Source organism: Taurulus bubalis, assembly GCF_910589615.1.
Source record: "Taurulus bubalis genome assembly, chromosome: 10".
NCBI classification, from domain to species: Eukaryota; Metazoa; Chordata; class Actinopteri; order Perciformes; family Cottidae; genus Taurulus; species Taurulus bubalis.
Genome location: NC_136598.1, coordinates 10,170,249 through 10,414,606, shown reverse-complemented (window position 1 = coordinate 10,414,606; position 244,358 = coordinate 10,170,249). Strand labels below are relative to the sequence as shown.

At 42.5% G+C, this 244,358-nt stretch overlaps 5 protein-coding genes across 7 annotated transcripts; 1 reads left to right on the top strand and 4 right to left on the bottom strand.

Moving 5' to 3' along the window:
* Positions 1–4,263: 4,263 nt before the first annotated feature.
* On the top strand, positions 4,264–27,464 carry yap1 (Yes1 associated transcriptional regulator). Of its 2 annotated transcripts, XM_079224688.1 has the most exons (8): positions 4,264–4,783; positions 5,981–6,210; positions 14,799–14,917; positions 16,190–16,303; positions 21,633–21,778; positions 23,987–24,114; positions 25,273–25,385; positions 26,630–27,464. In XM_079224688.1, exons 1-8 carry the CDS (start codon positions 4,583–4,585, stop codon positions 26,863–26,865), a joined length of 1,287 nt encoding a protein of 428 aa, XP_079080814.1. In that variant the 5' UTR covers positions 4,264–4,582; the 3' UTR covers positions 26,866–27,464. The 2 variants fall into 2 exon arrangements, with proteins under 2 accessions (XP_079080814.1, XP_079080815.1); XM_079224689.1 differs by lacking the exon at positions 16,190–16,303.
* A 9,017-nt stretch (positions 27,465–36,481) lies between these two features.
* Positions 36,482–70,076, bottom strand: maml2 (mastermind like transcriptional coactivator 2; the record flags this gene model as incomplete). Its single annotated transcript, XM_079225003.1, has 5 exons — positions 36,482–37,915; positions 38,079–38,187; positions 38,299–38,463; positions 44,017–45,228; positions 69,666–70,076. The coding sequence occupies 5 exons, from the start codon at positions 70,074–70,076 to the stop codon at positions 37,077–37,079; spliced, it is 2,736 nt and encodes a 911-aa protein (XP_079081129.1). The 3' UTR covers positions 36,482–37,076.
* Positions 70,077–75,589: 5,513 nt separating this feature from the next.
* On the bottom strand, positions 75,590–106,157 carry gab2 (GRB2-associated binding protein 2; the record flags this gene model as incomplete). The annotated part of the gene is made up of 10 exons (XM_079224858.1): positions 75,590–75,733; positions 75,849–75,971; positions 76,098–76,200; positions 76,424–76,514; positions 76,680–76,959; positions 77,142–77,239; positions 78,010–78,599; positions 80,635–80,863; positions 91,676–91,976; positions 106,086–106,157. The coding sequence occupies 10 exons, from the start codon at positions 106,155–106,157 to the stop codon at positions 75,590–75,592; spliced, it is 2,031 nt and encodes a 676-aa protein (XP_079080984.1).
* An 868-nt stretch (positions 106,158–107,025) lies between these two features.
* On the bottom strand, positions 107,026–112,737 carry nars2 (asparaginyl-tRNA synthetase 2, mitochondrial; the record flags this gene model as incomplete). Its single annotated transcript, XM_079225150.1, has 14 exons — positions 107,026–107,295; positions 107,390–107,416; positions 109,462–109,559; positions 109,698–109,835; positions 109,961–110,027; positions 110,129–110,166; positions 110,295–110,393; positions 110,846–110,978; positions 111,095–111,189; positions 111,293–111,373; positions 111,449–111,589; positions 111,709–111,829; positions 111,951–112,060; positions 112,570–112,737. The coding sequence occupies 14 exons, from the start codon at positions 112,735–112,737 to the stop codon at positions 107,151–107,153; spliced, it is 1,461 nt and encodes a 486-aa protein (XP_079081276.1). The 3' UTR covers positions 107,026–107,150.
* Positions 112,738–128,304: 15,567 nt separating this feature from the next.
* tenm4 (teneurin transmembrane protein 4) lies at positions 128,305–242,994 on the bottom strand (the record flags this gene model as incomplete). Of its 2 annotated transcripts, XM_079225076.1 has the most annotated exons (30): positions 128,305–129,063; positions 132,553–132,695; positions 134,818–136,432; positions 137,376–137,672; positions 140,902–141,137; positions 149,045–149,217; positions 153,080–153,957; positions 158,588–158,742; positions 159,642–159,874; positions 163,397–163,417; positions 163,810–164,059; positions 166,861–167,004; positions 167,093–167,360; positions 168,759–169,020; positions 172,617–172,736; positions 177,654–177,870; positions 178,835–178,981; positions 181,544–181,570; positions 183,961–184,146; positions 188,912–189,112; positions 190,616–190,810; positions 191,527–191,628; positions 195,890–196,100; positions 197,204–197,418; positions 199,388–199,552; positions 206,657–206,892; positions 207,819–207,917; positions 209,912–210,161; positions 241,565–241,837; positions 242,772–242,994. In XM_079225076.1, the coding sequence occupies 30 exons, from the start codon at positions 242,992–242,994 to the stop codon at positions 128,305–128,307; spliced, it is 8,301 nt and encodes a 2,766-aa protein (XP_079081202.1). The 2 variants fall into 2 exon arrangements, with proteins under 2 accessions (XP_079081202.1, XP_079081201.1); XM_079225075.1 differs by lacking the exons at positions 163,397–163,417; positions 181,544–181,570 and adding an exon at positions 220,011–220,232.
* Between the last annotated feature and the right edge of the window lie 1,364 nt (positions 242,995–244,358).

The window sequence follows — 244,358 nt, the reverse complement described above, 5'->3', positions numbered from 1 at the left end:
TTTGGGGTAATCTGCTTGGACAAGAGTGCATTGTTGTAAAATAAATATTTTAGCTTTTGGCAAACAAATTCAAAGTGCCTTAGAAAATGATTAAATAGTTTTTTTCACTTATGGAAAGAAAGAAAAAGCCCTTCTTATAATTGTCGTAAAACATACACTGTAGATTTGCATGAGATTATTATTTATTTTCAGAGCTGCCTCATTCTGTATCCTTTTTTATATTGTAAAACTATAATTTGATGGAAGCTATTTTGGGACCAAAACTGGCAGTGAACCCAATAAAGCTTGTTGTCAGCGTACTGATCAACTGACTGGGTGCAGTGTGTTTCCTCGGTGGTGCATGGAGCCGTCGATAAATGGACTGGGGACAGGAAATGGTTCATAGAGAGAGACGTGTCGCAACGTTGAAGGTGTGTTTGTCTTTCATTGATGCCTGTAGAAAGGACGATTATATCTTGTGCAGTCGACTCAACCTACTGGCTCAACAAGGTGAACCATCGCCAGAGGCCTTCTTGCCTTCTCTTGCAATTGCATCTACCCCGAGCTTTACTTTTGCTTTAGTTCCTATTTCAGTTCATCATCCTTAAATTAGAGCAACACCTTAGTTGTCGTTTACTATTTTCTTGTGTAAAATAAAGGTTATTATTTCAATTTCTCCCCTGCCAGAACATAGGTGCATCAGGGTTACAAAAAAAAGAAGGAAAGAAAGAAAGCTGCAGGGATTATTGAAGTGAGTGCAGTTGCCCCTCCTTCTCCAGCATGTCTGGATTTGCCCCTCAGTCAACCTGCCAGGACTTGCTCCAAGAGGTGGAGGAAGCCCAAGCTCATCTGAAGACTCATTTTTTGGGGGTTTAACTGCAGGTTTCTGGTTCTATGCATACATTCTTGAGTGTTTCGACTGAGGTGTCTCGCTGCCATGTACAGTCACGCATCATCTCCTTGTTATCTTACACGAAAAAAACTGAGAAGAGACACAAAGAGAGAAGATATGCTCTGCTCTGGTGGGCGGTGGCGCCTGCAGCAGCAGCAGCAGCAGCAGCAGCAGTGGAGGCCCTTTCAGGAGTTGTGTGCTTAAAAGGTTCTCTAGTAAAAAAGGACAAAAAATGTCCGCTGTGGTTATTTGAGGAGGGACGTCGATGTCACTTCTAAGCCAATGTGCATAAGGAGAGACACTCTATCTGGAGAGGTCAAAGCTGAAACTTAATTTATTTAGGTGTCATTGAATCCAAAATGTGTCCGGTGGAAACAACCGGCCCAGACAAATTACCATATCAACTCATTGTATTTTGTATTTTATATAAGGAACATATTAATGTAAAATCCTGTTCAATAATTTCATCCTTTTCACTTGCACCAGTGAGGGAAAGAATCTTAATACGGTAAGAGTTCATCTGTGCACACTATCTCCACAGCACTGACCGGCCATTATACTCAGAATACTCTGCAGGTTTTCTCTGAAATCAAGCACGTTCAGAGTCATTATTCCATACAATGGTGAGCTTAATGGCATTTAAGCCTTAACCAGCACAACACTGAGAAAATCAACAAGAAAGGGCGAGAGTGCTGAAAAAGAGGGAAGACATTTCCACAGACGCGTGTTCAAGCTTGTGCTTCGGCCTGCTGTGAGGCGTATTCCCATGTTTTGTTCCAGTCTGTTTAACATGCGCTGGATGAGCGTCTGGTCTGGCTCAGTGTCTGAAAAAAGAAATAATTAGTTGGATGCTAAACTGACTTCCTATGGTTACAGCTGTTTTTCGACAACATTGCACAGGCAGACATATTGAAATAAATGTGGCCGAATCTAGTTAGTTTTTTTTGTCCGTTATAACACCATAAGCGCATTACAGCTGCACAGAGTTGAGGCAGAAAATGAACAAAAGAAAATTAAGTTTTGTGCAGAAAACTGCAAAAAAAAGGATTCAAATTGTTTAAATAAAAACACACAGCTAACATACAGTAACCTATTTCCATGGTGTTCTGACTTTATATTGTGCTATTGTTCTATTGTACTATTGTTCTATTGTATTTTTAGGATAAGCAGACAGAACGACGTGTGTGTGTGTGTGTGTGTGTGAGAGAGAGAGAGAGAGAGAGAGAGAGAGAGAGAGAGAGAGAGAGAGAGAGAGAGAGAGAGAGAGAGATTGGTATTGTTGGTATTGTGATCTACATGCCCATAGACTGTATGTGTCTATTAAAGACTGTAGGGGGCACTCAAGCTCACATCTGTCCGGCTGTCTCCAGCAACACCGTGCGTCACTATATCCGATAATAACGCCAGAACAACAGGTTTTAAACCGAGAGGGCTTTTAGGACCTCCGACACATTCGGCGAAATAGAGCCCAAACAGGGAATACATCCTTTCTGGTGATATCCCGCAGGACGAAGAGATGCTGACCATAAGTGACCAAAGTCTGCTAAGTGGGTGGTCCCCTCGGGGCCGGCCGGGACGCTGCAGTCCATCTCTTTAATGTGTCTGAGTGCGTTACAATGATGTGAAAATGACCACTTTCCCCCAACTAATGGGCATCTCTTGACTGGCAGCATGTGTGCACAGAATGTGTCATTCATGCATCAAAATGTGTGGAAGCTTTGTGGCAAAATCGTGAAGTATTGCACAGATTCTAAAAATAAAAATAAAGGAAAATGGAAAGAAATTGGAAAATGATCGGAGAAATATGGATTATATTAATATACTACTAGAATAATAACAGTGAAGAGTCCAATGTATGCCATAATACAAGTAAGTCATAATATTGAACATGGTGCATGCTCCTATTTTTTTTTTTTTAAACAATGAAATGTTTACTCATCTTCGATTCGGAGTTTCCAAACTTCTGTAATCGAATAAAAACGAATAACTCTCAAAAATAATTATATATGGACAGATTCAACTTGAGACGTGCATCTGTTAAGGAACATGAGCATGTGACTGGCAGAGCAAATCCCTTTTAATCTGCTTTACAGTGTCTGTGGGTATTTAATAGGGCTTCATAATCATTCATTCAGTGGATGTATGGGAAAAAAGAGTTGAAACAGAGCCTCTGTATCCAGAGAGAGTGGATCTTGACAAAATGATTTCTCAATGGAAGAGGGGCCTCATTAGCATTACAATTGTGGGAAACTGCATGGATCTACTTTTCATGAGCACTGTAAAAAAAAACGAGTACCATTATATATACTGATGAGAGAAAGTGTGGCTTTGAGTTATTCTTAAAATCATGGAGTTGTGATAATCATGCATAATCATGCACGGCCTAAATATATCACATTTGATCCATAAACACAAAAGATAACGGTAAAAAAACCTAAAAACATTTGAAGTAGTTCAAAATTAAGTAGGCTTCAATTTTAAGTAACATTTAAAGCAGATACATTTGAAAAAAAATTAATTAAGATAATAATTACAAAACATATTTGTTTTGGCAATAGTCTGTGTTTAGGAGAGATTTTGATATTGCTTCCACAAACCTTTTGCTCACCTGCGTGTGCATTTTTGGAGGTTACACATATGAACAAATTATGAAAAGTATGTATTTTTGTTTATACTTACTTCACTTTGGCAGAGTCATCATTTAATGTTTTCCCAAGTGGGCTCCAGTTGGCATCAGCAGGGGTCCCCGTTGTATTCAAAGGGTTGCCAACAAAATAGGGAACACTTTAATTTGGCAATTGTTACCTAGATTATCTCATTAATGTGTACGAATTAGGTTTGGTTGCCCCATCGATTATAGTCAACTTTACCAAAAGTCACCATGTCATTTGGGGACTGTCAGAATCCTGGTTTGAGGTGATGAGGGGATTTCTGCATTACAAAGTTGTGACATATTTCTCATAAAATGTGGGTCTTTTTTTTGCTTCGATTTATGGAAGTTCGTGTTTGTGATGTAAAAGTGTAAAACTTTGGCACAATATACTTCTGCGGGCCCCCGGGCTTCACTGACTGTACCTTTAAAGACTCTTGTCCCAATTTATCCTAAGCCCCGCCTCCGGAGCAGACATCCCATGAGTCATAAAGTTTGATGTCCTGCCCAAAGTTTAGACCCGACTGGAGCAAAAACTTTTTTTTTTTTCTGGAAAGTGCGCTGCAGAGATTTGGTCTTCGCACTATGAATCTCTCGTGTACGAATATTCAGTAACAGTTTCAACTTTTCCGAAACAGAAAAAGTGCGTTTGTGGTGGTGTGTTTTTTTTCTTCTTCGTCTTTTGTGGCTGCGTGTGTTTTTCTTTTTTCTTTTTTTTTGTGGAAAAGTTCGGGGCCGGACGACAACATAGATTCCAGTGTGGAGTAGATATGCGCTTTGTTACATTCTCAAGAATGCCAGCAAGAAACAACAGGAAAGCGCTGTCTTTCTCTGCAGATTTCGACAGCTAACACACTCCTGGAAGAATACAAAAAGTACTCGACTGTGAAACTTTAGAATGACTCGGGATAACTTTTTCTGACTGCCGTCGATATTTCCTGCTGTGTTGAAAAAAAAAAAAAAAAAAGTTTGGGATTGGCTCAAAACTATTTTTTGTGAGTTCCTGAACGCGACATTTTCGGACACACTCTCACTTACAGTTCGCAGACTGTTTTGAGACAATGGATCCGAGCCAGCATAACCCTCCTGCGGGACACCAAATCGTCCATGTACGGGGCGACTCCGAGACCGACCTGGAGGCTCTTTTTAACGCCGTGATGAACCCGAAAAACACTATCGTGCCCCCATGCGTACCCATGAGGATGAGGAAACTGCCAGACTCCTTCTTCAAACCCCCTGAACCAAAGTCCCATTCCAGACAAGTAAGCCCGCCCTGTCTCTCCTCGGCCCCCGTCCAGAAATCCCGACTGGAGCGAAGGCCCGTCCTGCGGGGACCCGGGGCCCACAGTACATGAGTGGGAGCCTCCAGTCACTTCACATTGGCATGTTTTTGTTGCCTAAATTGTAGGCTATTATAGCCCTTATTTCTACTTGCACTTATCCTACACTCCTTTAAAAAAATATTATGTAAAAGTACATTTGCTTAAACGTCTTCAACAAGTTGTTGTTAGATCTGTAATCACTGCAACGGAAAGGCTAGAGGGCCTGTGCGTAAAGCTGTGCGTCAAGCTGTGTGAAAGACTCCGCAGCATTTTTCAACAAAAGCCGTTTTTGTTTGTCCTTATTAGTGGAAAAAAACAAACAAACATATTATCTGACAAATATAGTTGTCAGATTAGCTGAACCCGCACGGGATTTGAGCGATCGTGCACGTAACTGTGCAGGTTGGCTTCGTGTATAGGAAGGATAACAGTGATGTTGACATATATTACTAATATACTATACTAATACTACTTTATGTGTTAGTAAACAAGATTATTTGCTGTCATGAAATCATACGATGGTTTAAATCCTCTCTCCTACTCCCCCCCCCCCCACACACACACACACACAGAACTGTTGCTTGTGGTCTCTGTGGACTTTTCTTTCTCGTCAGTGCGCATGCGTTGTTGTGCAGCGAGTCTGCGCTCTCCTCTGTCCCACACGGGCCTCGGCCTCATCCTTAAACAACTCTCAAACTTGCCTCCACATGCATAAGAAACGAACCAACTAACATACGCGGGAAGTGGTTTTGTCGTGTGAGACGTGGCTGAAATGTGAAATCAGAATAATTCATGCAAACTTAATGTGCACAAAAACAACTTATCCTTCATGTGTCCCGTAGTTCTTTCAACCCTTACTATTATCAGTGAACTGGCCTCAAATACATTCTATTCAACATTTACAATATTTGTATAAATACTTTTATATTGTGACATTTGTATAATGTCATCAATTAAACAAATATGGATTATAGGATAACTGTGAAGCCATCACCTTTTTAAACTATATATATTCAAACTAATTTCTACTTTTGGACAAACTTGCTTTGCTTCATAACAACATAAGATGAAACTACTCTTCCAAGGGGAAGGTTATGGGACTGCATTCACACTGCCTCTCCTCCAACCCCAACACAGGCCAGCACCGACGCTGGGACCGGCGGAGTCCTCACACCCCACCACGTCCGAGCACACTCGTCCCCGGCCTCCCTTCAGCTGGGAGCTGTTACCGGTGGCTCGCTGGCTGGCATGCCCCCGCCCTCCCCTCAACATCTCCGCCAGTCTTCGTATGAGATTCCCGATGACGTGCCCCTGCCCCCGGGGTGGGAGATGGCCAAGACCCCCTCTGGCCAGAGATACTTCCTCAAGTACGTATTCTGGCAACAAGTGTCAACACTGTTATACAGTCTTTGAGAAACATGGGAAGCTTTGACAAATGAATGGGTGGCTTTGAAAGTAGAAGTGTTTTATTGGTGTGTGTGTGTATAGCACATCGAGTCATCAGCCCTGTAGACATCTCTCTGTCCTACTGAAACAACTTTGTATTCTGGTAAAGGCTATGTACTGAAAATATTTGTTTTGTCACATGACTTTGTGACCTGACAATATTGGCAGAAACCTGCTTATAACCTGGTGTCTTTTTTTCACATTTGACATGCCATCTTAAAATTGCAACAAATTGAGAAGAGGCACTCCAGTACGTCCAGTCACCACACCATGTACACATTAAAAATAATACTTGAGCATCTCCTTAAGGTTCAACCGAGAGGTGTCTGAACTTTTCAATGTGCCACATACGCAGCATTACAAGCAAATTTAGTTTTAGTTTTTAGAGAAGGGGACCTTTTTATCTTGCGCTAATGTTCGATACAAGTCCAACTACCGGACAAGTGGTCTTGGCATCGGACTCCCATAGCACAGTGCTGTACAGTGCATATTGTGCTGACAATAATGTGCAAATCTGCTGCGGTGCACAATGGTGTCCAGTGTGCTCAAAAAGAGACAATTGCGATAGTTGAATTGTGGGTTATTACATTTGGTGGCCTCTGCAAACAAGGGAAACGTCTTTTGAGGGGCTGCTGCTGTATGTGCTGCTCCTTTTCTTGGGCTCAGGTTTCAGCATAAACAATGGATCATTGTAGCTTCCCCAGACAGCAAAGGACAGACATCTCTGCAAAACTCATCTGCTAAGCAGTATATCTCCTCCACATTGATGACCCAGAGTATACTTTCTTTAAATGTTCGGTAGTCAGTTTATCAGTCAGTTTGGGGCTGTGAGGGTTTTTCTTATGTATTTGTCTTCCTCATCTGTAGTTCTGCAAAAAGGTGGTTTGAGTCATTCACAAAAGTGACGTCCTTAACATAATCCGCTCACTATGAAACGTTCCAAAGTGTATTAAAAAGCTCAGCAGCTCTTTGTTTTTGGAGCTGATTCGCTGTTGAAAGTCGTCATTCTTTCTCCCCTCAGAGCAAAATGTTGTCTGTTCTCGGAAATATTACTCTCTGACACGGGGTCTGAACAAACATGATAGCCTTAGATGTACTTGGATCCAAAAGAGCGCTTTCAGTACCAGATGTTTTAAGGTTTCACATCTGGAGAACATCTGGACCGTTTTGTAGGAGGCTCTTCTGAAATTGTACGAGGAGGAGGAGTAGGCCGAAACAGCACTATTCTCTTGACTCCCAGGATCACTGCATATGTTTAGAGACTGAGTGATCAAATGTGGTAAAATGTGGGAAAATGTCAATTTCTTTGAAAATTGAAAGGATGTGTAATTAGTAACGTTTTGTATAACAAATTGCGTAATTGTCAAAGAGTTGAGTTTTTTTTCTACTGCTTTTATATTGAAAACAAAACAGGACTGCAGATAAATAATTACTGCCCCTGATTGATCATTGATAAAGGTGCAATTTAGGTTTTGTACCATGTGGCTGCAGAGGTTCTTCCTCTTTACTAGAAAAATAACAATTTATTCTAAATCCTGAATATTAAACACAGTCCTGTTTTTTGAAAATGAATTGGTTAAATATTCACAGAATATATTTTAAAATATTTTTTTGTCTCTTGCTCGTCTGTGTTTACAAGTTAACTCCAAAACCTTTTTTCTACGGCTTTGCAAACATGGTTGTGTCCCTGTTGAGAACTGTGTTTCGACTGGCCTGTTGTACGACTGGAGTTAGTACGGTGTTTGTGTTCAAGTAAGGAAAACTCCGGGAGACATCTTCCATACGCCGCACATCAAAGTGGAGATATTTGATCTGGAATACAGGCGGCCTCAGCAGAGCTGCTGGAAAAGACACTCCCCTATTTATAAACAGAGGTTGTCTGACCGAGATGCGTTGCAGGAGGAGTGAAGTTGAGCCAGAAAGAGTGAGAGAGACTGTGTGTGGGTGGGTGGGTGGGGGTGGGGAGTCTGTCACCAGCGAGCAGAGCCAAGCAGAGAGCGGGGGCTCACATTTCACTCAGGTGACCGCTGTTGTCCTTAGAGATAAATCCGCTCGGGGTGAAAGTTTTTTTTTATTTTCAATAAATAATTGTTTTCTAGTACACTACTGACTCATACTGGGGGGGCGGGGGGGGGGGGGGGGGAGGAAAGAGTGTGAGTCACATTGGACGCCGATGTCCCACTCCCTTTAAAAGCCAGGCTCCGCTTTGGCATGAATGGAGCCGTGGCGCTGTGATGGCGCCTCTTTTGTGTCAATGGAGTTAAATAACAGCCATGTGGAGATGACTAGAAGAGGGGCCAAGAGAAACTCCGGCCCTCCCTTTGTCCCAGCAGTGAAACAGTGATCTTTATTCAGACCACAGGCCTGTTGAGACTCATGTGAGCCTTCCCAAAATAGACAAATGGTTGACATGAAGTTTTAAAGATGGCGGTGGGAGAGAGCCTCGGCCTTCTTAGGACTTCTACCATGTTCCTCCCACTTGAAATGGTTGATAGTAAGAGATCGAGCTCGTGCAGAAGGAACGGGGCTGGCAGCTTCAAGTTTCTCCCTTCTTCTTATGAATAGTGATTACTGCTGAAAAAATTGGTAGATCATTGGCTTGGTCAGTCAAAACATATCGGTCATTCGTTGAGAAAAAGAAAAAAAATGCAGTTTGCAGTTTCTAAATGTTTTCTCGGTTTTCTATCATTTGTAAATTCGGATTTCACCTAACCCTCTCAGGAAATAATCATATTTAAAAACACAATAAAAAGTTTAAATTATTTTAAATGTTGAAGCCCGAATGGAAATAAGAGTCATACATGAGCAATCTCCTGCAAAAAAATCTCTATTTTGTTGTGACTATAAGAACCTTAAGCTGAGGAGAAGTCTGAGAACACTGGGAGAATGTCAACAAAGTCTGTTGACCTTTCCTCCTCTTTCTCCCAGCAGTTTGCTGTGGCCTTTGATTTATGACAGCAGGGGCAGGGAGGTTGGGTCACCTTGCTTGGTGCTGGGGTGGGGGGCAGGGCCGGTCTCCAGGGCCGGGTCATAAACTAATGAAGGTTTCTAATTTAGACACACCGGTAAACTAGGAGGGGTAATCACTGTTTCCGGGCGCTTATTAAATGCAGCTTTGAATGAGCTTTTAGTCCGTGGGAAGTCAGCCCTAAGCAGAGGGAAGCTTTGGGGGGGTAGCTATTGTGTGCCCTCAGGGGCAGGTAGAGCTCTGTGTTGATGGACACTTTTGTCTTTTCTCAATTGGATTTTAAACTGTTTTGATGAGCTTGGTTTCTCGTAACCAGAATGGCTGACTCGCCTCTTTCCAAACTTCAACAGGGATTTGTAAAAGGATGAAATTATTCACTGTGACCAGATGTGTTAATACCAACATTTTATAATGCATTATAGGCTGCTACTAATTATTTATCTGTTTTCTTTTTTTTAATACTGTAAATGTTGCCTCTATCAAGGTTAACAAGGAACACTAGGCAGTGGAGCAAGTGGAGCTTCTGTGTTCACTATATGGGGTTTCCTGGACATCTGTTGCACTACAAACAAGTCAAAGAGACCCCCTATTAGAGCAAGAAAGACCAAATGGTTTATTTAGACATTATGCTCTCATTGTATGCAGTCCATATCTGTGTGGTGCTGATTTGGACTATGATATTAACATAAATGGCTGGTTCTTGTTTTAAAATCTCCAACATTTCCCCATTGAGCGACGCAAAACTACCATTGCAGTCTTTTATTTCAGTCTCTGGCCTGTTGTTTCTATATATGTGCCCCAACATCTTACATCACAGCAGAGCTGACTGTCTAATCGCTTAGCTCACGCTGATCTCATACTCGCCATCTTATGTAAGCATTACGCGTAATACTTAAATATTTTCCCTATCGACTGTTATGTAATTTACTTAAAGCTTGACGTGATAAGCACGCAAATTGGATTTAAAATTAAGCTGTTGGGACCACTCGGCCAGTCACAAATGGTGCTGGGAAGACTGGGCTGTAAGCCTGCGTGGAGCCCTCATTTGGAGCAACTTTGTGTTTGACAAACTTTCGGTTTATTGACCACACACAGACAAGGCCCTTCCTGTTCAACTGGGGCCTGTCAGCTCGGTACACAAATGGGACTGTGAGAAAGTCCGGCTTGTGTTTACTAAAGTCTTGATGTAACACCTCTGTCCCAGACTTCAATGCCTCCACTGTCACCGAGTGCATCTCCACAGAGATGTAGTATCTGGCTCGGGGACCGTCTCAGGTGGGGTCAAGAGTTCCCAAAGCGGCTCGAACCATAGCACCTCGTGGGCAACGGGATTGCGCTTGGATAACAAAATAGAGAAACTTTTGTATTTATGTTGTCAGTTTGCAGAACTTGAACTATTGTTGAACTATGTTTACTATTAAATGTATGTGTGACAAGTAGTCTACCAATTTATTTAATTGTGCCTATTTAGTTCAGCTATTCTTTTGTCTGACTGAGTAATCTCGCATTGCGGTCCTTAAAAGGACACTTAAAATAAGTTAGTCTTTTGGATTGTTCTTTGAAAATAAGCAGCAGTCAAACTGAACCTTCCAAGCTCGGCCCTGGTGCTTTGTGAATTAGTTGCTTCGTTAGGAAGTATGATGAGACAAACCCTCCTTCAAAAGGAAACTTAAAGCCACAATAGGGTCACAGGGGTTGCCACAATAGGGTCACAGGGGTTGCCCCAATAATCTCTCTTGATGATGTCCTGCTGATAGAGAGGCAGCCAGGCATCCCCAGTCAACCAGAGTGGAGGTGGTCATCCTCATCTTAGAGTCCTGATTACATCTTGCCTCCCTCAGTGCACCCTTTAGTCATCGGCTTCAACCACCTTCCAAGCACATACTCCCTGGGTGGAGCCACTGTGGCCTGAGGATCCCATTTTTAACATTTGACAACTCAGCTGTGGGGTGTGTTTCATTGCTGCCGCACTCCCCATAGCTTCACTCCCTTGTTTCACACTAGGGAAACGCCGATTTTGACATCTGTCCTTGAAGAGAGATGGGTTCAGCGGAGTGAGCGCTCTATCTGGCCTCAGATTTAGCGTTGATCTGCTGTCTTGGCAGGTAGCGGAGCTTATTCGGAGACATTTAAACCACAGAGCAGACTTATTTTTGGATGGAACGTTCTCCCCAAAGTAAGATGTAAACACCACAGTTTTTCGTGGATGTAAACAGGCAATCTCCGCGTTCGGGGGTCTGTCATACTGCCGTAATCAGACGAGGTCTGTGAAACAAGTGCAACATTCAGACGTCTTCACTTGGAGCTCTTTAAGGATGTTGAACTTCTGTTCAAAAGCCTGCGACTGAATCAAAGATTTTGCTGGATTCAGCTTCACAGAGTAGCTCGGCAAACATTTCACTACTGAAATAAAAATTGTATCTTGAATGTCCTTGGTATATAAAAAACAAGTGGATGGGGACCAGCTTCCATGTGAACGGCAACAAACGGAAAAGTTGAATGCCAAATCATTTAGGCAACGTCAAGTTTAGCCTTTATGCGAAAGGTCCCACTCCCTCCTCCTCAGCAAGACGCATTATAAATAACGCTGACACAATAAACGCCACCTTGATAATTGGGCCATCAGTCAAGGAGATGTCAAGTGCCCGGGTGGATCAAGAGTCTTCCTCTGTGCTGAGCCACAGTCCACCATGATGATAGCTTGAGCAAAAAACAAGCAGCTCTACAGGCAACCGACTCGACAACAGGTCAGGTTTGAACCGCGTTGCTCTGCTGAGCCAACTTAGTCAGTCTCCCCATGAAGAATCTAATGACAGTCCATGTTTCGTCTTTGGTGATTCGCAAACAAAATACCCAGTATCAGACGGCGGCCGTGTCCACGACAATGCAGATACACATATTTGTTTTATTTCCACTGGAAACGTTGCTGTGGAGCTCGTGGAAATCAAACAAATAATTTAAAGGTGGCTGTAAAAGAAGTATAGTCTGATATATACGATATATAGTTTTCATGGCAGTAGTAACTTAGCCACTGCTGCAGTATGATGCACTTCTCCGCTCTCGGTCCACGTGACAAAGACCACACATGAATTTGAATTAAGTGTTTTGGCTTGTCGGGTTGGACAACGACCCAAAAAACAGTACAAACCTGTGGTTTGTTGTTTTCAACTGTAACTGCTCTAGTGTGGACGAAGCCTGACCCACAGCCTGTTCACTCTGTGTCCACTGCCCTGCCCCGGGGGATGGGGGGAGGGTGTGTAGGGTGTGGTGGCCGTCCTGCTGAGCTCGCCGTGGCGTCATGACATGTAAAGACAACACCGAGCAGTTGTGACTGGAGGTTGCGGATCATCAGCAATTCCTAACAGCAACTGGTGGCCTCCAGCCGTCCCAACAGTTGCCATGACATTGTTTTGTTTTATGTCTCAGCGACAGGAAGCGGCGTATAGCCCCAGCCATATAGGGTCCGGGGCAGGTCGGGTGAATGGATTATCTTTTAGTTTTAGGAATCTGGTGATGAATGACTGGGCTCTCTGTCACTTATTTACCAGTTCCCACGTACAGGCTCTTTGAATACAGTGCTGCGCTTGGAACCTGTGTGGTTTTTATCTCAGGCTTCTTGATAACAATCCCCTCTGTTTCCAGCTGAAGCGGTGTTTACATCTGTTTTGATTGATTTCAGCTCCAAGCATCGGCCTCCCAGGCTGAGAGGCTTGATAGAAAATCCAATATTTGTACTTTCATCGGTGGTCGGAGAAACCCAAGTTAACGGGGTGTGGATAAGGGTTCATAATCAGAGTTCTTGGAGGCTTTAAGGTTGTACATTTCCATCCGTGTTTTCCACTTGTAGCGTTTGTGTACCAGGATGTGCAGGCCTCTCATTTACGATAAGCCCTCCCTTCCCATATCCCAGTGCTCCTCTCCGAGTCTCCTCCCCTGTTCTCCCCTCCCCTCTATAATAAATGTCATAGTTTCCAGAGTGGGAAGGAGGCCATGAAGGAGGGGAGAGGGGGGGCAGGGCGGGCGCTCGGAGTGTAACAGGACCACAGCAACTCACGCAGCCAATGGCATTCAGAGGGATTGCTTCCGTAGATGATTCCCCCCCTTTCACTCCCCCCTTCTTTTCTGTAGTTGTCTCACCCCGCTCCCTGTGACCCTTCTTTTTCAAGGGGCCCCCTCCAATCTGAGCACTTCCAGCTATTTTGCTTGGTTTGTGGTGTTTGTGTGTGTGTGAGGGCTGGGGGAGGGTTTGGTAGGGGATTTGGCAGCTCCTTTGATCAGTAAAGCATAAACAAGAGGGGGCTTCAAAATGGGTTGCATTGTGTAGGGGGGGGGGGGGGGGGGGGGTGCTGAGTCAGGCCCTCTCTGTCCCTCACTGGCCTGGGATAGAGAGCAGACAGGCAGGCTGGGATTACCGCAGAGGCCAAAAGAACCTCACTTCACCCAGCTGTTCTAAAATCTGGGCTAATGGTGCTCTGGGATCAAATTAACAGCGAGTCGTAAAGAATCACACCGGGTTGAAGAGCGTGATCATTGGAGGGTGCAATATATATAGATGGCTAAGGGTGATATTTAATTGCATTATGAACAAACTCTTTTTTCGCACTAACATAATTCCAACAACATAAATAGGGTTGTTGTGGCGTTGCAAAAACAAGCTGCTGGAGTTTGAGGCAAGGTCTTTTTTTTCTTCTTTTTTTTAAATGGGATGTTTCGAAAAAACAAAACAAAAAGAACAAGTGAATAGTGGGGTTTTAGGTCGTAGCTCAGTCTGTGCCTTTGTCAAGCAGGTGAAAGCTTTGTAAATGTGGCGCCAGATTGTTAAAGCCCCTGACACTCCACAGTGTCCGAGCCACTTCCAGGAAAAAAGGACCCCCTGCGTTGAGCCCTGGGACTGACCCTCCCTCAATAGAGAGGGTCCTGCTCGGGAGAGGAGGGCTTCCTGTATTAGCTTTCCATCTTAATCAAGCAACAAGTACCAACAAAGCACTAATTATCAATGCCTTCACAGAACGCAACACAATGCCCCCCTTCCCTCCTCCCCCGCTCATGTCCCGGCAAAGACGAGCCGTAAAATAGATGGAGCAACATTGTTTGGCGTCACAATAGTTGTTTTGAAGCCAACCATAGCCCCTTCGACATTTTCAAGAAGTGTTCGGCTTCCCTACAGTCCCAAATGTTTGACTTGATTTATTTCTCGTTGTCTGTTGTGGTAGACTGCTTTTTCTTTTTTTTTTAAACGTGCACTCTGATTCAAGTGGGGAAAAAAATATCCCAGTCGTATGTTGAATTGTGGGTTCAGACTGGGTCCAAACAGCTGAGTTTGGTTTCCTGTCACAGTCATATTTTACAGAAAGCAGGCGTTGGATTCAGTGTTTTCATCAAAGAGCTTGTTGAAACTGAGTCATTAATTCCTGCTTGTGACCTGCTGTTTCACATTGATATTGCCCCTGGTCTGAATCTACTACTGATTACTGCTGGAAAACACATTGATGGTCATTTTTTTGTCTTTATTTATTTTTGGCTATCTTGTCCTCCCTACAGCCACATTGATCAGACCACGACCTGGCAGGATCCTCGCAAGGCCTTGCTCCAGATGAACCAGGCTCCCCCTCCCAGTTCTGTGCCAGTCCAGCAACAGAACATTATGAACCCGGCCAGTGGTATGTATATGTTGACTTCATTATGTCTAGTTTTACCCGAGAAGCAGCACACAACGTGCATTACAGATCAAGTTCCTCAATGTGTGATTTTCAGCATTAAAGTAAACCTGATGTTATCTCTGGCCATCTTCTTACTTTCGTACCACATACAGTAGAAGTCAGGAGCAGTCTGGTCTAGTTTTTACATGTCAGGAAGACTCTGTGTACCTCAGTTCTGCCCAATGCGGTTGGAATTTGCCATAGGTGAGGTACGACCGAGGTAGAACGTGACAGGTCCTGTCTGACATGTTTGGGAGCTCCGTGACTCACAGATTACAGAGTTTACTGATGAAGTATTTCTGTATTCTCAAAGCGTTGCTGGCAACCTACAAGAGAATCTCCAAAAAGATACAATAACCATGAATGTTGTTCAAGGTTATTGCAAAATAATGTGCTACTATTTGCCCTTGATGTCACTTTCCCATATACCTCTTTGTTTTTGAAGAAAAGATGGATGGATGGATGGGTGGATTGATTTGATTTTGAACATGTAACAAATGATCAGAACACGAAACAGAATCGCCAATAAAATGAACGGTGAACATGTACAGCAAATTCTAAATGCAGAAATATTACATGTTTGAAAAGGAATAGGCAGAGGTAAACATGTATCAGGTCCTGCCCCTTTTAACTTAGACGAACTTAATGAATATCATATATACATAAATAACCAGGTCAACAAAGAAATCACAACAACAATGGGCATCATAGTCCTGAGGGAGACATGACGGGCCGAGATCCCACTTCTCAGGAGGTCTTGGTCTGTTGTTTTTGGTCCACACCAGGGTTTGATTGACAGCTTTCCCACCAGCCCATATGGACTGTCCTAACTGAGCAAACGTACGAGTTCATTTTAAACAAACCCAATAGGTTAGGCGTGATAGCACCCTTAAATAAAATGTTCCTCGTAATATATAAACCTCCTCTCTGTCTGAGAATTATTTTTTGTATGTTGCCAAGAAGTAAATAGTTTTTTGATTTGTACAGAGTAGTTTGTAGTCTTAAATGCTACCACACCCATGCATATATATATATTTATTTATATGTATTTATTTATTACTGCTTCTTCAACTACAGTACCCTGTAATTATGCCCAATTATGTACAGTAGTTCAGGTGTTACCACTGTAACCGTTGCTATATATGTTGCACAATTATGACATCAGAGTACAATCTGAGGTGTGACTGAACCACCAGCATCTCTCCAACATTATTGTTGCCTGTCATCCCTCAGGTCCTCTTCCTGAGGCCTGGGAACAAGCTATTACATCAGAGGGAGAAATTTACTACATCAACCACAAGAACAAGACCACATCCTGGCTTGACCCACGACTTGACCCGCGCTTTGGTGAGTTTGCTATAGAGAGGATTTCCGTAGTTTAGTTCTTGATTTAATTACAATAATATGTATGATGTTCTTATTAAATTAAGACACTTTATTATCAGGCACCCAAAAATCATTGTAGCCGCTTAAAAGTTATAGTAATATGTTTATTCTATATTAAATTGAACAAGGGACTCATAACAGGGCCTTTATAGAGTAAAACGTTTCTTTGATATGTTTTTGAGACGGCAGTTTACTTTCCTCAGTAGAAAGTTCTGGCTAATCCATAAATGATGCATCACCACAGTGTAATAGTGAGTTCAGTTCTGTATGATTCATTGTTTATTTCACCGCACCACATTGTTCATAGCCATGGCATTGGTTGTTGAAACCAGATTTCACAACCACCACCACCCCACCCCCTCCTCAAAATCTGCACCTAACGTTTTGTCAGCCATTTTAGTGTTAGAGCAACAGCTGAGTTAGTCATTAATCCCCCGGGCCAAGCTTAAATTGGACAGTTAGCTTTCAGTGTGTGGTGGCCAGGGTTTGGTGAATTAGCGACAGGGCCTGGTACATGTGTTGAGATTTCTCTGCGGCCATGGGAATGAGCTAATCCTCCTGTGCAAGGACGGCTCCCAGAGATGAAGGTTCCTGCTTATGTCACTCTGACTCATTTACGCTTCAGGTGCCATCCCTTCACTACAGCAGCGTTCCCCAGGGAGGCTCACCCTGGTTCACAAAGGCAGCATGTGTGAATCAGCACGCAGCCTGTTATCCTGTTTAATTTTAGCTGTCCTCCTTTTTCTGTTTGTTCTTTTTTTTTTTTGGGCCTGGGCAGTTTTTTTTTTCCTGTCGTCAGCAATTGCGAGTCCCACTCTGAAGGCAGGCAGGGAAGTTCAAAACAGAGTTGTAAGGGGAGTGGGGCAGCTGGGGAGAGATGGCGGCTCCGATCGGCGGAGCTCTTTGAAGATTTATAAGTCTTGAACACACAAGGCTGCTGGGCCCCTAAAAGCGAGTGAGAGGGAGAAAGAGATCATGTTAACTCATTATGTGCCATCAAACATTATTTTGCTCCACATGAGATCAAATCTTTCTGTGCTTAATAATTTAAATGGTTCACATTTATACCTCCTATGTTGCTCACATGCTGTTGATCCTTTGGTTTTCATGGAAGATTGCTAAGTGTTAGGCACTTGGAACTGCTTTGCATTTCATAGTGTGGCTCTGTGGTTGAAGGAAAACGTAATGATATTCTTTGTAGTTGTTCTTCAATCACATTTTTCTTTTTCTTTTTTACATTCGTGCACAGCAATGCGCTCCTCAGTTTCAGAAACATGTATACTTCTGCTATGTAGGTCTCCAATCATAAGCCAGCTGCTTTGATAATGGAGGCTAATTTGAGCTTTGAGAAGAAAAGCAGCGGAGCGCCTTTAACTGAGGGCTGTTGCCGGCTGGCTTTCCCCTGCGTGAGGCCCAGTGCAGGCACAGCCCCATTCTGCTCCAGCTCCAGACAGACTTGAATCTCCGCCAGGCCTCTTTATTCTGTGGTCCAACTCTTAATCTGTTCCAGACCTTTTCAGTCAAAGAACTCCAATGTGAGAGGGGAGGTGGGGGCAGGGAGAGGCAGGGCGAAAGGGGAAGAAAGAAAAACAGAGGAACAGAGGGAATATGCCGACGGGATAAGCATGCATCCTCTTTAACACACAAGGAGGTGGTGAGCAGCGAACAAGCTATGAGTGCACCGTGGCCGAGTTCGAAAGGGGGCTGGCTCTATGTAGATATGTTGCTTTCTGAACGTACTACTCTGGAGGAACAGCGTGGCAAAACCATACCAGGAGGATACTGGAGAGCACAAATACACAGATTTCCCCCTGGGAGTGTAATGGTTTGCTTTGAAGGCCTAATCTAAAGCTGTTCGTTAAACACATTGCTGCATTAGCTGTCATGTGATGTTTTTTTTCTTCCTCTGCTGTCAAGAGTACTTCACCAGAGAAGTTTGCATAGGGTGATGAGGCAGCAGTGAGTCAGTTTAAAGGGTCAGTTCATATAGATGTTGTTTTTATCTGCAGATTTTTTTTATTTTTGATGTCTTAGATATTTGCACCAACTCCAATACCATGGAGGTCAGCTGAATCATGTTTTGTTGTGCCAAAAAGCTTTTAACAATAGATTTAGAAGAACTCAAAAGTAACGTTCTTCAAAAACAATGTCACATTTACTTTGGATAACCACTAACCTTGTTTTGAGCAGCTTTATTCGATTTATTCATTCCCGATCAACTATTTTGGGTGAACTGACCATTTAACAAGGATACCTTGCAGTTGTTTTCCCCAGAAGTAATATTTGCATTCTAGTTTTCATTTTACTAAAACTAAATGCAACACAACCTCCAATTTTAAGGTGTTTTGTAGTAAAATAATTTCCATATAGTTTGACCTACGATGTTGATATTTCTTGACAGACCCTGGGTTTTTCCCCCCCATCTCCTCGCCATGCAGAGCCAGGTCGACGCAGGCTGCTGGCTTTACTCAGACGTTACTCTTGTACAAGATGATAAAACAGTGTTTATATCACATCCAGACTGTTTCTCCACTTTGCTTATCTCGACACTAGAAACGCAACACCTTCAAGTCAAGGGGCCTTTTTTTTTTAAAGACTTGTTAAATTGACAGCAGACAAATATTTACCATGCCTTCAAAAGGTGCTGTGCCCTGTTCACATAGAACGTCCCACAGTTGGCACACCCTGAACCCGACCAGCCCCAGGTGATCTCGTGGCGTAATATGCCTGACGCTGTGATCCGGCTGATAAGGGCCTGTGTTGCAGGGCCGCATGAAGAAGACAAAAGGCAGACAGCATTAACTTGTCTCTTATCTGCCCGACCCACCAGCTATCACCGCCCATATGTGCTGCTGACTTCAACCGCCCCTTCTAAACCACATGCATACACTCGCACATGTCTCCCCAGCCGAGTCTGGGCTTCGTTTCTTTTCTGCTATCACTCTGGCCCTGAACTGAACCTGTCCTTCGCTGCTATCTCAGACACAGATGTAATTCCCTGCTGCGATATGCTCATTGTTTGGGCATAGTTCCTCCAGTAGCATTGGTTACTGTTAGCTGTTTGGTCTGTGAGGGAGTCCTTGACGTAGCGGTTCAGTAGAAACTCAGGTGTAAGACACCATTCGTCGACATACGGTTTTGTGTATCAAATCTCTCACTTTTGCTTACTCTTCCTCAAGGCTCCCACCTTTTTTAAAGAAAAATTGGAGTCAACTTGGCGTTATTGGCGTAGTTAACCTGGCTACATTGACATTAGTTTATGATAACATAGTTTTAGCATTGTGATTGCGTTAATCTTAGAGCATGTCAGTGTCAATACAATAAAGTCAGTCATGGTGGTAAAGTAAAACAAAAAGTTAGTTTCTGTTCCGAATAAGTGTAGCTGTCTGATCGGGGTTTAATGCCCTGTCATACTTCCTATTGGCAATACTACATATCAAGTGCAATATTGTTCTTGTTGTTCCAAGCGATGGTCAAACGGTGAAATAAAGACCCGGGTGGTTTGAATCCATACTTTTCCCTTTTTAATATGCGGCCTTGTGAATCTTTCTGCTCGTGCCTCAGCTTCAAAGCTCAGTCCTTTGCAGAACTACAGCTGCTGACGAGGTCCATGTGCAGCACCATCTACCTTGAGAACTGCTAATGGTGCCCCGCCGGTGGAGCTATCCAGCCTCAAAAGCCCTCGGTATCTGCAAAAGATAAGAAGCGGGGAGAAGTAACACACTCTCCCATGGCTTCAGTTGATATGCGTGTGTGGGAGAGAGGAGGAGGCGGCTCCATGACTCTGTGTGTGTGTGTGTGTGTGTGTGTGTGTGTGTGTGTGTGTGTGTGTGTTTGTGTGCAGGAGTGGGGTGGGGTTGTTGGGGGAGGCAGCGTGGGCGGAGAGGGGGATGACTGCAGGCAGGGCGGGGCCTCAGAGCTTCCCAGGGAGAGCCCTGAGCCACGGTTCATTCAGCTCCTGAGATAGTGTAAACAGACAGTGATTGAATGGTGATGAGAAAGGTGCCGGGGCGGGCAGGACAGCACAGAGAGGCAGCCCCGCATGAAAATTGTGCCCCCCTCTCTCCCCTCCTCCTCAAAGGCTTTGTTTTGGTTGGTGCTTCAAGCGCATAAGCAAACAGCTCTCCCCATTGGTGCCATTACTGTTACACCCCTTGTGGTCGAGCACATTTGCTTCTCTTTCCCCACTGTAGCGACAAAGTGTGTGACCTACTTTACATGCATAGATTGCTGCATTGCTGTGCTGCTTTCATACTCATGTTTATTGGACCCACCCTCTCTAGAATAAAGAATAACAAAGATTTCATGGGTGGGAGGGGGGAGACAGGACAGCTGTGTTTTTCCATACACACACATTTGTTCTGATAATGTAAACTCGCCGTTAGCTTGTCGGCGCATAATGCAATTATATTTCTCGGGTGAAAGAACGCTCAAACGAAAGTTGAAAGAGGTGCAGTGTTTACGGTACCTAATCTATTATATAATGCATTTGTCTGATTGGCACACAGACCCGTCAGGCCAGGGTTAAGAGACAGTCGGTCTTCCAGGATAATCTGTTAAGAAGGAAACGAAACGCACAATGAAAGGATAAGTCATAACTGATGCAATGTACGAAAGTAACAGAGCCTGTCTTAGTCAGTGAGTGGGAGGGGATCAGGTCTTACAGGAATAGTGATTGTTTCACACACTGGGTAGGAGACTTCCCTTGTCCTACATAACCTGCTGCACTGGCTTCACTCTTTTACAAGTTCACCCTGTCAACAAAAAACGCTCAAGTTGTCAGTCTTGTTGCGCAGCCAGGCATTAATAGGTGTACGATCCGGATAAGGGAGTATATTTTTAGTCCACCGGGGAACCTGCATCCGATATTGACAATTGTCCTTGTTAAAACTGCTCGTGTCATTTATAGCCTAACCACAGAAAGGGGAAGGAAGAAACCAAGATATATCATCCCATTTAATTGAGACCCTAAAGGTTTCCCCTGTTTGCCCTAAAGGCCATTTTGCCGTTAGGTTTGTACTTTTCAGAATGTAGACGATGCTCAATCTGGACGAGGATATGCTGGATTCACCAGTCTACCATTGACCTCTCTAGTTCCTTTGATATCAAGCAGCCACTGACCACTTTTAAAAAGTTTCGATGCACCATTTACATTCTCGTTATGCAACATTTAAAAATAAATCCCTATACACATTATACAGTAGTAACAAGAGTATGCAATGTTCTAAAATGAACACCACACTATACTACAGCAGCAACCAATATAAACTCATCCCTGTCTCCTTTGCAGCCCTGAACCAGCAGAGGATCTCCCAGAGTGCTCCAGTGAAGCTCCCTCCCGGAGTCATGGGAGGCAACAACCAGATGAGACTGCAGCAGATCGAGAAGGAGAGGCTGAGACTGAAGCAACAGGAGCTGCTTCGGCAGAGACCACAGGTCAGGAATCGGAGTTAAAGCTTTAAAAAAAAAAACGTTCAAAGGCCTTTCGGGAAGCGCCGTGGCCTCATGGATGAACAACCAACTTGTATCAAAAGGTCTCGAGGTCAATACTTTCAGTATGTGAACGTCCCTCGGTGTAGCAGCGGGACACCGGATCCCTAGCTGCTCACTAGTTGGATGAGATCATCGGGAAAATGTTTATCTTTTAAATGTGATGGAACTATTCTGATTATGGCCTTTAAAAAAAAAAATAATAAATGACTCATCAAGGTTAGATGCGGTAGAGCAGTAGATGCTTCTTTGATCGCTCTTTATTGTTCGAGCACCCTGCAATGAAGTCCTGTGAGTCATATGTGGTAATTTTATCACTTCCTAACTATGATGTGTCACTGCGCCGCCCACACAGGGTGGTGCAGCCGAGTCCAGTCGTTTACTCAAGGCCGTGTCATACAACCAGAAGGAGAGCTTTATTATTATGAATGAGGGTGCTGGTGACCTGTTTACCAAGCCAGTCCAACAGGTTGTTTAAAGTTCACTGTGTAGGAAGTGCCCTGTGTGTGTATGTGCACTCCCAATGGACTGTCCTTACTGAAAGAGCACATGCAATGTAAGCTGAAGTGACCTGGTTATTGTCCGCTTTCTGACATGTCGGGCAAAGGAGAAATCTAGTTAGCATAATGGGGTAAGGATTAAGAGAAATGTAATTGACACAATATGGTTTCTGCTGGAGAATCTCAATTTATTAGCCATGTCAAAGCCCTAAACTGTTTACATGCACAAACAAATGATTAAAACAGAATTTAGAAGTTACATGTAACAGAAATTTATCGTAGCCAGGTTATTTCAGTGCGTGCATGCATTTTCTATTTCCTGCTTTCCCTACCAGGAAAACATTATGACGCAGGGTGGGGGTTTCTGGCACAGCTACTCCCAAGGTGCATGGAGAAGGGGAAACAGTCTGGAGAGGTCCAAACTCCAGCAACACAAGTATATAGAACAACTTTAATCTTTGACCAGTTGTTGTATATACTTGTTACAAGTGTTGCTGAAGTTTCGACCTCGTCAGGAAAACATTATGACACTTGAGCAGCCCAGTTATCCAAACCTCAGACATCCTCACTTTCCTGTTCAATAAAGCCTAATGGACAATAACAGATGGGATTGCAGACCAGACGGTTTACATCTCCAGAGCTCCTTTTCAGGCTATTGACTAGATTCTGGTAAACCCCACATTTCGGTAACTTTTCAGGAGGTTTGGAAGTTGGGAGGCAAATACTGTGCTCGCAAATATAGGCGAGCATGATTATAGTAGGAAATTGTGCAAGTGTGTGCGCGGGCTATATGCTTGTGGAGGGAGTTCAACTTTGGGGCAATACTTGCCACACCCCAAATGGATTCCACATGGTAGGTAGTATGATGAAGACCGGATGGCGATGTATGCAGCTTGCTGGTTCTCAGTCATGCTAAAAAAAAGGAAGCTTATAAAATTGTTGACAGTACACAGCCCTCATAACCCCGCTTAATCTACACCAGATTGTTTACATGTGTGCAAATGTAGTAGTTTGAGAAGTAGACGCCTTCCAGCACTGCTCCGAGTCAAGCTGGGGGAAAAACATCTTGTTTTATCAAGGGCCAATTAAGGCTTTTTCTTCATCTCTCTGCCTCGGGGAATGTTGTGTCCATTTCTTCTCAACCATGACCAATAAAAGCTTCCAATAAGCCCTTAGGTGTCCTGCAGCGGTTTTCCGTCTATACTAACAACCTCCCAGTGGCTGCCTCTCTGTTGTCGTCTATGACCCCGTAAACGTTTAATGAGATCTCAATCGGTGACATTGGTCGAGTCACTTCACCTTCCCGTTCAAGGACTTCCAGAGGAAGGAGGCGAAAAAGAGCATGACTTCATATCCGCTGCCCTATCTGATCGGAGCATGATCTGAGAGCATGTGTAGAAAACAATTGTGTCCAACTGTTGTCGGGCCCCTCATGTAACGTGACACCCCGTATGGGGAGGAATGGAGCGCACCATGTTGGCTGTCTGTGTGTAATTCCTTAATTTACCATTTTATGCGGTGACGGCAGAGCAGCAAGGGTAAAAACAGTTGCAACACGTTTTTTTCTTTTACGAAGCTGTGTGTAATTAGCCTCTGGAGATGGGGTTTGGGGTTGATTGTGTTGCTCATGGGTTTTGTGCTTTATCGTCCGTAGGAGCTCACTATAAGGAATCAGCTGCCTACTAGTATGGATCAAGATGGCGGCACGAACCCTGTGTCCTCCCCTATGGCCCAGGACGCCCGGACCATGACCGCCAACAGCTCTGACCCATTCCTCAACAGGTCGGTTTAATACAGAACCCAGGGGCAGCCTCCTTTGCATCATTTCCCTTATAGTACAGTACAATCACAGCTGAGGTGCACAGTTGGCGAGGGCATCCATTCTGGTCCGGCTCGTCAGACTTGACGTATGTTTGAGCTCTGGTGAGAGCTCCTAGAGTTACACAAGCAGTACAAACAGAAGGCCAGTCTCTGGGCTTAACCCTCCTCACATTGTAATGTCTCACACAGACCTGCAGCTTTGGGATGCGTTCATTGCACAATGATGACCCCTGGTGTACAACTGCTGCCATAGAGGCAATCAGAACCTAAATTGTAGTGTAAAAACAAATATGATAAAACCACACTTTATTCAAAGTGGAGATCAACAACTTTTACAATTTGATAAGTAACAACGGAAAACCCGATGGACTGAGATTTGAAAACGACTGTACTTAGTTAGAAAAAATAACCAAATAAAAAATAACCCATGGCCCTTCCTATCTGTAAATGCTGATCCATGGCATTCTGGGAAATTATTCCTAGCTGTTCAAGCTCTAGTTCTTCTGTGAGCGAAGGAAGTGAGAAAAGAGCTGAATAGTAAGCAGGCCATGAGAACATGTGGTCCAGTCAGTAGACAGGCCAACCTAATCTCCCCTCCTCCCCCCGCTGCCTCCACTCCTTTACCCTCACAATGGTCTCATTCATCCTGCCTCTGCCATACTCTGCCTACATATTTTTCCTCTGCTAATTAGTATAGGCTTGTCAAATGTCCTCTCTCTCGGCCTCTTTGTCTCTGTTGTCCCGTTCATTGTTGCTCTTTTTCCTATATTCTGCCACAGAGCGAGATATTGACGCTGTGGATTATTCACCATAGTCGTTCAAATAAATATAACTGTGGAAAGTGTGGATGTATGCAGAAGGTCCCTGAGGGAATTAAGGCCACTCGGTTATTAAAAGCGCCGAGGCTGAAAAGTAACAGAGTGTGTTTGCTTTGTTGGATCAGTTAATTAGATTCACGTAGTTCGGTTTCAAAGCAGTTAAGTGAAGGTCATTAAGGTCATCCTCGAACTCTGCCGAGACAAAAAGCTTTTTATTCACTTCAGTTTGATGGAAATCATGGTGTTTATTAGCGATTGTGCAGATTTTACAACAGAGATTTCTTTATTTTCACATTTCCAGCGGGACCTACCACTCCAGGGATGAGAGCACAGACAGCGGCTTGAGTATGAGCAGCTACAGCGTCCCTCGCACTCCAGACGACTTCCTCAACAGCGTGGATGAGATGGACACAGGTGAGGCTGGAAACCCAATGGTCATCTTTTGTGACCCATCGCTGCGTGGCCGTTGATAAACTTTCTGTAGTTGGTGCTCAGTTGTTTCTCCCGGCTTAGTTTTGTATAACGCCACATTGTGTTCATGTTAGCCGATTAGGTAGACCAGAATGATCCCGTGTTGAAAAATGAAACGGCATCGCAGTCTTGGCTCGTTTGCATTTCACAATTCTTTCCACCACCATGAGACAGATGTCATAGCTGTCTTCCCCCTAATCTTCTGCTTGTAATGACTACTAGGAGTTTCTTAGCGGGGTTTTCTCACTTGGCTGCTCATATTTACAGTCTGTACAAAAAGATAGGAATGTGGTTCAATTACCTAAACTAAGCTGACAAGATCTTCCAAACATTCACTTGTTGGCTTAAGTTAAATCATCTACAGCGGCGATATCAGGCTACAAGTAGGAACCTGCAAATTAGTATTGGTTTTCTACTAGAACATGCTCATATAAATACATGTAGAGAATATGTGAGAAAAATGTGGCGCACCTTTGCAAAGGTAGCGGTCAAGAAGTGTCTGGAGAGACTCGCATGCAGACATATGATGGGAACCAGCAACCGGTCCCCCTGTCCCATTCCTCCTCTGTCTCCCCTCGACAGATCCAATTTGTAGGAGATCTTCATCCATATAATCTGGCTCAAAAGATATGGGCGGCTGTCAAATTCAGAGACCTCCATCAATATTGTGGAAAAAATGTATCTCCATACTGTATTCAGCCGTGACTGAATCGGTTCGCTTTTCTGTAAACGCAAAAAAAAGAAGAAAAACTCTGCTTGACCGGCATTGCAGAACATGAAATATAAATGGCCCTCTCTCTCTCACTCTCACTCTCTCTCTCTCTCTCTCCACACTGCACCAATTAATTCACCAGAAATCAGTCAGATTTACTCAAAAACATGGACCCTGGTTGGAAAATAACAACACACCTGTTTTGAGTTAAACACTCTAGCGCAACAAGAGCATGCCTCGTGTAGTCCCGCCTCCCACCTGCACATGTGGTTCCTCCAGTGTGTGATGAACTTGAATAAACACAGTGGTTTGAAGGAGTTATCCTTTCACAGCAATATGAAGTGGAAAGGGAACTTCTTTTTCAGGACAGTTCCGTGACGTTAGTCTGGAACCTTGTTTACCAGCTGTGCAATGGTGGAGGCTGTGAAAATCATGATGGTCTCCTTTTCTTAAAAATGTTTTTACTGTTCATTAGGGGACCCTCTTCCACCCTCCATGGGAACACAGCCCAGTCGTTTCCCCGACTACCTGGACGCCATCCCGGGAACAGACGTAGACCTGGGCACCCTGGAGAGTGAGAGCATGGCGGTGGAGGGCGAGGAGCTGATGCCCAGTCTCCAGGAGGCCCTGAGCTCCGACATCCTCAATGACATGGAAACGGTGCTGGCAGCTACCAAGATCGACAAGGAGAGCTTCCTCACGTGGTTATAGACGATCCCAGCGGGACCCGCCTCACCCCTCTGCCCACACTCTGAACTGCTGCCTGCTCTTATCTGTGAAGGAGTCGTAGATGCTTCGACAAGACATTTCAGCGAGCCTCTCTGGACTTCGGTTTCTGTCTCGGCATGTAAGGCCAACCTCTTTTTGAGGCAGTATTGTTCTTTTCTTTTCACCGGTGTGTTATCTCTTTATTTTGTCTGTGTCTTCAAGGCTGGCCCATGAACAGACAATAACGCAAGGGTCCCCAAATCTTTCACAGATCTGTCAGTGAATCTTTCCCTTGAGCAGGAGTCATTTCCTCCCCTGGTCTCCCCTCAAAGCTGAGCTGAGCGGCCGCATGAACTCTGATGCAAGGACCGCCATCATCGACTAATCGTCCGGAGTCTCTGGTGCCTCTTTTTCTCGCAATATAGCATGAAGCAGCACTACCTAACTGCGTTTGGGACTATTGCATCTAGCTTATATAGCTTTATATTTGGACGTGTACGTTTTTATCCTTTTTTTTAGTTTGTTTTCAATGAGCCTGAGAAACCAAAAATGATGTATTTGAAGCATAAAGAACAATACTGATTTGGAGTAAAGGTAATGTGAGGCCCAGTTTGGACATGTTGGCTTTTTTGGGGGGGGGAGTTGTAGCCTGGGGACCGACTACATTGCTGCTTGGCTGTGCCAGCAAGTCTAAGTTAAACCTTTTGATAGATCAAGTGCCTTCAGTAGTATTTTTTTGAGATGCGAGCAACATGAACAATTACTAAGTTTCTGTAATGCAGCAATAAGCATTAGGCTGCGTTCGCTTACATCAGCCACACTTTCCTCTATCTAATGTTCTATAATCAAAATTATATTTTTGTTTTATAAACACAAAGGGGATTTAGGGATTTCTGCTTGTTTTTATTTTTAAACCCTAGCTTCTAAGTATCTCAGTCTTATCCAAGCCTAAATCATGAGTCATTCTTTGTTTAATCTTTTTAGTATCCTTTTAGTTTTTAGGTTACTACATATGTATGATAGCTTTGATCAAATGGCATTTTGCTTCCTGTTTTTAATTTCTTTTATAGATGAATTAATGCTTTTTTTTAATGGAGTTGACTGTTTTCATAGCACACCACTTCAGATGAAGTCTACCAAGACACAGAATGATTCAGTTTGGTTTATTTTTTTTATTTTTTTTTTTACCATTTAGCTGATCCACTTCTTGTCTCTACGATTTATACATATTAGTGTTATTGTTTTTTTGATGATCACATGCAGCTTTTACTATCTTTCCTAAACAGTAACCAAAAAGGTAGATCTTTCGACAAAACAGAAACTACAGCTCTTTGATCAATTGAACCTTGTGACAATGTACAGTGCACCAAGGTTACAACAACAGTCTTCCTACGGGGCAGCGGGACCCCTCTGTGTGACGCTACGTGTTGAAATGAGGGGTTTAGAGACTATAGCTAGGACGAGTTTAAGCAGGTTTGAGAGCCATGTTGAGGGGTCGTGTAGAAGGCCAGGGTTTGACTGACGGTGGTGAGTTACGCGGATTTTAGTTTTTTGTGTGAAATAATTAAAAAAACAATCAGTTATCTCAGTCAGGAATTGTTGTGGCAGATTCCAAAGATGTTTTTGTAATGACGCTAACACTTAATTTTGCTTCCATTTTCGCAGAGTCCAGAACCAGTATGATTTGTAAATCAGCCTCTGAACACACTGTATAAGCTAATGAGAAAATGATGTAGGTTAAAAGTGTCAATGGACGCGTCTACGAATAGGTCTAGCTGAGAGATTCTTTTTTTCTTCCCTTTTTCTTCTTGAGATGTTGTCTTGAGTGACTAACCCTGAGATTTAAGGATGAGGTTTCAGAACGGAGCAGTAAGTGATTCTTCTATAAGCGCTCACATGTTTACATTATCGGAGTAGGAAACTGCTACAGCTGCAGTGGAGACAACACACTGACGATTCTCTCATAATCACATTATTTTGATGTTTACACCACGACGACATCTTTGCATGACTGCAGTAACCTTTGAATAATCAGCCTGCCGTGCATGCCCTTGGTCGAGTCCTTGGAGGGCGTCACACTGATTCTGTTGCCAACAAATAGTTGGTGGCAATAACTTGATGGAACAATATTGTTGTTTTTTGTTTTTGTTTTTTAGATCAGAGATCATGAACAATTTTTTTATTCTGTGTGAGAAACCTCTTTTTAGTTTGGATTTTATTGATCATTAAATCATGTGTTGATGATGAATTTCAGATGGATAAACAGTGTTGGTGAGAACAATGCAACTAAAACGAGTGGTACACTACAGTGCTTGTATTGCACAGCTACGGTTTTCATTTTGTCGCATTTTGTCACACAAACCTGATTTTATGCTTACTTAGTGTGTAATTGTCTGAGCATATTAGCTGTTGACTGTCATTGTAGCAGTAGAACTAATCACACAAGTTAAAGGATTTTGTATTTAGACTTCTCTAAATGCACATGAAATGAATTTATATTCAGTAATGATCTTTTTTTTTTTTTTATAGATATGTGCATGTGTTTTAGAACAATAAATTCTGTTACATTATATCTTGCTTCATATGATACTTTGAAATTGGCCTGAAATAAAGTATATACTTTTGTGGTAATATTTTTTCTTGTGCGTCATTATGTTTCATCGTTTTTCAAGAATCTATTTGAAACAAATTAACATTCGTGACATATTTTTAACAAAATCATTTCTAAAGTACTGAAAGATTTCACCATCAGTGCTTTTCATATTCTGCACTGGGTAGCTAAACATGATTCCACATCAGTGGAACTAATTTTCTCGAGCACTGTACGTAAAATGTTTAAGTACTTCTACTTGTTTATTTCAATTTACTAGAATATATAATTCTATTCAACAACATTTCAGAGGGAAATATTGTACTTTTATTCCTCTACATTTAGCAGACAGCTGGAGTTAATAGTCACTGTGCAGTTTAAGATTTCACAAACAAGTTTTTTTTTTAATGGCTGGCTAAACTGCCATTTTTTAAATTAAATTTCTTGGGACATATTGTACTATGGCTATTTGACTTATAGTCACTTATAGTATGACTTTTGAAAAATGTATTAATATGCTATACAGTTAATGATTTTTTTTAAACATACATGACTTTTAATGACTTTCAACATACTATGTTAGGGCTATCAAATTACTTTTCGGGATTACATTTTTTAAGTACTATAACCTATTTCAATATATACTATTACGTTTGTATTACTGTTTGACATACTTTGACTTTTACATGACTTTTCTTGTCATACCATACAATTAATTTTTCGGACATACTGTACAGATATTTCTTTACATTGTTATTTACCTTTAATTATTGTTTTAAACAAACTATGTTTTGAATCTGACTTATTTTACATATACCATAAAAAGAAAGGGATTTAATAACTATATCTTATGACCTATTTATGACTAACATATCCTATAACTTTTATGACTATATACTATACGATAACTTTATTAGTTGTTTTTTAAGAAGCTATTCTTTAACTATAAAACGGCATTTCACAACTTTTTCAACAGACTATTATGACCTTGTATTACTTTTTTCGGCACACTATCTCATGGCTATTTAAAAATACTACACTGATTTATTTTATGCCTTTTATGATTTTTCTTTTACATAGTATATTATAGCATTCCACAAATCGAAAGTTACTAAGGTAACTACGGTTCTATGAATCCTGGATGACCGCCAGAGGCAGTGTTTTCACACTGGATATCTTCCGTCTCGCGCTTGCGCAGTTCGAGTACGTATACTAAAAATGTCACGTGTGACCTCGAATGAGTCCCCAGCCGGGTATAACTTCCGGCCTTGTCCTGAGATCATGTCCTGCCGAATCTTCTCGCGAAACCAAGATATTCCGAGTGACCAAGAACTCTGGCGGTCATCCAGGATTCATAGAACCGTAGTTACCTTCGTAACTTTCGTTCTCTTTCATCCTTACTGACCGCCAGAGGCAGTGTTTTCACACTGGATGACTTATACCAACAAAGTCACGAGGAATGTACAGGAACCTACCTCGTCTGACTCAGGCAGAGGAAAGTGGACGAAGAACCACACCCAATGGTTGAGGGGTGGCAACGTTCACTCTGTAGTATCTGGTAAATGTGCTCGGTGATGCCCATGAGGCTGCCGCACATATATCCTCCATGGACACACCTCTCAGGGTTGCCCATGGCGTGGAGACACTCCTGGTAGAATGGCCCTTTACTCCGGGTGGCAGCGCCCGGCCGTTCGCCCTGTATGCACAGGCAATGGCTTCCACTATCCAGTGGAACAGGTGCTGTTTTGACAGGGCACAGCCCTTCCTAGGTCCCCCATAGCAGACAAAAAGCTGCTCCGACCGCCGTATACCTGCGGTGGCCTCAACATAGGCTCTGAGGACCCGCACTGGGCACAGTAGCCCTGACCTCTCCTCTCCCAATGGAGGGTTAAACTGTGCGAGCTCGATAGGTTGGTTGAGGTGCGAGCGTGTCAGCACCTTCGGAAGAAATGCTGCATTAGGCCATAGTGTAACACCCGAGCCATCTGAGTTCCACCTCAAACAGGATTCACTCACCGACAGGGCGTGTAACTCGCCTACCCGCTTTGCCAACGTGATGGCAAGGAGAAAGACGGTATTTGCTGACAGCCATCGCAGCTCTGCCTCTGTTGTGGGTTCAAAGGGAGGTGAGCATAGGGCGTCCAGTACCACGGACAGGTCCCATGGAGGGGCCCTCGGGGTGCTCGGAGGTCGCAGTCGCTGAGCCCCCCTCAAGAAGAGGGACACCAGCTTGTGGCTCCCCACAGTGCCGTTGTCGATCCTAGCATGCTGCTCTGAGATAGCAGCTACGTAAAGCCTCAAGGTAGAGGGAGACTGGCCCCTATCTAGGAGGGACTGCAGAAACTTGAGTACAGTAGGCACAGGGCACTGTACTGAGTCTTCGTTGTGAACCCCGCACCAGTCGGAAAACAGCCTCCATCTACACTCATACTGTAGACGGGTAGATGGCGCTCTGGCATTTAGAATCGTCGTCCTGACTGGTTCTGTGCAGCTGCTCAGCAGCTGGTCGGGCCCTGCAACGGCCAGGCCCATAGGTGAAGGCGCCTGGGGTCAGGATGCCAGATCCGACCTCCTAGCTGCGATAGGAGATCCTTCCTGTCGGGGAGGCGCCATGGCGTCCCGTGACAGAGTCTGTGCAGCAGAGGGAACCAAGTCCTGACGGGCCATAAGGGGGGCACCAGCACCAGCCTGTGGCCCTGCCAAAGAACCCTGAGGAGCGTTGGCAAGATCAGGGCAATTGGAGGGAAAGCATAAAGAAAGCCCTCCGGCCACGTATGAGCCAGGGCATCTTGACCCAGAGGACTGGTCCTCTCTACCAGGGAGAAACAACGGGGGCAGTGGGTCGATCTCTCTGAGGCAAAGAGATCCACCTCTGCTCTGCCGAAGAGGCCCCAGATGCTGTGCACGACCTCTGGGTGAAGCCGCCACTCCTCCGGTGGAGGCTTGTAACGGGAGAGGGAATCTCCCTGGTAAATACATTGCCCGAAGGCTGATCAGCGAGGGGCTGCCCAGGTCAGAAGGGCACAGGAAACCCGTAGCAATCCTGCAGACCTGGTGCCCCCTTGATGGTTTATGTGGAACACGGTCTAAGTATTGTCTGACCGAACAAGTACATGTTTTCCTCTCAAATGTGGAAGGAAATGTCTGAGCGCTAGGTGCACAGCCTGTAGCCACTGCCCCCGAGCAGTCCTGCTCTGCCACACTGCACCCCTCCCCGAAAGGCAGGCATCTGTCGTGACGACCTCCCGATGGGATGGGATCACGCCCATGGGAACGCCTCCTGACAGGTATGCTCTCTCCCTCCACGGGCATAGAGCTCGGAGGCACTGCTGTGACACTCTTAGTGTCCTGTGCCTGTGGCACTCAACGTCCAAGTGAAGGCTGTTCAGCCATATCTGCAAGGGGCGCAGTGACAGAAAGCCCAAGGGACCGACAGCTGAGGCAGCTGTCAATTTGCCTAAGAGGTGAAGAAAGAGGATGTAGGGCAACCGCCTGCCCCCTCGGAAGAGGGGGAGGCTGCGGAGGATGCTGTCCACAAGCTGGGGCGACGGACAGGCCCTCATAGTGGCCGCGTCCAGAGCTAGACCGATGAAGGTTATGTTCTGAGAAGGGCTCAGAGAGCTCTTCTCCATGTTTACCCTGAAGCCCCACAGGGCCACATGAGAGAGAAGGCGAGCTGTGTCCTGTGCAGCCTGAGCCCGGGATGGCACTAAGATCAGCCAATCGTCCAGGTACGGCAATATCCTCATGCCCTGCGCTTGCAGGGGGAGAAGGGCAGCCGCGACACATCTCGTGAACACTCGTGGGGGAGAGGGAAAGTCCGAATGGAAGCACCCTGAACTGAAAACAACGGCCTTGGAAGGCAAAACGAAGGAACTGTCTGTGATGAGGTACAATGGGGATGTGAAAATAGGCGTCCTTTAAGTCGACCGACGTTCTTCTTCTTTACGAGGAAGTAGGTTGAGTAGAACCCCCTGGCCTGTGACCGGGGTCCTACCACCTCGATTGCGCCCTTGGTCAGGAGCACAGCTAACTCCTGGCTCAGGGCTAGGGACTTTGCCGGGTCTGTGATGGTGGTCATCTTGACCCGGCTGAAAGCTGGGGGCCGGCGTCGGAATTGAAGCTTGTACCCCTGGGTTAAGGTGGAAACCACCCAGGGGTCTGGAGCGTGAGCTACCCAGTAGCTGACATGCTGCTGGGAGAAATAACCGACTGCCGGCCCCAGGACCTCAGTCCCTGCCCCCCCTACCCCTAAAGGCTCTGGGGGGGGTGACTGCTAGTACCCCGGCTCGGAAATTGCCTGGGGGGCATGCGGGTAGAACCGCGTTGGGCGCGGACCGGCCTCTCAGCAGGCCGCTGGTGGCTACTGGGGTAAGCTGGGGGCCGAAAATTGCCCCGGGGGGCCGCCGTGGACCCTCTAGGTCCGCGGGGTGCGGGTATGTCTCGGCGAAGGCTGAGAACTGCTGCCTGGTCTGAACGGCCTGCACAGTTTGCTGAAGCGCCTGCAGAGCAGCTGAGCCGAAAACAGTGTGGAGGGTCCGCCTACATGCCTCTGACAGGGGTGACTGCGCCAGCCAAACCTGACGGCGGGCCTGAACCAGGGTCGACATCATATGCCCGAGTTCCCTTGTCATGAGTGCAAACACCTGCAGTGAAGCGTCACTGAGGCTGGTGGCAGTAGTGTCGAAGGTAGCCTGCTGCAGAGAAACTGAGAGGGCAAGCATAAGATGAGAGAGGGAATTGCCAATACGGCCCATGCGTGCTGCCATGTTGTAAGATTGGCAAAGCAGGTCGTCCGTGATCCGACATTGGAGTCGAGGACACCTGGCGTCCAGCCTCAGAGTCTCCTCAGGGGAAACTATGAGAGACACAATAGTAGGCTCGACGGGTGGCATGTGCTCTAGGCCACATCTTGCCGTCTCCTGCATGGACGCCATGGAGTCGTCGACTGGCCCGTCCGAAGGAGTATGGGCTGAGGAATGGGAACCAGGCCCGGAAGAATGGGAGGCCTGCCCGTCACTGTATTCAGTGAAGAAATTGCCGGACGCTGTCAACGAGACAATGTCCTCATCTAGGACCGGTTCCTCTAAGACCGGCTCGGCCAAGGGTGGATCTGATGCCCTAGTCCCCCTCGCACTAGGGTGGAGGGTCAGGAGAAGAGCCGGCGTTTGACCCGCTTAGTCTGTTGGGCTGGACCCGGCTGTCCTGACGGGGGGAAGGTCACCCCCACCCATCAGGCGTTCCACCTCAGCCAACCTAGCAACCCTCACTGCGTAAGGCATAATGTCGCAGTTCATGCATGGGTTCGCCGAGAGACCCTCCCTTAGGTGCTCGTCTTCAGGCTGGAGGGGAGCCAAACAGGTCCCATAGTCGGCAAGGTTAAACATGACCGTGACTCAATGTTCTACCTGTAGCTCCAGTGCCTCTTCTAGAGCAACGAGCTAGTGGTAAGGAAAAGAAAAGAAGGAAGCACCGTCCTGTGGCAACAGGTCAGACACAGTCTGTCTAGGAGAGGGGAGCGCAGCGCTCTCTTCACTAGTCCAGCAGCTGTGTTCCTCGGTTTCCTCCAGTAAGCTTCAGCGAGAGCACTGAGCTAGTGGGGAACCGGTCGAGTGGCAATAGGTCAGGCACAGTCTGTCTAGGAGAGGGGAGCGCAGTGCTCTCTTCACTAGTCCAGCAACTGTGTTCCTCGGTTTCCTCCAGTAAGCTTCAGCGAGAGCACTGAGCTAGTGGGGAACCGGTCGAGTGGCAATAGGTCAGGCACAGTCTGTCTAGGAGAGGGGAGCGCAGTGCTCTCTTCACTAGTCCAGCAGCTGTGATCATTGGTGATCAGCCAGTAAGCTTCAGCACTTTCTTCAGAGCACTGTGCTACTGTGGAGACAGGCCGGCACAGTCTGTCTTCTGACAGCTACTAGTCAGCTGTCAGAATTAGCGTGGTCTCGGTTAGCCTGCTTCTTCTTAGCTTGGGGACACTTCGCCACTATACAGCCGCAATATCTACCGACATTGATGCACGCGCTCAGTATCGTCAACGACTCAACCCCGCAGCGCCACCAAGTCAGTCCGCACGGGACGCTCTGCTCGCTTAAGCCGGCCGCAACGGTGTAGCAACCTAGCCGCGCCGAGCGGCGCGCCCGTTAGCACTCCGCTAATTAGCCGGAGCGCTCCTCAGAGCGCCCTGCCAATCGTGGGATCTGCTGCTGTCGGCAAATAATGTTAGTCGATCTCACCCGATACTTCACGGTGTAGAGGTGATGACCGGGGATAGGTACGCTGCCCGGCTCGACGGTCTGGATGCCGAGCGCACCGTTCCCTCCTATGAGGGTACAGCTTGTCGCAGCCTTTGGAGGGCGAGAGACCTGCGACTCCGACCGGAGGTCACAAGGCTACCAGCGACGAGCTCTGTTTACACAAGTTCAGCTTTAGCTGATGCTAACACATTCGTTAGCCTGCGTAGCGAGAAGATGAAAAAGGGCATGATCTCAGGACGAGGCCGGAAGTTATACCCGGCTGGGGACTCATCCGAGGTCACACGTGACATTTTTGGTATACGTACTCGAACTGCGCAAGCGCGAGACGGAAGATATCCAGTGTGAAAACACTGCCTATGGCGGTCAGTAAGGATGAAATAGAACAATGTCTGTCATCCATGCATGCTTACCTTGCTGAGAGACTTCGCAAAAACATACTCCTTTTTTCTTGCGCTCTGTTTAATAATTAACACGTTTTGGGATAAAGTGAGTGAGTGAGGCAACACGTATCTAAAAAATCCAAGCAAGTGTGATGTGCCCTTAAAAAGTGTTTTCCTTTAACTCCAAAAAAGCTGCAGGAGCCTCCAAAACATTCATCTCTTACCCAACTTTCTCTAGTGTAAGATCTCTTTGGGTTATTCTCTATTGAAGAACAGCAGGCCTTTGCAAGATACACCGCATGGTGACGCAGAGCGCAACGCAACTGCCATTGCTGTTTGTAGACCGACTAATTAATTCATTTATTGAAATCAATTTTATTAATTACATATATGTTCATGATCATAATGTCACATTACTATCCCAATAATTATTAAATATCACATGAAAAAAAAGAATGGTTACATTACTTAAGTTGCATCAAAAACTACCACAGATGAAAAAGCATGAACAATAAGTAAGAAAACATTTGTTGTGGCAAGACTCTCCGTGTGTATGGTAGCAAAACGTCTGAGGGTAAATACCATATCATGCTATATAGTGGATGCAGATTTAGAAACGTAACTTGGATTATCAACATGAACTTGAAAAGCAACATAGCAATGTTTTCTTTTCACAGTGTGAATTTGGTATTGTATCCTATACAGCAGTACAGCATGAGTATGACAAACTGACCTCAAAAACAATGACTGCAAAGAAAAGTACTTTCTCGGCCAATATACCAGGAATAAAATATGCATAATACTAAGTACAGAACACAATTTCATTTCACAGTAAATACAATACAAAACAATAAACTATAGTTGGATAACAAATAATATGAGTTTATAAAATTCCATTTTAACATTATTTATAAATGTTTCTCCTTGCACCTTTCGTCCATAACCTCTATACTTTGAGCAGCGGGTTGATCTTTAGCGATCTGTGACGCAAATTCAAGAGTGACTGCCCAGAATCTCATCCAAATTTATATCTTTCATCCAATCATCATTCCCAGAACCAGACTTGAGCAGAGAGTCTATGAAGTCCGAGTCTGTGTTGATCCCTGGAACCGTGTTATCTCCCTCAGGGAGGAAGTCAAAGGTCAGTCTGTTGGCTCGGTTATTCTGGTAGCTGCTCGAGCTTGGACTTGGATCTGCAAAGTGGCCTGCTGGTACCCTCTGTTCAGGAGAGGCCTGGTTCAGGTTCCCCAATGCTGATGGAGAGCTCATCATCGGCTGGCTTGCTCTTGGGCCTGTGTCTCTTAACGAAGGGTTAAGAGGGAGCATCCCAATGTCTGGTGCTACCTGGTTGGGAGGGCCTATGATCCTCTGTTGGTACGGGAGGTTTGGCATGTCCAGCTGCGCGCCCTGAGACTGCAGTGGATTGGGTAGCCGCCTAACGCCGAGTCCAGTTGGCACTTGCTTGTTGGCCGAGCCCCAACCCATGTTGACATTTTTCATCAAGCCTCCGAGACCCTGTCCCGGTACCCCCGAGGAATGCAGGTCAGCTGTCGTTCTCGGGTGTTGTACACCTGCTACATTGTTCATCCCAAAAGAATTTGCATGCGTGTTTGGACCCAGGAACCGAGCTTTATTTTGATTTAATCCAATTCGATTCAGATTGTTATGCTGCTGGAATTGGCCGATGCAAGAACTCGGACGACAGTCATTAGCGATACCGAATCTGCGGTCCGACGGACTCATCTTGGAACCAGAGCCACTCGGGAGGTGACAAGACATGGACTGTATGTCGTTCTCAGGGCCATTGCTGGAAGACTGGGAGGAATTTTGACCTGCAGACATATCAAGAAAACAATGAATACAATGAATACAATGGTCTCTCGTCAGCATGTAAAGCAGTGGTTCTCAAACTGTGGGGCGCAAAAAAAAAAAAAAAAAAAAAAGTTTGAGAACCACTGCATCAAGCATGTTTGACTTTTCAGGACTGCACCGTACCTGTGAAGAGGTTTCCCTGCTGAACTCCCACCATACCTCTTGACTGCTTATAATCAGGCGGAGGTCTTGTGAGATGACGATTGAACTGATCAAGTGCATTGTCTTTGTCCTTAATAGGAAAAAAACAAGTTGTGAACAGAGATTACGTGATTAAATCAACTCACAAAGGTTGAGCTGCTTATTAATTGCTGAAAGCTGGATGATTTAAGAAGTAGCTTACTGAGTTGCTAATGGTGTGCTGTTGTTGATTGAGCTGTCTCTGCATGGCCTGAGTTTTGGCTGGGCCCTTTTGCTGGTTGTTGGGGACTGGGACTCGTGGCTGCGACTGGGTCGACATGACTCCCAAGTTCCCATTGGTGGGCAGCCTCGGACCAAGAGAAACACCCTGAGAAGAAGAGACACATGATGGTTAAAAACACATGATGGTTAAAAAAAAGTCTTTTTTTCCCCCATCTTCTCTGCTGAATACTTGGAGTTTGGAGACAAGTGCACCCTGCTATAGACTGGCGACTTGTCCAGGGTGTACCCGGCCTTTGCCCAATGACAGGTGGGATCCTAAACAGGATAAGCGGTTTGGATAATGGATGGACAAGTGCTATGAAAGCTGTTTTGGAAAAAACAAAAAAAACAAAACAATGCAATAATATGACTTGACCACTAGAGGGCAGAACTCTACAAGACATCATAGATCTGGGTCAAAGATGCTATTCAACCTCCAGAATGTGGTCAAGGCTACTCCCTCTGCAGATGAAAAAGAGAGACTTGGAGAGAGGCATTTTTTTTAGAAGGGGGAGAGCGCGAGCTCTCCTCAAGGCCTGCTTCTCCCTTGATAATTGTGTCTAAAGAGAGTGGAAAGAATCCCTGAGACAGCAGGAAATGTGTGCCAATGGGGAGTTAAGCGCCAGCACCATGACTACCTCCATTTAATAAGCTCTCCTTTACTGATCACTGTGTTGTGTTTGGCAAGGAAGCATTCTATCCACTAGAAACCCATTTGGCTCCCGACACTATCACATTGATTAAAATGTTGTAGTCGGCAGCACTCAAATGAAATTGAGACGGCTAAACTAGCTTTTTGTTTGAAGTCTTGTCCCGAACGTACGCTTTTGAAGATAAACTTTACCCATCACGGTGTTTGAGATGTTATACGTCCATGTACTACATATTTTTCTTAGCTTTTTCCGGCAGCTGTGCACACCATCCAACCGCTCCAAGTAAAACCTTTATTGTGGACACAAGGACGCTCTCACTCTGCTCAAGCTTCAACCAAACGCAAGCTTTTGTCACGAAGGAGGTTAATGTGCACCAAATGCGAGTCAACACACGCTGTGTATACAATGTCAGTCATTGTGTTGACTTAAAATGTTTCCCAGGGTGAAATGAATTAGAAATCCAACAGTATATTTAGCAGAAGCTATTACTGAGAGGATGAATCTCTACAGGGCGGCGACTTTGTGGTCCCAGAGAGAAAAACAGACAAAATAGAGGGAAGTGTGCGTATGTGTGAGAAGGATCATGAATGGGGATGAAGTTTGGAGAACTAACGAGACAGGGTTAGAGAATAAGGGAAGTTTAAACTCCTCAGGAGTCACAAGCCATTTCACATGAGCTAATATTCACCTCCTCGCAGAGTTCAACCCATACAGCAAACCAAGCATGGCGATGCGGTTACACAGGGTCGAAAACATCAAGAACAGTGGTTTCTCTGGTTACGCTAGAAAGCAGTTCCTTAGCAGTTGGCTTTGATTCACTGTCTCCAGTTATCGAGACTGTGAGAAATTGTGACCATCACATACATTTTCCCCTCAGAGGGGGCTTATTCCATCTTTGTTGTAAGAAAAACCCAATGAGGGGTGTTTGAGCATGTACAACTGAGTAATCCCCTCCGTCATCCCGATGTGTCATAAAGCTGTTTTCCATGTTTCCCCCCCCCCCCCTCTCATTCTTCATAAGCTTGTTGTTAATGAATACCACATGTGGCTCAGGCCTCAGCAAAAGGAGCAGAGTGATTTAGTCTCCCATCCTGCGGCAGTGCAGGCAGCTGACAGTGATCCAGGCCCAGCCTTGCCGGCTCTCACACTGCACTTCCTCCAGCCTGGACTCAGGACGCTGTCCCCGGGGAGCGCCTCGGCATCTGGCCTTGGCCGCGGCTCCCTTTCCCAGGAAACAAGTACTCCCTTCACAGCACTGCACAGTGACCTGGCAGGCCCAACCCCCGTGGCCCCACGCTGCTCCTTAATGAGGGATGTGGTGCCACAAGATCACCAACCAAAGCACAGGAGTCCTTATTTACTGCAAGCTAAACCTTTATCTTAAGAGGAATACTTCATTTGCAAAATGACCATTTGTGCATCAATTACTCACCCAAAGCCTCTCGCTCATCCAGCCGTATGCTCACTACTTTCCAAGCACGTGCATCTTTTGCCAAAAGCTTACCATTTAAAAAACACACCACATAAACAGTCTTGCGCTTGTGCAGGCAGTTCAGGTGTATTAAATAAGAAAGTTTGAATTGGTTGAATGCATTGGTTTGGGTAGTAAGCAGCAAGTAGTGAGCTGAGTAAATGAGACTCGGATTATACTGCACAAGTTATGTGAGAGTTTGTAAACGGATGTTTTTACATAGTTTCGCTGTTGTCAAAAGCGGTCACCGTGTACTTCAAGTCAAGACTTTTCTTCATTTTCTTTTTTTTCCTCCGCTCACCGAGGAGAAAAACTGTTTTCTTCAAGAATTTAAGGGAACGCGGGGTGAGTAATTTATATACAAATGTTCATTTTGTAGGTGAACTACTCCTTTACCTGCAGTTGTAATTCGGGGTTCTACATTCCAAGAGAAGAGAGCACTATTCTGCAGAAAGCAAAGTACAGGCTCCTGTGTAGTACGGTATTTAAATAGAATCTGTATTAGCTGAAGCTAATCACCAGGATGATGAAACCGCTGCCAAGTGTCTGTCTTTCTTCGCTCGCTCTAGCGGTGTCATGTTGTGCTGAAGGAGAACACGTCACTCTTGATGAATTGTTTGCTAAATGTTGTAAATGTTGATCTGAATGTAAATGTTTATGCAATAAACATACAAACAAACATACATTAGAGTACTAGAAAGAGATTGAAAGTCAAATATACAAAAAGGTTAAACTCGTTTTATAACTCAAAACTGCATTTTGTTGTCCTAATAAAGTTTAATTTGAATGAGAATCGGATAACTTAAATTAACTCGAATAAAATTAAATAAAGTAAACGTGTTTAAGTAAATATTCCCTGAAAAAGTACTTTCTTCACCTGTACTAAATACTGCTTGCATTGCATTTAGTTAGCAGAAAATTCCATACAGATTTTTGGGAAAATGGGGCGGAAACCAATAAGCGTTCTGCAATTTCAACAATAGAAATCAATTTGAATTCAGACATAAATAACACAGACCTGTAGTAACTGTCACTACACAAGGACTTTCTGTTATTTCACTATTTACACTGTCATGAATGCATCTTTAACTTAAATACACAGCACATCTACAACGCTGATGTGACGAGCTACAATGTGTCCTTGGCATGACATTGCCAGCCCACCACAGTTACTCAAGTTTCATAATGCATTAGTGTCCCCTACTGTAAGCTGCCAGAGAATGTATTCATCCTTTTTCTTGTGTGTGTGACCTCATAGCTAGGGAGTTGCAGAGTGGTGGGTTTGAATTTGGACATGTTTGACTCAGCAACCGATTATTAAACTGTAAGAATCCTCAAACAAGCACCAAAGCTCACATCCCTGGCTGTTTAAAAAAAGAAGTCCTCAGCTTCACTCAGTGGGAGGAAGCCCACTGCTGGTTGCTAGTGTTACGCAGGGGATCAAGGCCCTCTTTCAGGACCTTTATTTCCCTGGCATTACCAATTCAATTCACTGTGGGAAGAGACTCCCCTCTTTTCTCCTCTGCGAGTTGTCCCCTCCTCATTAGCCAGACGTTTAACCCCTTCCATGCCGACGGAAAAAGACAAACACCATTATCGGCCAGAACACTTGTTCTAAAATTATAAGGTGGCCTTTGTTTCTTATTCACAATTCTTCCGTAATCATGTTTGCATATATTATTTGTTCAAACAAAATGCACATTAATACAGAGTGTCCTTGGGAAAGCCGTATCCGCTATGAACTCGAGCACAGCCGCATGTTCTCAGCATTTTAAAGACAAAAGGTGACTGAGCTTTTACTTTCAGGGCTTCAGAAGAAGAAAAAAAAAAGTTTGCTTATTTAAATAATTGATCAAAATCCATTTAAAGCTTTTTCATTACTTGACTTCCAGCCTCGTCTCCTCATTTCTCACAACTGTAATTTTTGATTATGTTGTGTATTTTACCGCTTACAAGTTATATTTCAAATGTGCTAAATTGATGTTTAGAACCACAAACATAGTATTACTGATTATCACCAATGCTGACACTAAAACTAATAATAACGCTAATTCTGACACAAGTACTTTTACTACAACAACTAACCCATTGTATTAATGGACTGCATGTCTGCAGAAAATAGTTAACTTATTAAGATCATTCATAAACTTGAAATATTTTGTATACTTCTTCCCCCTAATTCATAGAAAGCTTCTGATAATGCAAATATGTTAAAGGAAGTTTGAGACGGCCGTGAACATGCACAGCACGCTCTGTTTAAAATGTAAATTGCTCCCTTGTACGAAATAGTATTAAAACTGGTTGTGTTTAAGCCATATACGATGATGTATTTGTCATGCTATATCTTGTTTACTTCCATGTCATGAGTAACTCCCTGCCTCTCTCCCTCCTCCCACCCTCTCCCAGTCACTCAAGCATTTCCCTTGATCTGTAGAGGTTATGAGGGCTCTCTTGTGTGGCTCACATTATCATTTCACACAAAGACAGCTACAGATACTGTTAGAGCAAAAATGAAAGAGGGGACGGTCTAAATCTCCCCAATCATAACAAATCAGTGATTCAACCTCCGGCACCGGGCTAAGCAGATTACTGTCATTTTCCACCACTTGTCCCTTGTAGCCAACAACCTCCAATTAGCAAATCCCACTGTGAATATCTGTGCCCTGACGGGGAGCCACCATGACAAGCAGAGAAATTAGAAGTCCTGCATGTTAATCTACCATGCTCTGGCAATCCGTGTCATCGTCAAAACACTTTCAGGGGAAATACATATTCAAGGGAGTTGCAACAGCAAATGCACAGTCGAGCAGCTAGAACAATGGAAATAAGTCACAAAACAAACAGCTTTGCATTGTTGCTGTTGCAGACAGCAGGTTGGCTGAGGAGAGCCAACTGAAAAAAACAACTTTGTAAATAGTGTTGGAAAACACGCAAGCCAGTCATTTAACATCTGCTGAATGAAATAGTCCAAGAAATGTGGATTTAGTTAACCACTATATCTAGATTACGGTTATTGCCATGAGCTAAAATAATGCCTAATCTCATCTTTAATAGATAACATACCTTTCCATGCAACAAAACTGCATTGTCAATTACATTTTCTTGGATTACGTTCTCTTTTTAAAAATGTATTACAATTACGTCTCTAATCCTAACCTCTGTAGGGAGGTGCATCAACAGAGTAGTTCTGTTTGGTTTCATTTTATCACGCGTTTAAAACTGTTGGGTAAACATACATTTCCCTTGCAAAATAATTAGGAATGCTGTTAAGTTGTATCGGAACATCATTTTGTAGCAGACAGGGTTGTACATGAAAGTAGATATAAGTCACTTGAAGAACTTGCTCGTACAATAGTGATTTCATTGTTTACAGTAGAGGCGGTTCCCATGCTCCTTTACAGTTGCTTTTTGATATGATCAAAATTGCTCAGTCATCACCCTAAGCCCAAGGCCGTTTTGTTCCCACAACATTAGGAGATTCAAGGTGTTCGCCTAAGAGCAATCTTGTGTGAAGTAATGTGACAAGAGTCCTTACCTGACGCTGTTGTGACAGTTTGAATGGCAGCCCTGCGGGAACCGGCTTGGGTTGCAGACAAAGAGCCCCTGGTGCGGAAATCTGTTGGTTCTGGAAGTGGAGAGCTGAATGTGGCTGACTCTGGCCAGTCGATTGAGACTGCTGCTGCTGGGCTGACGCCTTGTTCACCAAGCCTGCCATGACGGGCATCGGCTGGCTGGCAGAATGGGGTGCTTTGGGGCTGAAATGCAACGTGGGCTTGGTGCTGAGACCCTTCATGTCCAAGTGATGGGAGCCATTGTGGCCATTTGACTTGAAAAGGCAGTTGTTGATCCCTTTATTCTGAGCGCCAATCCTCTGCTGGCTAAGCGCGGCCGAGGTCGAGACCTTGTCCTGGGGAAAGGCACTGCTGGAGGAGTGGGTGCCCATGGCGGGAGCCCAGTTGGTCAATCCTGCAGGTGGTGTTTGGTGGTGGTGATGGAGCAGAGAGCTTGGCTGCTGCTGGTTCGCTGCCATCTGCTTCAGCTGCTCTGCGTGGGATATTTCTGGCCAGCAGGGCAGGGCCCTGGGGTGCCCGGCCTGAGTGTTAGCTTTCTGCGACGTGGTGGTAGAAGAGGTGCCGGTCAACGTGAAAGAAGGTCCCGCGGAGGCTGGTCGAAGCTGTGGCGAGCAACCGTGAACCTGGCCAAAATCTGGGGAGTGCTCCATCTTTATGGGCCTGTCCATAGGGGAGCACAGACTGGCAGCTGCTCCCGCCGAGCTCGGCCGACCCAGATCCAAACCGAATGTATCATCCTGCTTCAGCATCTTCTCGAACTCCAAGTCATTCAGCGTCGGCACAGTCTTTGTAAGCTCGTCAAAAAGATCCTGGAGGTCTGGGTCAATCTGCCCACCACCTTCGTCTTTGAAGTCAAAAATCATCTCCGCATTCGACTGGCCACAAGACTGGACTTCAATGGGCTCTTTTTTCATTTCTTTCAGGGTCATGTTGAATATGTCTGAGCCCACACCATGCGGCATCATGTAATTCTTCCTCTGCATGCCCATGGAGGAGGACCCTTGCAGGGAGTGAGACTGGGTCAAGTTGTGGTTGCAGGCACCGTGTCCTAGACCACCGGTATCCACACGCACCCGCTTAAAGTCGGGTCCAGAAAACCCACAGGAGAGCCCATTCTGCTTCTGTGCGTGTCCTGGTGCATGTCCCTCAATCTTCCTTCGCAAAGATCCTTGAAGCTGGAAAACACAAAATAATTGAATATTAAAAACACTTAACAATATACTTGGCACCTTCATCTCAGCACTCATTAATTAACAGGGTAAGTGTTTTTTTTTAATACCTCTATGGTAATGCAGTCTGAAGAGTAACTCACAAAAAAATAAATCATTTTCATAACAAGACTTTAATTATTTCACTCGATTCAAAAGCTGTCTTGTGAGCCAATTTAAATCCTGGTGATAGTTCTGAGGATCGGTGCATTAACATTTTTTTACATCCAGCTCAAAGTATCACCATGTCAATTACTTTAATTACACAATTTGCTCCAAGGCCTATAGATGCTGCACACTTGACCAGCTTCTGAAATTTACGAAGATTACAATTATTAATAGACCGTGTTTTCAATTCAGCAGAATAACTTTTGATTTTACGACAGTGATGACATCTCAAATGCTTTATTCTGACATAAACCAGACACATTCACTAAACACATACAAAATGTACAGTTATATTTAAACACTTGCAATGCATCAATGAGGAACAATGGTTTGATATAATGTAGTTGCAGCGCAGCGGATGGGGTGAGAAGATAGCAGGAAATCTGATACAGTCGACAGACTGCAGAGAGAAGAATGGGGTCTTTGTTTCCCTCATTTGCATACATTATATTTTCCTTCCATTGTGCTTCCTTAGAGTTTCTCCTTTGTGGCTGAGCTTCTGCTTAACATGCTGGTGCAGATATCTGACTTTCTTTTGTCCTCTCCCCATGTCTTTATTTAAAAGGTAATACGCACACACTGTATAGCCATGACTCACAATGCCAACCACTCAGTAACATCTCCATAAAACGGAAGCATAACCATAACAAAAAGCGCACCTTTTAGAGTAAATATTGCAAAACAGAATATTTATATTTCCAGTTGGAGATATCATTGTCATGTCAAACCACACAATGTATCTTTTTCCCACTCACTAACACTAATTCCCCGAGTAAGAAATAGTCCATCCGTTGGCAGTCTCAGGCTGTTGTGTACACATACAAGTGACTGATTATCTGACCATCTTTTCATGTGGTGCCTGCATGGAAACAAAATGGCTTGGGTTGTTCACCAACCTGAACACGGGAGAGGAGTGCGTTGCATATTTCACTGTGGGAACACATTTGAGTCATCTCCACCTGCTGGCACACATTACATTAAGATGATTCATAGCCTGAGGGTTGTGAGTGAATCTTGCAGTTTCACTACACTTCTACTGTGTGTCTGCATCGCCTCTGCTAATGCTTCAATTCTTCAGAGATGCATCGTCGGAGTTAAATCAAAGCGCAAATACGCCGGTGACTCGCCAAGCCTCCTTTGTTCAAGCTAATCAACGTTTAAAACATATTGGATGGATGATGATGATGATGATGATGACTATGTTGGTGCGTGCCGAGAGGGGGACATTGAAATGATCGATTATATTCAAGGGATCAGGCCAGTGGCTTAGGAAGTAGACACTGCTATGCTTTAGAAAATGTGAATTGCAAATAGGTTGATTAAAGTTACCATATATCTTTTTGTACTTTAGTGCAGATTTTCCACTTTATCGCTACCCATCAGCGTTATAATATATAGAGTGAAAAAGGAATGTACTGACGTTCTCCGTGTCTCTGGGGCGCAGCTGCAAAATCTGTTCTTCCGCATCCCGGTAACGCACTTGGAAGGAAGAAGAACTAAAGAGTGCTACTTCAGCTTTAGAAGCTTTGGGGCGCATCGTCACTCAGACACATCCTTGTTCACCTCACTTTTCCAACAGCAAAAATGGCATCCCAAAATATGATTGCAGAGGATGTTATGGACACAGATTTTTTTTTCAGTTTAGATTTGACATTGTTTTGGCTGACTGATATTCAGCCGTATTCAGCCGGAGGAGAGAGGCCGCTTTAGGCTGCAGTAGCTGCGGGGAGGATATGGCCAGCAGGGACCCTCCAGAACTGGAGCTGCCGTGAGCAAACACCAAATTCCCCTCAGACGCCCCCCCCAAAAAAAGAAAGAATCTTTCAGCTGTAATGAATGTCAGCATGGGCAGTTTTTGTTGGATGCTGTCGCTCGCAATGCATCCTGGTACAACTAGGCACAGCCAGCACGGCTCCACAGCAGGAGAGATCAGCTTCATCTGTCAATATAGCATGCACTGGGGAATAGATTTATTTAGTGGACTACATTTACGATCAGCACTGATTGGACAGCCACATAAAAAAGAGGTGCCACATTTTCCCTTTAAAACTTGCTTGAGACCCATGGCAACAACCGGTGGGATTCAGAAGAAACCCCCATCCTGTTCAGCTTAAGATAAAGAGAGAGCCAGGGTGCATGTTACCCCTTTGTTTCCTTTATTCTTGTAGACAACTTTATGTTGTGACAGTTTCAAAGCTCTTTTTGCTGGTACAGACCCCCTGCCATCTGAAAATGTATAAAATATGCACAATCTCATTAGTCAAACAATAATCAAAAGGTGCAGATTGTGAAAAGATTCACATTCATTTAGTAGTTTCTTGCATTAAAATGTTCTTGTTTGACATGTTATAACATAGCAGCAACTGCATTTTAACAAACTACAGGTGACAACTAGTTCAATGTTATACTTTCCCTAACTCAAGGTCTTGAGTTCTGAAATGCTGCAATGAATGAAAACAATAGAGTTAATGAATTAACTAATAATGTAAAATGCACAATATTTGCTCTTCGTGGTCAAAATAAAAGTAGTATGGTCCTGTGAGCGGAGTGTAATTCAGTCTTTGCTTATATTATTATAATATTAGGCTTTTGTGTATCACTTTTTTGTGGAAAATGCAATGCTTGCAAAAGAAAAGCAACTATTATTGTGAAGTTACATACACTCCTCCACAAAAGTAAACCTCAGTAGAAAAGTTCTGAGCAGAGAATAGAGAAAGAGAAATCTTGTCAGATGATGTAATGACTGGTCGTATGACGCAAAGTTAATACAGAGACCATTTTAACTTGGAGACGCTCCATAAGTTCATCCACAGTAGGCCTCATTCACAAGCTCCCTCCTGCCATCTTCACCGACATCCAGACTATTAAACATTGTGTCTCTCTACAGATGACAGGACATCTGTTTTTCTCCAAATGCAGATGAAAATAGGCGCTCTAGTGTGTGCAGCTCATGCACACGTTCTCTCGTTCCAGAGGGCTCTTTCTGGAGAAGACAGACAGCAGTACTCCTCATGGTTCAAGGCACCGTCTGAGAAAACACATCATGAATAATGGAAAGGACGGTGGATGCGTTGCAAAAAGCCTGGGTTGCCTCACTACCGCCTCTGTGCCATTTAAAAATGGACTCCAGTCAAGAGCAGTTTCTCAGATCAAATTCAAAACTGAAGCTTCTCAAGAAGTGCAGTCGAGTTTTTGTCAAGGTTGGATCACTGTCATGACTGCGTCCTTCGTTTGGGTAAAAACATTAAAATATATATAAAAAAAAAAAATGGGAAAAGTGTGGTTGAGCTTTTATTTTATTTTCTATATATATATATATATATATATATATATATATATATATATATATATATATATATATATATATATATATATATATATATATATATATATATATATATATATATATATATATATCCAACAAAAGAAAGGACCACCCTGTTCACTCGGCACTCCGAAGCAGTGGCCTCCTCGCTGGCCTGAAATCCTCATGACAGATCTCCATGTGATCTGAAAATAGATTTTTTGATTAACATTTAATGAGCTTAGAAGCTCTGAATCACTTTGAAAGTGACTCCTGCTGCATGAGAGGCTCAAACATATGTATTATATACTGAGCATCTTCGAGAGGAAAGAATAACTGCTTAAAATGGATATTTTCTGTGTTTGCAAAATGTAATTCAGCCAGCAGGATTTTATTATTGCAACACTTAAGGCCAACAACTGAATGTGCTCTCCAGAAGTCAGAACAACTCATGTAAACTTCTCACAGCTCCAGTAAACAGAAAGAAAACACAACATACAGTGTTTTAAAAGATTTTGACCCGGTGTAATCTTTTGTGGAACCAATCCAAACTACGTGCTTTAATTGAACTAGTTGCAATTTCCCAGAAAAGAATTTGAGCGAATCAAAAGTGGATTTCATTTTCGAGCATTACCTTTCCGATGCTGCTTATTGATCCCCTTTGACTTTAGCGGTGAGGAACCTGACCTTGGCCATGTCAGGAGAGGCTATCTATTCCTGGGAGCTGGAGGGCTGGAAGCCTGCGTGTCAAGCTGAGCAGTGTGGTGATGCTGAGCGCTGTGGATGGGGCTCCGGGTGAGCCATCACAGGGACGCAACACCAGGCCTCCTGGTACCATCTGTCAGTCCAGCGGCACAGCCCTCAGAGCCACGCATGCTTGAAGGGTATAGGTTTACGAGTGTTTCGAAGGTTTTGTGTTTGAGCACGAGAGCGTGGCTCAACAAAAGAAGGAGCTCGCCAGCCTTTAATCTATTCACCAGAGCCCCGAAACATGTTGCAATCCGCTCCTGCGAGAGTTAGAAACCTCTCTCTTGCCGTTTGACATGGAAAAAACAGTCCCAAAATAAAGGAATAAATACGACTATTGTGTTCCTAGGGAGACATAATATTTATGCGGTTCTGCAGGTTGCATACGGTTGCGAGAGGGGATTTCAGCTCATTTATTGCCAGATAAGAAACAAGAGCTCTCAGACCAGTGCCAATGTCATACACAATTCAGCTATCTGCTTGCAGAAGGCTGAGAAAGTGTGGAGGGCTCGGTTTAATTATAGGGTTTACTAGCTGCCTAAAGCTGTAAGCCATTATATTATATCCAGAGAAATTGAATAAAACATCCTGGATAGCTTGAAAAGTTGAATTATTTAAAATGAAGGTAAGGAAGCTGGCTATGATATAGTATGTACATTCACAAGGCAATTTATAGTTTCAGTCAAATGAGGTCAGGGCGGACTGCTTTGGCTTTTCTGGAACCGGTTCTCTTTTTCCCCCCATTATTATTAGTTACCAAGTCATGGCTTGTTTTTTATTCAGCATATTTCAGGTAACCGCAAGGTGTGCACAATGTATTTTGACACAATGATACAACAAAAAAGTTACATATTTACTATGATTAGATGATGCCAGCAGGAGAAAAATACTGACAATTAAGCATTTTAATGTGTTTAAGCTAAGCTAAACTTAAGTTTTGGGGGGGCTTTAAGCCTTGCAAAGATTTAATTTAATATTAAATATTTGCACTATAAGAAATAGGAAATGCTACAATTTAGTGGGTCAGCAACAAGCAATTATAACTGAACTTAGAGTATATCTAAACTAGAAGGACACTCAGAGATCACAGACCTCATAATCCTGCTGACAAAAAAATGTGTTATAACAATCCAGCAGGAAATACTCAAAGTTTACACTGTAGCCGACAAGAGCGGCACACTATGAAAGCTTGGCAGCTACTTTTAGCATTCAATTAAAACCATTTTCAGTATGTTTTGGTGGATACTTTAATGTCTGACAAACAGGTAACATTGGAAGGCTTGATCTTTTTTTATTATTATTTTTTTTTTATTTATTTATTTATTTATTTTTTTACACATAGTTCTAAAGGTCCCTCTCCCCCCCAAACAGAACACTTGGAAACATCATATTCCAATAACAAAAGAAACACTTGCAATCTGTTTCTATAGGGCATGTGCCATAAGGTTGCACAGGGGTGTGCGTAGAGGTTCATGGTGTGCTTCCCTAATCAGGCTGGCGCGTGTTGGGACGAAGCAGCACACTGCAGAGGTGGGCTACTTTTGGCTCATCAGCACTTTGCATCCCCACACTTCCTGACACAGTTGTATTAGATTGAGGCTGCCCTCCAGAGAGCAGGCAGGAGAGAAGGATGAGCAGCAGCGGCAGCAGGAGAAAAAAAAAGAGAGAGAGAGAGGCAGCTTTGTGGCAGCCTCTGGGAAATGGGAAGAGATGATAAGAGCTCCTTTGAAGAGAAATCATCCATTATGTTTACTGAAGGCCAATTTTTTTTAACAGTTAATGTAGCTCGGCTCCAACATTCCATGGAGAAACTTGCTATTTTAATAAGAGGCAGCTTGCACACAAAACAAATCCTGTTGGAGACACTTCCCATTCAAATGGCAGCTCTCCATTATCCAAATGCAGAGATCCAAAGCCAGCATTCCAATAACTTTTTTTGCTTTGGCATATCTATTGTTCAAAATCAAGCAGATGAGTTTAATGTGATATCCCCGGGACTAAAGGAGGCTCCTCCGAAAATATGTATGGACCGCAGAAGAAAATATGTGGGGCCCCTTAACCAAAAAAAAGTGACAAGCAATGCTGGTATCTCTGCAGTCACCGGTCACCGCACAGCCATTACAATGATGAGAACCCTGAAGTGAGGGTGAGTGGACAAGTTGTGTGAAGCTGAGTCATTAGTCAAGCTGGTTTTTAACACAAATATTCCATCCAATTATTCTTGACCTGCTCAGGTAGGTTGAATGGCCAATTAATTGCACATAATATGTATCGAGTATATTCTCATGTCAGGGAGAGTTCAAGAGCTGTGGTTCCTGGCAGTCAGGATTCCCAGGATGGCAGCGAAGCAGTGAAGTGATCCTGGGAACAAAATATGGGCTGTGTGTGCAGGAGGGGGGCGGGCAGGCAGGCAGACTCTGCCAAGGCATCACCGCAGCACCAGCGAGGCCATGCCACTGCAGACGTACCACAGGTCACCAACATCGCAGTGACAAGCCGTCACATCACATCACCCGTGGCCATGTGGCTCACAGAGCTCCTGACACTGCTGTCGCCTCTCATCTACATGTCATTCTTAACCACAGGGACATTTACTGAGGAAGGACCGAGGGCTCCCACACTCAGGAGCAACCCCATGCAGCATGCAGCACTGGAGCTTCCAGAGTAGAATTAATTATTTGATGAATTATTTAATGTGGGAAACTACAGGATGTGTTCAAATTCACTGGCCACTGAGCAAATTGGAATTAACTGCCACATCCTGATCTTTAGACACAGCAAAAACAAATTCCCTATTAAAAGACGCCTACCACCTTCGACATTGGAAGAGAGAGAGAAAGGCGATGCACGGGAAGATACCCGCCATTTACCGAGTGCAGAGCTCGTCACTGATGCATCTCATGCCTTCCAACAGCTAAGCTGCTATTGTAGGGTCTAATTTAGTGTTAACACATGCTTAAACACCCCATGAGCTGGAAACACCTTCCATCAGCTCTTAACTATTCCCATTCACATCTAAAGTGCTGAATGCTGCGCACCAAAAATGAAAGGACACGATGCATCTGCTATGACGACATGTTTCTTAAAAAAATGTGTGCACTTAGATGTCAGAGGCAAGAGGTAAACTATTTTCAGTCTGGGAAACTCGAGGGTGTGGGAAGCTGAACAATTCAGAACATTAAAAGGACGCCTAACAGCAAAGGCTTACGGATAACAAATTGACAATCCCTGCAGACACCAGAGGCCACTGCAATTATGAAGAAATTAGGGGAAAAAATTAATTTGAGGATTTTTAAACAAAATCCTCAAGTTAACAATCCCAGATGTTCGGATGAGTTATTCATTACATTAAAGAAAGTAAACCAGGATAAAACTAGCACTGCATCATGGGTCTTTATACAGCCTGGTTAATACGTAAGGTTCCAAAGTTATTGTTTTTTGTTTGTCTATATCACACAACACAATCATGTAAGAACTATAGGAGGTGACACTAATAGGCCACATGAGATAGTAGAACAAACTGATTTCAGCTCTGAAAACAAGTCCCCTGTTAAAGAGGTCTGAGGCTCTCCGGAAATGTTTGTACCCTTAAAAGGCCTTTGCCATACAACCACAAGTACCTTTTTCCCAGCAACCGTCAAACACAAGGCCTGCCTCCGGTCATGCCACAGGAAAAGGCCCATAAGCAGGGAACAAGTTCCCTTCCTGTTTTCAAAGACGATTCCTATGGCATGCAGAGATGTTTCCTGCTCGCTAGGCTCATTTCACCATCTCAAACATCTGGCTGCTCTTCGGCATGCAGCTGCAGCATGGTGAGAGCCAACAGTGCCACTGCTGAGTTGAGCAACACAGTCCTGAGCCATTCCGGTCATAACTGGCCACTGGAAAGAAAACCCATCAACTAGCTTCACTCGCTAATCCAAGGCAGCCAACTAGTGTGCATTGTTTTAGGATCTGCAGAACCTATCGATGAGATAATCCTTCTACTGACGGGCTGTTTTATCACTCCCTTATTTGAATTAAGAATTCCTTCAAGCAGCCTTTCGGGCACAGCGCCTGCAGTTCCAAATCAGGAAACAATATGCGTCAATGTCTGATGTGATTGCAAAGTGCTCTTTAGCAGCATTGCTGTGGCGATTTCCCAGTGAAACAAGGATCCATTTTATATCCCGTGGGAAACCTGGGCTGAGTGGTTAATGCTGTGCTAATGCTGCTTCACTCAGCCAGGTCTTGATAAGCCTCATGCTTTTAGAGGGAGGGAAACACATTTAGTGTTTTAAACCGCTTCAATGGAGAAAGCTTGGAAAAATACACTAGTTGAAAAGGGGATACTTGTTAAGTTTTGTCATCTCTCTCAGCTTTCACTTAAATTACACACACACACACACACACACACACACACACACACACACACACACACACACACACACACACAAATCTGCTCTGAAATAATCCTCTGCTAGTTCGGTTTGGATAGGGACTGCTGCAGCTAGAAAGTAAGAAGAAGAAAATAAATGAGTGGGAAGCTTTGTTTGACTCCCACTCCTATCAGTGCTGACATTCCAAATAAGGTCTGTGCAGACCAGTGCTGGCAGAGACGGACACAGAAAACACTGCAAAGCTCTCAGACTCCAACCAAGGAAAAAGTGTGTGCAGTGGGGGTGGGGAGGAGGGAGCATTGGGGATCATGGTGCAGAAAAAATGTGATCTCTAAAAATGTATCATCAGCCTGACATTTCCCAGAAGGACAAAAACAAAACATGACATGAAACTGATATATGTTAGATATTAGTAAGATATCATCATCCATGAAAAACAAACAATTCAGTTAAATTCAAAACTGTTGGCCTTGATTCTGGATAGCTGGAGCCTAAAAAACAACTGTTCTGCAAACTGTTGAGACTGGAGAAAAGTCTTTGGATCCAGTTTGACTACCACAAAAAAATTAAACATAATGAATAGCTGCACCAGATACCTTTGCACACTGCTGGCCAAATGTTGGGATGAGGTAATAAGCTTCATCAGGTTTGAATCATACAGTCTGCTACCTGCATATGTTGAATTCATTTTCACGATCATTATATTTTTAACAGGACGCCGTTTAACAAACAAGCTCTAATAAACCCCTTTTTTTAACGTTTCATTCCCAGCACCAAGCAGACAAACAAAGTTGACATTTTTTTTGTGGAGGTGGAGACCAAAACAGAGCTAAAAGAAGGGGGGATATTGGACTTCTGCTCTGGCCAGAGGAATGACTCCAAATGTATACTAATATTTCAACGGAATGTCTAAGAAGGTTTGTTAACACATTAGTCACTTGGTGATAATATGTCAGGACCTTTGTCAGTTCTGCCCACTATGGTCAAAAAACATTTTAGTATTTTGTTTGAAGGCAACACAAGTATTTTCTACTGCTGTCCAAATTTGAAATTTTAATGTTGATTCTCCTGTACATGAAAAATACAAAAAAAAGAAAAAAGACATTTCATTCAAAGGGTTGCCTTAAATTGCCATCCCATAGAGCCCTGCACTGTCTGGGTGAGCGGTGTCTCTCCGAGTGGCAGCGGGAGTTAAAAGGCTGCAACGTCTCCCAGCAAGTTTCTACCTGCAGCCGGCTCTCGTCTTTGTGTAAGTGGGCCTTGTGACTCAACGCTTTAGGTCTTTTTACATGTCGCAGCTGGTGAGAGAGAGACAAAGCTCTCAGGTAATCTGTCCAAGTGGAAAAAAACAACTTTCCCATGATGTGCTCATTCATAGCCGAGGGAAACACTAAGCAACCGTTGTGATTTCCACCTGATTAAGAGGATTTGTGCTGATAAAGACACTTGTGGTAAGAAATGATCCCCTAAGCCTCCCATCTCATCCAAAAATAGTCAATAGCAATTAAAAGCAGGTCCCCTGTACCTATAGTGGCATCTGGTCAAGTAAACACCCAGTCTGTTAGAAATAGTGTTCTTGATGGTGAACATGTCAGTGTTCATTTGTCACTTGTTTAACAGTTTCAAATACAGCCACTGATGGAATTCTTCAACATTAAATTAGAATTAATTGTTTTACTTCAACCGAGTTACACGAAGAGCAACTTGGTAAACCCGTAACACATATTGAAGTCACTTGTGTGTATGCTTGGTGCGACACAATTTAATTGACAGTGAACTCTCAAACCACAGCGAAGAAAACTGCTGAGACAAGAGGTTCACATCCATATGGCTATCGTCTCAGCGACTGCTAAAGAGGGAAGCACAGATTCCAGTCATGCTACCTCCGCCCGGCCTGCAGAACAACAATAACCTCACCGGACAGAGGCTGTCTCGAAAGATAAACTGGCAGACTGCTGTGATGGTACAAGTTGGAGAAATGGGATTGGGAAGTAGAAATACAAGTTAAACAATCTCTCACTTCCATTTCCCCAGCTCACGTAACGTTGTTACCGGAGGCTGAGCAGGTTATAGTGCATTATTTAAGTATAATATGCAGCTTTGTGTGGGTTACCTCAGTATGCCGATACTGTTTTAACAAAAAAGTAATATCTACCTTTAGTGTCAATGTGAGTGTTCATCATTACAGTATACATAATGCTGTCACATTAAATTACACCCTATTAGGTCAAGGTTGCACATATTGAACCATCTGTATTTCCATCCCAGCAAATTATGATATTTGGTCTAGGTGGAAGAGATTATGCCGCTTGCTTGTGTGGATTTCACAGTTCAACTGGCAAGGCGTCTCTTCACTGACTAGACAGCTGTTTGTTTTTTTCTCCCTCGCTTTGACTACTTCAGGCAAAACAGATGAGCTTGGTGATTCAAACTCAGCCTAGGCAGCATAATAGAGGGGAAAATTTCCTCTCACCAGGGTAATTAATTCACCAGGAATGACAATGAGGACATACGCTGATAAACATCAAGTGTCAGTATTTTAGTCAGTGCTTTGAAAAGTTGTTCTGGTATAATGTTCCAACTATTGAAAAGAGTAAATGCGAAATACATTTAAATACTGTATATTCTCTAGGGCAGTGTTCCATTTAAATCAACATTTAAAAAAAGCCACTTGTTCCAATATAAAAAAAAAAATCTTTGTTAGGTGGACAAATACTGTATCGCTGGTAATTTGACTGAAACGAGGACAAACGGTGTTATTGATGTAACGCACATGATACCACGCTTATTATCTCATGGCAGGGCCACAAGAGCAGTTTAAGACCTGCAGATATAGCACTGAGACACAGAAAAGTTGCAGATCCAACATTTACCTCTAGGTGGTGCATGAGCTAAAAATGAAACGACATTGTTTGCATGTAAGGGGCAACATCATGAGCTGGATATTGTGCTTTTCACTCAGCCCCGCTGCCAACCTGTCCCCAGTGGCTTACCCTGGCCCTGCAACACAACAATCCCCTGTGGTCCAAAAACACACACTTTTAACTAAGCAAGGCCAATTATTCTGAAGGTTTCATATTTGCACAACTTTGTCTAAACCGCTACTGTTAGTCCTATCCCTTTCCTTCCTACACACCCAAGCACTGCCCCTTGAGGAGAATATACAGCCTGATATATGCAAGTGAGCTTCAGAGCTACAAGCCAGACATGAGGCGCTAACGACTAAAGTTGGAAAAAACTAAGAAAAAAAAAAGTGACATACTTATTCGGATATTATGTCCAGATCTCCTATAAGCACTTGTATGTTCATGTGTTTTTTTTTATTTTTTACAACCAATATATAGCTCATCTAGTATCTTTCCTTGTTACAGGACAACGTGTACAGAAAATATTCCACAGTCCAGGGTGGAAACTCATTTTGCTCTTCAAGGACACCCCCCATTCCACTCCCTAAGCAATCTGTCAAGGGAATTGAATAAGGACGTGAAGTTAGGAAACTGAGTGGGCTTCGATTAATGTATCACATTTGACCATGCCTGTGTGCAGCCGAACCACAGAGCAGCATAGGTTGTGGCAGAAAGAGGCTGGCTTTGTTGCCGGATGTGGGGAAAAAAACATCCAATAGACTCTAAAAAAAGCACAGGAAGGAAACTGGGGGTGGGGTGGCAGTGAGTAGCAATGGGGGTGTGGTGGTGGAGAGTGGGAGTGAGGAAGGAATGCTCTCTTCACTCGCTTTCTCCCTCTTGTTATCAGGCATACGCACACACAATAACCCCACTTTCTCACTAAGAGCTATGAAAAGAATGCAGCATCTCAGTTTTTCTCTGCAAGCAGAAGGGCAGGAAAATGAGCCTCTACTTGCTTAATGATCGTCTGCCATCAATTCAAAAATAACAAGTCGACCCAAATAAATTTAATGGGGTCCTATTACAGGGACCGTTCCCTCTGGCTATGTACTCGCATCGAGTGATTCATTGTTTTTTAGGTATCTCAGCTGATACAGTAAGAAATTGATTGATGGAGAAGAGTTAAATAATTCATTGATTTACGACCATTGGAAGGCCCCACTTGACACCTGACACATACCTCCCCTCCTCGTGTCAGATATATTCCCGATATGGTGCCAGTTTGTTTTAAGGGTCCACTTAGCGAGCAAACGTTTAATCAAAGTCGATGTTAATGTGTAGACCACTCATGCCCTGGGTCGACCAGAAGACTACACATATGATCTAATCTTGCCCCAACATTGCTACATTCGGGTGTTATATTCTCAATGCTTATTCAAAACATTATGCCCTATTTGGATTTACTCAACAAGGCCGCTTAAAAGCAGCTCCTGTGTGCAGTAATTATAAAATCACCTCCTTAATTGCTTTGAGACTCATTCTCATCTTCTGGAGGCAACATTCACCACCTGACTTTAGCAGATGGATTCAATCTACAATTGTACTTTTTGAGAATGAAGAATTTTAACTTTAACTGATATTTTTGTTCTAAGTAAAAAGGGACAAAAACAACAATTAAAGAGTATTAGGAAGACTTAATAAAATACAATCAGAGCATAATGAGGCATTTTACAGAGATGAAGAAGGTGAATATGAAAGCCCTTATGAAGATAGTAGGAATCACCTCCCTGAACTTCCCTTTAATAATATGGTTATTTCCCTTGAAGATTAAATACACTTAATAACCATAGAAAAACGCTGTTACGTAATCCAGTACAACACCACAGTGCCTGATACTTAAACTTCAGGATCACAGTCTCCGAGCTGCCACGAATGTTCAGCAAATTACACAGCTTGAAGTCAAGATGATGGTTACAGCTATGTTTACACAACTTAAACAATTTGGCTGGCACGAAGGAAAAACTTAAACTAAAACTCAGAAGGCAAACATGTTCCCTCATTCATCATCCAGGCGAGACGCTGTGCTGCCTGCTACACAGATCTCCGTGTGAGAGTCCATGTTTCTGCTCATTACCCCTTCACGTAATCCTTTCATGGTAGAAACACAGATTTCTCTTACTTGTCACGCAAAGATGACATAGCGTTGACATTGTATAACATTATGTACGTTTCATCACATTTTCAAATCAGCTGTTGGCCTCATTTGAATTAAAGGGGCGAAGGCGGGGGTGGAGGGGCGCGCTCCTGTTGGTCAAACAAAATCCAGCACTATCTGCAGGTAAAAATTCGTTTAAAAAAAAAAAAACCACGTTCAACTACTGTACACCATTTGTTTAGGACAAATAGCATGTTACTGGCAGCCATATCATTAGGATTAAAGCAGAATCCTCAAATTAGTAAGCAGATAGCTCTCCAATATATGCCAGAATAAATACAGGCTGGAATTGGTCAAAAACATCCAGCCAACCATGCAGCCCCTCTGTCACTGAAGGTCTGCTTCCTGTTAAATCCACGCCGTGGATGACTCGACGGGGCAGATGAAGACCAGACATCGTCCCCGGGTTTCACCTCGCGGAATTCTGGATTCAACAGCAGCGTCTGTGTACCTCGAGGTAAGGTGGAGAGAGAGAGCAGGCGCCATGAGCATAACTCAGCACCGTGACACCTCACCACAGCAGAGCACTAACACAAACATTCCAGCTGCCACTTCCCAGCCTTATTGGCAGAGCTGAGGCAGGAAACAAGACCATCTATGCCCCCCCCCCTCCCCCCCAGACCCGGATCTGATGCTGGAGACAGGCGGGTCTAGCAGTCTGAAACATTTGAGCTAGGATTTGACAGCTGTAGGATTTTGAAGGCTGATACGTACATGTTTTCTGCAGCAGCTATTTTCTAAATTCATATCTGACAATGTAAATGTCACAAAATAACAAAGATTTAAACGTTCCTTGAGCTTTTTTCACTCAGAAGGGTGGGGCAGTCTGTGAAATTGCAACGATGAACAGGAAATTCCAGTTTATTCCAGTTAATATGTCCGATAACAAATTGGTTTTAATAGTATGGTAATCATTGGGATCACATAAGCCCGAGAGGCCAAAAAAATGAGCGGTCAAGTGATCAGACAAAAGTGAATGCACTCCTATTGTTGTTAGTAATCCCTTGTTGCATTGGAAAACTGTGGGTGCACGGTAGGTCACAGTTCAATTGTAATGGATGTTTACAACTGACAGTTTGGGGAACAAAGTTTCCCTTTGTTGTTTTCTCCTCTGAATAAAGCCTGTCAGTCTGATGTCTGAACACTCGTATTTCTTTCCCAGCCCGACTCCTTTTTTAGCAACCTTCCCAGATATCAGCAATTATCTAGGAGACTACAATATCCTCCAAAACCACAGCAGAAGCAAAGGCTAAAACTAAGAAAATAAAAAATTCATAAAAAGGAAAAATCCTTTCCACAAGGCAGGGCGAGGCAGGGGTGCCATCCCCAACGCTCCTGGAGAAAATCCCCCCACACTGCTCTGCAATGATTTAACGAGGCAGCTGTCAAAAAAGAAGTCTGAATCTCTATCAAGCCGGCAATTCTGAAATAATCCAATATTGAATAAAACTCCAACATAAGCTCTGTGGGTTTGATTCCAATTCAAATGTTCATGTTAGAAGACAGAACAGCCACATATCCGTATTGTCACTGCTGAGACAAAGAAAGGGTGTATGCATATTAAAGGCTTTCTTCAGAGGAAAAATAAGATGACGAAAAAAAAAGGAGATGTCAAGGACTAGAGCCAGAGGAACTGTAACAATGTTTACTGGAGCGGAATTCTTCCATTAGCTCCTGACATTCATTTCTCAAACAATGTCATCAGCATCGTTTCAGACGTACAAACAGTGTGTGTCAACAGCGGTTGTGACTTTCGCCTCTCATATATTTCACATCTATAATACCCCCCCCCCCCCCCAAGGACAACTGTAGCAAAGAACCGAAACATTACCACTATGCAAATGGAGTTGAACTATGACTTGGACCCCAGAAAACAGGAGCGGGGAGGGAGGGAAGAGAAGAAAAAGTGAATGCTTGCGCCTCTTTTCAGCACTCTGCAACTCTGGAGCCTGGGAACTCCACAGCTTGGCCGGGCTCTGAGAAATATCCTGAGCTGTAATGTAAACATGTCTGAACTCTGATCTAGCATGGCCCTCCCCCTCCCCACTTCCAGTTTAACCCAGAATTCTGTGCAAAGGGGTTTGCCCGTGACATCAGGAGCCCACTTTCTCATTTCCTGAGCAGGGTAATGACCCTGGGGAGAATGGGCTGTTTGAAGTCCCACAAAGAAAGCTGCTTTGCTCTGAAGCCAATTGTTCCTCAACGGAGGAATCGAGATGGCTGCTCGCACTCTGCTCGGAATGGTTTTTGTCCGATAAATAAATCTTGTTGCGAACCCGTAAAAAGCCAGGCTGGAGTGAAGAATTACAGCGAGGTGAAGGTGAAGACATTATGTTAACGTGGCAACACGTCCCTACACCCGGTCCTCTGTGATATTCAGATCTGTTTACAAGTCCAGGAAACTCCGACATATCAGGTAGCTGATCGCCAGATAAGTGTAAGAACAGTCATAGATACGGTCTTGTTTATATATCGGCATCGCACAACAGTCGGCACTAAAACTAAACCTCCACCGCCGTCAAGTCGGTGCACAAACTGAATGCCGAATATATGAATACCGCTTTTATTTCATTTTGCATGCAACTTGTCCCCTCAAGTAACCTTGCATGCACTGCACATAAAATACACCTGAACCTGCTTGTTCCCACAGGGTTCCAGTTTCAGAGCAGGGTAGCAAAGCACTTGTGGAAAGACACTCCAAGGCACTACCAGCCCCCTCTCCTTTTCCTCCCCCCCACACCCCCCTCTCACACACACACACACACTCACACAAAATCCTGCCCTCCCTTCAATTAAGTCAAGCAGGAAAAACCTGACAAACCTCAAAGAGCTCTCTCAGCAGAAGAAATCGCATCAGGCATGAGCGGCTACCTCCACAAGGCCCCTCTGAAGATATGGATGTACATAAACATGGGCCTTTCTTGCTAAGTGGTTGCCCCCGAGCTTCACATATATTTGATGTCGAAATTTCAGATGATGGAAAGCCATAAAAAAAAATTAAAAAACATGTTTCCTCAGTCAAATGGATTAAATAGCTACGATGAAGCACTAATATATTAGTCCTCCAAAAATTCCCTGTTGATTTCGGTGGCGCAGATGAGAGTTTGTGTCTCGAGGTCCACATATTGCTTGAAATTCAAACAAAGTGCCGGCAACATCGGGAAGCATGCTGAAAGCACAAATCAACAACAAAGGGATACAGTGGGGACTCTCTAATCCAGCCCTCTTGGGAATGGAGGTATTTCAACCCAGTGAAATGTTCACTGGGATGAAATACTGAATAGTGGGGTAATTCATATTCAAAACATGAAACGAGTATCCACGCAGTCACAAGAGTCTACTGCGCAGTCTAATTTGCAGTTGGAGGATCAGCAAGAAAATGTAAACAATTGTGCACCCTCTTTGGAACTCAATTTCATATTAGGCAAGTGTAGATAGCAGGTTAGAGTATTAGAGAAATACCATGTAGACACATGTAAGGCTCCAAGTAGCTTTTATTTTCTCATAGACCCATCTGTAGATTTTGTTTTCGATTAAAGGAGCCAGTGTGTAGCAGGTGGGGAGGTCTATTCACAGATATGTAATTTAATATTCATAATTATGTTTTCTTTTGTGTATAATCATGTGAAACTAAAAATGTTTTTGTTTGCTTAGAAAGTTTTTTCCACCCAACAGTCCAAAACATTCCATTTACAATAACATCCCACTGAGAATAGTAGCATATTCTCACATTTGTGGAGATGAAACCATATAAAAGTTTGGTACTTTTGCTAGATTAGGACTTAAACGGTAATTAAAATTGCTGCAGATAATTGTTCTATTGATCAACTATACGATTAATCAATTAACCGTTTCAGCACGAGAGACATTACATTATACTTGATCTTTTAATCATGTGAGAATAAACAATGCCAAACTCACATTCATGACCCGTTATGCTTTACTGCCCTGGGTGTATATTAGCCGAGTGGACAGAAAAACAACACAACCTGCACCACCGGGGAGGAGATGTTGCAAGGTTGATGCTGATGGTGTATTTTTTCCAACGTTAACGCTGTGTCTGAAGGTAAAGCTGTTACCTTGCAAGCTCTGCTAGAGGCCGCGGACCACAGCCAAGGACTTCAACCAGATGTCTGTGGAGGAAAGGCTTTTAACCCGAGACGGGCAGCCGTTCCACTACGGGCTAAATTTACCCTAAAGACCGGGCTGTTATATACATCATACAGCAGCAGAGCAGACCTGGCCCACCTGGACTCTCAGACAGGCCTGTGTTCCTCTGAGCATGTACACACTTATATTGTATCAGCCCTTGAAGACTGAGGATGAGACGGGTCTACTACATGATTTCGGCAGCCCTCTTCAAAGACAGATACAGCCTTCCCATAGGCTGCTGAATAAAACATAAGGCGTGTGTGGCAGGGTGGGTTCGGTGTGTGTGTGTGTGTGAGATGGGTGGTTGAGTGGGGGAGTTTTTTTTTTTTTTTTATAAAGACACCTACCACTAGACATACTGTAGAACAGATGATCCATGGATGCCTTTGATTTGACACCCATCCTCACTGCCCTGCTGGGTGTCGGGAAGCTTTTGTCTTCCCCCAATTCATATGTTTCTCTTTGTTTTCTTATTGTGTTTTTTTTCTTCTTTTTCTTCTTTTTTCGACGCAGGTTTTTTTGGTAGCATGGAACTTGCTCACAAAATCTAAATTAGTCCAGAAAAAGACTGAAAGTGTGCTCATTTCAGGAGGGGAAGGCGATGCAAATCTTGCCAGGTACAGAGATGTCCCAGATTCACAGAGCGGCGCTCCTACATGTTACTGCTGCTTCTGCACGACACCACATTTGCTGAGCCTCGTCTGTTTAAGACAAATTATAGCGAATATACCTTTTGTTCTTTCTACACAGATGACATTAAATGCATCATTCAGTTAGAATATGACTATTTTTATAAAGAATATCAACTTAAATTGATTTCTTTTATCAGAATAGTCACAAAGTAGTGCAGTTCGCACAAAAGGTAGTAAAGGAACCTTCATGCTTTTCAAGTTTAATGAATTACTAAAATTGTATAATCAATAGGTGCACATCACTAAACCTTTACTGTGCTTTACTGACTTGTAATTGTTCTCCATCATTGACTGATATAACTGAGCTCATGATACCTTTTACTGTACATAATGTCCCATAGGTCTTTTCTGGGAAAATCCACTGGTGCACAGGAAGTGATGCATATTTTCTGGCATTTGGGACAACGTTTGGAACTAGGTTACCATTGGCTGGACGGACAAGGAAGAGAGAGAGCCACTATGACTGCTTGGCTCAAAGGATGTCCTCAAAATGAGAAAAAAAACGAAAATATATTGGACAACCACTTAAAGTTTCATTTTCGGACACCATCATACTAGAACTAATGATTTGTTGAAGGTCCCGACTTATGCCACCATGACACTGGATAATATTAAAAGCTGCAGTTTATCAGATTGCAAATTCAGTGTCTATAATATATTTAGTAAACAGTCAATAACTCAAAAGGGATTGAAAAATAAAGCTCCTCTGAGAAATGACATTCATCAGTGAACTTTTTTTGCGCCGCTTAAAAAAATCTGGTGTCTGGATTGGCGACCAAATGAGAAGCTTTCTTGAAGCCGGAGGCGCTCTCCCTCAAGGACATAGCAATCACGACCACACAATTTATGTGTTAGTTGTTTAGAACACATGTATGCTGATGTTATCATAAAACTCTGTTTACTGGGGAATAGGGACATTCATTTCATGCGCAATTTAGCCAGAAGATGATACCGTAGCCATTAACCAAGTCAGAATCAACACACTGTCCAAACACCGGTCATCCAGAGGCAGTAATATCCTGGAAACGGACGAGGCACAGCGTTTGCTTTGTGTGCCATATTAACCTACTACTTCCCCCTTCCTCAAAGACAAGCTGTGCTCGCGCAGATCTAGTTGGTGCTAAAAGTTAACAAACTGCCATCGGATATGACTGTGGAATGTCCAGAACATTATGTTACATGGTCCTCACTTTTATTACACCAGTCAGTAAATCTGGCTGATGCGAATCAGTTAAAAAGCCACTGTCACGTTTCCATGAGTAACATGTAATGATGATCCTTGTTGTTTATGTGGTGTCGACCAGAAGACAACACAGAAATGTATGGAAGGGGGAAGTCATAATATTATTCAACTCGGAAAAATGTTACTGCCTGAAATTAATCTAGCAAGTGAGTATAAAAACAACTATTTAGTAAGCAAATAACTCCTAACTCCAATCACATGTCATTGTCGTGCACTTTGCTCTCGTGTCAGACGGAATCATTTTGTCAAAGGAAATCTATGGTGGATCGTGAATAGCGGATGATACATCTACACATTGTGTACAATTACTGAAAAGTCTATCATGTGAAACTGTCGGTAAACACCCTTTTTGACAAAACTATCACACACTATATTGTGACATGTATTGCTTTCGAATTGCATGCATTTTTTGTTAAAAAAACAAAAAACAAAACGAACAAATTTAGAAGACAGGACATTTTCAATACATATTCCCCACCTACAAAATGCACTGTGCATCAGTAGAATTGGATTTGTGTCTAAACTCTATCTTGGAATGAGCACTAATCCCAAATAGAAGGAGGAGATTAACAGATGGCTTTACTACAGTATATGAAGGCCTATCTTAATGTTTTTTAATCAGAGCTCTATGAGCTGCACGACTCATCGCACAGCTACAGTCTATACAAAAGGGACAAGCTTAATCATGTCAGGCTTACAGAGTAGCCGCGCTGTCAATAAAACAGCACCCACGGCGATTCCAGTCATCACTAAAAGGGGCGGGGGGTCTTAAAGTAATTCAGCATCCAGACCAACTGACAGCCAGCCACCCCGAAAATAAAAGAAAACAACTTTCCTTCCCATGACAACATGGAAGTGATCTGTGGGATGAACGTGGATCCCTGCTTCATCCACGGGGCTGGGTAAAGACGTGGGCTTCACTGTGGGTGGCCCCCATAGACCTGGGCTAATTGTTTCACATCTCAGCCGAGCCAGGCTGGGATCAGACCACCGGCAGCTCTGATTCAGTCGGTTCAACAGTCAAACAGGGTATGCCAGGAAGCACTTACAGTGCCCACCCCACCCCACCCCACTCTCACACACACTCTCCATCCATCATACATGACCATGAGAGGGTAACAAGGCATTTCTTCTTCTCCGTGCTATTTGAGCAGGCTCTCAATACACTGGTCTGATCCACTGAATCAAGAGGCGTGACTGTTCAGTTTCATTGTCCTGTTGGCTGAACAACATGTACTTGAATTGTAAGTACAAAAAGGGTCACACAAAAATTGTTCTGTACAGGATGTGACACAATAAAAAAACTAAATCACATAATGATTTACTATTAAAATAAAGTGTCACTGCACATTTGTCTTGCACGACCATTGTATTGTGGTTTGCTACCTTTTCGGTTTGTGATCCACTTGGATGGACAGCTAGACTATGGATCCAAGTCATGCAAGTCATTTTAATCATCTCTAAAAGTCCAGAAGATGGAAATATCAAAAGAACAAAAATGGAAAGAAGGGTTAAGTAAGAGCAAAGTCTGAAAAAGTAAACAGCATTTTTTTTTCCTGCTTTTCCTCCCCTCTTAATAATATCGCAACCCATCAGATTTATCTTACAACCTTTTTGTGGAGGTCCTGAACCCCGAGTTAGGAACATCTGATCTGTCAACAAAAGCACAACCGACTGCAGTTGCCAATGCTGACCTTTTTTAAAGGATCCTGCAATTGTGCCAAACACATAAAGCTTGAAGAGTATTTGGGCACTGTGCCTTCTCGGCGCCACTCACAGTAGATGGTGACAGGAAACATAAGGACAGGGGAGAGGATTACAAAGGCAAAGTTATTTGGCCAGATTTGAAGCGGGAACATTGCGGGTTAAGCGATTTCTGTTACCATAACGCCTTTAAAATAAAAAAAAGAGCTGCCGCCACGCGGTAGAGTTGCAAGTGGGCAAACACAACAGGCAAACACATCAGCATACAAAGCACTTTCCCTACGAGCGCATGCTGCTCGAGGCCTATAGTTCTCAGATCTGTCACTAGAACAAGACTGGGTAATAACACAATCCTCCCCGTGCACACAGGGCTGTTAATCACCAGGCATCCCTCGCCTACTGCTTTTTCAAGGCCTGTTGGACTTTAAGTAAACACGTGCAGGAAATGTATTCAGTGGCTCTAAACATTTATATGCAAGCCTTGTGGTTCAAACGGTTTCATGGCCAGCGCATCTTTCAAGAAGGTGCTTAGTGAGCCATTTGTTAAAGGCCTGATAATAGGGCATGACAATGCGTGGCATGCAACACGCAGCGGGGCCGTGTCATTGTTTGTCCAGCCTTTAGTTTGTGTACTCGTTGATGGGCAATGAAAGATGGCTGCCTGCATGCTGATCTGATGAAACTTAACGTCTGTACATTGTAATACGAGGCTAATGTTTAGCTAGCTCTATCCTGACTCATTGTATGTGGCAAATGTATTCACTAGTACAGGTAAGAAGGGAAAGATTGAAAAACTGTTTGTGGAAAGAAAAAGAAAACCTAATCTATGAATCCATAAATATCCAAAAGGCTTTCGACGAGTTCACGCGGGCATTATGGGAAATCATTTTCCTGAGTCGTCAGATAAGTAAGCTCTCGTCTTTCTTCTTCCCCATTTCTCCAATTTCATCTAAAAGAATATCCTTTGTTAATCTGGCCTCAATGAGCACCGTTGTTAAGTGCTGCTCACTCTGCGCTCCCAGCCAGTCATAATCCATTGTGTTGTTTGCCCCTCGCTCGGTGTACATTTCCAGCGCAAATTCCAATGTGAACAGTCAATAACATGCACAGATGTGGCCATTGTAGAAACCTTACTCTTTAATTCAGAAGAATGTAGTATGGTGAAGCACAACTGCACTCCAGGAACTATCGGAAACACAAGTCGTACTCCGTTTATAGTGAGAGATTATACATATATATATATTTTTTTAAACAAAATCGCTTGAAGTATTTAGTTACAAGTTATTTGGCTTGATTTGAATAAATTCAAGAAATAACTCTGCAGTATTTACGCTGGAAAGAAGCTGTGTAAATGTATTAAGGGGGATTTCTGCAATGGCTGCTGTTCTGCTTCACCCAATCATCACGAATTGTGAAAAACGTGTTAACCTCAGGGTTGACAAAAACATGTACGCCAGGATCTCATTTCCTCCTCACCATCTTGCTGCAGTCATCAGTTTTATGTAGAACACGCTACTCCAGAGTCAACATCAGTAAAAATGAAACGGCACATGATAATGATGTTCCCTGACCTCTTTTAGACAGTCAATATAATCCGTAATGATGTGTCTTGCCTCCCATCATAATGTTCCAGGGCTGCACTGCACCTGACAGCATGAAAACTAAATATCTGGAAAGCCAGGGCGCTAAACTGCACTTTATATTAGCACCGTAAATCATGGAAAAAGCTTTTCTTGCATGTGAACATTGTGACATGTGGAGGCTATACACCCTGTCCGATTCCTGTGATCACAATGAATGAGCTGACGGAACAATAATTGTTGCCCCTTCTATGGCTTTACTGGAAAAACATTTTTTTTTTTTGTTACATTGTTTATTTTTCCATCCAGCATCTCCAGCAAATCTAGAGCGGGAACATCTGCGAGCTCTCACCCTTTTGACATCATATTGAAACGCTGCTTGGGAAATAATTCATAGTCTGGATGCTGTACTCCCTCATGTCCAATGAAAGAAAACAACAAAATAAATCTCCCATCTCACTGGCTGTGCCCTTAACAGGAAGTCAGTCCTATCAGCACCAGCAGGCACACAGAACGCCCCGCTGTGTCCCCACCTTATGTCTGTTGTTCAGGGAGAATATCCCACAACTATACTGTCCTTTATTCTCAATAACCTTTTCTCTGAAGATTCTCAAAATAAGGTCAAACAACCACCCCTCCCCCTTTCTTTTTTTAAAGAAACACTTTGAGAAACCCTGTTCAATGGCAGGTGGTATCCTCTTGAGAATGTAGGTAATGCACGCGACACAAAGCAAACTGACTTATGTGTACGGCACAATGAGGGAACAGCGCATATAAATTGGGTTAAAAAAGCCGCAGAAAGCGTCTGCATCCCTCTGCTTGGATCAGCTGCACATAGAGATGCTGACATGGTTTACACTAAATGCAAAACATCCCCATGACCCCAAAACAATTTCCTCTGAATGGATTGCTTTTCAAACCACTTGTGCTCCTGTACATCCCATCCACGTCAAGCCCCCCTGCCTTTACATTAGCAAGAGCAGGAACCAAGAGTGTATTAGTCTTGTTTTAAGATGTTGTCGTGCCATTTGATCTGGATTTGATTGCCCTGTAAGGTTCGACAGGGCCTTAACTGATCTCAGGTCACAGCAGAGCTCTTTTTTGTTTTGTTTTATTCTAAAGAAACATCAACTACAGCTCTCAGCTGACTGGCAGATTGACCCAAATGCTTGTAATGCCCGAGTTTTGTTGTCCTGTATGTTTGGGAAGAGCGTTAACTGTTTTCTTATCACAAGTAACAGCAGCCATATTGTCAAAGAAAATCATGATCACCATGGTGTCATCCTCAAGCTTTATCATCATCATCATCATTGGTGGCAAATGATGAGCATTCATTGTCACCACCATCACCAACTGGGTCTCCCCAAAACTCACCGCTATGCGTGTGGATATCTTCTGGTCGCCCTCAGCGCCCTTTAGCTCTCCGTTGGCCCTGCTGTACTCTGGAGGTTGCTGGTTCGATCCCCGGCCGCCCTTCGCCCTTCGGTTCCCGGGCCCTTGGTGGACTATGTTGAGCAGGTGAAGCGTGCTCTCGTGCTCCCGGTCCGAGCTCTCGGCCTGGCCCCTCTGGTAGCGGGTCTCGCAGGTGGAGTGGTGCCGCCTGCACAGCTCTATGCGGGCGCGCAGACGCTCCACTATGGCGCTGTGCAGCTGCGGCACCGCGGAGCCTCTGGAGGTGGCCGCCACCGGCCCGTTGCCGACCCCAGTGGGCATGGATCCCAAGCCGACCCCCAACATGGGTGCGAATGCCCCTGCAGCAGACTGAGCAGGGGTCGCTTCTCCCATGCCCGCAGGTGCCCGGCAAGTTTGGAGAGACTGAGCTTGTAATGGACCACAGGACGAGCATGGAAGACGACCAGACGTGTGCACTGAGCTATGGTCCCATGTGGAAAAGAAAAACACCACACTGCACGCACAAAGTCACTTGAGAGAATTACGACGGAGCCGATGATGTTTGTTCAAAGAGAAATTGCACAATTATCTCGTCAAACTGATAGGAATGTTACAGTGATGGGAGATTACAAGACTGGCCTGTAAAGTAAGATAAGCTCAGTGTAAAGTCACACAATGGCTCCACAGAGGCAACAAAAAAAAAAAAAGTCCCAATGTTGCAGAATTGTATTAGTGATCGAGTCCTCGGGGCTTGTAATTAAAACCGAAATGATTTACAAACACGGAGAGCTCGTGGACTCACAGCTGGAAACGGATCCACTCCTTAACGACTCAACCTCTGCTCGCGGATAAACTGCATTCAATATGAATCCTTTGGGATGATTCACAAGCACAGCACGCACAACTTCACTTCCATCGGTGGGGAGATCCGCGCTACACTGCCATCCCACTTTATCTCAAATGTGCTTCACTTGTGAAATAGTCCGGGTGGAGAGAGAAGGAAAAAAAAAAGAGGAGTGAGACCGCAAAACTGTAGAATTCAAAGTGAGCGATCGGTCGTCAGAAGAGGAGAATCTACCGACGCACGACATTCACGAAACTTCCGAGACTCACGGCATTTCGGTTTGGATTCGAGTCCTTTCTCTGCCGTCTTTCTCGTTCCACCCGGATGAGGAGGCTCTGGTGGCAGATTACAAGTCAGAAAAGCGCGCCGCCGAAACGCGCGGAGCCGTCGCGTATACGCCGATTGAGATCCGTCTCAAGTAGTCCATTGACAAGCGTTTGTCCGTGTGGTGCACCGAGGCGATAGCGGAACTACAATACACAGACCCTCATTGTATGAGCATTCCTCCTCTGACATGATACACTCACGCGGACGTTGCGGGGTCCAAACGCACACTCTAGTGGAGCGAAGGAAGAACTGCCCAGCGAGGCACAAGGGGGGCGTAACGAGGGGGCGCGTGACACCGAGGGGGCGCGTGCATGTAGAAAGTAGCTGATGAAGCAGATGAGGCAGATTTAGTGTTATTTTTAAAATATTGTATTGTGAGGGAGTTTGAGATCCCATATGACTGTTTCTGATTGGTTTATACAGTAGGCGCTTTATATGTTTCTTGATATATCAAAATAATCAAGTAGAATCAAACACAAACTCAGTTAGTTACACCGGATGTCCTCTTCAAATTAAATTAATCAGAAAAAAATGGAATAAAGGGAACAGACAAATTACTACTTGTAGTAAAAAATATGAACGTGTCTATTTTTGACACTATAACGTTGATGTGCAGTATTTATGTATACCCTGATTACACCAGGTTAATCCTACTGATATTTTTAATCTGATTAATAAGGAATACTGGTCAAGATGGCAGGGTAAAAGTTTCACAAACACCACATACAACAATGTAATGTATCAGACTTCAAAACAGCAAAAAGTTAAAAACAAAATATAATGTTCTTTTTAAAAAATCGCAAGAGACGGCAGATTAAACAAATCAGAAAATAAAAACTGCAGTTATAATAAAATCAAGTTGTGGCTCAGTTGAACTTTCACTGGTTAATTTGACTTGTCACGTTACATCACGGAACACCATATTCATGCACAAATACGGCCCACATATGAATACATACGTTCACACAACATCCTATAAAGACGACTTTTAACCCAAACAATCGATCCAACTGTAATGAAGAAGCCAATGTACCAATTAACCCCTTCCTGGCTCCCGACCTGCTCGTGTACAAATAGGGTCATTCATGTCCCGGAAACTGGAGGCGGCTGCTCTGCCTGCAGTGAACTGCAAGCCATTACTTGTTTGTTTTCATCAATACAAAAAAGCTGGGGAAAGTTCAAGTTACTAAGCACCTTTCAAATTGAAATAGAGGTAAAGGGGATATAGTTGGTTTTGCGTCCATTGTACTGCTGGTTTAAGTGGAGGGTCATGTGGCTGCAGACTTACCCTGAACACTTCGATGAAGACTTTGTACTGGATGCCAGCACACTAAGGTTCACAGCAACAACCATCACACTGACACTCACAGAGACAGGATGCATGTTTTTGTGAAGCAGAAGGAAACTGAAGGCCCCAGAGGAAAACCACACAAACGTGGGGAGAACACACAAAGTCCACACAGAAAGAAGCACAGAGGACAGCGAACCTGTGAAACACTAAAACTGGCCCTCCAGTCCTGCAACTAAAAACCTAGTGTGGACTAAACATCAGGTTTTAATTTGATTTTAGCCGTTGAGGGTCACCCCCTTCTTTGTTTTAGTAGTCAAAAGATTATAATATACCGTTATTATGAATACATGGAGATGGCAATGGACGTTAACAGCCTGCAGCAAATACTTAAGAACACCTTAAATACACTATATTATAGCAGGATTCTTGCAGAACGCTAGTAAATATCTGGTTAAAATCTTAGTTAAAGGAAAGGAAAGTAAAAATATTATTTTTATTGCACTTTTAGCTGCTCCTCTGAGTCAATCTGTCACTGGGGTCTTGGTTGAAATAGACATATTTGGATGGATTTTATTTTGTTAATTGGTGAATGAGATTCCATACTGGAAAATTAAAGTCACATCATAAAGCACAATACCATTTGTTTAACAAACCCACCACATTCTAATTTCTTGCTATATTTACTAGTAATTATACATTAAATGTAAAACAAAAAATAAGTCAGTTTGGGTTACCTTTCCTGTGTGCTAATAATTGTCCTGACTGAAACCTCTTGTGTTTGTGTGTGTTTCAGCTTCCACCAACTCTTAATCTATCTTTAGCAATGCCAATGGATGCAGCTGCTGTACGACCCAACAGGGGGCAGCAGACTTCAACTCCTGTGCATTAGAACACCAATTAAGAATGTGTGGGAGAGAGATGAGTGATGGCATTGTGGCTGCCAGAATACAGTGTTTGGGTTTTTATTTAAAGAGGAACCGTCACACCAAACTTTCACTTCTTGATTTATTCTATGTCCACAGTTTAAGTCTACCATAATACAGGCATAACAAGTCTTGTATTCTTGTGTATCCCACATGAACTGTACCACATTACCATCGCACTGGCATCGTCTGTCATATTGCTTCACAAAATCAAGACAGTTTGCATACATCAATGTTAGTAGAGAGAAGGTTTCCTTGTTTGATAGTTGTTTTCTTTCCTTTTTACAACCATCAACTGCAAAATGCACAATAAATTAATAAATTAACACACAAGCAATCTGCAAATGCTTTACAGTAGTAGCAATAACAGTGGTTAAAAAATTATCTCCGCTAGTACAGTACGTCAACCCAGTGACAGTCTGACAGTAGATCTGAGCAGTCTTCTCAATCTCGCCCAGTCAGGCTGTCATTTAACATACTACAACTCACAATCTACTACGACACGTACACAGCTCTTCTGCTTACAACGGGTATCTCTAGATAATAAATTACACATCCATTTCACTTCAGAGACTGACAGGGAGACAGGCTTTTCTTCAGTCTTTTCTTTCCTCTCTCACTCTTTGTGAATCACAGTTCACCTGAGAAGGGCTTTGCCAGTGCAACTCAAGCTGCCAGCCTCCCCATTTCATGTATAGATACAAAAAAAATCAATTTGGGAATAAAAAAGAAAAGAAAAAATAATAAAATACACGCTGTAACAAACTTAGCTTAATTTAGCCTGAACCCGTCCTCATGAATATCACTTGCTTACATGTTTCAGTAAAAAATAATGATAAAAAGAATACAAAAAGCAGTAAAAATGGTAGAAAAACATTAAGAAGTAAATCCTAATGAAATAATCCATAATACCATCTAGCACTGCATGGCCACACGATTCATAGAAAGGTCAAATAGGCATTCAACCTTTAGTGGTTCCAGCCCACAATGAAATACTGGACTTAAGTTGAACTACAAACTGATCATTCAGTTGTCCTAAATACAATATGGCTCTCACTTGAATAATATTGTGAATAATTCAATTTCTCCAAGGCAAAATTTACAGTCAAAACTGAAATAAAAAATATAAGGCAAATTAAACAAATAAAAGAGTTTAGGAAATTAAGACAAACATTCTTTCCTAAACTGTTTTTAAGTGACTCGGATCACTGGCAAATCTTCATTGTGGCACGCTGCCTCTGCGAGAAAAGCACAATGTTACATTACTGCAGTGCACCTTTTGTCTCAGACAAGTGCATCAAACAGTCAACAAGATGTGCTGCAAATATGTCATTCTATTAATAATTTACATACAGGAAACAAATACTCTTTAGAGACAGATAGCTGTAGTGTGTGGCGCATCAAAGACCAAAGACATACATCAGGAAAACATAAATATGCTATTCTCCTCCTACTTAGCTTGTATTTATGGTTTTCTTCTATTTATCTCTTGGGAGAGAGAAAGAGAGAGAGAGATTGAGGGAGGGGATATCTGAACTCCTTGGAAAGTACAACTCCTGCTTTGTTTCTACCTCCTCCAATTCAATCATTTTGTTGGTCAGTGCACATTTACGATGAAATGTATTAGAAGACTACCTGAAGTGAATTGCCCACTGAAGTCAAACCTACAAAGAAATAAGATGCTTCTTCTTCTTCTGTTTTTTCAGTCTTGCTCTCTTCCTTCTGTACATTTAGACTTTGCACCTGCATTGAAATAATTGGCCTGCCATCCAGCCCGACAGCTTTTAAATATGGTTTGGGCTCATACTTAATTCAAATCGAGGTAACAGCCATGTGCAGTCATCATTAGGGCTTCTGACACGGGCCTTTACGTAGCTGTAAGGCTGTATTTTCTCCCCCCTCCTCTTCCTCCTCTTACCAGACATGCACTGCTAGACTGAAATGATTGCCCGCAGTGAAAATAATCTCTTCACTGCTTCTGCAAGGCTCAGCACAAATGATAGATTGAAGTGAAAAGAGAGAGTCTGCCTGCATGCCAAAATTAGAGTGCATTTTGGCATTCCTGAGACCAGTAAGCGTACTCTTACAGTATATTAATATGGTTATCGACCAGTTAGCCTCTGCTGCCCCTTTAAATGGCAGCAATTGGGTAAATTACCTGCTAGATGCAAAATGTTTGACTGGTGAGGCGGGGGACAGCTTTGAGGAAACATTGAATTCATAAAGGATGGATTGATAAGTAAGGATGATATTTTCACACACATTATCAATTGTCCACGGACTGTTCGAACAATCTGCATGAAGAGCTTTGGCAGGATGCTTCACCTGTATATGGCCTGATATCCTGCATGTTAGCAGTGCATTGCAGTAAAAATCATCACAGAGAACAGGCATAGGATAGGTTATGGCTTTTTGTCCAAATACTTCAGTCCTCATCAAGCCCAACCAGTATTCATAGTGATGATAGACACGTGATACTAGAGATGCCTGACGTAAGGTCATTGTTTTGCACAGGTCAGTGTCAGGACTTGACCCCCTTTGCAGGTTCAGTAGACTGCCGCACATCGGTCCACTCTTGCATGGTGCTTTGCAGTGCCTGGGTCTTCTCCTTGTCAACTTGCACGTAGTCCACCTTCTCATCTGAGGTCACGGAGGATGTAGAGGGCTGCGGGATGATAAATAAGCAGGAGTAAGATTCTGGCCGACGGGGCGAACTGCACTGCGGTAGAAATAAGAACAATTGCAAAGAACAAATTGAGGCCGCAAAATCATCTGCCTACTTTTCTGTGTGGGCTGGGTGACCCAGGCTGGAAGTCCAGCGCTAGGTAGTCCACGTTGCCACACTTCCTAGGGGCCGGGCTGCTGGTGCCGCTCACGGCTGGGGAGGTAGACGCTGGGTTCTGCTAATGGGGACGAGAAAAGGGGGGTTTCACTCACACAGAGTAAAGCCTAGCAGAAAAACAAGTGGATCATTCAAAACAAAGAGCACAATGTGCTTTCCTGATCTCCCCTCCGGTAGGGGGACTCACCATAGCCACATAATTCTCCTCACTGTCTGCAGAGTCGGTGCTGGTGATGCTTTGCGTCGAGATCGGTCGACAATGCTGCGAGGACATGGAGTTCATAGCAGGCCTGAAACAAAGCAGACAGGACTGTGAGTGCTTCTACCTTCTGACCTCAGGCAGAAACAAATATATATCATCCACTGTGTGTATGTGTGTGTGTGTGTGTGTGTGCGTGCGTGCGTGTGAGAGAGACAGTGTGAGTGTGTGTGTGTGTGAGAGAGAGACACAGTTTGATTGCATGTGTGTGTGGCCTTAGGGAACCTAGCTCGAATGACTGATATGAGACTCACATGGGCCGTGTCCAGGACATGGTGACTGGGCTCTTAAATGGCAGCTCATCAATGATCCCATTGTTCTTCAAATCAAGAGGTGTTGGCTTCGCTGTGGAAAACAAGAGCAGACACTGTCAACAAAAAAATCATTGTCTTTGTGAAAACAATCAACAGTGCAGGTGTTAGAGACATTTAAAGCCAAAAATCGCGATAAATAAAAACAAGACTACCCAAACTTTAACATCAGCGTTGAGCTTTGCTGTCAAAAACTCACATTTCCTGTTGGGTTTGAGGTTGCGGTTGATGGGTGGTGGTGTGACATCACTGAGGCGGCTGGGCCGGTGACACAGGGAGGCGCTGCTCCCCTTACGGGCAGGTAATGTTGCAGAGAATCCTGGGAAATCAAAGTGATGTGGCCCAGGGCTCATCGGGATGTAGATATTTTTAGGGCTGTCAGCCTGGGCAGCGCTGAGTGGCGAGGAGCCAGGATTCATGGGCACATAGTTGTCATCGGAGTTGCCGCTGTCTGAGCGAGTCAGAGGTGCTTTGGTTCTCTGTTGTCAAAAGAGACAGAGGGTGCATTACTCTCTTAAACTCTCTGGCTTCAATATTGCAGGAAAACTGTAGCACTCAATTTGAGTAAATATGGTAGAGATGCTTTTTCTATCTCTGCAGTTTATGATGCCACACTAACAGCATCTGTCTGAGGAGGGAGTGCAGTTGAAGGGAGACTCACCAGGTAGGAGCTGAACCCGTCATTGACAGACTCCACAGACTGGCCGGAGTTGTTGAAATGGATGGGACGGTGATGGCTGTTGGTTTCAAAGGAGGAGCCTGTGGAGAGAAGCAAGGAGAGAGATCAATATCAACAACCGACAAAAACTCTGAGGAGAAGAAGAAGAAGAAGAAGAAGAAGAAGAAAAAGAAGAAGAAGAAGAAGAAGAAAAACACGTCTCCTCAAGTGAAATAATACAGTGCAAAAATAGGCTGATATAGACAAAAACGCCTGACATCTCAAGGAGAAAACTCGCGTTTCTAATGAAACAAACAGAACACAAGTGACATTTAATTAAAAGCTTCACTGATTTATAATTAGTCTTTGCAGCACAGGTGTGTGAACAGCCAGTAGCCTCACTAACAAGGGTCACAGGTCACTGCTTGTCTCTGGCTATACAAGGCCTGAGCATGGGCTTGGCGAAGCAGAGAACACAGCATAATAAGAGGCCGCACATTGTGTCTGCGAGGGTTTTTTCTTTTTTCATTGCTTATCAGCCTGGAACGAGGCATTCTGGAGCAGGCTGTATGGCTTGAATTTCATTAGCGTCTCAACAGAACACTGTCTGCTAGACTGGCCCGTTTGTTCCTGCTCAGCTTCTGGCGTTGAATCAGTAAAATGAGAGATAGAGGAAGAGGGAAAGAGTGAGTGAGAGAGGGAGGAAGCGGAAGTGCAGAATCAGTGTGGCACCACAAGAGAACGGACTGATGAAGTCAGACGTGCATTTGAAAACAGGAAACCGGTCAAATGTGCAATTCCAAAAGATCTTGTGTCGTTCAGAAGGAGCGTATGAGGTAAGCAGTTAAAACTCTCATTGCATTCAGCGTACCTCTGTGCAGCCTGATGTTCTCGACAGCAGGGAGAGTATTCCTGCGTGGGATGACCGACACCGCAGGCGCCACATCTCCGTTCTGGCTCCCTGCAGACTGGGGACTCCCCCACTGCCCCTCTGAACCCTGGCTAGGTTTAGGGGGCCTGGGAGGAGCACAAGAAGACTCAGAGCTGGAGGGCGTCAAGGCATTGTGATTCTTATCAAATGTCCGAGGGATCTGGTAGAAGGAGCCAGGAGGCGTAGGAAGGTCGTAATTGTCAGTCGGGCGTTCGTTGCTGTGCGCGGTGGCAAGGGCGTTGCAGGGCGTCTTGAAGGTGTAAATCTCCTCGTTCTCCAGATCCGCCTCACCTAGACCGCCGTGAGCCGGTGCCTCGGCGCTGTAACCTCGCGGAAGCACGTAACAGGCCTCTTGCTCGTCATCGAGCCCCGGTAACTGGTGTTTCCCCGGCTTGGGCAGGCTGTAGAAGCCGTGCAACTGAGCACCCATGCCATTAAGAGTGTGGGAAAAGCCATGGGAGAGTTTCTGCACCGCAGTGTCGCTCCCAACAAACAGATTGCTTCGCGTGGCCTGGGAGAAACTGGCACTCCTGCAACATGGACAGAGACATATACACGTTTTACACAAAAGCACACATTAAGTCTTTATGGTCCCCATTTCCCACAGTGCCTAAATGCTCCCTCCAAAACAGACATCTGTCTCATACTCCAATGCCAACCGATCACCACAATGGCAAATGGTTTACAGCTATCTTTTTTTTGCAGTAACATTTAATGCACTTCCAGTGGACATATCCACATAGCCACTAGATGGCACTGCAGCATTTCAGGTCTCAGCACAGTTAAAACACAACAATACACCTTGTCATCACTGTCAGAGCACATTTGTGCAGCTCTAGCATACACATTTAATTTTAATATTCTTAACATTTCCCTGAAAGCTGATGTGTTTATATGTTGTCTGCATGTTGACTGGGAGAGGGCATCTGTGCTAAGAGGTAGAATGCTATGACTTTCCCACAGTTCCTCAGCTTCGGTGAGACACCCAAGGGACATGCCTCATTTATTCTGGCTCCTTTGTAGGGCTTGACCTTGAGTGCCAACTCGAGCAGACCTACAGCTTAGACATTTCTAGCCAGTTAGCTGAGCAATGGTCCGATTTAGTTGGCCAATGGAAAGATAAGATATCCTCAATGACTCGTTTCGTTATGTCTGTACTGATCTTCCTTGGGATGGTCTGCATGCGTTAGCTATACTGCAGGTTCCTAATTCAATCTCAATCATAAATTTAACCATTTTAAATGAATAATGCATCAAAAGTAACACAATTAATATTGACATAACATTCTGCTCTTTCTGACTATGTTCCTTTTTCAAGTCAGATGGCACGTTGTGTTTCATCAATTCTTCCTCTGTCTCCTCCGGATTTCAATCATCAATCAATGATGTTGTTCATTTCTCTGCCTTCCATCATTGTGGCTTCATGGGGGCTTTTTACATAGAATAATTCATATCGTTGGCCATCAGACCGGCGGAGTTTCACTCTGACGTGAATCATAGCCCGCCACCAGATGCCTGTCTTAATTAGCAGACCCACGGAGCAGAAGCTGGTGAAGAAGTGACAGAAATATCTGCATAAAGCTGATGAGATGGATTGTGAGCTTTGGTTTCACAGAGGTCCAACACAGCAGATTTATGTGCAAATCGTGTGGCTGAGAGGGCAGTTCTACCCCGCGCGGGTCCAAACCTATAGGAGTGATGAATTGCCGCCTCAACCTCATTGATCATCTACTGTGCCGGCTATCTGCTGAATGGCATCATTATTAAAGCTGCCTTTTGATTCTTGGAAGCGGGCACGGCGGCAGCAGGAGGTGAGGTGAATGTTAATGGAAAACTCAGGAGAGCATTTCACATAAACACTTGGTTCTTTTGTTCTCCCGCTCAGCATATAGCCGAGATAAGCATGCATGTCTCCACATACATATACACACACACACACACACACACACTTTTGATTTATGATTTATCGACTAATTGTTTAAATACGTGTCTGCTTTTTTGCATTATTGGGATGAAATACTTATATTATTCTGATATTTCATACAGCGGACCAAAAACCCACACTTTATCATTAAATAATTATCAATATTGCAATATAAAATCAAATTACTCTGTGTCAGAAAATAGTATCCATATTGCCTATCCCCATCTATCTCTGAAGTATTTTTCATGTTGAATCAAAATTTAGCAAATAACAAAAACAATTGAAACATTTATTCAATATGATCTATTACTCATTTTAGAATATTTTCATTTTAGAATATTCTCTTCAATTTAATATCATTGTTAATAATTGGCACTTCCTCAATCAGAGCTCTTGTGAAATACATTCTAACATTTCCGGAATGATTTGACACACACACACACACACACACACACACACACACACACACACACACACACACACGTGCATATACACAAAGCAGTTGGATAATTTTCCCTTGCAACGGTAGTTCCAACCCTTAGGGTCATCTAAACTGAGGAAACGTCGTAAACCTGTACGTTGACCTGCATTAAGGGATAACAGGAAACTGACACAGGACGCCTGAGGGTCGAGACCTTTACCGTGCACTCTCTGTCTTCCTGCTCATGCACTGGTGGAGGAGGAGGTAGTCCTGGGGTGCACTGTTGGACAGGGAGCCGTGGTGTGTGTGGCGAACAGGCACATCGAAGGTGAAGAGGACTGGCTGGCTGGAGTGGATGGGGGCAGAGGACTTGCGTTCACCGGTCAGCGGAGCCATCGAGCCGGTGACATCTGCCCCGACAGAACGGGGCATCTGGTGTAACCGACCATCTGCAGACAGAAGAAAGTTATTGATTGTTTAACCCATCACGTGTGCTTTTTTTCTTTCTGCTTGTCTTGAGAATCTAAGAGCTGATGTACCTGCTGTGCAATCGTATGCTACAGAAAGTAATAATCTACCCAATCCAAAATTCATCCTTAAATATCTTTCCTTTTGTCATCACAATTCTTAAAGTCAAAGGGCAGCGTGTAATTCGTTTGAGGGTTTAACGCCCTTACATGACCTTGCCTTGCATGGAGTCTGGTATTCAGTAGCTTTCAGCCTGCACTCTGATCAATACAGACGAGGGATCTGTCTCAAGGGAGGAGAGAAAACAGTATCCTTCGGCTTTTTGGGGCCGCAGGGTATGAGTGATTCAACAGCCCATGATCCAAGTTATTCTGTTCAAGGGTCAATGTGCTTTGTTTGATTTTATTGAGTTGCATTGTGGGACTGTGAAAACAATATGGCCGTGCAGTCTTATTGTTTATGTGCGACATCCCTGATATCTGCATCTAAAGGCTACAAAGAAAAGATGAATCTGAGAAGGGGATGCTGCAAATAGACTAGGCAGGAGGCCAAATAGAGGCGGCGCACACTGAGCTGTAGGAGTAGAGAGTGGGCGGCCCACTGATCCATCGACCCATGGTGCTGTGTGCAACACAAGCTGATGGGAGGGAGAACAAAAACTCGCTGTACAGAAAATGCAATGTTTTGTTTATTCATACAAGAACAATGTGATTTCACTATTTTAAATGTGCAAGCAACATTTAATTTAGGTATTGAATAATTAATCAATATTTAATCAAATATGTGTCTACGCAAAGAAAAATGATGTCTTAAAATTATATGTTTTGTCCAACAAACACACAGTCTGCAACACGAAGATGTATAAACAGAAAAATACATTTTTAGAAGCTGGAATCAGTGAATAAATGACTTAAAACACCCATTAATCAACTGCTTTAGCTCTTTAAATCATATCTGAAAAGTAACTTCCCACTCCTAACAGATACACATGCATTTAGTTTATTCCCCACCATTGTCTTTCTATATCAGACCCTTACAAAGCATATCACAGGTCCAACTGCCCTTTAAGAAGAGGCTGATGTCCTGTGTGAGTCATAATGTGAGCTGACCATACAGAGGGACACAGCCACTGCGAGAAACAGACAACACACACAAAACATGGTGTGAGCGTGTGTGCATGTGGGGTGGAGGGCGGGGGTATTCTAAAGCCCAGTTAGCTGAATGAGGTCACATCCATGCCTGAGGGAGAAGAGGCCTGTGCTGTGGGGTCTCCAGCCCAGTGGACATCAGTGAGATGCCCAGGCCCATCGCCACACAGGGAGGCCTCCCCTCCCCAATGCTCCTAAATTACACCATTGTTCTGAGAGATTCCACTCTCCATAGGCTGGTTAGGCATCATCTCCTTTCTCCACAAAAAGCTTTGTAAAAGCTTTCATCCAGTGCGGTGAGCACTAGGGCACCACTAACATGGGTAGATATATTGATTTGTTGTAGAAAGACCGTCCCCCACCCCCGCCAGAGTGGAGAGCTGCATGGAAAAACACACACAGGCCTAATGACTGAAATTCTGATGACACAACTTCAAAACTAAAATGTAATCTGGTTCATTTTCATGTTTTTGTGCATGGCCTAAATGTTTTTTGATTAACTGCCACACAAGACTGTCAGAATCAGAAGGAGAAGAAAGACGACTGGTCCAGTCGGCTGACGGAATAGCCTACATGGCTCATCACTGACACTAATGGGTCTGATGATGTATGTTACCACTGAGAAGCAATTCCATCAAGTCAGCCCACAACACAGAAATAGAGAAAAGAGTAGAAAATATAACTTTACCCCGAGGTGCTTCTTGTAATATTTCCTCCGCTGACTAATGTACTGTCAATATTAAGTAGTAAAATGTTTATTAAACAAAGGTAGAAGTCATTTGTTATACTGCATCTGACAAAGAAAAGTAATAAAACTGGGAGGGACTGGTACAAGTAAAAAATAAAAGCTAATTATAGTTTTTTGAGACGTCATTACCAGAGACTGTTTTCTCTACAACGACGCTGAAACCTCAACATCAAACAAGGCAGTTAAAAGAGACAAAGAGTTCTTCCCATGACATTCCTTCACTTTGAAACAAACATCAGACTATCAACAGCAATGCATTAAAGGAGCCTTTTGGTTGGTGAACGACATATGGCTATTCTGGGTCAAAGAGCTCCTAAGTTCATGAGTAATTTTCCAATTATGCTCTATAATACATCACCTATGTCTCATCTGCTCTGTGGCCATAATCTAATAGAAGCCGGCTGCTGGACTCAGGGGGCCAAAATTAGAACCCTGCCGGATCACTAAGGACAAGAGCGTCTTTGTAGGGTGCTCATTTCCTCCCAGCCCAGGCAAATTTAGACGAGGATAAATGATAATCTAATCTGAAATGAGACATAAAAATAGAGAATACCACTGACCTATTCAATTGAAAGGACGTCGGATGGAAACAAGAAGGAAGAGGAAGCATTTGAATCTCCCCAATACAGCAGTTATACAATTTTCATAAGGATCAAAATCACCCCTTAAATATTCCATCCAAGATAATCATCTAAAGTACGCCTTGTCCACCTGCCTTCAAATTGAGTATACAAAGACAAATGCAATTAACTTAATGGTTCCATATGAGATTGCACTTAAAAATATAGCCGCGGGGCTGAGACAGCTACAAGGAGTTTCACAAATTAACCTCTCAGATATGGCTCTGCAGGGTGGCCTGCTGGTGGTGGTGAGGGTGGGGGGTGGGTGCCATCTCATGATATAAAAGGTCAGGCAGTAAGTTTGATCCTCCCGAGGGTCCTGTCAAAGTGCCCTTGGAAAAAAGGCCTCGACATGTACCCGCTCAACCGTTTAAGACAACCTGGAAAAGAGCAACATTATTTGATACATTATTTGTTGTCCTGCATGAATCTGCCAGACCAGTGGCTCTTTAAAGCAACAGTGTCTCAGGAGGACGTATAGTGGGCCCATTTGCATGTGTGGTTAGGGGGTTGGAGGTTGGGAGCTTTACATGAGACTGACATAACTGGATGAGGGAGATGCTAGCTGCAGCAGAGATGGGTTCGGCAAGCGCTGAGGGATCGTGATGCTCAACAGGATGAGGAAAAATAGCATCCTAGCTCTGCTGGTTAGTCTGAAGTGAACAAAGTGACGTAGCTGTGTCATTCTCCCTTGAAAACGGCTCACTGTGTGTCAAGCCGAGCAGGCACACAGGAGCGTCCCCTGATCACATTACTCCCCTGTGCCTGGCCACTCAGCAGCATCACGTGAGCCCCGCCCATCGAATACACTGCGACATCAGTGTGCCTCAAAACAGCGGGCTGATCAATCACAGGCTCAGGGGCTTGTCGGGGCCGGTGCATTACAGAGTTTGGTCTGAACCAGCAGCTCATTTTCAACCCTCTGACCTCATTTCTGCAAGGCGACGGGTGGATAAATACTGTCGCCCTGCAACAGACACAGATGAAGAGTGAAGAATTTTTGGTTGAGGTTGCGTGTTGGTTTTCATTGTCTCATTAAAAAAAAAAAGAAGAAAAAAGCAAGACAGTTGGCTGCATTCAGCTGCACAGAGCCAAAAAACGAAGACAAAAAAAATTTGCTCTGACGATGCAGTGCATTACAGAATGGGAACATGCTTGGTGTGGAAACTCAGGAGTCATGATGAATGGAGAACGTGATACTTGACTACAATATACACTTTAGTGATTTAGTCAGGATGCTTTATATACAATCACTCCAATAATCCTAAGTGCATTTTTAAGGGTGAACGTATTAGATTCTGGGCTGAATCAATTCCCTTTGATTGTGTTTATATGCACCCTGGTCACCTGTTAACAGTGCTGACAAAGCCTCAGCTCAGTAAGAAGCCAGGTTCCCTTTGTGGGAAGAGAAAAAAAAAAAACTTCCATTGTGGTCATTTATGTGTAGCCTCATATAAGAAATACTTACAATCTGACAAATCCCAGTTATATTTTATACTCCATAACATAGCGGTTTGGCAGATTGGAGTAAAAATCTTGCAGCACCGAGACAGCACATTTAAAGCTGACCTTCAGAGTAAAAGAAGCAGCAGTGATATCTTTCTTGATGAAAAAAAATGAACCTTTACGAATACTGAAGACATGCAGCCTGGCTGTAAATCTGCCTGCATGAATGTCTTTGCATCTAAACAGTTACATGAAATGTCTGCACGCACCCATGAACACAGGATGCAGATCTGTAATTACACCTTTATCTGCACTAACACTACCAGCCTACCAATTACGGTGACTGTGTCATCGTGCGACAGAAGAGGCAGGTCTAGCTGTACAACAGAAAGCAGATTGGGCTCCAAATAGCTGATTACACGATGAAGAAAGGTATAAACATCTACTTACAGCAGCTGAATTGCATATAAACAGTCGGCCAAATAAAATATCCTATTCCAGAATAGTCCATTTGCAGTTTCCATGGGACTTTAGGTCGGGTAGCAGCCACCAATTAGAGAGATTGGCTTTGCCACAGGGCCGATACTAAACCTGTCATTTCAACAATTGAGCTGATTCCAAATGGCTACACATATATATATATATACATACAACCAGAATCTGAACACAAAAATCGACAAAGATGATTACCCAAATGGATTGTGGACAACAGATATTTTAGGATAACCAACAATTGAGGAAAACCAAACATGTAGAGAAACGGAGGTCGATTTATGAGCAGCTACGCTTTTGGCATAAAATGATCTAAACCAGAGAGTGAGCTGCATTTTTATTTCTTACAGCATACTCATAAAGACGACATTCAATTAAAAAGAATTGCTTGATTTTACAACAATACGCAACTGCTCGGATGCTTTTATTTTGTTGCATTTAATGAAGTTCCTGTCTCGTCAGGGGAGCCAACACCAGTCACAGTTTAACTGACATTTCTCTGGCACAGCACTGTTATGGAGAAAAGGTCCACTACTTCATTATTATCTTCCAAGTAGGTTCCTCGTCTAGATTTCACACGGAGTACAAATCTCTGCCTTTCTTGTGCTATAATGAACGGGGAAGTTCTGAGCAGACTAAATCAACAGTAACATGTATTATTTTGGAAACTAGATAAGATGTAAACGTCATACTGATTTGTACATCTGCAGTGTCCAAAACATCAATCATCAACACATGGGGATAAATGTAACCCCCCTTTGAATAAATCTAATCGCTTTTCAATAGCTACTTGACAAAAACTGCTGAGCCTGCTTTGGAAATGCTGATTTTGTAGTTATTCTTTTTCCATTTCTCACCATCTTAAGGGCAACAGTTTAACTGAAAAACAATCCTTTTTTTCTCTTTCTAAGGGACAGCCAGGGGGAACAGACAAAACGAAGAGGTGGAAAACAAAACAGTGTGAGAGCCGTCATGCAAAAGAGGGAACAATAAAGCAAAAAAAAAAAGAAAAGAAAAGAGGATTGCTGACAAGTAAAAACCTCATCCCTTAGTTGAGATTATCCTCGTCTCCGAGTTCAAACAGCTGGAAGAGAGCCGAACAAAGCCCATGATTGACGAGATGATGTTCCATTCATTAGATTGTGCTCAGGGGTGGGTCTCCCTGGGTGCAGACAAATGCCACACACCCATCAGTATCTGATAACAACAGCGCTAACACCCATCGGCAGATTGTGAGAATTAGAAAAACACCCAACTCTGTGCTTGTGTATACAACATAAGCACTTTAATGTCTATTTTCACTTAAAATATCTATCTTTTGGTTGTCAGGGCTTGTTCAAGATGAAATACATGCACCCTTCTATTGAGTTGTTGAGTTAAACCTATTTTTATATCGCATTATATATGATTCACACTTGACACATTGAGGAACATCTACATTCTGTGGGAATTTCTGTATTTTTATAGACTTCTGTGATGGGTGTGCACAGTGCATTCTCTGGTCTCCAGCAGATGCTTCTGATGCTGCCAGTGAGATTGTGGGATGCACGGCAGTGGCATCAGAAGCAAACCGACCTCAGACAGCTCTGTGGCAGCAGAAACCTGACCTTCCAGTGCCATGGAGTCTCGTTATTTCAACACAAAAAAATCAATGCACATGAAGGGCACTTTGGGGAGGGGAGAGAGACGGGCTCGCATGTGTAGAGAGTGAGAAGCCAGAGGAGAGGGAATGTTTATGTCTGTGTGTGCTGTACATGCACGCAAGTATGTATAAAATGTGTTAAATATTTGACCCTAGCCTGTTTCTCTGTTCCTTAAATCATGCCAAAGAGATCAGGATAAAATAAGACGTTTAGAATTAAACGGCCAGTTCAACCGTATGTCAACATATTTTCTGCTTGGATCTTGTATTCAGCATGCAGGTAGTTTTAATTTTAGATATCCATCTCTTAGCACAGTGCAGGGGGAGGATGGAATTGAATTGCATTTGTGCTGCTCAAAGCTTTTAAAAATGAGATTTCAAAAACTCAACATTCATTTTTCTTTCCGGAAACAATGTCCCGGTCACTTTAGGTATTCGACAGACCTCACAGGAACTACTTCTACTGAAAAGATTATCCCTATGCAAACTATATTCATGTAATCTGGAGTAACAGGGGAACTTCTGCAAAGACATGCTGCTGTTAAAATGGTCTGCATTATTTTCTTACTGTTTTGAGCAAAACCAACAGGCAATATCTTAAAATATAAATAGCACAAAAATATCTCCATGGCCACCACCAGGATTCCTTTAGCCTTTTCTTTTTTTTCCCCCATTGTAATTGGGGTGACTTACTCTTTAAATTACTCATATTGTTTTATTAAAACCTTTCAGAAATAAAGTAATTGCAAAATAAATGATCAAAGTAGAATTGTAGGACCTTGAATGATGAAAATGACCAACCCATCAGCACAAACATCTTATATAATGTGCCCCAAAATAAATATCAAATGGGCACTGTGTGTGTGTGTGTGTGTCTGTGAGAGACAGAGAGAGAGAGAGACAGAGAGAGAGAGAGAGAGAGAGAGAATATGTGGAGGAATTGTGTGTGAGAGAGATACAGACAAAAAAGAGAGATCTAACCAAAGACAGAAAGAGAGACAAAGTTGTGCAACAATGAGCTGCAGTCATGTGCTGCCCTTAGCCAACCTTCCTCACAGTCCCAAGAGGCAGCTCACTATTGGCAGCAGAGGCCAACTCTGACTGACAAAAGGTAAGTTCAGATCAAAGTGCCGATACAACAGATGCAGCCAGAGTCTCAACAAAATCCTCTGAGAAACCCAAACACTTCTACACTGCTTCAGAGTATTGTGTAGCTAAGCCTGTTAGATCTCTTCCACAATCATCTGAGACGTCCGATTGGCCCTAGCTGTATTGGAGCAAACAATATCACAGAATGTACACTATGTAACATTATGGCTGCAGAATACAATCAATATGCAGTACAGACCCAGGCTGATGTGTTCTGGTTAACACCTTCTGCCTCTGTATGAAAACAAACATGGCATCTGCGTAACTTTGCATTTGTGCTTCTTCCGTTCGTCTGTCGGCTTGTTTACTTTCCATAAGAGGAACTAACATCTCCGATTCATTTGTATTCTTCCAACATGGTTTGTTTACCTTTCAGAGAGGGAATTCCCAGCCCGTTAGGTGACACACTGGTTCTGATCTGCAGCTGCCTGCCAGGAGGAAAAGTCACCTAAAGGAAATTAGTAAAGGAAATACCTTTACTAATAAAAGATGTTTAAGTTATCCTCTGTTAGCTCCAATTACCATCCGCCCGTCTAAGTCACTTCATCAATCTCTCATCACAAAAGCCACAAGTACATGTTTCTGCATCCATTGATAAAAGCTCAGCATGTTAAGCAACAGTTAATGTGTTGGCGGTGTGAAACCGAGGCACTATATGCTCACATGCTGCAGGAGGAATACTGATGCAGGTGGGGTGTGCCCTCCTCTCACATACTCCATGTCTCTTTGAGGTGAAATGACTGGTGGCTTTGGCAAGAGCATACAAGAGTTCATACAAGGCTCCAGTTCCCGTCGGAAAATGGCTTTCTCACATCAAGGTAAATCAGCGAAAAATACAGCGTTCACTTAAAGTTTTAGGTGGGCCTTTCTTTTAGGCGTCTAAAATATGTTTTTGCTGCTGCCTCCGTCCTCAGTACATTGCTTTGTGTAGTATTGCAGTGCGGGGACTAATGTCTGCTTCTCCAAACTGGGCGCGTGCAGACTGTTCTCTACTTTACGTAATACAGTGACTGTGGACCAGATCCTCATACAACCCCACTTCAAAAGGCCCGAGCTATCCCTTTAAGACAGCGGTAGTGACGCAACAGGGAATCAGTAGTAAATCGAGCAGTTTTGCCCTTGAGGAGCAGATACATGAAAGAATAACATCGACGTTTCCACTTTTTCCAGGATGTTTAGTTCACAATTTAAGGAAATGGAAAGCTAATACTCGCGGTACTTAAGGATTTAATATATATTAAGTGGGATAAGAACAAGGGAAGCTTATGTCTCATAAGAGTTGCATAACATTTCCCACGCCTGTCCAGAGCATTGAAACATTTTAAGGTGTTAGTTTTGGTTTGTAATGCTTGTCACAATCAGTCAGGGTTTCTATAACAAACACAGCCCTCTGGCGTGAATAATGCTGAGAATTAGGATTTTGCTCGGAGCAAGAAGCTAGCACAAAGCTAGCACTAATTTCTAATTTTCCACCAACCAAAATAGAGTATGGAAAATACATTTGGAGCACAGAGATCTAATAGTTTTTTAATAAAAGTTCCTCAGAAACAGCAACCGCATATTTCGGTGAAAACAGAATTGCATGACCAAAAAAAGCCTGGACGTGATGTTTACACGACAGAGACTGCAACCACTGGCGCAGCTGTCATGACAGACACCGTCTCACTCCCCCAACCCAGTCTCCCAGCCACACCCTGCTGGCTGCAGTTGAGACAGTTTGAGATTCATAACAGGGCCTTGCTAATTACCGAACTTGGACCAGGGGGAGCCCCTCCTGATGCGAGCATTATTACACAGATGTTTTTTATTCCACACCTGGAAATATCGCATGTTACAGATGATCAACCATGTGCACGAGGATTAACGTCCACCAGCTGCCAGATGGCGGGAAAACAACATCATGAGTGCAATCTGGAAGGGTTGAGCGAAGAATATGAAAGGAGTGTGTGTGTGTGTGTGTGTGTGTTTGTGTGTGTGTGTGTGTGTGTGTTTTCCAAACTCTCCATAGTGACATTATTGACTTATCTTACAATATATATTCCCATCACCTCGATAATTTGTTGCTGTTTACATGCACGTTTGTTTACATGGATAATGTCACCATCACAGTGCCAGAATAAACAGCAGGGGTTTCCCTGCCATTATAAGCCCCTGCACATACATTGTAAACTTTTGCTCACATTTATATATTGTTTTGGTGGCATGGGTTTATTTATTTAAGATATTTTAATACAGTTCCGATATTCTAATTCCAATGTGAATTTTCGGAAATAATTAAAAAGGGAATTTCTCTTTGGAAGGGTGCACTTGCATTACTATGCTATTATATTATCATTACATCAGCGGCATAAACTGATCTCAAAATGACAATAATATCGGAAAAGTGAGTTCACACTTAAGACCTCACTCCTGCTGATTAAAAGGAGAACAGTTAAGAGATGTTTGCATCACCATCTTTAGTTTGGACTCATCAGCTCGTATATTGGTTTTTTAATGGCCAGAGATCAGAGCAGAGTGCATTTAAGGCCAATCTTTGGACGGATTGCAGTTTTACAAAAGAACATTGCTGCATAACAATGTTATCATTAGCATGTCTTGTCTGATAAGCGCTTTAATCCAACATGCTTTATGTGACACGAGCCAGATGTGGCAACAACATGACACTGAACCGGCTGCTATCTTTGAAAATGGCCCATACTAAGAGTTTCCATCATCCTGTACACAACAGATCGGACCCCTTCTTTAACAAAACAAACGAAGAGAAAAATCAATAACACTCTCAGACACTGTGTCCATTTATTTGGCAGGGATGTTCCTATTCTACCCTCTCAAATAGCAAAGATGGAAAGAACACAATTGCCAATGATATCATGTGACTGGACTTCTGCTGCTGATTTCTTTTGTGAACACTAAGATGCAATCTGTTCCAAATAACATGAGAACGCACAGAGGGAGCCTGATAAACGAGAGGTTATTGTATTTGGTTTTCTGCTGCTTATATTCTTGAGACAACCAAACACAGTATATTTAATCCGTAAAGATACAGTATATGCATATTATACGGTTCAGTTTGTTCCAATTCTTTGGTCAATAAAATGTCAAGAAATTGTTAAAAATTCCCTAAAACATAACGCAAGGTGTGTTTCCTCCCAAACCGTAGTTTTTCCAACTTATGACGTAAAACAAGGATAATTATTCATAATTAAAAGCCAGCAAGTGTTTGGTAAGTTTTGATAGATAAATTACTTGAAAAATGTATCAATAACCAAATGATATCGCTCATGTTCTGTTAATCAACAAATTCATTAATTGACTAACCATACTGGAAGCATGAATATGTGCTGTACCAACTAACTGTTTGAGATAGTAGCAGAAGACCAAAAGATGTCAGAGCAAACCTGAAAAATTGAACTGAACGTTAAAATGTTTTAATGAGTTTTTAAACAACAAAACCATTAAACTTGGTAGAGGTAAAAGCGGAGATGGTGGAGAGATAAACAACACAGTGGCAGAGGATTGAACAACAAAGACAGGTCAGGGTTTCCTACCGTGGTTGTCGTCCGACTGGTTGAACCCACACAGCTGGCAGATGGAGCGGACCCACTTGTTCATCTCCTCCTCCGTCTCGGCTACGAGATAAAAAGTGCGGTCTGAGGTCTTGATGTCAAACACAAAGCTGTCCTGGAACTCCTTCCGCTTGAAGGTCAGGCCGGCGTCCACCTGTTCGCAGCAGTGCAGGTCGATGACACGGATGGGTTTCTTGGAGTGGTCGTTCTTGTAGTACTCGAGGACATCGGGGTCACCGCTCATGCGGCCGCTGCGGAGTATGAACCAGCGTTTCTTCCACGCCTGGAAAAAAGATTAATAATAAAAAAAGGCATCAGAACATCCTCAGCACTCAGTGAGCCAGAAAGTCCAAATCATACATGTGTTGATGGGGAGAATTTCATTTATAGTGATACAAATCTGCATTTAAATGCTCAACAATTCTTCAGGTTTTACTCTCTCACTATATGCGATGCAGAATGTTGCCGTGGCAACACATGCTCAACAGCTGGACTCCAGGTATGATGCTAACTGTTGATCAAACAGACCTCAGAGAAACCTACGTCTGCTGCATTGAGCAGGTTACTGTGCTTTAGCACACATGCGGTTGTGTGTGGTTGTCTGTGTGCGTTGGAGGCTGTGCGAGGGGGGGCAGCAGGTGTTTACTCCCCCCAACGTATTTCCTGTGTTGATATCCGTCCGTGAGCTAGAAGAGAGAAGCACAACTCCTCCATGAAAACTTCATCACAAGACTGCGGGCTCCTCCCACGCGAAGTGCACGGTGAATGACACCGCTTCGCTCCAATCAAACTACATCTGCGTGTGAGCGTGTCACTGGCCCCGGAGGAGTCTTCTACGAGTGTAAATAAACACCCCTAGTCACAACCACATGAAAAGGCAGCAGAAGCACACGCTCCAGTTAAAAAAAACTACGATGCAATGTGTTGACTTTCACACCAACAACACCGCTGTTGTATTTGTCATCTGGAAGAGCATGAAGGAAGAACAGTGGCCTCCATATGTTTTTCCCAGTGACTGTCTTAAAGGGCCTCTGTGTTCTCTGTGCTCGGAGACAAAAGAGGAAGATAGACCAGGAAGGGAAAGAGGGAGTAAAGGGGGGAGGGGGGGCGGGGGGTGTTGGACATCTGCCAGTGATGCATTTCCGCCAGGCAATGTCTCTCACATGCAGGCTGCTGACACACAGGATCCTGCAGGCCCCCTCTCTCTCCATCAACACAGGCGCTGCTGCAAGGCTAACTGCCCCCCATCACACACACAAAACACACACAGGGCAGAGAAATGGATAGCATTGCATTTCTCTTGTGTCGTTTATAAGGTGCTGCTCCTTTCTATGGAAATATGGGTGCAACCTTGCTTCATATGCCATTACCTCTGAGAGGCAGTTCAGGGTATAAAATTAATGACGGCTGAATTAGCTGCTCCGGCATCAGCACTCCTGGTGCTGTGCATGCTGTCTGTCACACTGTTGTGGGCTCACTAGGACAAGCACTGTCTGGGACACATGGAACAGAACCATCTTTAATAATGTTACACCTGCCTGTGCTTTTGCATAAAGCTGTAATGTGCTTTCTGCTCAGTGGTCATCGCTTTGGTGTCTCTGCATAAGTCGAATTAATTAAAGAGGGTTCAGTGCCATGAGATGACACTTTTGTTCTTTATCACTGCGAATGCTAACGATAGGGATGCTTCTAAATTCCTGCCTCTAAAAAAAAAAAATGTATTTAAGTCATATGCAGGTTTTTGGCACCAATTGTCTTTACTTCTTTAATTATATATATATATATATATATATATATATATATATATTTTTTTTTTAAATGGGGCTGCAACTAATGACTGAAATTTCAAGGTGGTGTCTTCATATTTTTTGTTAGGTCCAACGAATAGTTAAAAAACAAAAAGGTATTCAATTTACAATTTTCAACACTTTACATTATAATCTCCAGAACATTATTGCGTTAAGTAATACAAACAACAGTAGTAAATGATAATAAATTGTGAGAAATGGGGATGCAATGACTCGCAGATTATATTTTGAGACGAGATCCATCCTTCCTCACACAAAACATTACTGAAGTGTAATTTTGACATGTTAGCAGTTCTCTTCGCGGCCACACATTTTCTTTCTCTCTCTCTTTTTCCACAGGATGTGCAGATTGTGATCTTATCTTCCATGTGTAGCTGAAGTACTGCTGAGGTATTGGGCTATAAGACTTTTTCATTTCATTTTCTGTCAGCCTGATACACTGATAAAAGCTGGAGGCAGTATGGCCTTAATGGTGTTGGTGGGAGTCGTGCTCTGTGTGCATCTTACCACAAGAAGTTTAATCAGCACTATCTGATGAGTTGTGCAATTGTATTAGCTAATTTCTCACGATGAGGTTGTTGGGAATGTTTACAATGCAGATTATACTGGTAATGGGTGGGAGGAAACAAGATTCCAAAGAAGTCAACAGTGAAACTCCTCAATTGACCTTCTAAATGATTTAATTGGAGTGTGAAGTTTCTTATTTTACGTAATAAAATACAGTCCAGCGTTCACGCTGTTCTAAAGGAACACTGCACACATTTTTTTTCTCCTCCAGGTCCACAACGCTCTTTGGTTCACTTCCATTACAGCACACATCCCATTTAAATATTATTGCCTTTTCTGGAAAGAGAGAGCATCACTTAATTGAGACCTGGAGCGCTGCCCAGTTCCAAGAGGTCAGGGCGACCCAGCTGGGTTATTCCTGGCATCTTTCAGCTGCGGCCAGCGTATTAACCCAGGACAGCCACAGCTCTGGACCACAAGGGAAGACGACTCATTTAGGAGGCCTTGTCATACTAAAAATAGAGGAAGTATTTTCCATAGGAAAAGTAGCTGCTGCCTAAATCAAGAACAAATTAATTTACAGCTTGGTCTGAATGAGAGGGGTGAACAATGTTTCCCTTTGTCAAACTATCTGCCAAGCTCCTCACAGAAATATTGCATGCAAAATGAGAGACAATGTTTCAAGCACATTCAGTTTCAAATCAGCCTTTTCACACACAACTGGCAGTGCAGCTTTTCCTCCCTCTCTATCTCTCTCTCTGTCTCTCTCTCTCACACAGACTATTTCAGATTCAAGCAAACTTCCCTGGTGAAGTAAATCATGGGGGAGGACACAACAAAATGAGCTAACCCACCCACCGCCTGTCCTACAGAGCATGTCTAAGCCCATCGATCACTGTCTAAGCGCTGGGAAGTGAGGGCTGAAGCTGTAAAACTAGGCTGAACTCTCCCAGCTCTCCAACCCCCCATAGCTTTGGTTTAAGCTCATCACTGTTCTGGGGAGAGAAGAAGAGACCCACTGCCCTTGTTAACAAGTGGACTGGACAGTGGACCACTGAGAGAGTTGTGAGCTACCCGATCACACCCTAAATGAACATGCTGTCATATATTATTGTATGAGCAATAAACCCCAAACAACACGTAACATGCTGAAGCTCACATTTGTTCATCATGTTCTGCTGCAGAAGAGATCAAAGGCAAACAAAGGTCAAATTAAAAAAAAGACACGTTCACGACGAGTCACAAAACAAACATTCTACTGTAAATTAGGAAAACTTAACCTAATACACTTAAGTTTGAAAAATCCAGCTATGTGTATTGTCAGGGCCTCAACTCTAGACTGTAAAAACTAAATTAAATAAATTCGCTGCCAGCGCTTGAAGCTCTCCAAGAAGAAGAGCAGCCATCCGTATCTGTGAACGCACAGCGTAAAGTCCCCACCATCTCATTCAATCATCCCACGAAGGCTTGATCTCACCTTGTTCCACCATGGTCTCATTTGTCCCACGCTGATGGCAGGCAGCTACAGATACAAAGAGAATACAGTGGAGCACAACGGTGAACAGCGTCTGCATCTATTTCAGAAGACTGGGGAAGGAAAAACCTTTAATAACAAAACAATCTTTTGAGCAAAGTTCGCTTCTAAAAATAGGATCAAAACTGGTTTGTCTTGCCAATTCCTTTTGTCTCTTTGCATGTTGATAAGTGGACATGTTTTGTTCTATTTTTGGCAGCCTGCTAAACAATGACACTGTGCGAAAACAAACAGTCGTACAAAGGGGACGCAATCGTCTGGTATGTGTTGATAGTTCTCCGGGGCTTTACACCACAATTTTAGGAGATAAATACACAGTGACGGCTGATAAGTCACGCAGCGATCGATTGCTGTATTTGCGCATATCTAAAAAAATAAATAAAAGCCCAGTCTTGCGTCTTTGAACACAACTAAGTGTGCTGTCCTGGTAACACTGACTAATGAAGTCGGAGATGCTCGTGGCCTGAAACAATTATCCAAGGTGTGCCTTTTACGGCAACAGAGCAAAACATTGTGTGTGGCTAGTAGCCGGCTGTGTCAACAGGGCAGGCCGATAAGCATCAGTCCGCATGTTTTTAAATGTGCATGAGCAAACATCCAAGCCAAACACGTATGTCGTCCGACTTGCGGGCTAGAATGGTCTTGTTTACCTTTTAAAGAGGAGAGGAGGAGACAGCAGCTAGTTGTTTTGGACTCCTCTGCTTTACCTGCTGCACACACACACACACACACACACACACACACACACACGCACACACACACAGACCGAAGGCCTCGGGCAAAGTGTCTAGATGTGCCCTGCTCTCACACGCATGCACACACATGCACACACATGCACACACACTTACAACACCGTGATGAGACAACATGAAAATGCACCGGTGCTGGGCCATTACTGCTTAATTATAGTAAAAGGTGAAGTAAGAGGGATCCCATCAGTGTTCTCAGAGGTCCCACTGGTGGGCTTCTGAGGGATGGGACAAGACAGTTAAGAGGGGGAGGAAAAGTGGTTTGGGGGAGGGTAGGGGAGGGGCCAGGGGGGGTTCTTTGGTATCTAATTGCAGCCAATAAGGACTCCCAGCAGCCCAAATTCGGTATGAACTTTCACATAATCTGGAAGCTCTATAAATAATCTTTGTATTTCATTTAGGGAAACCTGTTTTACGGCTGTTTGTGTTTATTGACAATATTGCACATTTGAATAGCCATACGTTTGGCTTCTTTTGTAAAATTAAAAAGGGTTGTCTGGGGAAAAAAAACATTAATATCCCGAAAGCAGTGTTGTAGTCAGGACCACTTCAACAGAGTCATGGCCAAGACCAGAGTGTGTGGAGACCGAGACGAGACCAAGACTTTAAAGGGGTTGGGCCAAGACCACACCAGTGTGTGGAGACCAAGACCAAGACTTTAAAGGGGTTGGGCCAAGACCACACCAGTGTGTGGAGACCGAGACCAAGACTTTAAAGGGGTTGGGCCAAGACCACACCAGTGTGTGTCTCACACTGCATGACACACTTCAGATAAAATGTGCAATATTCAAAACAGAGGCACTCCTGAAATTGATCCCATTGCTTCATTAACTGGAAGTGTATCATGAGACATGTCGTGATAAAATAATGAAGAGGCGTTGCAGAGGGGAGGGTTAGGGTTATTTTATGTGGCAACGTTCCATTGTTTTCTATGAACAATCACTTTAATGATGTTTCTCAACTGAATCAGACACACGGGGAATTTGGTTTTAGTTTGGGTCTTGAAATAAAATCCTGACTTTTCTTATTCTAAGACCTTGGACTGGGACAAATAACTTCCACTCCTAAAGCACCTTGTTTTAAAAGCTTATATACAAAACTTTGTTATGAATGATCCTGGTCTACATATAAGCAGCGTTTCAGTCATCATCCTGATGGTTACTGGCTCTAAGTAAGGACAGGAGACAGAGCCCTCCTACAAGAATCCCCTGTAATGCATTCATAGCACATCTATTATATGTGGGTGCTGTTTCCTTGCTTCTCAAAGTTAAAGAAGAACAAAAGAGGAATATTTAGCACATCGATGACTTCATATCTTGTCCCTTCTGCTGACTGAATAAGGCTAGAATTTCATAATTCCAGAAAAAAACCTCAAAACAAAAGAACAGCAGCGAGGACCACTTTGCAACGCATGAATTAAAAAGGTGGGACTGCTATAATGGCCATTATTGTGCGAGCGAATGGCTGAACACTTGTGATGCTGGTTAATGTGGTGAGAGGGGACAAAGCTGGACGGGCTGCAGCAGACAATGACGACAGAGCCCCGATTATGTGGTCCTAATCAATAGCGGGTCACACGTCAGCCCACATTCCAGGAACAGATGGGAGTTTCCGCATGTGAGGGAGTGCAACCCAGTTACATTTGAAGAATATAGCCTGGCCATTCACATAGCACAAAAAAAACCTTTCAGATTCTAAGTTTCTCGACAAAGAAATGAAAAAAAACCTGAAAAGCAGAACATGAAAGATGCTCTGTTATTCCACCCCTCACGTAAGAAGCACTAAAAACATTAGTTAGGTAAATACAGAAAATAGCACTATGTGACATCAGTTTATGTAACAGCTTAAATAAACCTGAGGGAGCACGAGGACGCTCCTTGGAAGTCCTACAGTTTACACAGGGCTCCCCATCTCGGCTCGGAGCAAAAGATGTTAAGCAGACAGCTGTCCCGGACAAAGTTTAAAACAGACGTTTCTGGAGCTCTTCCAATAAATTCACAAACAAAACAGGAGTCCAACAGCGTGCCTACAATGTTGGCCATTTTGCTTTTATCAGCAGCTCCGGCCCATTATCTGTCTCGAGTGGTGAAGACATCCAGATGCTGCCGGATCGGACGTGGCCCTGTCCCATCCGTGTGCCCGAAGTAAACACGAAAAAGATGTATCACAGAACCGCTGAGAGAATAAAACTACAGGCGTTTAAAGTCCAACAGATGCATTAGAGCGCCGTTAAATCAAACTGCTCAGGTTTCCCGATAGTCAAAACACTGACCTTGGAAGGCTGGCAGCTGCAAGACATAACACATGCAGATGAGACCCAAACAGGCTCATAAATTCGTATGTGTTAATAAAGAAGGTGAGAGGTTAGCGGGCCAAGGCGGACAGGGAAGGAACGTTTAATTCCTGCTGTTATCCTTAATCCTAAATGCTGCACAATTGCTAAATTGATATTTTCCTTTTGAGCAAGGCATCAGTTCAAACCTGTTCAGTGCCTTTACAGTAGGGCCTTATGTCGTTCAGCTTTCGTGACATTATGGGAAACGCACACTTTCCGCATACAATGTCATCATATGGCTGTGATGGAAAGCTCCATCCCACATTCGGCACCCAAAGTGCTTATTCACTCTCCTCACAGGAGCAATGATCTGCAAAATCTGCGGCACATCCCGTGAAAAACAACCTCTCAAAAGCTCTTGGTAGATATAATCAGCCTCAATTTGCAGTTGAACACTTCCATCATTAGGGAAAATGAGTAATCTCTCGATGTGTCTCCGTATCAGCAAAAGGCTGGGCTTATTTAGCGGGAGCCCGCCCTGACAGTTTGACTAACGGGGAGCATTATCTTTAATCAGAACTCTTTGTGTTACTTCCGCTGCCCCTGCCATCTGCTGCGGCTCATACGCGGCTGTGTGCGGAGGGTGCGCCGCGAGCATCTCCTGGTCTCTCTGGCTGCTCTGCAGCGAGGTGGCTGTAGATGCACGACGTCGGATGAAACCCAGTCTCTTCAGGAGCACAGAGTAGAAACATTTACACGCAAGAGGAACGTCCGACCTCAGCTTTTCACTTCATATTTGAGTCTTTAAAACACGGGGGTGTCGGTATTTTTTTTTTCAACACTTAAACAGATCACTTTGTAAATCATCATTAAAAAGGCAGAATTCATAGATATTTTAGTCGTGATAAATCCTCAGTTCAGCTAAGTACCTCCTCTCTTGTTAGCACACATAGCAAAAAAACACAATATTCACCCGGTGCCGTGGTGTGTCTTTGTCTCCACAAATACTCTCCAAGTGATATGAAATTTTTTTTATTGATTTAAGGTTATTTTAATGTTAAACATGACGAAAGAATGTCTGAATAACAATAAAATAGCCCAATAGACAGAATGAGCATATATTGAGCTGAGCTGACCATTTATCATGAGTGAAACAATCACATCGATGTGCTGTGATGATTATTGGTGAAATGCATTGAGAGAATAACATTGTGCGTAATGTGACCTGAAAACCTTCGACACACATGTCAGTGATCTAAATGGCTTATCACATCGTCCTATTTTTTGACTGTGTATTTGTGCAGTGGCTACATTACTTATTGTGTATTCTTATCTGAGCTTCAGTTGTAGGACATTTCAGTTCCTACAACTGAACTGCAATGACTCATCACTGTCTGGAGAAAGAATAATCCCTAAACTAAACTACATCGATATTAGAGGCACGCGGACCTTAAACCTTAAAGGAGATAACTGATCCAAATAATATTCATATGACAGAGATGCAATTCACTTTCATCAGCTTTTTCCACTTCATCACCGTTTCCTGACTCAAATTAATCATCACTGCTATACAGAAAAAACATCTGCGGGCTTGTAGTTTTTTTGTCGAATATTACTATTTGCACCACAACCTCACTTACTTTCACATTTCCAGCGCCTACCAACTATCGCCTGAAGGCAAGCGTTTCACATGAAACAGAAAGATAACACATCCCAACACTCATCATTTTAGCATATTTACAGCTGCTTGTGTTAAAATCATATTCCAGGAGGCCTCTGGTCCTACTGAACCCATGGCTGGTAAAAATCAACTCCCACTTCACGTAGGAACAACGTGTCCAAGGGTTATGAGCACCTTCACACAGTAGGGTCATTTTTAAAGTTCATAAAACACGTTTTATGGGTATGCACACTATAACATTTTTGGCCGATATCCTAAATTGCATGATCTTTAGACCAATGCCATTTCATTGCAATTCTACTGAGTGTGTTGTGTTTTCCGTGAGAGGAGGATATGTTAATAATCTGGTCAAACATCTTTTTTACATAATTTATTTCCTGTCAATTTCCCTGGATTATTCAGACTGTCGCTCTAATCTCAGAGAATGTGTCGGAATATGTATTTTATAGCTGCAACATACTGTTAAAATAGATTATTTACACAGGAAATCACTCCATAACAACTCTACTTCCTTGTTCTGAGTGGCATCACAACCCCGATGTGGAAAAGGATTAATATATATATATATATATATATATATATATATATATATATATATATATATATATATATATATATATATATATATATATATATATATATATACATACACACACACACATTACACAATATATGGCAAAGCAAGACAATATTCAAGTTTGATCAAAATCCTACTTCACAAACAACATTAACATGTTGCCAGGAAGAAAATAGCCGCCATCTAAGGTTCCGCCTGCCGGAACTTGTGTATAAATATCATCATATCATCATATCATCATTACATCTACAAATAAGATGTGCGGAGGGGAAAACACAGACCACTTCCTTTTCCAACATGATTCACATTGATAGCTATTGTGGCATTTGCATGGAAGATAAGTGTTGCAGTAATCCGCATTGTTGCATTCACAAATTAAAAGCATGCTATTTGAATAAACACCAGCGTACTGTAGATGCTTGGTGCATCTACAGTACGCTGAAGCAGCTCAAACAGAGTTTCTCAGAAAGGCTGTTTTGACTGCAAAGCAGGGCGCCGGTCAAGAAGAGCAAGTGTGCTGCAAGTCAACCGTCCCTGGGTAAATATATGCTCAAAAAAGAAATAGCTGTCAACTGCCTTTGTTTTTCATTGGCCACACACTGCAACACCAAAGCAAGCATCTTGCACTGAAATTAAAATTTTCAAAAATAAACTGCTTTTGCTTTTAGTAACATTGTTTTTTGTAAGGGTTAGGAATGGGGTCTATGTCCCTCTATGCTGCAGTGCTGAGTGGTTGGCCCATTTCAACTGACTGACATCACAACTGTAAAGCCTATTTGCTCCAGAAGGTCAATCTAATGACAGTCATATGACATGTAAGCTACCGGCACGCACACAAGCTGGTAGCATGATCCCTGTATGAGTTTGTGTTTGGATACAATGAACAGTGCAGACGTTAGATTTCTATTTCAGTAGAAACACCTGACAGTAGTACAATCTAATGGTACCCTTAGGTGTGTTAGGGTTTTAAGCACCATTAAATAAAACCATCACCGCCGTGATAGTGTACTTTCTGAGAGTGTAGCAAGTAAGTACAAACATTCTCACTGCTGGTGCAAATCATAAGACAAAAATCAATGGGATCTAATTCTTTTTCAGAACGGCAGTATTTTAAGCTCAGCTGATAGAGGTGATGGGGCCTCTGTCACAACACTTCCTGTAGGTACCATCCAAAGGAAGGCTGACATCTGCTAGTGGTGCATTAATTAGGTTTGGGGCAGAAAACACACAGGCTAAACCAGAGTTCATGGCAAAGGACAGGATATTATGACAAAGGTTCAAACAAGGCCTCCCGGGGATTTTCACAATGAATATGGAAACAAAAATGGATGCACTTGGTGGTTGGGGAAGAAGAAGTTGATAAAGTGTCATTTTGAGACAAATAGTTGTGAAGCATAAGAGGTTCTTTATACGGGATTCAGAGCATTAATAGAGCAGCAATGTAAAGATATAGTGGAGTAATGTCTCCCTCGGTGTGTGTTGTTATCCAAGCTTTACTTTGCTTTGTTGACATAGCCGTGTGTGCAATGCTTTTACTGCACTGGGCTGCTCTGCTCTGCTCTGGGCTGCTCTGGGCTCATACAGCGGTTTCCCCTCAGGTTAACACTGTAAAGCTCTGTCAGCACTTTTGCCGTCATTTGCTCCATTGGCGCTGTTAGCGCTGTTAGCACTGTTAGCACCGTTAGACGTTGACCGCCGTCACCATCTTGAGAGCCATATAAAAGGGAATAGAAATGCACCCAATCAAAAAATAAGGCACCTTTATTTCTTAAGGATGTCAATGAAGACTGTTAATGCACTGAAGCACTACCAAGCTGGTCTACATCAAATGTATCAACAACAGTTTTCTCAAAGAGATTAATAGTTACGCACAAGAAACACTTCAAAGTGTTTTAGGATTTGGAATGTTGGTTTCACAAAACAAGTGATTTTACATCAACTTTGCCTCTGGGACATTAATAACACATACTTTTCTCTATTTTCTGATGTTTTTTGTATGAAAGGATAATTGATTATTCAGTTTAAAAAGACGCTTTTTTCTAACATCAGTCAGGCACTAAATTAAGTTAAAATAATCAACAGATAAACCAATAAAGAAAATGATCAGAAGTTCCTTATCTCAATCACAAGAATCCCGTTAGGCTAATTTACCCCACAACCGTAAACTAATCTGACTTTAATACTGCAGTCACATAAAGCCACCCCAGTTTTGTAGCTTCTGGGGGAAAGATCCATTTGAGGGCCCACAGATAAAGTGGAACAAGGAAAATGTCTGTGTGAGCGCTTGGTGTCTGTCAAAGCAGGAACTGGGAGGCGTTCTCAGTTGACCTCTGAGGGCAAGGACTTCCCAAAGCCCCTCTGCAAAACAACAGCAGACCAGGCAGCTGACACTGGGACCCAGGCGGCTGCTGCTCTGCTGGGCCTGCCTTGAGAAATCCACCGGCTCTTCCCTCCAAGCTTTCTCTCCCTTTCGGATACCATCCACATGGGCAAGGCGGCGAAGCCCTTCAGAAACTGGCAGCGGGAGACAGCAGCTATCACCTCGCCGATATGATCTGTCTGGAATGTGGCAATGCTCTACTGTATGTGAACAGACACGTTTGTGATGTCAGATACAGCAACGGGCAGATAGGAAGGTTCAGCCAACAGCAGCTTGATCCCGACCTGGGAACAGGAATCAAACTGTTTACAGTATGACGCGTCGCGTGTATGATTCATATTGTGCCGGCGAATTCACATGATTCAGATGTGCATGAAAATTTCAGTCAACATTGGATATCCCGAAGGGGTAGGACTAAATATTTCCTTTGTTTATTACAAGTCTGGGATGAAGAACTATCTTCAACATGCATTTTCAGCAGTATATTGATTTGACAGGTGACAGCAGCTACACATAAAAGGTAGTTTGGGGGTTAATGTTGCAGACATGATGAAGCGTATTTGGGTGAGCGCTGGATCAGTTGTTTTCATGATCCTTCTGCTTATTCTGGACATTATTTAACAAAAACAATCAACATCCGGGGCCCTTCCCACCTGCCCTGAAAACACTGCCCACATTTGGAGCCCCTGACCAAGTGATTGATTCAACAGCGCTGAGACTCCACAGCGTTCCTTGTGGAGATGCAGCGTGAGTGAGAAGCAACTATGCACGCGTCACCGGCGCCGCCGTCACATGGTTTGAGGGGGGAACACAGAAAGTTTATGCTCGTCATGTGTTTGTGCAGCAGGGCGCTGTTGTATCAGTTTTAAACAATTAGCACACATCTAACCATGACTAGTCATGCTCGTTACTGAGCACAGACATGTCGTCTCCTGTCTCTTTCCCCCCAGTTGTATCCAGGCTTCAACTGCCACAAGTGCTTTGCTCCCTGACTTTGCATACAATTTGCATGCCAGAGCTGTGGTGGTAGTACCAGTTCTCTCTCTCTCTCTCTCTCTCTCTCTCTCTCTCTCTCTCTCTCTCTCTCTCTCTCTCTCTCTCTCTCTCTCTCTCTCTCTCTCTCTCTCTCTCTCTCTCTCTCTCTCTCTCTCTCTCTCTCTCTCTCTCTCTCTCTCTCTCTCTCTCTCTCTCTCTCTCTCTCTCTCTCTCTCTCTCTCTCTCTGAGGAAGGTCACAGGAGACTTACCAACAAAAAAAACTACAATGACAAATCATTTCAACAACCAACTAACTAACTACTGATTAACAAACCACAGGCCCCGTCTGGTAATGGGAGGACTGCGCTGTAGAAAGGAGTGGAATATTGACAAGTGTTGTTAAGGATTAAAACATTGTTTCCCTTGTTGCAAATAATCTCCTAAAGAGACGAAGAAGAAAAAAACAAGAGGCACAACAGTACAAACTGTAGGGATCAACATGGCAGAGTCACAGCCCTAAAACACCTAAGCTCATTCCGATATAATGACCTATCAAACATGCCACCGTGTTCTCTTGGGAAACACACCTTCAGGCAGGAATGTCTGCCAGTATGTGAAAGTAGTATCTGAAAATATCCCTCTCCATTAGGACGTCAACTATGTCAGATGACAGCAATACTGGTGAGTAAATGGCCCCGATTGTCCGTAGCCTGACTTTAAGCGGAAGGAATTTGAGATGGGCTGATTATCGCATTCACAAGTCTGCCTGCTCTGGACACTCCATCTCATGACACTGTTTTCTGGCTGAAACTGTGTGTGTGTGTGTGTGTGTGTGTGTGTGTGTGTATAGGTTATTGCTCGGGGTGAGAAACACGGTGAGAAGGGCTGAGAGAGGCTGTTCCCTGCTCTCTTGCCTGAGGAAGGCCATTATTATTATGCCTTGTGAGGTTTTTTCTTCTTCTTTCTCGTTGTTTATACAGTATGCTATGAACCAAGTAAGCTTTTTTTCCTCTGTGCCATTGCAGCTGCCGTTCCATATGGACCATGGTGGTCTCTGTGTAAACATTAGCCAGCTTTAAGTGGAAGACAATGAGGAAATGACAGAACAATGGGGGTGAGGGGCTACATTTGAGGACATTCAAGGATGGATTTCCAGATGAAAACAGAGAGATGACATCATGGCAAAGTCGGCTAGTAGGAATATGGAGAACACCATACATAAACAGTGGACAGCTGTATTTAGAGGAGATTGTCTCATGGTTCTATCTGCCTCCATAAATCCTATTATCTGATTTGTTGCCATTCCCCTTTGCCCCGGCACCCGGCAGGAGACTAGAGCAGCTTTTGGCCCATGGAGCCTCATCCCGGCTCTCAACGGGCTCTCTGCAGTTCTCACTATTGTTGTGACATGAGTTGGCTCGGCTGCGATGAAAACTGGCCACATCAATGCTTCATTAGACGTTACCTCATCACGATCGGATAAAGCCAAGTGGCAGTTTGTGTCTGGGAGCTATCTAGTCAAAATCACAGACAGCTGTCGGGTATTACACAGGCTTACCTCCATGTTGGCCCCCACAGTGGGTGGCTACGTCAAACCTGGCAACTGCTTATATATCATGTCAAACATCTACATTTCTAGTTTATAATAGTCGGGACTGTCTCCCCGCCCCCTTTCAGAATCCAGAAGAACACGTGGTGCCTCCTGTAGGTCATGAAAAGAGAGCAGGGGTCCAGATGGTGGTGTTTGGGGTGCACCTGCTGGGACTTTCTCAGTTTGACACAAACTTAGCGCAGATGCAGATGTGCACAACACAAAGCGACTTGCACTGAAGCTCGGTTACTCCTCATGCGTCAGGTCAAACTCTTCAGAAACAGAGAAACTACGCCAAAGTGGAATCCACTTACATATCTTCTCAGCTTCTTCTCCGGTGGTGACTTCCTCAGCCAGCCTTGGAAGATGATTTCCCCGCCGCTCATGTTTGTCAGTGTCTGTTGTTTCCTCTCGCGCTCCAACCGCCGTGTGTCACTAATACATGACGGATCCTGAAGGCTCAGCCCGTTCAAAGTGCTGTCGGCGTCGGTCTCCCACTGGCGCAGTCTGCTCCCCCCATTTGATAAGAAGGAAAAAAATGTAAGTGGTGCTGGTCGGAGATGTTGCCGGTTGCGCTTGTTGGCACCGTGCGCAACAACCAGCGCGCAAAACGGGAGGAGAAAAAAAAAAGAGGCGCAACTCGACTCTCGGGGAAATTACGCACGGCCAGCTGACGAGGAGCCGCGGGGAAACTCAACTGATGCAGGGTGAGGAAGTATCGTAGAGTGTCTGCAGTTTGTTTTCCCAACTCACACCACGCCCACCGAGCAAAGAGAGGGATGGGCTGCGCTGGGATGAACAGGATGGAAGAACTGCTCCGCAAGGTCCCAACACGAGTGTACATAATGGAGGAACCAATGTTTACTATTTATTTATCTACGTTCACACAAAACAGTATTTCTGTTTTATTCCAAATACGGAAACGCATCCTATTTTACAGTATTACATAACACGTTGTATGCCTCACCAACATAGCTTAGCATGAATCAAAACTTAAAGATAGTTTTTATTTTATTTCCGCACGTTGGTAAAGAAAAGGTCAACATAAAAGTAAATAGCTGCTGTGAGTAAATTATTCGTATTTTCTATTTGGGATAGAATGGAAAATAGCGCCATCTGGTGGAAATCTGAAATACTCGTATGTTGCTCTGAAATCCGACATTGTTTTTAAATATGGAAGTCGGTACAGGCAATACAATTATTAATACAATTAAACACTTCCTTGACAAGTGTTGCATGATAAACAGTGGGTGCATTTTTATTTAATTAATACAGGTGCAGATACATTTGAAAGTAAAACCATGTTGAATATAATATTTATTTGATGTTTGACAAACAGCAAATACAGACAAATATATCTACTTCGCTGGAATTGTGTTTCATAGAAGACAAGAATGGGAAAATCTGGGGAAAGCAATCACATCTTTTATGTTGTCAACACCTAGAATGCATTGCAGAAATCGCTCAAATCCCAATCCAAAGCCACCATGGGGGACGGAGCCAAAGCGCCTCAAATCCAGATACCTGCAAATAAATTACCATGTCATTAGAATTGTTTTGGTGTGGGAGGTGTCTCTTTTAAATGTTGGTAATGAAAAGGTGTTTTTTTTTTTCTTACCAGCTGTAGGTGTCTTCTAATCCAACCCTGGAAAAGTATGAAAATTCATGTGAGAGACATTGGTAAAGAAACTCCAAACCTAATATAAATCCTCTATAGCATTATTTGCCTATATTATCCATTAATGTGAGATTATCAAAACAGACTTTATTTGTAGACTTTCTCCTCTGTTTGAGGTTTATATACTCAGACCAGGGCCCTATTCCTCGTATCTGGCTTACTGAGTTAGCCGGATAATTTTCAGGATAAGATGACGCAGGTCAGGCTTTTCGGTTCTTCGAAGCAAGTTTAGAAAAATCACCATAGCAACACATCGAAAACCCTTAACCTGCTCCAGAACAGGTTTCGTGAAATTCACTGGATAAGTTGGCCACTCCCACCGGACAAAAAAGGCAGCTCCTTTCCGCATTGATGAAGGAGCGATATTAGTTTTATAGGGAGAGAGTTCTTTGAGATCGCCAAGATCCGTTCTCACCTCATCATGACTTCCTGTACGTGAGCTATAGATTCAGCCGACACCTCCTTGAGTCGTAGATTAAACACCACAGGCTCAGCAGAGCATCACTCGTCTCACATACTGTATGCAGACTGGATCACAGTGTGATGGATCACGGCCTTGAGCTTTTTTGCGACTGGTACATGTGTTTACAGTGTCTGCGATGCGGAGAACATCGGGAAAGCCGCTGCATGCCGTGCTGTTCGTAAGGTTTATTTAGCGCTTAAGAAACTTATGGATGGTGTTAAAGCACTCAGAATTATATGACGGTGTTATTAGTACACCATAAATATCATTATTGTAGAAAATTATTAAAAAGGTACTGATCCGCCCATACACATATCCAAACTCCTAGTTATATGGTCATCTACACATACATTTATATACACATATATGATACATAAGCGCATACAGTACATACAGTATAGCCTCATAAGTATATATTCATTTGTATACTGCCAGCAAGCACATTTAAATAAATATAATCTGATTGATTTGGGTGATGAGGCACTTAAAATTAGCCGATACCTTTTCCCAACACTTACACATTTAACTTGATATTTTGCGATACTTATGTGACTCTTGCCCGACCAGCGGAGGCACCATTATGCTGCATTCACAAACAGGAAGTGTTGCGAATATTCGCTACGCTTTGGATGTGAACGCAGCATTAGACTTTGCCACGATTATGGACTTAAATTCATCATATGTAGTCATGATCATCTCCTGCTCCTCCACGGAGAGAAGATACGCTCTTTCTCTGAGTTTATTTAAAATTGTAGCGTTTGAAGATCATCGAATCTGTGTTCGACTCCTCCCCCTTCTGAAGAGGAGCGTGCACGAGCATTTATCCAGATGAATGACGTCTGGTTCAAATGAACAAGACTGTTTGAGGGCGGGTCAACCTTTGAAGAACCGGGAAAAACTGATGTCAATCATCTCGCTAATTTAAACTGGATAATAGGACATTTGATCGACTTTGTTGAACCACGTACGAAAAATACCCCCCAGGGACAGATGTTCATATTGGGGTTATACGTAGAGCAATAGATTCATTGCATTTTTTGCATCAGTGTGACAAACAAATGTGACAAAGGTTTCTTCTTGTCCACAGCTAGTCAGTAAAACCTGCAATTTCATCTTATTTCATTTGTACAATATATGCATGTATTGTTAATTGTTCTGTTGTGTTCTTTTATACCAATGAATAATAGATATATAAATGTAATGGTATGCGCAGTGTGAAAGTCAATGTATCACTTAGTTTTCCGACAACTCAATATATGGTGAGTAGGGGGGCTTAAAAACCTGCAAACCCAACTGAAGAAGTTAGTCTGGATCCTTAACTTTCTGCACATTGTTGTTCTGTGAGGTGGCGAGAGAAAACAGATTTATATTAGAAAAAGCCACCGCAGCGCTTGTGAAAATGCACCAACTATATGGCCTAGTGGAATTTATGCCTGATCTCAATTAATTAAAATACAAACAAATTCAAAGCCACTAAGCAGATTCTGACTAGCATAGTCTAGATATATTAGCATGGGCCTTGAAGTGCCCCTGGAGTGTGTGCTCTTACTCTTCCAGCCGAGCCCTCAGCAGATCCAGCCTCTCCTCTCTCAGGGAGCCCCCACAGAGCTCTCCAACTCCCGGCACCAGAAGATCCACTGCAGCTGCCTGCACACAAACGACAGCCAGGAGTCAGTGCAGATATGCAAAATGCCGCGATTAACCCAACTGACATGACGCAGAAGGAACTGAGCCGTTAAATCATTGATTTCGCTCAGCATTTGGAACGATGGGATGACGTCCTACCGTATGCTTGGGGTGGTCCTGGTTGTCTCTTGCATAAAAAGGCTTAAGATCATAAGGATAATCAGTGACAAAGACTGGAACGTTGCCGCAATGTTTCACCAGGTACTTCTCGTGTTCTGTCTGAAGGTCACAGCCCCACTGTAGAAGAGAAGAGCTAAGGTCAACGTGGAGCTCTGTGGGATAACAGTGTTAGCAGCAAACATACAGTAGAGATAGATATCAAGTCTGCTCCGTTAGTGAATAAATACAACATCCACACTTACGTCTGTCGGGAAGGCAAATTTCTGGGAGCTGTGGTTTAGGATGTCAATAGCTTCACTGTAGGTAATCCTTAAAGTAGATTGAGATAGTGTCATTCAAGGCCTTCAACACTTTGCTTCATTATTCAGCTGACAATCATTTCATTTTCCATGTTTAGAAAAAAGACTTACACAGGGAAGCTCTTCTTCAGCATAGCTTCAACAGTGTTCTTAGAGATAGGAGAAAAAAAATAATAATGTAAATAAATAGATAATATTGAAGTCAAATGTATTCATGGTTGGCTGGTATGAGGAGCTGGTTTATGCACCCAAAGAGGAAGTGTCCTTGAGGACTCACCCTGTGTCCAGGAGTCACATGCTTGTGAAACAAATCCACATCCGCGGCACAGTGAGCCAAGACATGCTCTGTGGCAGACCTGAACATGTCCTCCATGACCTAAGGAGCGGAGCCCGGTTTAATAATTAAAGCTTTTTTTCTGGCCAACTGCGCATGAGGGTGTCTTTAAAAGTCACATACGGCAAGCGTAAACAGTACACAGGAATCGATGGGGTGTGACAATCGGTTCACTTGATCCGAGATCCTCATGTTTAAAGAATTAGCCGATCTGTTGTGTCTGCGTTTCATCAGAAATCAAAAAAGTGAGCCAAGTGAGAACTCTGGAAAGCAATTTTGTTTTCAAAATAAAAGATAAAAACAAGCTTCTGTTCATATAGTACAGCACATATCAATACATTTTAAATCCTGAAAGTGTATTTTCAGTCAATCTGTTCTATGCATAGAAATAAGTGGAGTGGAAAGCAGTTAACGGGCTATAACATCTCAACGAATGTGCTACTTTGATCAATATCTAAAAGCAACAAGGTATTTGTAGGCCAATGACAGTGTACCTTGGTGAGATCCTCTAAGGACTGTGTGAAGGAGACCTCGGCCTCCACCATGTAAAACTCAGACAGGTGGCGTCTGCTTTGGGAGTTCTCTGCACGAAACGTTGGCCCGAAGGTGTAGACTCTCGAAAAAGCCCTGGAAGAGAAGGAGTGGCGGCGCAGAGTTAGAAATCGTCCTCAGTGCGTGAGCGTGTGCCTTACTTTCTGAGGCAGAACATACCAGAAGATACATATTCATATAGCTCATCTCACCCTGACATCACTTCCAGATGAAGCTGGCCAGACACAGTCAGGAAAGCTGGGACAGAGAAAAACTTCTCCCCTTCTTCATTCTCCGGGCCCGATGGCTGCGTTAAAAGCAGAGGTTCTGAAGTTTCAAACAATGCCACTGATCCTTTGTGTTCATATCAGAGCTTCGACGGACAATAACACACTGGAGGACATGCTCACCTCCACCTGAAATAGCTCCCCTGCCCCTTCACAGTCATTGGAGGTGATGATCGGAGTGTGAATCTGCACAAAGCCATTTTCCTGAAGAAAAAAAGAAATTAATACAAAATGTCTTGCTCTGCATTCCATTCAAAACTCCTCCACTTAAGTGCTCACCTTAAAATATGAGTGAACTGCTGTCGTGGCCTCACTTCGTATTCTCAAAAGGGAGCTAAAGGCATTTGTTCTACACCTGAGATGAGGGAATTGCCGAATATACTCAAGGCTGTGTCTCTCTTTTATTTTGAAGGGGAAATCCTGAAACAAGAACACAAAGCAACAATATGAAATTACATTGCCTATACAATGGCCACTTTACAAAGTTCAAACATGAGGTGAAGATGTCTGAGGAGACTTTTTTTTTTTCTTTTTCTTACCACAGGGTTACAACCTCCAATTATGTGGATTTGGTCTGCTTCCAGTTCAACCGGCTGTTTTTGGTGTGGACTTTTCCTGAGAGTACCTGTGACTTCAACAGCACTACCTAGTGTGAGCAATCTTCATTTGAGAGAGAGAAACGAGAGGAAGACAGTCAGTACATTGTTTGTCTGAGCATTCTTCATACCCAAAAAGTATAATGTGAAGGATTATGTATAGGAAATACAACTGAAGTGCTTACGGATTGTTGAGCTCTGAGCTGGCGACCACCTGCAAAGACTGCAGAGAGCTCCCATCGTTCACATGGAGGAAGAGATTTGCCTTCTGAGGTCTAACAGAGCGAACCCATCCCTACAGCAGAGAAACACATCAAATACACTTCGATGTTCCCTCTGGTAATACAGAAATATCTTCTCTTTTTTTCCTTTCTTTCATTTGTGTGTAATGTTCATGAACCCCCCCTGGATATTGGAAATGTGAGAATTTCCCTCATTCTTTCACAATAAAATGTCAGCTAAATGTATACAGTGGCATCAAGATGCAGTAATGATAGGAACGCAACGTGAGAACCTAGGTATGCATTGTCATAGTTTAGGGTGCCATTACAACTTTATTTGTATTGTCACGTACATATAATTTAAACCTCTGCATTGATTGGGAGCTGTGCTGTAAAGCGACTACAAGACCACATGTAAATGGAATGATTACAGTCACATTTGAGAAGCCTATTCCCATTTAAACATTATTGTTTAATGTATTTATTCATTCATGAAAATACTAATATAGCATTAGCTAAGCGGCATGCTACTGGAGCATAGCTGTTAGCACAAATGGCCAAAGTATATGAAGTGATAAGTTACCTGCACTTTAACGTTTGTTCCCAAGTCAGCTCCTGAAACCGCTTCGGACACCCGCAGTTTCGCTGGTGTCTTCTTACAATAACGTCTTATACTAAACGATGCTCCACGAGATAAAGCTGCTACAGCGGGCGATGCAACAGAGAGCGTTTTAGCCGCAGCCTGAAACATCGTGACACGCGCTGCACGTCGAGCCGCGAAACAGCGCTAAAAGCGCAACATGTTGCGACAACTTCAAGATGCAATTAATGACACTTTCAATGGCATATGTTTCGTTTTGATCTATCTTGACTTTCACGTTGTGTCGGACAGTAACACTTCCTGTTTGGGTCCTTCACCATTCACCGACTTCAGTCACGTGGGTAACGATAATCCAATCAGGTGTCCTGTCATCGCTCTGGAAGATGTAGTTTTCTAGGAGCACAAATGCCATTTTAGGAGTTCAGGATTATAATTTCGTTTCATTTATTGCAAATATTTGACCAATGTTTATTATATTCCATTTTATGATGGACACTGTAACGACGCACCGCCGTTACCCAGACCACTGATAGTGACAGTGGCAATATGAGTGATAGCTTGAACTGAAATTGTGGTAAATGTAAGGTGGCAGAACAATTGTGTATATTTTTATTGCAACAATTTACCTCTACCTGTTTCCTTTTCCCATTTATAATTCCGGGAAATACCAACCGGAGGAAGCGGGTAGGGGGAAGTGAATATCTGTGTTGCTGTGTTTAGTTAAATAAAACTATGGATTTATAATTTACTTTATTTATAGGATGTATACATTTGATGAATTAATATGGATATTTTCGGCGTTGGTAAAATCATGTAAATATTTAGTGCACATATTTTCTTATAGATAGACTGACCTAGATGGTAGGTATGGTCTAATTAGAGTCACAGGGGTATATAAATAGCTCCATTTGTTTGTGAAGGGGAATGGGTGGAGACCAGTAGACACTGGCAGAACTTTGGTGTGACAATTGAATGGGAAATAAAAAATAAAATGAAGTTGCAACCTAACTGCTTTGACTCCTGATCGGCTCATTTGCCTCCATGGGCATCCTAACCAACACTATAGATGCATGATGTCATATGCACAGATAACAGACAGTTATTCTATGAAAAGCTTATTTTCCTGGGTCCTCCTAACACAGAATTAGAATAAACTTAAGGTAAAAAATAAATGAAGATATAACAGTATTGCACAAAAATATGATAATAGTATTGCTCAGTGTATAAAGTGCACTATGCATTGCTACAATGTCCAATGTTCCCCAGCCTGATGGCCTGCGGGTAGAAACGGGTTAGTCAGTCTCGTGGTTCTGGACTTCAGACTCCTGTAGCGTCTGCCTGATCGCAGGAGCGAGAAGAATCTGTGGAAAAGGAGAGACACTGAGAGACGCTGGGTTGCACCAACAAGGATTAACTCTTAAACTAGGTTTAAACCAGGTGTGTCTTTTAATCCAGTTGCACCAAACTTTAAACCTAGTTTAGCCTTAGTTTACAATTAATCCTGGGTCAATCTAACCCTTTGGCAATCTCTGTTTAATTTCCGTTTAAATCTAGATCAAAATCAAATCTGTTGCACCAGTTATTTTAAACCTGGATTAAACCTGGATTAGCAGTTATATTTAAACCACCCCTGGAGGAGGTTTATCTCTGTTTTATTGACAATATGGCTGCATATCTTCGCTGGATGGGGTTAGAAGAAAGAGTTCCTCGCAGGAAAATTAGAGATAGGTTAAACCCAATTTCATTTCATGACAACAGCAAGTTTTCCCAGCGGTATAGATTCACAAAGGAGTGGCATATACCTCAATGGGAAGGTTGGACCAGCAATCAAGCATGGAAGTGAGAGGAATGTTGCTGTGCCACCACTTCTCCAGCTCCTAGTAGCTGGAGTTAAACTCCTCCATTAACTCAGTCAGCAACATCTTTTCAAATGTTGCAAAGTTTGACCCTCTTTGACGTGCCATAATAGCTAGCTAGCGACGGAGTTTATTCGCTATAGCCGCTGTAGTGGTAGCTATAAATGGTAACTAAAGGTATCAGTAACGGAATGTTTCCACGGCAACATAAACAAATCCTGTTTTAACCCTTGTTTAAACTAGTTTAATTAATCCAGGGTTAAAATTAAGATGTGCAACACATCTCTGATTAATTATAAACCAGTTTAAACCTAGATTTACTAACCCTAGATTAACTCTAGACCAGGATTAATTTAATCCATGTTGGTGCAACCCAGCCACACAGTATTGGAAGTTTTTAATTTTTGACTGAATGCAACTAAAAGACATGGGGAAATCCACAAAAATATAAATAGACGATTAAACATTCCTGTTCTCTGCTCTGTAAGGAGCATTTCTATTTTAATGTCACAGTCACAGTCTATCAGCAGTAAAAAAATAAAAATAAATAAAGTTGTAGATCATTTGTTGTAGTGGGAGCAGCGTTTTCCTGATGCCTGTAAAAAAAAACTCTCTTCAGAACCATTGGCCACAATACTTCACACAAAAGACAATCAACCAAAGTTATATCTACATCCAGAGAACAATGTGAAATATATTTACAACACTTGGCATAACATGTATGGAGTGATTCAATAGTGTAATGAAGCAAGTAGAACAGCCGTCACAACCACGTGGACATCCTCTTTAATCTTACATGATGTATCTGCCGTCAGTGTGAGGTCCATTTGTGCCTAAACCTCGTTAATCCAATACCCACAACGACAACTGGGTCTATTCCCACTATTTTCTGCTGGAGTAAATCAGATCATGCCAGCAATGTAATAAGATGCCATAGACAATTACTCACCTGGACTCGCCTGTCAGCTCTGGAGCCCCTGGTCTGGGCCTGCCAGCAAACACAGAGCTGGGTGTCTCCACCTCCGGCTGCTTATGACACATCATCATTAAACCCAACATGATGCATTTGAAAAGTCAGCGGGGTCATTGATATTAATTATCTCCAGCATGGATGGAGCAATTATGCACATGGTCTAGTCCTAATGGGGAGCAGAACAAATCCATTTTCCGATTCATTGACGGAGAGTGCAAAATGTGATGGGGGATTTGTTGAGGTCATGATGTCTGCATATCGTATGCTTCTGGTGTCTTTAGAGCAAAGTCGAAACATGGTGACTGTCAGGCCGATTGAAACCAACAATCTTTAATTTGCTGCAAGGAAAAACAAAAATAAAACACAACAACAACAAAAAGAATAATACTATTATTATAAAAAAACGCTAGAAAATGTTTAAAAAAATGTAATTGTCTGAATTAATGGAGTAGTATACTTCTGAAATCTGCTTTCTCTCTCCTCCACGATAATGTGCAATATCTTGCTTTACCATAAGGTAGTGCTGTAGCTCTATGCCACTTCCACTCCTCTCTCCAAATCCCCACCTACTGCAGATTTATTCATTTACCCCTGAGTTGCCTCCAATATATTATTCATTTGCAGCTCCAAGGTCTACTGAAATGGAAACAAGCTGGCATTGTTATGTTATTTTTGCAGTTCTATCAAGAATAATGCAAAGGCCCTGCTGGCTTTCATCGGCATCAGATAGTCAAGAGCAACAGTGAATTCAGGTTGCATCCAGCAACTGTTTTCTGCGCATCAGTAGGAACAGCGTGGTTGAGATACCCCCCAGTGTTTATCCATAACTAGATTTGTAATCCCCCCCCCCTGTCTTTTTTGCAGGCCTAACACATTTCATGACAACCTGCATGGGAGTGATACCTGATGGCGTGTCGCATGTATTTATTTTCCCAAAGACACACATACTCCCACACAAACCACCAGGCAATGTATGCATGAAACAAGGTGAGACAGTATGCTCTGCTATCTGTATGAAACTAAAAAGAAAACACGCACCAATGCAGAGTGTTATCCTGTGAACACTCTCCATGATAAATCAAGAGGATAAGTCAAATGGTGCGTCCAGTGGGAGATATAGCTTTCTGTTCTTGGAGCCTTTACAGGTAGAGGAGGTGTTTGGCAGCAGCCTGACAGCCTTATTTGGGCTTAACAACTTGTTCAAATCAATACACGATTAGTCAGCAAAACAAAGGATTTTGCTGTAAAAGCTCGGATCTCAAGAGGATCACTGAACTCAAAGGGCAAGTGTGTCCTTTGCTCTCCTGTCCTCCCTATCGACAGCATCTCCTACCCCTTCCTTCCAACGAGCCTTCATCAGGTCCACCAAATATTCTGAATTCTCAAATGGAAGAGTGCATTGATTTTATGTAACATGGCTCGTTAAGTGCTGATTAGACCATTATAGCGATGTGATTTCAGGGAATGTGTCTGGGTGACAGGCGGCCGAGCACAAATCAAAAGGAACTAACAACCCTTTCTGAAAGAGATTTGGGCCGCTGTATCGCTTCACCTGCTATGACTCTCCGGTTACCAGCCGACGGTATTTGCGTCGACTCATATCTGATGGACCGGCCTGAGAAGTCAGCAGTTTAGAGAGAATATCCTTTAAAAGTGCACTCAAGACACTCACTGTTTGGAAATGACGATACTCAGCCATCACAGAGGCTATATTTGTAAAAAATCAAATGAGTGTGTTGGTTGTGAAATGCTAAACCGATTAGTTAATCAATCAATCAACAAAAAATGAATGGTCTGCTATTTTGTGGTTGATGCTGATTGTTTAAATCATTTATAAAGTACCAAGAAATTGCTGTTTTTTAAATGTGAACATTTGCTGCATATTTTCTGTTCTAAACCTCACTGAATATACATGAGTTTTGGAGCGTTGGTGAAACGAAACAAGCAATTTTCACATAGAGCTCAAGGAGACGTACACTATTTTATGTCATTTTAAAAGCTGAATTCATCAATGAATTGTACACCTAATTGACAGAAGGTCAATATTGAAAATACTCAGTATTTGCCACCCTAATTTGTGCAGTGGAACATGCATAGCACTCTGCAGCAAAGGCTGCAATCAGAATGGAAAATGTGGACTGCTTAACATCAGGTTTGACGTTGCATCTTCTAAACAGACGAGAATCAGTGAAACATACTAAAGACTTGAAGATGCCACTCTCCAGCAGTCTCCACTTCTTTTGCTTCCTTCCAAAGGGCTACAGCTGTAATTATCATGTATATCATATGTTTACGGTCCATTCTTTCATGAGCCACATCAAAGACAAAAATTATTATTAATTACATGTACATTTAATCACAAAGGTCAGAGGGCTGAAGTAACTGGTGTAATACACCTGGGGCAGTTCACTGTCTTTTTTCAAGGGCAGCTTGTGAAGTTAGATAATGTTCTACTGGGTTACAACGCTCCTGCTTGCACTGGAACACATGTGTCTGTCCTTCTCATGTCCCACTGTCCTCATTTGTATTAAATCACAAGAGGAAGCAGTCTCCACTTATTTTGCTTCCTTCCGTGGGCTACAGCTGTAATTATCATGTATATCATATGTTTACGGTCCATTCTTTCATGAGCCACATCAAAGACAAAAATGTCATCACCTTGTGATAGATAATAATTTTTCTGATCCTGATTTCAAATACCCTTTTTTGTGTAGTTTGGCTTACAGCTAAAGTCCTTCAAAGTGAGCAAGTCCTCTGTGAAGTATTTTGAGAAAAACTCAAATCTGCACTCAAGCCTCCATATAAATCACTCTCTGGCTGTAGGTATTTATATTTCTGATTACACTATTCTTCTGCACTGTGTCAATAGGTTTCTCTTTGCATGACTTACAGCAATGCTTTTATGAGATATTGTTGCACTGACTATCAAATCAGTACCCAACATGCATGTAGACTGTGCATATAATGGGAATCAACACTCCTGCAGGAGTGAGGGTGCATATCAGCCTAACATAGGTTTTGATTTTACTGATCACAGTTGTGGTTATTTTTCACACTTCAATTTTGCGATGGAAGGAAAGTCCCATCCTGCAATGAGGAGATGAGAGAGTCGTGCCATTAGAAGAATTAACAACAAAATCAAAGGCTTAAAAATGTCACAAAAGTTTAGCTCTTTAACATTTCCTTTTCTTATGCAAGTACTCAAAATCAAACTCTCCTGAGATGGATAATAATAGATGATGAAAAATAGAAAAGAAGCAATATCAACTGATCGTACCTAATCACACAGTGTTATTCTCACCCACACGCACACGGGCCACGGTCAAATGAAACAATTCATTCTCATCCACACTTCGGCCTTTACCGCAGCATCACTTGTCAGTGCCGGCTTCCATGAAGATACAGTGTGGGCTCTTCTTCATTTCCTCGGGTTCTTTAATTTAAATTCCAATGAGGATAGAGCTACCTTATCCTCATTTACAAAATCATTTGCACAAATGATCCTAAATGCTAACTCTCAATTGCGATGCAGAAATTCTACTTATATCTAGGTCACCCCAGATGAATCTGGAATTCATTGCCTTACTTTGTGCAGGGTACAATATGCTAATGCCTGTGTGGGGATACTTAGATAGTACATGCAGTATTTGTTGACAACCTGTTGTCATAATGACATATTTGTAATTATTGGTATTGAAAAACAAATTTAAAGCCTACATAATGGCATTTTTCTTTACCTCGTGCTTTGTCAGCATGGGTCTGATCGCACTGAGACGACTTTGAAAACGTTCAGCGCACATCAAAATGTCCTGATGTCATATATGTTCTGTCAGGTTGTGCAAAGGAAAACGCCTGCCGTGGGATTTTTATGATCTGTAGCTCCACCTGAAGCTTTTACAACTCTTTAAGGACCTTTTTAGTTGCCTGACATTCCTGAAAACTGCTGTGAACTTCCAAAGAAAGTTAACTTCATGTGCTCCATATACATAGTTATTACCTCCTCCAGAGGGAGTGTGTATTCGTATATATATGTCCATCCATCCGCGTGTCTGTTTGCTTGTCTGTTTCTGTATGTGGGTTTGTAAAACTACCGGCTAAATAATCAAACACTCGGAACATTATGCAGCCTTAGAGCCAAGAATGCCAGTAAAATGATCAACAGTTCCCGAAATGGCAAACTACAATTGAGCAGTGAGAGCTGTTCTTTTCTATTTGTGCACAAAGCCCTATCATTAAGACGTCCCTCCCCCACTGATCTATTTTATTTACCTCTCATATTAAGACACTTAACCCTAAATTGCTCCCGTAGTAGCGCCTACGGTGTATGAATGTTAGATAGTCCTGATGTGGCACCTTGCATGGTAGCTCCTCTCATCAGTGGGTGAATGATTCCTATGTAAAAGCGTCTTTGAGTATTCAGAAAAGCGCTATATAAAATCAAAGACAAAAATTATTATTAATTACATGTACATTTAATCACAAAGGTCAGAGGGCTGAAGTAACTGGTGTAATACACCTGGGGCAGTTCACTGTCTTTTTTCAAGGGCAGCTTGAGAAGTTAGATAATGTTCTACTGGGTTACAACGCTCCTGCTTGCACTGGAACACATGTGTCTGTCCTTCTCATGTCTCACTGTCCTCATTTGTATTAAATCACAAGAGGAAGCAGTCTCCACTTCTTTTGCTTCCTTCCAAAGGCAATAATCCCTTTCAGTGGATGCAAGCAACTGCTGTCTCAGCAGACGTCCGGCCATAAATCTATGACTAATTACTTTAGTTTATCCAGACACACAAACTACCCTCTAATTAGCCAAACAATGAATGGTAATGTCTTGGGTATCCATGTGGGCTTTTGAGTTACAATCGCTCACTGCATCAACTGAAGATGTGGGTATTCAACCAAAGTATTCTCTATTTTTCAGTGCATTTATGAAAACAAAGGCCTGCGCCCATATGCTGTTGTGTTAATTATAGAACAATTAAAACCAGCCTCAACTATCCCTCAAAATTAAGGGGCCGTCTTATTGAAATCTGCGCGTACAAAGGAGGTGCACATTTAGAAGAAAATAATGACAAAAGATCACACAGAAGTACACCCTGTGCAGAGAACAATTCTAAACAAAACATTATTAGAAAACTCTCTATTGTCACAGCGCAACACTGTCCTCCAGCTGCATTTGATTTATTTATTCAGGCAGTCAATTCCCATTCAAGCACCTTTGTTGTACAGCAACAGAGAGACTGAAATATAATCTATTATTTTTATTTGATAAAAATATGCACAGTAACCTGGGAGTTGGCACTATGGCTGACGCACTGTGTTACTCCGGAAGCATTATGTCACGATGAAAGGAGCCGGCATCTTGTGTACTCAGAAAACATTATTTTCTGGTCAATCGCAAAGAATCTTTCTTAAATGCCAACTTCAGGCATCAGGTTGTTATTGTTCATCAGTCAGAAAGGAAGTAAAAAACAAAACTCTGTGGAAAGTTGCCTATACTTCCTTCCATATAGGATGTTTCACGCAGATTCTCTATTATTTTTAACAGCATCCCTCTGACCCAAATAAAAGCTGATTTTGCCGCAGCAGGCCATCCCTTATCAAAACTGAGAGCTATTACTGATTTTCTTTTCCAAAAATCAGAGGTACTGTATTGCAGTGTCTTGGAAAGATGAATATAGTGTTTTTCATGTTTACAAGTGCAGTGCAGTAGTCACATCAAGATAAGTGGAGAGAGCTGAGGGGTGCGCATGAGAATTATAATCCTGATGCTGCTCCACTGCATCCACATGTACTGGTCTGAGGCTTATTGCCAATAAACAGTAAAATAAAAATGAAAGAAAACAAATCTCTTTTTAAATGTGTAAAAAAAAAAAGTTTAGAGCAGTTGGACTGGCAGGCTTATTTGTATGGGTAAATGAAACAGGAGGCCAGCCGTGTCGCAATCCAAATGCACAACGTGGAAATCCTTTCCCCGAGGCTGATCTACATAATAGTATTCGTAATGGGCCCAAAGGTTCTGTAACCAAAATAATTCTGTCAGACTGTCTTCAGGCTTTGTAGTTCAAACTGAAAACACACAGCGGCAGGATTCAAATGAGGACAAAGAAAACAAGGCCTGCTACAATTCCATCTACGTATCTCATCACTGCTGCTAATGTTTATCATATTCTTTCAATTATTGATTTTTTTTCAAGTGGTTGCACAACATATAAGGCATTCAGGTTGGAAAGGCAGTTGCTAAACAGCTGTCTGACACCGGATAGATATTGTGTCTAAGTAATGCCGATGGCAATAAGAATATGCCTGTGGCAATGAGCACTTTGGGGATTTTGTCCCACACCCGGATTGAGGGGGTGGGGTACCTTATCTCTTTTTGTCTTTGATGTAAAATGTCCTATGTGTAAAAAGTGCCTTTTACACATAGCTTCCCCATAAATTGCTTGTATCACCTGGCAAAATAATTCTGAACAGCCTTACATCAATTTAACCTTTTGACCCAAATAAAGCTGACGAATTTAAAGAAAACACAACCTTTTCCACTGCTCTATATTTTTTTAATATGGCCTGCTGTTAAATACTTTGCAGCAGCTCAAGCTTATTAAATATACATATGCCTTGATTCAACCCTGACAACCGAGAATCTCCACTGAGGACGCATCTAATCTTTACGGCTCCTCTTCGCCTTCGTCTGTGATTAACGTCTTCGCTCTTTCATCCCACTCTCACCTGATGGACGGAGGCGTTAGATGCTTTTAAAGCATATTGCTGCGTATCAAGGAGGGTTCAGGGTAACAATTTACAATTTGAAAAATCTTTCAAATCTTTCCGTATCATCCATCTATATTCGTCGCTGCTGTCGTGCTAAACATTGACAGCGGCCCCTGACTGATCATCACTGGCACTGATGTCATAGACAGAAATCAACAACACCTATTTTTTATTTTTTTCATGGACATAAAGTGCTACATGATAAGCTGTCCTAAGACATTAAGCATTAGCTAACCTTTCAGTCAACCCAAACACTTCCAGACACTTGGGTTTGAATGTGTGCTGATCTTTTGCTATGAACAGATTTGACCTTAGGTATAATTAGCCTAATAAAAGCATTATATATGCTGTCAATATGATTTGCATAATGTGCAAAGGCAGTTTCACTCCTGAATGCAAGCGGTGTGTCCGAGGGACTTAAAAATGCTGCAGTGACATTTCTCTGGGACCTTTGTTCACACCTGTCAAGGGAAATGTGATGGGAGAAGGCAGCTGCAGCTGCGGCTTCCGCCTCCAGTGAGTCCATCAAGACCGCTAAGACCCTGCTGGAGTGCGGCAGGCATCAGCCACACACACACACACACACACACACACACACACACACACACACACACACACACACACACACACACACACACACACACACACACACACACACACACACACGTGCACTCGCAGTATGTATCTCTGAAAAAGCCAAGAAAAGAATTTCACCTTTGTCTTGCAGGATTCATTTCTTACAGCTTCACTTTCAACATAATCCACAGAGATCAGAGGGAGAATAGAGAATGAGTTGCCACACTTCTCCGTCGCACAAGCTGAGGTAACAGGGAGAAAACGATGAACAACAAACAATTGAATGTTTTAATACATATCTCACATTTCATGTAAAAAATAATAAAAACACTTTTCAAAGACATGCATTTTTTTTCACAATATGTTTTTGTTGTCGTAGCACTTCTCAAAAGAGGTGAAAAACAATGCGGATTGTGAATCTGGTAGTTATGACGGTTTTACTTCTGGTAAGAAACAACACACTGTGAATTGGTGAGGCTCTACTTCCCTGATTATTGATTACGATGGCAATGTTTGCCTCAGTGAAAATAGAAAAATAAAACACAGAAAGCCTGAGTCCCTCTAATGCTAGCACAGAGGTCAAAAAGGTCATGTTGCTCTCCAATGGACAGGGAGAGTAAAAGTCCCTGTTTTGGAATATAATGCCTCTCATATTACAAGCATACAGCATTGTACTGCTTAAGGTGCTAGTACTGCACATTACCCGTTTTCCCTCTGCAGGTCAGTTAGTTGTATGAGAGGCAACGCTGGCCTTTGTGTGACCCGCAGAAATATGACACTTTCCAAACCATCACCTCGGTTTCATTTCCGAGGCTTGCACTTCACTGAGTGTTTCTGTTGCCGCTGTGTTTTGTCATCACGATGGGCATTCAAATGAGACCTGAACCTTGAGGAAAATTCAGCCTCACTTCTCTCTATGTGGCCAGTTGGTTTACCATTCATTGCCCCATTAGCTTTTATGATTGGTCCAACATTTGCATAACTGTTGGAGAGGGGAATGTGGACCTGACTGATTTAAGACAGAATCTGAGGCTGTCCTATCTTTTCAGGCATATGGTGTTATCAGGCTACGCAGCAGATGTGGCCCATCAAAGCAACCAGTTATTTTATGGCTGTTGGGGAAAACTCGAACAAGTGTAGCCAGCCTGGGATGCAACAATTTGTGGGAACTGGAAAATAGTGTGGCAAAGGGATGCTTTTTGTCGTTGAAAATAAACGCAGCTGACAGTCATGTAATGACAATACCTGAGATTTACAGACAGAGCAGAACAAGAGACAACAGGTGTTTCATTTGAGCCATTATTTTCAGGCTACATACAGGATTCTTTGAGGGGAGGGATGGCTGGGCCTCAGCAGGAATAAGCCTTTTGCTGATTTTAGCAGCAAATACCTGTGCCAGTTTATCCAACTCTTGGGCTCAGAGTGTTCAAATGATCAGTGAGGGGGAAACAGATGGAGTGTGGAAGCAATGTGAAGATATCCCTTCGCATAAGACTCAGCACAGGTAATGGGAAATAGTGTGTGCATAGCATAGAAAAAAGTTTGGCCTTCCAAGCTTGTCAGTTGTGAAATCCTGCCAAAACCATGATTGCCCTGTCTCCTCTCACGTACATATCTGGAAAGGGCTGGTCAGATTTGAATGTAGTGGTCGATGTTAAGTGAGCATGCACCAGAGAATCTGAGGCTGTCAACTCTGACAGTTCCTGCAGAGGCAGCTGTCTGAAATAAGAAGAAAAGACAAACGAGCGCACAAAGCAACACAGCAACACAGATCATTTGTTATCTGTGGCTATCGCGATGTGTTGCTTTAAGTGATTAAAGGTGCAATTAGAGATATTCTCGCTGCCTCCCAGCACAAACGACAGCTGTAGATTTGTGAGTTGTTTTTTTTTGATCGCTACCAGTGACACTTTTTTTCAAAGCTCATACTGTTTTTTTCCACCCTCATTTCAGTGATGGAGCACAGGGCTATGTGCACGGCCAGGACAGACGGTTCTCAAGGCGAAAAAAATAAATATTGCAGTGTTAGACTATTATATATAGTATTACATTTAATTTTGACCCAGTTAATTTAGTCATTTATGCGGTGGCTTTATGAGTTTTGTGAATGGCCGTCAAAGCTCCATTCTTCACAAAATAGATCAAAAGCAATACCAAATGCTTGTACTTAAGTAGACCTGACTCTAATCATTCGCTACATACAACAAAAAAATGTCCATGCACTGTGGCAACTTCCACACTGCAGCAAGGGCTGAGGTGAAGTTATTGGTATTATGAAAAGACTACATTCCTCCGGGCTAACGGACATTTTGCCTCTCTGCAGCTGAATTCATTCTGCGCAGGCTCTCTGCGAGCAGGACTTTCCGTTCCCTGTAAGAAATCCTCTTTACAGGAGGCATGCTGGGCTCCTGGCTCAGGCCGTCTCAAGGAAGACAAGAGCCACCTATTTGAAATTTACTTTGCAAAAAAAACAACATCCGCAGTCAAACTGACTAAAGCAAATATTAGGGTGTGATCGTTTTCCTACGACGCATGTCTGTCAAGCGTGGAGATCAGCGCTAGTGGAGAAGAACAAATAGGAATACTGCCTGCTTAGGTAAAACAGGCCACCACGCTCTCTTCTGAGCACGGAGCTCAGCTCTGCCTGCAGTGAGTGTAAATGTTCCAGGCTCCCCAGCCGCCACCACATACTGGCAGCTAACTCCCGAGCCTCCCGCCTGCTAACAGGATTAGCCCCCGAGTTCCACTTGTTTCAACAAAGTTATCAAGTTGAAAAACACACAGTCTCCTGGTGTCTTTTGTAACATCAAAGGATCGGTCCTCAACTTCGACAGGTTAATTAATAGTCAAGTTTTGCACAGCTTCCCTCGAGGCGGCCTCGCCTTTTGACAGGGAAATACATTTACTGTAGAGAAGCCGTTATTAATAGTCTTTATTTTATGTGCCGCTGATCTAGCCATATGTTCACTCCACAGAATTGAATTTAAGATTTGAGGTCTTAACAGGTGGCAGTGCATGTCTGACTAAATAATGGCACATGGCGCAATATTAAATTATCATATTGCATCAAATTAGCCTAAAAAAAAGTCTTATGAAATGTCTTGTGGGGTGAGGATTAATGTATGTATATTAAAGTGTCGGAAACATCTATGTTGTTAAAATGTGTGGAAATTAAGTGACTATAACACAATCTATCTGTTGATACTGCTCAAGTCTCTGTTTGAGATGAAGCAATAAAACATGGTTCTGTATTATATAGAATATAGATGATATATAACAAAACACCAAAAATAAACACAAAATATTCCCTTTATTTTTTTTTCTACCTTAAGACTACACAGAGTCACTGATGTAGCTCTAAGAGGTATCTACATTTGCATTTTATTTACAGCTTACTTGGATGTCTTCATATTTACATGGTCAAAGAGAAGCGCTAAAAACACAGTGTTGAGAACAAACCCAAACTCAAAATGAGTCCAAAACTTTAGAAAAAGATACAGTCTTATGACGCAACAGTTCTCAGTGCAATATTCCACAATGCAAATATCCTTCATTCATATAATGTTGAACATACATATATATTTATTTTTTGGAAACCAAACTTCACTGAATCAACCAGCAGCAGAAGAAAAATAACCGTGTACTGTTTGCTTTAACATTTATACAGATTGAGACACTCAATCATGCTCCCACCATCCCTACACACACAAACGGGTTCATCTTTTGATGGACAAATGATAAGGAAGTCAAGAGTTTGCGGTGGCATTGGCATAGTTCAAAAAGTAACAGAAGTCAAATCAATGTCATCTTTTCCAAAATAGTCCCGATTCCTCTCGAGTTCTCACATAATGACATTTTCGAATGAACAGAATTGTCCTTTGCGGCCTCCACTGAGGAGGACACGGACATACGGGAGCTAGAATGTGTCGGTTACTTCCAAGGTTGCCGCGTATAGACGACCTTTAGTCTGTAAACGGGAACTAGTACACCTGCAGGACTAATGCATTCCAGCAAGCCGCGGGGCCGAGTGGAGCCCTATTCCGGAGAATAAAAGCACTTTCGATGCTGACCTGCGGGCAGCCCTTAGGGCAAAGGCAATTTGTATCTTTCATCTCACCCACAACACAATGTGAAGCCTATCTATCTTATTATCTATCTCAGCAGGCAATATGTTAATGTCCTATGTATCACTGACGAGATTGCGCTCTTCAACCATCTTTGTAGTCTCACTTTAAAAAAAAAAAAACTTTATTTGATTGGACGTTGTGGTGAGGAATACTGACTTAAGCTCACTGATAAACAAACACTGCCTTTTTAAATGCAACTGAGATCAGTCAAATGTAGCCAGTTTAATGAAAAACACAATAATTGATTTAACTAAACCACCTTTCATAGTTTATTCCATGTGTTGAAACACCCTTAGGTATTGTTCAAGTACAACAATTAACAATAAAAGGGACAATTGTTCACATTTTTTTTTAATTCACATTTGTTATACTGTTAATTCATATAGCTATTTATAAAAAACAAAACTAAAATGTAATTCAAAACCATTCCTGTAAAATACCTTTTGTTGTTTAATACAGACATTAATTCCACAGTATTTTCTGACAGGGTTGGCTCTTTGCTATTTTTATAATCTAGTTATTTGACCACGGTCAAATAAAAAGGAGCAGAGAACAGTCTATTGTTTTCTTTTTTTGCTTGAAAACAAACGTTCCAGTTAAAAAATAAAATACACACAAAATAAAAAAGTGACCTCATATCCCTTTGTTGGCTTGACCATAAAACGTAAGCTTGATTAAGCAGTTTTGCTAATTTTGTAGTTCATAAAGAAGGCCATCAACATGCACAGTCAGGGTGCACCGAAGGCTTCCAAGCTAAGACCACAGATGAGTATCAATCCTCTTCTTAATAAAAAAAAGAAAAAGAAATCACAAATGAAAGTGCTTTGACAAGTTCAGCTGGGTTTTTGATGAAGGGCTCTACCGCCAACAGAAATCTCTCTCATTATTTATGGATGACTGGGGCTATGAGGGTTTTCAAGTAAAAAAAAGAAGTGATTAAAAGAGAAGGAATCTCCTTGGCTGAGGCGCGGACAAGGCAGAATGGAGCGAGCTTGTGAATAACAATCTGCAAGTCTGGCAGCAGAGTGAGCCAGTGAACATAATGCATTACCAATACTCCTCTTGGATTTCTTTGAACAGAATCACCAACAGGGACGAGGAAATGGAGTCACAAAAATAAGTCACAGACATCGCAAATTTTTCATCCTCTAGCAGCCGCACTTGGAGGGCAAAGACTGTTAAAGAATCTTCAAAAGGAGAAGGGCACTCTTCTATTAATACAGTGCAACTGATTGCAACCATGTTTTTTTGTTTTGTTTCTTTTACGTTTTTTTTAAGCTTTTTTACAGTATTTTAAAAATCAAGTTGAGCACAGTCAAAGAAAAAAAAAAAAGTGGTCATGTACACAACTGTCTTTGGCAAGAAGTCCCATGTCCTACGTCTGAGTTCGCCACTCCAGAGCCTCGTGTTCATGTCACCTTCGGCCCATTTCGCTCTGTCTCATAAAATGAATGTTGTTGACACTGTCTGCCAGCTCTGGGTACTGGTCTACCGAGACCACGTAGTATCCGTCGTAGCCCTGCACCTTCCCCGAGCCCAGGAGCTGTTGCTTCTCTCCCTCGGTCCAGGTTCGCGAGCCCTCCTCTCCATCCCTCAGTCTTTGGCGCTCCCGAGCCCAGGCCTGGGCGACAGATCTCTGCCGGGCCAGCTCCAACACGCGGGCTTTCTCCTCATCCACGCTGCTGCCGTAACGCGTATTCAAGCACAGTGCGCCATACTGTAGCTGGATGTCCGTGATGCGCCTAGTCCTGCCATTGAGAACAGTGTTAACCTGAGACACCGTCACGTTGACGCCGGTCTCTAGAGTGCGCCGGCCCACCGTCATGCCAATGAGGGACAGGTCTCCCTCCACCGAGCCCAGTTTGACAAAGTAGTGGGTGTCCATTCCGACGATGGTGAAGTGGAGGTCTTTGAGGTAGAACGCGTCGTTCAGCACTGCGGCCATGCGGCGACCATCCTCATTGGCTAAGCTGATGATGTCGGTGCTGATGCGGCCGTCTCGGATAGCAAATTTCACCCCTTTGCCGAAGATGGAGCCACCGGAGGCAAAGATCTTCTTGTCCTCTGTCTGAGGACATCCAGCACTTTTAGCTCTGTAGATCTGGCCAAAGCGCTCCAGCTTGACAAATGCCTTCAGCTGTCTCTGAACCTCACACTGAACGCCCAGCAGAGACTGAAAAACAAAGACGATGCTGTTTAGTCACGCAGCCCCCGCAGCATCTACATGGACAGTAACATGTTTCTTCTGTTTGTTCTGACTGAGAAAGATTCACACCATTTCACTCAACTGCTAGTTTGAAGATGTTCCTCTAGATATTTACCAGAACATATGATTACCTCACAACTTAACATGTAACCTTTATCATAGACTGCATGGGGACTAAACCCTATGACTGAATGAAGATGATTCAACACCTTGTCTAAAATGTATTTGTATTAACATGATCTGAGTCTAATATACACTGTAAAACCTGGAAGGAAAAAAACAACTCATTAAACAAAATCATAAGTCTATAATCATCCAATGCTGAAACCAGATATTCTTTAGAAAATGGAGTCTTCAAAATTAATTCAACAATACATTGAAAGGTGTAAAAATGATAGATTGTAGAGAAAATATCCCATTGATGCCACATTATTATTTGATTTAACATCTTGAGAACATTATGTACATAAAAAATGATGTAATTGCTTTCCATCCATTATCAATGGCAAACAACAACTCCACAATACTTTGAAGCTGTGAATGTATCACACACAGTAAAGGTAGGGGCAGAGGTGTTTGTCAGCAAATGCAAATCTCTCTGATCATTTGTGACAGGCATGATATTTTGAAAAAGGGTGAAATTACTGTCTTCTGACAGCCATGCTGGGCCAAATATGAAACAGAAATTGGTTGGTAACTAGTGTGTATATATATCATTCCTTTAGGGATCAAAGCCTTGTATGGATACTGCATTCCCTAGAGCCAAAATTAATACTTTGTCCTAATACTACTTGACAAGACATAGTCCTTAGGAGAAAAAAGAGACGTTAAAATGAGGCAAGAGATATGAAATGGAAGCTGGCCAACAAGCGAGACAGTCGCCTGAACACATCTGAGCAACAACAAAAAGGCTCTCGAACACTTTCTGCCATCGCCCAAGATGAGAGGCTGTGAGCGTCTTCAGGAGTCAACCAGTCACATCCAAAGTCCTGCTGACAGTTTCTAATTCTGTCACGGGTTTCGAGCTGGGTGGGGGCGGGGGAGTGTGGGAGCAGGCCGCAGTGACCAGCATATCTGCTCGCTCTTCAACGTGACTACGAGTCAGATCCTGCATGAGGAGGAAACATATAGGGGGGAAAGGGGGGAAAGGGGGGAAAGGGGGCAGCTGTGCTGTCGGGCCCCTCGGGAGAGACTGCCTGGGGGGGATACTTCACACCATGCCACTCCGTGTTTGTTTACTGCGCCAACACTGTGACCCGGTCAGCTGTCCCAGTGGTGTTCAGGAAAGGGAGGAGGGGAGGGGGGCGATGGGGCAATGTCCTCCACTTTACTGAAACAGCCTCCTGGGACACTCCCAGAGAGGCATCATTCACGTAGCATGGGGTGCAATCAGCCTCCAGCGAAACCCAGAATGAGAGATCAAGCCTAGTGCAGCACAAACCTCATCTGTCTGGCCCCTCACGGCCCTTTTTCAATCGCTGCACGGATTCGGCAGCATTGGCGAAATGGGGGCTTAAATGAAAAGAGATAGAAAGGCAGGAATGCCGAGTGTACGGGATACACCTGCATGTGTAGTTTTAAAGCTATATCCCTGCTTCAAAGAATCCTACATTTAATTAGGCTCTTCTGGCCATCCGTAGAGAGGATCAGCTTGACATTTAGCAGCTCAGATCACAATTTTGGAAGCAGGATTTCTAGATAAGAAATCTTGTCATGGCTCGCACACATGGCAAAGACTCATTATCTCAATCTTTCCTCCCACATCATTTACAGTATTTACGGCAGAGCTGTGCTGAAAGAACAAACAGCAGTAAAACCTTTAAATCCAGGCTAAATTAGCGATTTAAATCCTCAGCAGCTACGTGATGTACAGTCTATTAGGGGGTGTTCTTCAATATATGCTCGAAAGGCTGTGTTTCGAGACAATTATTACTCAAATGGACATTCTTCTATTCGGTGCTTCTGAGTGATGCAAACATACGACTCATTTCAATGTCGTCCTTCGATCAAGAGTGTTTCCAAGAAAGTGATAGTAAAAATTGCAAGCAATCTGTTTCCCATCTTTAATTATGGTGAAGCACCTTACTTAAAAAAACTGAATTGGAGCAGTTTCCATAGCAATTAAACATATTAAGTAATTTAGAAAAAAAACCTAAAATTGCTTGTTGATTCATTTGTGAGGTCTGCCCACTTAAGTCAGAATTGCAACTCCATGTCTTAAAAAAAAAAGACTGTTGCTTATTCTTTTTCATCTGCAATACGATTCCATCCATCCGTATCTACTCTCAGATATTTGAAATGGAAACAGCTGGGGTGTCTTTGGAGTCAATTAGAGCTTTCCTCTGCTGCAGCGCCTTTGTAGATTGATACCTTGAGTGAGTTCAGAGATTCTCAGTGGAGTGTCAGGCACAAGCAGCGAGCATGAGTCAGTCCCAGGGAGCTTTGACAGCAACCCTCCATAATGCTGGTTGTAGACATAACAGGGGTTCCTGCTAATATGGTTCCACACTTATATGATCTGTATAATAACTGAGCGCTGGAATGCTCGGGGCAACACTGAAATTCATTTGAATGCATATAAAGCACATTAGAGCACGTATTAAGATGCTACTATGGCCAAACATACTAAAAAATAATGCGTGTTATACTGACAGTAACATTGGATATATTTCTGTCCAAGGTCACAGGCAGAAAACAAGAAGATATGAAATAGAAAATGTTATGTCTGTATTTTCGTATTCTATTTTAAATGCTTTACATGTTTTTGTATATAAAAGCAAAGTCCAATAGTATAATATTACAGCATAGTGTCACATCACTGCTGTCTGTTTATTATGCTCGGTTGATGTATCATTATGGTTGGCTGGTCAGATCAGAGGTCATGGATTTAGATAACCTTGTACTGGATCTTCCCAGTAGCTTTTAGGCTCACAAATGTTTTATAACAAATACTCACCGGCTGTGGTGAGGTAGCAGCCAGAGTGTCACTCAACATGAATCTGGCCCCCTCACGGGGGGCATTCACTCGTCTAAGCTGTAACCAAACCCAAGACAACATTGGCCTCTTCAATAATTCAGGTTAGTTGGAGGCAACTTGAAAGGGGCTGATAAACGCGGGAATTTGAGCATGTCTACTACTTCTCAGACCTTGGCTAACGGTGTAAGACTGAGATGAAATCAATGGCCAGTGGTGGGGGGAATGGAGAGTGAATTTCCCTAATGGCAGGACAATTACAAGAGCTGTTTAGCCTGACCCCATTCCCCAAGATGAGGACTTGGGGCAGGGACCTGGCTCGCTGGGCCGTGTTCTGGCCTGATAGCTGGCAGCTCCTCTGGGAGTGTGGCTACACAGAGCATGTCTACTTGCTAATGATGTTGGGAAGGAATAGAGCAGAGTTGAAAATGGGGATCTTTGGCAAGGTTAAAGGTGAGATAGGTCGAGAGTGACTGGCTCACCTTCGTGCTATCCCACTCCTGTGTCTTGATCTGGGTGCGAACTAACTCGTAGGACGGCTCCATGGCCTCGTTGCTCGGTTTGCGGTAGCCAGGGATGACGTTGTACAGTTGGAAGCCAAAGGTCACCAACCAGCTGTTCACATCTGCAACGGAAGGAACAAACATGTCTATTATGTCATCAATAGACATAATCACTCCTGGCTCCAGAGAAACCACAAACAAATGTAAAAAATAAAAACACAAGGAATTAATTTGTTCGAATTTCAACAGTTGTCATCCTGCGGTCAAGTGTCTGTCTCCTTGAAATACTCATCACGCGGTCTGAGCACTTGATTTGTTTGTGAAAGTGGACAAGCCTTATTAAACACTCAAAGTGGTGGCGGTGATTCATGTCCACTCCTGCAGGTGCCATGCTAATGACACACAACTGGGGCCCAGAAAAAGCCCAGTGACATCTGAGAGTGTCTGCTGCGCTGATAATTATATACTGTAATTCCATGTAATTTCATCGAGCCCAGACTTCAGCACAAGATATCTTGAAGACTCAGCTAAGGAAAGTGACGTGTCTGAGATTCAAATCCATGCAATCAGGATAACGTCTAATAGCAGCCAACGGTGCTGTGGTCAGAGGTGCTGCTGCCATCCGTCATTCATTCTGAATATCACAGACATGACTCGGAGGAAAGCCTGTTAAACCTGAGCCGTTTGTTTTCCTGACCCCTTTCAATGCGTTTGTTATGGACAGCGGACTCATTGCTGTGACACCTGGGAGAGTGGGGTGGGGGCAAGTTGGCACTGCCATATTGTGGCACCTGACAAAGCCTTTTTTAAATAAGAATTAGTTTGAGGACAATGAAAGGACCCTGATAATTTAGTGAAAGGAATGGAAATGTCAGCGCCATCAATCACAATTGAGGCCCACTCACGACAGTATATCTAACAGTCTGCTTAGCATCTAAATGCCAGTCAGTCCCCTAATGATGGACTGTGAAGCTGAACACTTCTCTGTTTGGCAGGCGGCTAAGCGGCTTTGTTTAACAGAAAGAAGTCGAAGCCTCGACTCCACCTGGACAAAGATTTTAGTACTTTTCCTCTCAGTATTGTCTATAGGTAAACTAATAATGGATAAAAGGTATAAAACAAATTATTTGAGAGCCAACACACGCAATATGGAGTAAATATAATGCTGAATTAATTTAGATAATTAAATCTCCCATTTGCAACTGAGATCTGGCTGATGGCGATTGGTTTAACCAGGGAGTATTCAACGAGTATCCTTGACAATTATGTTTTCCTTCCAAGCCAAAGAGGTTGATACAACCGGCCCTGGCTGAGGTTTCTATGCATCCATTGTGCTCTGCTTCTCCACTGGGGTGCTTTCACTGCCATTTACCTCCTCCCTACCACAAAGCAACACAAGCGATGCAATATTTCTGGGAAGGGACTTTAGTGTTTGACTACAGAGGGGGCTTTGCCGTGCAGCATGGTTCCCTTTGAGCACTTTCAAAACGATAGCCACCGGGCACACGCACGAGCACACATGTATGCCTGCACACACACACACACACACACACACACACACGCACACACACACACACACACACACACACACACACACACACACACACACACACAGAAAAACGAAACCTCAGTGTCTCTGTGAGGAAGCTTTTAAAAACCTCTATAGCACACTGCTTTTTAATTTAAATTTGGCAGGGTTTGTTTTTCAATTTGTGGTTCGTTGTTTAGAATGAAAAACACAGAAATTTAACAAAAATACCCCCCTCCAAAAAGAGAAATTAAATTAGTTAGCAAACAACCGCAGTTTCCCACAGAAATGAGGACATGGGGCCCTCACCTCCCCTAACAAACACATGTCTTTTTAGCACTATAAAAAAGTGATATGCATCACTGATTGCTCTAGTAGGATTCACTTAACATCTGTCAACTGTGATTTATACACTGTTACTAACCTGTACACAATTCAAATCATTATTTTGAGGATGCTTCCTACTTCCTTTCATTTACAGCTGTCAGAGGAATACTTCACAGAGTTCGCTACTTTGCAGAGGTTGGCAGCTGTGGTTTTAGACGTTTCTCTGGATGTTTTTATACTTTGTAATGATGAATCTAAACTTTTTTTGCCGAGACTCCGAGTAACCACTGGAATCCAATCCTCCGCAAAGGACAGTTAGGGGAAAAAGTTTTCCTTAAAAAACTAATCCTCTCATCTCTGTAAAACAAAAGCCTGTTAAATAAACTTACCGGTCATGTAGCACTTTATCTCTTCATTGTTGCTGAGTGGATTGTTATTCTTAAACATGTACAAGTTGAATGGCACAATGTGGTTGCTGTTGAGCCGCTTCCACACCTCGTGGTTAGGTGTTGTCCAGCGCCCAGCCAGGACGTCATAGTCCCGTCTGCCCATGTGGACCAGCCTACTGAGAGGCTCATACAGGCCTCCCAGGTAGCCGATGATAAGCTGGAAGCTGGGGTTGGTGTCAAGGTAGACCTCTCCGAACGCTGTGTGGAGGACCTGCTTGATCATGAGGCCCGAGCCACTGAACACAGCCAGAGGTGTGCCTATGTTGTCACAGGCCACATAAAACTCGTCCCCGCTGCTTAGCTCCATGGCGAACAAGTGTCCCTGTAAGTCGTAGTACAGCGATGTGATTTCGGAACTGGAGTGATTGTACATGTGGGTGACCCGAGTGGGGCTGGACAAGTCGGCATAGAAGAACTGCAGGTGGTGGCCCGTGCTGCTTCTGCTGGACACCCTCCTGCCCAGGCCGTCGTAACGGTACCTGATGCTCCAGCCGCTCACTTTGTTGTACACCTTAACAAGCAGGCCCGCCGAGTTGTACTCAAAGTAGTCGTTCCCTCGCTGCTTGAGGAAACCGTCCTCGTCCATCCTGTACTGGACATCTCCCAGGCGAGTGATGCGGTCTCTGATGTCGTAGCGAAGCGGCGTGAGGCGCGCACTGTTCCCGGGGCTGAGGAGGTGCAGGTTGCCGTTCAGGTCGTAGCTGTACCTCCACAGGGGCTTGTCGTTGATGGAGACCACCTGGAGTTGACCGTCGGCATCATACTCGTATGTGTAGCGCGTGGTGTTGGCGTACGGTCCGACCTTCAGCTCCTTGGCCACCACTCGTCCCATGTTGTCGTATTGCACCATCATCCAGTACATGAGCGAGCGAAAGATCTCGTACTGGACCTCCTTCACCCGGCCATAAGCGTCAAAGTGCTTGGTGTGGGTCATCACTGCCGTGGTGATGATCTGATTTATGTCATAATAGATTACTCCAAATTTGCCGAACTGCTCCGTTTTTCCGGACACGTCGTCATAGCGGTACAAATCGATTGGCAGCGGGGTTTCATTGATGACAGCCTGCATGCTGGTGACGCGGAAACTGTTGTCGTAGACGTAGTCAAATCTGGCGTTGACCATGCCCTCTTCGCTGAACCTGAAAATCTGTCGGTCGATGAGTGGGCCAATCTGACGGTAACGAATGGTGCAGGTGAAGCCCTCACTCTGGAGGTTGACCGTCTTCAGCATGCCGGCCACCTCGTCGTAGGAGAAACCGATGCGTGTGGTATCATAGAGGATCTCCAGCATTTTGGAAAGCTTGCCGTATTTATAGATGACCCTGCGGCCCGTCCCCAGGTAGGTGGTCTGCAGCAACTGGCCCTCCTCGCTGTAGTCCTGGAGCACAGAGGCGTTGCCTTCAGGGGGCCGGTAGGTGTTCCTGTAGTAGCCAATAGAGCGGGAGGTCTCCAGGGTCTGCCGCGCCACGTTGGGCATGGTCACAGAGTAGAGTCGGTCGTTTTTGTCAAATTCAAAGATGTACTGCCTCTGGCTGTAGAGCAGCAGTACCATGGACTGTAAAGAGAGGAGGAAACAGGGAAAGACTCATTAATGACTCATTAATGTAATGTATACAGTATCACAAACCAAGACAAGATTTAACCAAAAATATAAATTGCCATTACTTTGTCAAGCATCAGCAACTACAAAAACAAACATTTATATAAAATTATTATATAAAACAAGCACAACAAAAACGTATTCCTTACATTACCTACCTACTGTGTACTGCCACAGTGTTGGTAGGGAATGTACAAGACACGGCTGGTATACCACAAAAGGAAATGTCAAAGGCAATAACACATTATGCATGCAAGTCCGTTTCAGACCAAATATAATTCCCATCTTGAAAGCAGTGTTGATACTCGTCTGACATTAAGATTTCCTTGAGAGAAGATTTCACAAACCGGCTGCTTGGCAAATCAAAAATGTCCATTCGCGCCTTCCTTGGACCAATAAATGATGTCAGTTCAAAGACTGTCACAACAGGGTGCCAGCATCTCAGCACGTAGATGTTGCTGAATAAAAAATGACTATAGCCTATTAGAAAGGCTACCATTTTCACATTACATGTATATGCTGGAGAACTGCAGCTATTCACCTTCTCCCCAACAATCTATCCTTCAATTAGTGGGTAGAAAGTGACATTTCACTCTGTTCCCTCATCTGAGTTATTTCAGCTTGAACTTTGCTGTCAGACTGTGGTTACAAAGTATAACGTCTGCGGTGCACCAGACAGGTTTTAATTACATTTCTGCTGATATCTGCGCTGGAGCCTGATAATGCAGCACAAACACTGCTGGAGTTTTTCAAGTTAACTTTTAACTCCAGTCTAAAATCTCCCGTCGAGGTTCTTACACGGACATACCTCCAGAATGTATCTGTGTAACATGCATCTTACATTGCATTTTTATCTATGAAACCATTTAATCAACATTGCAACAACAACGATTCGTACCTTCTCAAGGTAAGTGTAGCTCCACGATTTTCCATCAGCGAATATCTGGGAGGAGATTCTTCCATTCTGGTCATACTCCATGCGAACAGACATGGTACCTCTCTGGATGCCTGCCACGTGCCCTCCAGCAGAATACGTGACGTTGACTCCATTCAGACGACTGCTCGGCGCCCACAGAGTGGGCCGCCCGGCGTGGTCGTAGTGGATCCGTAACGTGAACTTCCTGTGGTCGTCATAGACCTTTTCAGTCCTGGTGATTCGATCGAAGTCCAATGACAGCAAGTTCCTGTTGTGAACCTATAGGAGAGGAGGCAGGGAGTTGTACACATTTCATTTGACCAAAGCAGCTCAACCAAGAGGAAATAAACATGTTGGGAAGTTTGAAACGATTGAGAGGAATTGGTGTGCATTGCTCTTTTGAGGTGGGACCTTATGAGGAGGGCTTTAATCACAAAGTGATTATTTTATATTCTTCTTTTCACAGCTGTTAATTACAACAGAGGAGCTGTATCTCAGGACTGCAGGAGCCATTGAAGTGATGAAATTATAAGAATTACCATATTTCTTTGTTTGTGCAAAAATTCTGTGGAGTCTAAGTGGGAGTATGCCTATTCATGCAAGAAACATTAGAGACACATTGATCATTAAATTCATTTTCACTGCTTACTGAAAAGAATTACCAGGCGCAGATGACTCATTTTATTTAGCCATTTCCGTAAATTGGAAAAGAGGAGAACAAAATCAATTCTTCTCCCGTGTGACTGAGAATATTGTTCAAATGACACTTTTGAATATGTGAGGCTGCACATGGTGACCCTTCGGCTTCACTGTGATCAGAGCGGAAAAACACCACTGTGAAGAGTGTAATCCTGAAGACCATGTCCAGGTCAGCACGGTGACGAACCCGCTGCCAAGCTGATATAGGAGGCAGCTACTGTGCTGCAGCCAAAGAGATCCTCAAACATGCCACGTTTCTCAGTCAATAGCCTCTGTTAGCAGAAGCTCCGTAGGAAGAAGAAATCAAACCAGGGTCTTAGGATGAAAGTACCATTTTAAACACCATCTGGAAGATGCGGTCATAGAGGTTTCTGGCAATAATTCAAATGACCCCTCCGATTCTGTATTATCTAACATGTCTTTTTTTTCTTGATGTACACAGTTTTTCTTTAGATGTGCTATACGGTTCCGGTACAAATCTTGGCAAAGCTTAAAAACATCTTAGCTGATAAAGCTGCTTCTGGCTACTTTCCAGACCAATGCCACAGAGCAGGTCCTTTTTTACAATCACACATTGAGAAAGGCATGCTTGTGTCTCCCATCTGTGAAGGGACAATTATACCAGAAGCAATTAATGTCATTGATACCTAATTGAGAGGATTACTTTACACTAAAAGCACAAGCAAGCACAAGCAATTTGAGTCCCAAGCCTCCTAGGATGGATTTACGAATAAGAGCAGGAGGGGGGTCTACATTTGTAATCTTCTCTTTTACTTTCACATGAGTCAGACTGGACCGGCGGATGGAAAATTACTACAGCATTGAGAGTAATTTGTTAAACTGACAGGATTCTGATAGATAAGGTAAAGATATCAAAGACTATGCAGCAGATACTTGCTGTCTGTCCAAAAAGATTATATTCAGATTGCCTCCAACAGGATATAAAGTAGAAAAAACAGAGAAAGATATTCGTGCCAAGATCTGTTTCACCAAAAACTCAACAGGGTGGAAAAAAGCTCTTACAGCAGAGATCCCGAGATCCCATGAGAATGGAAAACCACTCAAGAGGAATTATTGTAAATTGGACATTGCCTCTAAAAGGAAATTGTCAAAGAAAGTAGAAACAGAATAGAGACTTTTACAGTGCATTAAACCTACAATGTTACAATGTAAACGGTCTTCAGCATAAATCATGGTAGCAACATCTGAGCTCTCAATCAATATCAAAGGCTTTTGTGTCAAATGACAAAATGAATCGGTTTCGCGAGTGGAAAAGCTTTTCATCGGTTCTCGTGTTTAATTTAAAAAAACATCAGTTATTGTTTGTTCTCACATTGCAATAAAAAGGAAACACATTCTATCTTTTAATTTGTTTCAAGCTGGCATCTCTTTGGAACAACCAGCCCAACATTATAAGACACCATGATGAGACTGCAATGTTAATACACAGATACCAGCATTGTCTCCATTTTTAATTCCACATTGAAGTGGTTGGTGTTTCTTGCTATGGCCGAGTGGCAGCCACAAGGGTTCTCCCATTAATGTAGATTTGCAAACTGCTCAATCTGAGTGAAGGGTTTGTTTCCATGGATAGAAACAGCGCTACGGTGCCTCTGCAACATAAATCATAAATGTTGTCGGTGGCTGGGAGGGGGTGAGCATGTGACGTTGTGGAGGGGACAATCATTGATCCATTTCGCCTTGAGACATGAAAGGCACAATACAACAAACACATGCACGTGTAGTTCAACGGTGTGACAAATACGGTCAGCGACACAAACTGGAACACAGACAGCAACAAGCCAATCGCTCAGTCCTAGCACAACAAAAGATCTGAAAAGACTCAACCCATCCTCTCTTCCGCTCACCCTCCCTCCCACTGCCACACTCATCCAGCCACCCACGTAATATCACTTGACATGCCACTCAAGGTCGCTCAATGATTCCAGCTCTGCTCATCCCCTCTGTTCTTGCCATTAGGCTGCTCCCATTTCCTATCTCACCCCTGAGGCCATTGTCTGTAACATACATTAGACGCTTTCACTTCCAGAGGGACGACGGGGCCATTAAATGAACAGCCAATGACAGACAAAGTGGCACTTCCCCATTAGCTGTGTCGCCGCCCAGATAACGTGGAAAACAAAAGTTTATATATGCTGCACAAAGATTATAAAAAACTAAATTCAAGCTAATCTATTAGGATGCATTTCAAAGGTGCTCCTCATGTCAATGATAATTTCCAGTGGGTCGTTCAAGATAGTCAAATATTGGGGTGTTAATCCCATTATGAAAAGTGACCTGTTGATATTCTATGTGTCTAACTGTATCAGCATTGCATAGTTAGCTTGCTGAGATCATTTACCTCTCTGAATTTTGATTTGAACCACCAAGCATTTTGCAGACTTTTCTTATCAAAATTCAATAAAACTCAATTGAAGATAAACTATAGCAGCATTTTCAGCCAGGTTCATTTTTATTTCTAACCCTGCAATGGAGTGGTCCAGTCAATATTTTTTTTTTTACTGGACACGGTGACACACAATTTGATACAGTGCTAATATTTGTGTGAATGTAACGCTAACTCTAACTGTCTTCCAGTGTCTGTTAGCCTACACTTAAGACTCAGACTGAGGAAAGCAGAGGTCCTCAAGTTGAGGCTAGATTGCACCCTGAGTGGGGTCATGTCGACTAGGGAGCTGAAAGTCAAAGCCATTTTGAGCGAGATAGACATTTTCCTCACTCCTAAGTGTCCTTTTTAAGTGTGTGTGTGTGTGACCACAGGTTGCTTTTAGCAAGGCGGCGTGCTTACCCTTAATCTTCGCCCGTACACAGTGACCTGGCCACGGGCTTGCTCCTTCCTCTGTCTCCACTCCACCAGGTTGAGGCCATTGTCGATGGCCAGGGTTACGTTCCTCTTGCTGACCGTTGGGTTGACTGTGCCGGCCAGAGAGTGGGGCTCAGTGTGCAGGGACACCTCCATGCCGTTGGCCAACACCAGCCGCAGCGAGCCATCCAGACCGATGAAATAGCTGTTCCGAACTTGTTCTGGGGATGTAGAAGGGGGGCGTTCATGATTAGGATTAAGGATTAGAAGAAGAGAAACAATCAACAAACAACAGCAGAGCTCCTGGTAGCTGATGCAAGAGGACTACATCTAATATTCAACTCAGTGAGACACAAACTTAATGACCTAAAATGGCTGCTCAGCAAAAAGAAAGCCTTTAGCAGCAGTATTTAACTGAACCCCTGCGATAATGTCGGTGACAACAAAGATCAATAGTGAGAGGTTTCACAGCGCCAGTAAAGTAAAGTTTTACAGCTGTTGCAGCAGCCTCGAGGATATGGAGAAATGAAAACTATCAAAGCTGCTAGCTTGCCTGTGGCACTGGCACACACACACACACACACACACACACACACACACACACACACACACACACACACACACACACACACGAGGGATAAATCTGAGCCTGTCTATTACGGTCCCTAGGTGACAACAGCCTGTGTTCCAGCTCCAGACCAGTGACTAATGTTTCCACCGAGCATCTCATGTACATTCATCATAGAGCGTCTCCTTCTTGCCTCCTGTCAGTAGACTGACAGGGACCAGGATGAATATTATTCTCATTAAGAACAGTGGAAAATAAATGGCTTGTTAAACACTACGTTAATTAGTTGACTTCATTTAAAGGAGAGAAAAAAAGAAGAATCAGAACATACACTGTAATTTCCTCGTGTTGACATGTCACTTTAAAATTACTGTGACAAATAATTTTCTTTGCACAGCAAACAATACAATAAACATATCATGAGAAGATTGGGTTTTGTGTTCTTTTTCTTTTGCACAGGACGTGCTGTGCTGCTGAGACAAGAGATATGGGCAGAGGAGGCAGGGCTGACCTTGCACTGGCCCTTACCTCTTTCCATCATACAGACACTTCAGGGGTTGCCCAGAGGCCTCGGGGGGCTGGCCCTACCAAAAAGAGGCCAATGAGACCAGATAAAGCTGAAAATACTGGTGAATTAGGCAGTTTACGCAAATGTGTGCATACAGTTGGGGTGGGATTTGCCGGGGGGCACCCTCCCCCGCCCTCTGGTCTATATATCCCTACCTCTGCTGAATTATTTTTATACCTGGTGGGGACAAAATTTACAACTCCCCCGATTAATGCTACTTCAGCAAAATACCATATAAAATACCTAAGATAATAAGAAAAACCCTGCAACTGTTTATAGTGCGAACAACAACAGCATCACAAATGGACTTTCAGTGTCAGCCCCTCGCTCTTTTGTGACATTAGCGATGACACCCCATCTAAGCCATGTGATGAACGTCTCCATGCTGTCAACAGAATGCTGTTCATCTCTGTTAATAGACCAGGGGTTGATCCTTCCCCGCCCAGACGTTTGCAGAGTTGTGGGTAATAGAGGGGCGGCACGCAGCAGATGACCCCGCCACAGGAAATCAGAAAAAAATGACACAGATCTGTCATCAAAGACCGTTTTCCTATTCTGACAAACAGGCATATACTGTAGCTTATTTATTTTCATGTTGAGGCATTTTGCCTTGTTTGTATTGAATATTGAAGTTTATAATTAAGTGTTTTGGCACGCCTGGCCAAGTGGCCCTATCCAGGATACTGAAAAGGGGGATTATAAACTGTCTGTCAGGTTAAATTAGCATGTAGCCTTTAGTTTTGTTGTATATGCTCACATCCCCTATGAGTCTGCAAAGGACAAGGAAAGAGAGTTAAAATAGATAGATAGATTCAATTGAAACAAATATTTTTAAAATATTCCTGCAATGCAGTGGTTGAGTTCAAGTTAGTGGTGTAACGATCGATCCATAGATATATAGATGAATTATGAGCTATACCTCTAAGCAGATTATAATACATCATTAAAACTACTGATGACAATATTTGTTTTAATCAATAAAAATACCATCTTTTATTTCCTTATCAGTCAAATTGTGTGTTTTTATAAAGAACACACCGCCACTAATTTACGCTAAAAAAGTAAAAGGGTAACATTTACATTTTTGATGGTTTACACTGACTTCAGAGTCTGTATAGTTAGGAGCCTTGTAGACCAGCTGCTACAATCCAACAACAAAGGAATCTGTATCTGCCAATATCATTAATAATTGATGATCAATTAATATCGGCGGCAAAAAGAAAGTGATCAAGGCTCTCTCAAGGTTATATTTGCTACCTTTTTCTCTTTTGTGCTGATCCGATCCGTGACTCTGATCCGTGAAACAATCCGAACCGTGAGTTTTATGATCCGTTGCACCACTGGTTCAAGTTATAAAATTGTTTTACTTAAGATCACAATTGTTCTATGAATGTTACTTTAACAGCTGTGAGATATTGCCTGACGGGCATCATTGTCTAGAAAGAAGGCCCGCTGTGGTTCAGGATTTATTTTTAGGAATAAAAACCTTTCAACCCCCTCTGATTTCTTTTCCCCTCACAAATCACACCCTCATACAGTTCAGCAGGGGAGCGATCTGTCTTGCACTCACATTTAAGGGGGCTGTAGGCTGCATGACACAGAACCAATAATGGACCAGCACACCTGACCATCACGATGAGGCTCACTATTTTTACTTATCAATAACAACTAATGGTGTCTTTGTCGAAGAATAAAACACAATGAGCCTAGTTAATTAATACAACAGAATAATGGCCGATGACTCGACACCTGATTAGAGTGACAATTACAAAGAAGCTTCCTTGAATCTTACATTTCTCAGCTCCATAATGACAACATGACTACCAGCCCTGAGGTGTGCGGAAGCTCGCCCAGAAGAGGACACAGCCAGATGACCAGAAAGGAATCTTGAAGGCCGTGCATTCATGTGTTATGTGATCACCCACTTGCGAGCTCACAAAGCAGACAATAGTGAATTAATTAACAGCAGAGTTCCTGGCGCCGCTCTTCTCACCGGCAGATGTCTGAGACAAGGTCACAACGTAGGTGACCAGTCCATCGAGCAACGGTGAGAAACCAGAGACTGTCATCTTCCGTTTCAGGACTCAGTATAGGCCATGGGCTGGAGTACACCTTCAAATCTGAATCAAATGTTAGAGGGGGGGGAAGTGTGTGTGTGTGTGTGTGTGTGTGTGTGTGTGTGTGTGTGTGTGGCAGTCTTTTAAACACTGAGGTCTTAAAGTTCATGTTATTAACGGGTAATCCATGAAGCAATTGGTCAGGTACAAAACAGGATGTCAGATTGCTGAAGCGTGTGAGACAAATCAGATGAAATAAGCCACACAAGTGTGTCTCTCTCACTACATTCCCTAAATCTGGAGAATCTCGTATATGGGCCTTGTGCGTTATGAATTGTGTTTCATGACAGAAAGTCAATATGTGTTTCCATTCTGGCAAATGGGAGTTGCCCATCACATTTGATTAAAACAACAGAGGTGCAACAAATACTGCAGTGGGTAAGCTCTGTAATTGATCATTATTGAGACGTTACATCTGTATTTAAAGGTCAGCTCGCCTCAATTTCACAAGGCATTACTAACTAATTTATTAACCCCTAGATCAGGGGTGTCAAACTCATGTTAGTGAAGGGGCCGCATGCTGCCCAATTTGATCTCAAGTGGGCCGGACCAGTAAAATCACAGCATATTAACGCATACATAATGACAATATTTCTCTATGTTTAAATCATTGGTGAAGGTTTTTGGATGATAAACCATATTTTAAGGTATTTTTACAATAAACTAGAAACATAAAGACCAAAAATTCAGACATCAGCCCACTGTTTACCTGCCTGGGCTCTCCTCTGCAGATTCCCTCGCAGTTGAGCAATATTTATAGTAATGTCAGTGGTCTAATGAATTCTGACTCTGGGTCAATGTATAGCGTGCCCTAGGGCTGGGCGGTATGGCCAAAAATTCATATCACGGTATTTTGTAAGATTCTGGCAGTTTCACGGTATATCACGGCATTTTTTTTCCAAATAAACACATTAATTTATTGATGTCGAAAAGGACCGCCACCGCCATCTTATTCACCACTCGCAACTGGCCAGCAGCTGTTTTGATTGGTACATAGGGTGCTAACCTGGAGGGATTTAGGACCCAGGGGAATACCTTGATACTAGTGGCGCATGCGCAGCCGTAACAACTATTGTCATTCTTCAGCCGGCAGCAACATTTAATGTTTACAGTCACAGATACGTGTACAGCGGTCTGAGCTACTTATGTCTCACGGATATAAGTTGACTCAGGGTGTGCAAGACATGACATCGCCAAAAGGCATGATGGGTAAAGCCCGCCCACTGTGCTGCACAGGAAAAGACTTCTTCCTTCACAAGAAAAGTCTTCCTGTGTGGGCGGTGCCATTTACCCAGTATGCCTTTTGGCGATGTCATTTTTTGCACACCCTGAGTCAAATGAGTTAACATGAGACATAAGTAGCTCGGTCCGCTGCTCCTTCAGCTTCTAGCTGTGAACATTAAATGTTGTTGCAATTATCCTGCGGGCCAGACTGGACCCCCTGGCGGGCCGGCTCCGGCCCGCGGGCCATATGTTTGACACTCCTGCCCTAGGTATAACCATTCACCTAGCTTTTGAGATATCTGTACCCGAAATGTCTGACTCCACCTCAGAACATTAAGATAGTGGTCAATGGAATTTTGTTTGTGCCATTTAACGCACTGAAAAATGTATTTGAAAACGTCAGACACAATGTCCTGGTTAGATAAACCACAAACGTCACGACCAGCTGTTTTAATTGGAACTACCTTTGGTTAGCTCACTTGGCAGCAGCCCACATGACCCCTTCAAGTGGTAAATGGACCTGTATGTATACAGCGCTTCTAGTCTTCCGAACACTCAAAGTGCTTTAACATTACATGACATCATTCACCCATTCACACCCATTCACACTGATGGCAGTGGATAAGGGGCCACCTGCTCACCAGGTAGCTAACATTCATACACTGGAAAAAAAATTTGGCCATGTAATTATTACCTTGATTATATGTGTAAATTCTACAATACATTATTATTTCAGTCCTTTTACTTTAAAAGGTCACCTTTTATTTACTGTGTTACTTTGTGTTTGTTAGTAATTATGAATCCTTATTTTGATAAGTAAATGTGATCATTCACACCAAGTAATATTAACTAAACTACTGGAGTGACTGTACAACCTGACACAACGAAGTAAAATTTACTTGGGGGATACAAGTAAACCTGGCAACTAGGGCTGGGTGGTATGGCCAAACATTCATATCATGGTATTTTGTACGATTCTGGCGGTTTTACAGCATATCACGGATTTTCCTTTAATAAAAACATTCATTCATTGACGCCGAAAAGGACCACTGGCCAACTGAAAAGCTGTTGCGAGTGGTGAAGTTGGTACATTTGGTGTTAGGAAACTAAACATGGAGGGACTTATGGCCCAGGGAAACTCTGCCGCAGGAAGAGACAGACCGGAAGGGTCTGTCTCTTCCTGCATGGAGTTTCTGTGAATGTGGGCAGTAAAAGTACCCAGCATGCAGTTTGGCGGTGCAATTTAATAAATGTACAATTATTACAAATGTTACAAATTGTTTATGTGTCACAAACTGTTGTATCGTGATGTTTTACCCTGTTAGTTGAGCGTTAGTTGTGGGTTATTAATTGTTGTTATAAAGTTAGAAGCCATGACTCAGTCCAGTCTCAATACAAGTAATACAACTAGCTCCGACCAGCCGCACCGGAGTGCAGTGGAGAGCTGAGAAAAATAAATTTTGCTTCCTTCTGAAGAGCGACAACTGTTGTTACGGCATGTACTGGTATGACACACTATACTGCACAGCCCTACTGGCAACCTTGTGGGGTGACGTCACTCAGCGAAACGACAACAGAAGAACTTGGGAAAGGATGGTCGAGTTTAACCAGTCAAGAGCAAATTCATGGACGGGAGCCACTGGGGTAGGTTGTATGTTTAATTAACCCTTTACATTCTTATTTACTCATCAGTGAAAACCAGTGTTTGAGCACTGAATACTTAACGCTAACAGGAACGTGACCGGGTCAGTTTAGGTTAGCAAGTGAGGCTATGGTGCTAGTTAACTTGCTTTACAGACGTGGAAGAACCACTACGTTTTGTGGCAACGCTTTTGGTCCACTTTAGCGCAGTGAGCTATGTGCAGAGAACTCTCTCATGTGCATGTCCAACACACACACACACACACACACACACACACACACACACACACACACACACACACACACACACACACACACACACACACACACACACACACACACACACAGAGAAGGTAACATTAGCTGTAACGCTAACGTCTTCATGGGTGTGTCTTAGCGTTATATCTTTTCTAAGCTGTTTCACAGAGGTATTGGTTTAAATATATTGTCATTTTGGAGGCTTTAGTTTGTGTTGTTGCTCAATAGTACATTTTACTGGGAGGACTACTGTATTAATGATTTCAACAAGGTGGATCATCTTGATCATGTTGTTTTTTTTTCATCTTTTGCCCAGGAAAGCTTCACCCTGTCCATGTGTCTGATGGACATCGAGGGAAAATAAGTGCTTGATGACTGTAAAAATGTGGAAAAGGCTTGCCTTCTGCTTTATCTTTGCAATGAACTTGACTTGCCCACCAAAGTTGAAACACACATTTAAAATGTTAGAGAAGCTCTTTCTCAATGTTGCTTGGTGTCCTGAAGATATATCTCCAGACTATATAAGTTGTATTGGTGTATGTCTGTAAACAGTTACCTCTTTCCAAGTGTTAACAAATAAAGGTGCTGTAGTTTAAAAGCAGCCGTTTCATGTTTTGTGGAAGCTTTACTGATTAATAAATGCATATACATGTATATTTGAATAGTGGTAGATGGATGACTTATTATATAAATATGATTTAATATTTTTCAATATGAACAGTTAAGAAAAGCTAGTTATAAGCATGACATATTAAATTATGTTTACAGGGATTTTGTAATTAGATGCAAAGGTAGCCTGAGTAAAAAATACTATTGATGTACATTATGTTTAAGGAAGAAATTTGCAAGTAAAATGTATTTGAACATATTGGATAATGACAATTCTTACTAGTAAGTAAACTTAACTTGACAATTTCCAGAGTAAACACTACTCAGAATTTATGTGTGGAAATTGTTACCTAGCTATTTTTAAGTAAATGCCACTCCAAATGCTGAGTAAAGATTACTATCAAAAGCTGAGTAAAGATTACTATCAAATGTGAGTAAAGATTACTATCAAATGCTGAGATAAGATTACTATCAAAGGCTGAGTAAATGTTATGTCTCAGTAAGTAATTTTCAAGTAAAATGTACTTGACCAATTTGGATGAAAAAACATTGTTATTAGTAAGTAAACTTAACTTAAAAATTGTCTGAGTAAAAATGACTTATTCTACTTTTATATACTACTTTTTCAGTGTACACATTCATACACCGTAGGCACAGCAGGATCAATTTGGGGTTAAGTGTCTTGCCCAAGGCCACATTGACATGGACTAGCGGAACCAGTGATCGAACTGCCGATCCCCAAGATGAAGCCAACCCGGCCTCAGATGGTGCTTGGCTGCAAGCTCCCATCCCAGGCATCGTGGGCTCGAAGAGGGTCCATCTCAAAGTGACCAAAGCACATAAAGATCTCTGAATCGCTCATTGTCTGGCCCCTTACCTGACACTAGCTTGTCTTGGGTCATTCTACGAGGACCTACGGGCCCCTACAGCTTGCAGAACCAGAAGGGCATGCAAACCTCTTCACCCCTCCAACAAAAAGCTAGTGATTCTGATATAAAATTATTAATTGATGTCAAAACTGTGAACATAAGTCAATCGCTTGGACAAAGTATTTTCAAATAGGGGGCTCAGTCACAACATGTTTCTATCAGGACATTCAAATTCACCTTTTCCACTTGAGAGCTACAGTAGAAAGACACCTACCCTGCATGAGTGTGTAGAAGGCGCCAGAGGCCGACAGGTTGGTGGTGATGGTGATGTCCTCTTTGTTGGAGCCCTCTGTCTGGATGCGGACTGAGCTGTCGGCGGCTGTGCGGTAACTGCTCACTCGCCCCGTGGGGTAAGTGACGTTTGTCAGACGCCCGTAACTGTCATACCTACAAGGAAATACATTGATGAGAGTCGAAGAAAGCGAAGAGGGGCATGTCATGAACTGTTATACAAACAGCAAAAAAAAATAAAAAAAATATAGTATAAAATATAGAGTCACAAGCACGAATGCAGGTCAGGTATGCATAAATGCATGCAGGTACATAAATGTGACTAATGCTCAATCATCTCAGATTTACTGCAATAATGAATTATACTGTTATACTGTTAATTATACTGTTCTGCCGGTAATTGCTAGTAAGAGAATTTTTCTGTATTGGTGTGATAAACACAGCAGCAAACCCATGGATGTTGAAGAACTTTGGACTTTTCTAACTTTTGCAATAGGATGTAAAAGTGACATTAATATACATGATACTCTCAGTTTGTAAGTAACTTTCACAAGATGGAAGCATGGAAATAGAAAAAAACCAAAAAAAACCAGAACTACTGTCAAGGAAAAACTGTCATGGCTAAAACGAGAGAGCACAACCTGCTTATTAGCTTAAAAGATTAGTGATATCACCTAATCTCATTATACAGTCTATGAAATAGGAGCGCTGAGGTGCGACACCTTGGAGAGATGCTCCCTAGCCTACGAATCAGTCAGTTTATCACAGACAGGAACATGAGTGGCCAGATTGTTTCATTTTGCTCAGAAAGCACATCAGCGTAGAACAATTTCAAATCTTTCAGATTGCCAGTGTTCCAGAATGGGAGTGAGTGAACGGTGCATTAGATAGAATGAAGACTCTTATTTGCGCTCTGAATACAGATCAGGAAGCCCTCCTCAATGTTGCTGCTTGCCATAATAAAGCCTCTAATAAATGAGATGGCGGGTGCTGGTTTACGGATATTTCCTCAGCGCTGCCATCTCAAATATCCAATATGGAAAGGAAGAGTGGGAGAGAAATCATCTCCCAGAGATAAACGCTATCTGATCACAACGGCACACGTGACACGGATTCAGAGATGCATTTCAGCCCGAGTCTCCCACTTCAGGAAATACTAAATATCAGAGTAATTCATATCTGAAGCATTTGATTTCTTTTGATACTGCTCGTATTTTATCAGTGGGATATTCTCCCTGTGTTTTGTCGTCGTACAATCAACGCTTTTGCAGTGAAAGTGCAAGAAGTTACATATTATCTGCACTTTTAACTGTTCAATTCATTGGACGAAGAGAGAGTCCCTGTTTGGCTTCACCCCTGCACAAAAGACAAGAGTCCACAAGACTGAAAATCTCATTCTAGAGTGACGCTGTGTGCCCCGGCTTGATCACTGACCCACACTCTCTGTCTCAATTAGGGCCTTGAGCTCGAGCGAATTCCTCTGGCTTCACCGCCGAGCTCTAATGGCTCCGGCCTGCTTCAACTCAGCCGCCTATTAGCTTGCTTTCTCTGGACACGAGGGGCATGCGGGGGCAGGGTGCTCAGCAGAAGGAGAGAGGACTGCTTTCCCCCTGGATGGGCACGAGTCCATTCGGATTGCATCACCTCTGTGTCACACGCTAGCTCTATGACCTTTTCACGCTGGGGCCCAACAATAGGCCGGACACATCATATCAGCGTCCTCCTCCAGCATATCCAACCTCGGCCTTGTGCAGAGCTATGTTCACCGCCTCTTGCTGCCTGAGAACTTCAGGACACATGTGACTGATGACTGTGCGTACGATGTAAAGGCAACAGCCATGTGATTGCTTCAACTTCATTAGCGGTTGTTTTACATGATTTAGCTGTTATTGTTGATGTATTGAATCAACCTAGGAACATTTGCTTGAACCCAGTGACTAGATGCATTACTGCCCTGTTAATTAGAGGCCAAGAGAAGAATAAGGCATCCTTCAGAATGCCACAGGATTTAATGGATTTACAGCAAGCCTTAAGCATAGGCACTTATCATTACAACAAAAACATTAAGGGGTCAGCGGAGCATCTGTGTATACAGTAAATGTCAGAGCAAATGAGGCTGTCAAGGGTTACACCAGTAAGACAGTGGAGCAGATGTCTATTGATCTTAAGTCAGTCCTTTATTTTTGCGTTCACCGAAATAAATGTCAATGTATAGGCTACAGGACGTAAGAACACAATAATTAAAATGGCTTAAATGTTTGGAAGGGCACTTTGTTGAGCGGAGATAAATGGAGGTTAATTTTCCTTTCATTTCAGATGATCGCAAATTACGGTGGAGTGACCTTTAAAGCTAATTATTGAAGAAAAACAAACTCTTTATTAGGCCTGAATGAAACATGGACGGTTTCTCGTAGCTAAATATTAAGTCATTGTTAAATGTAAAAGAGAAAAACAAGAACATTTTCATTTTAACTGTAATATAGTTCTAAATAAACAATCGTGTTTTGGACGGAGAGGATATTGTACTTTATTTTTTCTATTTCACAGTTAATGTAAAAACTGGCCTTCGGCAACCTACTGTATGCACTACATGCTTAAACTCTGTCTTTGTCCCATTCATGACATTTCATGTACATACTGTACAGTAGCTCTGATTCTAGAATGATGTGCGTGCTGTTATTAAAAATAACGTGTAATTTATACATCCTGAAAATGTTGCAAATATTTCTATGTTCTTAGGAATAGGTGAGACATCCTAAAAATCCTGTGACCATTTCATCTTAAAAAAAAAAAACTTTGAGTGTCACTGGTGCAATAACGTCTCTGCCTTTTCTTTACGAGCCAGGGACGATTATTTTCAAACCTCATATTAACAGCAGCCATTTTGCACGAAGTAAAAGAGAAATAATTCAGAATTTCAGCCACCTGCTGGCTTTGTTGAAGCCTTAGGCAATTCCCTCCACCTTGAGGAATCCCTATGCAAACGTCTCAGGTGACAACCAAATCAAACACAGGTGATAAATGTCTACTCAGATTAAACAGACCGTCTGATTATGTGTCAGAGTTATATTCCTCCAGCGAGGTGTAACATATGTGTGACCAGTTTAATCACACTTTTTTGGAATGACACCCAGTTAGCATAGTGTCCCTTGGTACAGTATATTAAGCTAAGGGACAGATTGCTCCACACAAGTCACAAGACCAAGAAATCCTGAGCTCGAATGCTGGAGCCTATGGGATCGTTTTCAATTGTTCCCTATTATTGCCCCTGGCAATTTTGTTACGCTTATATTTCCGGGGCTTCGTTGCAAACTTACGAGTAAAATGTGCCAGCCAGCAGATATGTTTAGTTCCTGTACCTAACAACTCCTAACAGTTTGTCACTACAAGCAAGGGTGCAGATCAGTAACATATCATCCAGTAATCCTATTTGGTATGATAACAGCAAATAGGATTACACCCATACTTCCACAGGTCTTGTATTGTAAGTGACATAGATGTCAACACGTTAAAAAAAAGGTAGTTTCCAGTTCAGATATTCCTAAAACGACAACCTGTATGTTATATCTAACTATTTTAGAGCCACAAATTCCTCCTCTTACTTTGTTTTGATCTGGTTCTTGATAGCGCATTGTCTAATTAGTCCCTCAGTATTTATACCAGTCCACCTTCACTTGGTCCCTGCCTGATTGTCTTGTGTGTTCCTGCCCAGGCTTTCCTAGCCCATCTTATAGGATTTGCCTTTTCTGACCCGGCTTGCCTTTTACTTGGACCTGAGGAATCTGTCTGGCCCCTTTTGGGATTTGTTTGCCTTACTGACTGATCTTTTGGTATTGAACTTGCTTGGACTTATAAGTAAACTGAACTTTCCTTGCAACTCTGACTGTTCATGTAATGTTTACATTTAGTTTCTCTTTTGGCCAAAGTAGTAATCTATGATCAGCTACAACTTGCATTAAGGCTCTAGGTGTAATGAAAATATAGGTGTTTTCTTTTAATGTTTCTTAATATTACTTACTCAAAGAAGGTTGTCCATCCATTTTCATTTGTCTTAGTTGCGAGGAGTCCGGAGCTTCCATGGTAGGTCATCACAGCTAGTTCTTGACCCTGGGCAGCAACAGTTTTTAGGGCATTGTTGGTGCCAATGGTGAACCAGAATGTCTGTCCATCGGGGACCATCAGCCACAGAGGCATTCCTGTCGTGTCTCGACGAATGTTTACTATGTTTTTGTTCTTATCAGTGATGCTGCTCAGATCTCCTGCTCCCGTGTAGGTCAGATTGTAGAGGTGGTCTCCTGTCGTCAGACTCTGAGTGAAAATGTGGCTGCCGTTGGAGTCGAACAGGTAGAGTTCATCGTGAATGGGAGAGGACACCTCGTACATGCTGAGGGGATTCAGGTAGGGCTTGTTTTTGCGCACAAAGCGAATACGAATGTTTCCCAGATCCGCAATATAAAGCTCCCCGTCCGGACACACCGCCAGAGAAGAGGGTGCATTCAGCTTAGCGTCCTTAGCATAGCCTTCATCTCCAAAATAACAATCACAGTTGGCGTCATTCTTGCAGTCACAGCCACTCGGTGCACCTGCAACCAGGGAGATCTCTCCATTGGTGGACACCTGTCGGACTCTGTTTATTTTCTTTTCATCTGACTCAGCAATGTACAGAACACCATTGTGGGACACGGCCAGGGCATTGGCGGACTCAAGGGTGGCATGGACAGCCACTTTGCTCATGAGGAAATGGTCAATGCCAGGCACTTGGCAGTGCATGGGCCGGCCCGCTACAATACGGACTTGATGGTTTTCTGAGATCTGGAGCACTACGTTGTTGTCCAGTACGTATAGGGAGTTGTCCATGGGACTCACTGCCAGGTCTGTGGGCCACTCAAGACGCACCTGAGAGGAGGAAAACAACAAGAATATCAGCTTTGGCACAAAAACCAGACCATACTTTTATTGATCCACACATTTTTCACTTTATCAGAGGAAAATGGTCCCTCAGGGGAAGAAATGTTGAAAACTGCTTTAAAAAAGATAGGCTGCTGTGAAAAAGGTGTGCTATCTCATAGTTTACGCTGGAAGCAAAAACTATTTTTGAAACGATTTATTATCTGATAAGGAGGAATACAGCAGCTGGTGAGTTGTTAAAAAGGGAAACACAAAAAAAACATGATTTTTAAGATCAGAGATGATAACAATAGTGGAGGGGAAAATGAGAGATCTTTCAAATAATCTGATTTGAAAAAGCACACTGCAACGGGTCAGGAGAACTCTGGACACCAGAGGACTGGGGTTCTGCATTCTGTATTTTTCCTTGCTTTGGGTTATTCATTTTGTAATGACAAGAGATTGCATGAGTCCTTGGAAAAGAAACTGGAGCACGCTAACTAAATGAAAGCCTAGCCTGCCTCTGGCCTCCTAAATTATAAATTATTGTTCTGCTAACAATATATCAGGCCTTTAACAAATTGGAATGACTAGATTGATCCAATTTACCGGTCTCTCTCTCACTTATGATCCCGGGGGGATCTCTTGGGAACATAATATGAAGTGCCATATTTCAATAGAAGCCTTGGAGCACCATCAAAGGAAACTGATTACAACCTGGACCAAAATACAAAGAAAGGTCCAGATTCTAGGGCACCTATTAGATGGGGGTGTGCCAAAGCATTGTTTTGGATTCTTTCCCCTACAATTGGAAAATGGGAAGGTGAATGAATTGATGCAACCGTTACTGTGGTTACATAATTTGTCATAATGACCCTGTGATGCAAATTGCAGAAACCTTTATCAGAAAAATTGATAAGGGAGAAATCTCTGAGCATCAAGTCAGAATTAGAATCATTTATTGGCCAAGTATGTTGCACATACAAGGAATTTGACTCGGTGATGTTCATGTGTACTTTGCCATTACATACATTACATTACATACATTGTTACCTCGGACAACATATCATGCTCCTTAATTAGATGTTATGGGGAGGCGGGGGGGCTCTAAGTTGTGCACTTCGGGTAAGGCAAGTGAGTAGAAAGCTAAAATAAAGGGACCAATGCAACACGTCATTGTGTGCGTCTGTATCACCATTAAAGAAAAAGGACAATGGAGAAGCTTTTTGGCCATGAAGAGGGCATCAATCTACTGTTGGTGGTTGAACAATAAATTCATCCCAAACTTTAAAATAAAAAATGAAGGTTAAAATGCCTCAGATAAATGGTTTCGACTGAAAAAATGTGGGAAAATAAGTCAAGGCTGACACATTATATTCAACTTCCTTTGACATGCTGTTTTGCATTGCCCAGCACAAAACACATGGCTCCTGAAACCCAACATATGACATTTAATAGAGCACAGAGAAGCAGCTCTCTCCAAATAATGCCCTTTATTTACCTGCTTTTGGCAATTTTCTAATTCATAGGGCAACGCTGACAAAACAATTAATCTAAACCTGACAAGGGATTGTTTAAAGATGATTCCCTGCCACCTCGACAAGCAGAGTATTTGTCCACCTTTGATGGAAAAACTGATTTGAGCATCGCACACAGCTCACATCCCATAAACCTCCCGTCATACCCCACAAAACAGAGGAGGTTTATATAACAGGACATATCTTGGGTCACATACAACAAACAGAGGAGGACTGGTGGTGGAAACATGTCTTTCAGTGGGCAGAAAATACATTTACTTGGGGAATGAAAGGGAGATTTTCAATTTCTTAAAACCTATTTCTTGTCAACAATAGTGGTTAAATATTTCATGAGCCAGTGTGTGGAGTGGCTCGGGGGAGCTGCCTGTAAGCAGGTTTTCACGCCACTCTGACTGATGAGGGTATTTTTCCCGTGCTGCTGTCCCATATGCTGTAACCCGATCATACCCTTTCCTTTATACGGTGGGGCAGATGTCAGTAGGGCCTGTATGACACGACCGCCAACAGCAAAAAAATTATAAAAAACGCGCTTATCCCCCGAGGAAACAAGCCAAGGATTTGCACCAACACAACTATTTTTAAATGGATTTGAACTTGTATTAGAACTGTAATGCCATTTTCCATTAGCAATCTCTTCACTCTGCCAACATGATGTCTGTCTGAAGTAGAGTAATATGTCATTATTTGAAGTCCCTCTCAGATTTGAATTGAATGTCACAGTCAGAGCCTTGATAAAGCTTTCTGAAGCCGCTAACACCCTTGAAATATGTTCAAGTGATCTTGTTTTAAGACATGGTTTCCTTCTATTTAAGTTTGAACTTGGCAGGGGGTACGGAGAAGATTTTCAAGAGAAAGATAAAATGGAGGAAAAAAAATCTGAAACAGCGACGACCTACGGCCTTGGTGTAAACAAATTAAAAGATTCTCGAAGAGGTCAAACTCTTGACCTTTTGCATGATAATGAAAAGTTAGAAGAAATAAAGTGTGCAGAGCTGCACATTAAATTAAGAGTGAGTTTTGCTGCAGTGTGCTCGCTACACAGATGGCGCGGCAAGATAACAATTACCTCATCAGGAACGAGAGACAGAGAGAGAGAGAGAGAGAGAGAGAGAGAGAGAGAGAGAGAGAGAGAGAAACATTTGACATTATTTTTTGCCTAGAACAGGTGAGATACAGCAAAAGTAATGACCACTGTGATGAGGTTTCTCCAGAGAAACTCTGGCCCTAAGTGAGGGATTGGGGAGTGTTTGAAGTGGGAAGCTATGTGCCCTGGATGAATTTTTAATGGATGCTTTTTACTGTCTGAGTGTCTCTGGCAGTGCTGGTGCGATTTGTCATCGTTGTAGAGCTGCAGTCAGTCTGCCTGTGTCCTCGCTGCTGTGGAGCACGGATGGCGAGCATCTATAGGTGCCTTGTATTTGTGTGTATGGGGAGGGGGTAAGGGAGCAAGCAGCAAGCACAGGTCATGAGGCGGATGGAGCTCCCCCAGGGCTGGAAATGGGCAGCTGGAGGCTTTGCTCCCTCCACTGAATACATCATTTTACAGACACACAGAAAGCTTCTCTCTGCTGGCATCTGTGGCCCCCTCAGGACCTGTTTGCTTGTCGTCGTACTCGATAACATACAGGACTGGGCAAGAAACGAGCTGGTGCATGCACGTGGAGCAGAGTTTGGACATCAATCAAATCTTATCATTAAAGCCCAGGAATGTTCTTCTCATGGAAGTAAAACTATAGCGATTAAAGATACTGTAGACAACACAAACATAAGTGTGTTGTTTTTGGAATAGAAATGTGTGTTATGGCATCCCCAAACTACCTGGGTTGAAAATTATAATGTCAGGGGGAAAAAACAGCCATGCGAAGGGTGCTGAAGTATGCAAAAAGTTTGTCTCGTCACCTCCAAAGGGAAGTGACTGAGCTAGAGGGTGATGTGACCTCAGTGCAGTGTCCTTGCCCGGGGAATGTTCTGTCTGAGGTAGCAGTCTGGTTCGTATGTGTGCATATGTGTGTGTGTGTGTGTGTGTGTGTGTGTGTGTGTGTGTGTGTACATGTGTTTGCGTGCATCATAGAACATGTGTGCATGAATCGAGAGCCAGCTTGGTCAAAGGTCATCCTCCTCATCCCCTGCAGCTATAGGTCAACAGCCCTTTGCATTTGGGGGACATGGGAGCTATGGGGACTACATTGCCACCTCTGGTTTCAGCATGGCTTTGTACCGGGGTGCTTTGTTTATTATAATTTCTGTGTGTTCCCCCAGCCTGGACGGAGTCCAATTAACAGCTAATTTTCATTCATTTGTATTTGCTTATTAAAGATTTTGTAATTCACCAAGCTGGCACAGATGTGTTTGAGCTGCTTTACTGAATTCATAATCTTCAGGACCAATGGAATTAATCTAAGCAAATACAGACCCTCCTCAGTTTAATAAATTCCACATCTTCTCTGGTTAAAGATGCAGGTTTTGCAAAAAAATATTTTACGTGCAATAAACACATACTACAACTATCCCACAACTTGCCTATTGGTTAACGCCTTGCCTTGGTAAAGCCTTGCACTTGATCTGGTCCTTATTCTTATTGCTACCTCTGAAAAAAAAGAGTCGAAATTGTGTGTGTAATCCACGTATAGTTTCACATGTTGTCACATCGTGTTTTTATGTTTTTTGCGGCCTTGTTGCGTTACACACTTCCTCTTGTTCTGACCTGAATTGAACTATTTCAGTCATCAGCCTTCATTCATGACAAATCAGAGGTACAGAAACTTTACTGACATGAGCTTAAGTGAACAAAGGAAACCATAATTCTACCTGAAAACTGGCAGTGGAATCCCAACAGAGTGCCTGTGGGCTCTAACTGTCTTCCTCTACCTATCCTTTGCAAGTCATGCGGATCTAAAAACTGGCGTCATGCAGCCGATAAACAAATGTGGATCAAAACTAAGCCGAGGGCCGCTAGATCCAGGCGAGGAGCTTCCAGCGACAAACACAAAAGCTCACATGGGGATGTCAGCATCCTAAAGACAAGGGTCAGTCAAGGAGACTGTTGTCGGCTGAATGACAGGACAACACATGCTGGCCGACCCAGGTCAGAGAGGTGGTACCTGAGAGATGTCCATCACTGCATCGCAGCTGAGAGGTCGGGCAGAGGTCAGGTCATTGATGCCCAGAAGAGTAGAGATGATACCATTCTGATCAATTCTGCGAATCATGGTGCCATCCACAAAGAAGATTACACCGTACTTATCCACTGTAATGCCTGCAAATAAAAAGTCACCCAATGGACAGGAGAGGGAAATATGCATCAGTTATTTTGTTTATCTGCGACTTAATGTGCGGACAGAGCACCACTAAATGACAATCAAGCTCTATTCACTGCAATAAAAATTAAAGACTAATCACGGCAATGAAAGCTAATGCGAGGATAGATTTTTCAAAAAATCAATAATGGAGAACAATAGACACATCAAATAGATGAATGCTGTATGTATTGATTCAATTACAACAAAAAATGTCATCAATGTAGTCTCTTTCTCTCATGCTCTCTCTGCCTCAAACAACAATGAGGTGGAGAATACTAACCGTAGCCAGACACAGCTCTGTATTTGTCTATCACTTCAGGGTCGGTCAAACAATATTCAAGCAGCTATGCACATCTAGTCAACGGCAGTTATGGCAAAATGTTCTGTTTTCAATGCAAACCTGGAATATACTGTAGCCTGCATGCTGCAATTTTGTATTATGGGACTTGAGTGTTATTTCAGAGCACATGAATCACAATGTCATCCCGGTGGAGGACAACAAGCATGTGATCTAGTGACTAATGCATCATCCATATATGGAAACAACAAGACAAAGAAGACCCCAAAATAAAAGGAAAAGCATGCTATGAAAAAATTATGCTATATATATACATATACATATATATATATATATATATATATATACATATATATATATATGTATATATATATGTATATATATATATATATGCATAGTTAGTAATGGAGGTTAGATAAGATAATTTAATGCATGAAAACTGAAGAGTATTGATCTCGCCTCCGGGACTGCGGTCTTTAACTAGCAAGCTTGAAAAGAAAAGAAAACCCTGACTTGGTACGGCACCCTATATTGATCATAACAACGTCCATACAATACCTCTGGGGTTGGTCAGAGTGGCCTCAACGGCCTTTCCTCCATCCCCGCAGCGAGCGTCATCGTATGGGAGACACTGGTCGCCGGTGCCCGCTATCAGCTCAAGATTCTTGGCGACATCTTTCACCACATTCATGGATTTCACCTTGAAAACCTTCCTGCTGCTGGTGTCCGAAAGGTACACGGCACCGTTCACCGGACTGGTTGCCAGGTAGTACTTATGAGTGGGGCTGTTGCTGAGAGAAGGGAAAAAAGGGGAGGAAGAAGCCTAAGTCAATAAAGCTGGAAGGGCTACAGCGCTTTCAAATAAGAAACATTGTTTAATACAATTAAAATGGATTCAAAGCCATTTAGAGAGTCAATGGGACACAATTACAGTTTAAACCATGGACACGGAAAAAGAATAATGGAATAAGATTAAAGATGACAAAATAGAATGAGATTAAACATGACATAATGGTGGAGCTTATAACTCATCTGCAATACAGTCAGCTTAGTTAGAAATCCTTGGTGTCAAAAGAGAGTGGAAACTTAACTCATCTTTATAAATGTGATATATACAGTAGTATACAGTGGTCATATGTGTAAATACTGTATATGGATTGGATAGATATAAGTGTCATGTTTCCTTTAGCGTATTGAAACAGCAATGATGGAGGGGATGTAGAGTTAGGAAGACAAAGAGAAACGAGGGTCTGCTCAGTCATTGGATCCTTTGACAGAAATCCTAAGTACCCCCTCATCCCTGTTCCAAGAAATCTTTGACATATTATCTGCCTGTACATTAGTAGTCTGATTGTTGCTTATAAAGGTTCAAACAAGTGTGTTTTTCTGTTTCCCTTGGGACTTATTTAGAGTATCCGAAATGCATAGCTGAAGCAATAACACACATATGCGTCCATCAGGCACAGCATAGAACAAAACAATATCCTATTAAACTTCCAACCAAGTCAGCAAAGCAATCCTTCATATCCACAGGAGGTTGCCCAACCTGACAGATAGACAAAAGAGCCAAATATAACCAATCCTGCTGCGGCGCGACGCATGCAATCTATTGGCACACTCCAGTCAGAATATAGGTGTCAGAAAACACAGAAAACAAAGACGACTGTCAAATCCATAGTAGTGCAAATGAAGTGGCAGGGAGGACTAGTTCCATCAGGAATCTGCCCCTGCATATAACAAAGACATGATCTTCTGCTGAAAAATAAAACCATGACAGATTGTAACTAAAACACCTAATCCCAATAGTGCTGGGTACTGGAACACAAGACCTTAAAGGTATCAACCGGAATAACCCAGTACCAAGTAGTATTAAAATTGCATATCATCCTCTTTGTACCCAGATCTACAAAAGTATTATTATTTGTATGGTTTAATGCAACGTAATATTGGGCCAGCAGCTACAACCCACAGTCTGTGGTGTGGTTAGTTAAAAAGACAAATAAATACGGTGGTGGGGACATTTTACAGAACTGAATGCTTTCATTCTTATAATGGGTAGGAAGTTGGTATTGTAATATTTTAAACTGCATCCAGCCATAATACAAGGCAGGATATGCAAGAGGGATCTTATTTAGAAAGTGGCAGATTTGAATGACAAATTTGTCAGACTTCTGTGCTCCCATAAATACAGTACAAAGCATCAATTGTACTGGGAGAAGTGGTCCTTTCTCTACAGATGATGTCCACATACTTCTATTAGTTGATTATAAGAAAATGTATTGCTAGAAATTTGGCTAATCTATTATACATATAAATCATTTAAATCTTTATCAAGCAAAAAATTAAATAAATGCTGGTTCCAGCTTTGCCCATGTGATAATTTGCAGTATTTCTCTGTCATTGTTGACTGTTGGTCAGACAAAACAATGAATCAGTAACCTGTTCAGCAGTGAAGCGTTTAGCGCCACCTTAGTGATGACCAGCGTTATCAGGGCAGGATACAGCACAGTTCTGCCAGACTTGATAAGCGTTACCCAGAAACCTGTCAGCAGGGTGTCATTCAAAGTGGATTAAGTTGGAATTTCAACTCTAACCTTGAGGGTTCTTTAAGGGCTTATGGCCGGCGTGACAGGGCCGGATCTTATATTTGTATCATACAACAAGAAAGAAAGACCAGTGGGTCTGTGGGATTGTCAACTCCGGTACGTAACTTTATATGACAATTGACCTTCAATGAATCAGAGATGACAGTACACTGCAGCAAACCTCAGGCACACATGTCACAATCAGCCCACTGACCAAGTTGACTGATATGTTGGTCTACAGTACATTTCAGGTACAACTGGCTGGTTTAGGACATAAATAAAAAAAACACTACTGTCTTAGAGTAGGTCAGTATCAAGCCTCAATAACTGGATTCTACTTTGCATTCTATCTGCCATGTGCAATCAGCTGATACCTTATCAGCTCCCAGTTGCATGTAGAACAGTGTTGGTCCCCCCCATAGTGTTTGAAACTATGAGGCTTTATTCCCTGACCTTGAGCCATGTCCACATACCCCATCTATATTCACTGACAACATCTAGTTTGTAGAAGATAATTGGATTTTGCTGCATGCTGGCGCGGCAACGGAGGGAGCGCAGTTGGAGTGGACGGGGACATCCTTAGTAGGGGGTCAATGAACATTGCAGTGAGATCACCCACCTCCCAGTCCTATCGCTAGCTCACACATGAACAGGAGGCAGCCATCCATTTTGTATGGACACATGCTGTGTTTTTTCTCTATAAATCTCCTTCTTAATATGCAAATGTCTTGGGGGTACTGAGAGCGAGGGGACGGAGCTTTGACATTTCTTTAGATTTGCTCTAGCAAACAGTCTGTATGGGAAGGTTTTAAGCTAGTGTATGTGAGTGTATTGACGTCCTGTTAGTGCACAAAGACATGTGAGACTGACAAAAAGGTAGATGTGGAGAGACGGAAAAAGCAATACAGAGCATCTGAGGGTTTTGGTAGCCCTTTAAGCCCTGACCCTAACATTAATGTGGCCGTTCTTGAAAATAGAGGCCAGTGACCTGCATCCCTTCGCTTTTCATCCTCAGTTTGACTACATGTTCCCCAGCTGTAGTCAAGACCCTTTGATAGAAAGTCAATCAATAGCCCTTTGCCCGAGACCTGGTATCTAAAGACAACACGCAGAGATTTCCCCTCACCGCCATCTGCCAATTTAAATGAGGTCTTTGTATCTTAAACCAATGATAAGATCATAATGAAACTTCTTTCCTACCGTGTGGATGTAGCAAGGTATGCCGAATACACTGGCAATGAAATGTAAGTTCTATATCCCACTCTGAAATGTTGACTTCATTCCTTGACTACTTGACAGATAGCAATTCCACAACCATTTTATTTATAGGGACACATTCAAAACCATAATACTAGATGACTCAATACTTATATATCTATATTGGTCAATGTTATTTGACCCTCATTATCAATCCTGAGGCAAAGGGCAGTCTCTACTGAGCCAACAATAGGCTCCGTTCTCTCTTTGCAATCACACACACAAATGCAAAAACACTGCCGTGAGCAAGCCACTGAATCCAGAGATTCAGTAAGCTCATAAAGAGCTCATAAGCTACTAAATCTACAGCTTTATGAAGATGAAAATCACAGTCAGTCATAATTTAAAGATATGATCTTCTCGCTGATCAAAAGTGCACATCTGAAATGGGCTCAAACGGGCACTTTGACATCAAGTATGTGGACTGTGCCCTTTCTCTATATTAATTTCAGCAAATACTGTATGGCTTACCTATGCCTGAAGTCTTTATTTCTGTTTGCCAAGTGCAGCAGAAAATGAGAGAGGAAGAGAAAGGAGAGGAAATGTTAGTTGTTAGAAGATAGAACAAAAGTGGACAGATATATTTAAGAGAGAATCATGACAAATTAATTATAATCTACTCAAATCCTCCGTCTTTGCTGATGATAATTGAGAAATTAATCTTTTCCTGGAACGTCTTCTGTTAAGACCCCATTACATCCTCTTCAGCCCCTATCAGGGCCAAGCTGCAGCTGTTACAGGTGGATGAGACAGGCAGGACCATCAATCCTGGGCCTGAGGGCGTTTCTGTCCATCTCAATCGACCTCAGTGGTTTACGACCTGTGTGCAAGCCCATCTGAGCTCATGGTCCTGAGTGAACGTTAGTGGGCTGCTCTTCAGTTACCTGAGCTCCAGGACGCTGGTGACGTTCCCCGTGGTGAAAATCCTCCTCACATAGTTGAAGTCGCCCACATACAGACTTCCATCTGAGCCGCACGCCAGAGCCACGGGGGCCAGCAGCTTGTTTCCGTCAGCGAGGCCATTACAGCTGGGGCAGGAGATGCTGCGCCTGCGCCCATTTCCCATCACGCTACCGATTACAGGAGGCTGCTGGGAGATGAAGACGTTCTCCCCGTTGCCCATGTGAAGAATACCTGATGAGGGTGCAGGAAGAGAAAAATAAGTAAAAACACCTGCAACATGTCTGGTTTGAGCAGAGTTGACTGGGCTCTCTTTCCCTAAAATTGAATGCGAGCAAAAATGCAGGTGCAGACTAGTGGAGCAAGTGGAAAGGGATGTGACCAACTGGTTCTTTCTAATTTGTGCAATTTTGATAACCGGAGGTGGGCTTCAACAATAGGCAGCAATCAGCATCTCTGTTCTTTGAAAGCAGCAGCGTTTCCTAAAATGCCAGGAAGTGCATCCGGGCCAGTTTCTCCCAAGAAAAAAATGTCTTCAAGAGGCTTTATTATACAATGAATATTTAGCACCCAAGATTTGTTGCCAAAGGCAGATGAAGTTAGATTTACATTTTACGAGGCACTTGAAATCCTGTCAACAAACCTATTTTACAAGAAGATTAAATTCAGGCAGTTACAATACACCTACACAAATCTGAAAGTAAAAACTAAGTAACTGGTGACTGTATTTTTTCCACCACAGTGATAACAAAGGTTAGCAGTCTGCATCTAGGTCATATTTAGGCATGCATATATCTATTCCACTTCTGCAAATTGATCATGCAATTCACATAAAATGAAGTCAAGTCAATTTTATTTATGATGCCCAATATCATAAATCACAAATTTGCCTCAGGGGGCTTTACAATCTGTGCAGCATACAACACCCTGTCCTTTTCCACTTTCATAAGGAAACCCTTCCCAATTAATAATGTCCACACAACATACATTTAATTTGATTACAGGAGTTTTACTACGTTAAAAAATGTTTCTACATTACTGTGAAGGAGCTTTAAGACAAATCCGGCTGCCATCTACACTTGCAGAAAATCTGCATATACTTTGAATCTGTAGAGCCAGCATTCCAGTCTGGTGCGTAGAGATGCATAGGGGGTTATATAAATAGGTTTACAAATTCCTCGCCAGAAGATTTAATTAATTAAGACACCCATGCTGCTTGATGTGTGTGTGTGATAATGGGCAGTGCAGTTAACAAATGGGGAGCCAAAATATTAAAACGGGATGCTCAAGTTGCTCTGTTTGTTTGTAAATGGGCGACTGCTAACACGTCACTGGTGAGAACTTGCTAAGCTGAGGCTATTCTAGTGCCACCATGCTGAAAGTCTCTGTCTCCTGGTCGTCTATTGCAGATTAAAATACATATTAGATAAACACTTTAAAAGAGAGTGAAAGTCAACACACAGACAAGAATCTGATGCGGTTTTGAATAGGTTTGTGTGTGCACCTCTACCAACTGAAGCCATGGAAATTGCTCTGTGTGCCCATGTTTGCAATAAGAGGTGGTCTTAGCGGATGGAAACACAGGCACAATTTCACGCCAAAACGGGGAGCAAAAAGCCCTTGGCACAATTGGAATCTCTTGGAGCTAGAAAATTACCACACAGGCATACAATCACAAAAAAAATTGACTTGCCCCGATTAATACTGGCAGCACGCCTGCCTCCCTGCTTCCACCGGCTTTGTGCATGAATAAAAGTAGAGCCATATGAGTACAGTCCATGTGCAGGCATTCAGGCATACAACCCACACACACACACACACACACACACACACACAAACTATGTTTCCATTAGTATTGCCAATCAACTCTTGGAAAATGTTCAGATATGTTAATGTAAAGATGTTGCTGCTGCCCAATCAATGTAATCATATTTGAAATCCAGCATCTGTGTGTCTGCAGGAGGTTTTCTGCTCCTGATGGTTGGTTTACGTGGCGACCTGAGTTCTTTGAGTGTCACAACATTTGGTGCATCAGAAAGGATCAGCTGAGCATCTCCTTCCTGGGACTTGATTTAATAATAGGGGCTGCTGCTGCTGGGAGCAGCAGCCTGACAGCAATTAAATAAGGGATGATTCTAAAATGCTGGGCATGAACAGGACGTGGATGTGCCAACTGGGGTGGTTGCATGGGTGGGGTGGGGGGTTAGCTCTCTCCCTCCCCCGGACAGCACATTTAGACTTAGAAAGTTTAGTGTGACAGATCAAAGTGCCACCTTCCTGAGCACTTTTCATAAAAGTATGCCTCATCTCCTCTGATGAGCCCTTCCAGACACAAACAAACTGTAAAGCCTGGCCAGTGACAGGTGTTGCCCTAACTTTCTCTCTTCATTCCTACTTCTGCCTCTCAGGAGTAATTTACTGGCAATGGGAAAATTGACCCCCCCCTTCACCTAAAAATGGACAGAAGTAATAAAAAAGTCAGATCTATCTGAGGATACATGACTGCTGAACTGAAAAAGCCTCAAAATGCCACAGACGGGCAGGACAATTCATTGCTACACTAAAAGCATCATCTGAGGCACTCGGTGGACATGGTGGTACTTATCTGCAGTCTTGGGCACGAGCAGAATGTGATGTGTAAAATGCGATAAGGAGCGTCAAACTGAAGACTGACACCCCAAACATTTTTCATCTTATCAAATGATGAGGTATGTTATTGAGTCCTAATGAGATTTAATTATATAAAACAAAACCGAAACCGCTAGTTAAATAGGATGCTTGTTTCCAATGTAAATAAAACAATCCCTGATATTAATGTACATATCTGCATTATGCTATTTTCTTCTTAATCGCTGACACAATTTTTTTGAAAACTGCACTGCCACACATGTATTTACCTGTGTTTTGAAAACTCAACACTTGAATAAATAGTTCAAATCAAGATTTCTTTCAGCATGAAATCATTTATTGAGTAGGTGGTTTAATGCCGAGTGTCTGAGAATAGGCATTTCGAAAGGGATTAGTAGTTGACTCACCGCTCTGGATATTTAAAGCATGGTGCTTGTCGATAGTCCATCCTCCCAGTTTGGAGGCGGTGGTTTCGTGGCCCTGAAGAACAGCTGTCCTCTTCTCCCATAGAATGAGGTCCGGACAGGACTCGTACTCAAAACCAACAGATACTAGGGAAAGATGAAACTAGTATTAGTGAAACACGTGTTCAAGATGAAACATTTTCACATTATATGCAATAATCACTTGATCACCTACCAAATGCTTCAGACAAGCCGTAGACCTTCTGGCTGTAGACATCAGCCTTGTCCCACACAAAGTCATACAAGAGGTTTGGGGCTGCAGGAAACCACTTTCTGAACAGCCGGCCTTCCACAGCCACCATGAGGTGAACCTTCATCAAGTTGAAAGGTATTGTGGAGTGGGTGAGGGTCACCCTCAGTATTGACTTGTAACCTGGAGTCCTGCTGCTTAAATAGCCGAGCTTCATATCTGTCCCAGGTATGGGCACTTCCTCCTGCAGAGACTATGGACAAAAAAATAAAGCATATAAATGGCAGACAGACTAAGATAAATCCCTAAGATAGGAATTGCAAATTCTGAAGTGCTTAGAATTCTATGTTCCTCAGTGTTTACGGTAGGATTAATAACATGCCTCTGCATGTCCATTATTTCACACAGATTATCAATTTGTCATTCCTTCGGTCAGTGGCAACTGTGCCATTTGTTACATATTTTTCATAGTCGCCCCGAACCAAATATATTGAACCACGGAAAGATTAAAGACATCAATTAGAGGACAATTATGTCCATGCGTTACAGGGAATCTAATGACGGATTTCTTCATTATGTACTTCAGGGAGTATTTTCATAATTGAATTAATATTAGCAAGTCCTTCATTAGGACAATAGTCTTCCCTGCAATCCATATGACAATGGCATCACACGAGTGCCCTTGGGCTCAGAGCTGGCACCGTCCGATAATACAGAGAGTAATAAAAGTTGGTTTAGCAGGAGACAACGCTGTGGCTTTGGGGATTTTCCACTGAGGTCAGACCTGTAACCTCTTGATGATACAACAGTAGGTCAGCACTCAATTATATTATACAGTATTCATATTTAGGATCAAGGGTCGACAGCACTAGTTTGGGTGACCAACTCCTCTCTGCTCTAATTAAGTGACCTCTCGTCGTCTGTCTCCACAGTACAAAATGTACAGTAACAATTAAGACGGCTACCCAAAGTGGAAGTCAGTTGGAGGACATGTCACTTCTGGTGCGTTTCTTGACAAATGTTCCAGAGTGGTTGAATGTTTAGAATTCCCTTTTATAAGGACAAGTGTAAATTGGACGATGTACCAGTGTGACACTCTCACAGCTCAAGGAACAGCAAAGACAAGGCTGCTATAAATAGAGAGGTCTGCATGCTAAATTCACTCACATGCCATAAATCTAACGAAGCAAAGTCGGAGACAAAGTAATTAGAGAAGGGCACAGAGATGCCTGCTGGACGTACAGTGGCCACAAATTCACCTGCACACACAAGCTCATGCGAAACAAGACACATACATGTGTAGACGGATAGCACAATATATGCAGACATGAAATATACTGCAAAAGCAATCGAGGAGCCCACAACCCAGGAGAAATTAAAAATGTCCGGGCTGTTTTCTGTGTGCAAGGTAATCATCATCGCTCTGAGGCGAGGCAGTACAATGCACGCTGTAAATCGCCAGAGTTCCCCGGACCAATTACACCAGAGAGATAAAATTACAGCACTGCCACGGGCCAGAGTTACTATTACATTTGTGCTTGATGAATAGTCTTCAGGGCCGCCTCCAGATGTGGGGCATGATTCATTTTGGAGGAGAGACCAATGTAGATCACAAGCTGCGGGGCGGTGACGAGGGGCGGGGAGTGGTCACCTGGATTTCGGGTACGACGGTGCGCCTTTCAGAGCAGGAGCCGGCGAAGGCGGTGAGCGGAGCCGGTGACACCACGGGCCCGGGCCGGGCGAAGCTGCTGAGGTCGCAGCTGGGGATATCGTTCTCCTCGTGCCGCATCACGATGGTATCCATGACGAAGAACCGCCCCCATGGCAACCAGAGAGTGTGCTCCTGGGTGATGAACGGGGCGCGCTCAAAGTGCAGGGCTATGGCTATGCCCCCGTTGGTCACCAAGTCAAAACTGGAACACAGAGGCGCACAATGTCAGAGGGGATCAATGTTGACTGTAGTTTTCAAATAAAATACTGTGAAAATCCCCATTAGCAATGCATGTAATCTGTTGTGTGTTGAGGATTAAACCATGGAACAATTTACTGTGAATATAATGACTATTTTCTAATTAAGTGTTGTTATAACAGATCAAACAGTAATACATTCCAATTTTTATAAAATGAAGGCTGCGAAGAAAGAATGCCGTTTCACTATTTAGCATTATCTTTCAGGCACACACAGGCTGAAAATACAAAAGAACGATTAATCACAATATTCAAAGCACATATCTTAATTACTGTCATAATCTGTAGATTTTATTTGATGGATGAAAAACAGTAGATGCATGCTGTAAATTCAGGCATGACTGTTTCACCCATAGCTTTTGTGATGCACTGCTCCTGCACATTTATTTATATGTGTGCGTGTGTGTGAGTAGAGAGAGAGAGAGAGAGAGAGAATATGTGCTGCAGGATGGAGGCATCCGCCACTTCTCTATCGATCCCTAAGATGAAGGCTGTCCACTCGAACGTCAAACTAAAAGCCCTGCAATGCAATCCCATCTGCTGTTGCATTTAAGGGCCCATGCCTCTGGTCTGACCTGAGCAGGTCTCAGTAAACAGGCTGCACTCTGGCGATTTAATCAAGTCTGACTGGTGCATGGTGACAGCAGCGTGCCTGCACCTGCACTGGGTTTCTGCAGCTCTTGTCACTTCTCTCTAAGAGCTACTTAGTACCCGCTCACCAACAGGCCCAAGGGGAAGCATCTTTATTCAAATTACAGGTCCAAATAGTGGCCTCTATATGAAGGAACCTCCCTCTTGGTTTAAGCCACTGTGAATAATCTGCTCAGTTTAACTCCCCTTAAAGGCTAAACATTTGATTGGCAGTGGAGATAAACACAAGTTTGTTCCGCCCTTGGTCTTTTGCCCTTGGCTAGGTGTGAGCTTGTCCAGTAGTGCGGAGGCTGCAGAGCCGATGGGGGCTGATAGCCGTACCCTTGTGGTGCCGCGATCCGTCAGCCGCCGTACAGTCTGCAGGGCGCCTGGCAGGGCTAAGGCTACGAGCTCTTTAAACACTTCTGGACAGATACCCATGGGCGGCGCAGCCAATCGATGGAGGGCTTCGCCGGCTGTTATCAATCATGACAACAGCCTTAAGCCATGTGACAAAACATATTAAACTACCTACAGCAGCCTTGGTTGCTTGTGGCCTCAGGGAATGCATCAGCCTCAAAGAGTTAACCCTGCCAAAGAACTTGGCAGGGTTAACTCTCAAACAAATGATATGTAATAATGTATACTTATAATGAAATGGACGATATCTACTTGAGTGGACTGATAAGTGATAGATAAGTGAATACGTGAATAAGTTTAATAAGAGTGAATAATAACTGTATAATGTAGATGCTTAGGTGGTAAGTGAGGTCCCTTTATGTACGTCTGAAGTGAGAGAAAGTACTCTATATTCATGTTAATTATATACTGTATATAAACATAATACCACATTGGTGTCCCCTTTGACAAGGCTGACGTGTGTTTACAGAAGAAAAAAACCACCAAAAACATTGAAAAAAAATAACAGTAATTATAATGCTTATTATATATATTACAAGTAGGTGTGAGATGTGAAAATTATACATTTTCATTTTAGGACATTCGGATGGATCTTTTTCCAATACAAGTGGTATACAAGTTGTAAAGTGCACACTGGATTTCCCATATCTATATCGTGCTCCTATAGAGGTCATCTCAAGCACGTAATAATGTAATTAGCTGGAGTCCCCGTCAGCATTCTGCTCATTATTGGAGAAAAGCATAAAAGGGAACGGGAGCGTCTCAATGCTCAGTCAGTCAGAAAATGGCTACACAGCTGGAAAGAAACTAAACTAACCGCTTTTGTTTAGGCCAGAAAAACTTTTCAAGATAGTGGAAAAGGTAATTTAAAACCTAAGCCCTTGGACAATAAAGAACACATCATAAAAATGAGTTGAGACAGCTTTCTCATTTCTAAATGGCTGAACAGGTGCATTTCTGATTTCACGCTGCACTGAACCAGTTTACAGTGATTGCAGGGGAGTTGCAGGAGACTGGACATGTTTACAGGGGAACCCGGGAGATGGAGTAGTGTTTACACATATGCTGGGAGGGAGGAAGGAGTACAGAGCATTGCAAAGGAAAAATGGAGTGATGCATAAGAAAAATGGGACACGCATAAATGGGAAAAAGGATAGCGATGAGGAGAACCAGTGCAGTGGAAAGGACATGAGACCTGGGCTCAAGGAAAGTACAGGACATAAGTGAAAGAGTGTTGCCCAGAGAGGAAAGGCTTAAGGGTGGGGAGGGATTAGAGGCCTAGTAGCGCGAGGGGGGTTGGAGCAGATGAAATGAGCGAGGAAGGTGAGGATGATGAGGTGGAGATGGGAGATTTTTGTAAAACTGGGAAAAAGAGGAGTGACAAGAAGACGGAAGAAATGAGGAGAGGCAAGAATGATCCAGATCAAACCTGCGGCAAAGAAGTGGGCCTTTAGAGTGCGGTGACTGATAAAAGTGTCAGGAGGAAGTGGGGCTTGGAGAGCAAACACCAATTCATGCTGTGCTGTGATAGAGAGGCTTGGTTTGCCACTAGACCTTACGAGCACTGACTACTATGAGAGATACCGAGGGATTGGAGGCTGCGAGAGTGTGCAATCTGATATAAATAAAAACATGTAGAGAGAACAACACAACATTCTACAGACAATGTTACCTGAAGTTTGTCTTTCACGCCAAGAAAGAAACACATGGAACTAGTAACTCTACTGGTGCCAAAGCAGCTGGCATAGAGTCGCTCAGTCTTTTTCCACTTGTTTCATGATAATGATACATCAAGAAGCTGCACAATGAGCTTACTGATAAGGTTTCCTTCTCTCTTGCAGAAACAGAAAATATGTGGATTTGTCGAAGGAAGATAGCGGTCAAGAACATTTGTTTGCATTCCTATCTCGACATAGATTTAAAACAACCACACAACTAATTAAAGTTATATTTATTGTGTCACCCATGACAAAAAATGACAAAAAATGTAGCTACAACAAGAGCAGAGACAGATGCAAAGCAAATGAATTGCAAGTCTGATTGAGTGAGACAAAACTTAAATGTCTCACTTAATTCTGTAAATCTTCCATTGTCAAATAAATAATGTCCATCTGCACCATGTTTCATGGCCCCAGCGAGCTGCTTTGAATTGGCATATTTTATTCTTTCCCCTCCCTGCTGCTACTGAAGCATAACTTATGAGTGTACCAGAAGGGCTTTGTTTGATTTCTCTGGGAATTGAGCCGAGAACTCCAAAATTGGACCAAATGAAAGCACAAAGCAGATCAATGGCGGCACAGTTTGCTGTGGCAACTGTGTTTTTATTTTTTTCCTCCCCCTCCATATTCAGCCCAACTTAACAATGTTATTTGAAAATAATATAAATATCGTTGTCACATCTCTGTACAGAATATTTAGGCAGCGGTTGGTGGCATTTGCGTTGCACCCCTTGATTTGGTGCGTGTGTGTCAATAGGGACGAGGGCTCTTACCTTCCATCCTGCCGGGTGATTGTGTAACCATAGGACGGGTTGTTAATGAAACTGATGTTGACGCCAACCAGCGGTGTTCCATCCGAGGTCACTACTTGTCCACGAATGACACAAGCATGGCTGCATGGGAGAGGAAAAGGACAAAGCAGTTACAATGATGTACAACTTTTTCAATATTCACCAAGAACACAAGTTGTAAAAAAAAAACATACTGTAAGAATTTATGTTTTTAGAAATAAATACTGTCCACAATAAAAAAACAGCCAAAACAGAAAGAACAACCTATTGCCTCCTACGATGTCTCTAAGGGCTTTTCAGAATAATAAGATAAGGAAGCTTTACTTTGCTTTTGCTCTAATTAATAAAAAATAAAAAATGAGGATTTATCTTTTCCATTACAGAATGCAAGAGAGGAAAATAATAGGACTGCAGATTGCAAGACTTGCTTGGCTGGTTATCAAGACCTTGACAGATTTCCAGACTGACATCAGGTCTCCAGAAGCTGCATAAATTAGATCTGATCATCAGTCCCCACCGATCAATAGTGGGAAGTCATCCAACTTCACCTCCTAATCTTACTGAACTGATGAGTTGAGACCTTGCTGTTTCGCGTCTCCCCCCTCCGTCGAGTTCTTGCCCATGTCATTAGAAAGGGCCAGCTCATGGTCAGCCATTGTTTCTGTGGTCGTTCGCAAAAAAATTGGTCCCCTAACAAATGCCTTACTGCCACTTCTTCATTAGACCATGGCTATTTTTAATACATTTGGGTCTTAAACACTGCCACGTACTGGAAACAATTAACACTAGTGTGTTAGTAGCTGCCCTCAACATGTCCTTACCAGAGGCAAGATCATTCACCCCACACATTCCTGGTCCCCAGAAACCCAGTTCTATGTTAATTAGGCCAGGTCTCCTTCAGAAGACCTTGGCTGCCCACTACTGCACTGTAAACAAGCAAGGAGATACTGTTCTGAGTCCTTGGGCTCGTACCCAAAGATTTATCTGTAATTCTATTTACATACAATTACTACTAAAGTTAGCGCAGCGCGGGCCGAGCCGTCTCAATTAATCATTCATGCCAACAGTTTATTTTAGAGTCTTGTTTGAAGAGGCAATCATCCACATTTCCTTCAGACAAAGCTGGGAAAGTGGAACTATCTCCTGCCTGCCTCTGTGAGCCACATGGGGAGATGATTCTTCGCTGTCAAGACAAATGATTTAAATATTGACATCAAATAGAAGGGAAAGAGCAGCAAAGGAAGCGTGAAGCATTTGCTGCAGAAACTTCCCCTCCGTGCGAGATTTCCCTCGTCCAAAAGGATTCACAAAGTCAAAAGGGACCTTCGCAATATCTTCAACCTCCAGTTAGTCATACATCATCCGCAGAGGGCGACACAAGGACATGTTGTGAAAAATGAACGCAGCAAGAAATCATCTGTAGTTTATGTGTTTTTTCTTTTTTTTTTAAGTGGAAGTATTATGGATAACAACACTTAGTCTCGTCAGCTCTTGCCATTGATGTCGTGGAAGTTATGTTGACGCTTGACGCTGAAACTACCTGACTACCTTTTTGACACGAGGAGCTTCCACCGTTCAAACAAGCTGTCCTGAACTGATTCGCCGACCGATGTCTCACAGGAAAACATTCCTGTTATCTGGCTCTTCTGATTGAGTGTGTGCATCGAATTTGCTGTTTTTTTTTGGGATGACACTAGTGATACTTTCAGCTAATAATTCTGTTCTATCAATTTACCACAAATTGCCGGTTTCAGCTCAGGTGGGTGTGTAACTGTGTAAAACAAAATACTTTTAAGCAAACTGAACAACCTTTGGTGAGGAAAAAATAGTCAAATATAATAAGTGTCAAAGACACACAGCAATCACGCGGTATAAAGTTGTCACAGAATTGGAAAATCACCCCCTTTTGTCATTGTGTAATTGTGAGGAACCACGACGCAGTGGTATTTCAGACAAAAGAAATAAATGCACTCCGGCACAGCTAATAAATGGCAACAAAAACATAACTACCTATGCAAATCACTTGATTATAGGGTAAACCCTGATGCAAATATAAGCCCTCTCTTTCCCTGCCTATGTATTACCCTGCATACTGAAGAGACCTCAATATAAATGTTTTGTTCTCCAAATATATAATGCTGCTAAAAGAGATAGAGCACATGGGGGAGAAAACAAACAAGAGATTTTCTGACACTAAAGGCCTAATGCTAATAAAAGAGTTATAAATAAATAAAATGAATAAAACGCAAGCCAGTAAAAGAAACAAATGGCTTCTGCCTTGCTATTATAAACCAGCTATCAATCTTTGCCCAAATTGTTCCATGGTCAAAGACCTTGTTTACTATTCGAGTCAGTATCCACTCTCTTGTATTGTGTGTCATGGTGGAGAGTTGAGACCCTTTTACGCAGTGGCAGATGCTTTATTCAGTGGCACCTTTGCAGCTTTTTCGTGGTGGGAAACATCAGAAATAGCACTCTGACATGTCTACTAGCATGAGGAAGCGGTTAATGGATCAATGAAGAGATGATCAGGTGACCAAAGCAGGCGTTTCAGGGTGATGCTGAGACTGTGCCTGTAAGGCTCATCAGAGGCCCCGAGCCCCCTGTCACAACCGCTCATATCTATCAGTGGGTGGGGAATGAATACCAGGCATGAATAATAGATTATCACTGATATTTTTAGGTGAGCCGAGGCCTCCAATCTTGCAGCTCATCTCTGGATTCTTGATTTTACTTATTTATGGGCTGCATCTTCTGCTGAGAGAGAGAGACAGGAGTATTACTCAACCCTCTGCGCCTCTTCCTCTGTCCAGTGGAGAACTGCAAAATGTTGAGTGGTTCTCCAAAGGCCATAGAAAACGTCAAATAGGAATAATGTCACAAAGTGTGACACAAGGGCTTTTCTCAAGTATTCGCCATGACACTTGCTCAATTGGTTGAAAAACAGGCAGGTTTGATAACGGTTGGTGTTGTTAATGAAAACGTTGGAAATGTCTTTGGCTTTTATTGTGAAAGGTAAGAACAGAAGGAGTGGATCTAATATATGCTGTGTTTGTCGAGGTCGAAAGGAGTAATTCGGACTACGGAGCATCCATGTTGGTGTTTTATAATCATAACAAATATAGGCGCAATTCAACCAGTCCCGCAGAATGTGATTGGCTGATGCCTTTATTACAGATACATCCACCTCTTACCGGAAAAAATTAAGTCGCTTTTCCACAGCGTAAAATCACAAGGACTCATGAAAAAATAACAGTCAAATAAATATAATAAATATTGATGTGTGAATTAATCACACAAAACCTCTGTGTCAAGGCCTTAAGAAATTAAAGATTCACATGCTGAATACTGACAGTGTAGAGATAAAATACATGTTTTACTCCAAACAATGAGATAAGATGCACTGCATTAGTGGCAAACATCACATTATTCCAAAATAACACCCAATGCTAGGACGTGTCGTGTTGCAAATTATACTAATGGAAATGATCCTGCTTGAGCAAAGACACTTTTGAAATTGATTTTTTTCCTTCAACACCAAAGCAACAGCTCTGCTGGACTAAAAATAGTAATGTCTGAAACTACAACCCTCTGCCACCACTTTGAAAAGAAGTAAAAAAAAGCCTCAAATAACAACTCCACTCTATGAAGTTTTTTTGATTCGTCTGTTGTTTTTGACACCATTTTAGAATATTTTATCACCGGGGACAACATTTGAAAATATTCTCAACATATTTTATTCTCAATTTATTTTGTTTTGACTGTTGGCTGTTTGTTTCACAGGAGTATAATACACCAGGATGAGAGAGATCCATAAGCAAGTGGGATGCAAATAAGGTGACACAGCCTCACAAGCGATTAAAGATGAAAAGATACAGAGACAAAGGAAAAGAGAGGCAGGGGAATCTTATGGGACTTTGACAGCCATCCTGCCTGATATGAAAGCGCCTCAGATTCCACGACTGGGGTGTCGTGGGCTCTGCCTTTGGGAGTGGGCCTCAGATGGATTACAGTAAAAGTAATCACAATACATGAATATGAGATGCCTTCCATGCATTGGAATGCTCCCTGCTTTTTGCCACATTCTGTTTGTCCATCATCATCTGTTCATCCTCCTTCTAGTTATGCACACAGTCGGTCCCTGCCCATTTCTCCGCAGCCTATACAGCACCTAGAGCCCTGCTTCGCACAGATATTTTGGTTTGGGTAAAAATAAAAAATAAACGACCACGACATTGGTGCAACAACCACAGCATTGTGACTGTACTGGCCTACATTAATAATGAAAGCTACTGATTGATTTGGGCTTGCACCTGAAACATCAATACGATAAATATAAAGAAAAGTGATGTTTGCAAGTTCAGACTAGATCACTGTTTATTACAATATAAATTAGCGGAGTAGCTGAATTAAAATGTGAAACAGAGTTGGGAGTTTTACATAGAGACAAATGTCTGTCACATTCAAGTCATTGCCAAACAATGAGGAATACACCTATCGCCGGAAGGGAAATCACTCTGTATTTCGTGGTTTACCAGATTTGTGGTGTTTGGTGTATTTTATGTCTACCGGCCAGAACTAAGGGGGTCCGGAAAGACTATGTAATATGGCAGCAGTTATGGTGGAAGATCCTAAGAAGCGTCCAAGAAAAGTTCCTGGAGTGGATGCTCCAGATAAAAAAAGAGGAGGGATTAAAGTAAAAAACGAAAACGATCGATGGCGAGGAGAAACTCACCTGCATGCAACGTCAACAGTGTTTGTGTAATGACTCACTTTGCCAGAGGGGGGAGACAAAAGTTTTGCATAGCAGCTTTAAATCCAACAATGACTAATTTAACTGACTCAACTGAATGAGTATGAGCTCACAAGAGATTGATGCATGAGAAATAAATGACGATGCTAAAAATTCAATTTAATTTTGATTCCCAGGAGAAGAACAACTTTAGCCTGGTCACAGAAAGCTGCACTGCGTGGTGTCTGCTGAGAGTAATGCGCTTACTTTCCATCGAAGTCACTTACTTTCCATCGAAGGGGTTGGCTCCGGGGATGATGTGGGTGCTGTCTCTGCCCACCAGGAAGTACACCCGGTCATAGAAAGTCTGCAGGTTGCTCTGTGCAGAGGACATCTGTGTCTCCTGGATGATGTCCAGGGGGTCCGGGGAGCCAACGCACAGAGAGGTGGTGTGACAGGTTGCCTGCAGACAGCAGTCTGGATCCATGCAGTCCACCAGGCCATCTGACAAGGTCAAACAAGGCACACACGCACACAGTCTCTAATTAAACAACAGCCTGGACACAGCATATATATATATATATATATATATATATATATATATATATATATATATATATATATATATATATATATATATATATATATATATATATATCTGAGCCACTCGGGCATTACTCATTTTGACTGTTGTTTTACAACATGATTGGAGCCATGTCATGTACATCTCTGTCCTGGAGAACATTTGAACACAGCCACAATTGCTTTGGATCTCTATCTGTAATTTGGATGAAATAAAACAGCTCAGAAAGAGCTGCTGTGCGATGCACTTTTCTTTCCTAAAGTGGGTCATTGGACTCCCTACCCTTTGCTTTCAGGGGCCTATCTGGCCAGATGGGTGATAAAAATAAACCCTGCTGTCAGGAGTCAGTCAAATCCCCAGCAGCACCCCTTCTTTGCCAGTAAGAGCCCTGTAGTCCCTGCAAAGTGGGGGGGGGGGGGGGGGGGGGGGCGGGGGATAGCCAGACAAACAGTCCCTGCATAAATAAGGGATGCTATCGCATAGCTCAAGCCCAGAATGAGGCCTGGAAGAAAGGAAGTTACATCTTCCAATTGGCCTCAAGAGTGGTGCAGCCCCCTGGCTGGCTCTGTGTGTGTGCCTGGCTCTGCTTGGGGCTAGTTAGCGGGCAGAACGGGGGCTTCCTCCTGAGGCCAGCCCATGCTCAGAGGCCTCAAGGCAGCAATGCCGGTTTTTAATAAAACCCTGTTGTCCAGGTGACTGCCCGGAAGCTATTCCTCATCCTCACCTGCATAAGAGAACAACTGAGCCTGGAAAGCAGAACGCAGGTAGAGTGTATTCTCAAGCAAAAGGGGGCTCATTCTGTGGTCAAATCATGTCTAGTTAAGAGTCCCTGTGGAAGCTTGGCCGGTGTCAGAAGACATTGGTGTGTGTTGTTTGGGATTTTACCTCCATCGTTGTCCTTGACATCACTGCAGGCCGTTTCCATAGAGGTGTCACAGCCAGTGCCCCTCCAGCCCAGCTGGCACACACAGTACCAGCCATTGTTACCCAGAGTGCACCTACCATTTCCATTGCACAACCCAGGACAGCCCTCTGTGGAACAAAAAGTGACAAAAGACAGAGGTGGGCACATAATATCAAATACAGCAGGTTAAATGGGTGGTGGATAAATACCGTGTATTGTTTGTGCACAAAAACCAACGATAAAACAATGTGGGCCTGCTGATGACGATGGTGTGCTGCTTTTATCCCTCTGACGAAAGTCACGTCAAGATTTTCAAATGGGTGCGGCTGGCTATAATGACTCTCGGCTGAAGTTGATTAATTCAATACACCTTTTGTGAAGCTTCTAATATCCCTTTGCAGTAAAGTCAGATAAGAGGGATCTTCTAAATCAATATTCACTCATTACTACAGTAGATTGGTCTCCTGTATCTGCACTACTACAGCTGGATAATGAGAGCAGTGGTGTATGTGCTGGCATTCCTGCACATAATTGGATCCGTTTTTATGTGACCACCATAATGATCATAGCATTACTGCTCCTGAATGAGCGACAACAAGCGGCACTAGTTATTTAAAAAAATAAAGCAAAAAATAAATAATCATAACTGTATATTATATTATTTGCTCTCTTTTTTCATCAATAACATTATGCCTTCAGAGCGAGTGTGTGTTCGGTCATTAGGATGAGCAGGCGTATACGGCTGCACCCAGTAATATTATGCAGGGGAGGACTTTACGTGCACTGTGTTGCCGGGCATGAGACCCCAGGGGAGATAAAGGCAGACTGGAGCAGACCGACAGGTGAAACATTCCCCTGGTTCTCTCTGGATGGGTCCTCACAAGGGCATACATCAGAGGATTATCTCACCCATTCTCGGGCTGTTTGGCATTTATCTGGTACCTTGTGATTCGGATCCCCTCGCTGAGGGAGAGGGTACCGTCTCAAGATATCAAACGCACGCGTCTGTCACAGTTTGTGTTGTTAGCGAGCTGCCTTGGTATAGAGAGAATGCTAAGCTGACCCATTTTATCAACTAGAGAGAGGCTGAGGCGGCTGTCTCGATGCTCTTACATCACACAGGGAGAATAGGAGTGGGAGCATGAGGGAGCAAGGAAGAGAGACGAGTGCGGCGAGAGGGAGAAATGTATTAAAGGGAGAAATAACAGATGAAGGAAGAAACAATGATGAGAAGGGAATATGGAGAAGTGTTTAGAAAGCTGAAGGGTAGAAGCAGTAGAATAGATGGCTGTTGTAGATCACATGGTTAGCTGAGGAATGCATCGGTTCACATTTTGGTTGTTGCAATAAATCGAAAGGACAGCATAATGACATGAGTCATAGTACGGCCATGGATCAATGAACAATCCACATTTATGCCTTATAAATGATGATTTAAAAGAAATGAAGAGCAGGACTAAATTCAATTTAATGGGAACAACAAAGTATTGCTAAATAATATCTGTGACCTTTCTCTAATTCCTTTTCGTTCTTCTATCATAGAACGCCATTATATAATATTTTATTGTTATGTATGTTTAATATTGAAATATAATGAAGCTTTTAGACACGCTGACTCATGGAATATTGCAATCTGCAATTGTGCTCTCTCATTTATACATTACACTCATACTATAGAGCAGAATCATGGGCGCTGAAGGGCTCCTTTTAATCCACGTTTAAAGAAAAACAAACAAAAGGAGCAACCGAGATGCAGACTGACGAACAATGGGGATCAACTGTGGAGCATTGAAAATTGTAAGAAAAATAAATAATCCCGTCTCAATTTTCTTCTCGTTTCCCTGAAGAAAAGGGACTCACAGTCGAAGGCTAATGCCATTAGAGGGTGTCTTGCCTCCGAGACATGTTTGGACATTAGCCGTCCTTTTATTGAGCGAATGGACAAAACAACTCTGGTTGGACCAGTGGAGACGGATGATTAGTAAGCTCCGAATGTTTATCACAAGGATAAATAAAGATCCGCTCTCTGCTGGCACTAGTTCAACTTAATTGGCAGCCCTTTCAGAGCGGAGCCCCCTGCTGAGACGTGCCCGAGCCCGCCTGAAACAGCTCCAAACGTGAGGCTGCGAGTGTTCGAAAAGGACTCCTCTGGCAGCCGCTCTCGTGCCAGGTGGTCCATTATCAAGGACACAGTGAGAGTGAGAGAGGGTGCTGGAGGCAGAGAGGCAGGGTTGCTGCAGAGCCTCCACCCCCTGCTTGCCCTGCACCAACCAGACCATGAACTCTTTTAATTAGAGAGGATGCGGCCTCAGCACCTATCAGACCCTGCTCACAGCTGCACACTCATCCATAATGCATGGCACAGGTTATAAAGCCCCGTTCCTGACACCCCCCACCGCCGCCGAGGATGCAAGGCCGCACACAAACCAAATATCCAACACGTGGAGAAAGGGGCACAACTTGACTCGCCAGGTGTGAAAGTGCTAAGTGGAGATTCACATGTGACAATATGGCAAAAAAAGTTGATGGGAGGTGGGGATCTTTAGAATGAGTTGTTTGGAGGTGCGTAGTGTTTGCATATGTCGATGTCAGGGGGGAAGAGCATGGTGTGTGTTTGTTCATGATTCGTTAATGCCGGCTGGAGTTACGATGGCAGGAGGGCAAAAGAGAAGGAAGGAGGAATGTCATACCTTTCACTACCTTATCCAGATAGTGAGCTTGGGAGATAAAAGACAGGACATATAAGGGAGGTTTGAGCAGTGCCACTTCCATGACAAGACAGCAAGGCAAGGTGTTAGTTTACATTACAAAAGGTAAATAAAAAAATTTGAAAAAGGAAAAGTGCAGTCATGAAGCAAAATCATGCATTACAAGCAACACAACAAATGCGATCCAACACAGAGGGAGAGCGGGATGGAGCGGGAAAAAAAGACAGGGGGGGGTTGTGGAGCACAGGAGAGAGAAAGAATTAAAGAAAGAGTAAGAGAGAGCAAAAAATAAGCGATATATTCAGAAAGAACGTTTCAATCTCTCACCATTTATCAACTGCCAGGATCGGCAGTATATCTGATGCACATATTACTGGCCTTAAATCGCTCAAGCAATATCGCACAGGAGGTCAGGATGTTTCAACAAAAAGGAACGTTTCATCTCGACAAAACACCTCTTTAGAAGATGAGGTCACCAGGGGCTCCGGCTTTTGCGCGGGCCGAATCGGAACCCCCCGCTCTCCACAGCATGGGGCTCTGGGGCCAATGCAGAGCTCTCAATAATGAAAATTGATTCAAATTGAGATCTTTGGCTTCTTAATGGATGACACTGAGGAATATTCTTGTTGAGGGAGCAGGGATCTCAATGTGGCACTTATAAAAGGCCCATCAATAATGTAAGGCCGGCGTATAAAACATTCACAGACTAAGTCAAGACTCTGTACTCAAGCAGCTCTGCCCCGAGATATGCATGAGAATACTGTGAGAGAAAAATTATCTTTCTATTTTAAATTTGAACCAAACTTTCACCTTTGAGACTAGCATTCTCAACTTTTGTCCCATCTCTCTGGTGACTTATATGTGTGGGAGTAGCACATTTCTATTCAATGAAAGGCTGTGGCAGAGAAGAAAGAGACGGCTATTGTCTTCTGACTTCCTCTCTGACGCTTGAGCGGCTGGACCATAGAAGGATAGCGATTGAGCGACCGTGTCAGTTGGCAACTGTGTAGTTTAACCTAGAGGATTGGATCATATTTGATATTGGATCATATTTCATATTGTGTTAGGTAAAAGCACTAACTATAACATTAATATATGTGGAGCAAAAAATATCTCCATCTCAAATATAGTGGAGTAGAATAAATAAAGAAAGACATGAATTGGAAATACTCAAGTAAAGTACCAATGTCTCAAAATTGTACTTAAGTTTAATACTTCAGTGAAAGCATTCATTTACTTTCCACCAATAAAACGAAGCAATAAAAATGAAATATAAAACAAAATATCTAAGAGAAGAGAAGATGAGAGAATGGATGGCACACAGGGGACGAATGGTAAAGCAGACATCACATGTCCTCTGGATGGTTTAGAGGAGGTTTGACAGTCCTGACATCAAATATCATGCAGCTCAGTACATTAAAACACTCGTCTTAATGAGCTCTAGTTACACTTTAACATGGAATCTGTCAAACTCTCTGTGCGTCTTTCTGGCAGCGGGCATTTCAAACAGATGAGTGAGGTCACAAACAGTGGTGAACTACAGCTTACTCGCTGCCTGGCTGTGTCTGTTGCTAATATTAAAACAATACTGCAGTCACTAGTTCTATAGGATAATCAAATGCTCATAATGAGGAATGCCAACTCTTCAGGAAGTACAAAATAACAAACATAGTGAATAGTATATTTTCAATAGAAAGTGAGAGTACATGTGGCAAAGATCAGTTGGCTCCTTTTTACCTCTTTACTATTCTCTCTGTAAAGGATTTTTATCAAAAAAGGAAAAGGAGCCAACATTATCAAGCCTTGAACCACTGCTGGCATACTCCGCTAAAGGATTATGAAATCCACTACAAAACAGTTAATGACTTTCCTCTGCAACATAAAGAAAACTCACTGGAAAACCTCTTCCTCTCTTGAAGTGAGCCAATGCTTTCAACATAGGCCTTGACATGCAGTAGAGGTCTTGAAAACTTAACTTCTGCAAGTGTGATCACTGAGGAACAATTGTTAGTGTAAACACAGAGCAAAACGTGGTGGCTGATCTGCTCACAATGGCCCGCATATCATCATTTTGAAACAAATAGCAAATGGAAAGGGAGAAAAGAAAGAGATGAGGGAAAGGATGGGTAGAAAATGAAAGGACACCTTAGCACATTCCCACATTCAAATGCATGAAGGCAAGCCTCAGATCCTTGAGTAAACCTGTTCATGCTCTACCGAGTTGCACAAATTCAATTAAGCATGCTTTTCCCTCTCTTCTCCAACTGGACCCTTCCCCTCACACTCAGTGCTTCATACCCACGCAGAAAGACAGACAGCGCCTTTGTTGCCCCCACCCCAGATCCCCCCCAAACACACACAGAGTCCCCCACCAATACCAAAACCTCTTCCCCTCCTACCGATAGTGCAGTGTTCTCCATTCCACCCTGGACTGCATTCGCATTTGCCGTCCCGGCAAGTGCCGTGTTCGTTGCAGCGAGGGTGACACGCCCTCTGGTCACACCCGGTGCCCATCCAGCCGTCGTCACAGCGGCAGGTGCCTGACACACAAATGCCATGGCCACCACAGTCCGCTGCACAAATCTCTGTGGGAGACAGGGACATAGAAAAAGACACAAAAAAAGATAGAGAGTGGGGGATGACAGACAGAAAAGAAGGAAGGAGGGAGGGGTGGTGACGGGACAAGGCAACAAGGGTGAAGAAAAAGACAAATCCAGGAGTTATTGTCAAGTAAAGACAGCCACGCTCCACTACCTTGTCTGCTGGCTGCTGAAAAGAAATTCCTGCACCTCATAAGGGGCAATCCTTTTTGACAATACAAATCTAATAAGTCCATTATATAGAGAAGACATGGATTGTGGCAGCCTTAGCAGACTTATTCTTCTCCTTGCCTGTTCTTCTCTTTGTAAATTCAACCTCTTTCCGACACAGAGGGGCTAAAGAGGACACAAAATAATACAGCTGGCACTTCTTGTAGGAATTAAATCAATATCAGCACTGCCATTTTGATTAAACTGTAAACTTACTATGTTTTTGTTGTACATGTTGAGTTTGTAGCTTTGCCACGTTACTATAGACCAGGGATTCCCAAATTGTGGTGCACGCACCCCTGGGGGTACGCGAGCTGCCTCTAGGGGGTGCGCGAGAGGAAAAATATAATGGTGGTCTAATGGTGTGATAATTAATATTAAACATAATTTTAAAAAAATTAAGTAGGCATTTTTAATTATAAAAATTCCCTTTGTAAGATTTAAATTTGAAATCAAAAACGTACAATTTAATAAATAGATGCACTTCCGCTCCGGCCGCCAGACTGTCTTTTAGTACACACTAGCTAGCCTAGCTTGTGCACCTAACGTCATTTCATTCATTCAGCAACATCCATGAAAATATGTTAAACTGGCTGAAATCGGGGAAGCTGTCAGGTGGGACATCTGAAGCTATCAGTAATAAAAGAGAAGAGGGACAGAGAGAGAGAGGAACTGGAGGCGAGAAAAACAGAGGGGTGCGTTAGGGAGAGACCGGGAGAAGAAATTGACCGGGAGTCGGAGAAAGAGGAGACCGAGGAGACCGAGAAGGTAGGAAGGGATATCACAGACAAACCGGGAGCACAGAAGCCCATCGCGGAGTCAAGGTGAAAAAAGAGGAAACGAGAGTGAGCATCAGACTGGGAAAAAAAAGAGGAAATATGATGACAATTATCTGGGTCTGGGCTTCACTTGGATTGGCAATGCAGATTGCCCGAAGCCACAGTGCGTGTTGTGCAGTGAGGTTCTGGCTAACAGCTGTCTAAAGCCTCTTATTTGCGCCGCCACCTGAACACCAAGCATGCCAGTGCAAGTCAGAAGCCCCTTACATTTTTTAGATCAAAATTGGAAGAGTTACAAAACATCCAAAAACAATTGCAGTCTCATTCATGTGTTGGGTCTACACCAGGGATTCCCAAAGTGTGGTGCGCGCACCTCTGGAGCCTCCTTTTTTTATTTATATCAGTTTCTGAGACTATGTGCCACTCTTTGTTCTTTACGTGGCTTACTGTGTTTAAGTAAATAAATGTGAAATGCAATCTGCCTCTGAGCCTGTGCGTGTGTCCTCGCCATCCTTATTGCTCTTTAAAGCGGACTAATCTTGTAACAAACGCCACGCGCGAGCAAACAGTTCTCGCATTGGTCCGATTTTATACGGCTATAAATAGGCTCTGTTGCGGTTTTTTTTAAGGTGTGGGGGATTGGGGGTGCGTGAACCCGGTTGGGATGTAGAAGGGGGTGCGTGGCCTAAAAAGTTTGTGAACCACTGCTATAGACTAAAGGGAGGAAGTACAGCGCCACTGAATTATTTAAGGCATATTCAGGGCATGATTCAAGGCATGAGATGTCAATATGCTGTTTTTACTCTACCTGAGTGCAGTGTGCCAGGGGAAGAAGTACATTTGCGGAATGAAGGCGACTGAGAGACAGAGCCACAGAAAAGCTCGGCCGACGCTTTTGTGCGGCAACTGAAAGGCCTCCCTGACAGGCTGCGATAGAGCCCGTGACATTACCCGCGTCTCGTGAACTCGAGGGAGAGCGTGACAAGACGAAAGCTCACAGAAATTAAACGCTGACATATTTATTGTGAATCTCATTGAAATGTTCACCTCTCACTAAACTATTGTGTTTAAAAAAACATGGAAGCGGCTTAGCAGTATGGGCAACGAGGAACAAAAGGCCCGTACTGCTGCCTTATTAGCCAAGCCAATTCAAATGTGACCACATGGGACCTAACTGGAAGTTAGGTCCCATGTCCCAAATCTTTTCATAAGTCAATTACTGCCTTTGAAGGGATGATTTTGTCATTGCTAGAAACTAGATTTGAGTTGTATTTTAAGCCACAAACCATAACATGACATTACCAGCGTGAAAAGCTTAAATAAAGAAAGCTCTCTCCCCTGCTAATTGCAGTTTAGCATTTTGTGAATCTATGTTAATGCTAATTGTACAGCGGACCATTGATGAAGAGGTACAGTATGCTAGCAACATTATGACTGCTGAAACACACACAAGCAAAAACCATGGAACCATAGAAACGTAGAATATCAGAACAGGATTCAGCAACAGGGGGCTGCTCATTACTCATTTTCAAGAAGTGCTTGTGGATGCCTTCTATTGCCTAAAGGTGCTAATGAACATAATGAGCATCTTGAGTGATTTAATTAACATATAAGTGAACAAAAAATAATGAAAAAAACTCTGAACAGATGTATCAAGGCACATCGTGGTCGAAGGAAAACAGACTCAAACTGACTGTGAGACAACTGTTCACTTAGAACAAAGGAGAAACCTTTAACGTGATAAAGATGCAATTACAGCCTGCAGGCAAACCCTCATTATCCGTGGCCAGAGGAGTCAACAGTGAGAAATACCCCCATCCCCATGATGGCCGTTACCATTTGCACTGAAGGGCCGTGTAAACAAACTTTCCTCTGGGTGTGAAAATGGCAAAAACGGCATAAAAACACACATATTAAAGGACATAAAACCTCAGGCATTGTTTTATGGCTTGTAACCGCATTACTTCCAACTGTGCACACCCAGGTTGTACAGTGCCAAATCCCCGTGAGGAAATGAGTTTGTGACTTAAAAGTACTACAGGGGGAATTAAAGAATCTTGAAAGATATATTGAAAGCTTTCCATCTTTTTCTTCCCCCAGACTGTAAGAAAATGGACTGCTAGCTGTGCTACCCCACTGCCGAGCTTAGTGTTGTATTAGACCACAGAAAGCTCCACAATGAACAGGATAAAGGCGGATGAAGAGCCAACTCATCGTCATTTACAGAGCCCTTTCTCTGCGAGGCAAACTCAGACTAACTGCCCATTTCCCTCAAAATCCCTGGGATTATCGAATAGGTCATTGTGTATGCTCTGAATATAAAGGGATTCCTGGATCTAAGGGACTGCTGGTCTGAAGCCCTCGTTTCAGAAATATTTTGTGAGAATACAAATGATGTTGTCTAAATGAAAGCAGCTTATGGCTGCAACTGACTCTGCCTTCAACTAAAACAGATCCGATGAACTGATTATCGACACATCAGTCCTGTTCAAACTGAGCTATCGGAAGTATCTGCCAGGGAATAATCATAAAACATTAATATAGTCTCACATGAGCGTTTTATAGAGTGCAAAACTGTGAAATTCTTCAGCTGGCTACCATTCAAAGAAGAAAAGAAATCGGGAACTTTTGCATCTGCCAACAATGAAAGTGATGTTATATACCTCCATTTGACAACTCTTTAACAATCTACCCCTGAGTTCACTGAGGTTTTTCAGTAAAATATTTCTTTGGTAAATGCGAGCAGGCAGGCAGCCTGTCAAGAGCTGAACCTGGATTGTCCCCAACTTTTTTTTTCAGCCTCAGAGAGAAGGTGTATTCTTGCTGTAAAACTGTATCTTATGCTCAGCCTATTCTGACTACCGAGAGAGAACGTTCCCCGTGGACAAAATGAACACAATGGGAACAATCCTCCGGAGCAGAAAAGAGCTATCATCAGCTGTGAGCCTTGTGCCAACGTGAAGAAAGCCAGAACTCAAGAAAGAGCATTAACTTGCATTAGATCATGCCTCCGACAATATCCCTGCTACGCCTCTCTTTTCCGGCTGCCAGCTAACTATGTGGAGCTCGAGGATGAAACCATTCGTAAGAGAAAGGCATTTGGAGCAAAATCAACCAGAATTTGATTTGTTCGCTGTGGACGTCCGACTGATCATTGATGTGAATAATTGAGGCCTTTATGTGAGTCGTTTTCATAATCAGAATTGTTTACTTCTGCAAGGAGCCGAGCAATTGTCAAAGTTAAATTGAATCAGGCAGGGAAATAAATTCAGACAAAAAAGACAGGGAGTTCACCAGAGATGTTAGGGTTATTACAAATGGCAAATATTTTTTTTAGATTGTGCTGACTATTTCTCAGAAGTTGAGGATCAATAACTGTGAGAGATTACATAACTGAGAAGTGCATAACTACAAATATAGGTATGACTCAGCTTTCTACCAGACCAGAGTGATACAACTGTGAAACAGTTAACTGATGTTATGTCTTTACTTACTCAATTCCTAAATAAATGGTGCTTTTTTATATAATGCTTTATTTACAATCTTTAAGAACATGCTGCATTCATAAATGCAAGACGATGGCCTTACTGCTGGAAACAGCGAAAAACTAAATAAATAAATAATTACAGTAATTTTGTTGATGCAATATTTTCTTGCTAATGCATTGACATTCTCTCGGGCTGGTAATGAGAGCTAATTCAGCACTAGTATGTGAAAAGGAAAGCTGCCAGTGTGTACTCTCATCTGAGGGAAGCACTCACCTGTGGAGCAGTCATGGCCCGTCCAGTTGGGATCGCAGCTGCAGCTCCCGGTGTCTGCCAGGAACGCTCCGTGTCCAGAGCACTGGTCCATGCAGGACGCCCTGGGGCTCTCACATCCTGGACCGCCCCACCCCACAAAGCAGTGGCACTCTCCCTGGACACACACCCCTCGGCCTGAGCATGTCGGGTCCAGGCAGTCCACTGAAAGGGGTTGCAAAGAGACAGTGTCAAGACACACCAGTCACCTGCTGCTTGCCTCACTCAGAGGCAATCTGGCATCTCTATTTGAGCCTGACTGGAATGACAACTGCGGTGGGCTGCGACAGGATGAATGTACGGAGGGAACTTAAGAGAAAATGCAGCGAAGAGGCCCACTTTCTCCAACACCGCGGACAAGATTTACAGTCAAACTAATTAAATGGCACTGGGGCTTATGGTACCAACGTACAGGTCGTGCCCGCTCTCCTGCTGGCATTGTCCCATCAACTCCCGTAATGAAAATTCCCTTCAAAAAGGGACGGTGCCTTAATAGGAGCACGTTTCTCTAAAATGAGAGCCACGAGAATGAGTAGTTCAAAGCTGGAAAAACCAAAACCCACATTACCAGAAAACTGGGAAAGTAAGGAAAAGCATCGGCCAGGCTTCCTAGCTCCACTCTGGTTTATAGAATATTTAAAGATCTCTGCGACAGAGGAAGCATTGCACTTTGCTGCATCCTTGTTTCCTGCACTGCATCTGTGTTCAGTACATCAGTTTAGTTAGTATGCAAATATCAAATTAATATGTGTTTCTATAGCACCCTTTCCTGTGACATATTGTCAAATAAATGCCTGCTTTGTAAGGCACCAGAGTTGTGGGAGCATACAATAAAAATAATAACATTCCCTCTACCAGACAATAACTGCATGGTACACACAGATGGCAAATGGGCCCTAAGCAGGAGCGATGTCTAGATACTGAGAGCAGCAGGCAGCTTCCCTTTACCGTGACATAAATGGGTATAAAGGCCGTCATAGTAAGATAAACAGGATCTCTCGCCTCTTAGCAGATGGTTTGGGCACAAGGCACAAAGATCAGAGGCTAACTGACAAGAAACTCTCTCTTGGCAATTAATCATCGTGGCTGAAGGTCGCCCGGAAGAAAGGTATAAATGTTAAAGGGCCCTCGTCCACATTCCCCTCCACTCCTTATGGCCAACACTCCACCCCAAAATAGAATGGGGGCCTATGGATGTCACAAAGCCCCATTTATCAAACTCCCGGGGTCCATTTTTCATCTTGAAATGAGAGCCTTCAAGAGCTGACAAACACAATGGCTCCTTCAATCTTATCTGGTCAAGCCTTATCCGGCACCGTGAATGTGCAGTTCCTAATGGATTAACATTATACTTTGCATATGAATTTCAGACAATAAATGGACTGTTCCCATTAACGTAATGCCTTATACCCCTGTTTTATACAGGAAAAGTCACCTAGGATGCATATTGTGAAGTGTTACTGCCACAACAATCTTCATAAAGGATGTCCCGTCTTTACTACAGTACTAGACAGACTGTTAAATAAACCACATAAACTTAATAGCTGTTCCCATTATGTGTATTCTATTAAAATGTCACTCACTAACAGGATGAGATGGTGGTTACAACAGCTATTTCATCTAGGACTTTATACATGTAGGACACATTACCATGATCAAAACAATCACCTTCTTCACAGTTTTCCCCCTTGTAGCCTGGGTTGCAGATGCAGGTTCCCACGATGCAGGTCCCGTGGCTGCTGCATGTGACGTCGATGCACTGATTGGTGGGAACATCGCACTCGGAGCCTTTCCAGCCACTGTGACACATGCAGCGACCTTTAAGGTATTGACCATTCCCGCTGCATAGCACTGGACAGGCAGCTTTGAAAAGAGCAGACAGCATACATCCATTTGAATGGACCCCTCCAACCATAGCTTCAAAGAATAGTGTGTGCAAAAAGCCTCGATCTGACAATGAGCTTCTGACCAAAATGCGAAATGGTTTCCTCTCCAGTGTATGACGTGCAGACCAAAATACCGCGCTTTGGCATCCAGTGCAGATGTGACCCAATTCTAACAAAACCAAACTGCAAATATCTAATATCTACACAATGGCGACTGGGTGTCTGTAGAAAGTAAATGAAAAGAATAAGAAATGGTGCCGATCAACATACACTGCCATAACAAATGGCAGTGTATGTGGAAAGATGTGACTATAGCTAATTTTCATTATAACAGACTGCCTTTACGTAGCTTTTTTAATTAGGTGGAAAATAAACACAGCCTTGGTTTTAATAATTGAAAGAATTATTCAATATCAGTCCTTTAATCTAAAACTCTCCTCCCTTGACAGCTATTCAAAAGTTCCTTTATGCGGGACACAAGACGCCATTAGGAGAGAAACAGGTAAAAATGAATCATCTGGAGTAGAACTGCCTAATTTAATAACAAAGATCTGAAGTACAATAAAAAGTAATTGGAAGATTAAAAATGCTTCGCTCTGGTCACGCAGTGAATATAATTTGGTCGGCACCCTAAAATGTTATGTGTGAATGATGTCGATCAATAAAGTCGTTACGAGTGAGGAAGTGACTCACCTCGCCCACAGTCAGGTCCCTTGAATCCTAAAAAGCAGTGGCATGTTCCAGCAACGCAGTCGCCGTTCCCAAAGCAGTTACTGGGACAGTCATCAACGGAATCTGCAAGAGAGCAATCAGGAGCTTTTCTGAGTAATGCGGTTTGAAAAACAATTTTCCTCCCACTCATTTTCTTTGGGCTGATTATTAAGCCTTTGCTAATGACAGTGATAAGAACGAAGCTCCAATCCTGTCAACATTTCTGTTTCACTGCAAAACATTTTTGAGTGTCATTTATGTTGCACCAGAATTGTGGAATTCACTGAAAGAGTAAACACGTTCCGGTCATCTGGGCTTCGACCAGAACGATTCCTCATAAACACAATGGATGTGATAAGTGACATGCATTATTTTAAAAACCTAATTTGACACTTTTATGCCCACTGCCATGGGTCATGTTCTCATGTTTTCTTCTATTGTCTGATTTTCACTCGGCTTGAGGTATTGGAGGAAACAATGAGTAGGCCATCACAATATATATATACATATACATATATATATATATATACATATATATATATATATATATATATATATATATATATATATATGTATATGTATATATATACACTAAGATGTTTTTCATCTCCCTCTTTTGTTTTGTGAACATAGCGTACTAGTCAATAGTGATTTACGGTGTTAAACGTCTTTTTGTGGGGCAATTGACAACAGCTGTGTTTTAACGTGTTCTATCATTTTATTATCAATTGGGTCTTTGAAAAACAACCTGCCCACCAGTTCTAAATTAAAAAAAAAAAAATAATTAACAAAATGAAACAATTTAAACTGCACTGGGATATACAAAAGGTTTCTTGGCAGCTTGTCGAAATGTAGTTGGGCTCAAATCAAACAGTGGTGTCTCACCGTGTGCAGAGACAGGGCATTATGAAACATTTTAAGACTAAGTGCTGTTTTGTATTATACCATGTCAATGGGAAAACAAATGCTTGTGAGACAATTGCAAAGCTTAGATCTGAAAAAAAGTAGAACATTCAAATTCATTTTTGAACACGAGATGGCCCGCATGTAGAAATGATTTTGCTGTGATGGCAGAAACATGTGAGCTCTAGTTACCTGCTTATAAGCCATTACAAATATATAATAAGCCTCTCCACCTGCATATAAATACATTACTTTTCTATAAAAAGAAACCAATACATTTTCAATTTAGGTTATACTATATTACTTTACTGTTTTTCCGTATTGTATCCACAACGTTAGTTGTGACTGGAGTAACCTTGACTCCAACTGACAGTGTGGCTTATTATTATTATTATTATCTTCCTTTGTTTGAGAGCATTTCTGTGTGAGGCAAACAATCAGCACAACACTCTTTGTCATTTCCTTTATTGATCCCCCTAACATAATCAAATAAATTGGGCAAATTATTACTTCTCCTGCCGTGTTCTGACACTCGCTTTTATTAGAAATCAGAGTGACCACTGAGGCGCTCGACAGCAGCGGGATTCTGAAACATGATGCTTGCTGAATTAAGCCTGAAATGGTCCTGAAAAATATTCAATCTTGTCCGTTGCCTTCAGGCAGCAGAGGCTCTGAGGCAAAACTTACAGAACAAAGAGTCTCTTGTGCTCCACAATGGGCTAGAAATATGAGCCATGGATTCAGCTTCCCTTTACTCTGGAGAGTCAATCATCACTGAGGATGCAACGCAAGACAGAGAGAAAAGACAGAGAGAGAGAGGGGGAGAGAGAGAGGGGGGAAGAGAGGGGGAGAGAGGGGGAGAGAGAGAGAGAGAGAGAGAGAGAGAGAGAGAGAGAGAGAGAGAGAGAGAGAGAGAGAGAGAGACCAGAAATACAGAAGTGCTACTGATGTTTTCTGTGCTGCAGGCTTGCCTTTGCCATGTCGGGTTAGTGTGGGGATGCAGGGTAGACTGTCCTCAGGGGTGGTGGAGGCAAATCCGCATTTTGGTGGGGTTTTGATGGATTCCACCAAGAACATCTACCTACACTAGGAGGCCCTGGCTTTTTTTTTTTATTGCTCAGAGCTAGTGAAAGCAGCAGTGCGTGTGTGTGGCCATTAAAATTTCTCCCAGAAGTACAATTATGCAGAAGAGATTCTTGGCGTGAATCTTGCAGCTCGTGTACACAGGGACAAACAAAATAAAAAAATAAGCGGGGTTTGTAATTCAACGTTCACCAACCGAGGCACTGAAAGATCTAAAAAAATAAAAATATATATCTTACCTTAAACTGCAATCCACGGACGGATTAAGGGGGCAGGCGTGCTACATTAATGTGCTGCTAATCAAACTCATATTTCTTTGCTGTACAACAAACTGTCAAATCCAACACATTTAATGAAGTGACCGTGAACTGCAGCGCTCCCATTCCAAATACTGACGCGGTTTAGCAGACTGCGCACGACCCATGTCTGTTGGCTGCGTTTCCTCTGAGAGCAGCGAGGGAAGGCCATGAATATCTCGTAGCCACATACTCAACATAGGCCAACGCATAAATCATGGATTCAAGCAGAGCTTCATTGAAATTCATTACCCTTTCACATCAGGGGAGCTAACTATTGTGTGAGTCCTCTCCGGCAGGCGAGGGACATAGCATGCAGTCGGCAGGTTTAATCAGCGCCTTGCCATGCTCTCGGAGGATGCTCAGCACCTTTGAATGATGGGTGGTTGTGCACGGACGTAGAGAGAGAGAGAGAGCCTCTGCTATATGGTGAGACAGGATATAGAGTAAGACATTGGTGCTGGCTTTTTGAATCCCTGTATAGGGAGCCGTGTCTGGGTTGAAGCATGTCTGGCACCAGGCGGCGGGGACAAATGGCTTCATGCTCCAGAAGGCTGTGATACAAAACATTCAGTGGGACACGTTTCACATTGCCATGGAGCCACAGCCAAGTAATGAGGAGCCAAGGAGCCTAGATTAAAGACAGGGACGCTCCATCCACCCAGATGTATTACGGCATTGGCTGTGTGCAGCAGGCAAACCTTTCATGTTACGCCTGTGAGGAGCACAAGGTGCTGACGCTGACGGTGAAATAAGACATGTTGCCCTACGAACACTGTCGGAAATATTTTTTCTGTCAGTGTCTTATAAACAATGCTGCTTATGTCTCTCAGTGCGCCTTTTCTAGATATTGTTCACATGTATTTCGATGCCCGGGCTGCTTTATTTGAAGGTCAACTCTATCCCTCCACGGCTCAATACAATTCAGGCAGTTGGTGAGATTCAATTTCTGCTGAAGGGCACTTAACCGGTGACCCATTTTAGAAAGGGCCCCTCTGCCTCCCTCTGAGCTCCTCTGGGCAGATCAGCTCTGATACAAATTAACAGAGGCAGAATTCTAGCTCTGACTGGCTCTGACTAACTCTGCCCCACTCCGTCCTCTCCCAATTCCCCATCTGTTGCACGGAATACCTCATCTGCAGAGGTTGTGTTTTCTCTGATGCAACCCACAGGAGGCGTTCACGCACAGTCAAGAAGAAACAAGCAGAAGTAAACACGCGACCCGGACTCCCCCTCCTTGTGTCATATCATATATTAAGTATTGAATTACAGCTGTTGTTGGCACAGTAAGTGTGTGTATGTGTGTGTGTGTGTGTGTGGGGGGGGGGGGGGTCTTTTGCCTGTCTCCACTTGGTGTTACATTGGTGTTGAGGACAGCTTCTCATCGATCTGCTGCCTGGCACAGCCCCTGTCACAGATGGACTCTGGCCCAGGAGCTTTTAATTAAAGAGCATGTGAGAACAGCTCCCAGCTGCCATCCCTGTGAAAGTCGACACCTGACAACCTCTCACACCTTGCTTGATGCGCCGATGCCAATCAACGGCGCTTTAGGGAGAACAAAGAGGAGCGTACTAAACAAAATCACCTCCGCGAGAGAAGGATGCGTGTCTGAAACACGGCCGCGTTCAACACACGGTTAATCGGAGGAGGGAGATGTCTTCCCTACTTTGATATATGGAAAGTAGATGGAAATTGGAGCAAATCGTGATCAAAAACGGCACTAGCAGGAGGGTACAATCATACTTTGAATTGTATGCAAATGGATCCCAGAAGCTGGACCCCTGATTCGCTCGGGAGACACTCAGGCTAATGAGGATATTATGATCTCTCAATGCCCTACTCAGGGGCATGGCAGGATAGCACGGATGTCCTGATTTTTGTCATACTCAACTTCACCTTGATTAACCTTCACTTTCCTTGGCTATTGAAATCTGCCAAAAATTGCCTCTGACTCATGCCCCAAGTGTGGGCTGTTTGCTGTGGAGTGCTGCTAGTTGGTATTATAGGGATTATGTGGATTGCTATTACAGGTTTCCGCAGCAGGTCAGGGCCAGGGCGCTCACCTATGGAGGTGGTGAGGTAGGAGACAGTTTCAGTGTCTTTCCCGTCGTTGTAGACGGCCAGGTGCCAGATGCCCGAGTCCATGTACTGGATGAAGCCCGTGTCGTGTGTGGTGATGGGGGCCAGGCTCCGCTGCATCAACACGGGCCCCTCCAGGCCGTGGACGTCCTGATCCAGGAGCCGCCGCCCGTCCAAGAGCTCCACAAAGTCGAACTGCGGACAGACGCACAGAGTGAGAAAGACTGATGGATGGACCGCAGACACGCCATTAGAGTGACACATGAGACTTGAGTGCTTTCAGCCCCTCTTTAAAGCGGAGCATCATTTGGTCCGCATGAATAACTCATCATTCCAGAGGAGCTTGAGTACGTCTTGGCACACTGTGGCTGGATGGGCTGTGATAATTTCTTAATCCACATATCTTATATGAAAGCCGTGCTTAAAACTATTAAAGTGAGAAAAACAACAACTGGGAAGTTGGTGGATGGGGGGGGGGGGTGCTTCATATCAGTTGTGACTCAATGAATACCAATGAGACGCCAGCTCATTTTCATCGACATAAGGAAGGAAACTGGACTCTTCTGCCACTATGTGTGGTCAGACACGTCACCAAAACTCAAAATTATTTCCTTTCAATTCAAAAATACAGAAGAAAGACAAACATGATCTTTTGACTGAAAAATAATTATCACACTGGACATTAATGCAAATACAAAGCTTGCTATGAACAATGTGTTGAACTCCAGCTATGTTTAAAACAGTGATCTAATCTCTGTGAACCAAGCAGTCATATATAATCAATGACACAATGTATCTGATTCTGTGCTGCACCTAGATGGGAATTTAGGGTAAAGAAAAACCTCCCTTTCTTGGTCCTGTATCTTTATGTGAATCATTGATGATATTGAACCTGAAAGAAATGCGCTGTAAATCCTCTCTGGAACAAATAAAGGGATTTATAATACAATAGAGAGATTTATGATTTTTTTTTATTTTCAAAACACTCCTTCATGGCTAGGTGGATTTGTTTGAACAATATCCTAATTTATATTCTGTGGCAGAGGAAGAATGTAAAAAGAGGCTGAATCCTAATGCAGACAGGATTGGAAATTGTTTTATGCGGTTTGACATTTTGTGTTTCCCAAACAAGATATCACGATTTGTTACAGAAAACACAGAAATGTTGTAACTTATGGCCCTTCAAACATTTAGATTTAAAAACTCTCCTTTCATGCATCTGCTAAGCATAACCGAAGACAATAGATTGCCAGTAGTGACAAAGGAAAGCATGTCAGTGATATTAAAATATTTCCCACCTGTGTGTGTGACGGAGGTAGGCCTCTCCTTCCATAGATTCCCACTAAGGCATCTTTGCTCAGGGACACGTTGAATTTCAGGTACATGGGATGATCAATGAAGACCTGGGACCTCCAGAAGATACCGGGGGGAATCTGCTGCGCGACCTTGCGCCCCACGTCAATCTCTCCCATATCTATATAGCTGTCATCTGGGAACAGGCTGTCCAATTTGCCTGCAATGCACAGAGAGTAAATCGGTCAAAGAGATCACACCATTAATCCAGCATTTGGAGTCGGTCTGCTGAAGCATGATTGTCTGACCATATCACAGATATTCAATCACATCGCTGACAGCCAGAGAAAGAACTATTATGAATGACCCCTCTGACCAATGCCAGTTCAAAATCCAGGGGGGTGTGGGGGAGTACAGAACTAAGAATAATCTACTTGAACACCAGTCGGGTCCTCAAATATAATTCTGGTTATATCCTGAAGTGTGTTGTGTTGATTCCTCTGAAATTATGAAATACCTTTTGAATTCCTGGCAGCATTGCTTATTTCAAAGGAGTTCCATCCTATCATTAAACTGGGGATCAAACTTTGTTCATTTTGTTGAGGTAGCTAACTCAAAGATGTCAAGTTTATTTATTTATATTTTAATCAGTACACATTTCATTAATCTTGTTCATCAAAGTAAAAGATTCTAACGCTGTGATTTAAAAGGTTGAACATATGGAGTGGAATTGGTACAAGAAACTACAACTGCTTCAACGATGTGATAAAATACAATAATTAAATAAAAGTAATAAAGTGAAAATTGTAATTATGGCAGGGAGGGGTCTCTAATGCTAGAAGCCCGCTCAGGTACGTACTAGTGCATCCACTGCCAAAAGTCGTCCATATGCTGCATAATACACCTTATATGGGACTCCGTGGAAATCATAAACATCTGCTTGCTCATGTAGAGGAGCTAATTTCAGCACCGATGTCTACTAAAGCAGACGTCCATACAAACTACCCCCAGGACTTGGTGGCAGACACGGCTTTAGGTTACGCACAGTGCGGCAGATGGCGGTGTTCTCAAAAGTCCATCAGTGGCGAAGGGTTTCATCAGAGTACACAGAGCACACTCTCCCTAGATCGGGACTTTACATAATGCTACAACACACGGGCTCCTTTAACACACGTTGGGGTGTGTTTGTATTCATGCAGCACGTTAATGGTGTACTCATCAGACTGTTTAAATAAATCATAAACAGAGAAGAGTGATAATGGGCCTCATGGTTAAATAAACGGTTGTTGTTCTGCAGGCTTAAATACGATATAATGCTTTGTTGGAAAGACTCAGGAAGAGAGAAACATGGCTGAATTTCAACACATCTGCATCACCGAGATAAAACATCAGATAACTCATCATTGTTCCTGCCGACAGCGCTGCAGAATGAGACTTATTTGGAAAACTATGGCTATTGATTTCCTATCAGCGGCGGCTGCCGTGCAGGCTGGGCTTGTTGTTAGCTAAACACACTTTCTGCTGTCTGGTAAATGAAAAAAGACAAGTCCTGGATTCATCTATATGGTAATGACCTCCTACCTATTGTACTCTGCCAGTGGCAAATCACATGGTTAAATCTGGGCCCATTTGTTCGAGAATGTAGCGGAGCAAACTTTCTTCGAGTCGAGCAGTTGGTACCGTGGGGTGAGCACATGCTTTCTTTGGCTGCCAGGAAAAGGCAGCACAGACTAGGAGATGAAAGGATCACATCCGTTCTGAAGAGGACAGAGTGGCTAATCCCCCTCCAGCCCCTGGATACTCGGTCCCCTAAGCTGCCCCCATTTTCTCCCTCCAGGAACAAATAACATTTTCCCACTTACAACAACTTTCATAGGATTACAATGCAGATCCCTCTGCATACTATGGAGACGAATTAACACAATGAGATACTGGATGACAAAATAATAACAAACTTGCTTGAGCTCCAAAATGTCATCTTTAAACTTTTAAGATTTGAAAAACTATTTTTTTTCTTGTGCAATGTTGTTCTCTTCCAATGCGGGTGCAAACGAGTACTATAGTAAACTGAGAGCTATACAAATCGTCCTGGAGAAAGAAAATCAACGTATTCAGGAATATTTAATTATAAATTGACAAACACATTAAGGAGTAAAAATGCGTTATCCGTATAAAAAAAAGGCACTCACTCTCATCTTTTCCCTTGCGGCCAGGTATTTCCAATCCTGTGTTGCCTAGTGGTGGCAAGCTCAGGTCAGTCGGAAACGGTAGGCCACTTGTATTGTCCTCTGACTGCTGGTACATCTGTCTCCGCATCGGTTGCAGGTGCCAGTTCAACCCAAAAAGGTGCATGGCTGAAATATCAAACAGAAAAACAACCTCAGAATCCATTTATGTAAAGATGACTATCATTTTTGCTTGGATGAAATTCATTTATACTCTCTAAATTGCACTCAAAATAATCCCTAAAAACTCAGGGAACTGTTTGTTTCTCTGCGATGAGGGGTAATTATCCAAAGGTGACAGCTGTGAGCTGGAGGCACAGGAAGTAAAGAACAAAGAACAAAGAACAATACGTGGTTTAATGGTTAATGGCGTGTTTTTTTTAAAGTGCTGAGCAGTGCGATCAGAAGATGAATGCTGCCCTGACCTCGTGGGACAACATCTGTCTCACCACACCAACATCGGCACGGACCCTCCCCAGTGCCCTGTCATTTTTCCAACCCCATTACCTTTCCACTCCCTTGCAAAATTAGGGGACAAAAGAAAGAAGAAAAAAACACATCAGCAGGGAGACAGCAGGGTGTTTCAATGTGAACACAGTGGATGAAGCATGCTGATATTTTACAAGGTCGACAAAAGGAATGTCCTCTGGAACAATGGCAGCGGAGAGCAGGACAGAGGAGGAGGGGCTGACCATGACAGATCACCAATAAGAAAATGGACAAGACGAGCTTAGCAAGGCAAAAGCCACCTTGGAAGTCAACAGTCAGCAGAAATGCCCAGAAACTCAATATTGCTATTTTATTGGTTTGTTGGTTCTCTTAAGCTCCTAGGGTAAATAACCACACAATCCAATTTTAAAGAGTGAAATTATCTGACAGTGTTAGACTGAAGCAGGAAGAAAGACCCCTCTAGTCCTCTCAATGTTGGTTTCCTCTTTTGTGTCTTCATTTTTTATTTTTTTTACTTTTACAAGAACATAAACTACTTTATGTCACCAATACGCCAGCCAGTGACTGTTCAGACTTACTGTGCCTGTCATTATTTGGATACATTGAGAAAAAAACGGATTTTCTTGTGGACTTACAGCTATAACAGTCTTATTGTTATACCACTGCAAAACAAGAATCAATGAAATAAACCTCCTTTTTTATTCATATATTTACAACTAAAATGTATTTTCTTTTGTTCACAGAAGTAGTTGTTGCCTATTTGGAAACAACTCAAATGGACACATGGACACAGTCGTGGTTTTGAGACTTGTCATCCCACAAGGTTAGAGAATGTGGTAAGAACACAATGACTGGGATTCTTAACATCTAGTTGTTGTTTTTTTACAAACTCTTATATCACCTCACTCAGGTCATATTCCACTTCCTATAGTCTGATGTCTGCCATGGAAATATTTTGATTATTTTAAAAGCACAAGGAATTCAAACTAAGTCCATCTTAAGTATGACTCAAATAGCTGGATCCGTGACATGGGAGCCGATCAATTCTATGTTGACGTCTGATTAGATGTGCACGTTTTTATTCCCTGAATATGATGCAAACATATATTGTGCAACTTCTTCATGGAAACAAAAAGTGTCTTAGAAAAAAAGGAGGTTTCCTGTGTAACTTCCAGAAAGTGCAGCAGAATCAGGTGCATCTCAGAGCAAGGACAGCAAACTTCAGATTTAAAAAAAGCATGCACAGCATCATGCAAACAGCATCAAAATTCATTAGAGTCTAAAAAAAGTGCTTTATTGATCAATTACCAAACAGAAAACTGCAAGTTGCTTCGTTAAGCAATGGATATCATATTACATCTCTCCACTTCAAAATCCTACAGCCGTGATCCCCTAAGAATAAGAAAATGTTTACTTGACCAAGCTCAGCTCAGCTCAAATTGACTGAAACCACCATATGAGCTTGACAAAGTGGCACATCAAACTGAGCTATAGTGTCTAATGAATCCAATACATTGGGTCATTTCCAGATGAATTGCGGATCTATCAGAGAACATCACCCTGCCGGGTCCCCCATTTAGCTTTAGAGCTCTTGAAGTAGTCTGGGAGTCTTTTTAAAAATATAATACTTGATGTGCACAAAACCAAATAATGTGATGATGCACACACTAGAAAAATAGTACCATATGTTTACTGAAATATATTTGATGGATTTGTGAAGAAAGGTGGGCAACAACACCGTGGTTATCGGGTGAAACACAACACAGACAATCCCTAAAATCCGTTCAAACGCAACACCAGCATCTGTTGTGCGTCTGTCCAGTGCCCGTGGAAATGACTGTGTCAGTGGAGGACAACCAATGAGGAGAGAGATGGCTTTGTTTGTCATTTTGTAAGCTCCAGAAAGACACTTCTTTTGATTTGTAGCTCTACATCGACTGGCGAAATGGGGAGAAAAAAAAAGTCAGTGTATGATTCGGGCAGAACCAACACAAAGTCACCAAGCACGGTGTCATTCCAAGTGTCCTCGTAATCGCGTCTTTGTGAGCCCCATTCTTTATCCCGTCCATCCCTGAGGCCTCTAATGGAAAACGGTAGAAGAGGCGTCCCCCTCCCATCCTAAATCCAAAGATTTTCTTCAACGCCTTCTTGGTATCTCTGATATGCAGAACATTGGACCGGAGCCAGTGAAGAGCCTCCTGATTTAGTTTTGCTTGCTTTCAAACTTTGCAAACATCGTGCAGTGACGCCCCACGAAAGTTGCTGCAATTGGCTGCAAAAATGAAGACAGGTTGTGGGAGTAACAAGGCACTTCTAATGAGATGGCCACTGGCAGAGACAAGCTGCGTCTGTGCTCCAGCGATGCCACTGACCTGTCAAGAGCACTGCACTCCATAACATTGCCCATTTTGTCCTGAGCACACGCTGTGCCTTCCTTTCGCTTATCTCTTGGCAGGAAGTTGGGTCACGCCGTGTGCCAATTAGGTAACAGAGGTACTGTAGTAGAAGGCTTCTCAGCCAATCCGAGGAAGTCAGCGCTTATTGCTGTGGGTCATCTGCCAGCATTCCTGTGCCTCTATCCTCTGATCTGAGGAGCACTTTCCAACTAGTGCACACTTCAAGGGAGGCTGTGATGAGCTGAGCCTTTTTTCTCATTTAACTAGTATAAACCATCAAACACTGAGCATCTAAAAAAGGCAGGATAGTGTAGAATAGAGTCTCGTACACACCTTGGTTTGAAACATAATTACACCATATGGTTAATAATCTCTTATTAATATATGCTAGACATGGAAGCCATCAGTTGCTCATTTGTCCCCTAACTGCATTAACACCTTTCTTACGGTGGCAGACGGTTGTGTAAATTACTACTCATCGTTTTGTGAATAATTTTAAATTGCACACAATTATACATTTCCAGAAAAAAAAAAAAAATGCCAAAAACAAAACAAAAATAACACTGGAAAATAAATCTAAAGTAAACATAACATAGACTGACTGGCAATGTCTGAGTTTGGGCAAATGCACTTACTTCCTTCAGAATTGGGCTATTACAAGTCTGGTGCAAATCAATCTTTTCAATATTCACATTGGGAAGAACTTAATTATAGAAACTATATATTTCCGTGTAAATAAATTAACCGGTTTGTAGCTCTGAGACATAGCACCATTGCCATACTATATTTCTTTAAAGACACTAAAAAACAACAATGAATGATTATTTATAACTGGTGGGGGTTCATGCTTTGTTTAGTTTATGTTTTAGCCGTTACTTTTATTTCCAGTATATCATCAAACAAGCTTTTCACTTCCTTTTTAATCAAGGAAAATGTCTTCAAAAATAGCCGATCATTATTTTTCTAATCGTTTGTATTGTGTTTTGAAGCAAATAACCACAAATGGGTGACAATAACAAAGTAAAAGGATAACATTTAGGATTTTTGATGGTTTACTTCGAGATGGTTGAAATTATTGTTTGAGCTTTGCTTGTCGAGTCCTTAGAAAAAAACAAATCAGAATCGGCAGGTCAGACTCATACAAAATCGGTCAAGAAATACAATGGGGTTCCTCTTGTATCCCTGCAGTGAAGAATGGCAAATTTAAAAAAAGAGTAAAAAAAGAGACTTGGACATGTTCAATGTAGCTCCAATGCCACAAATAATTTCACGTGAATACTCCATTGTGTTTCAACCCTATCACCATGACTTTAATAACTGTAGAAATGATCAATATGTGCTGCAACCTAAAAATGGGGGGACAAAAAAGTATATTGCTATTGCTTGCAACAATACACAACCAGAAATGTAATGCTACCTGCTTGTGAGATATATGTGGCTAAATTCTCACTGATTATAAGCAATGATGTGGGAATGTTAATTGTTTCAACTGCTGTTTGCCAGTAATATAAACATATATATTGTTTAGTTATTTTGCATCAATATAATACATGCAAAGTTACATGTCACATTAGAAGGACAAACAACTGCTTGGGCAGAAACATCAGCATATTAAAACACTACAACAACCTCGCAGACCTAACTGGGTTAAGTAGCTGTGCATCATGGTACGTGGATGCTGAATTTCTAATACATATGGGGTATTATAGGATATAAATAAAGAAATGTGAGTTTCACTGAAAGCAGTTTAAAGTAATGTAATCAATAGATACAATAGAACATGTTGTACTTGAATGATTTTAGTCTTTATGAAGTTAATATCCAATATTGATTTAACAAAAATAGTAGTATTTATCTAAGATTACAAATATGAAAGCTGAGTTTTTTTTCTTCATTGAGAGTAACATCCTATTGACCAACCAGCTAAAGCAAATATCAGATTGGGAAAATGAAAAGTCAAATCAAACAAAGAGTGATATCCTGAAGTACTGAAAGTCAGACAAAGAGGTCAAATCTGTGTTGGATGATCATGCAGAGAAAAAACATTTCTGGGGCCCAACCTTTCCGTCCTTGGCTAGATACCCAGGGTGAATATACATGAACACAGGAGGATACTGATGACCTTAAAATGAGGAACATAGAACAAATGTGCTAATGAGCGAGCGACCACAGAGAAAATGGTGCCATCTTAAACCCCCGACCTTTTTGCACTTCAAAATGTGCCGATTTACAAAGCTGTGACAAAATAAAACCATGCTACAAGTCAAAACATCTGTCAGAAGGCATAATTTGGTTCATTAGACATCTCACCCGGAGTTCCCAATTACAGGCCTCAATAATTAATTGCACTTGAAATTAAATGTATTTTCTAATCAGCCTTTAATTAAATATGGCCCTCGTTCTTGATTGGAAATTCCGATCATAGAGTGAGGTTTGGTCTCCAACATGTTTACTTGTGGTGCATTGGGAGATGGTCTGAGTTTTTGCAGGGTATAATTACACAGTCTGATTAAGCACTATCAGGCTGATGGGGCTCTCTGGCTTTTGGCCAAGTCAAAGCATCAAACTGTAGACACGTACTGTATCTCTACTTCTACAGCCAAACCCCACTGCTGGTGCTAAACACAAGCCAAACCAGAACTTTGCCACACACTGATTCTAAATGACTGGGGCCGTAGATAATAACCATGAGCAGCAACCAGCTCATTCTTTTTTTTCGTTAGTCCGGCTCTGTTCCGAATTTCAAATTAAACAAAAATGTATAATCAGATTTGAGTTTGTTTGGCCTCAAGGAGCAGCGGAAAGGATCGCCTCTGTGATTGTTACATCATAATGCATATCTATAACAAATGTCCTCAATGAAGATTTCATTTATCTCACTGATGAAGGCCATGCAGAGATATCTGGCTGTTCTGTCATTGACAATTAACTACAATGTTCTCACCAGCCTTCCATTTGAAAAAAAAACTATTTCTGTTTCTGTGCGTGAACGAATTCAACAGTGTAACCATTTGTATGTTAAACAGGTATTCAAAGACAATCAGATGCACATATGGGGAAATATATTAAACAGAAGTATGAAGTAACTCCTTATTTAAATTTGGAACAATGGTATGAAAACGGTAGTGCCAGCTTTTTTATGTAGATCACCAAATCCTTGGAACTGTCTGCCAAATGAGGCAACCAAAATATTCAACATTATCTAAATCCAGACCTAGAACATACCTGTTTGACATTACATTTTAAGAAGCTTTACCCGTCTCCATTTGTCCCGAACCTAGTCATTCCTTTAAAATCCTCTCAACTCTCATATTTCCAACCTTAGCCAAGCTCATAGCACTAATTCAGTCAACGTGTGGTTTACTTACCTCACCCATGACCCAGAACCTGTTGCTACGTGGCCTTGAATGCCCCAAAATCCATCAACCTCACATTTTTCATTGGACTTTTGACCTCCCCACGTTCGCTACGTGATCACACTGTTACTGCAGATGCTGCTGTTCTTGTTGGTTGCTGTGCACCTGTGAACTCTCCTCTATCTCTTTTTAGTTTTTAAATAATAATAACACATTCTCGTATGCTTTCTCTGATTGATTTAAGAAAAGCAACTCAAATAAATCTCTGCCACTCGTGAAGTTTGCTAGTATTACTGGAATAAACAGAGGATGAACTGGGTCGCTAAGTGATGGTTGGACAGACCAGAAAGATAATCAACACAAAAATCCAGAGTTGGGAACACAAACAACAAGTGTCACAACGTCACGGCGAATACTTGCAGAATTCTATTAAATGTACTTTCAACTTCCCTTTCTAGCTTTTCATTTTGCCTCCTTATTGACTGCTTCTTCGTTTCCCTCTGTATATAGATCCCACAAATAAATAAGAGATTGTATTTTCGGATATGGATACCATTTCCTAAGGGAAGAAAAGATCTGATTTAATAGCAGAACTCAAATTTCACAGCTGATAGTCCTTAACCCAACTGGGACCCGAGTGTGCTGGTCAGGGAATCTTAAATCAAATAAGATGAATATTTTAAACGTGCAAGTCCTCTCCTGTGTGATGTCTTTTTAATTCATTCCCTATCTGACCTCTTCACAAGAGCAAGAAACTGGATTGCCCATCTCTTTGAATTCAGTCAACCCAATCTATGAACGATAATGTTATTTCAGACGAGGTGCGTGGGCGAGTCAATCTATGAGTCCCTATATAACTATGCTCATATAAGGCTGCGGAGTGCAGATTCAACACTATTAAAACAGATGAGAGAGGGAACATAATATAGCACGGACTCATCCAGTGTCTGCAGTTAAGTGAGAGGTGGGGCCGGGGGCGGATAGGTAGAGGCGCTCACCCCGACGTGCAGAGGCGTTCAAAGGTGACTCACCGATGAAGTAGGCCAACAGGAACAGCAGTGTTACTGAGATGAGGATGGCGCTGAGAGCGGCACACTTCCAGTTGCAGTGCTTGTAGGGTTTCTTCAGGCTGAAGGCAGGTCGAGAGAAGGTGTTACGGGGCAAAGGGCGCGGCGGAGGCGAGTACACCGTGCTGGAGGTCAAAGGGTATCCTGGTGATGTTGTGCAATACATTGGGGATGTTCCACCTGGTTTGAACAGGAAGTGCCTGGGAGGAAAACAAAATCTGTTGTTAGTCTTCACAGAGAACCCTCATTTCTAAGGGAGGTCTATCATCACAACACTGTAGGTTACTGTGTGTCCAAGTGCAGTCCCTTCCTCTGGTGTGTAATTCTGCTTCCAAGCACATTCAATACTGTTACCATAGTCACGCTTCTGCTAGATTAGTGAGAATGCTAAAGCACACTGGCTTTTGCTCAGTCGAAACTGCGAATCAATATTAAATCTAATTTACAGGACTAGCGACCGCAGCTGGCTCTTGTTTACGTATTCATCCCTGCGCGGTGCTGAGTAATTCCCGGTAACTATGTGTCAAGGCTGTCCACAGGAGAGATACAGCATATACGGTTGCAGCGGGGAGTTTTAGCAGATTTATTCGCCCTTGAAGAACATGGACGGCTATCTCGGAAAACACGTGTAGAGCTGCATGTCCAAAAGCCACAAGATCGGCCCCATCAGAGAGCCGGTGGCGGCGGCGTTGTTGTCAAGGCCATTTTACTGACAAGTTTACACGAAGCTCCTGAGCGACAGTGACATAGACATGATTGAGTGTCACATTACAATGTATGATGTGGAAAGTCACTGAGACCATATTTTATTTATAAAACATCAGGACAAAATCTCTGGCATATCCTATTCCGGCAATAGGAGATAACGCGGGCAACTGAGTTTCATAAAGCGGTCATGCTTAACATTAATCAGAAGCAATACAACCCAACAATGTGACTTGTTCGTTGTATCAAACAGGGAAGGGACAAACACAGCAACGATTGTGTGCACGGCAGGAGGCGCTGGTGATTGACAGCATTTCAAAACGGGATGTTTGATGGAGAAATAACACAGGCATCACTATTGTTTTCATGGCAAAGCAGATTGTGTCAGTGGCGTGAGCCAGATAGCAAACATGCAACATACCCGTCGTTGTACGAGGCATCGTGGCGTGCTGATGCCAGAATGTCCATCTCAATGAGGTTGTCCTGTAAAGTCTCTAGGAATGCCTGCTTTGCTATGTTTCTACATACAGGTGGAGAGATGGATATGAAGCGAGTGTGAGATGTGCGTGCAAGAGACACAGAAATGCCAATACAGTATGTGATAACCGAGCAACAGCAACAACAACAACTGACAAATGGGGGTCAAGACAGACAGCGTGTGACAAAGAAACCAAGGCCCTTATGGAACTACTTCTACATAGGTGAGAGACAAATAACATCTAGCTCTCTTGTTCCCCCTCGTTTGGGCTCTGTCATACCTGGTTTTGTACGAGCCCTGCCCTTCTCTGCAAGCGTCTTGCTCTTCTCTGATAAACATTAGAGTATTCTGGCTCCTTTAAGGTTGTGATTGGAAGAAAACAATGCATCACTTACAAATGAGAACCTTACGGTTTCTAACACTTAAATCAGACAAAACACTTTTCAATATCTTAATGTTTAAGTACAATGCACTAACGTTCCATCACGTCCACACTGGATAGTATCCATAAGGTAAAGTTGAGTATAAATACACATTTTCAGTTTGTTCTCAAGTTTCTAGAGGCACGCGTCTCATTTCTCCCCCTGATGCACTCCCCCTGCAGCAATGCAATGCAGAAATGGACTGTCCACATGCAATGGGCAGGCTAAACACGTTCAGTGGTTCAAGAGAAAAGCCTTGTTTTTGATCCCTGCCCCTTCGAGGTCAGTGTGAAGTCTGTTTGTGGTCTCTCAAGCTTGTGTTCTGGGGAAGAATGCAACTTTTAATGAAGAGAGGGAACGATGCTTGGCAGCAAATCTAAAGAAAATGGTGAGGCTGGAGAGGGCCTTCCAACTGCTGGCATCTCTCCACTGCAGAGCAGAATAAGACCTACCAGAGCAGAATTTATCAGGGCCATTACAGTGACAAGAGAGGACCATTCCAATACTATTAACTAAGTAAAAGGGACATTAAAATATCGTTGTGTCACTAATGGTTTAAATTTCATTATTGGAACTTTAGTAGTTGATCTTTTTTAAAGAGAACAGGTCACACAGACTACATATGTGGATTGAGCAACCCTCTTGCCTGTGGCAGATTCCCTCTCCTCGCCATCTGGTTTCTGCTCCACAGGGAATACCTGTGCAGAGTTAACTTTGGAGCTGGATGACATGTAATCATTAATTATCCCACTAACTGTCCTTGCACCAGCCGAAATTGATGCTCATTTTCCTGTTGACTGAACCGTCTCACAAAAACTGAAGGAAGAGACAGTCATTCTATTCATGGCTGGTGTTTAGCCGTGCCAATTTAGCTATTAGCTAGTCTCCCGTCAACAACAGTTTCATTTATGGCAGCGGGTTTTTAATCTATAAACTATAGGTGAGGTCTAAGGTCTAAGGTTTTATATTGGATCGCTTTGAATAGATCCATATCACCACTAAAGGCTACAAAATGTATTTTTATTTAAATTTGCTTAGCAGGCAACCTGATCACATGGAGAAGCCTATAGAGAGACCATTGTGATCATTATGAGGGTTGAGATAACATGCGATGCTATTCTTGATTTCACCCCGACTTGCAATTAGACCAGCAGAAGAAATACCAACAGATATTCCCATTATTACAATAACACTTCACAGATCCACTTCACACAAGGGCCTCCTATTGAGAAATGTGTTGGAGAACCGGGCACTGATTAATATGAAATAATAAATAAAACTCAGGGCTGAAGTGGAGGGGCTGTGAAGCCTGCTCACGGGAGCTCAAATGTAATTTTGCAAGAACTGTTTCATATCCAACGTGAACTTAATTACTCAATGTTAGGATTGATAACATCGGGCAAAGACCCAAAAGCAGCACTTTTCTCTTGTTTGCCACAAAATCACGTTCATCTCAAAACGTAGTCCTTGGCCCCTAGCAGGATATTCTCAATTTCATTACTTTGCACATTGTGAGCACTGCGGTCATTTCATATGGAGCAGACAGCATGAAAAAGTCAAGCTCAGACTTGCCAACATCTCTATACATTGTCAGGGAGACGAGTCACAGCGTACCTCGTTTCCAGGGGGATGTTGCTGTTGAGCAGCCAGTTGTCCTGCGTGCTGCCGGAGTCCTGACCACTGGCCAGACCCTCAGGAGGGGCCGAGCTGTCTGTGGGCGCGGGGCTTGGGTTGCTCCGCGGCGTGTAGTTGCCCCTGTTCAAGGAGTTAATAGAGGCCGCATGGTGCTGATGATTGGGCGAGTGGGAGTGGGACAGCGGTAGTGGAGGCGTCCGCAGCCGAGAATGGTTCTGAAAGGCTCCGTCTGAAAGGGAAAGAGGGGGAAAACATATAGAGAGAGCTTCAAAACCACCGGAGATCCATTGAGGGTGCATATGCCAAAAAGGGTTGGTGAAAGTGTGTGCTTGTAATAACAGAGTGAGAAGAGCCTTATGGTGCAAAAATTAACACCTCAAACTAATTTCAGTGAAGAGCTACAAAGCCCTTATGTGAACCACTCTTAAAAAAGTCCCTCTCCTGCTCATTATTTCTCCTAACTGGTCTCTATCAGAGTGTGCGTTCTGCCTCCCACAGAGACTTGTGACAGTTTGCTCAGACCGAACACTGGCTCCTGTGTAAGCGGACAAGCTGGCTTCTTCTTCTTCATCATCTATTTTTTTTTTTTTTTTTACATGTATTTAGCCAAGGAATGATGTTTGGGCATGCATACTAATACTAATACACTTTATTTCTATAGCACCTTGTAAAACACAGTTACAATGTGCTTGACAATAAAACCAGAAGAGATTTAAAACATAAAATGAATGAATTGAACTAAAGCCCAAAAAGGAAATACGTCAACAAAGAGAATAAAACAAACTTAAATGTAAAAAAAAAAAGTGTGTATATGTATTAAAATCACAGAAAGGCAATTTAAAAAAAGAGGGTTTTAAAAAGTGATTTTGATCTCCTTGGGCAGGTAATTCCAGACTCTATTAGCTCTGAATGCAAAGGCTTTATCTCCTTTGTGTAAGAATCTGGACCTTGGAACAACAAGGAACGACGCATCCGAGGATCTCGAGGTGCGAGAGGGGAGATAGGTAAACAAGGGATCTGATAAATAACTTAATCAATAATAACATTTAAAATCAATTCTAAAGGCAACAGGTAAGGAAGCCACGTCTGTGTCATTTGGGCATGTGTTCTAGCCCGGGTAAAAATACTAGCTAGCTTTGGATGAGCTAGAAGCTGATGCCTGAGTTACAGAGTTACAGTAGTCTAATCGACAAGTTACAGCATGAAAGTGTTGATAACTGTGTCCAGATCTGTAGGAGACAGATATGGTCTCATCCTTGAAATGTTCCTTAAACGATGAAAGCAGGATTGAACCATTTGATTTGAGTGTTTTTTTATAAACAATAGCCTCGTGTGAAATGTTTTACCGCTACCACAGCTCCCCTAAAGCAAGTTTAGGTTTTGAAACAGAAACTTAGATTCAGCTTCTTGCTTGTGGTCAAGCTCATGAGAAGTGATTCTAGTGGTCACATACTTTTAGCTGCAAAAACTGTCTCTTTTTGTTTCATTTTGTTAGGTCTTTTACCAGCTCTGTTGTCACTTCCCATCAGAGGTATTACAGCTATTAGATATGAAGTGTATAGGAACACATTGTACCCAGTGGACCTATATGCACTATTTGATGCTCTCTGCACTTCACAAGATAGAAGACCAATGTCCTTGGGCACTCTCAATCCATTTATTTCCACATCTGTTAAGCCATTCATCAATCAATGAACTCCTGGCTTGACTGAGAATGAAAGAGTGGCTTTTCTTTAAGGCAGCAAGCCTCCTTTATTTCACAGATATCCCCAACACTAAATTGCCAATTTACAGCAGAGGGAGCGGGATATAGACACACAGAGGGGCTTATTTTGTTTAATCAGCTCCTTTATTAAAGCGCGCCAGTCAAGAAGCACGGTGTCATTTCAGATCCTGTAGGGGTCAGGAACACGAAGATGCTACATCAACATGTGTCAATCGAGTCAGACTGATGCACATGCTGCGGAGGAGCATTGAGAACAAAGTAGCATTAGGCTTCAGTGCTTGAGGCATTTTAGGAAAGCGGCAAAGAGAGACCTTTGTGTTCTCAGGTAATGTGCAGACGATCGCTCGGCAAGGAAAAACAGGACAAAAATGTAGTTTAATCCTCAAGCACATGCTCACATCTCTTCCTGCAAGCTTTTTAAACACACGGGCGCTTTACAGAAAGTTTAGCATTTCAGTTCATTTATACTATATTCTGTTAGTAGTCAGCAAAAAAAACAACTTCAGACTCTATTTTGAACCTGGCTCTGCCTCATGGTGCACATGTTCCACGGGATGAAACCCTGGCAGAAATCGAGTGCCACATTACGCATTTGTCACACTGATAGATGGTCCAATACTGAGTACGCTTTTGCACAATGCTGCCCTCGTAATTAGACAAACCAGAGAGAAAGAGAGAGAGAGAGAGAGAGAGAGAGAGAGAGAGAGAGAGAGAGAGAGAGAGAGAGAGAGAGAGAGGCGCACCACAGTCCTGGTGGACAATAGACTGGTGTGAGGTAAAACCGCACAGTTGCGGATGACCTCTCTCCCGCTCAGTAATGTACCTGATCCCTAAAGCCATTAATACGGTTATGCTAATTTTATTTATGCAGGGACGGCACAAACATACGCAGAGAAATATATCATGAGGACGAACGCTTCACTGAGCTGGAATGCATTTACTGCTCGGTAAACAAATACTTCACTTCCTGTGACTATCAAGCGAATGTGGGGCAACAAGTGATTCATGTTTCTAACACCTGGTCACACCTGGTTTACCGGAGGACCCTGCTTGCGATATGAGTCACGCTACGGACTCAAACATGACAAGAAACAGGTCCTTGTTTCAGAGTCAAGCGTTTCACAGTATTGCAGTGTATAACAAGCTGGAATATTACCAGGTGAATTTTTGAAGCAAAACTGTTCTTAAAATGTCACGATAGAAAGAGAAGGTTGGTCTAGGGTGAGCACTATTGGAATTGGATCACAGAAAATCAGCTGAACATAGTATGGAGTGACAAATCACAGTTTAAACCTATTGGGACCACTTTGTAGAGAGCCCGAAGAAAAAGCAGCTACCGGAAATATTTGGAACCCAAATGCACAGTTTTGGTTCAACAACGATCTGAAGTCACTTGTACTTTTCTGTACTGGAAAACAAAGTCAAATCGAAGGGTATTTTGGGGGGGAAACAGTATTTTCCACTGGCATGCAACACTGAATATATAAATAGTAAATTATTAAACCCGATGCAAGATAAGATTTAGGTTTTTACATGTTAGTTAAGTGCTGTGCAGGTTTACTCGGTAGTAACATAGTTATCTGAAATATTTGATCCCAATCCAATCCACACTTCTTGCACATGAAGTACCCTCCTCATGCTTTACAGTCTCCATGGAAGAGGAGCCGCAGTAAACCCACCGACTTCGCTCTCCTACTTATTTGCATACAAGCCGTCCCCATTTTATGGCATTGTAGAACATGATCTCCAGAAAAAGAACGAGCACTGCATCATGATTTACATTCACTACTTGACTGTATGCATCTCTTCCCGTTTCCGTTCAATAGCTCTTCGACAGCAAGGTAAGTCGCTGCTGCTATTTCCGGGGGAGTTGAACAGAAAGAGGAGAATCAGGACATTTCGTGAGACAAAACGACACGACCCCCACAGATGTGGTGATTCAGCAACAATTACTCACTACTATCCAAAGGACAGGGGGAAAAATAAATGGTTTTCTATTGAGCTGCTTTGCACAACGAAATTGGCATGAAAAGGAGATTCATTTGTTATCAGAGACACATAGAAGGGAGACTCGGCCACAATAGCCGAACCTTCACACGACATTCAAAATAGAAGCCTAAAGATATCCATTCAGTCTGGGAATGTGGGTTTTTCATTTTTCCTCCGAACAGATGTATGGACTGGTTAAGGCCTCCTGACGCTATTCTAGATGAGTAATTAAGGCAAATCCACTTCATTATCCAAGACCTCAACCCCCACCATGAGAGATAGCAGCATGCTGTAATTGCTGGGAGACAACGATTCAACTTGTGAGGTACTAGCTGCACTATGAACGTGTTTTTTTTATGAAAAAAACACTTTGAAATAATGAAACGGATGTAAAACTATAGGTAATGGATTTCTGTGGGATCTCTGAGCATATTCACTATTTATTCATGAAAAACAAAAACTGGCACATGTATCTCATGATAGTGAATCACGTTGCGTGTTCCTGAGGCTAATCCCGAACCAGCAGTAGAAAACAAATTTCATAATAGTTTATATTATTAAGAGCTTTGGTAGACGTACTGTTCGTGTTATCTGAGTGCTTTCTATTTCTAAAAGGTTGATGTTGAATTTTGAAATGCTTTATTAGATGATATAAAGACTGCAGTGTGGCTTATTGTAGACTGCATTGAGCTATATCCACAGATGACACAACTCAACAAAGCATATCAAATAAATAATTCAAAATGTCCTTATATGATAATCTAATTAATTTGAGGGATTGCCATACTTCTTTTCTTTCTTTTGTTATTATAGGTAAAGGTGTGTAGTACTCTACTTAACAAAAAGCCATGCTGTTAAAATGCAATACAGTTATTTCAATGAAATTGTACAATGAACAGACGTGAAAGTTTAAGAATGTTAAAACTGATATGAGTGTAAATTGTCTTGTGTGTGATTTCAGTGAACACCAACTGTCTGAGCTACACATCAACAAAACTACTCCTCTTGCATTAGTTAGAAAAAAAAACATCCAGTTTTCGGTCGTATATTTTTTGCAAAAAATCATATTCACCCGTCAGTAATGATGCCACTCCACAAACGAGTACAAATGTCGTACAAATGTCAACATCCCTATCAGATGTCCTGACTAAGATTGCCTGACTAAAAATCTGCAACAGTAGTCATGGAAACAATTCAATAACCTGCGCTACAGCAGTACATATATATATTTTAGAGACCAGCCTGATAGCTTACAGTAGCTCCAAATCTTTACATTACATTTTTAAGGGAAAATCCAACACATTCGGCCTTGTTCAATCTACGCTATGTCAAATGTTCAAACAAACTTCATAAAGATACGGTTTGATACGGTGCAATATTCTACACCTTCAAAATACTTACGTTAGCTTCATATCCACATAGAAAAACATTTCAGTGGCATCATTCTTGCCACATTTGTTTCCATTTGGAGGAACACTGGGTTCAGACGTAATGAGCCACTTTGCACAGCGTCCAGGGAGAAGTTATATTTCTGAACGAGAACAGTGGGTAAAATCAACAGCAGCGATGATCACACCTGATGAAATAAAAGGTTGTGACACGCCACGGACACCATGTCCTCCACACCGAGGTCAGCCATTCAATGCAGAATTAATCAAAAGCTATCCAGCGTCCAGATAAATCGTTACATCTTACTTACTGCTACAGACCCAATGGCTAATCATCAGAGCAAAGTTTCCAGTTGAGTAGCGTTTGTCTATAAAAATACAAATAAAATTTGTCATGAAGGCAGTGAAGCTGCAATCTCTCCTGGCTCCCTGTCGCTGGTTCTCTCGGCTGGACCTGCTGTTTCCTCCACCATTAGAGAAGTCTGGAGGGAAGAGCCATGCGGGAATACGAGCTGTCTTTCCTGGACTCATTTGAGAGGTAACAGGTACCACAAACAACACATGGTGGGGGTCTCGCCTGGCTCTCTGGATGGGGATGGGGGAGGGCTTTCGTTCGGATACCTTCTGGTAGCTCACCTTGATTACTAACTGGAGGAGAAAAAAGAGCTGCTATTGTACTCAACATCCTTGTACCAGCTTTCTTTGAGGACACCAAATGAAAAGTAGATGAACTAGTTTCATACAATGTATTCTATGAAAATGTGGAGGCAAATGGTAACGTTACCTTGCAAAAGTAAACTCAAACATATAAACAGGGAAAACCATATATTTTTAAACACAGCAATAAAAATAAAAAAAAGGAACTTTACTGCTGTTTGCAACTAAATCCATTAGGACTAGTCCTGGCATATGCTTCTCTCTGCCTCTCTGAGATCAAATGGATTTTCTGTCATTCTTTTGAGCTGCCCGACCAAGAACAAGACAAGTGGTTGTGTATGCTCGACTCTGGATGTCACTCTGCTGCATATCCATCAAGAGGTTGAAGATTTTGTTAGAGGGCACAGATGGTCGGCAATTATCGTGGAATGAAAGTGATGCATCTCGATATATGTCAATGAAAAGAAGATATGGAGGTATACAAAATGCATTACCCGCGGTCTCCGTGCGCTGACGAACTGCAAGTCAAACGGGACTGGACAAATTGTCTGTTGGCTGCAGTTCATTGATAACTTGACATCAATAGAAAAACGATTCCTTTTCATATGTTAACCCAAAAATGTAACCTCACAATTCCCGGGGAAAACAAGGGCATGGCAGGCGGGTTGCCATGTGCTACTTTCCCATTAAATTATCATTCCGCCTTAGATAGTTCATTCCTCGTGGTGTCCGGTGGATGGATTACTCTCTGGAGTGACCTCTTTTAACCACATTTTACTTGTCTTCACAGACGCCGGGGGATGATTAAGCAGTTCGAATGAAGACTTATTTGAATTCACGCACAGCCACGTCCCCCAGGGCCTTCTAGCCAGCCCTTCCTGCTTGGTCAGCTGTGAGGTGGCGGTGCGCTGGCCCTTTCACCGGGGGAGCCCGGCTGCACTGAAAGCCAACACTGGCCGACCCCATGCTGTTTTGCATTAAGAAATGCTAATACGGGGAGGTTGTAGTGTCTCAGATCTTGCAGCTCAGCATGGCAGCGGGCTCCAACTGGCTGTCTCCCCAGGAAGAAGCCCCTCAGAGAAAGCCAGGGGCCACAGGGAAACACATGCTCCACAAAAGGACTGCAGGCCTCAGCGAGCAGCCTCGTCAGCCTTACAGAAACTCTGGCTCAGTGTTCTTCCCAATGAAAACAGGATCCCGAGGAACGACAACAACAAACAGAAAACCTCTGCAGCCTCAGAGGCTACTAATGTGAATAACGATATGCTGCTGAGAGCATTTACTTGTTCAAAATCCAGCATAACATTTCAAATCCATGTGTGCTTTTTCAAAGATGACCTTGAGCAAATGCAATCCGAAGTGATAAAAAGCCACCTGTTTTCCAGTGCAAGAGATACACTGTGAGCCAATTATTTTAGGCACACATGGTTTTCTGTGGTTGTTTACTGACAGCAAAAAAAATGTAAATATTCCCTGCACTGTGTCAATTGTGAATTTGAATATTTCTTCAATAGCTGACCTGTATGTCAAAGAGATGGGATTTGATATTCCAGCTATTTTTTCCCATGGTGGCTTTAAAATTACTTCTTTTTTTTCTTCTCATGTAACTCTCTCTGAAAACCTGAGATGCATACTTAATTCCAGATTACACTGCATTTAACAACATGAAGTCTGAATGAAGATCCTGCATAAAACAGAGCACATTAGAATTCCATAAATTACCATTTCCATAAATTGGATCAGACGATTCAGGGAAATGTGTGATCTCTGATTTAATCACATTGGCTGTGCAATTGTGTTCAGCCCTGCTATGTGAGACACATCTACACCACTACCTTACTGGCTAACTCTGGTTTTGTCACATTGAGAAAATTAAGTTCATGCTGCTGAGGGGAAAAGTCTCACTACACATGTAACACTTTTAATGAAGTCCTTTCAGCCTTGAAATGCTAAAACCAGCCTTCAGTTGAGTTGAGGATTTACGAGAACTTATTTGCCCAATAAAAAGGCTTTAGGGCTGGGAATATTGTATATAGAGTCATCACATATCACTGAAAATCACCCCACAAAACCGATCAAGGCAAAAACTAAAAATGCTAGACAATATCTACTTAAATCAGGATTTTTACTGATTTAACTGTATTAGTCACTTTTTCATAGAGTCAAGCGACGGCTTCAAAGAACAGCCGATGGGAGTAAATGGTGTCGTTCACTGGAGTGAAAGAGTCAAATACATTTCAACCAAAAATGCAAGATAAGCTGATTTAAATAAACAAAATCTGCAAGCTCCTAAAGTATTAGGATGTGATGTGGAAAATGTAGGAGAAGGCACGGAGCAGCTTACATGGCTCATTAGGTGGTTTAAGTGAACAATGGAGGCTCTTCTCTCACTGATTGTAATTGGCTCCTTAGTGTCAAAGATTTTCTATAATTAAACGTCATGGAAGAATCTCCAAGTTAAACTTTTCTTTTTTGTACATTTCACTTCATACGTAACTGCAGCGAGGCGAAAGGTCCTCAGAATGAACAAGAGCATCAAGAGTAGCAGTTTTATGTCACGGAGATACACACAAAGGGACAGACTTTGCACCCGAGAGACGCACAGAAACATGCTGTACTTTGCAACTTAAAAGGATTCTTACAAATCCTGCTGATGACTGGAGCAGAGCAGAGGAATATTCCTCCTCAGTGCTCTCCTCCTCCTTTCCGACAGCCCCGAGGCCAAGCTAAATGCTGCACCTATGCAAATTAGTATCATTGTTATGAGACAAATCTGCCGCGGTAAAGGCCATTCCCCCCACCCACGTCCCCTTAAGCACAGTCGTGTCACTGCCGGTGACCTGCGTGTTGCTACTGTGGAATTAGGAGGAGGTGGGGGGGGGGGCTTTGCGTCGGGATTAATAACTCATTCTCTGGGCTTTCTGAGCAGGCAGCTGGGGCACTTTGGAGTTTGATGGAATTCAATCCTTTGTATAGTTAACTTGGAAGTTGGATCAATTATTTAGGCCGTTTCATTTTGTTTTGTGTTTGCTGCGTCGGTGGGAGATGCAAGTAGTTGAAAGGCATCAACATGCAAATATAAAAAAAAAGACTATTTGGCATGCAAAGCGACGACTTATGGGAGACATTCAGCATAAATCGCTGATTTTGAATGGCAACATTTCCTCTTTACATATCGACGGATCACAAACAGGAATATATAACCTGCTGCAGTTACGAGTGTGGAGTTTTGTGACCATAATAATAAATCGGGTTTCCTGAGGTTACCTTGAGGAAATTATCCTCTTGCATTTTTCATTTGCCATGCATTGAGCATTTGCAGTGTAATAAACAGAGTACATTGAATTAGTGCACATCAAGGCCTTTCAAGCCAGTAATGAATCCACAAGATGTCCATGAATCTACATTTATCGGCGATACAGGAAAAAAAAACTATATTCCCTGACACACACAATTCATTAGGGCCCGTAGATGCATCCCAAATAAAATCTTCACCATAATCAAATGAGCAGGTTAACCGCTGATACAACCTGCAGCACACGCTGACAGCTACTTCGTAAATGGACTGTACATGTTTTGTTCTTTTCTCAACTGTCAAGGCTGTTTGCAGTTTGAGCCCAAATGTCATTCTGTCAATCTGAACGAGTGTTAAGTCAACAGCAGGAAACACTGAGTGTTTCAAGAGGAAGGAGTAGCTGACATTTATGAATGAGAAACCACGTAGGGAGTTTTCAAGCCTAATCTCCCTCAAGGAGCAATGTCTGAGATGCTATCAAAATATAAAACGACAGTAGGCCTTTTGTAGGGCTATCACTGCTGTTAATACGACTTCAAAGGAGTCAGTCTTTGCAGCGACATATGATGATAAAGCACTTGGACTTGGACTTGCACCAGGTGTGGGGTAACTCTCTTTATTCCTTCATGACTTTCTGCATGAGGTGCAGAGGATGCATGTAGGATGTTTCTGAATATTCTATAGAGGCATTGTGGATGATTCCTATCACCAGTACGCATTGAAACTGAAGAGAAATATCTGTGACAAATATCTCCTACTGAACCAAAATTGTCCATCTCTTTGAGTGAGACTCTGAACTTTGCAGACCTTGCTTCAGAGAGTTTTGTGCTTTTCCTGAGGCTACATATCGACTCAAAGTTTCAACTCTCTCTCTCATGGTGCTCGGGAAAAAAAAAAAAGAAAAAAAGAAAACGGAACATGCTTTTTGCCCACAGCTATCTGCATGACCTCTAACACAACATGTCCAGGAGCAGAGGAAGGCTAACCTCCAGAAAGCAACAGTAGTTTGAAAACACAACTCACCATCAGCAGTTGCAGTGGCAGGAGCATACAGGTTCCCTGAGCCAGTTTTAACTAAGAATGAATTGGGGCCAAACTCATCCTCAGAGTCAGAGTCCTGGGCTGGCTGAGCCGCACAGTTACCTAGCAACCCTCGCCGGCTCTCATTGGATGCAATGAAAAGGGGAGGGTATGGGAGCAGCTCAACAGGGGAGGAGGAGGCGGATGAACAATGCAGCGGAGGACCTGTGGACCACAAACAGAGACAACACATGGGGGGGGATATGAAACACACACACAGGCAAGACTTAACTCTGACACTTCAAAAACAAACAGGGACACATCTTCCTTTGTCTCAGCCACCTCACCCCAGCTGGGTGAGCAATCCAAACAACTTTGAGATGCACTGGTTTAGAGAGACAGAGAAAAAAAACGAGACATACTTTTTGGGATGTTAGATGCAAACGAGGAGAACTATTCCAGATTGAGATGAAAATAAAATTAAACGTTGGCTTTCTAGAGCACAGCCCCGGTCATGTTGGGCACATATTTAACAATATGTGGAAAAATACAATGATCTTTTCTTCCTGTAAAACAAAATATGAAGTGTTCTTACATTGGCTAGTACTGACCAATTTCAACCAATAATATCATGAATCTATCCACCAATCAATCTGCAACTTTTAGGGACCAGAGACATGTGTCTCGTACGGACACTTTTGAGCAGTCCAATCACATGTGAGGATTGGATTTCATAAATTCCTCTTGTAACAAACATTATGTTTCACTGCATTATGCTCAAAGTACAGAAGCTAATGAGGCTCTAACTTCAGTTTCACTGGCAATAATAAAAGAAGAAAACAGTAACAGTGTACACATGACATTACAGAATAAGTGCATGTACTAAAATAAAAAATCATTCCAATTCCAGACACAAGTCAAAATTACACCATCTCAAATAAATGTATTTCGAGAAACAACAAAAATGACAGGAGCAGATTCAAATGTGTGTGCTGTGCAGAAGGAACATTAATAATATGTTTCCAGATGTGGCGGGGGTTGTTAATGCCCCCTGCCGTGGAAACGCATATAACCCCTGCCAGCCAAGCAATGCATCCAACCTGAACCAATCCCTCCTATTTCTTCTCCACTCTGTGTCCATCTCCACGTTCCTACTTCTCAGTAATATAGAATACAACGGGGATCAGACTGGCAACTGACCGTAACAGAAGAATATGAATAATTTACACTTGTGATTATTTATAGCTCCTTATTATATACCAATATGCAACCCTAATTCCTACATACAAATATCTGACTACTTCGTCTTTCAGGGCTTATTGACTCCAATCCCCATGCTGTCATGGAATGTTAAATCTCCACGGAGCTCCTATTAATGTGTGATTAACTTTTGATGCGGCTCCGCGCCGCACTGAAAATGGAGTACTTAAGTAACATGACTGCAGTGAACAAAGCCATCAGTTTGCCGCTCTCCCCATCTTCCCACCAGTCCGCCGGTCGTGATGTCGAAATTCCTGCTGACTGGACCACCATCCATCAGGAGAGATAAATTTCCTCTCTCCCTCTGTAATGATCCCTGAAGAGTATTAAAATACGACTCACTGACTCGCATCTAATTAGGAAACAATTAGTGATATTAACATATCAGCCGCAGCCCTACACAAGCAGCAAATGGCCACTGCCCCAGAGAGTCACAGTTTGTGCTTCACATATACTTCACACCGCACACCTCATTTCTCCTTCGGGCCTCTGATGCCGGTTCCAGGTAATAGGTGCAGGGGCACAGTAGCCGTGCTGTGGGTTAATGACCGTGACACTGTTGTACTTGAATGTATAGCAATGTGCGATCGGGGGAGGAAGAGCCACTGAAAAGAGCATCATTACAGTCATGGCCGGAATCCCTCGGTTGCGTCCAAGACACTGCATTTAACGTGTGTCAAAACAACAACACTCTGCTAAACAGAGTACCACTCTCTGAGCTGGTATCTGCCGCTGTAAAACACAGAGCAGAGGGAAAGACTGAAGATCTTGGCACAAGAGACAGAAATGAGCTGAACTAGGTCCTGGTATGAATATTAAAGCATTTTCCCTCAAAGTGAGAGAAATTCATCAATGAGACAGGAAAAGATTAAAGTTGTCTAAAAAAAAAAAAACGGTCAAATTCATAACCTGAATGAGGTCAAAGTAGTCGTGCTCAGCCGCCATTAGTCTTGTGCGCAGAGGTTTTACTGTCTCACATGGCTTAATTGACGCTGGCTTGTGCCGTTCATGCCCGGGCCACGGGCACCAAAAGTCACAGGCAGGGCGAGAAGTCACAGCTTGAGATGGCCAGAGAAGTTTCACTGGCTGCCAGAGCTGATTGCCTTTGCCTTCACTCGCTAGATTTACAGCAGCAAAAGGAGACCTTTACTTAGGAGTCCCTGGACCATGCCCTATTGCTTTAGTCCCCGACAGCTCCAGGAAGTGCCCATCACTACCTGGCTTGGCCTGACTGCAAACAGAGACACCCACTGCATGTAAACTCTACATCAACTCAATAGCCCAATTAAGAGAGTAGACAACCCCATTGGTGACTGAGATCTGCAGGTTAGGATAACTGCTCATGATATTTGGATATTTAGCGTAACACCTTCTGAATACATGTCTTGCAATACATTTTTTAAATATAACTGAAGGTTCTGATCTAAAGTGAGTGATTAAAGGTCGTTAAATTTACCAACTGTGATTGTATTTTGATTCTAGGGAAAAAGTAGAATTTTTTTTACATTCTACAGATTTTTACTGTTAGATTAATTTTGTATTTAAAAAAAAAAAAAACTTTTAAAAGTATACCAGTTCCGCAGTAAAAAAAAGAAGAAGCATAACAAAAGTTGTTCAGGCAAAAATAATTCAGGAGATGTAAACCTCACATCAAAGCCCCAGTTCAAAGAATGACATTTATTTTCCAGGGAAAACCGATAACAGTATGTGGTGCTGGTATGAGAGACATAAGCTGAACCGCAGCAGAAACATACAAATGTGGGCGGACAGTTATGCATCAATCCTTTTTTTTCTCTTTTACAACCCTACAACTTCCAATAAATAAGCAAGTAGGTGTTCTTTGTATTGTACTCAAACACTTTGTGAAGACTCGTGAGTGTTGACGCACACTGGCTGTTGTTGAGATGGTGCAAGATTGTTTGGTTGCAGTAAGACATGTCATCAACATTCATATTTATACATATAGGTGATTCAATTATTTACTTGAGGACAGTGTTAAAATAATGTGTTACAATGTAAAGTCCTGCATTAAAAATGTTACTCGAAAATGTTCCATCAACATACACTTTGAGTACGAAAAGTAAAAGTATACTCAGTATGCAGGTCCAAAGTCCACCCACCACAGCGCCACAAGCCCCCGTGGGAGACACTGCTTCATGTTACTTAAGCTGTGCATGCATGTCTGCGAGCGTCTGCTTGTGTTGACTAACGAGTGGAGGCAGGAGGAGACGTCAGCATGGCGGTTTGAGATGTACGCACCAAAGCTAACTACTGTAGGGGACTATCGTGCAGAATCATGCTATGAGCCGAATCTCAATAATCAAGTTCCAGCGTGAGAGAGGCAGAATCAGTCATCATCACTGTGCCAATATCCACATGAACATTTATGTTTAAAAAAAAAAACGCCATTATTTGAGAAGGCCCGGGGGAGAGAAAAATTAAATCAGGTAAATAGAGAATACATTTAGAGGGAGAATGTAGTCGAGTGAAAGAAAATTGAGGAAGAAGACTCAACATCTTTCATCTGGCGAGTCCTTTTAGTTCCTTCTCTCTTTGTCTCTAAACCTAGTTAATCTTTCTGATTTTGCCTCCCACTTAATTATGAGGCTATACATAGACATGTGTTAAAAAAAAAAAATCCATGAATACCTTGTTAAATATTACTACACACTCACAATACAGAGCAAAGTGAAGCAGATGTGCTGCAGTGACAACAGGAATTATCTGTTTGCTCAAGGACTACAGCTGCAGGCAGCATCTATAAAAAATGCAGCGTATTTGCAGATGAACACCGGCAGAAAAAACAAACATCTCGGCGGCTGTCCTGTACCATCAACTGATGCCGTGTGGCACACAAAGCTTCGAGGACGCGGAGGAATGACTCAGAGTGTCAGTGGGGACCGAGTGACATCGTCACACTGCTACTCTTGTTGTAAAATCCAGATTGTGTTGAATCTTCTTTTTATCACACAGCGTGTGATGGCCTGCATTTAAGAATCTACATCTTAATAATCTACAGTGACTCAAGCAAACAACTGAAAAAAACATCTCTAAGACTGTGCGTTACTACACTGACTCGGACAGTTGTGTAGTAGTATTTGTACAGGGGTGTGTGAAAGGTTGGCAGATCAGTAAAATGTTGTGTAATTGACACACATTTTGTCCTCCATGTAGGCGGAGTGGGATTCGCTCCAAGATACGATGTTTAAAGCCTTTGCCATATTTTCAGCTGTTTGTACTTACTGTTCCCGCCACCATCCAAGGGCCATACTGTAAATAGTGATATCATAATATTTATTCAGATGTTTCCTGTACTTGTGATTGTTCGTGTATTTGCATATGGAGGTCAAAGGGAAATGAAGGAACCTACTTTTGTGTGGGCACACGGTACATGGCGCGAGCTGGTTAATCCTAAAACGCAGTGGGTTTAATGCCCCACCATTTTGCAGTGCATATTGCAATTCTGGTGACACAATTCAACACATGTTTATGCCGTCCACAGCCCGCATGCTCGGACCACGTCAACGGCACACTGGTGAAGGTGTACCTTTACAACCCCTAAATCAGACCGACCCCTTTTATGTCTGCTTCACTTTCAAAATACATTCTTCAATCAACAGACATTTAATTACAGATATAAAAAAAGAGAAAAGATCATGGTAGTGATGTGAGGAAGGCCCGCTAAAGATTGATGTCTGATTCTAACCAGCATCTGTCAGCAACGACAGCTTTCATGTATGAAGGCCTTCCTTTCCAGTTGATTAACTCTCTTTGGAGATATCTGAAGGTGTATGTGTTGCTTCTGCAGTGCTTCATTTGAAAAGCACACATACGCCTGTGATCTTGTGCACTTTAAACTGGTATAAAAAAAAACATCTAGGGCGTTGGAGACCTGGTTATAAATGCATGCCTATTGTTAATGTTAATCTTACGTGCGATCCTCAAATAAGTGTTGGGGCAAAATACATTTGGTACAGGGGAGGTAATAATCCTAATGAATCGTGAGCAGTGTGTACTCTGTAGTTCTCAGTAAAAATGGGCCATGAGTTTACATGTTGCTCCGACTTGAACACTAAGTCATAATAACTAATTCATACTGTAGTGTGAGCATGCTGTGAGGCATTAAGGATGCATTGCAAGTCTGTTCAAAGGGGAACAGTTGTTTTTTTGGCTTGTTTCTAAAAAAAACAAGCCAATTATGCCAAACATACTACAAATAATGGTCATTTAATTGAGTTATATTTGCCTACAAGGTGCTTTGGACAACACAGTACTTTAAGTGGATGTAATAGCTTTCAAATTGCCCGGGCATCATCAATTCCTTTTTCAACGTTTCAACTCTCCGTCCCATGTTGCCCAGCTCCAGGGGCTGTTTAAGGTGGGCAACACAAATGCGCACTAGTCAGAATCAAGTTGTCCGAGAGATGCTGTGCGATACAAAGGCTTTAGCGCTGCTAAACCCATGAAAGGAGGTTTGATACCCTTTTTGAGTTGTATTTTTCTAACGGACTGGCAGTGTTTGAGCTGACTGATTAAATGTGCCCTCTTGCCTACTATATCGCTGCTCCTGGTTTGGATTCAACTTCAAAGACGGCGGGAAGGCAGTGTTAGTCCTGCCTCTGTGTCACTGACGGTCTTTGTGACTGAAGGTGGTGATGTTTTTGCAATGTAACATGATGAAAGATGTGTTGAATATTACAGACTGACAGACTGGCTATGGTTGGGTGACATGACCAGACACAGTATACTTTAAAATATGTTTTTGGTGCATTAGGACACTATGGGCAATGTTGCAAATCAATAAGGTGATATTGGATTTACGGGACTTTTAGTACCTTGAATTTTTAGGTATTTAAGTGACTGGTTCCCATCTGGTTATTTTATCTCCAACTAATATTTCAATATAATTTCCATTAAATGCACAATATCACAATATTGTAATTGTAATTGTACGGGCTATTCAGCAAACAGAATATATTTGACTTGCGTCTTAACTAGAAGTTATAAGATATATATATATATATATATATATATATATATATATATATATATATATATATATATATATATATATATAGAAGTATAATTAATTCTGGTGGGCTGATTAGTCCTGGTTGCTTTATATTGTACATTCTGAGAGTCTGTGATATTGTAGGTTACTTTGAAGGGGATTTGCACGTACTCTACCAAATTTATTCAAAACAATTCAGCACTGTTAATGGTAATGTAAACAAATGTTCTGCTGTTTGATAACTACGCAAAAACAGATGATATTACAGCTGATCAATTAGAAATGATTACCAAGTGCACACAAACAGAGTGACACTAAAGCTGATGGTCTCCTCAGGGTTAGAAAATACATGTTCCGCTCTTCAGTATGTTTTTCCCCCATAATTTTAGGAGGAGGTCGATTTTTCACACTTTTTGCAGAACATTACTTGAGGACATATGATCAATAAAGGCAATGGACTTCACAACGACTCAAACATGTTCATCAGATGGACAAAGTAACAGCAGGTGAGCCTGCAATTAATCAACAACGGAGGCAATGCTTTAAAATGAGCTAAATTCATTGTAGTGACTCAGAATGTATAAAATAATGTATAATTTAATCAGGTTATATTTGTCACTTCCATGTTTAGAGAAAACTGATGTGCTTGTAAGTTGTAGGTGCTTGTGCTCCGGTGATAATTACACACTTATAAGACCTCTCTAGGCAATACAAACAACATGGCGTAATTCTGGTTTTAGCATTATTAGGATTCTCAAATTGACATAATTGTTTTCTATTGCACAGCTGCAAGCCATAACTAGCCTTTTATGAAATTAAGACCTGATAGCTGATCTCATCTCACAAGACAAAACAAAACAAATGAGACAGTGTGACGCTCAAAGGGACGGATTTGAAAAAGTCATAAGCCTAATGCAGCAAACACAGGTGATAAGCTGCCTGGTAAACATGTGTGTGTATGTGTGTCATCGTTGTAAAATGTTTACTTTTCACTTTTTACTAAGGCTAAATCAAGCACTGAGTTGATTTTACGCATGTATCCAAGGTAATGCAAAAATGATATGCCTGCTGTAGGATTATAAGGATTTCCCCAGGTGATGCAATGGCATTAATTTGTCAGGCAAACTGAAGTTGCAGGACGCTGCACATAGTCCAACACCCTACCCGAAACTAAACAGACACATACGGTAGAAACATTTGAAGAGGAAGTGGGAAATGGGCTTTTATGAACCAACATTGGAAAAATGACAACATTTTCTCTGACAGTGCTGTTTACCTGCTGGGAATCAATAGCATAATAACGGAGAGTGAAGATAATGCATAATAAGGTCGAAAACAAATTGTAAATAACCATAAATGTTGTTTTTTTATAGACAAGACCATTACTGAGAAAAGGGAAATTATATTTGTGTGTAATAAAAAAGCATTGCCGCAGAAGGCACTATTCCATTTAAGGCTGACCCGCAACATTTCTATCAGCACTTTAAACCCAGCATCCATTACTTACGACTACTGTACACTCCTAAAGAGATGTTGAATGCCAAATTAGAAATGGGTGGTTAGAATAAATCCAGAAAACAAGCGCAAATACTCTGGCCATTAATACAGTTATTGTTGTGCCTAGAGAACAGTTTGGATGGTAGAAGTAGTCGGAAATGGGAGATTTAGATCAACTAAGCAGTTGTCACATTTCCCATTAACATGTCCACAGGCCTCAAATAGATCAAATCTCTACCCAACACTCCTTTTTAAATTACACCCATTAAAGGATGTAATCACTTAGTGCTAATCTATTCCTCTGCATGGAGGAGGAAAATATCAAACTAAGATTTAAAAATAAAAACAGCAGTAGCCCACGAGCCTTAGCACTAAGCAGAGCACTGATGCTAGTGGCTTTCCAGAGTATCACCTAGGAAGACAAATAGCAGGCCAGAGTGGCTGAGACTAGAGATGACATTTCTTCTCTAGGTGATTATAAGCACAGACTCCCTCCCCAAGTCATCATTCACCCACATCCCCGTCTGCCTTGCTTCTGCCACTCCCATCCATCCAGTCCACTCTACTTCTCTGCGCCGGAGAGACCGTGTGCCCTGCAATCCGGCCGAAAGACGCCATCTGTTTTGACTTCTCCGTGACAAACGGAAGAATGCATCAGACTGGAAATGTGAAATTGAAATCCTAACCTAAAGGAAATGTATGTTTTCTTCTTCATGGGGGACCTCACTGCTGCAGCTCTGCCACCTTCATAGAAAACTGAATGAGCAGCAACGTTTACCCATAATAAATGCTCATTGGACACGATGAATGTGCAGGACATCTCAACCGTGTCGAGACGGCTTAGCTGATGCACTACAATAATGAAGACAAGTTTTCTAACTGTTCTTAAAGAACTGATTAATCGCTGATTGATCCATATACAAGACTCCTTAGTCTTCGAGACCCGAGCCCAAATGTACTCTTTACTTCACTAGTCTTTTGAATCAATGTTGGTTCTGATGAGCTCCGACATTGCCAAATCCCTACACACAGCCCCATTCAAGCATCCCTGGGGCTTTCTTTGTTCTGGGATAAAAAGCGAAGGTTCCAATCTCCTCACCTCTCGCTGTTAACAACATCCTCCAGGCATGTCGCGGCAGTTTTTAAGGATCTCCTGGTCAACGCGAGTGTTTGTAACCGACATAGTAACAGAATATCTCCTCTTACGGCGCAGAAAAAAAGGTGCGTAAAAACAGCTTATAGATGCGTCCACGCCCATTCGGCAAGTCCTCGGCAGAGGATTCCAGACTTCAAAGACGTGCACATGGTAATCTGCTTTAAATGGGTGTTTCTGGACCTCTATCAGAGCTTCATCATCAACTGAGCCGACTTAAACCATGGCGGAAAAAAACAATGCTAATAGTGGATAATTATCAGCTTTTACTCCGCCTGCACTAGCTACTCTATTCCCTCTCCCATAACACATAGAGGCTGGTGAATAAACACAATGGCATGAATAAATAATGACCCCCACAATCCTCTTAAGGTCCCCGAATAGTGAAGGGGGGGGAAAAAAGACAAAAGTTTACTTTTGGTGTTTGAGAGCAAGCGGAGCCTGAAATTGTAAGCGACTCATTAGGGCTACATGTGGCTTGCCTGGGGCCTTGCTGAACAAAGATGGCACCATCCCCATCCTGTCTTTTTAGGCCTGGCCTAATACAATTCTAAAGTATACCCATAAGAAACCGCTACATTCCCAATAAAAGACAGCAAAGAGCTGAAGCACTGCCTTGAAAAATCTGAAAAAATAAATACTTCAAACTTTCTTCTGGAATCAAAATGTTAGTAGTGCTGAAAAGGCCACCATTGTTTGATTTGTGCAGATTTGCTATGATCTGTATAAACACCATCGATTTTAATGTTAAAGGAGCATACTTCTGTCAAAACATGATTTCCTCCTATCATCATGCTCTCCAGATAGTTTACAAAAAAGCCCATTTCAGACGTGTGTTAAAGAATTGATCTGTGTGTGCCTCCCAGCTATCACTGAGTGTATGACAGTTCAAAGGGTTATCTCAAATACATGCTGTCAAAAAGCTTGTGTTTGTAAGCGCTTCTATAATTCATATAATGGTGAAACGAAAGCCACCGAGAGTTTGCAACATGACAAATAAGGTGTGCTCATAACAGAAGCAGTTGAAATAATTGAATAGTAGTATAGAAACAGGAATGTTGACTCTTAATTCTCTTTCCTGAAATAAATTGAATAAAATGAGTATGCGTTCAACACAACGGCGGTGGCAAATATTACAATATGCAGACAGAACCGTTTCATCTTTTCTGGAACGTCATTTTATAGAGTTTGGTCAGAAAACGTAAGCCAATTTCAATTTCCTATTTCTACTGAGGTGATCAATAATAATCAATCAAATAAAAGAAGTTGCCTGGGGTGCTAGGAGTGGTAGCAACAGGAGCTGGGAAACAAAGTGAACACTCAAACGATCCTTCAATACTGTGTCATACCAGTGGTCATTCAGAAAGCCAATTTTAAATATATATTTTGCCATTCGTGGATATTTACTCTACAACAAAGCACTGTGAAGAAAAAGATCTCTCTGCATAGATATTCTTTACCTCAGTCAATCCAATTCATACAATTGTATTGATGTTTTTTTTTGCACATGCATTGTGTTGTATTCTGGATGTCCTGAGCTGATATGCAGGTTCAGGATTGAGGCCGATCAATTTGTATTGATCCCTAGCAGCTGTATGAGGCCTGATCCATTTCCAATCATTTGTTTATTGCACCCTAGCTGCGGGTTGTATAGACCCTTCTGCAGACAAAGTCATCAAACATGTGCATGCACATGTTGGCAATGGTAGTAGTGTGTTGCCCCAGACATCCAGACGAGTTAGTAAGCTTCAAACATTGAATTCAAACAGAATCAACATGTCTGGAACGGTTGTCCGAATCTATATTTCAACAGCGGACGAACGTTTTCTACAGAATGATTTCCGACAGGATCACAACCTGTGGGGCGACTGTGGCTCCGTGGTTAGCATGCCCGTCTTTCAATCAGAGGGTCTGTGGTTAGCCATTTTCTTTCTTTTTTATGTTATAAGTCTTTTTTTTTCTCCAAAGAATTAATTGCATATTTGTTGGATGCATTTTTCCTGAATGCTGATAAATGATACCAGGCTGAGAATCAGAGACTAATTAAAGATATGTTGTGTCATGAATCATGATACATTATTTGACACTTCCCTTGCATGTGTACAGTGCGAGCAAGGCAGAATGGTGCATAACAACTCTGATTTGTATCCCGCTTTCTCATATCAAATTTGAATTGCACTTTTTATGTTTCAATACATGTTTCTTCTTTTTTCGTTTGCACTCATAAATTCTAAATGTAATACCTCTACTTTATTGCCCTTTGTACACAGGGCGCCCATGCAACAGTCAACAACTCTCACTGGACCACCCTGTATAAATAAAGGTTCACCGAATGAATGGAAAAAATAGGACCCTTAATCAAATCACTTTTTATAGCTGTGCAATTGTCACTTTTCAAGTCTGAACTAAAAAATATATCATCGCAGACTGAGACCAAGGTGGAATTAGGTTAGGAGACCTTTTCCTCTTTGCTTTCCTCAATGCTGCACCAACAATAAAGACATAAAAAAGAAAAATGGTGGCTACAGAGCACAATTAAATAATAACACAACAATTAAAGTCTGACCCAGGATGAAAAAAGGCAAGTATCCAATTAGTGGTGTGCACTAGCAAGCTGTAACCTGAAGCCTCTTGCTGGGTCAAATATACAAAGATAATTCTTTCAAACTTTCACAAAGTTGAAATTACTTCTGGACTTGAGGGGAATCAAGGTCATCTCTCAGATTTAAAAAACAATCATTTGAATCCCATTTAACAATATAAACAAGGCAAACAAAGAGTTGTTTCTCTGCTAAAGTCTCACAAAATAGTTACCAGCCATGCACCAGTCATATTCTATAAGGTCTAAGGCTGCACAAGTAATCCAAAATGAATGCTGTCACGACTTTGGCTTCCAACAATTAAATGCGCTTCTCACCAAACAGCCAGCCTTCAGAGGGCGATCAAGATGCTTCAGCTTCACTTTGGGAGAGTTAGCGGCGCATAATGAACTGTATATTACTTTTAAATTCACTGAATGCAGATGAACAAGAGCCTTGTTCGAACATTCATTTTAATGAAACATTTGTGCGTTAGCAGGAATGTAGCACAACATGGAAGAGAATTTAAATGTGACAGTGGGGAAAAACATATTTTGTCACTAAAACCAATGAAAGATTGTGCTAACAATCGTAATCTCAATATTGATTAAAAAAAAGGTGTGCTTACAACTTTGGCCAAAATACTGGGTCATATAGCCAAGGCATGTTTTTTAATGTAACATCTTAGGCTTCTGGCTGACAGAAGACAATGTATTTCTCTTTCCTGAATTAAGTTGTAAAACTTGACGTTTTAGAAAGAGCTGCCTCAGGTTGCTATCCATTCCTCAGCTCCGTGTGGAAATGTCTCTGGCTGTCCTGGACTTTCCCATTGGCAAAGAATGAAAGGGCTAAAACTGTTACACATCCAACCAACTGTAAACCACCATTAGGGCTCAGCTGGTAATAAGTCAGTTCAAATCGTCTAAATAGCTCAAAGTCGGTCCATGCCAGAATGTGGTAATTCACACAGTCCGAGTATCGGGGCTTTGAAGACAGAGGATGCAGCTCCGGTGTGAACTGCTGCGGAGGCTGGTGATTCATACAGCTGAGATAAGACCAGTGTTTCCCGTGTGACAGCAGTACTTTAGGGGAACCACTGAATGCAGAGGGGGGGGGAATCTAAAGCTTATGTCTCGAGCTATTTTCTTCAACATGCACAGGCTGTGAAATTTCACTTTGCCGAGTGACTTTTACTGGGAGAGAAATAATCCAAGAAGAACCTGCGCTGTTCAGCACAACAATGAATTGGATTTGCAGGGTCTTAACGTGTGAAAATCGTATGTGGTCCCTACCCCGACACTTAAACATGCTAATGTTATTCTGTTTCATGCTGTACTGACACACCATGAGAGCACACAAATAATTGATCACATAATAACAATAATGTATAGTGTAATGTATAGTATCTTGTATTCCATGCTGTACAAAGCTGCTGCTTTCAAATGAAATACAAAAATTACAATATTCTTGTGCCGTGTTTTCATACTCACACTTTGATCTTAGTCATTTGTTATATGTGTAGTTGTTCAGGTTTCAATATTCTGAACATGAATGTCACACATATGAGGAAAATGGTTCTAGAATTCCCCCCAAAAATTTAAACGACTAAAGTTCAAACATTTACATTACCAAAGCCAGTTTTTAATGATGTATCTTTTGTAAATCGAGCGAACCCAAAAGTTCCGTACCTGGATTTGTATCAGAGACACATATCAGAGGTGACCGGTAATGAGGGAAATCTCAGCATGGAAGTTTAATTATTTCTAGCTCGTACTAGGGCAACAGCACGGTGTGATCTCTGCTTCCTCGGCCTCAATAACAACCGCTAATTGCTTCCACTCGAGATAACTGGTTGTTCAGAGGTGGAATTTTGGTGCAAGTTTCTGTTATAAAATGTTTAAGATTATTAAGATGTGATGAGATTAAATAGACAAGATACCACTTTTTTTGTGGTAGTGGATTTCACGTAGAGGGCTGCAACTAGCTTGCATCAAAAGACCAATTACACTTTTTTGTGGTTCGGCTAGAGGCCAATATTGATCTGATACCAGTGTTCTTTTTTTCTTTTTTAAATTAGAAATATGTTTACCTTAGTTGGTGGAAATGATTGGACTCCAACCATCCAACACTTGCAACTTGTGAAGGTGTACATTCACCAACTGTCTTTTTAGCTTTGTGAAAATGTGCTTTTTATTGTTGTAGAAGGTCGGTAAAACAACTTATTTTTCCAATTATATAACAAAAACTTACCGAATCTGTTCAATATGCTCAGTATACGCACCGATACAGATCCAGAATATGAAATCAGTGCCTTGCTATTTTCTATCCCATTCTAAGCAGGGATTCTGTTTCATGAAACTAGCTAATAAATACAACAAGAGGCTGTATGCTAAATGGATATTGCTAAGAGAGGGACAGAAGTTGTAAGACGGGGTAAGGATGATCCTCCACGGAGGAGGGCTCATCCCGCTGCACGTCGTGCTTTGAGCTGTAGCGAGGCCCCTGAGCCCTGGTGGTAAGATGGGCCCTGATGTGCTGTTGGTTTAGACTGTCAGAGGCACTGGCAGGGAGCGGGTATGCAAGTCCACAGATAACGGACCAAAACTGTCCACACGGGCCTCTAAAACCCAGCAAATTAGCTCGCAAATGAGCCAGAGAATATCTCTACTAATCCATGATCTGAGCGGAGACTCTGCCAAAAAAGTAAGCAAATAAATAACTTCACAAGGCACACTGAGGGCGGAAATAACCACGGCTGTGTGCTGGAAACCACTAGTGATTCCTTTGAAGCCTCATTTCGCCTGATATTCTGCTGCTGCGACGCCTGTGACCATCTCAGAACGAGCTTCCATGTTGTGCTCGATGTGGATACGGAATTACAGATCCCAATATTACAGGAAGCACTGTCCCCTGCAGCAAATGATCACAGCCACTGTGTCGAACGCAGATGTCAAAAAGCAATGAAGCATCAAAATATCAATGTTTAATACAAGTGATTATATTTTTGTTCTGCAAGAAAACTAATATAATTACCATCACTAACTGTATAAACGGTGTAATTGTTCCTGTGGTTCTCTCAAACACAATATTCTCTACAAATGTGTCGCTTCTTTTAAAACTTTGTGAATACAAAGATATCTGTCAAAGAATAGCAATTATTACCTGTATAGATGGCTCTTACTGTTTCAGATTCTTTGAACAAGCACCGTGAAACATTGCATACAGGAGTTATTTCTAATGGAAAACAACACTGTGAATGTAATACAAAAAACATTAAGTCTATATTTCAAGAGTAAATGTAGGAAAAACTAGAAAAAGAAGAATTGTTTAATGAAATCGTTTCATTCTTATGTCGTGTCATGAAGACATGTTTTAAATTGCATCTCAATTTGCCTCTTTCTTGTTTCTTGGCAATTTTGCGACCTGCAACATGTCCAGGAAGACACAAGCAGATTATAATTGATGGACATAGACTGATTTTACAGAATATTCTGGAGCACAGATAATTACAAGCCAGTGATCAATAGTAAAACCCTGGAGGGCAGGTAAAAAGAATCCTTCAATATGGTCTGTTAAAAGATTCAAGGGAAGCCATTGTACTCAAAATAACGTCATCTAATTATATATTTATTCAATTCCAATGTGTGCACAGCTCCAGTCCACTGGGATGTGCGGTAAATTCCATGCTATGCTATTATAAATGTATGATTATTTCATTTACTAAAATAATCACATGAAACTGTTTTATGTGAACCATTAAATGCTTCTGTGTAAAAACTATACTGATTAAAACGAGAAAGGCTTTACTGATATCAAAAACGTCATTAAAATAAAAAATAAAAAGACTAATAACATGCCTGCTGTTCTGCATGTCTTTGGAATTTTTGTCAATTGTATATTAAACAAAAACTAGACAGACATAACAATATTGCTCTCACATATGATAATTGATTTTCCTACCAAAGAATGCAGTAAAACACAAGTGTATTTTCTTATTTGCACCTATTTCTACTCCAAGGTCACAACAGGAAGCTCCTTCTATGTGGTCCTACGACTGCTGTAAAACATGCCCTCATAAATCCAGCCCTCTAATACAGGAAACGGCTCGTCTAATTGGAAGTCTGATTTCTCTTCAACCCAACAGGCTCCCAATACGGCCTTGACGCTTCGGGGAAACGGTTCAAAGCTATAAACACATCTTAAGTGTGGAGTGGGCATCAAAGGCATTTGATTATTCGCTTCACGAGGGCGTGGCCACAAGCATCCGCATTTCGGTATGCACAGTCTGTGAGGTATAAGATTGAGGTGCACAGTTTTGTATGCTGTGTAAAAAAAATGCTGCTTGTTCTGACGTTACTTTTGGAAAGCATTCGTAATAATTGTGCAGGGGTGACTCATTATTTTCATTAATCATAACCCATTTTAGCCCAACGAATTATGATCAAAGATATCCCATGTGGTGTGTGGTATGTGGTATAAATCAATGAACCACTCATACGAACAGGTCCGTTCTCAAGTGGCTTGCACGAGTGATCTAGGAGAACTTGTTGCTCTTTGAATACTAGGAGTGCGGACCTGTTGTAGGAGTCATGAGTCATTAGGTGAGCTTATTACTAATGGATTGTTCATTGCATTACTTCGAGGCCATTTTGAGTCTGAAAACCCCATACAAATGAAACGTCATAATTACCATGACATTATCCTGTTTGACTCTGCAAATCGAATTACAGGCTTATATAATTATAAATGAATTCACATGGCCTAATGATATCACCATTTAAACTGGCTATTGATGCTATTGGATAACCCTACCCTATCAATATGTACATCTCAAACTGCAACATGACTTGCCCTCCATCACTTGACCCTCTACTGCTACGGTCGTCGATGGCCTTTGGCGAGGCCTTTTTCATATCGAACCCTTTCTTCTTCCTGTCAGTGACACTACAACCTGGAGGCGGCACAGGATTCACAACACTTGTTATTTTTATTTTCATTTTTTGGCTTCAGCTGGTCTCTTAATTCCACTGCTGACGCTGTTAGAAATGATTGACATTCCTTTATGGATCTCCTTACAGCCTAAAAAACACATTAATCAATCACCCTCATGCACCGTTGACGCTCTCCTATGGAGGGGAAAAGTTGCTCGGGGGCCAAGTATCAAGAACTGAAATAACGTACTTTCAGTCACGAGCACCACGGGTAGAGGACAGGTTGACGTGCTCCCCGCTGAAGTTAAAATCTGCCGTTCTAAACCCGTCTGCTTTTTGGGGCTTTGTCGCATTTCTACGACAAGCACCTGTCCCTCATAGAGAGTCTCTGTTCAAAGAGTCAGTCACTGAGCACCGCCCTGGAGCTCCTGACCTCAATCTTTCAACCGTTCAAAGTTTCTTGAGAGACTTCAACAAGTATCTCATACAGGTAGCAACGGCATTCATTTTTGTAACTGAGGAGTTTGCACTTACTTTTTTAGCTATTTTATTTGAGAATTAAAGATTACTAGAGGACGTAACTAAGATTAGAGGAAAGAAAATGCAGAAGCTCTAGTTTATTTGTTTTAGTGGAGTTTTGCAGTTAGTTGTAGCCATTATTCATAATTAATTTGGATTTGTGTAATTACGTGCAAAGCAGACTAGCTTAATTAACATATTACAGCCTGAATAATTCTAAGGCACTTAATATCTCAATGTGAAAAGGTTATAAGCCGCAATGAAGGCAGAAAAAAAAAAATCTGATCTTGACAGCCGTAAACAAATCTGTATGAAAATGCAGAAAATAGGCTGCGCATGGTAAATCCACATGAAAAGACTTGACTTTTCCTCTGACAGCTCAACATCGATGAATACTGCTCCGACACCAGCTAAAAGCATGATCACATCAGCACATTAACCAGTGTGCTTTGAAGGTAAAAATGCTGATTGATGACTCGTACTTAATCATGCAGAACAAGAAACAGAATTGGATTAAGAGACCCGACCATCATTCATCTTCTTCGTCTTTTTTTTTCTTCGTTTTTTTAAATCATTAGTCAGTGGAGGAACCTCAAAAGATGTTTTGTTCCAATACTTGCTTGGTGTGATAAAGACATGGCGATGTGATTAGTATGGACAATCAGAATATGTTATACTTCTCATTAAATCAACTGCAGGCTAATAAAAAAAGAGAGACGTATTTTAATATATTAATAATCATACAATTATCTTTCCGACAAACGTGCTTATTTCAGTTTAATTTGGTTTATTTTACATTGGTCCTCTCCTGAAAATAAAAGTGGATGTTGTATGTTTATTACTTCCAGTCTACTTTCATGCCCCTTTCAACTTCAAGTCCCTTATCACACACCCACTCATCCTTTAAGGTTGTGGAGGGACTTTCACCAGAAGATTTCACTGGCGTTCCTCGAGGCTTTGCCCTGAAGCAATGCCTCCAGCAACCAGGATTTAAGTAATGAGCGATAATACAAAATAGTAATAATATAACTAAAAAGATTTAATAATTACACGAGTCCTGCACTGCATCTGTCATTCGTTGGTATTCCTTAAAACACTTTATTTAAATAAAAACAATTCTGCCTTGAATATTATTATTTTGCAGAGGGACCAACTTCATTGCTAAATCCCACTCGAGTAAATACCATATATATATATATATATAAATAAATATATATATATATATATATATATATATATATATATATATATATATATATATATATATAGTGTATATACACCTACTTAATCAATACAGAACAGATCTCCTAAGAGGATTGAGTAAGTGAAAGCTAAATCAGTACATAACCGCCCACTGAAACCAATTACATTTTTTTTGTAGACAAATACCAGCGTCAGTCACACTGTTCTATCAACAGGACGTGTGGAGGCCTTAGCACATTCTTTTTCTCCTTAGGTTATGCAACATATGACTAACAACAGCTCCTCAGCAGGCTTTTGTGGCTATCTCCACTGCAGCTTCTAATGCTTAGTGAAACATAATAGTCCAGCCACAACAGTGGGCGGAAATTGGGATTAGAGTACACATCTGGATAAACTCTAATAGAACAAACCCCAAGAACAGCAGACCTCCCCAAAACTCAGCAGGCCGGGCTGGCCTCCTTGCTGTTCAGCCTCTGTAGGATGTGCAATGACTCAGCAGTTGCTGGCTGCTGGAAGTGTCCTCAAGGGGCTTCCTAGTGACTGGAGGCATGCTGGGTAGAAGACACACAAACCTGTACACACTGCATGGATGCACTTTAAACGCTAACCAGCCCATACGCATGCGGTAAAAGCAGTCCCTGGGGGCGGGGAGGGGAGCTGGTTTGAGTCCAGCATAGTACCAGTCGGTACAGAGTGTGGACCGGTAGATGGAGGGGTGGCAGCTCACCTGCTGGGCACTGCCTAGTGTCCTTGTGCAAGGCAGGGAACCCATAAATGCTTGAGGCGCTATTATATGCTGCAGCGCCATCACTCCGCCATCTCACTACATGAATGCATGTCTGTAGGTCCTGTGTGTGCATTTATTTCAGGATTGTCTATGTTAAAGAAGAAAATGACAACGAGGGGGACAAAATGAATTCCTCCAATGCGACCAAATATACGCATTTGTATAATTAGGGCCCGAGCGACTGACGTAGTCAGTCCGAGAGGACCCTATTGTTATTATTACTGTTATGGTGCATGCATCTATCCAGCTATCTATAGCCATGTCCAAACAACACACATACATCTAATAATGTATGCTGGACATAATTACTTTTCCAAAACTCGAGAAACAAAAAATACAATAAGTAATCGTTTACCAATCATGTAGAAGATTAGATCGAGAATAAAGGCATCAACTAATTTCATCATCGCATCACACCTGGTAATGAATTTTATCAGCCAGGATTTTTATTCATAGTATATATATGCGATGCCTAAGAATCACTTGAGCATCAAGAAAATTGTTCCAAATGGCGATGGCTTATTTGCATGCATTAAAAGCAGGGTCAAGTAAGTCACATACGAGGAGGGGGAGAACTGCCCAGCGGCTTGAATACATTAAAGCAGAGTAAATGGTTTGTTGATTTAAAGAGATTAAAGCTCACACGAGCACGTCTGCTGCATGGATTTTAATTAACTTGCCATATATAAATTGTATGTTATCAGGCATTACTAAATTAAATGCTGAATACAAGTGCTCTCTCTGCTTGGGTTGAATAAAAAGCTACTTAGAATCTTGATTGGGTCTCACAGATGTAGTACAATGCTGCAGCTACGGGTGCTCTGCACACATTCCAGCGTGCCCCTGAAGAGCCCCTGAACAGCCATCCAAGGAGATTCTCTTTAATTATGTACAATACAGCCACATTTAAGTCCCCTGGCATCTCAGATGATCAAGCAGAGGGATGCCACGTTTTTTCCCTGAGTCATTTGGGCAAATGGATTCCAAATTCCAAGAGTTATTTCTGTCACTTATAATAAGAAGCCAATACATAATGTGACGCACTCTGAAATGCAAAGCTATTCACAAGGTTCTCTGCAGATCTGTGCCGGGGCAATTAGAATTGTGCCGATGGCCCTTGATGAGATCCTCTATCTCTGAAGTAGTCTGGGAGCAGTATCGTGAATCTGCCAGTTAATATGCAGGGTTTAGGTTTGCGTTAAACTTTGCATAATGCAAAACATAAGTTACATTTCAACACACAACACCTCGGTGTCAAAAAGAAAAAACAGGAAAAGCATTGATTTTGACAGACATTCAGGTAAACAAATGCAGAAAGGAGTAGACATTATGGACACAAAAGGGCATTGTGGGTAATACTAGGTACTGCATACAAACTGCCCTAAATTGATTCCAAGGGCATTTCCTTTCAGTGTATACACTATTCAAACTATTATTAAGTAGTAACTGAGTTTGCCGAGAAATACGTAAGCGCTTGGGGTACTGAGTTGAGTATCCAAATTCTTCAATATCATGTGTTTATAACTCACTGATCTACAATTAAAAAAGAACTGCTGCACTCTTCTGACATTTGCCATGGTTCATGGTCACAGATTCCCGGAGCTCGAGTGACCTTCTGAGCGAGCACAACGGCTCATCTGGCCCTTCGGAGAAACGCAAAGCAACAGAGAGATCAATTCAATAAATATGGCTTCCCACTTCCTGGCAGTGATTTCACCAAGAAACCTGCCAAACCGGTTCCTATCAAAGTACACACGTACACTGCAAGAAAAAGAAGAAAACAATAATAAAATGATCTGGGAATGAACGGTAGAGGGAATTGTAATCCAATTGTCTGGCTGTGCTGGAACACTGGTAACTGACTTTTCTTTAAGAGGTGAAATCCTAAACATGTTGCTCTTGAGGAAAATTCTGGGAAAAAATAGAGATGCAGCGATCTATTTTCAGACCCGATAGCAATTCCTGGGCTTTGGGTATTGGCCAATAAGCCATAAAACTCATTGTGGGGATGTGACTGGCATCACTCTCTTATGTGTAAGAAAACATCTGGCTTGACTTAAACATTGATTTCTTAATTCAACAATATATAAATAGATGAATTTATTGAATTGATATTTATTATTAATCACCAGCAACTCAGGGGGAAAAAATTAACAGGAATTACAATTACAGTAATAATGTAAATGATATGTGTGTATAGAGGGTTGAATAGATCGGTCCCATTGTCGCCGATAGATGATACAGCTATTTGAGTCAGAATCGGCCCAATATCCAATCATGGTATCGGTGTATCTCTAGAAAAATTGCTAACAAAGATTAAAAAAAGCTTAATCAAAATGTCAACTTCAGTTTGGTCGGATTGAAATAGTTGCAGGGTGTCAAAGTGCACCAATACATTTAAAAAGACAACTCATCTTTCATGTCTTGCATTGTCAAAAACCATCATAATCATCCTGCCTTACTGTACCATGCAGAACAGCCTTGTGTTTTTTGTCGTCTCAAAGATATTATAGCATGTAATTCTGCACCAGTGTGCAGGAACATGCTTCAAAAGATTAACACAACTCGAAAACAGTGTGCCATATATAAGGACGAGTGAAAGAGAAAAGTGCCCTACCGTTTTCTGTGTTCTCGTGTTCAGTGTCAGTGAGAGTGAGATTGGAGTTGGCCCTGCTGGAGAGGCACGAGCTGCGGCCTGACTTGGTGTTACTGCGGCCCCATAATCTGGCCGCGTGCTCCGGCGACATGATGCCGTCCGTCTCAGTGTCTGCATCTGAGCCCACACTGACCGAGTACTCGCGGTGTGGCATCCCCAGGTCAGTCCTGTACGTGGCTACGTGCGACGGGAGGGCTTCTCCGAAGCCCAGGTTTCGAAGGGAAAAGTCTGCCCCTGCAGCAAACCAATAAATACAAAGCCCTGGTAATTTATTCTGCCACTAACTGCATCACTCAACATCAAGAAATGGATTCATTGCAGAAAAGAAAAAAAAGATGACAGCAATATCCTTGCCTTGAGAGGTGGAGAAAATCCTTTAAAAACAAAGGTTCCACAAGAAATAGCTGTGCAGCTACATGACGATGCAAGTATATCGCCAGAGAGGGAAATTATTAAAAAAATCGACATATTTGGGGCTTGAAAGAAAATACAACTGGTGTTTTGCATTCGTCTTTTGTTCGTAAACAACAGCAGTTTTCAAATTCAAAATTCACCGCTTTTATGTCTTTAAATTGTGTATTTGAAAACTGAAACATCTGTCTTCTATTTCTTCTCTACCAAGGTATTTAGAATTACCACAGCAAGCCAGGATAAATCAGTCCATGGTGATTTGATAAACATAAACTTAATAAATTAAAGACACACAAGGATGTTTGTTTCTTTCCATCAGTGCACCACAAATGGCCTCTGCATTTATGATTAAAAATTCTTATTTTTTCGTAAAATTGCTTCAGCTTGATCTCAAGCCACCTTGACAGAGCCATCACATCTGGTTTGAATTATGATGATCAATAATATATTCGAAAGAGCAAGTAACGGCATGCATGTCCTCCATGCAGTTTTTAACACTGGCACGGTAAGTTCAATCCCCGGTCGGCTCTGTTAATAGTCAAACTATGCGGAGTGACCTCTGCAGCAACGGAATGAGACTCCTCATGAAAAAGCAATGATGCTAATACTGAGAACAGGCAGTAATGCGCCCTGAACCTGATAACAGGCCTTTTCATGTCGTTGAGCACTGCTACAGTATATACTTATACGTACACCATGTTGGTATCAATGACATAATGGCACAGTATTTCATAACATTGGTACAGCTGAGGCCGACCTTGCCGGTTGAACTCGTCCACTTCGTGATGAACCATTTCCTTGACGCGGCTCCCGTAGGCCATCCTCGAGTCATGGTCGAAGGCCTTGAGTGTTTCGCTGGAGCTGTAGGATTTGGGGTTGGGTTTGCCGTCCTCACTGTCTGCAGAGGAGCTGGTGTACCGGCGCTCCGTGTCCTGCCGGGCGGTGAGCGAGCGATAGGGTCTGCGTTCCTTCACTTCCATGGCTGCCTCCTCACTGTTTCCAACACCAGATGTGGGTTACACTGCCAGCTTAGTTTGACTGATTCTGTGGAGGAAAAAACACAAAGAAAAACAGATTAGGAGACCGAAAGAATGAAAAGATGTTGATCTTTAAATGTAACCTTTCAAGTCACCAAACATATAATCACTTGCAACCATGATTAACTAGGATTTTAAGAGGTATAATGATAGTTGGTGTTAAAAAAAAAATACTATCCACACACACATATAGCAGAGTAACTGTGGAGATAAATAAAATGCAAATGCTTGTTCCCAAGCAGCAGTGTATGCATGGCTCAGCACACACGAGGAGAGCACAAAGAACCACCCGGATTAGATTTAATAAAATACGGCACAACAAATCTTGCACCAATAAAGTTTACGGTGCAAGTCTCCCACAAATTTTCTATTTTATGTGCCGTATAGAAACGCGGAGCCTGCAGCATCTGTAAAAGTGGCAGGTGTCCTTCCATGAATTGTGTTGTTTATAAGTTACAAATCATCACCAGTTGAAAACGGAGGAGTCAAACAAATCTAGGACTACACCAAACCAGCAGAGATGATTAAAATCTGAAACATAAAATCACAACTGTCAAATAGCACACAGAGTGCAAGATCAATAGGGAGAGAGAATTTTAGCATTCAGCTATTTCATTTTCGTGCCTTGAAGGACCAAATATTGAAGTGTAATAACATAAGGAAGGAACATTCTTTAAAATAAATGTAATATTCTAAAATATAATTGGTTCTGGTTTTGCTCTATGATTATTCTTTCACTTTAATAGGTAAAACAGAGAAGAAGGGAAAATAAAACTGTTCAAGTGCAACATCATATAAAATGAATGAGTAATATTAAAATATATGGCGGTGCCTTGCAAACAGCTCATTGGAAGAGACCACATGGTATACAGATATTGAGTTGGATTACCAAACGTCAATGTGGATATAAACGTGATTAAAGGCTTGGTCACTGTGTACTTTGAAGCTCAATTACTGAACTCAGGGAATAAGTGAGTCAGATATTGCAGAAATATAATATATATTTCCCTGTGTCCTCCAATGCACAACGGCATATCCATAATTAAATATCATGAGCTGAAAACTTGATCATTCGTGTTGCAGGATTCTACAGCGATACTACTTGCTCCCACAATTGAAAGTGAATTTGACTAAATGCAAGTCACTGGATGAAAGACCCCAGCTCTTTGAAAAAGAGATAAAAAGTACCGCTGGCAAATCTATGAGTTTTTCACTGACAATATGCCTGTGTTGGTCAGACAAGGATTTCTCCACAAGATAAGCTCTTTATGAATACTGTATGAGATTTATGCCGGACAGAACAATAA

Coding starts and splice junctions, on each gene's coding strand:
- yap1 (XM_079224688.1), top strand. CDS start 4,583: ATGGATCCGAGCCAGCATAACCCTCCTGCGGGACACCAAATCGTCCAT. Junction 14,918..16,189: donor CATTATGAACCCGGCCAGTG/GTATGTATATGT, acceptor GTCATCCCTCAG/GTCCTCTTCCTGAGGCCTGG. Junction 25,386..26,629: donor CGTGGATGAGATGGACACAG/GTGAGGCTGGAA, acceptor ACTGTTCATTAG/GGGACCCTCTTCCACCCTCC.